This window comes from Balaenoptera borealis (assembly GCF_965194805.1).
Source record: "Balaenoptera borealis genome assembly, chromosome: 13".
In the NCBI taxonomy this organism is placed as follows: domain Eukaryota; kingdom Metazoa; phylum Chordata; class Mammalia; order Artiodactyla; family Balaenopteridae; genus Balaenoptera; species Balaenoptera borealis.
In genome coordinates, this window is record NC_138870.1 from 4,562,447 (window position 1) to 4,850,804 (window position 288,358).

General features: G+C 45.9%; 1 long non-coding RNA gene across 3 annotated transcripts; it reads right to left on the reverse strand.

Moving 5' to 3' along the window:
* Positions 1-1,273: 1,273 nt before the first annotated feature.
* LOC309610271 lies at positions 1,274-157,449 on the reverse strand. 3 transcript variants are annotated; one of them, XR_014233809.1, is made up of 10 exons: positions 133,203-157,449; positions 132,144-132,219; positions 28,228-28,445; positions 22,339-27,035; positions 21,664-21,861; positions 16,958-17,023; positions 5,774-7,250; positions 4,755-4,928; positions 4,309-4,476; positions 1,274-4,191 (listed from the first exon to the last, which is right to left on the reverse strand). It is a non-coding gene; the product is annotated as an uncharacterized lncRNA (long non-coding RNA). The 3 variants fall into 3 exon arrangements; XR_014233810.1 differs by lacking the exons at positions 1,274-4,191; positions 4,309-4,476; positions 4,755-4,928; positions 5,774-7,250; positions 21,664-21,861 and adding an exon at positions 13,753-13,854; XR_014233811.1 differs by lacking the exons at positions 1,274-4,191; positions 4,309-4,476; positions 4,755-4,928; positions 5,774-7,250; positions 21,664-21,861 and having other exon boundaries at positions 13,753-17,023.
* Between the last annotated feature and the right edge of the window lie 130,909 nt (positions 157,450-288,358).

Below are 288,358 nucleotides of genomic sequence, written 5' to 3' on the forward strand. Positions count from 1 at the left end.
GTATATATATGTATATACGTATATATATTTTCAGATTCTTTTCCCTTATAGGTTATTACAAAATATTGAGTATAGTTCCCTGTGCTGTAAGTAGGTCCTCCTTTTTTTGTTTTGAGGATACATTTTGGTTTAGAATCCAAACACCTCAGTGTGCCACTCAGAGCTGACATACCTGGCCTGACATTTCATCCCACCCATGTTCCCCGGGTACCAGCCTTCTCTCCATTCAGGTGGGCATGTCCACTTTTCTGTGTGTGTGTGCTCCTCCCCATCCTTTTGCTAAGGTCACTTCCCCAAGGTGGACTATTATTCCCAGCCACCTCGCTCAGTCAGATTCTACTCCTCCTTTAAGACCCAGTTCCCATTACCAATTCCCTTGGGAAGTGTTTCCGCACCACTCCCAGCCCCAGGCTCTCCTTCCTCTAAATTTCTGATGCACTCAGTGCAAATCATCTGGCCCTTCCTCATGACAATCCTTGTGGCATCTGGGTGTGGGTGTGTTGTTGAATTCTATAGTTGTTGATTTACCCTTGTTGAGCAATGCCCGGGGTGCTCAATAAACCCTCGTGGATGTTGAATGAATTCCAGGCCATTATCATCACCAACAAACACAAGAAAGAATGCTCAACATCACTAATCATTAGAGAAATGCAAATCAAAACTACAATGAGGTATCACCTGACACCAGTCACAATGGCTATCATCAAAAAATCTACAAACAATAAATGCAGGAGAGGGTGTGGAGAAAAGGGAACCCTCCTGCACTGTTGGTGGGAATGTAAAGTGATACAGCCACTATGGAGAACAGTATGGAGGTTCCTTAAAAAACTAAAAATAGAACTACCATATGACCCAGCAATCCCACTACTGGGCATATACCCTGAGAAAACCATAATTCAAAGAGTCATGTACCACAATGTTCATTGCAGCACTATTTACAATAGCCAGGACATGGAAGCAACCTAAGTGTCCATCGACAGATGAATGGATAAAGAAGATGTGGCACATATATACAATGGAATATTACTCAGCCATAAAAAGAAACGAAATTGAGTTATTTGTAGTGAGGTGGATGGACCTAGAGTCTGTCATACAGAGTGAAGTAAGTCAGAAACAAATACCGTATGCTAACACATATATATGGAATCCAAAAAAAAGAAAAAAAAGGTTATGAAGAACCTAGGGGCAGGACAGGAATAAAGACGCAGACATAGAGAATGGACCTGAGGACACGGGGAGGGGGAAGGGTAAGCTGGGACGAAGGGAAAGAGTGGCGTGGACATATATACACTACCAAATGTAAAATAGATAGCTAGTGGGAAGCAGCCGCATAGCACAGCAGGATCAGCTCGGTGCTTTGTGACCACCTAGAGGGGTGGGATAGGGAGGGTGGGAGGGAGACGCAAGAGGGAGGGGATATGGGGATATCTGACTCACTTTGTTATAAAGCAGAAACTAACACATCATTGTAAAGCAATTACACTCCAATAAAGATGTTAAAAAAATTTTTTTAAATTTTAAAAACCAAAAAAAAAAAAAACCTGTAGGCTGTAAAAAAAAAAAAAAGAACATCGAGGAAATTCCCTAACACAGGGAAGTGCCTTTTTCATCTTAGGAGTCAAGGAAAGGTGAGCTCCAGTAGTTGAACTCTTGACCTCTTGATACATTTCAAGACAAAAAAGGGATTCTAGTACACAGTTGATAATGAAGCCCAAACTGGCTCACTTTCTTCCGGAAGCCAGTGCAGATTAGGGATTGGAGAAAAGTTGCTGAATGTACAAAATTACTAATTGGTTCAGGATGGAGCCTGACTCATTGGTGCCTATGCTAGTGCAACCTTTCCTATACCTAAAGCTTTGGGTCGGAGGCCAGGTTTATACTTACCTAATAAATAGTATAGTTACATTTCTTAGTTAAGGGAGAACTACTTCTGTGTGTCCTACATCAGCACCAGGTGTACATCCCAGCAGACGTGGATTGTGCAAAGACATTAGGACATGGAAAGGCAGGATGGGTTCTCCCCCGCACCCCATTTGTGAGACACTTGTCCGTAGTAAGTTGTAAACTGTAGTGAGTAATCTTAACAGAACACTTCAGGATCACACCACTGTCATAAAAGTACTAGAGTTGTGAGGAAAGACTTGTGATGAGATTGTAACAAAGGAAAAGTAAAGTCTTTCCAAAAATAAGCTACTCACATGCTCAGGAAGCATGTCAGAAACACATGCACTGGGCATTCCCCAGGGACCAGACCCTGCTGCAGACATGGCGTTAGGGATGCGGAGATACAGAAAAGATTCAGAGACTTTGCTTACAAGAAGTTCACAGTCTTGGGGGAGAGGTTGCCAAACAAACTGTGATATGAGGAGAGCTGTGACGGTGATTAGTGAGGCTACAGTCCAGAACTTAGGAGGAAGTGAACATCTCTCTTCCTGTGGGGACTGGCCTGGGCCATACTAGCAAACACTACCTCCCCGCTCCTGAGACCTCCCCACACGGGGCAGAAGAGGCTCTCTCACTTCCCTGGGGTCACTACCTCTGCCTTAGGGGGGAGTCTTCCATCTCCAGGGGAAGTCAGGGACGGAGAGGCCCGCATCGCTTACTGCTATAATGAAGCTGCAAACGAACAAGTCACTCCCAGCTTGTAAAGCAGTGTTTGTACAGTGCTTTCATTGCCCTGGTTGGGGGTGATAAACGCAAATTTCCCAGGCAAAGAGAAGTGAAACCGGTGCTTAGTAAGCTCGTAATAGATGGCAGTGTTTATAACTGTTAAACATAATGATAACACTGGAACTCCTTCCAGGAAAGCAAAAGTAAAAGTGTGTGAAGGAACAGCCCGGCCACATGTGTTGCTGGATGGGTCGCCAGGCGTGGGAACATAAACTCCTGCACCCTGGCTCCCTTTCATGTAACAATCATCCAGAAATTACACCACCTAAGCCACAGCACCTCCTGTTCCCAAACCTTGTCACTAGGAGCTAAGGAAGTACTTTCCCTGGGAAATCCTACGCCTGGGAAGCCAGCCTTATCCCTCCCGCGCCTGAACCCCTGACCCTCATCCCCCCAGCTTTCCAGGCTGCAAATTCCAGGCAGCCCATTGCCTGGATCCCGGCTGTCCCACAGTCTTTCCCCTTCCTTTCCAGCTTGGTCTCTGATACTTCCCACTCCCCTGCTGGATCTTTCAAGGGAGGAGGGTAAGATCAGCCCCTCCTTCCTCCTGAGCAAGTGAAGGGCAAGGTCAGGCTTCCAGGGGCCCCGGGACAGGACCGGGCTGCTTTGCGAGCCCCTGAGCATCTGCACAGCCGGCCTCCCACCAGCAGGAGGCTCCGTTCCTGCCTCTTTCCACCCCCAGAGGCTCTCCTGAGACAGGAATGGAGGTAGTCCAGGTCCTCTTGGAACCAGCGCATCACTAGTGCAGGATGAGAAGGGATGGGTTGCAGGATTTCCTCCCACCGGGAAGCCCCTCATCACCACGGTGGTGAACAAATGCTCATTAAACCCCATCAGGGGATCCCAATGATGTAGAAACATGCGTTCAGGGGAGCAGATGGGGCATGGGGCCCTGGCTCTGCCCTGTACCAGCTCTTGGTCTTGGGCCGGTGAATGTCTCTGAGCCTCCTTTTCCGCATTTATAAAATAGGGACAGTAATTATGTACCTCATCAATTTGTTCTGAAGATTAAATCTGATCACGCACATCAAGCACGGGGCCCAAGATTGGCATATTTCACGTACTATTGGCAATATCTGTTTTATTACGTGAAAATGGCTGGTCCCTTAAGTGGAGAGGTGATCTTTTTTAAACTTTATTTTCTGCACTTTAATGTATTGATGAATATATTAATCAATGCATAAAAAAATAAGTACATGTATCTTTAAAATATAAGAAAAACAGAAGTTCTCTCCCAGAGTAAAAATTTTCACTGGTGCGTTAGCTCTAAAAGGCTTAATAAGACCTTCTCTAAGAGCGTAAGAGGAGTATATAGCAGGAGGGGTCATGAAGCTGTCCTGTTCTACTGTGGCTAAAGGTTTTGGCTGTGCGTGTCCATGAAGGCCTTCATAACGTGGTTCTAGGAGGATGCTTTAGGACCCAAAGCACAATGTGTTATTATTTCCCAAATGATGCAGTGTCCAGCCCTGAAGTCACCATCCGCAAGAGGAAACTGTCGGACTTCTCACGTTGAATAGAGCTCTGTTAGAACGGCCCCCCCCACCCCAGAGACACACGTTTGCATCCAGACTTAGAGACAAGTGGGGAAAGTAAGTCAAAAAGAGAATGAGGAAAGCAACACAAGACCGATACCTATACCTTCTGCTTCACGCTGTCTCGTGCGAGCCGTGGAGGCTCCCACCCAGACAGATCTGGGAGATGTTAGGACACCGTGCATCTCCTTTTCCCGTGTCCTTGTTGTGCACCATCTTGCCGGGAGGCTCTGGGACAAGTGAAGGGTCTGGACACGTCCTGCAGCTGCCGGATCTGCTGGGAGGAAGCCCAGACAGAAACACCCTGGGCCGCGTGTGGGCGTGGTGACCGCCATCTCCACCATCTCGCCCTCTCCAAGGGTCCCTTTCCTGATGCCATCCTCCCACTCCCTTAAAATGTCTTGCTTGGTCCTTGGAGGCACCGTATGGCTTTTCCTCTGTTTGCTCATTTGGTAGGGACACCACTTCAACACGTGGAACCTCCCACCCACCTGCTGGCTCCACTTTGCCCTGTAATCACATCTTAAGCCCCCGCGACTGGCATCTGCCCACCTTCCTCTACTGCAGCTCTTCCCTCGAAAGCCGGGGGCCTTCTTCTTCTCAATCTGGAGACTTTCTAAGCCACCATCCCCTTCTGCGTGGCCTCCGGAGGCTGGTGGCCCAGTTGGCAGCTCCCTCCTTCAAGCGATGCTCTCCACTCCTTTGCAGGCTCCGTTGTCTCCACTTCTTCAGGCAAGAAAGCAAGTTTGAACCGACAAAGCAAGGCTCTTTGCTTCCTCTTCCACCCCAGTACGTGCGCACACACACAGACACAGACACAGACACACACACAGACACACATGGCTCCCTGAGTGGGGGGTTCCTGCAAGGCGCCCCCTTGGCCCAGGCTCCTCTGCTGCCCTCTTTCTCAGAGGGTTCACCTGTCCCAGGTTTTCAGGCTCTGATGGAAGCTTCCACAGTCTTCATTTCTTTGTGACTCCCAGCTCTCCTGTGTCTCATGGTTTAAAGGTCTGTCCTCTAGATTCAGTTACTGGAACTAAAGACGTCTCCCCTTACCACCCTCTCCATGGGCCTTTGGTCCTGGCTCCTGAGTGGTCCCCTCCCTGCAGGCCCCATGTTCAGCCTGGTGACCAGCCTGGCTATAGAAGCTCCGGTCACCCCGTGTACCAGCCTATCTGTCTCTGCCTTTATACCATCCCCAGGGATGGGCTGGCCTGCTCCCCACGTGTGTGCGGGATCCCAGCCCTCAAATCCACTCACTGGCCCAGCAGTTCTCCCCTCGCCCCCCACCCCAGGCTCCACTGGCTCTGCCTCACGAGCGTTCAGACCTGCTCCCGCCTTAGAAACAAACACACACAGGAAACCTCCTCTAACCCCACTTTCTCCTCCACCATGTCCTGCTCGCTTCTCTCCTTCCCTTCGCGGCAAAACTCCTTGAAATGGTTTTCATACTCACACTCTCCAGTCTTCCCTCCGCCGTTCTGTTGAACTCATTCTATCTAGGATTTCATGGCCCCGCCCACTGTCCAGGTCCCTCCCACACATCCCACCACTGCCGAAGCTGTCCTTACCCAGATCACAGCGACCCGTCCGCCACACAGCCGAGGGCCACTCCCAGGCCTCCTCACCCGGGGCCCCGGGGCGGCGTCTGACAGAGCTGATCACCCCATTCTTCCTTAACGTACTTTCCTCTTCGGATCGTCAGTCTTGCTTCCTGGACACCCCTTTTCTGTCTCCTTTGCTGACTCTAGCATCTTTCCTGCTTCTCAGTATCAGAACGCCCAAGGCCCAGTCCCCGGTCCTCTCCCCTTTCCTAAGTACTCCCTCTTCCTTCGTGAGCTCATCCAGTCGATGGTCTTAAATATAATCAATACGCTTGTGATACCCTCATTTATAATCATGCATGTACATGCAAATTTCCTATTCACGGTCTCTACTTCACTGTTTAATGGGCATCTGAATATACCGCAAACTAACTCCTGGTCTTGCTTACCAAAGCCTGCTCTTCCCACCACGTTCCCTAACTCAGTGAATGGCCTCCTTCTGGTTGCTCAGGGGAGAATCTTAGAGTTTCTTTCTTCTTTCTTTTCTTTCTTTCTTTCTTTTCTTTCTTTTTTCTCTTTTTCTTTCCTTTCTTTCTTTTCTTTCTTCCTTTCTTTCCTTTTTCTTTCTTTCTTCCTTCCTTTTCTTTCTTTCCTTTCTTTCTCCCTCCTTCCTTCCTTCCCTCCCTCCCTTCCTCTCTGTTCCTCTCCCCCCCCCATACTCTACTTTAATTCTTCTGCAAATCCTACTCTCTTTACCTTCAAAATATGTACACACTATAACCACATCTCACCTCTTCCAAGGCTGCTCCCTAGACCATCCACTGTGTAATAGCCTCCTAACCGGACTCCCTGCTTCTACCGTGTTGCCTACACTATTCTCAGCAGAGCTCTCAGAGTGATCCCGTTAAAATGTAAGTCTGATCATGTCACCTCCCTGCCTCCCAGGACAATCAGAGCAAAAATCGAGTGTTGACACTGACCTGCAAGCCCCTCCATGGCCTGGGGCCACGTGGCCCGTCCACCCCTTTTCCAACCACTCTCTCCCTTGACTGCTCCTCTCCAGCTACCCGGGCTCCGCTCCTCCTCAAACACACGCTGGCCCTGGTCCCACTTCCAGGTCTGTACGGGGTTCTCCCCAGATACCTACAGGGCTTGCTTCCTGACTCCCTTCAAGGTCTCTATCCAAATATCATCTTCCTGGTGGAGAGGCTCCAATTACAGGCAGACCTCATTGTATTATGCTTTGCTTTATCGCTCTTCACAGATACTGCATTTTTCACAAATTGAAGGTTGGTGGCAACGCTGCGTCAACCAAGTCTGTCGGCACCATTCTCCCGACAGCATTTGCTCACTTCATGTCTCCGTGCCACATCTGGGTAATTCTCGTAGTATTTCAAACTTTATCATTATTATATTTGTGGTGGTTGACCTGTGATCCATGATCTTCGAGGTTACCATTGCAAGAAGAATGCAACTTGCCGAAGGCTCAGATGATGGTTAGCACCTTTTAGGAATAAAGTATTTTTTAATGAATGTCTGTACATTGTTTTTCTAGACATAATGCTATTGCACACTTAATCGTCTACAATATAGTGTGAACAGAACTTTCCTATGCACTGGGACACCAAAAACTTCATGGGACTTGCTTTATTGCGATCCTCACTTTATTGCTGTGGTCTGGAACCGAACCCGCATTAATTCTGAGCTCGGACTACACTCTATTTAAATATCCCCCTTGGCAGTCTCAAAGCTCCCTAACTCCCTTCCTCTGCTTGAGTTTTTCCACAGCCTTATCATCAACTGACATTATACATATTTCCTTTTTAGTCTTATTTGTTTGGTTGTTTATGGTCTGTCTTTCCCTATAAAAAAGTAAGCTCCATGATGGCAGGAATTTCTGTCTGTCTCATTCACTTCTGAATCCTCATGGCCTAAAATGTGTCTGACAGGTAGTGGACACATAATACATATGTGTCAAATGACTGAATGAATGAATGAATTTCTCCCTTCAAAATGATTTTCATATTTCCCCCTACATTTGTCATTCAAACTTACTAGCCCCAGTTTTGGACTTACCTCCTCAGGTCTGTATTATTGTAATAGCCTACACTCTGGTGTCCTTATAAGAACAGGACCAAGAGCAGGAAACAGGTTCTTGATCCCCAGCCTGGTTCTCCCCACTGTCTGGCCTATTTATCCTACGTACATTTTTACTGTTCTGTCCGTAGCATCCAGCTGTGAGGGTGGGCTTAGCCAGAGATTCTGGGACAGCACAGAGCTTGATCATGCCTGAGACCCCCGTTTAAACAGTCACAGGAACAAACTCTTTTGCCCACTGTTGGAGGTTACAAAGTCTTAAATGATACTCTTATTAGACACTGTGGTTTAAGAAACAGTACAGAGAGTTGAGTACATAACTGGGAACAGAGCCTGGGACAAACTAAGGAAAACAAGCACATTCTTTTGGGGACATGTTGAGTTTCTGGGAGCCCCCTTTCCAGGGCAATAATGAGGCTGAATTGAGTGTAAGAGACATATCTGTGATTTTCATATCCTTTGCTCCCTTCTTTTGCATATGGCAGCAGCCTTTCTCTCTGAAACCAGGAAAACCAGTAGAGCATCAGCACGGCCTAGGGCATTGCAAATGCAAATACCAGCAGGACCAAGTAGAGGATGTAAATGAGGATAGAATCGGAGATTATGGCAACCTGGAGGGGGCATGGTCTCTCTAAAGGGATCGCCATTATTCAGCTTGGCCAGTGGTCGCCATGGGGAGAAATGTGGGTCCAGAGATTTTCAGAAGAAGCTGGAAATCTGGAATTTGATGTAAAATCTCCTACATTGTAAATGTTGGTAATATATTCAAAAATTTTAAAATACAGTGTGGTCCAAAAAACACATCTCTGGGCTGGATTGTCCTGTGAGCTGCTTACCTACAACCTGTTATGTAGAAAAAAGCATGAGCGGCAGAATCATATTGATTCTGAGTTCAACCCTTGGCTCTACCTTTTGGACCACGAACAAAGTTATTTCAAGTTACTTAACCTGAGCTTCATTTTTTTCCACCTTTAAAATTGGGATGGTGCTTCCAGGATTGATATGAAGATTAAATGAAACCACCTGGTTGGTACTCAATACGAATTTCCCTTCTTTCTCCATCTCTCCTCTCCCCTCTTTCTCACTGCACAATAAACAGGAAAGAATAGCTCCTCCACATGCGTATTTGAAGCAAGTTAAGCAACATTTTTCATCATTTGTCATATGTTTTTCTAAGAAAATGGACCACGAGGAGCCTAAATGCCCACTTCCAGTGTCTTATCAGACCTCGTTTGCATCCGTGATGAGAAGCAAGCCTAAACAGGAGCTTTTTGGTTGCTGTTGTTATTGTGTTTTATTCTATTATGTTGGTGTTTTGTTGTTTAAAGGATAAGAGGACAGAGGATGTACTAAAGAAACATTCTTCCTGCAACCTAAAAATCCATCAACAGATGAATGGATAAAGAAGATGTATATACAGTGGAATACTACTATATATACATAAAAAAGAATGAAATAATGCCATTTGCAGCAACATGGATGGGCCTAGAGATTTTCATACTAAGTGAAGTAAAGTCAGAGAAAGACAAATATCATATGATATCACTTATATGTGGAATCTAAAATAATGATACAAGTGAACTTATTTATAAAACAGAAATAGACTCACAGACATAGAAAACAAATTTATTGTTACCAAAGGGGAAAGGGGATCGGGAAGGATAAATTAGGAGTTTGGGATTAGCAGATACACACTGCTGTATATAAAATAAATAAACAACAAGGACCTATTGCATAGCACAGGGAACTGTATTCAATATCTTATAATGAACTATAATGGAAAAGAATCTGAAAAAGAATATATATATGTATATATATACATATATATAACTGAATCACTTTGCTGTACGCCTGAAACTAACACAGCATTGTAAATCAACTATCCTTCAACTTAAAAAAAAATTCTTCCCGAAATTAAATTCTGACAGTACAATCTCCCTTTGCTTCATTGTCGGGATTGAGATTTCTGTTTCCTTTTTGAAGCGATTGCAATCTAACTCTTTAATAACCCAGGTTAAGGTTTGCTGGGGATCAAAGTTAAACTCAAACGGTGCAAACAGAAATCTCGATCCCGACAATGAAGCAAAGGGAAGACTCAGAGCCAGCGAAGGAAGCCCTCCAGCAGCCTCAGGTTCTCAAAGAGCCTTTACAACAGTGCAAGGGAGGAGCACAGAACAAGAGAACAGCAAAGAGTGTCATGGGTTTGTAGCCATCGTGTTAGCAAGGCTGGGGCTCAGAATCTAGCTGAGACTTGCAAAAAATGCTCCGGAACAGCTAAAAGAGCTTTGTGTGAGTGTGCTTTGAGCTGGGAGAATAGGGAAGGGCCAGGGGCAGATGGTGTTACGCTAGAAGATGACAGATACAAAGCAGAGTTGCTCCACTCCTAAGTAGCTGTCATCTCCTCTATCTCCAAGAGGGATCTTCAACATGGTTAAAAGGAAACTACAGCCCTAGGTGTGAAGCTCTGCAGGAAGTAAATACCTGGCCTCTTTAAATAAGCTCAGGTCTCCAGGTCCTGACAAATCTCATCCCTGGGGATGACAGAACTTGTAGGTTTCATCACAGAACCATTGTCTGCAATCTTGCAGGAATCTCAGGAGTGATGCCAAAGGATTAGTGATGGGAAACGGTCCGAGTTATCAAAAGGGGGAATATGTAGGTTCCGGAAAGTTTGCATCGTTGAGTTTAACTTTGATCCCCAGCGAACCTTAACCTGGCTTATTAAACAGTTAGATTGTAATCGCTTCAAAAAGGAAGCAGAAATCTCAAAAAGCCAGCACAAGTTTGTATACAACAAACCACATCATACTAACATCATTTCATATTTTTTTCTTTCTTGAAAGGTTATCAAAAATCACCAGGTTGTCCCAGAGGTACTGAATCTTTCAGCAGGGGTTTGGGCAAAGTTTCTCATGGTAAGATGAATAGATAAGGAAGAGATGATCTCCAGCTGGGTAAAGGCACAACTAGGCAACCCACTGTATCCAGAAAGCACTGGATGATTGAGCCAAGTCATCCAAAAAAAGGTGTACAGCACAAGATGCCTCTGATCCTTCTGTGGGGACCGGTTCTGTTAAATATCTTTCAATGACATGAACGGTAGGCCAACATATAAATGAGGGCTGACACAAAATGGAAACATATAAGTAATACACAGCATGGCAGAAACAGGATACGGTTTGCTAAGCAAGGAGCCAAAACAAACACACGGAATTTAATGGGGGAAAATGAAAGATTTTCATTTTGATTAAAAAAAAAAAAAGACTCAGTTATTCAAACTATTGACGAGAGTTCATGTGAAAAAAAAGAAGTCTTGAGGATTTTAGTTAACAGAAAGCTCAATTTTCTGACAAATTTCTGACATGGCTCCAAAAAACTAATGCTTGTCATGGCCACATGACAAGATGGTGCGCACCTGGTTGGCTGCCCGCCTCAGAGCATCTGGGTTTGTCCCAGGCACCACGCTTCTCCTTCACATTCAGCTTTGTGGGCCTCTGTAATTTTTTTTTTTTTAATTACAAAAGAAAAGTATAGTCACGGTAGAAAACCTACAAATGTAGAAAGGTGAAAAGAAGAAAACAAAAATGATCTAACTGTCACCATTTAGTGATAACTACTGGTATCGTTTTCGCATGTGTCCTTCAAGTTTTTTTGTGTGTGAGATAGAGGAATACGGAGGGAAATTTTTTTCTTTTTTAAATTAACATCATATCCTGAATTCCTCCCCCCAACTCATTATATATTCTTTGAAAACACAGTTTTAACAGTCACACCACCCATTATCATATGCACATGCCTTAATTTGTTTAAATTGACTCACTCGTGGACATTTAAGCTGTTTCCATTTGGAGGCGGTGGCAGGGAGGTGGCACCAGATTTGAAAAGGATATTGACCAAGGAGTGGGCACCCCAGGGAGGCCAGCCTGTTTAGGGAAAGTTCTTAGAGGGACAGTTAAAAAGCTGAGCATGTTTATCCCAGGGAAAGGCCCTGATGGCCATCTTCAAACCCTTGATTTGCTGTCAAGGGTGGACGGGAGTGAATTCGTTTTGTGTCGTTCCCGAAGGTTGAACTAAGACAAGTGGAAAAAGGTTGGAGGGAGTCTGATTTCAGCTCCATCTCTAACTGTCACTGCTGCCTGCCCAAGGACCGAGATGCTTTGAGAGGAAGTAACCCCTCCATCACGGAAAGTGTTCAAGCCAAGACAGGATGGCCACCTGGTGCCGGAATTTGTAGATAGGACTCCTCCGCTGAGTGGGAGACTGAAATAATAACCTCCAAGATTCCCTCCAACTGGAAGATTTCATGCTTCTTTCTTACCCTCCTTTGAGCCCACTCACAGGAAGAATTTATGGCAGATAGGGAGTAAAGAAGTCGATGTCATTAATTTTACTGCTGGAGGAAGAGTTGTAGCTCAGAGATGCAACACACATCTTTGTCCTCTGTACCGGCTCACATCTAGACAGCATTTTACAGTCAACAAAGCCTTTTTCACGTAGACCTTATAACGTGATTCTTGTAACAGTTTTGTGAAGTGGGTGTTGTCATAAGTGTTCTCACCTTTAGTTACTATGGCTTTACAAGGTATTTCGATCTCTAGTTGGGCACGTGTCCCCAATTTTTTTCCCTTCCAAAATTGTCTGAGCTATTCTTGGCCCCTTTTTCCCTCCCATATTAATTTTTGTATAAGCTTTTCAAGTGCCTGGGAAAAAACTCATTTCCATTTTGATTGTAATTGCCCTGAATTCATAGACTTAAATTGGAAGAGCACGAATGCTATCGGGTCTCTCCATCCATTTATTTGGGGGTGGCCTCTTCCTCAGTAACCTGCCCCACCCCATCCCCTTTCTTATTGGAAGAACACACTTCCCACGATAGAGACTGAAAATATGAGATGCTTTCTCAGCCTCCCTTGCTGGTAGGCATGACCTCACAACTTAATCCCGGGGAGTGCAACTAGAGGTGACATTCTACAAGAACAGTTTGATAAACACGGATGTGTGAAGAGATACTTCTTTTACTTCCTTCAGAATGAGGCTGTACGAAGGGGACTTTACACGTAGACTGTAGCTAATACAACCAACCTGCAGCCATGAGAGGACAAATCTGAGGGTAGAAGCCCTGCCGCAGAAAGATGGAAAGATCCTGAGCATCTGATGACATCTTTGCGTTGCAGGACTGACCTGCACCTGCCTGTGCTGGACTTCTTGTTACACCAAATAATAAATATTCTCATAGTTAAGACATTTCTGGTTGGCATGTGTTCCTTGCATGTGAAAGCATCCTAATTAATATACCATGTCTTTTTTCATTTCCTTCAATAATATTCCATCTGCTTCTCCACAAGCACCTTCTTCATTTTTGTGAATAAGACATTTTAAAAAATTACATTCCTAATTGTCTAAGACTGGTGATTAGGTAGGCTACTGATTTGTTTGTTGGTCTTACATCCAGCTTAGTGATCACTCTTATTCATTCCAAAAGTTTCTCTATAAAATTTCTTACAGACTATCATATCATCTGCTAATAAAGACCGTTTTCTTTTTGCTTTTAAATTCTGTATCTGATTGTATTAGCTAAGACTTCTGGTACAGGACTGAAAAGAAGCAGTCAGAGTGAGCAGTTCTGTTTCCCCCTGACTTGGACATGGGTGCTTATTGAGTTCCACTTCTCAGGACCCCTGCAAGGCAAAACTCCAGGGGCCCAGCTCACATTACTTTGCCACTAGATGTGATTTTGTAATATATTTCAAATTTATTTATTTATTTATATTTATTTTTGGCTGTGTTGGGTCTTCGTTTCTGTGCTGTAATATATTTTAATACATATTCTTTACTAGGTTAACGTGTTCCTTTTTCCTGTCAGTTGGGATTAGGCTTGGCTGAGAGTAACACAAAAAGACTAAGTGGCAGTGGATTAAACAAGATAGAAATTTATTTTTCATGCTCAAGAAATCCAATCCGTTTGGGACATCTCAGACATCCAGGTTCTTCTTATCATGCTGTGCTGCCGTCTGAATGTAAAGGGTAAAACTGTATGCTTTTCTCGAGGGATGAAGAAAAAACATTCAATAAAATTTATCATTGACTTAACGAATTTTTTAAAAACTTAATAAACTAGGCCTAGAAAGTATGGCTCAGATTGCTAATTTCACCCTGGTATTCATTCTCCCTTTATTCCATTGTAAAAAAAAATCTTAATCCTTTCTTCTGAATTTTCCATTTTATTTGCATAAATGTATCATTTTCTCTTATGATCTGTTTAACATCCCTTCTAAGGCAATATAGTTCTGTTCCCCTTTTTATTCTTGGTATTGTTTATTCATGCCTTTTTCTTTATTATGCTTACTAGACTATTTTCTTTTATTCAAAAAATCAAATTTTAATTTTATTGATCTTTTGTATTGTTAGTTTTCTAGCTCACCCTTATATTTTCCTTCCTTCTCTTTTTAGGGTCTTCCTGTTTTTTACCCCCCTTGCTTCTTGAATTGACTGTAGACTCATTTACTTTTTACCTTTCTTTCTTTTTATAAATTAAATTTAGGTCTTAATTGAACCTTATAAGTCTACGCTAACTGCATCACATGTGTTTATGTGATCCTTTCCTTTTTTCTTAGTTTAAACTATTTTGGACTTTATGATTTCTTCTTGAACCCAAAAGTTATTTAGGAGAGCATTTTTAAGCTACCAAACATGCTTTATTCTCCACTTACTAAAAAAAAAAAAAAAAAAAAAAAACCGAAAAAACAAAACAAAACAAAAACCTCTTTCCCTGGCTTGTAGGTATCGAATTTAATTGCATAGTGATCAGAAAATATGTATGATATAGATTCTTGGAAAATTGTCAAAATCTTCTTTGTGACATGGTCAAGTTTGCAAATGTTCCATGTTAACATGAAAATCAATTATAATCTTTATTTATTGTGGGGGGGTTCTGTATAAAGCTGTTAAATAAATTTACATATATTTTCTTCAAATATTCTATAGTCTTACAAAGTTTTTTTTTACGATTCATCATTTTCTATTGGAAGAATGTTAAAAATCTCCTATTATTTGTATAAAATGATCAGTTTCCCCCTTTTATATCATTTGAAGCCATGTTGTTCAGTGTATGCCAAGTCATGGTTGCTACATCATCTTGGCAGATGACTCATTTTTTACTATATGGTGTCTCTCTTTTTCCTTATTTTTTTGCCATAAATTCCATTTTGTCTGATATTAATATTGCTGCTCAACGTTCTTTTGGAATTTGAATGATCTGTCTTCTCTCTTGCCCACCCTTTGTTTTCAGTCTTTTGGATTGATACTGTTTCAGGTGTATTTTTCCTGTCACTAGTATATGGTTGGATCTCTTTCTCTTTCTCTCTCATTCATTTTGATAATCTCTGCTTTCAGTTGTTGCCTTTAATCCAACTACAAGTACAGAATTATGAGTTCTTATTATCTTATTTTGTTTATTTTTAATGAATGAAATTTCTTTTTCATCTCTTTGATTATCTTAAATTTTCTATTTAAGCCTTCATCAGACTGCTTTGTAAAATTATTTTCAGTTGGCGTGAATTATTGATTCTGTTGATTGTTTTTCTTAGCACTCATTTCTTATGTATATTCTGGAAAGTTTGCAGGCTCACTTTATACGGGAGGCTTTTTGTTTTGTTCCCTCTCTCTTGCATCCACTTGAAAAGCTTTGTGGATGCTTCCACCCAGCACCCCGCGCCCTCAGTCCATAGCCAGGTTTACGATGGTTTTCTGGGGTCTCCTGCCCCACAGTGAGAATAAGAACATTGCAGAGTCACTCACAGAACCTGGATCAGTTCCTTGTTGGGAGCCTGGGTCCCACCTCCCTCATCCTACATCTTCTGGGAGAGTCAGACCCCGTCTTCGGACAGTTAGCCTGCTTCCACCATCCTTCGCGTGGACACTTAGCTTCTGTTACCCCAAAAGAGCCAGGCTCCTTTCTGCTGTGGCCTGCAAGGCCATGGTTTCATCCCTCCTCACTGCTTTGAGTGATCCATAAAGATATTTTTTCTTCTTTTTGAGTTTGGCTATATCTTTTCAGGTTTGTTTTTTCTTTTTATACTTTGTCTTTCATTGCTTTGTGCTTAGAGCACAGGGAATATGGAGAAATATGAAATGAAGGGGAGCCTACTTGACTGGAGGGCCATTTCATATCACCTTTTTCTTAAAATGTAAAATAGAAACCCCTTGGGCTGGCACTCAAGGTCTTTTGCAATCCAGATGCAGTCCACTCCACTGCGGGCGTCCTGGACTCTGCCCACTTGAAGTTAACTGCTGCTTCCTGAACATAGCACGTGCTCTCATTCTTCTGCGTATTTATATGTGCTGTTTCTTCTGTCAGGATGGCCACTCTGCCACATGTGTAATCTCCAAGACCTTGATCAAAAACCGTTTCACCTGGGAAGTTGGCTTCAGATCCTCTAGGCTAAGTTATTTCTTCTCCATACAATGCACTCAACACATGTGTACTGAGTGAATGAATGAATGAATGAATGAATCATATGGTGTAAAAGATTGAGTAGACACAAGTACATGTGGTTTACAGCCATAATGTTACCTCCATGGTCAGTTGTTTATCTAAAGGTCTGCTCTGATCAACTGTAGTGTATCATACTGATCAAGTGCATTTAGAAATAAGGGGAAAACAGTGGAGACAGTTTTTCCATGAAGCTTGTCTTACATCATGGCCATTATGCTAACTCCGCATGAAGCTGGTTAGGATAATGCATATCCCTTTTGTAAAAGTGTGACTTTTACAACTATTAAGGCAACATGATTAGGGACCAACTGTCTCATTTCCTTCCTCAATATCAGGGTATCCTTTTAAAGAACAGATGTTACCCTGAGCTCTATTTTTTTATTTTTAGAAAAGTTTAAAATATGATGGAAAAAGCTTAACGACTTCAAGCTCTAGTATGCTTAACTGTTGTAACACTATAAAAACCCAATTGTATCTTTCTATTCATTATGATTTCATCTCAGGAGAAAGGTTACTTTTGTTGCTTTTTTTTTTTTTTTTGCTCCCTTTTTGACAGGGGAAAGATAATTTATCAAGGAAAGTGGTACCAAATGGCATGTTTTTTGAGCAAAAATATTTACCTAATTGTCCAGCTTTTTGGGAATCCTTCAGGATACTATTTCTTCCTCAGGAACAGAATGAAGGCTCTGTGACATGCAAGAAACAAAAAGGGTTTCAGTCTGGTGGGAGTTCCTTGCACTTTCTTTTCCTCCAGCTTGGTTGCACAGCTACGGCAAAAACAGAAGATTCAAAAATGAGTAGCATTTTTGTTCTCAAAACATCTAAAATTCATCTCAAACCTGTATCTCTTCTGGGCAGAGAAATGCAATCCATTCTAACAAGTAATTAAACAAACAAACAAATGCCTAAAACCACAGTCTCCTCTGGCGCCTGTCTACACCCGCTTCTTGCCTGTACCTCTTCCCCCAAAGCCCAGCCACGGTGACCCCCTCTCCCACAAGCCCACCTTCCCCTGGTCCAGCACCGTCACGGCAGGGCTCCTGTGTCTGGCCTAGGCACGTGTTGGGTAAAACTTCATATGCAAAAAATGGGGAAGAGAATTCGGAAGCGAAGGTGAACTTATCATCCCATTTAACTCCAGAAATTTGTTCCCTCTTGCCAGGAGTCGTCACAGACTTCTGAAAACCTGAAATTTAATTTACGTGAGATTTTTTCTTCTTCCTAGTGATTCAGAAAAAAAAGAAACCCTAAATTTTTCTCCAGATTGCTATTTCCTCTGCATTCCTAATCTGAGCTCAAAGCTTTATTCATTTAACATTATTTAACAGAAGATGGTTAACTACTTACTCTGCTCTTTGCACTATTTCTCATAGATACTTTGAAGCCGTCGTGGGGCTTCAAAGGGAAGGATTTGGAGTTTCGACAATTGAGAATTCTGAATCGATTTCAACGTCTACAGAAAGGATCCAAATTGGATAAACTGTCTTTTCTCCTTGTATAACCAGCCATCTCACTGTACTTGAGAGATTGTAGTCCCTCCCAGAGAAGGGGATGAGGGAGTGGGACATGGGGATTTTTTTTGCTTAAAGAAAAAATATCTGGAAATATCTTTTTGCTTATTGGCTTGATCCTTTGTGCTAAGCAACTATGAATTTTTGAAGAGGAGAACAAAATTCACAATATATGTACGTCCAACCATTATGTTGTGCACCTTCAACTTATACAGTGATGCATGTCAATTATATCTCAATAAAACTCTGGGGAAAAAAAAGACAGAGGAGAGCAAACAATAGTCACGAAGAAAAAGAAGCACTGTCTAAAGAGGATGCATCAATCAGCTCTGAAACAGGTAACTGTGGTACATTTCATCTCTTTTCATTTCAAATCACATTTACGAGCATCTGCTAAGTGCCAGGTGCTGAGCTGAGTTCTAGACCAGTGCCGCCCAATAGAGATATAATGCAAGCCACGTATGTAATTTGGAAGTTTCTAGTAGCCACATTAAAATGATTAAAGGGAAATAAGTTTTGCAAATTTTCAAATATTAGAAAAAATATAAAGATTAAAAAATAACATTTCAAACTTTGGAAAGATTTTTTTTAAAAAAAGAAATAGGTGAATGTGGTCTGGCCCTGCTGACCTTCCCCCCAGCCCACTGCTCCCAGCCTCTTTCCTGAACTTCGGCCTCCCTGGCCTTCCAGGTCCTCCCACAAACCAGTCTTTTCCCCTGGGATATTCCACAGCTCAGGTCTCTGCCTGGTGTCCCCTCCCCATCTCTGCCACTGCTTCTTGTCGTTTGGTAAAGAGAATGCAGTGATAGATGGCCGACAGGAGCTGGATGGGTACCCAGTATCTGGGGGTGTTCACACTTGATCAAGTGGGGAACGATGCTTTCATCCAGGTACGTAGAATGGATCCTCGTGATGGAATTTTGGACTCCATGATGATAGGACTTTCATCTACGATTGTGTAGATTGTTCTTGACGTAGAACTTGAAGCTGAGGGGTGAGTGAGATGGTAAACCCATCTGCACTCTGCTCACCAAGCCACGCCCCCCGGCACAGAGCGGTCTCCTCCTGAAGGAAGGGCTGACTTTTCTCCTTTTCACAAAGCCACTGACCTAGCCAGTGGCAGCTTTGTGCTGAAGGGGGATCTGGGGGCTGGGGAGAGGTCTTGCCAGCCCCTCTTAAGATGCATCTCACAAGTGGCCCCCTGCATTGTCTCTGTATAAGTTCTGTGGAGTCGAGGAGATACATATTTGTGTATTTGTGATCATTCTTAGGTCTTGACCTTGAGATTCTCTCAGGGAGAAACAGAAAAAGAATAGAAACATCAATCATTTCAATAAATCTTATTTTGGGCCCAACATGAACCATCTCTCCTCAAAACTCTGGTTCCCTGGAATTCAGATGGGGTTTCCACAACAACAGGAGACATGAGAGTCTCAGACTCTCTCAGAGGGAGTATTACTAAGAATTAGGGGAGGACAGAGTCCCATCCAGATGAAGGAGGCCTTCTGGAGAAAGGTCCGAGGGACATAGCCATTGGATATCACTGTCCTGATGGTATAAAACCTCCCCTACGATATCATACCCACTGTATAAACTCACACCATTCATTTAAAAACCCCTACCCATTTAAGCAACATTAGAAAATTTCCAAAACATCCCCTTCCCTTCTTCCTTCTTCCCATCTGCCAATAATCAACCATTTAAAAAAAAAAAAAAATTAGTGCCTGCTACGTGCCAGCAGGTACAAGGGGCCACAGTCAGTCTCTGGTCTCATAGATCTTAACAGAAGTTTCCAAGGTGGTTTCTCCAAACAGAAGATTTTAGGTCTGAGATGATCTCGGGGAATTTGATGCTCCGATTTCCAAAATCCCCGGATCCCCCTTCATGCTCTGTAATGTGTTGCCAAATGCTGAAGGCACTTAGTTCTAAGTCGCTGATTACATGTCAAGGAGAGCAAGGTGCCCAGCCCCTCCCCAAAAAGGATGAAGCTACTTCTTCCCTGTGCTCGCTCACCGCCTGGGAAGTGCATTCAGATTTCCCAAACACCAAGTCGGTGACACTGACCTCCAGGACAGGACTTTATCAAACTTCCTCTCCGAGCCTCGGTTGCTAAGCACACCATTTAGGTCTTCTTCACTCACTCTCCTTCATCAAAGCTTTTAGGCCATCTGTAGCCTCCTATTTATTGCTTTAATGTCAGATGTTGGTTGAGCTTCTGTGTTAATTTTGCAATCAGTTTGGATAAACAACAAAAATGATAAGACACAATCCCTACCACATTTGAACTCATGGACCAGTTGGGGAGGAAGAAAGTATGTAAACCATTTCAGTTCAGGGTGATAAGAGCCACAGCAAATCCTACAGAAAGACAGAAAACATAGCTCTTAACTTTAGCTGATGCAATTGGGGAGGCTTCGTGGAGCAGTCATTTTGAGCTGAATCTTAGAGTATAAATAGGAATTAACCAGGTGGGGAGGTGAGGGAAGACAAGTCCAGGCAGAGGGAACAGTGTGTGCAAAATGCCAAGGAGGGTGTGCTGGACGGTCCACGGAGACACACCCTCCCTCCAGGGCAGTCTTCTCTATCTGAGCACCTGGGAACTAATGAGACATGTTACCTGCCCTCTCTCCTACACCCAACACACAGTGGTGGGACGGGCATGGAATAACCACTAGAGACACTCCCATTCCAAAAGGGGGGAAACAGGAGACATACGGGAGTCCCTGGTCTAAAGCAACTCTGAAATCTGATGGGAACATGTGGTCCGTTCCCTGATTAGAGACCAAGCCCTGGAAATTACCTGCTGCGGTCTTGGTTCTGTCCTAACAGCCATTCTTCCTTTTCCTGAAAAGGTAACCTGTATTTGCAACTGAGACATTTTCTCAGACTATTTTCAGGCTGTAAAAGTTTGGGGGTCCAAAGACCTTTTTCTTTTTTTTTTTGGTATGTTCTCAGTCTCCTGCAGTCTAAGCTAGTGGTGTTTCTGCTTGTACAATTTTCTTAAAACCTTTGGAAACCTCCTATGAATCTTACTGTGGTTCATGCCATTAGAAAAATAAAAAGTCACATCCACAAACCTCTTGGGGATAAATCATCCTCTCCCTTTGGCTTCTGCCAAAGCTACCAAGGATTCTTAAAACTCCTGGATTTTGTTTGTTTGTTTTCATTTTTGTTTTTGTTTTTGAATGAATAGTTCTCTAAGGCATTACTTTAAATCTTTCCAAGGTCTTATCAAAGGACTTTACAATCATACTCTCAATTTTGTCTTTACACCATGTTTTTCTGCCCCTTCCCTGAATTTTATTTTTTTCCAGAAGCTATTCTTGATTTAACATGGATTTCCATCTGGAGAGGCAGGAGACTTTCCAAACTGTGCAGAGTCTGTCTCCTTTATATTTAACTTTTTTGTTTCCTTGAGCTTCTCTCTCTCTCCTCTCAAATTTTAATATAAGCAGCAAGAAGAAGTCAGGGTGACCTTTAACCCTGCCTGGAAATCTTAGCTAGATCACCCAACCCAAAGGGTGCACTTTCTATTTTCCCCATTATTGCAGGCAAGAGTGTTACTCAACTTTCTGCCTCTGCATAATGGACCCTCTTCTCTCTAGTTGCCAGTAACATGTCCCTCATTTTTCTTTAATCCTGATAGCTAGCTTTCTCGAGGGACACCAGGCTTCTGCTAACAGCCTCTTTGAGACCCTTTAGATTTTTACTAATACTGTCCTCAAGGTCCTTCCAGCTGCCGTCCTCCACTGTCCCAAAGCCACTCTCATATTTTTAGGTGTTTTGTGACAGCAGCCACTGCACTTGTCTCCCACCTTCTGCACCCTGACTTTGGACTCCCTTGTCTATTTCCGCCCCCGGCTGCCGCCCATGAAGCCTGCTTCCCGTTCCTTTCCATGCTGTGGGTAGACGATTTTCTTCCAGAACTTCGACTCCTTCTGAAGGTCCTGGGAAATCCTTCCAACATATCCCTCCGAAGATCGGTTCCCCAGAGGAGCTGTCTTGGGAAAGAGCTGAAAGACAGGCTTAGTCAAAGTTTTTATTGGAGGCTGTCTTCAAAAAACAAACAAACAAATACCTTTTCAGGGTACCAAATATTTCATCGGGAGAAAAGCATCAAAATTCTGTGGGAAACATTTTTAATTCTCTGTTTGAAAGCAAAACCCAGACAGTGAGATCCATTTCTAACATCTCAGGAGAGAGAAAGAAAAAAATGTGGGCTTAAATTTCTGTTAGGCTAATGTAGGTTATTATTGTTTTACTTTTATTTTCAAACATTAGCTTGACAGTAGAAGGAGTGCATGGCCAAGTGGGGAAGGCTAAGGACTCATGCAGACCTGGGCAAGTTTCCTAAGGCCACAAACCTCAGTTTCTCCATCTCTAAAGTGGAATTATAATTACATTTACCTCCGAAGGTTGACGTGAGGGTTAGAGGAGATACAAAGTATGTAAAGTAGCAGAAGCAGAACATCCAGCGGATGGTCACTCACCTCCTCTGGCCTCATTAATACGGAAACTACAGAAATGACTCCTCATGGTTCCTCTGAAACCTCCACTGGTCGTTCCTGAAGCTTCTGGAACCAGGAGTCTGTGTTCCCACTCCCCGGGGAGGACGCTTTGCTGGGGAGGAGTTGGGGGAAGGCAGCTTCCCTCTTGCCCTCTTAGGAATTAGGATCTCTCCCATACTAAAAAAAATCCCAAGTTTAGGACTACGGAATGTGGACATCTCCAGGGACCACATTGAATCTGTTCCCAAAGGACTATTTCAGGGAAGAAACAAGACCCATTTAATTTTATGTCTGCCTTAAATCCACCCTTGATGTCATCTTTCTGGGTTTCTCTCCTCCACAGCCCAAATCTCTTCCATGCTGCTTCCCAGGAGAAGCCTTCAACTCTGTCTCCCAAGCAGCCCTGAAGCAAGAGGCTGGAAGCCAGTCTAGCCCCTGCAACCAGCAGCGGGTCCCGGCTCCCACTGTGGCATCAAGCTGGGAAAAGCATGGGATTGGGAAAAGGAGAGAATGACAAAGGTGAAAATGAGCTTCAGAGAAGGAGTTTTAGGAGAGTAGAGAGGAAGCATTGTTTGGAAGCACGATGACGTACCCAGGTGGGAAGAAGTTCTTGGGGGTAGATGTGAACAAAAGCAGAGACACAGGAGAGGGGTTTGAAGGGGAGGAGTATGAAATACACTCGAGGGAAAAGCTGCGAAAGGAGGGAGTCCGAGGAGGAGTTAGTCAGACTTGCTGGGATTCTGGCAGGTTCCTCTCCCTACTTTTCGCCACCTTCCTCTGGATGATTCCACCTTTTTAGACACTCTGTCTCCTTTGCCCCCTTCTGGCTTAGCTCGGCTCAGGTTGTCTCTCTCTGGAGATGACGCAGCCTCTTGGTCAACCGGCCCCTCCCCGCGCCCCTGCCCCTACCCATGCAGCTCACAGCCCCCGTGACCTCTTTCAGTCTGATCTAGTCCCCGACCCACCTCCGACCCCAAGCCCCTTGGCGGATCCCGCACCTCCCGGATCGGAGGTGGATCCCACACCCTCAGGGTCAGATCTGAGCCCCTCATCATGGTGCATCAGTCTTCTGTGATCTGACCTCCCAGCCTCATCTCCCTCCATCGTCCGCTCCAGCCTCTCTGCGGAGCCCATCGCCCAGAGCCTGCCTGGCCCCCGTCCCCTGTCCTGCGTTGGTTCTGCCTCTCACTCTGTCCTTTCTCTCTCTCTGGCCGACTTACATGCATTTGAGCACACGGGGCGTTTCCCCTTCACGTCAGATCCATTTGCCCTGCTTCCCCAGCGAGTTCCCGTTTGGTTTTCACGTTTCGGCTCAGACACCCTCTTCTCCTTGACGCCTTCCCTGCCGGTACCACCCCTCACCCCCGCCGAAGCTGACCCAGGCACACCCACGCTGGCTTCTGTTTTCCTGCTTGCTCGGCACCAGCTTGCCTCTGATGCTTCCGGATGGAGACGCTGCCTTATTCTCATCTAGGATGGTTTCCGGAAGGATTCCCACACTGACAGAGTGAACGGATGGATGGACCCTCACCTGGCGGCAAAGAAGAGGTGGTCGGTGGGGAAAGAAGAGGTGGTGGGGGGAGCCAGTGAAGGAAGGAGGTTTGGTGAGGAGGAAGGTGCGAGAAAATACAGAGAAGAAAACAAAGGGTTTGGGTAAAAGCAACACCTGTATTTTTGCGGAGGCTGGTAACTCCTATTTTAGGGGAGAAAAGTCCTGCATCCAAACAGCACCTTGGGCTATTTCTGTTGCTTCTAAATGAAGAATGAGAGTGGGAGGGGGTCCCAGACCCTAGAACCAGCACCACTTAGGAATCACCTGCCTCCCCCTTCAGGCCTCACTTCCTGGGCCTCCAGATGCCTTCCTTCCCTTGGTACTAACTCTGTCCCTGCCCTTCCCTTCACTGTACCCCCAAACCATCACACCCTACCAGGGACAAACCCCCCAGTCTTCCCTCTTACTCAGGGTCCCCACCTTCCTCCTCTACTTCCTCCTGACTTATTTCCCACGCTGATCCCTCCCCACCCCATCTCCCCCAATTCATCTCCCTTTTCCACACCCTAGGAGCACACGTCACTCATCCATTGGTCCGAATCCCCAACCAAAGGCGTGCTGCCTCAACTGCTCAGCCTCCTAAAAGCCCCCCAGGTTCTGTTAAGACAATAGGAACATGTATGGGACAATCATCTTTTAAAACCTCCAAGGCACTCCATTGCCTCTGCTCAAGATACCACTTGACTCAATGTCTTGGACGTTGCAGGGCCTGGCCCGTGGCTGAAGATGAATGTCTCTGCGTGTCCAGGGTCAATGACTTGTGGGGTTTTATCAGCGCCGGCAGGGTGGGAAAGGTAATGGAGAACCAGTTCAAGGGACCCCACTCCCCCTCCGTCCCATCCTCACCCCTTTGGTGCAAACGCCGTCTACACAGCCTGGGCACCACACCACGGTTTATTTTTATCTGTTGATTTTGCAATTAACAAAGAGAAGGCGCCTCTTTCCGACACGCTGGTTCAGGGGTTCAGCGCATCTCGCTACCTTGACCTCTTTACCAGCCTCCGACGTCGCGGCGTGGCTGCACAAATGGGAAAGATTTACACTTATTTTCCTATAATGGAAAACTCATCGCCGGACATCGAGTTACTCACTTTGATTTGTTTTCTTTGGAAGAAGCGGCCGGCGGCGGCGGCGGCGGCGGCAGCAGTGCCCCAAGCTGGGTCATTAATATGGCAGCAACAGCAACAAAGACCTTTACAGCCGCTGCCTGTAAACCGTGGATAAAGTTCAAGCATTTATTCTGTCTGAGGCCTCCCAGTGTCTATAAAAGCCCAGCACGATTATATGATCAGTGTCAAGACCCACTCTCCCTCTTTGTGCTCCGGGGTGCATTTCCTTGCCCTGTCCCTCCGTGTTGCCACCGCAGCTGCTCTGGTGCTAATAGCAACCCAAGGCGCAGACGACTGGAGTGTTCCTTGGGCTTTGTTTTAAACATGGTGTTTGCTTGTGTTAACTACCGCCTGGCTCTCTGACACCCGTGAATGGAGCTATGCGGGGCTGTCAATCAACAACAATAATAATGCCATCTGGGTTTGAATAATACTAACGAGAAGAAGAAGAAGAGGGATACTGTGTATTAACATAGCACCTTTGTCCCAGAAGCTCAGAGGGCGTTTGGGATAATAATTCATTCATGCTCGGAGCACTGCTTGGCGGTAGATATTATGATCCCACCGCGGGGGACTGAGACACAGAGAGGGCAAGTGGCTGGCCCCGAGGTCACACAGTAAGTCAGGGGTGGCATAGAACTTAGTTGCTGAGAGTCCCCCAAAGCACTGGCCCTGCAGGATCACACTGATCTATGCCTCTGTGCCTCTGGTTTTAAGCTCTAGTTATACGAGGAGCTATAAGACCTAGTTTTTCCATACCTTATGGGATGAAGGAAAGGAAGAAGTGAAAAGAATGTCCTAGGGTGGAGGACACCTCAGAGATACTCAGCGTTTTCAGAGAGCCCATCCAAGCCAGGGGCAAGGAGGCGAGGGTGACCGGATGTAGGGGTACCACGCCGAGAGACATCTGGGATTTCCGAAGGGGTGGGAGGATGGTGGGAGGATGGTGGAAGGATGTTAAAGCGAGATGGATAAAGAGAAAGAGAGATTTCCCAAGTAGGGGAAAAGGTGAGCTCAGCACAGAGCCAGAAAGCTCTCAGAAGGCCAAACAAGGAGCAACAGCCAGCCAGAAGGAAGGATAAGGCTGGAGAGGCCAAGAATTTCCTGGTTTGGTCTAAAATCCCATTCTGCACTTTGCAGGTCCCACCGAGGTCCCTCCTTTCCCGAACCCCTTAGCACCCGGGGGGTTCAAACCTGTCACTTTAACTCAGTAGATTCTCTCCTAACTTCTCTGTGCCTCAGTTTCCACCTCTGTAAAACCGGTTAATAACATTGTCCCATTGGGTGGCCTAGCACAACGCAATAACTTCCAAATTAATCTCTCCGACTCCAACCTCTCTCCGATCCCTGTCGTTGGGTCGTGATGAGGATGAAATAAATAAAATGCTGAGAACAGTGCATGACACATAGTGGTGCCTTATAAACGTCAGCTGCTCTTATCACAGGCGGTAATAGGACTGTAATCGTCACCATCATCATCTTCCTCTGGCCTCTTCCTCCTGGACAGTTAAGGAATGGAACAAGCACCATGGGGAAAGTGTCCAGCCATATAAGGCCACATGTGAAAGCTTCCAGGGCCACCTCCCTCGGCCGTGCTGTGTCGCTTTCAGGAACAGCACTCTGCAGACCGGCACTGCGCTACCCTCACGCGCTGTGTGCTTTAATCCTGTCTCCTCTGATAGACTCTGAACCGCGCACGGTAACACATCTAATTCTCCTCCATCCCCCAGGGCACCCAACTCCACTTGACAGGCAGCCTTTGCTCGGAAGACACATGTCACTTTTCCATGATTTCTCGACCACCTGCCATGTGCCGGCCTCTGAGCTGATGTATTAGGGAGGCTCTTCCCTCGGGAGATCAAATTCCTTGGTAGAAGAGATAAGCCATATGAGGAATAATTCACAAACCTTAGCGGGCCTCAGAATTCCTTGGACGGCTTGTTAAAAAGAATCTAAAATGACTTCGAATGCCCATCGAAATTTCATTTTTATTCTTTTTCAGTGGAACTTGTGAAAGTCTGTAAGAAAAGAAATGACGAGATCAAAGAGATAGCCCAGAAAATCAACCTTGCAATGCGGTAGAGTGTGGATGAGACCAAGGAGAGATTGAAGTTGGGGAAATTGATTCGGGAGTAGCTGTCGTATTCTAGGGAGGTGCGAAAAGTGCCGAGCGAAATAACGAACTGATGGATTGGTTTTGAAGTCTTCTTAAACCTCTCATCAAATCCTTACTCTCCCGGTTCCCTCTCCCTTGCAGAGCTGGAGCTGACACCTTCTGCCCTATAAGTTCGTTATTTATGGTCTCGTCTGTCCTTTGCTTTTGTCCCTGACCCAGTTTAGAGTCGCTTTATCACTGGGACTGCCTCTGCGGCCCTCTAGTTTCCAAGGCAAGCATTCTTGGCAATCAATAAACAGATTTACAGTTCCTCCCCAGACTTTCCAGGCAGAAAGCCCCTGTGTCACATCTCTCCAGGGCGCAGGCAAGTCCTCCTCCCTCTTCTCCATCCCTCACCCCATGCGAGGACTTTGACCTTGAGTGGATTTGGGCTCCCGTTTTCTCTTTTCCTCTAGACTCTGAGCTCCTTGAGGGCAGACCCCAACCTCTATCCCGCATTCCTTTTCAGTGTAGCGGCTGCCATAGTGTAGGTGCTGGAGAAATCTGTCTTGAAAATAATTAAGGACACATTTTATTAAAACTATCTGTCATTCTTTGTGTATTAGATATGGAATGCCACATCCCCTGTAGATATCCTTGTGAAAGCATATGGCTTACGGGATTTCTGTTTCAGACAGAATTTGTTAGATCCACACAAGAAGGCAGTGTCTGTGGGACGGCCTTCAAGAACAAGAAGTCACCTCCGTAACAGAAGAGTCTTCACAAATATATATGACTTCTTCCCTCCCTCCCTCCTTCCTTCCCTCTCTCCCTTCCCTCCTCTCTCCCTCCCTTCCCTTCCTCTTCCCTCCCTTCCTTCCTTCCCTCCCTCCTTCCTCCCTCCTTTCCTTCCTTCTTCCCTCCCTCCCTTCCCTTCTTCCCTTCCTTCCTTCCTCCCTCCCTCCCTTCCATCCTTCCTTCCTTCCTTTCTCCCTTCCTTCCTTCCTTTCTTCCTTCCAGCAACACACGGTGACTGTGTGAGATTCTTATACAAGGCACCGTGGGAGATTGGTTCCTGCCCTTAAGAAGTTCAAAATCCAATGAAAGATACACACCCACTCATCCTTTTATCGGATAAACTGAATTTTATTTGAAACCAAGGCACAAACCACACAGGTCCGCCTGTGCAGGAAGGAGAAACAGGATCGCGGTGCTGGAGCTAGAATCAGGGGAGCTGGACCGCTGGGCTGCTTCTCCGCAGAGGAGCTGTAGGCACAGCCTGGTGGGGTGCGGCCCAGAGAGCCAGAACCGCAGCGATAATGTGGCAGGTGAGCTGCGGGGAGATGGAGAAAGATATTGATGGACCTAAATGAGCCGCAGTGAGGACACGGGGTCCTACTCACAGGCAAGGACACGGATGGAAGCTTTGGGAACAGTGACATGAACCCCAAGTCCAATAGCACTGGCCCCGGTGGTCAGCCGGCCTTGGCCCTGTGTCTTGAGGCTGCGGTGCTTTCTCCACTTTCCCCCGTGGCTGCAGGACACGCTGGACACTTCCCTTTGGGGCCTGGGCCTGGGGATTCATCTGGCCTGGGTCTGGATCGATCTGTCCTTGGAGCGTTTTTCTTGAGAACCCTCACTCCCTTCCCTCTCCTCACCCAGGGCATGGTCTTGACCTTCAGCCTGAGACGGCGCTCTCAAGCTGAAGCTCTCAGTCTCTGAAGCTCTGTGCTCCCCCCAGGAGACAGACCACCACGATGGGCAAAGGGCCCCCGGGCGCCGGCCCCCTGCTCTGCTGCCCAGTCCTCACCACGCCATGGATTTTCCTGGAGGGAAACAGAGGAATCCACACGCTCCCGGCTTGAAAAGATTCCACGCTGTCTGCACAAACAGAGCCTAGAGTCTCCCGGAACTGCCTTGCTCTCACCTCACCCCCAGAAAGGCTCCCTTCCCAGCCCTTGCAGGCAGGCTGTGAATTGTGGCTCTGACTGCTACACACTGATGTACTATGGGGCTGAGGCTTGGGGTTTCTGCCTTAAAAAAAATAAATCTCTGCATTTCCTCTCTGCATTGGTCATGCTCGTCTCTGAGGACCTTTACTTCCCAGGCAGCCCTGAGCAGCACAGACAAGCGGATTCTTGGGAGCGGCCTGACCTCACTGCAGGCACCCAGGCATCGCTGTGTGGTCTGCAAACACGGTCAGCCGACGTCCACCAGAGCCACACACACGACGAACCGTTCACCATGCTCGGACGCCTTTCCACGCTCTGGCGCCTCTGCCCACAATGCCCCTTCTTTCCTGCTCTGCTTGGGGAACTCCTGTTCATTGTTCAATGCTTAGCTTTAAGGGCGCTCATATTGGGAAGACTTCCCCGCCTCCCAAGTAGAAAGATCCTGGCTTCTTCCTTCACTGTGCTCTTTGGAGGTGCCTCAGTGACAGTGCTGAGGAGGCTGATTTATGGTTGTCTGTTTAGAGATCACTTCCCCATCTAGACTATGAGCGACCTGGGGGAGGCCCTCAGGAGACAGTTGTACAGGTTGTGCACTGTTCAACCCTCTGGGGTGCCATTCACGTTGTAGTCTAAATATATCCTGCACAGTTCTAAGCAGCAGCTTTGAGGTAGTTGGATCTTATTGTTAATAGGGCCTGGCGCACAACAAAAGTTTGTTTATTCAACCTAATGTAAGGCCTCTGCTCAGATTTTAACTCCTCCTGCCCTGGTCCCATAAAAGATGAAAGAAACACGAGTTAGCCCAATAGCCTCACAGTGAGAAAATGTCCAGTTCCCCTTGGAGACAGTACATTAGTTATAGATCTAGGAAGATACTCAAGATCTCAATAAGGCCTTCAAACAGCTAATGGCTGGTCCAGGGGTATCAAAGGGGGTTTCAACTCATGGGCCAAATCAGATTAGGAGACAGTGACTCCCCAAAGCATTAAACTGACAAGTCCGCTGAGTCAGCATCCGAGCTCAGTGGGAAGGAAGGCCCCGTGGATGTGTGAAGTCTGTCCTGGAGGAGCGATGGGAAGTGGAGGCTTGTGTGCCACGTGGCTGCCGCCCTTTCCAGTCTGGTCCTGGACGAGTGACAGTGAGCCGTCAGACAGTATAATAGGAGCCACTGTCCTGTCCTGCCCTGATGTTCTCGGGGTCCTATGACTGGTACATGAATTTTTGTCCCAGTGCCTCAGTTTCCCATCTATGTAATGAGATAACTTTCTTTCAGGGTTTTGGAGGGTCAAAGGGGAGCTTCTAATCCCGGCCCCGCCTCCAGTAAAAGAAAAAGACTCTGTGGGATAGAGAGAGGCCCAGAACACCTTTCAGCTCACCCAGCAATATAGGATCCGCCCCCATCCTCACTCTGACACCCATTTATTTTCTGGGCGGCCCCCCTACCCCTGTATCCTGAGATTAGGAGAAAATGAAGATGGGAGGGTAGGAAAGGCAGTTATAATAATAACAACGATTCTGACTACTTGAAATGCAGTAGACAGGCATCAGTGGGTAGGGCAAGGGTTCTGGTTTGCCCTCTATCACTGAAGGAAGGGCCAGAGGGTCGTGATCAGGACCCCAGGCTCCGGGACCCCCTCGCCTGGGCTCAGCTCCGGGTCGTGATACTAGTCAGCGATGTGACGCCGAGCAATTTGCTTCACTTGACACTCCAGTTTCCTTGTCTGTGAAAGGGGGCTGACGTCGCACGTAGCTCTCAGAGTCGTGAGGATTAAGGGACCTAAGAAACGTGTGGTACTTAGAGCAGAGCCTGGTTCACGGCAAGCTTCCAGCGTTACTGTTACTTGAGCGGTTACTCTTACCATACGGTGCTGCCCTCCCAGCCCAACGAGGAAGGGGCCGTGGACATAGACAATGTGACAGGAGCACTTGAGGATGGACCGGGGGCCACCCAGTAGACCAGCAGTGACCCGCTCCCATTGCTTCCACCCCACCTCCACCCCCGTTATCATTCTAGCTTTCAGGGCCTCAGCTCGAGCTGTCCCCCACCTCCCACCGCATCCTTTTCTCAGGTGGTCTGTGCATGAGTGAACGACCACCTGCCCCCAGCGTGCTCGGCTCTCTGCCAGGAATGTCAGAGCTCAGACACTCTGTCTTGAGTGCCAACCACTTAATAAAAGACCCTGTGGACACTGTGGCACCTGTAAGGCTTGCAGATCCCCTGGATGATGCCGTAGCTTGCTGCACTAGTCCTAAGCGCATGCGTGTATTTATTACTCTTTCATCAGATGCTAAGTGGACTATGAGAGCAAGCTCTTGGAGGAAACAAGAGGGATGCTCGCCCAGCCCTGGCGCGTTTCCTGTGGATCAGTGTGTAGAACGCCCGGGCCTCCCCTGTCTACCTGGCAAACGCTGCTCCATCCTTTCAAGCTCAGCACAACCACAACCTCCCCTGGGAAGCCTTCCTGAGCATCCCCTAACCTCTGAGCAGACTTGGTAACTCTTTTGTGAATTCTTTTTGCCTAGAATTTATAATAGACTTTCTGACGTCATGCTTCAATTGCTTATTACATTCTGAGCCTCCTGCAGGCAGGAAAATCCTGATTTACCTCTGACTGCCCGGCGCCTGACAGGGCCTGGTGCACTGCAGGAGTGCATCGTGTTTGTAGTGACACCTCTCTGCCCACAAAAGCTCTCTGGGGCCACGGATTTTCAGAGTTTAAGACTTGGTTTCAGGTGTGAATCCCAGGCTGCCAGAAGGATTCAAAGCAAATATGAGGGAAGATATGTTGACAATTATGGTCATAAAACTCCAGAAAAACTTACCAGAAATTCTGGAATCTTTTTCTTGGGCTTTACAAATGAGGGAGGATAATTTGGTCCTGATCCTGTTTGGTGGTGGGGACAGACCTGGCTCTCCACTGGCCTTCAGCTCCAGGAGTCTTTAAGATGACTTCTGGGCATATGTGGGTGCCCGTGGGCAAGAGGCTCACCCACTTCCACCTCTCCCTCGCCCTGTCCCACTGGGTAGGGTGCCCAGCCCTGCCTTTCTGCCCAAGTTACAGCCTTCTTTCCAGTCAGGTCAAGTCCCACCTTGCCTACAAAGCCTCTTCTGATCAGCCCCATCCAAAGGGAAACTCTCCTCCCTCTGGGTTCTGGGCAGCACGACATTGACCAGGCCTCTGATTGGTTCAGGAATGTCACATGGGAAATTCCTCTGAAAGAAAACATTATTTCTCTTAGGCCTCTGTTTCGCTCCTCAGCGCTGAGCACAGTTTGGGATCCTGGTGTGTGTGTGTGCATGAGTGCGTGTGTGCGTGTGTGCGTGTGTGTGTGTGTGTGTGTGTGTTGGCATGGCAACATAATATGTATAATCCGATTCGGAGATCCTGGTGTCACATCTGGAACAAAACAAACTCATTTCTAACATCTTGCAGGGTGCATGAGGTCTCTGCCACACTAAGGTCTCGAAGAAACAAAGCAGCCCCCAAACAGGGTGGAGAGCTGACATTCCTTCCCTGCCTGCTGGCCTGTCCTCCCCCTGCCCACCACCCCAGATACAGAATGGAAACCTTCAGGGGAAAAGAATTCTGAACAGCTGTGCGAGAGACCACACAGATTCCCCACATCTGCCAGCATCCAGTCGGTGAGCTCATTTCCCCGGGGGCTGCCGTCTGCGTCTGTGGGGTCCACGTCAGTCTACCTCGGGAGGGGCTGCGGAGGAAAGAGGAAGTGGCCCCAGGTGGAAGGAGACCTTCCTCACATCAGAAAGCTCACTGGAGACAGGCTGAAGGGCGAGGGAGCCCACGGACGCCTGCCTTGACGAAGAGAGTTTGCTTTCGAGAAAGTCCCTTTGTCCGTTATGGTTGAAAGGAGGTATTATCAAATGTACAATGGATTTTAAAAAGAAACTTCACTCCCAGCAAGTCCTCCTCCTCCCTCCCCAAAGTCAAAGTCAAGAAGCGACTGCTGGTTAGAAAATATCCTCCAAAGGAATATGGCCCTGGACCACGACAGCTTTCTAGGGTTAAAAACAACGTTTTAATGTGTACATGCCCTATCGTCCACAAAGAGCTTTCACCCTTTCACTTGTGGCATCTGATCCCCAGGTGGCCGTCTGGGAGAGGTGGGCAGACAGCGCTGACATCCGTGTTGGTACCAGGATAGGTACTGATGTGGATACTGACGTGGGCAGAGCACCCACCCTGATTTTCTAACGTGGAAGCTGAGACTTACAGAGGCTTCCTGGATCGCCCAAGTTCACAAACCAGAAGAGAGGACTCGGGCTCTTGCATTTGACTTGTAAACCCACGTACTTTTCCTTTTGCAAAACCGTGAAGTGGTCTCTCAAGCTGCCTTTTTCTTCTTCTCCCACTTCTTGAGGGCCCTGTCTCACAAACCCAGCCAAGCCCTGGGATTCCTGTGGGTAGGACACAATCTCTTCCCAAGTTGAGTTTGGGGTCCACACCCCGGCAGAGCAGCAGAGGGGGGGTTTCAGCCACACTATCCAACCCCTTTGGAAAGCCCACCGTGATCCTCTGGATGTGTGGCTATGGCCCCAAAGTGTGGGGAACCAGGCTTGTGGGAGATCTGGGTACCCAGGCAGCCTGGCATCTCCTGTCGAGCTGTAGGGCATCACCTATCCTGGGCCTGGGCGTTGTCACCTGTAAATTAAGGGGGCGGGGCCAGTGATTTCCAGAGACACTCCCAGCTCCCCCGGCTTCCAGGGTTCCATGACGGACAGGGGACAAGGGTGGAGAATTTCCCTGGAGGGAGCCTGTGCCTCTGAGACCCTTCCCTCCAAGCTCGTCCTGCTGTCAGCCTGGAGCTGGGCCGGCCCTGCCTGGCTTGGGGACCCCTTTGTGCAGCATCGGTTGAAGGCTGGGTGAGGGCGGGCTGGGGCCAGCAGGGGGGAGACCCACTGGGGTATTTTTTTCAGATGCATATGTCCCCTCTCAGGCAGCCCTTTCAGCGCTTGGGACAATGTGCTCTTTTTGTCCCCAGCTCTTTCAGCCGCCTGTTCATTCTCTTTGCATCTGCTGTCACACAGGACATCCCGGCTGGCAGGCGACCATGGGGACACATTGTGCTCCCTTAATGAAGCATGGGGCTGGGGATATGGGGGTGGTTGGGGGCCTGTGAGGGCTAGGGGTGAGCCAGGGGCACCCCATCTTTCCACTCCAGGCTCCTCTAGAGGAAAAGGACCCTCAACCCCTCTTTTACCTCTTACTGTCCAGATGGATGTGACTAGTTCCATCCACATCAGAGGCTTCGGAGATGGGATGCTTGGTTTGGGGGGGGGGGGGGCGGGTGGATGTGAGCTGGAAGACAGAGGGTGCCGTTTTCCCTCAAGGAAACTGAGGCACAGCTGGGCAGGTAGGAGGGAGGTCCTGGGAGAAGGGGGGTTCCACCAAGAGCACCGGGCCTCCATCCTTCCCACAAAGAGATTCCCTGCGCCATCCAACATCCGAGCAGGTAAGACAGGACGCTGGGTACCCTCTTTCATTCTTTAAAAACTTGCCATGCCATCAGCCACCTGGGGTTAGTTTCTAAGGGGTAAGTTTTGAAGCCAGGGGGTCAGGGGAATGGTCTCTCGGGGTCCCCTCAGGCCCTCATGTGTTAAGAGTTGGAGGCCTTCTCCATCCAGGTGAAGAAGGAAAAGCGGGATGGCTACAGAGTTTGCAGGAAGTGGCCAAGGGCCACACAACGTACAATAGCACACAAGTGGGCAGCTGGGGGAGATGGCAAGGTCATACATGGGTCTTCCCCTCACCCCAAATGTTCTTTAAGAAGGTCCTGTCATCATGTTCCCCACCGCCCAACAGTAAAGAAAAATGAAATCGCTGGAATCCTGGGGGAAGAGAGGCTTTTCTCCCTTTGTGGCTTGTAGACACACATCTGTGATCTCTGCACCAGAGACGATGATGCTACCAGAGCCTACGGCTGTCTGCACGGTGGGCATGGCCAAGGCACCTCCCCGTCTCCCATCCTGGTGCCAGCGGGCAAGGCAGCCCCGACGTTTCCAGTCAGGGCTGCCCTTGGTCGTCTGCGGCTCTCAGGGCCAGCAGAAGTCCTTTTCCCCAAAAGGGAGCCCCTCACTCCAGGCCCTTCCCTACTTGCTAGAGTCACCTTGCGTATGCCAGGCTTCACTACGACGTTCTGGCCTGTGCAGATGGCTTCCGGACGGTTCCTGCAACTTCAGAGTTGGTCTTTCTGGTGTGTTTCCCGCCCCAGTCCACCCCTCGCTCCTCCTGGCCTGCTTCCCCGCCGCCCACCACCCTAAAGAAAAAAGCCTGGGCCTTGTCCAACAAGGCCCCCTGTCCCCTTTAACAAGCAGAGTGTGCTGGCATTGCGATTGGTGGTCTTCTCCCTGAAGGTCGTTAATTGGTACAGAATGTAGACTTTAGTTGTCTTGCCAGCCCCGATGAAAACGCAGCTGGCAGGTAGCCGAGACGGAGGAATTTGTCATAGGTTAGATCAGCCCAAGCTCTAAGAACCAAGTGCGCGGCTTATGCAAATAGTTTTGCTTAGCATGGATCCTGTGTTCCTCTCCCCCTTCGCTCCCCCGGCAACGTTTCTCCAACCGAAGGGTGGGAGGGGTACAGGGGAAGGAGCGGAGCAAGCACTTACTTGCCAGATCTCATTCTACATCAGAAAGGAGCAAATTGCTTTCCCTAAAAAAAGAAAAAGGCAGGGGGAAAAGAAGACAAAACACCCATCCTTTGGGCTAATGTACAGAGCCGTTTGAAAGCTGAATGGCTCAGTAAGAAGGGCCAGCAGTGAGTGTATTTGGAGAGAGACTATTATCCCCCATCAAAACCCATTCACGCTCTCTGGGAGGCCTGCAGAGCACCTGGGTGGGGACTTGGAACGTGGGGATCTCTTCTTCCCTTGGCCACGATGATGTCACCTCCTCAACCCAGATGCTGACGTCAGCCTCATTTGGCCAGAGCATCTGGGCACCTGCAAATCCCAGCAGAGAGAAGGGTTGCAGTGGCTACTCTCAGCATGGGTATCCAGCAGATAAGCCAATTCCAAGCTGTGTGATTTGGGATACACCACTTAACCTCTCTGAGCTTCAGCTTTCTCATCTGCAAAAACAGGGGTAGAACCCTTCCCACATATTGAAGTACTACACCTGGCACATAGTAAGGGCTCAGTATGAATAAAGCAAGATAACAAGAGAAAGTAATGAGAACGCTGCCTTGTAAGCCATAAACAGTAAAATGTTGGCTGAATCTTGACTGGCTCCTAAGGTTGGTGAAAAGACCAACAAATAATCAAGAGAAAAGTTGAATTTCAAGGCGTCAAGTTGGTTCAACCCTGGTTGTATTGAAGATGGGGGCGTGGGGTGTGATTGGGGAAGAAAGCTGCGAGGTTAATCTAGGACAGGGTTTCCCAACCTCAGCTACTGACATCTGGGGCTGCGTGATTCTTTGTCAAGGGGGGTGCTGCCTTGTGCCATTAGGACGGTTAGTGTCCTCTACCAACTAGACGCCTGTAGCAGCTTCCTCGGTTGTGACAACCAAAATGGTCTCCAGACATTTCTAAATGTTCCCTGGAGGACAAAATCTCTGTCAGTTGAGAACTACCACTGGTCTAAGATAATGTCCCCCAGGCAAGCAGATTAGTGACCTGGTGAGCCCCTCGGATGTGGGCATGGGATGCTTACATTTCTGCTGCTGCCTGACGCTATGGCAGAGATCGCAGTTCCCTGGTTAAGGACCACCATGAAGGTCAAGGAGGGTGTGAACCGGATTTCTGTGCGTGCCAAGGATGGAGAGGGTATCGTCGACTCCCAGTATCTAGTCTGTCATGGAAAGAGCTTGGAAGTCATCACTCCATCCTGCCAACAAGTAAAAAGCTGAACAAACTGAACAATCAACAAATCTTAGATCCATCAGAGAGGTGAAGTCAGAAGGCAAAGCACTGCCCCCCAAACTGGAGAGACAGACAAGTGAATACAGAAAAGCACAACTTAGAGGACTAGAAACCCACCAGCCAGGGTAGGAAAACCTAAACTGTAACTGACAGATGCTGGAGCCTCAGGATGGACAAGTCTGAGAGGTAAAACTCTGGGGGGAGCCCCTCCCCATTTTTGTCAGTTCTACCTCCAGGATCTCTACCAGGTTCTCACAGTGATTATTGGGGGGGGGGGGGGGAAGGGAAAAGGAAGAGCATTCTGTTCTTCTTAACAAGGCCTGACCTCAAGAGAAACTATTTTCCTGGAATCTGTCCTACTGGGGTCTGATCACAGCCCAACCAGTGGGGGAAGGGAAATACCTACAGCCCACTCTAGACATCGTATTGCACCTAAAGCATGGAGGTGGGGGACCGAGAGGTGCTTGTGGAGCTCAGAGTCCGGGGACACAGGCTCACTAAAGGACTGAGACCTATTATAGGACCACAGAAGGCTTCCTCTCCCCCAGCCTCACCACTACATCCCTAAAGTCTTTGCACCCAGGATATCATGTCTGCTCAGCAAGAACAAATTACAAGGCATACTAAAAGGCAAAGACAAAGTTTGAAGAGGTGGAGTAAGCATCAGAACCAGACTGGTATGTGGCAGGGATGTTAGAATGACCAGACTAGGAATTTAAAACAACCACGATTAATAACCTAAGGGCTCTAACGGATAACACAGATTGGCAATGTAAGCAGAGAGATGGAAATTCTAAGAAAGAATCTAAAAGAAAGGCTAGAGATAGAAAGCACTGTCACAGAAATGAAGGATGCCTTTGATGGGCACATTAGATCACATACAGCTGAGGAAAGGATCTCTCAGTAAGCAACAAGGTCCTAGCACAACAAGGTATAGGATGGGGAGCTGTATTCAATACCTTGTAATAACTTACAATGGAAAAGAATTGGAAAAAGAATCTATATCTATCTATCTATCTATATCGCAACTTGAGGATATTTCAATAGAAATTTCCAAAACTGAAAAACAAGGAGAGAAAAAGACAGAGGAAGAAGAAGAAGAAGGAGAAGGAGAAGAGGAGGAGGAGGAGGAAGAGGGAGAATAAGAAGAAGGAGAAGGAGAAGGAGGGGGAAGGGAGATGGAGGAGGAGGATGAGGGAGGGGGGAAGAGCAGGGAGGAGGAAGAAAAAGTGTCTAAGACCTGTGAGACAACTACAAAAGGTGTAATGCCTGTGTAATGGGAATACCAGAAGGAGAAGAAAGAAAGAAAGGACAGAAGAAATCTTTGAAGTAATAATGACTGAGAATTTCCCCAAATTAATATCAGACACTAAATCACAGATACAGGAATCTCAGAGAATATCAAGCAGGATAAATGCCACAAAACTATACCTACACAGATCATATTCAAACTGCATAACATCAAAAATAAAGAAAAAATCTGGAAAGAAGCCAGAGGGGGGCAAAAAACCCTCATCTATTCTATAAAGAAACAAGGATAAGAATTACATCCAACTTCTCAAAAAACCATGCAAACAAGAAGACAGTGGAGTAAAAGCATTTCAAGTGTTGAGGAAAAAACCCACTAACCTAGAATTCTGTATCCATCAAAATTATCCTTCAAAACTGAAGGATAAATAAAAACTTTCTCAGACAAACATTAAGGGAATTCATCGCCAGCGTATCTGCCTTGGAAGAAATGTTAGAAGAAGTTCTTCAGAGAGAAGAAAAACAATATCAGTCAGAAACTCGGATCTACATAAAAAGAGGAAGAGCATTAAAGAAGGAATAAGTGAAGGTTAACTTATTTTTCTTGTTCTTAATTCATCTAAAAGATAACAGTTTGTTCAAATTAATAGCAATAATATATTCTATTATGTATGCTTATGTATGTATATACATGCTTATGTATATATATATATATATGCTTATATATAAGTGAAATGAAGGACAGCAAAGATACAAGGTATGGGAGGGAGCAATTAGGATTATTTTGTTAGTATAAAGTACTTATACATGAAGCACTACAGTGTTATTTGAAAGTGGACTTGGATTAGTTGTAAATATATATTGCAAACTCTAGGGCAACCACTAAACAAGTTTTTAAAGAAAGAAGTATTACTGATACACTAAGAAACTATAGAAAATAGAATCATTGTAAAATGCTCAATTAAGCCCACAAAGGCAGTGGATGTTACACTGAGATCACAGGAAATAAAAGCAAAAACTGAGAAACAGAACTACATCAAACTTCAGCACAGCAAAGGGACTCATTAGCAGAATTCAAAGGCAATCTATAGGATGGGAGAAAATATTTGCAAACCGTATATATGATAAGGTATTAATATCCAAAATAAATAAGAAACTCCTAAAACTCAGTAGCAAAAAAAATTTTTTTACCTGATTTAAAAATGGGCAAAAGACTTCCATAAGCATTTTTTCAAAGAAAGCATGAAAATGGTGAATAAGTACATGAAAAGATGCACAACATCCCTTATCATCAGGGAAATGCAAATCAAAAACCACAGTGAGAACACCTCACACCTATTAGGATGGCTACTATTTTTAAAAAACACGCACAGAAAATAACAAGTGTGGTGCCAAAGGTAAAGAAATTGTAACCTTTGTGCACTGTTGGTGGGAATCTAAAATGGTGCAACTGCTACTGAAAACGGTACGGAGGTTCCTCAAAAAATAAAAATAGAACTACCGTATGATCCAGTGATCCCACTTCTGGATATATAGCCAAAAGAATTGAAGGCACAGTCTTTTTTTTTTTAATTGGAGTACAATTGCTTTACAATTTTGTGTTAGTTTCTGCTGTACAATGAAGTGAATCAGCTATTTGTATACATCTATCTCCTCCCTCTTGAACCTGCCTCCCACCCACCCCCATCCCACTCACTTAGGTCATCACAGAGCACTGAGCTGAGCTTCCTGTGCTTTATAGCAGGTTCCCACTAGCTATCTATTTTACACATGGTAGTGTATAAGTCTTGAAGAAGTATCTGCACTCCCACGTTCACTACAGCATTATTCAGAATAGGTAAGAGGAGGAAACAGCTTAAGCATCCAGACGAATAAACAAAGAAAATGTGGTATACACACCCAACATAATATCAGCCTCAAAAAAGAGAGACTCCTGTCATAAGCTACAACATGAATGAACTTTGAGATGTTATGCATAGTGGAAAAAGCCAATCACAGAAGAACAAATACTGCATGATCCCACGTAGATGAGGTGCCTAAATTAGTCAAACCCACAGAAGCAGAAAGTAGAAGAGTGGTAGCCAGGGGCTGGAGGGAGGCAGATATGAGGAGTTGCTGATCAATAAGTATAAGCTTTCAGTCATGCAAGATGAAAAAGTTCCAGAACAGTTTGCGTACAGTTACCACTTTTGTACTGTACACTTAAAATGGCTAGGATGGTAAATTTTATGTTATGTATTTTTTACCACAATAAAACACACACATACACACACCATAAAAGAGAGCGGAAAACAAAAATAGGAACAAAGAATAAAGACAAGGGATAGAAAACAGTAACATATATGGTAGATATTAATCCAACTATATCTATAAGCACTTTAAATGTCAGTGGTCTAAATATACCAATTAAAGACAGAGATTGTCAGAGAGGATAAAAAAGAAGACCCAACTATACGTTATATCTACAAGAAAACCATTTTAAATACAAAGACACATACAGATTAAAAGTAAAAGGATAGAGAAAGATATACCATGCTAACAGTAATCAAAAGAAAGTGGTGCAGCTATATTAATTTCAGACAGAGCAGATTCCAGAGGAAGATAGGTTATCAGGGATAAGGAGGGGCATTACGTAATGATAAAGGGGCCAATCCTTCAAGACGACATAACAATCCTAAATGGCTATGCACCTAACAACAGAGTGTCATACTGTGAGGCAAAAGATTGAAAGAACGGCAAGAAGTAGATGAGTCCACTACTATAGCTGGAAACTTCAACACCCCTCTATCGGAAATGGGTTGATTGAGCAGAAAGAAAATTAGCAAGGACAAATTGAAATCAATAGCACCATCCATCAGCTGACTATGATTGATATCTATCAACTATTTATCCAACAATAGCAGAAGGCATATTCTTCTCAAGCTCACAGGCAGTGCTCGCGAAGATATACCACATCCTGGGCCATAAAACACATACTAACGTATTTTAAAATACAATGTCTGCTCTCAGACCACAGTGGAATTAAACTAGAAATCTATAACAGAAAGGTAGGTGGAAAATCCCCAAATACTTAGAGAGCAAACAACACACTTCTGAATAACGGAAGGATCAAAGAAGAAATCTCAAGGGAAATTAAAAAAAATTTTTTTTAACTAAATGAAAATGAGAATACAACTTGTCAAAATTTGTGAGATGCAACAAAAACCATGCTTAGAGGGAAATTTATAGCAGCAAATACATATATTAGAAAAAAAAAAGATCTAAAATCAGTCATCTAAGCTTCCATCTTAAGAAACTAGAAAAAGAAGAGCAAATTACCACCCCCCCCCGCAAAAAAAAGAGAATAAAAGAAACAAGAAAAATTAGAGCAGAAATCAATACAATTGAAAACAGGAGATCAATAGATAAAAACCTGTAAGGCTACAGGCAAAGCAACTGCACATAAGTGCTGTCCTCCAGCTGATAAAGTTATTTTCTATGGGGGTATGAGTAAACAATATGATTCTGCTATAACTGTGTACTGGAAATGGACAATTAAGTAAATGGAAGGTGGGGAGTGGGGGCCAATTGTTCACTGTTGGAGTGAGAGATTACAGATAAGCAAGGGGCGGAGGCTAGAATACACCACGTGGTAATGGATTAGAGTTGAAGACGTTAGCATGAACTTATGTTCCCACATGGTTACACCTAGAAATCTTTACTGATATGTGTACATACATGAGATAGTGTACACACAATTATCGCCTTGCTTTGCCAGCTGAAAGAGCCTAAAAGCAATGGCACTCCAGTAGCAATGCGCACAGCTAGTACCCAGATCTTGGTTTCTAACACCATCCTCCAGTGAAAGGGACCAGGCTTCTCAAAGAAATAGCTGATTCAAAGACTGGGTCAGGAAATACACAGAACAAGTCTGGAGCACCTTGCATTTCCAGAAAGTAAGGAAGTCCTCAAAAAGTAAAGTGAGTGAAAATTAAAGTGAGATAATATATATGAAAGCAGTTTATAAAGCATTATGGCTTGTAAGAATTGTATGTCAGTAAGAACAAATGGATCTGAGTAAGGTCTGTGAGTTTCAGTGCATGGGCAGTATGATATCTGCTTTGACTGCTCTGAAGGTTTCCTGATTCTAGGATGTTGAAGTTGTAGAATAAGCAAGTCTGGATAAAAGAGATATCACTGTATTTAGAGAAGAACAGGTCCTTGCTTTTGTAAATATCTTAGTACACAAATCATCCCATTCCCAATGCACACAGAGATAAATAGCTGCTTCTCTTACATGTGCATGTTTTAGATTTATCAGGGCTGTGAAGCCTGAATCGTAAACTCTAAAAAGCCTGGAACCTTCGGCAAATATCTAAGAGGGGCATCCTGCATTCTAAGCACCATGGTATTTTCTTTCTTGACAAGGAAGCCAGTTCATTGCCCTCAGTGTCCCCCATCTAATCCTGCTCCACAAAGATTGACATGAAAAGGTACAAACGTTCTGTTTTCTTGTCTAAAACTCAATACAGTAAGCCCCCTACATACAAACGAGTTCCGTTCCGAGAGCGTGTTCGTAAGTCCAGTTTGTTCACAAGTCCAACAAAGTTAGCCTAGGTGCCCAACTAACACAATCGGCTATATAGTACCGTACTGTAGTAGGTTTATAATATTTTTAACACAAATAATACATAAAGAAACACAAAAAATAAAGAAAACTTTTATTCTTACAGTACAGTCCCTTGGAAAGTACAGCAGTACGGTACAACAGCTGGCATACAGGGGCTGGCATCGAGGGAAAAGGCAAGAAGAGTTGCTGACTGGAGGAGGGAGAGGAGGCGGGAGGTGGTAGAGCTGAAGGATCGTCAGCAATAGGAGACGGAGGGCAAGCTGAAGTTTCACTCACACCTGACATTGATGGCACAGGTTCTGGTTCCCTGCTGGATTCAATTCTATCTACCCTCTTGAAAATATGATCCAGTGATGTCTGGGTAGTAGCTCTTTTTTTCTCGTCATAGATGACACGGTAGCACTGGAATGCATTCTGAATGGCTGCTGCAACCTTCGTGCACCATTCTACGTTCGGGTCCTGTGCCTCAAAAACTAACAGTGCCTTCTCAAGTAAAGAAAATCCCCTTGCCATTTCCTGCATCGTGAATCTCTTCAGTTCTTCAGTTACTTCTTGCTCCTCTTGTCTCTCTTCGTCCTTTTCTCTGGGCCTCCAATTCCATCAGGTCTTCATTAGTAAGCTCCTCGTGTTGCACGGCAAGGAGTTCAGTGAAGTCCTCCTCTTGCAGATCTAGCTTGAAATAAAGACACTGTACTACGGTACTCTATACAGTACTGTACAGTAAAGTACACAAAAGCACAACCACTTGTAGAGGATGCACGCACGTGACAATGTACGTCAGACACGTGAACTAACTTACGTGATTGGACATGCGAATGCACGTTTGCATGTTTGAAAGTTCAAAACTTGAAGGTTCGTATGTAGGGGACTTACTGTAATGGCTCCTTGTGGTCAAAAGAAGTGCTTTTCTGGACATTCCTTTGAACAGCAGCACAGTTTTTCCACATGAAATATTCACTAACCCATTAAATATAATGAGTAACAGCTGGAAACAACCTGATCCACCACCCCCTTGATACTAGTAACTGTTCTTAAGGTACCTCCAAAGGACCAGTGCTCCACATGACAGAGCTTGAGAAACATTGGCCTAACAGACAAGATGCCAACTCCTTAGCAAGACACAGAATGCCCTTCACAATCTGGCCCCGAGATTTCCAGCCTTCTACTGCGCTACATCTCATACCCTCCCTCCACACATGTGAGCATCTGTGTACCTCAGTTTCCTCATCATTAAAATGGGGATGATGAAACTTGCATGGCTGTTGGGAGACTCAGTTCAGTTCCTACACTTAAAGGGCTCAGATAGTGCCTGGTACTTAGTAAGCACTCAATAAATATTAGTCTCTATTAATTTTTTACACTAACCTTTGACACAGCCCTACAGAAATTCTTATTGTCTCCAAACAAATAGTGTTTTTTAGAGCATCTGTATTTTGCATATGTATTCCTCTACCTAAAACCTCTTGTCTCCTTTCTTTCCTTTACGGCCTAGCAAACTCTTACTCATCCTTCAAAACCCATCCCAAATATTTCATTTGGGATGCTCTTCTAGTTTTCAAGGCGAAAGTCAAGTGTTCATCCTTTGTTCTCCACAGCACCCAATACATACCTCCATCATGGCCTTGCCACACAGTACTGAGGGTCAATCCAGGCCAGTAGCGAAATATGCATTCACATAGCCATGAGTTCTGACATCCAGCAATCATGCAAGAAACTTTTACTGGGGAGAAATGCAGTGATAAAGGCAAAATGGGGACTTCCCTAGTGGCGCAGTGGTTAAGAATCCGCCTGCCAACGCAGGGCACACGGGTTCGAGCCCTGGTTCGGGAAGATCCCGCACGCCACGTAGCAACTAAGCCCATGAGCCACAACTACTGAGCCTGCGCTCTAGAGGTCACGACGCACAACTACTGAGCCCATGTGCCACAACTACTGAAGCCCGCGCACCTAGAGCCCGCGCTCCGCAACAAGAGAAGCCGCCACAATGAGGAGCCCGTGCACCGCAACGAAGTGTAGCCCCCGCTCGCCGCAACTAGAGAAAGCCCGCACGCAGCAACGAAGACCCAACGCAGCCAAAAAATAAATAAATAAATAAATTTATTTAAAAAAAATAAATAAATAAATGAAAGCAAAATGGCATGGTCGCAAACTGGGAAAGGATTAACTTCAGATTTTATTGTAAAAATATGCCCACAAGAGGGCAAGAGGTGCTTAAGAATGATTTTTTAAAAAGTGGCTTTGAGGGCTTAACTCAAAGGGCACAATTGAATGTTTTAGCGCTGGAATTATGACCCAATGGCAGCTTAGCAAGGACGCTACTCCCACTGGCTCAGAAAAGCCCTCAAATCGGTAACTGGGGGCCCTCTGCCTTCCCTCCTGGAACGTCTCTCAGCTGTCTGCATTGACCTTGGACACGCAATGCCCACATTCCGCTGCGCGCTCATGGAACCCTGCGCTCAAGACCTACCTCCTCCATAATGCTCTGACTCGGACCCTTCTCTGTCTGCTACTCATCAAAACGTGTTGTCTGATAGCCCATCTATTTAGAGACTTTGAAAGATCTAACCGTAGTTTTTTTGAAACAACTTTACTGAGATAACGTTGACATATAAAAACTGCATATATTTAAAGTGTACGACTTGATGTCTTGATATATGTATTCACATCCACGGGAAAGTTTAAGAGGAGGAGGGTGTCAGGCAGGTAGACAGGACCACGGGCAGCCCTGTGCTGGCACGGGCTCCTTTTGTGCTCTTCTAGGTACTGGCCTCACCTATCCTGCAGGAAACCCTACCTCAGGAAAGCTTAGAAAGACTGCATCAAAGTGGCTTCTCCGTATCCCCACTTCTAAGCCATGATGTGACTAAGCACTCAGATGCTGGCCATCTTGCTGTTAGTCGCCTGGTCAGTCCCGGCCAGGATCTGATCACCAGTTCCGGTCAGACACGTCCTACTTACATGTCCACTGATGGAAAACCATACTGGACCCCAGAACGGCAGTGACTGTGGACTCATTCGTATCCTCAAAGACTTCTCAATCTTCTCTTCTCCTCTCTGAGTACTTCTGGTGTCTTTCTTCCCAAATCCCATGTTCTGCCATTTGGTCATTTCCGGAGCTTTCTTCTAGATCTTTACACCCTCACCCTTGCACGTAGCTGCCACCCCTTCCACTGCCTTATGACAAGCACTCCATCCATTAGTCACCACATTGCCTACTCCCCCCTCTCAGCTCCTCTGCTGATAACCTATTGAAATCGTCAGCAGAAGTAGATTATCCACTCTGGGAATCTATTTTCTTTGACTCTAATCACCCTGGTTGACTTCTCCTTCTCTGAGACTACAAGACTTTCTCCTTTCTCTCACAGCCATCAATCGATTTGTGATCACTGATGTAGAATAATTCTTCTCTGAGTCTAGACAGAACGTGCATGCACACAGACAGTCCTTGCCAACGTGACACTTAATAATAATAATAATAATGACAACAACATCACCAAGTGGTGCTGCCTGGACTTCCTTTTTATGAGGAGGGAGAGACAAAAGTAAACAGCTGGTATCATAGAGTATTTTAGAGTAGACAGAAGGCTTTTATCTATTTCAATAGAAGCCTTCTGATTGACTGCTCACTTCATAGTCTATCTGCTCCCAAAGTAAAACAGTTCTGTGTATTCCAATGCCTGAGAGAGGGGCTCGAGGCAGATGATTTAAGACGACAGAGCCAGACCCAAAGGTGCCGGAGCAGGAACTGGTTCCCCTTATGCTGTCTCTCTTCCTTGGGGGAGAAGCTGACAGTGGCTGATCCTAGTTGCTAGCCAGGAAGAGAGGCAGAGCAGAGGAAGTGCTGCTTCCTCGCGAGGTCTCCCTCCTTGGACCGGGTGGAGCGGATTCCTTTGCCTGTTGTTTTCCCTTGGAGCCCCGCAGAAAGAACACCCCAAGTGTGAATGCTCGCGTAGGAGGGACCCAGGGCTATTGTGGAAAGTCTGTGGGTGTGGGGAGATGGGGGGCATTGAGGTAGAGGATGGGGTGGGGAGAAGCAGGGTGGAGCTTCAGTGGAGATCAAGTGTACAACCACCGCATGGGGTGGTTAGAGAGGAAGTGAAAGGCTCTTTGCCCCAAAATATGGCTTCCCCAAGCCTGAGAAAATAGCTGGAATGCCCTCATTACACATCCTGCTTCTTTAATACAGTAAGAGTTTCTGATAAAATGCAAAGATTTAATCAAAAAGAAGTAGTATCTTATACTCCGTTTATTTAACGCTGAGCCAGGCACAAGGAAGTGAGACAGCAGACAGGTAAGTTCTGACAAGTCAGGAAGGATGGTACAGGAGAGATGCCCAACGTGAGGAATTGCCCAAGTGATGGATGCAATGTGATAATAACATGAGCCCAAGTGGGGGGAGACGGTGGCTTTAGGAGAGGGGGAGGGACACCTGTGACAAGACTCACCCATTCCCCTACTTTGCTTCAGCCATCCCAAGCCTGATGTGAATTTCACTGTGCGTGTCAGTTACTCAGGGGGACCCTGAGCGTGCACCTGGGTCAGGTTCTCCACGCTCACCTATATTCGGGGCACTCATCTCAGACTGTGGCCACACACTCAGTAGGGAGAATGTTGACTAATGTCTCTCTCCCCTGCTGGCCTGTGGCCTCAGGAGAGTTTGGAGAGGGTAGGGGGTGGTCTGGTGTCGCTCCTCACTTTATTATCAACATCTGGCATGGGGCTTCCTGCACTGCGATTGAATGAAAGAATAAACAAATACGCCAAAAAAGAACACACAACATGGCGAAGCAATTGCCAAGTGAGAGAAAAGGTAAAACAGCATAGGAATCTGGAAAGGAGAAAATATCTGGAACACTCATACTGTTGTGAAATCATAGAATTACAGAGCTGAAAACGCCTTGGAGATTGAATGTGCAGCTCAGTATATAACTTATTACTACAAATGCTAGCCCTGTCCATTGTCGGAGAACGTTAATCTTTGGAAACATCCTTCTCAAATTGAGCCAAAGATTGCCCATTTACTTCTACTTGTTGGTCCTAGTTCTACCTTCTGGAGTTAGCCATTTAATAGTAATAGCTAAATGTATTAAAGTTTATGTGCGAGACCTTGTTTTAAGAATTTTGTATACATTACATCAGCTAGCCCTCAAAATAATCCTATTATTATCTACATATTACAGGTGAGAAACTGAGGCTCAGAGATGTTAAGTACCACATGCAAGGTCACACAGCTAAGTAAGTGGTAGAGCCAAGATCCAAACCCAAGTCTGCCCAATTAGGTCTCTCTCTTACCTTCAACACCTCATTCTGTAAGAGTAATTTCTTTATGTGGCATCCCAAATGTGTGTTGGCAGTTGTGATATCTGCCCTATGACAATTCTAACTATGTCATCGTTGCTCCATTGTTCACATGTCAGAATAAAAACAACAACTTATTTTTGTATTTAATCACATGCCAGGCATTGTAATAAGTTCTTTAATATATTATCTCACAACAAACTGTAGAATAGATATTCTTCTTCTTCTCTTACAGATGAGGCTAAGAGACACAGAGCAATTTACCCAAGATGAGACAGATAGTAAATGATAGATTCAGGATTGAAACGTGACTCTCTCTTACACCAAAGGGAAGGATTTCATTTACTTTTTTAATGTTTCTCAAGTTACCATCTTGACTTGGCCAAAAACTGAGATCCTCTAGGGAACAAATATTTTAAAACCATAAACTTAATTGATAAACAAGAAATCTGATTATTGAAAAGAACAATAAAGTAAATATTTGCCAACTCTGATAAAGAAAACTATATTGAATATTTTTAGAAACTTAAGAATGAGAAAAGAAACATAACAAAAGATATACTGATATTTTTTAATTGCAAAAGAATACCATATATAATTTTGTAACAACTTTAACTTAGATGAAATAAATGGTTTTCTAGGAGACTTATTCAAAAGATGTAGAAAACCTGACTTAGAGCAATAATGACAGCAAAACTGAAAAGGTAATGAAAGATGTAACTCTTAAAATGGCATCAGGAAATGCTCTAACCTTTTTACTTTCAGTAATGGAAGCTTGTTCCAGCCTGTTTTAGACCAAACTTGTCCCTGAGAACAAGTAGAAGAGCTGGATTAAAAGTTAAATAAATAAAGAAATAATCTATTCAAGGCACTGGAGAGCCACCAGGGCAGCAAATATTTGTAAGAACAAGATCCCAGAGGGAAGTCCAGATTGGTGAGTTCAACACTCGTTGTGGCTCTTCCCTTAGCGACATTTGATCAAAAATTGTGGCTGTGAAGCTGAGAGCACTTTCAGCACCTGTCAAGGTTTGGGGAACAAAGTTTGGAGATCAGAACCCCCCAAGAGGAAACACCTGGTTAACCTCCCTGGTTTTCCATTGAGATCCCAAAAGACTATCCCTTAGGGGTAAGGGTGAACCAGAACCATACTGGCCCCCACCAACACGAAAGCCCACTTCAAATCTCTAGTTGGATTATTGATCAGCCCTAATCTAACTGCCTACAAGAAACAACAACAACAAAATTCTATGGAAGAGGACACTACATAGAAAATCAAATTATCTCTCCAATATTTTATATAAAATATCTAGATAAAAAAATATACAATGAAAACACTAACCCAAACAAAACCTGCAGCTGTATTAATATCAGACAAAGTAGATTTTAAAGCAAGAAATATAGAAATATGTCCTTAGTAAAGATGAGGAAGGTATTTTAATATGGTAAAGGAAGTCATTTCACCAGGAAGACATAAAACTTTTAAATTTGTATTTACCAAAAAAAACCCCCCAAAAACCACATACCTTCAAAATGCATAAACAAATACTGACAAAACTTAAAGGTGAAATGGACAAATTCACAACCACAGTGGGAGATATTTAGTGAAATTCTTATCAAAATATATCATATACAGAAAAGTACACAAATTATAAGTGTAATGCTTTATAGTGGGAGATTATAACATGTTTCTTAGGAACTACAGAATGAGCAGACAGAAGTCAGTAAGATTATAAAAGATTTAAACAACATAATTAACAAACTTGACTTAATTTACATATACAATGTATGATACCCAACAACTGCAGAATTCAAGTGCATATAGACTTGACAAAATATATTCACCAGAACTGACTATATGCTAGTTCATAAAGCAAGTCTCAAAACATTTTCAAATTATGCAGAATATGTCCTCTGATCACAGCAGATTAAACTAGAAATCAATAATACAAAGATAACGAGAAAATCTCCGTGTAGTTGGAAATTAAGCAACATGCTTCTAAATAACCTGTAGGACAAGGAAGAGATAGTAGATGTTTTTAAATTAAATTATTATGAAAATATGACAAATCAAAATATATGGGATACAGCTAATATAGTACTTACAGGGTAAAGTGTATAGCCTTAAGTGCATATATTTGGAGAGCTAAGTTTTTAATCTAAAACTCAATGATCCTACACATACGGAAAAGACAACTAAGTGGGGAAAAAAATAGGTAAACATCCCAAATAGGCATTCACAAAGGACGATATCCAAATTGCCAAAACATGTAAGAAAATGTGTTCAACTCAGTTATCAGGAGCAGCAAATTTAAACCCACTGAAATACAACTGAACACAGACCACAGTGGCTAAAATTAAAAAAAAAAAAAAAAGACTCATAACACCATCAAGTGTTAGTAAGGATACTGAGCAACTAAAGTTCTCATGCACTACTTCTGGGAATATGAACTTATACACCCACTTTGGAAAGCAGTTGGTGGAACCTAGTAACGGTCGACATATGCACATTCACTGACCCTATTTTTCCACTCTCAGTAGAAACGTGTGAGTGAATGCCCCAAAGACATGCACAAAAATGTTCAGAGCAGGTTTACTCATACGCTCTAAAACCGAAATTCATGCAAATGCCCCTCAATAGCAGAATGAATAGATAAATTGTGGCATATTTTATACAATGAAATACTAGACAACTAAAATGAACAGACTCTTGCTTCACACTGCAAAAGAACAGAAGAGTATATATACTGTATGATTCCGTTTATATAAAATGCAAAATCAGGCAAAACTAATCCAAGGTGATAGAAGTCAGGGCAGCGATGATGTCTGGGGAGGAAAGTGGGGGGCAGCGGCTGGGAGGAGGCAGGAAGGGGCTTCTTGGGTCTAAGTCATGCTCTATTTCTTGGGTCTAAGCCATGCTCTATTTCTTGGGTCTAAGTCATGCTCTATTTCTTGGCCTGGGTGGTGGTCCTAGGAGAATGTTAACTCTGGAATAATTCATCAAGCCAAAACTTATGACTTGAGTGCTTATCTCTGTGTATGACATACTTCAATTAGAATGTTTAAAAAAAAATTTAAAGTCACTAGACCCAGATGTATCCATGGATGAACTCTACCTGACCCTAAAAGTTGCAGATAATCTTTGTGATATATAAATTGTTCCAGAGCAGAGAAAAAAGGTGAAGGACACAAAACTCGTTTAAAAAGTTTAATGTAATCCCAAAGAGAAAGCCTGACAAAGAAATTATAAGCCAGCCTTACATATGTTCTAGATGCAAAAATCCTAAACAAAATATAGGCAAATCAAATTCAGCCATATAATATAAGGATAATATCTCATGACCAAGTAAGATTTATTTCAGGAATGCAAAGTTGGTTCAACACTAGCGGCATAATTTATATATTAACATCATAAGAAAAAAAAAAATCCCATTTTCAAACTAGGAGTACAAGGAAATTTTCTTCAGTGTATGTGGGTTATCTACCAGGAATGGTGAAAACAGAAGCCTGTCCATCAAAATGAGGAACCAAAAAAAGGATACCTCGATTATTGCTGTTACTCAACATTTTACTGGAGATCCAGACAAATTCTGTACACAAAAAAATATACACAGAAATAATAAAAAAGAAAAGACAAAACTGTTATTGTATGCAGATTGCATGATCATCTACCTTGAAAATCCAAGATTATATATATATATATATATATATATATATATATATATGTAAAATTATCCCTGGCGGTCCAGTGCACTCCCAATGCAGGGGGCGTGGGTTCAATCCCTGGTCGGGGAACTAAGATCCCACATAACGCAAGGCATGGCCAAAAAAAAAAAATTATTGGAATCAATAGATGTCAGATAGTGCTAAAAATATACAAGAACTAATTACTTTCCTATAAATCAGCAATAACCAAATAGTAAATCTAATAGCGTTTGCTATAGCAACAAAGTCCTAAAAATAGGCATATACTTAATAAGAAACATGTAAGATCTATAAAGTGAAACTATGACACTTTCTTAACTGAACAACATAAAAAAGATTTGAGTAAAAGTTAGTTTCTGTGCCACGGTAAAAATGTTCTATATTATAAAGTTAATTTCCCCAAATTAATTCATGAATTAAAAAAAAGTCCCAATGAAAATTGCAACAGATTTTTTTAACGTATCTTGACAAATTAATTGTAAAATTAATCTAGCAGAGAAAATAAACAAATAAAGGCAGGACTTTTTTGATATAGAACAATATTACAATAAAGGCGTCAATGAATTTTTTTAAAAATAAATTTATTTATTTATTTTTGGGTGTGTTGGGTCTTCGTCGTTGGATCTTTGTTGCTGCACATGGGTTTTCTCTAGTTGCGCGAGCGGGGGCTACTCTTCGTTGTGGTGCGTGGGCCTCTCACTGCAGTGGCTTTTCTTGCTTCAGAGCACAGGCTCTAGGCGCGCGGGCTTCAGTACTTGTGGCTCGCGGGCTCTAGAGCGCAGGCTCAGTAGTTGTGGCGCACAGGCTTAGTTGCTCCGCGGCATGTGGGATCTTCCCGGACCAGGGATTGAACCCATGTCCCCTGCATTGGCAGTCGGATTCTTAATCACTGCGCCACCAGGGAAGTCCCATGTCGATGAATTTTAATTAGGCCTGTTAACTGGTTGGTTAATAGTTTTATCACTTATAGTTTATTGAATCACCTAATAATTAAATAATGTGGTTTATAATAACAAATACAATTGGCATTCCTAGGTTTGGGAATGGAACTGACTGGTAAGGATACAGTTCAATGGGTAGGAGCTGAATGATTCAGGTGTCCTAGACACCTAAAGTCAGTGGGTATTCAGTGTATCATATACTTAGTATAGTTAACAGAATCGAAAGGGTAGGTTAATCAGGTAGGTGATCACTTCCTTTAGTGAACTCCTACTGTTCAAAATAATGGTGTTTAAAACACTATGGGACCTCCCCACCCCTTAGGTATGGGCTATGCATAGTAACTGTTTCCAAAGAGATCAATATGGAAAGAGTGGAGAAAAGAGTAAGTTTACCATGAAGAAACCAGAGAAACACTGTTACAGCCAGGTGATCCAGGCCAATGTCAGCAGTCACAGGTAATGTTGATAATATGCACCCTTGATATGATGTGAGGAAACTGGCACTTTACTTCTGTGATCTTCCTCCCCAAATTTATAACCCCAGCTAAATCATGAGAAAAACATCAGACAAATCCCAATAAAGGGACATTCTACAATATACCTGACTAGACCCCCGCAAAACTGCCAAGGTCATCAAAAACAAGGGAAGTCTGAGAGACTGTCACAGCCAAGAAAAGCCTGTGTGACATGATGACTAGATGTAATGAGGTTTCCTGGATAGGATCCTGGGGAAAGGACGTTAGGTAAAAAATAAGGACATCTAAATAAACTGTGGACTTTAGTCAACAGTGTGTCAGTGTGGGTTCATTAATTTCAACAAATGTACCACACTAATGTAAGATGTTAATAATAGGGGAAATTGGATAAGGTAGTATATGTGAACTGTCTTTACTATTGTCTCAATTTTTCTGTAAATCTAAAACTGTTCTAAAAGGTAGTCTATTTAAAAAACAAATAAGCAGGGCTTCCCTGGTGGCGCACTGGTTGAGAATCTGCCTGCCAATGCAGGGGACACGGGTTCGAGCCCTGGTCTGGGAAGATCCCACATGCCGCAGAGCAACTGGGCCCGTGAGCCACAACTACTGAGCCTGCGCGTCTGGAGCCTGTGCTCCGCAACAAGAGAGGCCGCGACAGTGAGAGGCCTGCGCACCGCGATGAAGAGTGGCCCCCGCTTGCCGCAACTAGAGAAAGCTCTCACACAGAAACGAAGACCCAACACAGCCAAAAATAAATAAATAAATAAATAAAAACTAAAAAAAAAAAAAAGCAAACAAACAGTATAAACGATATTATTACGAATGACCAGAAACCTCTCCCTGGGTGATGGACTTAAAGAGAAGGTTCGAAAAGCTCTTCTTTGTGTTTTCTGCATATTTAAAAGTTTCCACAATTAACATGCATTACTTTTGTGCATAAAAAATACAATTTAAAGCCAAAGCAAAGAAAACTAGTATCCTTTTGTCTCCTTCCTCCTCGGCCCCCTCATCTCCTCTCAGTCCTTTGCATATTCAGCCTCATCCTAGGCTTTGGGACCAGCTCCAATCTGTACCAAACCCCAGCAGAGGGGCCCCGAGTGAGGCCGTAAAAGGGAAAGCTGACACTTGGCTGGAGCAGAGAGTTTGTTTATCTTAAAAAGAAATTGTGCAAACAATGCACTTCCTTGCATGCTCCTCACAGTGCAATTCACAGTAGCCAAAAGGGGGAAATAACCTAATGCCCATCAATAGATGAACAGATAAACAAAATATCTATATCTATCTATCTATATAATATCTATCTATACCATGGAATACTACTAAGCCATAAAAAGGAGTGAAGTTCTGATCCATGCTACCATAAGGATGAACCTCAAAAACACCATGCTCAGTGAAAAAGCCAGACACTCTAGGTCACAGAATATATGATTCCATTTATGTGAACTACCCAGAACAAGTAAATCCACAGAGTCAGAGCAGACTGCTGGCTGCTAGGGGCTGGAGGGAGGGGGAAATGAGGACTAACTGCTTAATGGGTACTAGTTTCCTTTCTGGGGTGATGCAAATATTTTGGAAGTAGATAGATGTGGGGGTTATACAACACTGTGAAGATACCAAATGTCACTGAATTGTTCACTTTAAAGTTGTTAATTTTATGTTACGTAAATTTCCAATAAAAATTTTAAATTCTCTGTAAAATTTTAAAAGAAATTGTGGAGATGAGCCTCTCTGGGCCCTTTGTTTCGCTGGGGAAGTGGTACATATCCCGGTTTTGGAAATCCTGGATGCCTCTCCAGGGAATGCGTGTGAAAGGCAGCACTTCTGACTCAGTCTAAGGACTTCACAACCTACCCAGGAGGGAAAGGGGAGTGAATATAGCGGATGGAGTCAGAACAGTGGGGATGCAGGCCCATAAAGCTGCAGAGAAGGCTAGGCTAGCTGGAGGGAAGGAGAGTCAGTCCCTGGTAAGAGCGTGGGCTCCGGGTTCAGAAAAATTTGTGTTTGTATCCCAGCCCTGCTCCCAGCTACAGGAATCTCTTTATCTCTCTGAGCATCAGTAACTTAAGAATACTGATACACCACAATCTCTCATCCACAATCCCCGAACCCCAACAGGAAGTTCTACTGTAAGTTTGGTGCAAACTCATTTGGTTGCAAAACCGGGCTTGACCAGAAGTAAAGCTATTTATAGGCTTTATTTATTCCACTTAATATGAATATTCATACATTTCATTTTAGACATATTAATGCATTTGATTAGAGAATGCTCCCCCCGACCCAGCTGAGGGTGTTTGATTAATGTACGGTGCAGGTACCTCATTACCTTTCTTATATCTGCAAAATTAATTAATAAATTAATTCCAAAACTCATCTGGCCCTGAGGGTTTTGGATAAGCACTGACGACCTGTAAACGATCAAATGTATTACATGTTTGTTACATGCTAGTCTAGTGCTTCACGCTTTGCATAGATTTTCTCATTTGATGCACATAAAACCTGTAACAAATTGGAACTCAATAAATATGAGCTGCTATTATGGAGTGGCATCAGTACGGGAAATCTCCATAGAAAAAGTCAACTTCAAGGATTTAAAGGTGGCGAGTTGGGAGGGGAATGGTGGATAGCGTGGGAAAGGCTTCTACAAAAGCTGGGAAGAGGGGCTATTTCCATTCTCATTTTTCTCTCATCTCAACCGCTGAGGAAAGAAAACAGTTGGAGACAGTCAGGAACCCATGGCAAGGAGTCTGTATTTGCTAAGGAAAGGTGGGAGGGTCTGAGGAGGAACGGCCACGTATTATGGATTTCAGTCCAGCTGGAAACTGGATTTCCACCATTTCCCCTCACTCTAGTGCTTCCACATAAAACCAAATGAAGATAAAATGTAGACACTACCAGGATGTTTTGTGGATGGAGGAAAACCACATGTTCGTAGTTCTTTAAGGATATTGAATTCAACGGCCACGTTCGTGTAAGACATGTTGCAGAAGGTGTCCTTCCTAAAAACCTGAAAATATTTACATCTCAGCGCTTGATGGACTATCCATCAAGGTATTCCTGGATAATTGAGAGAGGGCACAAAGAAAAGCAAAATCAGAGTCAAAACTGAGGACCACAGATTCAATTTCCAGCCCAAGGTCACAGATCTGCCTAGTATAAGGCAAGGGAGGGGACTCAAATATCCTTCCTTTCAAGAACAGATGTATTCACTGCTCTAGGGTACACTTAGAAATGGTTGAATCAAGGACAGTTCTGCGGAGGATTCATCAGAGAAGCCCCACTCTTAACACCAACCCCTAGCAGCTGTTCTAAGTGTCTTCTTTTGTCATAGGTTACATTATCCAAGTTTAAACCACATAATGAAAGATCCAGAAAGATCTCAAAGGAGAGCCCACAGAATGATTGTCAATGAAAGGCAAAAGGGTTTTGCCTTTGTCTCCCTGGATTTATGGCATGCGACAGAGGTAGTGCCCAGCCTAACCCCACAACCAGCCCCTTGGATGTCCTCGGGCAAGACCGCTACCATCAAACAAGAGGATTTAACAACTAATCGCCAAGACCTCTTTCAAAAGTTCTTAAAATGTAACTTCAGATACATAGAAAAGTTGTGAAAATAATACAAAGAATCCATCTACACTCTTCATCCAGATTCCTCAAAGATTAACATTTCACTCTGGTTTATCCTTTTCTGTGTGTGTGTGTGTGTGTGTCTGTGTGTGTGTGTGTGTGTACTGTGTGAGATTAAATTGCAGACATGAAGCCCCTTTACCCCTATTTATTTCAGACTGTCTTTCCCCAAAATAAGACATACTCTAATACTACCATAATACAACTCTATAAATCAAGAAATTAGCATTGATAACAATACTACTATCTAAATTACAGACTTGACGAAGATTTCACCAATTGCCCCAATAACACCCTTTTATTGAAAAAGAAAATCCAGACTCGTATTGTGTTCATTTATCATGTCTCTAATTTAGTCCCCCTTAATCTGGAACAGTTCCTCAGTCTGTCTTTGTGTTTTCATGCCATAGACATTTTTGAAGAGTAGAGCTCAATTTGTTTGTAAACTGTCCTTCAAGTTGGGTTTGTCTAATGTTTCCTGGTGATTAGATTATACATATTTGGCAGGAACTCCATTTCAGAAAGCACATAAAGTCAATTTGTCCCATTATTGCTGATGTTAATTTTGATCACTCATTTAAGATGGTGTCTGCCAGGTTTCTCCACTGTAAAATGAATATTTTCCCCCTTGTAATTAGTAAGTGTATGATGGGTAGACATTGAGATTATATAAAATTTGAATACTCCTCAAACTTTTACCGATCGGTTTTAGCATCCATTGATGTTTCTCGCCTAAATCAATTATTATGATGGTTGCCAAATGGTGATTTTCTAATTCCATCATTTCTTCTACATTTATTAGTTGGCTTTCCATGATGAGGAAGAGCTTTTCTTTCTTTCTTTTTCTCTTTCTTTTCTTTCTTTCTTTCTCTTTCTTTCTCTCTCTCTCTCTTTCTTTCTTTCTTCCTTTCTTTCAAGTGTAGATTCATGGATTCTTAATTATTCCTTTAGTATTATTATTCATTTTGATGTTCAAATTGTTCTAGATTCTCTAAGACCTTCTTTAATATTCTATAAGAAGAGAAGGATGAACATTATGTGTTTGTAAACACTCAGTTATTTTTAAGGGTGATGTTTAAGTTATAAACGAAATGTTGAACCACGGCCTAAAATACACCAAGGAAAGAGATGCCATGGTTGAGTACCCAAGCCTTAAAGAAAAGGATTGAATGCTTTGAACCTAAGTGTTTGTGTGGGGCTGGGAGAGAACAGCTATGGGAAGGGGGCCCTTGAGTACAGCTAAGTCCGTGAACTGTGGAAACCTCTCTGATACAATGGGAGGTTTGAGTTTCCCATTTCACTCAGGTCATAGCTGAAGGTTATTTACTTAAGCTTTTCCAGGAGCTGAGTCTGATGGGCCATGCAACCCTTCCACTCTTGTATTTATTCTGACTGTATCCAGTTGGCTTAATTTCCTCCCACTTCTTCCTCCACACCTGCCCCCAACTAGCAGGAAATAGAGCCTCTGGCCATCACCCGTGATGCTGAATGAATTATTTGGAAATGGTTTCTTCAAGCACGTGGAATGGCATTTGTAACTTCTGGGTTTGGTTCATGTGAAAACTATGAAAATCTCACTGGGTAGGAGAACCCAAAGGTAATCTCCAGGGCTACAAGCTGTGTGTCCCTTGTGTTGGCCACAACTTGAAAGTGTCATTCACTGTCCACACTCATCTCACCCCAACTTTAGATAAATCTACATAGACGTTGGTTCAGGCTGGAAGGGAACGGTTCTCTTCTTAAACTGGGCTCCACTAGGAAATAACGGCATGCCTGAAAATCACTTGGAAAAAATAAATACCTCTGCCAAAACCCAGTCATCTAAATTGGTTTAACATCTTTGGGCCGGGGCAGAGGGTGACTAGTCGTAGGCGCCTAGGTAACCTGCATTTTCTGGACTCTCTGGACAGAATGAAGAGGTGGGGTGCGTGGGAGGGGGCAGCCTCATTCCCTCTTGGTCACCCAGCTCAGTGGCCAGGCAGCACAGGAATCTGCACATGTGCTTTCAGGAGACCAAGGGGCCTGTGCTTCAGTGGTGGCATTTAGATGCTCCTCTGAAATGCTAATAAAGACTCCATTTGGGGACTGCTAACAAAGTTCTCAGACTTGTTAATGGATCCCTCCCTCTGAAGGCCAGAGACAGCAGCGTTAAACAAATGGCTCGAAGTACCCAGAAAGGAATTATTGCCTCAGCTGAAAGACTTCCAGGGAAAGACATTTCCTGGTTTTCCTTGATGGCACGTTCTGCTCACTCAGTTTTCTGGCCGCCGGTATGTTGGCTACATCTACCCTCCATCTCTCCAGCTGATTTTAACCTAATTTCCAGCTCATCACCCTTCTAAAGAAATATCCAAATGCTCTCTCTCCTTTCATGCTATCTCCCTCTTCTCAGATTAAGGAGAAAAGGAAATTGAGGGGTAAGAAGGACATGGAAACTGAGACAGAGTGCTGCTAGGGTCCGGTTGTTGCATTTAATCCTCACAACAAATGAGTTAAAGCTAAGGAAACTGAGACTTGGAGAAAATATGTGATTTGCCAAGAGCTCTGAGATCCAACCCTCTTTCCGGGTGCTGAGCTATGTCTGGTGAGTCAGAGGACTAGTTTATGGTCATAGCTTGGCTACAGGTTTTCTGTACAACTTTAAGTAAATCATATAATTTCTCTGAACCTGTTTTCTCAACAATAAAATAGGGATTTGTTTCTATATATACAAATGTATATATAGAGATAGATATGACTATCCAAATGGATATCCATATATATCTCCACATATATTTGTGTAAATATATCTATATATCTATATCTATCTCCCTATATATCTCTACCTATCCATCCATCCATTCATCCATCCATCCATCCACCCATCATCTATCTATCCACCCAACTATCATCTATCTATCCATCCATCCATCATCTGTCTATCTATCCATCTATTATCTATCTGTCCATCCATCCATCATCTATCTATCCATCCATTTTCTATCTATCCATCCATTATCTATCTATCTATCTATCTATCTATCTATCTATCTATCTATCTATCTATCTATCATCTATCTATCTTTCTATCCATCCATCCATCCATCCATCTATCTCTCTATCTCCCTCCTAGAAAGGATTTGCAGAGCCTCCATCTCCTTATCTCCTACTGCCTAATCAACCCACTCCAATTTGCCTTCCTATCCCATCACTCCAGGAAACAGCTTTCTTTAATGTCATCAGTGACCTCCAGGTTGCTAGTTTCAGTGGATATTTACAGTCCTTATTTTTTCATTATATTAGTTTCATACAACATAATGATTTGACATTTGTGTATACTGAAAAATAATCACCACAAAAAGTCTAGTTAACATCCATCATCACACACAGTTACAAATTTTTTCCCCTGTGGTGAGAACTTTTAAGATTTACTTCCTTAGCAACTTTCAAATATATAATATGGTATTATTAACTATAGTCACCATGCTGTACATTACATCCCCAGGACTTATTTATATTATAACTGGAAGTTTGTGCCTTTTGCCCCCCCCCCCACCTCTGGCAGTTACCAATCTGTTCTTTGTATGTATGGTTTCAGGTTTTTAGCTTTTGTTTGGTTTTGGGGTTTTTTTTAAGATTCCACATATAACTGAGATCATATGGTATTTGTTTTGTCTGTCTCACTTACTTCAGTTAGCATAATACCCTCAAGGTCCATCCATGTTGTCACAAATGGCAAGATTTTCTTCTTTTTTTACAGCTAAATAATATTCTGTTGAATATATATACCACATCTTCTTTAACCATTCATCCGTTAGTGAATACTTAGGTTGCTTTCATGTTTTGGCTATTATAAATAATGCTACAATGAACATAGGGGGTACATATATCTTTTCAAGTTAGTGTTTTCATTTCCTTTGAATAAATACCCAGTAATGGAATTGTTAGATCATCTATGGTAGTTTTATTTCTAATTTTTTGAGGAAGCTCCATACTGTTTTCCGTAGTGGCTTCACCAATTTGCATTCCCAACAACAGTGCACAAGGGTTCCCTTTTCTCCACATCCTTGCCAACACTTGTTATTTCTTGTCTTTTTGAGGATAGCCATTCTAATAGTTGTGAGATGATATCTAACTGTGATTTTGATTTGCATTTTACTGATGATTATGATGTTGAGCATCTTTTCCTGTGCCTCTTGGCTATCTGTATGTCTTCTTTGGAAAAATGTCTATTAAGATACTCTGCCCATTTTTAATTTTTTGGTTTTTGGTTTGTTTTTTTTTTTTTTTGGATATCAACTCTCTATAAGATATACAATTTGCAAATATTTTTCTCCCATTCAGTAAGTTGCCTTCTCATTCTGTTGATGTTTTCCTTTGTTGTACAGAAGCTCTTTAATTTGATGTAGTCCCACTTGTTTATTTTTGCTTTTGTTGCCTTTTCTTTTATTTTCAAATCCAAAAAATCATTATCAAAACCAACGTCTAGGAGCTTACTGCTTATGTCTTCTTCTAGAAGTTTTATAATTTCAGGTCTTACACTCAAGTCCTTAATCCATTTTGAGTTAATTTTTGTGTATGGTGTAAGATAACGGTCCAGTTTGATTCTCTTGCATGTCACTGTCCGGTTTTCCCAACACCATTTGTTGAAGAGACTCTCCTTTCCCCATTGTATATTCTTGGCTCCTTGTCAAAAATAAATTGACCATATATGCATGGATTTATTTCTGGGCTCTCTATTCTATTCCATTGATTTATGTGTCTGTTTTTATGCCAATACCATACTGTTTTGATTACTATAGGCTTGTAATATAGTTTCAATGAATAGTTCAATGAATAGAAACAACATCCACCCAGGTTTACAAGTCAGAAATTAGGTGTCATCCTCGATCAGTCATTACCCTCCCTCCATATCTAATCTATCACCAAGTTCTCAGTATCCTCTTCATGTCCATCATCACAACCCAAGTACACTAACAGCACCTCTTCCCTGGACTACTGCTGATCTTCCAAACCATTCTTGTTCCCCTCCAGTCTGTTCTCCACACTGCAGCCAGAGTGATCTTTATGAACTGGAATCTGATAATGTCATACTTCCTGCTTAAAATCTTTGGTAGCTTTCCTCACTCCCACTGCAAAACGCATAATCCTTAACATGACCCATAAAGCTTGCCAGGTCTTTCCCTCCTGACTTCTCTGTGCTTCACGCCCCACGATTCTCATTCTGTACGCTCCAGCTACACCACCTTCTTTCACGTCTCTGAATCTGCTGTAAACCCATCCTTCCGCAGGGCCTTTGCACATGCTCTTCCTACAGCCCCGATCACTCCTCTCTCTTCATCTAGACAACCCCTACCTTTATTTTTATTTTTTTAAGCGTTTATCTCAGTCATAACTTCCTCCAGGAGGACTTCTATGACCTCCTTGGCCCACAGGGAGTTGAATCTCCCTGTTATGTGTTCTCATAGCATTAATAACAGTAGAAATTCGCTTAACCAACCTCCCCTTAACTGACTTTCCAGATTCACTAACACTTTCCAGCTCTCTATGATTGGTACCCATGGTACTCTGAATGCTGGAAGCTGGTAGGCCACTCTTTAACGTGACTGAATATTTCTGTTTCTCTCTTGTTTAGAGTTTGCTTATCAAGGGTCATTTGTATTTGTTCCCAAATTGATTCACGCTAGTTGTGCACGCTATTGTAATTTACATAACTGAATTAAATATTATGTAAGCCAATGAAATGTGAGTACAAAAAGTATTCATCTGTATGAGAATTCAGTTGGATCATTTGGGAAGACTTGATAAAGGTAAGGCACCCAAACTTGCTTAGCAGTGAGTGAAACAATTGTAAAAGATTGGGGAGGGCATTATCAAACTACAGAAGAATTCTGCAGATTTCTTTTCAAGTCTGTCTTTAACTTCTCCCTCCCCTTTCAAGAAATCAAAACAGGAAATCATGGACGATGCATTAAGGGTGTGTTTTATACAAGAAAGAACACAGAAAAGGCATTGGCTCTGCATCAAAAGATTCATGCAGGTGTGTGTGTGTGTGTGTGTGTGTGTGTGTGTATGTACACACATATATCTGTCATGTTAAAATACATATTCGTGGTATATATCTTTTCTTATAATTCCTTCCTCCAGATCAACCCTTCATACAGGTAGTAACACTGGAACATCCCCATCAGGACTCATCATAGAATTCACAGAGCCCAGTGTAAATAGAAATATGGGCTCCTCATTCAAAGTGTATTAGGTATTTCAAGATGGTGACAGCACAGCCTTCAACCAAGTGTGGCGCCCTGTGATTCAGCAAAGGTCCCATCCCCATGAAACAGGCTCTGGTTCCCATCTCCTAGCACAGAATTTGGCATGTGATAAGTGATTCTTTCACTCAGTAGGTATTTACTGAGGGCCTTCAATGTGCCAGGCACTGCTCTAGACTCTGAAAATATAGTACCGAACAACAGAGAATCAGTGAGGTTTGTGCTACAAATTTGGCTCTGAGCTTCCTGGTAACCAGAGCAAAACATGAGATACCATCAATCACATCATTCTTATTATCAGAAAGGAGGAAGCAAACCAATGTCCCAGGGATAAAAAGAGATAGCAGTCTACCTCTTACTCCCTGACAGAACCAAATGAGATGGCAGCTGTGAAAATAACCTAAAGAAACAGAAGGTGCTATGATACACAGGGAGGTATTAGCATTAGAATTCTTTCTTTCTATTTATTTATTTATTTTTGGCTGCGTTGGGTCTTTGTTGCTGCATGTGGGCTTTCTCTAGTTGTGGCGAGCGGGGGCTACTCTTTGTTGCGGTGCGCGGGCTTCTCATTGCAGTGGCTTCTCCTGTTGTGGAGCATGGGCTCTAGGTGCACGGGCTTCAGCAACTGTGGCACGTGGGCTCAGTAGTTGTGGCTCACGGGCTCTAGAGCGCAGGCTCAGTAGTTGTGACGCACGGGCTTAGCTGCTCTGCAGCATGTGGGACCTTCCTGGACCAGGGCTCGAACCCCTGTCCCCTGCATTGGCAGGCGGATTCTTAACCACTGCGCCACCAGGGAAGTCCCTAGAATTCTTTCACAGGATGAAAGGGAAAACTTTTCATTGTGACATCTCTGTCTTTCCTGGAAGGGTGCTCAGTAAATTCATCTTCGTAGGCAAAGAAACTTTCAAATCGGCTAACGTTTTAATGTTGGAATCCAACCATCACTTCAGCCTACAAAAATTTCAACCAGTCTGTACAAGTTTCACCGATCTCCCTTCCTGACCCTTACAAGAGGAACAAGGCTGCCCAGTGCCAGGCGGGCAGACGTTAAAGATGCCCAGGGTCTCAGTCCTCCCCTCCCCCTCCCCCACTCCAGGAGGCTGGAGGCTGGAGATGCTGGAGTCTTTTCCTGCTGCTCGACCCTCATAACCCCAAGGCCCCAGTGGGTCCACCCTCAGTGACACGGACAGGACTTGTGAACAGACAGACATGGAACCAAGGCAATGTTGCTAAGGGCAGCGAAAAGGAACCTCTGCCATCCTCACCTTCCTGCCATTGCACTTCTCTCTTCCTCTCTTCCTGGCTTGCTACCCATTTCTTGGTGTTTCTGTGCTCTCTTCTCACCACCATCACCACCATCGTTGACTCAGAGGAAGTCCTATGTAGTCTACGTTTCACAGAGACAGACAGTTCGGCAGGACAGACATAGGCAGGCTGGCTTTGCCTTTCTTTGTGGCTGTTACCCTGTGTCTGTGTATCTCTCTCCCACACACAGACAAACCAAATAAAGACCTGTGTGTACTTCAGAGAGAGAGAGAGAGTTTGATGGGAAACCAATACATAAAAAATACCAGCTATCTTGACTAGTAGACTTTTATCTAGATGGAAAAAAAACAAAACCAAAACCTCATTAGGTCAGAAACATCTTAGGACCCTAAGTGGAGCTCAGAGAAGTTCATTTCGTGACTATTTGAAACATTAAACAACGAGCCCACAGATTCCCTCAGCCACCTGTTTTAGGCTTTTCAATACCAAACGTCAACCCATAGAGACCAGCTACAGCCAGAGAGAAAAAGATCTGAGCATCTCCACCAAAGATGTCACTAGACTATGAATCTACTGCCCTTTGAAGTCCCCCATAAAGTGTGAAAGAGACAGCATCCTCACCAGCCACTGGCGTCAACAACTGACACGGGTCCCTTCAATGGGTACCCGCTTAGATATCAAAGAGACACCTTTAATGAGAGAAGAGCTTGCTGCGGGATTTCTATTTTAGGCCTCGTGCTAGTAAATATAATTCTGTTTACACAGTCTTGGGTCTGGGACCAGCTCGAGCTGCAAAATGACTGTTTGAAGTGCACCTTAAGTGTGGTCTTTGAAGCTCTGAGCTGTGGTACATGTGGTCGAGTCTCTTTCTTTTTCTCCACCGTGGCAGAATTGTCAACTGTTCTTCAGTGGCTTATATAACATACATGTGAACAAGGCGAGGACCTGGGGGCTGGGGGTCCAGCCCACTGGAATTGTGGGTGGCTGTCCTTGGCATTGGAAGAGAGTAGCACCCCTGGCCTCCACCCACTAGATGCTTGTAGATCTGCCCATAGTCGTGACAAACAAAGAAGTCTCCAGACATTGCCAAATGTCCCCGCGAGGAGCAAAACTGTCCCCAGTTGAGGACCACTGCTCACAGTACTTCTTCACTACATCCCTCAAGCTTTATTAAGTAGGATTTTAAGTTTTGTTCTAAGACTCACAGATCTTGAAATCAAACTTATGGTTACCAAAGGGGAAATGTGGGGGAAATGATAAATTAGGAGATTGGGATTAATATATATACACTACTATATATAAAATAGATAACTAACAAGGACCTACTGTATAGCACAGGGAACTCTACTCAATATTCTGTAACAACCTATATGGAAAAAGAATCTGAAAAAGAATCGAGATATATAGATATAGATATATAGATATATCTGATTCACTTTGCTGTACACCGGAATGAACACAACATTGTAAGTCAACTATACTCCAATAAAAATTAAAATATATATATAAATAGAAAATAGATTTTGTTCTAAACATTTGTTCATTGATATTATGTTTTTTTCTTTAACCTATGAATCAATTCAAAAGGTTTTAAATTCTAAACATATGTTGCTTTTTTTTTAGTTACCTTTTTGTTGTTCATTTATAACCTAATTAGACTGGGTCAGGGAAGGTGGGCTCTACAATCCTTATTCTTTTGCATTTGTGGAGACTTGCTTTGTGGCTGAGTACCTTGTCGGTTTCTGTAACTATCTCTTCTGTGTTTGAAAAATGTGCATTCTTCAACTGTTGGGTACACGATTCTATACAGGTCTGTTAGATCAACTTGTTCATTGCGTTATTCAAATCTTAGACAGTCTTGCCAATTTTTGTGCCTCCTGACGTATCAATTACCAGAAAGGTGTATTTTAAAATCTTCTGTAACGATTTGTCAGTTCCTCCCTGAAATTCGGTCAAATTTTTGCTTTTGTACATTTTGAGGGTCTAAAATAGGTAAATACAAATTTGGATGTGTTATACTCTCCTGATGAATTGTTCCTTTTATCACTATATAATGACCTTCTTTTTGCCTTAAAGATATTTACTCTGCTGCAGCCTTCTAGATAGTTTTGTTTTGATTAGTATTTGCCTAGTATACCTCTTTTTATCATTTACTTTCAATTGTTTTGAATCCTTCTGTTTTAGGTATCAATATGTATTTTGAAAGCGGCATAAGTAAGTTTTCTTTCTGTTTTTTTCACATTGAACCTGACAATTGTCTTTCAACTCGTGAGTGTAATCCACTTAGATTTATTGTGTTTCTTAATATAGTTAGATTTATTTCCACCATTTCTTGAGGGACTTTCTATTTACTCTGCTTTTTAATGCCTTTTCTTCCTCTTTTCCTGTCTTCTTTTGGATAGATCAAGGTTTCCATATTTCTCTCTTTCCCTCAATTAATTTAGAAATTACATGTTCTGTTTCTACTCTTTCAGGGGTTATCCTGAAACTTTTGTCAAGCCAGTTGGACCTAAATTCTAAAGTTAATATTACTACCCTCTTCCTAAATAATATAAGGAATTTAGAATATTTTAACCCATCTTACATATCGCTATCCAACATTTTAGATAGTTCCACTTCAGTTTTATACCCTAAGTGTTATTATTTTCATTATTGTTGGCTTTGAGCAAATTAATGCATTTTTTGGCTTTGCCTAGATGTTTATCAGCATCTATAATAACCATCCCTTCTTGCCTCTGAATCTTTCCCTCTGACTTCAATTTCTTCTTTCCTAAAACACAGACTCTAGAAGTCTTTTCCATGAGTGTCCTTGAATAATACATTTTTTTGGTCATTGCTTTAGAATATCTTTATTTCCTCTTGTTTTTAAATGATAGTTGAAGATGGTAAAAATGAAGACTGACCATTTTTTTTCTCTCTGCACCTTAAAAATACTATTTCATTTACTTCTGGCTCCACTGTTGCTTTTGAGAAGTCAGTTATAAGTCCAATTATGATTTCTTAGTGAGCAATCCATATTTCTCTCGTCGCTTTTAAGATCTATTTCTTTTTGGTTTTCAAAAGTTTTTCTATGATGTTATGGGTACAAGTTTGATTCGATATTTCTTAGGACTCATTTCCTGCCTCTGAAGATTTGTTTCTCTCATAGGTTCTGGAAAATTCTCAGCCTTTTTCTCTTTGGTTGTTTTCTTTCCTCCTTCTCTTAATATTCTCTACCTGAAATTCTATTACTCATACGTTTCCCCTCTTTCTATCCTCCATGTCTCTTAATCTTGTTTTTATATTTTCTATTTATGTATCTATGCTGCATTGGGGGCAGTTTTCTGAAATCTGCCAGTTCTTAAACTCTTACTTCAGCTATGTGTAACTCATGTCATTTACTGCACTTTGTTTTTCTAGGTTCTATTTGTTTCTTCAAGTCTGTCTGGGTTTTTTTTGGTAGTGTCTTAATGATTTTTTTTCCCTTTATATATCTTTAACGGTGTAAAGAAAACACTAATTTCTAGTCTGTCTCCAATAGCTTTATTTTCTGAATGAAGATTCTTGGTGGTCTACACCTATTGTTTGCTGTATCTGCTGATGTTTGCCCATGGGGGGTTGTGAGACTATAACTTCAGAGTTGAGAATTCACTATGGTGGGAATGAGAATTCTGAAGGGGCTGCACTGAGCGTGTGTCCTGCACGGGCCGTCTGTGTACAGTTCTCCATGGGATCCCAGCAGCACTGTCCAGAAGATGGCTTCTCATTATTGTTGATTTGAGGGTTCCTGGACCACTCAAGTAATGTCAGTGCAAACCCCTGCTCCACGTGAAGGTCAGCATGTAATTATGAGATTACAAGGGGACACTTGTTTTCCTTCCACTCATGGCCCAGGCTCAACAGACAAGCTTATACAGCATCTCCCTTTGTAGGTGACCAGAATGTTTCCTTATAAACCTCTTCCTCGCGTTACGTGAAAGCCTTCATTCCAACTCTCCACCTGGCACAGACCCAAGGCCTCATATTCAAATTTCTGTGGACCTGAAAACCCAATCTAAATTAGAAAATTTTAAATCCTAAAAGCCTAAAACCCCAATCCTCCCCATACCTGCCCCAGCACCCAGGGTCGCCCCACATCCGTTCACTCATTTTCAATTCCTGCTTGTTTTCTCCTGGGGGATCCTTCTTACTTTCTGTGAGCTCATCTTTGCATGTAGAAAAAACAATTTTTTTATATATATATTTTGTTCAGCATTTCTAGGAGTTTTGAGATAGGAGAGTTTTCAGGTCATCTAATGTGCCATATTGCAGAAAATAGGGATCCCCCCACCCAGACATAACAGTCAAAAGCACTAATTTGATGAATCCCCATTACCTAAACAGTAAATACCCAGCTCATCAGCATGACCTGGAGAAAACAGTCTGGCTCATACGTGCTTTTCCTGTTCCGTTTTCCATCTCTCTCTTCTTTTTAAAAAATTCTTTTTTATTTTTACATAATTTTTAAAGTTTATTTTCCATTTACAGTTACTACAAAATATTGGCTATACTCCCGTGTTGTAGAATACATCCTTGAGCCTGTCTGACGCTCAATAGTTTGTATGTCTAAATCCCCCACCCCGATATTGCCTACTGCCCCTCCCCACTGGTAACCATTAGTTCGTTCTCTATATCTGTGAGTCTGCTTCTTTTATGTTATAGTCACTAGTTTGTTGTATTTTTTTAGATTCCACATATAAGCGATATCATATGGTGTTTATCTTTCTCTGTCTGGCTTACTTCACTTAGCATAATGCCTTCCAAGTCCATCCATGTTGCTGCAAATGGCAAGATTTCATTCTTTTTTATGTGTGAGTAGTCCACTTCTTCTTTATCCATTCATCTGTTGATGGACACTTAGGTCGTTTCCATGTTTTGCTTATTGTAAATAACACTGCTATGAACAATGGGTTTCATGTATCTTTTTGAATTAGTGTTTTGGTTGTTTTTTTTTTTTTTTCCAAATATATACCCAGGTCCATCTCTTCTTAATGCCCTACATTCTAGCCACACAGACAGCACATGGTTCTACCAGCTTCCACACACCTACAACTGCCAGACTTAGGCTCTGCCGCATCCTTCTCTCATTTCACAAACTGCTGTTTTCTGGCCAGAGCAAACCCCAAATATTGGGTCCAACACTCCAAAACATAATTAATCAAGCCCTCCCCGAAGCTCCCACTACATACATACCTTGTTCAGAATCCTTATCACATAGAACAAAGCATTTTTACATCTTTAGCTAGATTCAGATCTTTTATGGGGCTAAAGCAAGATTTTATCCATCACCCCCAACATGTAGCACAATACCTGGCACATGGTAGACACTCTAAGATGCTATAGCAATTGTCTTGAATTATGAGGCTATTCAATTCTTGCCCAGAGATATACAGCTTGAAATTATGGTACCTTTGTGTGTCATAAGCAGCCTTATTTTTGAAAATTTCTACATAACTGCTAATTGTCACTGGTGCTAGGTTAGTCACAGTACAGGGCAGATAGGCTCAGTCTAGCCTCTGCCCATAATTTTTATTAGATATTAGTCCTGACTCATGACGAAGTTCCATTTCGATAGCTGAGTGAGTGGTCACTTATAATCTAGAACAGACAGTACAGCTGCAAGGCATAAAGACAACAATACAAAAACATAACCAGCCTGTCTTACTCACTGTTGTAACCCCACAGCACGGTCACTGACATGGAGCAAGTGTTCAATGAACACACGAATAAACACGAACGAGTGGGCAAGAGATTATGTGATAAAAAAAGAGAAACTTCAGCCAAGTGGCAGACAGAGGAAGTTAGAAGGTATGTCTGACTCCACCACTGGACTTGTGGCTTGGATCGTATCTTATTCGCCATGGTATGTGTCTCGCATGTACAACACACTGAGTTGAGTGTGGACTAAGCAAACACTTCGTTTGCTTGGATGGATGGATGAATGAAAAACTTAATTATGTGCAAACTGAATGAATGAGAAACTCCCAGATCTAGAGTTACGGAGAGAGGGAAACCGAAAGGCCAACGTGTTGGATAAGAAGGAAGAAATTAATTTTCATAAACCTTTTGGGTTTGGCCTCATCCGTGCATGCTAGTCTTACTCGCTTGACCCTCCTGCCCACCCATCCATCTATCCATCCACCCACTTACCATCCATTCACTCAAGAAACATTTTCCAAGCACCTACTGCGCGCCAAGCACCGTGCTTGGGGTTTACAGATTTCAGTTTTGTATTGAGAAAACCTTGCTGATTCTCTAGCCGTAAAATGGTCCCACCGGCATGCTGGGAGCTGATATGTCTCAGAATTTTCATTCATTCCTCTTTCATTCATTCCTCCAGCAGAAATCTTTGAGCACATCCTCTCTGCCAGACACTGTGAGGCACCAGGGATTCATTCCTTATTTTATGTGTTTATTCATTCAATAAACAATGTGTAAGCATCTAATGAGTGCCAGCCATAGATGGGGGTCTCTGCTTTCAAAGAGCTTAATGTTAATAGTATTAAGACTCAGGCAAGAGACAAGTAAACAAATAAATAAACTAGTTGAGATAATGATAAGGCAAAATACTAATGAAATCAGGATGTGCTGGAGAGTGCGTGTATGACATGCATATGATATAAAATCACTGTGGTCCCTGCCCTCAGAGGCAGAGACTTCTAAGAAAGCAGAGCGCTCACCAGATGCTCTGGGTGCCGCCTACCTGGATTCTTTGGACAGGCAGCCCTGATGCGAGCACACGGCCGTGTGACCTGGCCTGGGGGCAGAGAAGCGGGGTCTTGGAGAGAATGGACCAGAAGGACGGGCCCCCTGTAGAGGCCTCTCTGCCTGCACTGCGTGTCACCAGGGGCAGAGCTCCTCGCCCCGTGGCCCTGGCTGACCTGAGAGCATGAATATCTGCCTTCAAGCCATTCAAATGAACCACCACGGCCTCCGTGGTCAGGAACTTTGACTCCCGGTGGACCTGCTTTTGAACTAGTGGTCTGGAGGTGAATGACTCCATATCTTGTTACTAATTCCCTACGGCCACCACTTCTTCCTGCCGACCACTAGCAGGAGGGCTGGGCGGGGACGGGCACAGAAGTTCAGCCGGGGGTCCTGGACGGATCAGTCCACCCAGCTCCGGCCCCTGCCATCTGGCCTCCTGCTGCCCCCCTCCCCCCGCCCCAGTGCTTTAGCCTGGCCTGACTGCACAGGTTTTGGAAGAGGCCAAGGTCACCGTGGGCCGACCTCCCCAGATGGACGCAGCCCGACACCGCGGCTGTGGTCCAGCCTGACCATGGATGCTCGGGGGCACTGACGCCAGATGAGGGCTGGGCCTCCACCGGTGAGGCTCTCATTAGACCCAGAGACCACGGCTTGATCCCCTCCTCCCCCCGGCCGGTTCCTTCCGGACCCCAATCTCCTTACTTCCCAGCCCTTTTCCTGCCCCTCAAGACACCATCAGCCCTTCTCTGAGGTTGGTGCTCAAGGGAGAGGCCCTCCACCCAGGAACCCAGGCAAACACTGGTGAGACATCACTGGGCACCGTTCCAGGGGATCAGCAAGTAGTCCCCTCAGTTCATGGGGCCACGGAGAAGCCCGGCCCTCCTGGACTGCAGGCTGGACGGTCTCCTCCGAGGGGCCAGGCTGCAGCGATCGGAGGCTGAGTGGGGTAGTGGTCTGGACCCCAGAAGCATCAATTATTGTTCTAATGGGCATATTTGCTCTGTGCTTTGACTGCACCCATACAGCTTGGCCTAAAATACATTCTTTTTTGTAGGGGCTTATGATCCAGGGAAACGGAGGTGCTTCGTCTTTTCTAAAAATTACAGCCTTGACCATCACCCTTTGAATATACGTCTGTAAGCGCATGTATCACATTGTACTGAGATATTCCCCTTGTACATCCATTTCCTCCACTAGACTGTGGACTCCTCAAAGACGGGGACCCTTTCTTATTTGTCCTTGGCCCTCTCGTTGGTGACTGAGGAAGGAAATGGTGAGGATGACAGCTGCGTCGCTAGCCCAGAGTGAATCCAACTTTCATTCCAGGTCTCTGGATTTATCTTGGAGTTTATTTCAACTATGGTCATATCCAATGGTTCAGACACTAAAAATAATCTGGCATGAAACAATTAAAATCAACATTTGCTGGAAAGATGGATTACGGTGTGGTGTCTTAGTTTAAAACAGATTAATAAAATGGTGAGACAAACACTGTGTGATATCACTTATATGTGGAATCTCAAAAATACAACAAACTAGTGAATTTAACAAAAAATAAGCAGACTCACAGATACAGAGAACAAACTATGGTTACCAGTGAGGAGAGGGAATGGGGGAGGGGCAATGGATTCAGAGCCACAAACTACTAGGTATAAAATAAGCTACAAGAATATGTTGTACAACACAGGGAATATAGCCGATATTTTATAATAACTATAAATGGAATATACCCTTTAAAACTGGTGAGTCACTATATTGTACACCTGTAACTTCTATAAAATTGTACAACTATACCTCAATTAAAAAATAAAAAATAGCCAATGAATTGAAGTATAACTGATTTTTGTGTACTAATCTTGTAGCCTTGCTAAATACTGTTTTAATATCTCTTTTTTTAAAGAAAACTATTCTATCAATAACTACACAATTGTTTTGTCTGTGAATAAAGATGATCTTTTTTCAAAAAATAAAATCAAAGTAAAAAAAAAAGTAAATTGCAGTGAAAAAATAAAATAAAATGGTGAGCTTCAAAACTGTGTATGATTCTGTTCAGATAAAGTTAACTGTGAGTGAGATTTTCTTCTAAGATGCTCTTCTCCTAAGATGCTGCTAAGATGCTCTGCTTCCGATTCTCTTCTACTAAGGTTTCTCTTAGAAATCAGGTCTTCTCTAAATTGAGAAGGGGCATCAAGGACCCATTGATCCCTTTTCTATCTGGTCCCTGGATTTACAGCGAGAACCACAAGCTGGAGAAACAACACGTGACTTCAAGAAAGGGGGCCTCCTGGGGGCCTCTAACCAACCATTTCTCTTTACCTGCCAAGTGGAGATAACCAACCACTGAGTAGGCTGAGTGACGTGGGCTGATCCCACAGCCCTGCTGAGCCACGGCAAGCCGTCTCCCCCGAGAGGCAGCTTGTGTCTGGGCTGGTGGCAAAGCTGTCTGCTTCTACACCCTCCTAGTGTGGGAGCCAGAATCTAGAAAGGGACCCTGACCGGAGAAGCTTGAGTGAGAACAGCTTCCTTCGACTGAAAGCTTCTGTAAGGGCAGAGATTGTCTCCATGCTTACGGACAGGCTATGGCCCTGGTGGCTGGTTGTCTGCTGAGCTGGAGAAGGGATGTTCCTCCTGTGAGTTCGGCTCTAGCTGCTGCTTCCCGCTGCCCTGAGGAAAGATCGTCCTCACCTTCTCCTTACCTGGCACAGTGACTCAGGGGGAGGCTTGGAACCAGACCCCAGGACACCGATTCCCAGGACACAGTCTCGCTGGCAGAGGGACCTCGGAGTTTGCTGTGAAAGGCATGGACTCTGGCGTCAGGCAGACCTAGATTCACATCCCAGTTTTGCCAGTTACTGGCTGTGTGACTTTGGGCTAGCTACTCGATTCTCTCTGTGCTTTGGTTTACCCATCTGTAAAATGGGCATAACAACAGCTACCTCGTGAGATTGTTGTAAGAATTAGGGATATAATATTTCTAAAACACTGAATAAGATACCAGAAATACAGTAAATGCTAAATAAATGCTCGCTAAATAATTCCGTGGTGCCATCTAGTTCCCTGGAGTCCTGAGATCTTTCCCAGGAGTTTAAGAGCCCCTTGTATGGGAAAGGGGGCAGGGAGGAGAGAAAAAGCAAGCTGGGTTATCCGCCTCCCCTTAGCTAAAGCAAATGCTCTGTTTCTGTTGTCTCTGTCTGTTCCACGTCTAAGTCTGATGCGTCTACTCTAATCCAATCCCCTCGTGTGGAAGATGAAGAAGCAGAGGCCCAGGGACCGTAGGGATGTCCCTTGGCTGGTCCAACATGAGGCTGGGAAGCAACATCCTGTGGTGTCTAAGAGCACAGGTTCTGCAATGATGCTGCCTGGGTCAGGTGTCTGTTCTATCACTGCCTATCTTTGTAATCTCGAGCTTGTTACTCACTTCTTTGTGCCTCAATTTCCTCATCTTTAAAATACCTGCTTCTATGTGGTATACACACACACACACACACACACACAATGGAATACTACTCAGCCATAAGAAAAGAGTGAAATAATGCCATTTGCAGCAACATGGATGGACCTAGAGATTATCATACTAAGTGAAGCAAGTCAGACAAAGACAAATATCATACGATATCACTTACATGGCATCTAAAATATGACATAAATGTACTTATCCACAAAACAGAAACAGACTCACAGACATAGAGAACAGACTTGTGGTTGCCAAGGGGGAGGGGGGTGAGGGAGGGAAGGACTGGGGCTTTGGGATTAGCAGATGCAAACTATTATATGTAGAACGGGTGAACAACAAGGTCCTATTGTACAGCACAGGGAACTATATTCAATAGCCTATAATAAACCATAATGGAAAAGAAAAAAACTGTAAAATGCCTGCTTCTAAGGGTTTTTGTGAAGATTAAGTAAAATTTTATATCTAAAATGCTCAGAATGTCATCTGACATAGTGCTAAGCCTTAGTGATTATTTTTAGAACACCTGACCCCACTTCACAGTCTAGGAAAATTTAACTGTAAGATATTGACTTTAACGTGTCCTCATCCTTCACGGCAAACAGGATGCTTCATGAGGTGAAAAGAGCTTCAGCGGGCTGTGACCAACACAGAGAAGCGTCGTGTCTCCTCCGGCCCTGAAGGTTACTGACTTGGGTCAGACACTTTTGCTCAGAGAGTGAGTGGACAGATTTAGTTTAATGAAGAAGGAAAGCCCGTGGAGGGCAAAAAAAGGAGCGGCTGGAAGGACAGAGGCTCTATTCTAAGCAAGACAGCTCTGGGCCAAGGATGGAGAGAGGCTTTTCTCCTTTAAAGCAGGCTTCCCAAATGTTCAAGACCATCAGTGCCCCCATTTTCTAACCAATACAGTCCAAACTCTTCAAGGGCCTCCCGAGACTGCCTTCCCTGAATTCCATCCTCCCATCCCCAACGTCACATCATTCGATCCTCTCTGCCCACCTTCACTCTTTTCCGCCCTCTCCTTCCCCATCACACACCCATCCTCAAGATTCTCACCCGTTCTCCAACGCCTGCATTGAACCCCATAATTGGATGAGCTCCATACCAGGTATCCTATAACACACTGTCCCTCTCCTATACCATTTACCAGGTACTGCGAGCAATGAAGTTGGAAATGTAGCTGAGGAGCTTTCTAAGCCAACTGTAGAAGGAGCAGCTTGATTCCTCCTGACCCTCTACAGCAAAGAGTGAGGAGAGAGATAACACGAAGATAGGAACTGTAAGCCAAGAAAAACCCAAAAAACAAAAAACAGAACTTGGAAGTTTGGGAAATTCCCAGCCTGTCCATACCGCAAAAAACAGAGTTTGTTCTGCGGAGAACACTAAGGGCGTGGCTGAGCAATGCCGTGACAAGGAGATGGTGAGTGTGGCTGTGGCTGAGCAGTGCCGTGACAAGGAGATGGTGAGTGTGACCCAGAGGTTCACCCAGCCTGCTCAGGACACGCAGCATTAGAGATGGGATTAGGCCAGCAGAGGCAGCATTAGAGATGGGATTAGGCCAGCAGACACGCCAGCATGAACCAGAGGGGGCAGGCAAAGAGGCGTGGAGTCAACGAAGGCTGTTAGACGTCCTGGATGCTACAGGTTGGGACCATAGAGCTATCTGGCTACACATGTGTGCTATCCTTCCAGAAAAGGGAGGAGGGACCCCAAAGGCAATTCAGAGATGACCAGGGCTGCCACTCCCACCACAAGGCCCAGAGAGCACAGGCCAGGGGTCTGAGGGGAAAGGGGAGGGCGGGGCTGTCTCCCCCTCTGTGTCAGAGGAGAGGCCTGTGGCCCTCAGCAGAGACCCACAGTGTGGGCTGTCCCCCCATCCCCCAGAGAGCCACCTTACGGACGGGGCCCCACCTGGAGCCCCTGCACCGTTGTGGGGATGACGTTGCCACCCCGATGGGGCTGGAGGGCAGAGCACTGAGTCAAAGAGGATTATTCTTGAGGCCTCGGATCTCATGGAATTTGCCCTGCTAGGTCTGGGACTTGCTTGGGACCCATCACCCCTTCCATCTTTCCTACTTCTCTCTTTTGGAGGTAAGATATCTGTCCTATGCTTGTCCCATCATTGTAGTTCGAAATCACATGTCTTGTGTGGTTTCACAGGTTCACGGCTAGAGAGGAATTTTGCCTCAGGATAAATAACACCTCAAATGTCGTTCATATCTGATTTAGAGGATATTTAGATGAGACTGAACTTTAGACATAAGAGTTGATGGTGGAATGAGCTTAGAATTTAGGGGCCGTCAGGATGGAATGTATGTATTTTGCATGCAAGAAGGACATGATTTGGGGAAAGGGCAGGAGCAGAAATCTATGGACAGAATTGTGGTCCCCCCGTTCATATGTTGAAGTCCTAACCCACAATATGATAGTATTTGGAAATGGGGCCTCTGGAAGGTAATCAGGTTGAGATGAGGTCATGAGGGTGAAGCCCTCATGATGGGATTAGTGTCCTCATGAAAGGAGGAAGAGACCAGGGCTCGCTCATGATCTCTCTTGCTCTCTCTCTCTCTCTGCCATGTGTGGACCCAGCAAGACTCCGCAACTGTGAGAAGTAAATGTTTGTTGTTTCAGCCATGCCATTGATGGCATTTCGTTAGAGCAGCCCAAGCACACGAATACAACAACCAAAAAGGTTTTCCTGGGACCCTCACAAAGAGAACCACGGGCTACACAACTTACAGTAGAGAAATCAACAAACGACATGCATGGGCGGAAATTCAAGAAAACACATGGAACTTGGAAGAGAAATCAGAAACACAAGTCACGATCTTTATAGGGGTCACAGATAACCAAGGTATTTCGGTTTTGGAAAATGTGGGGTTAAGTGCCAAGGGATTAGGCATCTCCGATGTTTTTCAAAATCACTTCCTATGGGAAGTCTTCCGTGGTCTCCTGCTGGTTTCTCCCTGAAAGTTTAGCAACTTATTCCACAGAGATATTTCCAGGGACAGCGTCATCTACCCAGCCCTGTCTGCGCAGAGTGGGAATGGATGCATACCCTTTTTCGGTCCCCACTGAGTGCCAGGGAGAGCGAAAGCAAGATACTCCTGTTCACTCATCCGAGGATGCTGTGTCGCCAGCAATAACTCTGAAGTGCTCTTCACAGTTTTTATGGCACTTTTTATTATCTTCATCGATCCTCATAACAAACCCTGGAAAGTGGTTGGTGTCATCATCCCATCTTACAGATAAGAAAACTGAGGCTCAGAAAGGTGAAGTAACTTGCCCAAGGTCATTCCATTCATAAGTGGAAGAACTGGGTTCCTAGCCCAAAGCACTTGACTCTAGAGATCATACACTCATCACTATGCAGGACCGTCTCTCAGGCGTGTGTGTGTGTGTGTGTACACAGGCACACAAGTGAAAGAAAGGCATGTGGTGGAAGGACGCGGGAGTCATTTATTTCTGTCCTTTCAGACTCTTTGAGTGAAAACTCCACACTTAAGGGGTAGATTGCAATTGCTTATTAATAAAATAAGTTTTATTAATACATGTGTTTATAAAGTACTTTCTATTTTGAAAAACTCTTTCTTCCAGAAATGAGGACTGGGGAAGGGGTATGACACAGAGGCAGTTGGGGTGGCCATTGCCATTCATTCATTCATTCATTCAGAAAATGCTCATTAAGTCCCTTTCCTGAGCTAAATTCCGTGCAGGTGGCGGAGGCCTCTCTGGACCTCAGGCCCTGTCTCTGCTCCGGCCCACTGTGCTCCAGGCCCCGCACTGGGGTCCTCTTCCCGTGATGCTGACTGGCGGTCAGCCTCGGCGGGGACGCTGGTACCTGTGCAGACAGTCTCTGATGGAGACTTTGCCCAGGCATTCAGCGGCGACAAGAAAGGAATGTGCTTTCATTCTTCCCAGGCTCTACCTGGGTGCGCTGGAGCTGCTGTCACCAGGAGGCTTCTGTAAATAAAGCTGCTTAATCTCCTTAGCCGGATGGTGGTGTCAGCCGGCCGGGAGCCGGCAGGAAAGCAGCATCGTGCCTCAGATTCCCCAAATTGTTGGGAGTGGTGGGTGATCCCACACAATCAGAGGGGCCTGCGCTGGCTTGTCCGAGGGAGGGGAGCTGGGTTCAGGGTTTTCTCTCCGTCTGCTGCTCCGGGCATGCTCCGTGAGGCGTCTTTGCCAGCCCAGAGGGGCTGAGCAAACTCCCTGGACGTCAGGCAGCTGGGTGGTTTCCAGCAGCACTAACACTGCCACTTCCTCCCACTGGAGAGCTCCCCAGGGGCTTACACGAGAACTCCCAGCTCCCCAGCCCAGCCCTTGGGGCTCATCACCCTATAAAGTACCCAGAGCTATGCATCTGTGGGTCTCTGAGGCTTCTGCAACTTGTGAGGCCGTCTTTAAGAAAAAGGACACCGACCAAACAGCTGGAGCCTCACCAGGTTTTGGGAGGGGTCCATGGCAACAAGGAGGCCTGAAGCTCAGCTTCGTCAGAATCATGTAAAGACCGCCATTGCCCACACCTGCCTTTTCAGTCTCTCTCTCTTGACCCCTACGTGGATCCCTCCAACCCCGCCAACATCTGTGCTCAGAGGGCATCTTCATATTCTGTTCGGCATCCTTACTCATGCTTCTGTGAGATAAGTCTACACGTAAACGACGCTTAGCTCCTTGAGATACTAGATTAACGACAATTGCTATTAGAGTAACTGTTTTTCTGGGTGCCTCCTAGGTGTCGACTTTGTGCTAGATGCTTACAGCCCACAAGGCAGGGAAAGATTAAAGACCACTCTGTTCACGTGAGGCACTACATCTCAGAGATGTTAAGTCACTTGCCATGGGTCCTATGGCTAGTAAGTAGCCCAAAAAAGGTGTAAGTTAAAAATCACATCTTTCAGACTTCAAAGTCTAGGCTCTTTTATGCACACCAAGCTGCCTTTGTTCTTTTCTGTGTTCTCTGTAAGGTCCTCCATGAAGCCCAGTGCCAGACACACAGTAGTATTTTCCAAAGCACTTACACCTGGGTGAGAATGTTCCTTAGAGGGAAACAGGGCCACATATCTGCAATTGGGTCCCAGAAAAATTCAAGTCTTAGTGTTACCACTATACTAGACTCCTAAATGTTTACTATTTGATGCTTATTCATTGGCTTTTGCATCAGGCGCCCCATTTCTGCTTTTCACATGCAGACCTCGCCTACATGTACCAAGCAGCTATATCACAATAATGCTGGGGGAAAATCCCCTGAAATTCAACGGTGTACCGCTCTAAGCATCTACTTCTTGCTCACGCCTCCATGGCTCAGCTGGGCTTGGCTTGGTTTCTGGTCGGCTCCGTGTGCCTCTCTTCCTCCTTGGGCCAGTGGTTTCCTAGGGTAAATGCATCTCAGGGCAAAGACAGGCACACAGAGGACCAGCCCCATCGCTAAAGCACATTCAAGCCTTTGCTCGTGCTACAACCTGTTGACCAAAGAAAGTCATACGGCCAAGACCAAGGTCCATGACAGGGAAGTCCACCCTGCCTACCAAGAGAACACACAGGGCAGAGATGCCTGACATCGCTGCGGGGAGACCAGTGATCAAGGACCTCTGTGTAAAGTCAAAGAGAAAGATGCCCCCAGCTAACCTTCAAGCTCTCAAAACAGGCTTCCAGTCCGTTCAAAGGGTGTCAGGATAATTCCTTTCAAAATTCTCCAAATTGGGCTTCCCTGGTGGTGCAGTGGTTGAGAATCTGCCTGCCAATGCAGGGGACACGGGTTCGAGCCCTGGTCTGGGAGGATCCCACATGCCGCGGAGCAACTAAGCCCGTGAGCCACAACTACTGAGCCTGCGCGTCTGGAGCCTGTGCTCCGCAACAAGAGAGACCGCAACAGTGAAAGGCCCGCGCACCGCGATGAAGAGTGGCCCCCACTTGCCACAACTAGAGAAAGCCCTCGCACAGAAACGAGGACCCAACACAGCCATAAATAAATAAATTAAAAAAAAAAATTCTCCAAATCACTTTAACTTCAAATGCCAACAGATCTATGCTATGAAGTATTTTCAGAGAAGAGTAGGAAGAAAATGGCAAACACTGAAAACTCAAAAATGCTGGGTGACCCAGCTTCCAAGAGAAAGCAGCCCATGGAAGTTGAAAACTACTTTTTAGTAGGACTCCAAAGGCACAGAACTGGGGAGTAACTCAAGCTCGTTTCCAAGTCTCTTGGTCTCGAGTAGGTGGGACCATAGTTAAAGGAGAGCCCCCCAACTCTCCACCTATAAAAGTTTCTGCTGACGAACTTTTTCAGTCATTTGATATCAAGAAGGGAGGCAATTTCCATTCTTTCCCTGCACCGGGCCGTGATTAAGTTTGGTGTCCTACCTGTATTTGAACTAGCAATCTGTCTGTTGAGTTGGACTACCTCTAGCCTGGGGGGGATGTCAGGTAAACAGAGGAAAGCAACTGGAATTCACTCACAATAAAACAAAGGAACAAAAGGTAAAAAAGCACTCTGGAATTCACCAAGAAGAACCCCATACTTAAGTTGTCAGGGATGCATTCTCCTTTAAAACTGTTTTGTCATTGTCCCTGGAAATCAGTGTCAGTGATGACTTTTTTTTTTTTTTTTTAATTTGATTCTTTTCACTTTATTTATTTATTTTGGCTGTGTTGGGTCTTCGTTTCGTGCAAGGGCTTTCTCTAGTTGCGGCAAGTGGGGGCCACTCTTCATCGCGGTGCGCGGGCCTCTCACTATCGCGGCCTCTCTTGTTGCGGAGCACAGGCTCCAGACGCGCAGGCTCAGTGGTTGTGGCTCACGGGCCCAGTTGCTTCACGGCATGTGGGATCCTACCAGACCAGGGCTCGAACCCGCGTCCCCTGCATTGGCAGGCAGATTCTCAACCAATGCGCCACCAGGGAAGCCCAGTGATGACTTTTTAAAAGTAGAGAGGGATAAATTAGGAGGTTGGGATTAACATATACACACTACTATATATAAAATAGACAACCAACAAGGACCTACTATATAGCACAGGGAACTCTGCTCAGTATTCTGAAATAACCGATATGGGAAAACAGTCTGAAAAAGAATAGATATGTGTATATGTATAACTGAATCACTGTGCTGTACACCTGAAACTAATACAACATTGTAAATCAACTATAGTTCAGTAAAATAAATAAATAAATAAAATATCTTTTGAGAAATATGTGTAGTAATTATGCATCTTTTAATGCAGAAACAGATGCGCCAAAAATAGTCAGGGGGTTATTTCTATGTATGGAATCATTAAAATAAACAGTTATTTATTTATTTAATATATGATGTTATTTCTCCTTTATTTTATTTTTATTTTCTGCTTCTTCTCTATTAGCCAGGTGTTAATCACATATTAAAAAGGGTAAAAGGTTAAAATGAGAAAAGGAACAAGCTTAAAATTTTTCTTCTTTTGGAAATGGCAAGTCATGGAGAAAATGTGTTTATAATGTGTCCCAAAGTGTATTCTGCAGACACTGGTTCTTCATGCATTAATGAAGGCCCTTAATAATTAATGGGGTCCTTGATAATTAAATATGGAAAGATCTTAGACCAAATTAAAACCTTTAAAAACTGCAAGAGGGAATAGCCAAGAAGAGAGCAGAGTAAGTAGCATTCCCAACCCTACTAGACCAATGATCCTTTTTTATCAAGAAGCAGCCCTCCAGAGTAGCGCATCTTGGGAATTACTACTTGAGGCCATCAGTGCCAAAGCATCAGTTCTGGTGCAGAGACAACAAACCGTTTAGCAAGACTGGTGGACTGGACCGCTGCCAGCCACGATGCCAAGCAGGTCTGTGTTGCCCTCTCCTGGGTTTCGTAGACCCTACTCCCCCCCATCCCATTTCCCGTCTTCTCCATCCTGCACGCCCTACCCTCTGCCCTGCAAAGCTTCAGTATCAGAACCAAGAAGGCAGAGTGGACATATGAGAACTCCTCCGTGGAGGCAGGAGGCTGCTGCTCTGCCCTCTCACAGCAACTTGGGCCGTCCTTCTACATAACGCTAACACAGCTCATTCGTCCTTTCAACCCCACTATTCATTCAAAAACATGGGCCTTACATGAGCAAGACGCTGCACTAGGCACTAGGGATTCAGTGGTAAGAACAACAAACACTCTCTTTACCTTCCTGGAGCTTAAATTCTATCAAAGAGAATGAATCAGCAACGAAAGAATCAGTAAGATGGGTCCTGAGTTAATCATTGTTAAAACTGGGTGGTGGATACACGGAGTTACTTTTACTATCCTCTCTACTTTTGTATATGTGTGAAATTTTCCATAAAAAAAGGTTTTTTAACATAAATAACAGAATCACACAACTAAATGCAAAATTCCATTGGTGACAAGTATTCTGAAGGACGGAGAGAGATGGTATGATATGAGCACTTAAGGGAGGGAAGCACGGTAGGTGGGGAAGGTTTTCTCAGATGACGCAATGAGAGAGCTGATTTCTCTGGAAACCGGGTCACCAAATAGCTACAGGATGGGGGAGGAGGCTTCCAGCAGAGGGGACAGCAAGAGCACAGGGCTTGAATAGAGAGCATCACACACGTGGGACCCAAGGAAGCCGCGTGGCTGGAACCCTGGGGTAGAGAGGATGCTGGGGGAGAAGCCGGAGAAGTGGGAGGGGCCGGGCCAGGGCTAGTCTGGGAGCACCCAGGAAAGCAGTAAGTCCTGCTCATCTCTAGCCCTGCGTAGCCTCTATGTCTGTGGAACAAGTCTGCAAATGAATACATAAAGCATGAGTGAAATGACCGAGGTTAGACAGAGGAGGGGCCAGGGCCAGGTGCAGCCAGGTAGCCGAGGTCCTCAGATGTTCTGCCCTTTAGGGACCCACTACCCTGGTCCATCCACTCCTGCCTCTGAGATGAGCTGCGGTTGGAGGAGAGCCGATCTTCCCGCCTCTGACGTTTCTTTCCACCTGGAGCTGTCACTGGCCTCCCTGACACCCCGCCTCTCCGCCTCCCCACACCCACTTTGTCCCAGGCAGGTAGAGGGTGTATTTCATTGGCAAATTTGGAAGGAGAAGCTGGGCAGCCCTTTCCTCTCTTCTTCTCTTGGAAGCCGGCTGCCCACACAAGCCCGCGTCCTGCCCCCTACTCCGTGCTCTCAGTTTTACCAGAGGCCTGGCCCCAGAGAAGGCAGCACAGCCCTGCTGCGGCTTAGAGGACAGTCTGCCCAATACTGGTGTTTCATAAAGTGAGCCCTCTCGCCCACAGATATAAACCACTTTCTCCAATTTGTCAGTAATGAAAGGGATAGTTCAGCTCCCATCACTTCCTCCTTTGCCTTATTCCCCTGATGGCTCTGAATCAGGATGGGACAGAGGAATGTTATTTATTGAATCAAGGCTCCCACTGTGTCTCCTAAAGAAAGTCACCCTCGGGGGGCTCCCAGCATTGGAGGGGTCACCTGCCCATGACCCCCAGGGCACAGTCCTTGCTCCCCTGAAGCTTCTGCTTAAACTTCCTATTTCTTTGCTTTTAGCCCTTGCTGCAAGATCTGACTCTCATTCTTTTATTCATTTATTAAGTAAGGTGGAGAAGGTTCCTTCTCCCATGGGGCTTACAGTCTAGTGAGAATCCACAGAAAGAAACACAATAAAAAGCCAAGATGGGGAATTCCCTGGCTGACCAGTGGTTAGGACTTGGTGCTTTCACTGCTGAGGGCCCGGGTTCGATCCCTGGTCGGGGAACTAAGAACCTGCAAGCTGCGCGTCATGGCCAAAAAAAAAAAAAAAAAAAAAAAAAAGCCAAGATAATTTCAGAGAGTAACAACTACTATAAAAACAATCTAAGGGGGCTTCCCTGCTGGCGCAGTGGTTGAGAATCTGCCTGCCAATGCAGGGGACACAGGTTCGAGCCCTGGTCTGGGAAGATCCCACATGCCGTGGAGCAACTGGGCCCGTGAGCCACAACTACTGAGCCTGCGCGTCTGGAGCCTGTGCTCCGCAACAAGAGAGGCCGCGACAGTGAGAGGCCCGCGCACCGCGATGAAGAGTGGCCCCCACTTGCGCCAAGTAGAGAAAGCCCTCGCACAGAAACGAAGACCCAACACAGACAAAAATAAATAAAGAAAGAAAGAAATTAAAAAAAAAAAAAGAATGCAACACAATTCTTAAAAAAAAAGAAAAAACAATCTAAGGCAACATGATAGAGAGTATCTGTGGGCAACTTTAGATTATGTAGCAGGAAGTGGTATTTAAGTGGAAACGCGAATGACAAGAAGGAAGTAGCCATGCAAACTTCTGGGAAGAGGAAACAGCATCTGCAAATGCCCTGAGGTGGGAATGAGCTTCATGTGTCTGAGAAAGAGAAATAATGATGTTACGGCACAGGAAAGACGGGGGCAGGATGCAGGCTGAAGGCGGGGTGGCAGGAGCAAGCCACATGGGGTCTCGTGGGCTTTTTTTGTAACATATCAGGAAGAACCCTGGGCCTTTCCCACAATCGTCACTGTGTCCACGATGGGTCATCCCTCTTGTTCAGCAGAAAGGTGAGATTATAAATGAATAAGAGCTCAAAGTTTGAAGCGCCGCCCTTTCAGTCATATCCATGGTTGCCTGTTGGGCTTTTGTTTGTGTTTGTTTTGACTTTTAAGAATTACAGTAAAGGGTCAATGCTTCACCCAAATAAGTGAGTCACTAATAGTAGAATTTCAGGCAGTTCTGGGGAAAAACTTGGGGATTCCTTCAAGTCTCCAGACTAGGGTCATAGGCAGGGACAAACCAGGACTGAAAAAATGCAGTAACAGTGGGAGGGAAAAGCAAAACAGAGTGCCAATTATTTCAGTAAAAAAGCAAAGACGCTAGCAGTGCATCCCCCAAAGAGAGAAGCACGTGGTGACACCTCTGCGGAAGTCCCCTCCGTCACCTGCTGAGCGCTTGGAGGAGGAGACCTGAAGAGCAGAGGGGAGGGCACCCGTGTAAGCTGCCTTTTGGGGTTCATTGTTCAGAGCAGGTGCTGTTGGGGAAGATGGGTGTGGGGAAGATTCTCAGGCTCAGGCTGGAAAATATCCCACCCGAACTAAAAACGCCATTTTTCTCACTCTGCCCTGCCAAGAACCAAACTCCAGGCACTGCAGACACACAGGAGAGGGGTGCCCACAGGGAAGCCCCGAACCCTCCAAGCAGCCAGAAAGCAGCCTTGCGCCCGGCTCACCTGATTGGCTGTAGAGCCTTCAGACTCACCTGTCGCTTCCTGTAGATGCGGATGAAGTTTTGTTTCTAGTAACCAAGTCTGCCCACCGGAAGAAGCCTTCCGAGGTCACAGTCTGTCTCTATCACAGGATAGTTGGGATTTCCCTTGATCTTAAAAAGCCCCAGCATCCCGGGGGGTCTCTAATTCCTACATCTGCAGAGACCTTCAGCGAGGTGCCCTGTACTCTTCTCTGAGCTGCAAACCTGCTAGATTCCCACACTTCCCAAATAGGCAGAAGTTCCCAGCGTGATTTGGAGCGCTCCGTCCTTTGATCTGGGTGCCGTTGTGCTATCAGGAGCAGAAATCAGAAGGAAGCGCTCTGCTTTGCCACACAGCCAAATGAACAAGCACGAACTCCCCTGGACGGTCCCCTTGGCGTGCAGTGCTGGGGGCGCTGATTAGCAGGGAGCGCAGGATAGGAGCCTGTGAGCCTGTCTTCTCCCCTTCTTGGTCTCTATCTACAGATTGAAGCCTGAAACCTGCCCTGCAGAGACAGGGAGAGCGAGCGAGCTCACGGGGAGACCCGCATCAGCCAGGAACCAGCGCAATCAAAAGCGAACAAAACTATTCCGAAAACCCAGGGCAGCGTGCAGGCAGGCAGGGCTGTCCCCCACTGTTTGAGTTTAGTTCCTGTCTGAGCGTGAGGCCGGACAGGCTTTCTGAAAACAACCCCCCGCCTCCTTTCCAAGTTCAGTTCATTTCCATCCAGCAAACTTCCACTGAACATCTGTAATGTTCCAAGCTGACTCTGATGCGCTCTCCCCTCCGGGAGCTCCCGGGGAGGTGGAAGGGGCAGCTAGAGTGAGGTTTGCAAACTGGCGCTCCTCAGGCCAACGTGGTCCAAGGCCTGGTTTTACAGGACCCGCCAGCTTTTTACTTGGTTTTGTAAAAATCAAAAGAGGAATTGTATGTGGTGGCATGTGGAAATTAGATGAAATTCAGATCTCAGCGCCCACAGGTAAAGTTTTACTGGGACACAGCCCTGCCCTTGGTTTCCCTGTGGTCCATGGGTGCTTTTGCCCTAAGGTGGCTGCAGTGAGTAGTTGCGACAGAGGCCACATGGCCCACAAAGCCCAGAGTGTTTGCTCTCTGGCCCTTTACCGAGCAGGTTTGCTGACCCTTGGGCTAGAGTTCTGTCTCCAGCAGTAATAATATAAGGTCATTTCCAAAGATAAGAAAACTCCCATGCCGTCGAAGCGTTCTTGGGTCTCTTATTATTTATAACAAATGACTTGATGACTTGGTGAGCTGTCACTCTGCTACGTGGATGTGGGGTTTCTAGTAGTCTGGGGGGAAAGGACTCAGGCTCTCCAAAGAAGGTTCTGAAGTGAGATTACAGTAAGTATTGGAGAGGGAAGAGCGTCCTGGGTGACACTCAGAGTCAGACCTCCTGGGTGCAAATCTGAGCCCCACCGCTAACCAGAGGGACCTTGGACAAGATGCTTAACTTGGCTGTTTCAGTTTCTTGACCTATAAATTGGGCATAAGAAAAATATTTACCTACTAGGGCTTTCCTAAAGATTAGTTAATTAAAAGATATAAAGCATTTAAAAGATTGCCCATGATTATTAGTGAGAAATGTCACAACTCTCGCGTTTCTTTAAAGCTTATGTGCTTGTACACTGTCATTTAGTGACTAGTGAAGATGGCTAATGTTTGCTATGCTCTTCTAAGGAAGTTGGTTTGCTTGTTTGTTTTGAAACAATCTTTGGCTGGAGACAAGGGGATCCTCGTGCGTTGCTGGTAGTATTGTAAATTGGTACAGCCGCTATGGAAAACAGTATGGAGGTTCCTCCAAAAATTAAAAATAAAACTGCCATATGACCCAGCAATATCATTTCTGGGCATTTATCCAAAGAAAATGAAAACACATATTTGAAAAGATATATCCACACAAATGTTCATTGCAGCATTATATACGGTAGCCAAGATACAGAAGCAACTTAAGTGTCCATTGATAGATGAATGGATAAAGAAGGTGTGGGTGTGGGTGTGTGTGTGTGTGTGTGTGTGTAAAAAGGAAATACTACTCAGCCATACAAAAATGAGCTCTTACCATTTGTGACAACGTGGCTGAATCTAGAGGGTATTATGCTAAGTGAATTGAGAAAGACAAATACAGTATGATCTCACTTACCTGTGAAATCTAAAAAACAAAACAAACAAAAAAACAAAATGGGGCTTCCCTGGTGGCGCAGTGGTTGAGAATCTGCCTGCCAATGCAGGGGACACGGGTTCGAGCCCTGGTCTGGGAAGATCCCACATGCCGCGGAGCAACTAGGCCCGTGACCCACAACTACCGAGCCTGCGCATCTGGAGCCTGTGCTCCGCAACAAGAGAGGCCACAATAGTGAGAGGCCCACGCACCGCGATGAAGAGTGGCCCCCGCTTGCCGCAACTAGAGAAAGCCCTCACAGAAACGAAGACCCAACACAGCCAAGAATAAATAAATAAATAAAATAAAAATAAAAAAAACCCCAAAAAACAAAAAAAAAACAAAAAATGAAAACAGTCTCATAGATACAGAGAACCATCAGGTAGTTGCCAGAGGGAAGGGGGAAATGGGAGGGCAAAGAAGCTGAAGAGGATTAAGAGGTACAGACCTCTAGAGAGAAAATGCATGAGGCACAGGGATGTAATATACCACATAAAGAATATGGTCAATAATACTACATTACTTTGTGTGGGGACAGATGGTTACTAGATGTATCGTGGTGATCATTTCATAATGTATGCAAATGTCCAATCACTATAGTACACCTGAAACTAGCATCATATTGTCAACTATATTTCAATTAAATAAAAGAATGTGGATACACTGTGATTACGGTTATATAAACAAAACATGCATTTGAATAAAAAAATAAAAAATTGAACAATCTTTAGCAATAAGTTAAGGGAAGTTAACTGGTTGTACAATGAAGCTGAAATCTCTCTAGAGAAAAACCATCACAAAGGAATGACGTAATTTCATTCACTGTAGAGAATAGGGGTCAGCTGAGTGCTAAACCCAGCGAGATAAGCAGGATGTGTTTTTCTGTTGAACATTAAGAGAAGTTTCTTGTGGCAGCAAACTACAGAGCAGAGGGTTAAAAGAGGTAAAGACTCATTATCCCTGATAACCAACCACAACAGAACAGAAAAGCTAGTTCGTAGCTGTTAAAAATAAATCCAAACGCCCCAGTTAGTGAAAACTGTATTCAGAACTGTTTGATGAATGTGAAGTTAGACATATACACACTACTATGTATAAAACAGATAACTAATAACGACCTACTGTACAGCACAGGGAACTCTACGCAGTGCTCTGTAATGACCTACATGGGAAAAGAATCTAAGAAAGAGTGGATACATATATACGTATAACTGATTCACTTTGCCGTACAACTGAAACTAACAAACATTGTAAATCAACTGCATTCCAAGAAAAAATTTTTTTAAATGTGAAGTTAACTACAGATATACTTAACGTCTTCCTGTGTTATATCATTTTTGAACTTTGATCTAATTGGCACAAGCAGACATTAGGGAGTGATTCCAATGGGTGTTAAGACTTTCATAAAGAATGACATTTTTGTAGAACATTCAAGAACTTTTTAAAGTTATCTTCGACTGCAGGAAAATCTTGAGGAAGAACTCACCGGCGTCTCCAAGGCTTGCTTTGTGACCCTCAACCTTTTGAGTCACGGTCAATATCCCAGTGTGACAAAGAGGGTGGTGAGTCTGGTGAAGGAGCCACGAACATCAGCCCCGTGACCTTCAACAACCCGGTTACATCTCTGACCTCAGTTTTCTCGTCTGACAAAAGAGGGCAGCCGACGGGTTGAACTTTAGGTTTCCTCTGAGTTATTAGCAGCCATGACCTTTAAGTTGCAAATTGGCAGCATGACTTTTGTCATCTCTGCTACTGTATTTGGTCAACGTTTGAGGGTCTATAGCAGGGGCAGGTATAGGGGAAGGGAACGGGGAAAACGATGATTTACAGATATTCTAACACTTATTTTCTCTTTCTGTGAAAGAAACTCGAAAGAAACCGAGAGGGTTGGTTTCAATTTGAACTTCCGGCCTTCTGTTAAGCATCTGATGTGGGCTGATCTGAACATGACACGGTCCCTGATGGGAGAATTGCTTATCACTGTGTCCACGTATTTCTGTATTAATTCACAGCATGATGGCGAGGAAGGAACCAGGAAGAACCTGGGTAATCCCATGAATGCATCCCTTTAGTTAGATAATCTGTAGTATTTATGATTTTGGGGGAACCACAACTTGGCATGCCCCATTTCTTTTCCCAGCCTCATCTCTTCCTACTCACCCTCCTGCCTCTTAACTTCAGTCAAGGGAATCTGCTCCTCTCCTTTGCCTCTACCGAGGTCAGACTATTTTCTATACATGAGGGTATGACACTCAGCCCCGAGGGGAAGAGGGATGACCTTAGCCACCTGCTGCAATTACATTGCTTTAAAAATTCAGGTGTGCCTGGGGCACTTCTGCTACAGTCCTGTTAGAGATGCACTGCTCAGACTTGGGGGGCCTATAACACCCTTACTTTGAAACCAAAGAAAGAAAGATCAGTGCTTTGGGCGAGTGTCTTAAGTCAGTTCTTCAACAGGCACCCGGAGATGGAGGTTGACAGGGGAGTGATTGTGGGAAAAATACTTATGGGGAAGTAGGACAGTCCCAACAGCCCCAGATGCTCCCACGGGGAATTCTGGAGAATTGCGATGCCTTCTAAGAGTTGTCCTGCCCTGAGGAGAGGGGGCCAGGCCTTCACATACCCCCATCCACCTGTCATCGGATGTGGGCTGCCCCTGTGGAGTACGTGACCTTGGGTCAGGAGGCTGTCTTCAGCAGAGGGCAATTCCCAGAGATGGACCAGCCCACTACACTTCCAGCATCTGGGAGAGTGAGCGCTTCATCCGGAAGGTGGATTCAGGGCAGTTTGTCACCGCACACACCACAGTGTGCTTTCACTGTGAGTTTGGAGGAGGGAGGGGAGATTTTCATCATTTGGGTACCACACACAGGAGATGGCTGTTTGTTTCACCTTGGGTTCCTCAGTGGCAGGCCACAGAAACCAAGGCAGGATGCCTTCATCTATTGATGGGACCAAAAGCATAGGAACCTGCAGAACTAGGTATGGACGCAGAGGAGAAACTAGGACTAGCATCACCACAGCTTCTGGACCCCTCATCTGGCTACTGGCCTGGGAATTAACACCCTCCCGTCTTTGTGGTGATGGTGTTGGTTCATCCTTTCAGCTCTCGGCTCAAGATCTCAAGGACTGGGAAAGAGAATCTGATTGGCTTAGTTTAGTTCACGTACCACCACTTAGCTAGGGGCGGACAAAGGATGGTCTCCCCCAAACTGCACACAATGGGGTGGGATGTCATGAGGAAGGGGATATATATGCTGAGACACACACACACATTCACATATGTACACACAAACCCGTAAACATTTATAAAAGTGGCGCATAATTAGCCAGGAGGACACATCCTTTTTCCCATCCATCCTCGAAAAGGTACGAACAATGGGCTCAGACATCATTCTGGCGCAAAGAGGATGCAGGACACCTTGGTGAGAGTGACATCACACCCCCAGGTCCCCAAAGGAAATGGCATTTCAAAATGAGCAAGATGAAGTTCTAATCATCGAAACAGGTTTCTTTCTTAAAGAAGAAAAACAAAGGCAATGTCTTCTCACTGGGAAGTTTCCCATCAGAATTTTCTAGAGACCAAAACAGCAAAACAGTTCTTAAACAGAGTCAGAAATTAACACTGGACTTTCCCTGCAGTTGTTTTGCTGCCCTTTCCCCCCTTTATCGCAGGGAGGTTTAAGACTAAGGCAGGTGACGCCCAGGAGATGGAGTTTCTATTCACTGCTCGTGGTGCCAGGTGGACCAAGGTTCACAAAGGGTATCTTCAGGTCACTGCTTGGATGCTGTAAGTTATATATCAGGCAGCTGTTTCCCGGGGAAACAGGGAGACCTCTTCACTAAGTGTTGCACAGCGCAGGCTCTCAGTGTGTGTTGGAAGGAAGGGAGGGAGGAAAGAAGGAAGGAAGGAAGGGAGGAAGGAAGGAAGGAGGGAGAGAAGGGAGGGAGGGAGAGAAGGGAGGGAGGGAGGGAAACAGAAAGGGGTAAGGAAGCCTACCCTTGACTCATCAGCATCTAGATCACAGGTAGATCACACATCCTACTCAGGCATGACCTTTTCTGACTAGATCCCCTGTGCAGAGATCTAGAATTACTGAGGAATCTCCCCCTCATTAACAAAAGAGTATGGGTGTAAGTCAGGGACAGGAAAGAGCCCATCCTGAGAGTTCTGCTGATTAGTGATTTATTCGAAGAACTAATGATTGAGAGGCTAACAGTTTTATGATAGAAATGTGTAAACCCTTCTAATCCAACAATCTTATTTTACAAATGAAGACACCAAGGGCTAGAAAAATAATGTGGGACTTCTGCTTCCGGCCAAAATGGAGCAGCGGGGACCTTATTTATCATCTGACTTAGACAAAAAAAAAACAAAAAAATCTCTCTGGATCAGCATGTCTTTCTTTTCTCTGAAAACCAACTCAGGACTGGAGAGCAGGGCTGGGACTAAGGTGAGGCAAGTGAGGCCTTCCTGCCCAGCGCTGAGGGCGAGGGCCACCTCAATCTTGCCCGCCTGGCACTCTGCTTGCCTCCAGGGGACAATCGTGTGTGACTGAGGTGAAGATCCAGGTGAAGATCTCGGCTGAGTGCTTGGAGCTGCACTTTCTGCTTCCTCTTTCATGTGGTTTTGGTTTGGACTCTACCTTTGATAAAGACGTTCACTCCCATCAGCCTCCCTGCCTCTTCCACCAAAGCCTCCCCCACCTCACCCGCCTCCACTCGGCTGCTGGCTTCGGGTGCCTCAGTGTGGCTGCTGCCTTGAGCCCCGCCCACTGTGGTCACAGTCGCCTCCCAACCCCCCCACCCCTCACTGTCCCGAGAGGTCCCCGGAGCACCGGCCACTTGGCGCTTCCTTGGGCCTGGCCGGCTCTTTCTCCCCAGCTTTGCGTGTCGTGCTCCTGGCCTGTGTCCGGCCTGGGCAACATGGACTCCAAGTAGAGAGGAACTCTGGGCAGATTGGACTGGACCAGCCTCGTCCCTTCTTGGGAGACACTGATGCGGGGTGACAGGTGGCGTTTGGGGAGGTGGGGACGGGGGTGGGGATGCTAACGGGCCAGCTGAGTGCCCCTGTGGCTAGAAGGCTCTGTTTCTAGCAGTCGTGGGACAGCGGGCCTGCCCCCTCTCTCTAGAAGTCAAAACAGAACTTGCAAAACCGAGTGCAAACAGCCTTCCTGCATCTCCCAAGGCCCCCGCTGATCTGCTTGGAGCACGAGCCCTCCACAGATATCAGTTTCTAGCCGGCACCCTGGGTCATTCCCTACGCGATGGAGGGAGGACGGATGCTTTCCCTTATCAAAGCCAAGGTCAGGAGTGATGATAAGAGAATCTTGGGCTGAAAAAGCCCCCTTAAGGGTCATCTCTTGCATCCCCCTCCAGCTAAGGCTTTCCGTCCTCCTCTGCAGATAGACCCCTGGCTGCGGGCCTCCCCTGAATCAGCCCCTGCTCATTCACACTCCAGCGATGGGCAGCTCCATGGACATGGGACAGACAGGGAACGACACCTTTCTGAGATCTGGGTTAGATGTCACCTGCTCTAACACAAGACCAGTCCTTCCTGTCTTATCTCTTGCAGAGAAGGGAACAGAACAGCAGCGGGCTGGAGGGCTGGAGGAGGACCAGGAGGAGGGACTGAAGTCAAAACCAAGGCAGCCGAGTCCAAGGCTGAGGACACTTGGCTCCGTCTAAACCCTGGCTCCTCAAATTGTGGTCCACGGCCCAGGAGCATCTGCTTCCCCTGGGAGCCAAGGAGAAATGCAGAATCTCGGGTCCCACCCCAGACCTACTGATTTCACTTCTGCAATTTTATCAAGATATCCCAGTGACTCATTTGTCCGTAAAAGTTTGAGAAGCGCTGGGCTAGGGCTCAGCCTCCTCATTCACCGTGAGCTTTGGGGCAGCGTGAGCTTTGGGGCAGGAGCCTCGACCCAGAGTGAGATTCCTACACCACACCCTTCCCTGAGCCCCCGAGGGCAGCGGGCTCGGCTCCAAAATCATCCCAGCCATCTACCCCGTGCCGGGTGGGGAGCGGTCCTCCAGGCGATGGGTCCTTCCATCTCTGTTGCTACTGGAGAAGCCCAAGCTTCACACCCAGCTGGGGCCCTGCTGGCTGCAGCCCCACGTCGCCCCGCTTTTGCGCTCGGTACAGGGCACTCGGTTTTGTGGGGTGGTGAGGGTTTTTTTCTTTATGTGTGTGTGATTCACTTGGCTTGCTTTTTTTTGTTTTGAACAAGGGGTGGGTTTTATGTCTCTGAATGACACCCTTGTGGCCTGTGTCCCGCCCCCCGGCCCCCTTCGAGGCAAGGCCTCTGTTTTTAAGCATCAGGGTTCTGCCACCCGGACCTGGGGAGGCATACTTAAAGCTGTTTAAATTGACAGACCAGGCAAACAGGATTAACTCTGCGGGCACAGAAGGGGAGGCAGGGGCCAGAGGGGGCCACAGCACGGTCTACATGGCTGAGCAGGAGGACAGCCGGCCGGGCTGGGCAGGGGCCTATCGCTCGAGCCGGCCAAGAATTCTCGATCTGGGAGGTAGGCAGAGAGCTTGCAATCTGCCGGTGATTGGATTAGACATGGTGTGAAATTCGGAGCAGGGCCGCACGGCTGGGGCTGGGGCCCAGGCCGCTGTGCGGCCCCAGACGGCGTGGGGATGCCTGGCCTGCCCCAGCAGGCCTTGGAGACGGCTTGGATGGCACGGCCCTCACAGGCTCCCCCGCGCCTGGCCCGGCATCTTCCCGCCCCACTGAATCTGCCCCTGCGTTCTCAGGGAACGTGGGGCCCCGGGCCCCTGCTCAGAGCGACCCGCACTCGGCCGTGCTCTCAGCAGAGGCCCGGCTGCCGAGGCGGGAGAGGCCCCGTCTATCAGGTCTCTCTCTTGCTACCCTCCCTTTGCCTTTTCCTTTGTCTCGTTTCTGTCTACCTCGTGTTCTCTCTCCCTCCTGCACGGCCTGGTCCATTCAGAGGATTCTGCTCCATCTGGATCTGTTCAAGACCCCGCTTCCACTCGTGGTTTCCACTTTCTCAGGGGTTGGGAAGTCCTGACGGACATCCCTGAGGACTTTGCAGCTTCCTCCTGAAGCCTGATCAGGCAACCGGGACTGGCGGAGCCGGAGGGCGGGTGGGATTTCTCCTCGCTGAGAAGCTGACAAGGTTTAAGCCTTTCTGGCGAAGGCGAGAACACCAGGTGCAGGTCGAGAAAGGGAAAAGAGCGACTAGAGGAAGAGGTTGACTGGGCGGAACTGGATTTTAATGGGCCTTCCCAGACCCCGGCCAGACCCCAGTTGGGAAAGGGGCTGTTTTAGCCAGAAGAATCAGCCTCTGGCTGGCGATGGTGACGCAAGCCACTGGTCAGGGCATGGACGCCTGGATCCCAGGAAGAGGGCCGACGCCCGTCATCTCCTGCCCTCCCTCTGACTCTTGTCACAAAAGGCAAATTTAAAAAAAAATCTCTAAGCCATCCTGCCACGCGGAGAAGTCTTTGATTCTAAGTCTGCCCCTCAGCTGCGGCCCAAGTACAGCGTTGGCCAAACGTCCTTCCTTGTCTGTTTCACTGTGTCTGAAGCAAGAAGGTCAGGGATCACACCCCCTTCATCTGCTTTGAAAAGTCGCCCATCTCTTGCTATAAGAAAGACCTCCATGGTTCAGCTAGTTCTAGGACCACAGTATGTTAGAGCTGGAACAGGGCACAGAAACAAGCTCCCTTACTTTACAGATGATGACACTGAGGTCCCTGGGGCCCCAGTGTCACGTCAGAGTGTCCAGACATCTCTCCAGCTCCCCTGTTAATGACCAGCCCTGTCACTAGTCAGGGGAGAGCATGCCATGAACAAGGTCTCCTGCCCCTGGTGCATCACTTTCCTCTCCTGCTGGCGCCACGACTCCACCTCCAAGGACACCTGAGCACGGTTCCCAACAAACCACAGGAGGTGTGTTCCCCTGTGGTACCTGGGAAACACCTATCAGGAGGGCATCCCCCTCCCTCCCCCTGACCTCTCCCCACCCCAGGGGCAGCTAGACTTTCTTTCTTACTTGGGGATTGTGAGTGCCTCTTTGGTGCCTTTCAGAGAGGACAGCCTGTATTAGTCTATAGATTTCAAGGCATGCCACACTTCAGATCCACCTGCATTGTCTACCTAGGTTGTGTGTTAACAAGAATTCCAGGGTTTGCTAGGAAGAGTGGTCCAAATGTCTGCTATGGGTGAGGGGGAGAATGGTGACTCAAACTGCAGCCCCTGAACTTGGCATAGAAACAGGCAAGCCAGTGCACCCCGGAAGAACACACGTCCCCAAGCCTGCAGAGCTCCACCCTTAACTCCAAAGAGGTGCCTTCCCTTTCTCCAGCCCACGGTAAGCATGCTCGGGGCTCCCCAGCCCTTGCTTGGCCATTGAGACGAGTGATTTTCCAGTGGAGAGAAAAAGCTTTTTGAACCTTCCAATCCCCAGCATGCAAACAGAAAACAAATTACAGAGACACCAACAGCCCCTGGGTCTTATTCAAAATGTCCCCCAATTCTGCAGGCACCTCCTACCCACAATTTTCTGTCCACTGTTTGTGGATGCCAGTCTCCCAAACTGGCCCCTGCAAAACTCTCCCCACCCTGTGCTCGTAGGCATTTCTCCCTGGTGGGGAGATGGAGTCTCTTTCCTTTCCTCTTGATCTGGGCTGGCCTGTGACTGGCTTTGACCTACAGAATTTGGCTAAAGTAACCTGGGACTTCCAAGCCCTGATTTTCAGAGGACTGGTGGCTCCCGCTTCCTCTCTCTTTGGAAGCCAGCAGGGATGTGAAATGCCAGAGAGCCCAAGCCCATGTGCTATGCGGAAGCCCAAGGCAGCCAGAGGAGAAGCCACGTGCAGGACCCCCAAGGCCCCAGACACAGGACTGAGATCGTGGTTTCCCGCCAGCTCGGTGTCAGCAGAATGCAGCCAATGAACGACCCCAGATGACTCCTCATGGTCAGAACTGCCTGGCTGAGTCCCGCCCAATTTCCTGACCCACAGAATTGTCATTTTAAGATGCTAAGTTTTGGGGTGGTTTGTTACACAGCAGTAAACCCACTGAAACACTCTGTGATCGTGTTTGTGGCCCGACACCAGTGAAGCCATGACTTCTTTCGGTCATGTTTCAAAGTCAGTCTATCACTGACTGCCGCGTGGGCTGCAAACCACCCACAGGACTGCCTCATTCCTCGGAACTGAAGGAATCACCCACGCATCTTGACACTGTGTAGACAGGATCAGGAGCGCGTTGGAATGCTCTGGTGCAGCTTTGGAAAGGACAAGTGGGTCTCTTTCATTTCTTTTAAGTCTGACAGTGTTCCATTCCATCCTCGTTTCTTTGGCCCCTTCACTGCCTGGGCTCCTGTGCCCATCCAAGGACTATACAGTTTCAATTCCCTGCAGGTGATTTGTAGCGCATCCCAGGGTCATTGTCTCCATCCATCCCCCCAGAAAGTCCCATCATTCTTCTCCTCGGAGTTCTGGAGTAAAAGTTCTCTTTACCAAGCCAGGTGCCAAACATGAGCAGACCTTGTCCGAAGGTGTGGCGTTCTGCCCACGGCCATGGAGAGCTTGGTCCCGTAATCTGCTCTCCTGGGGACATTCGCAGAGCTCTTAGTGTGCAGTTGGCACTCAAAAGTGAGTCCCCAGGCAGGTAAACCGCCAATGGTTCAGTAACACTATTTCAAACCGTATTAGATAGTGAAAAGGCTGGGGAGAAGAAGGGAGCAAAAATAGTGTACTAAGATGAGCTCAAAAGTACTTATTCTTTAAAAAAAAAACCCTAGTTCCCATCAATAGGAGACTGGTTATATAAACCACAATATTCTCACACAATGGAACATTAACAGCTATAAAAAGAATGAGGAAGTTTTAAAAATATATTGATATGGAAAGTTATCCAATGTACACTGTTCTGCAAAAAAAAGTTTCAAAATGTGTACAAAGGGTGCTTCCTTTTTGTCTAATGGGGAAGGGCAACAATAACGTATATTTACACGTGTTTGCATTTGCATAAAGAAACATGGAGAGAATACACATGAAGTTAACAACAATGGCTTCTCCTGGCAGAGCAGAGAGGAAAGAGGGACGTGAGGGTAGGTGGATGACACGGTGAACTGAAATTTACCATAAGCTTTTTTATTGTTTTGATTCGGGGCCATGTGAACTGCATTACCTAATCCAAAAAAATGTTAGGGGGGAAAAAGGATACGTACTTTGCCTAATTTGATTAAAGAAAAGCACAAAAAGCAAAACCAGGATCCGAAGCTTTGGGTGTGACCATGCCTATTTAAGTTGCCCAGGAAAACCCCAGGATTTACAAAGAGCTTGAAAAATCTCAGGAAGGAGGAGAGGCAAAGGCAGCGCTCTATCATGGTTTCCAAGAATCTGAAGCCACGTTGGGGTCTGCAGGGCGAAGTGGGAGAAACAGGCTCCCACACCTGAAGGAGGTGTTAGACTCTAAGAATTGTTAGGAGGGGTTTCCATCTGGACTTAGGAACCTCACACTCTGATTTGGCTGAGTCTTGAATGAGCTTCCAGACCCGTGATTCCAAGATAATTATCCCAGTCCAGATGTTCCTCGACAGTGAGAAAGAGTTCCTTTCTCCAGCTGTATCCTAACGGCAGGTGGAAACTGGCAGGTCTGAACCTGAGCTCCATGGGTCAGGGGGCTTGTGCCTTGGGTACTAAACCTGGACAAGGTGAAATGACTTGCATTCATTAAATTAGCATTCCTTCCCTCCTTTTAGAAATAGAAGATTATAACTTCCTTGAGAGCAGGGACACACACGCCCTTCCCATTTCTGTTACTACTTGTGGAATGAATGAAGGAATGAACGCACTGTCTAAAACCTATGAAATATAGTTTGTTTGCAAGTTGTGTGAAAAATCATTTGCAGTAAGCCATCAAATTATTTTCTGAAGCAACAAAGGTTCCAGGCGGTTTCTAACACTGGGAGAAGGTGATAGCTTTGCCAGTAGAGGGCAGTGGTGACTTGTCAATTAATACAAGAGTGTGTGTCTGTGTGTGTGTGTGTTTGTGTGTGTGTGTGTCTACGAACTGCAGCCCACACTCTTCTCTATTCCTTCTCTCCAGAGTCAGCTTCTTCCTGCTGTTTCTGTCAAGACAGAATGACCTGCCTTCGGTCAATACATACACTTCAGTGATGGACAGCTGAGGTCATAGTCCTTGACCCACAAAACCCCCTTGGCTGGACTTGGCAAACCCACTCTGTGCTGGAATGAACTTGAATTCTACATTAATACCTTCTTAATAACATTCAGAGACCGTGGGGATTGTTTTCTGGGAAAAGAAGATGCCGCCTCCTTCCCTCTTCCCCTGGGGCCTCTGACCCCTCTTTATCTCCTGACAGGCACCATATCTAATCACAGGAATGAGGGGCAGCCCAGCAAGACCTGGGCGCTCTCCGGGTGGAGGGAGCCGGCAGTGACAAGCTCTCAGCCAGGATCCCAGGATCGCAGGCTGCTCAAATATTTAAGGGTACAAAGAAGCAGCTGTCAAGCACTTGTGCATTCGGGAGGGAGAGGGAGTCGGGCATAATTAGCCTGCACTGGTTCCCCGAAAGGACTTCTCCTCCCCTGGGGCCCCTTGAGCCCAACCGACTGCATGCAAATCAGCACCAGAGGAGGTTGTTTCCCTGCATTCCTTTCCTCCCAAACTCTGGGAAAGAAGACTTTCTACTCCAGGGTAATAAACGAGTGCTCCTCCACAGACCTGGCGGACGTCCTTCACCCATGACTTTTTCTGGACCTCAGTTATTTCATCTGATAAATGGGAGAACTGAATTCACCAACTTGCCACTTCCCAACTGAGGAGCCACGTGGTACCCAGCAGAATGCAAACAGTGACCCTCTGGGACAAAACTAACTCCAGAAAGTCAGGTGTGTGCAGGGTCAGGTCAGGCCTCACGGGCCGAGCGTGGTGTGGCCTGGAACCACTAAGGGTGGGGGAGGCGGGAGGCAGGTGTCACACAGGAAGGGAGAACAATGACATCCAAGTAATCATCCTTCGATCTGTGTAACTGCTTACAGAGTGCGCTTCCATGCCCCGCACCTCCTGAAACCTCAGGATGGATTGTGATGTTGACCAGAGCGGGGATGGCCCCACTTTAAAGACGAGACTGGAGCAAACCCAGGGTGAGCACCCGCCCCGTGGTTCTCCAGTTTGCTGATTTCACAGCCAGCTCTCCTGTAACAAATGGGTAGAAGGCACTGGTGGAAACAAGCAAGGTGCCCGCTTCCACACAGAGGTGGCAGGAAGCTCAGGATGGGGGATTCGGGCAAGACCTTCTGGGGTGGGAGGGTCCCCGTAGGTAACCCCAAACCACCCCAAACATTGTAGGTGGGACGGGGCTCACTGGCTGTAAGCTGCTGGGCTTACAGAGCTACAAGGAAGAGCAAAAAAGGAAGATGCCATCAGTCTTGGTTTTCAGAGGTACAGACTAAAGGCTGTTTGGTGCTTAGGGTTGATTTGACTCCAACATGGCAAAAAACTAAAATCCTCTGTGTACTTAGCCTGAAAGGGGCTACGTCAAGGGATGGATGGCACTGAGTGTGGTCCAGTGTCCAACTCTCTCCAGCAATGAAGAATGACAGTCTTTATGGGGAGCCTTTAGGATCATGGCTGGAGGCACTGGTTTGCCTGTGACCTGGGAGAGTTGGATGGGGAGGTGTGGCCAGGGAGGGAAGCCCTGGTAAATGTAGGTGGAGTCAACACCCAAAGTTGTGCGTGGCTGGTGCCCATCTCTGTCCTACAGAGGTTTTAGAAGCACCGTAGGGCACAGTTAACTGGGTACCTCACTCCTCTCAGGTATGAAATCACTGAAAATGATCGTAACAATTACTGTCGAATCACTATGCCTTGATATGGGTATAATGTTTCCTAGTCTCCGTACACATATTATCTCACTTGATCCCCCCCAACCTGGAACACATACAAGGCAGGAACTATTACTGTTCTTTTACACAGGAGGAAGCCGAGTCCCAGGAACTGAAATGATTTGGTCAAGGTTACACAGCTGGAACATCACTGAGCTGAAGCTCAAACACAAGACTCCTGACTCCATCTTCCAAGTTGGGAAGAGGAAGAGCCAGACCCGGCAGCCTGGCCTCCCAGCCCTTTCCGAGGGCCTTGCTGGGTGCAGCTCCAAGTAAAGGCAGTACCGAGCTATCTGTGCAGTCCCCGTGACTTCAGGAAGCTTGAGTGGCCTTTCCCCACTGGATCAGGAGGAAGAGGGAAGGAAGGATGGGGTGAGGGTGCAGCAGAGGAGTGCGGAGGGAAATGAGAGAAAAAGCAATGGGCTGGGAATCCATGGCCTTTTTTTTTTTCAATTGAAGTATAATTGACGTACAGTATTATATTAGTTTCAGGTGAACAACATAGTAATTCAATATTTTTATACGTTCCAAAATGATCACCACGATAAGTCTAGTTACCATCTGTCTCTGTACAAAGTTATTACTATATTATTGGCTACCTTCCCTATGCTGTACATTACATCTCTGTGACATTTAAATTTTATAACTGGGACTTTGCACCTCATAATTCCTTTTGCCTATTTTGCCCATCCCCCCTTCCCTTCCCTCTGGCAATCACCCATTTGTTCTCTGTATCTATGAGTCTGTTTCTGCCTTTTTGTGTGTGTTTGCTCCTTTGGTTTCTTTTTTTTTTTTAAGATTCCCTATATAAGTGAAATCATATGGTATTTGTCTTTCTCTGACTTATTTCACTTAGCACAATACCCTCTAGGTCCATCCATGTTGTCGCAAATGGCAAGATGTCATTCCTTTTTATGGTTGAGTGATATTCCATTGTATAAACATACACCACATCTTCTTTATTCGTCTGTGGATGGACACTTTGGCGTCCATGTCTTTGGTCCATGTCTTGGCTATTGTAAATAGTGCTGCAGTGAACATAGGGGTGCATATATCTTTTCAAATTAGTGTTTTCATTTTCTTCAGATAAATACTCAGAAATGGAATTGCTGGATCATATGGTAGTTGCATTTTTAATTTTTTGAGGAACCTCCATACTGTTTTCCACACTGGCTGCACCAATTCACGCCCACCAACAGTGTAGGAGGGCTCCCTTTTCTCTGTACCCTCACCAACACTTGTTATTTCTTGTCTTTTTGATAACAGGCATTCTGACAGGTGTGAGGTGGTATCTCATTGCGGTTTTGATTTGCGTTTCCCTGATGATTAGTGATGCTGAGCAGCTTTTCATGGGTCTCTTTGCCATTTGTATGTCTTCTTTGGAAAAATGTCTGTTCAGATCCTCTGCCCGTTTTGTAATTAGATTTTTTTTTTGATATTGAGTTGAGTGCTTATAAATAACTTTGGATATTAACCCCTTATTGGTTATATTGTTTGCAAATACCTTCTCCCATTCAGTAGGTTGTTAATGATTTCCTTCACTGTGCAGAAGATTTTTATTTTTGCTTTTGCTGCCCTTGCCTGAGAAGACAAATTGAAGAAATATACTGCTAAGATTGATGTCAAAAAGCTTACTGCCTATGTTTTCTTCTAGGAGTCTTATGGTTTCGGGTCTAAGAATCTATGGTCTCGGAGTTTAGTCTGACTGTGCTTTTAGCTGCAACTTGGGGAAGGTCACTGCATCAATCTGAGTCCCAGGCCCACCCTGCATAAAATAAGATGCTGGAACAAATGATTCTAAAGTCCCTTCTGGCTCAAAAACGTTAGGATTAAATATTCATCTGTGTACACATGGACACACACACACACACACACGGACCACTGCACCCAGATTATGAATGTTAACAGTAATTCATTCATTCATTCATTCATTCATTCAGTAGTTGCTTGTTATATGCAAAGCAATGTTAGTGCTCAGTTATGACTTAAAGATGAGCATAAGCTAGTTGTATATTTGAATTTCAAAGTAAACCAAACTATTTATGTTGGTATTTCAGCCTGTATGTACCAAGAAGAAGGTTGGAAATTTAGGATAAGTTACCAGTGACTTGAGCTCGCAGGAGATGCTGGGTCCCCATGTTCATGCTAGCTACGAGTAAGCTCAGAGAGTATATCTTGCTCAGGAACTAAACCACGTATCCAGCACATAGTGAAACCGAACGCACAGGCTTGATGAACTATTTCACGTGCCAGGTTCCCCAACAAGAGCTGAAATTGCCCTTAAGACACAGATCATCCTAAGAGGTACCACGTCCTGTGGACTTTTTCCCACATTAGTGTAGTGAAATAACTGCAGATGGGAAAGGGGTAACCAATGGTGGTTATTTTGCTGGGAGAGAGGATGTTATGAGCCCTGGCAGGGTGACCATCTCTCCTGCCCACTTCTGCCTAGTGCCACCGTGGAATGAAACACTTCCTTCTACTTTCCAATTGCATCTGCCCCCCTAAGCTCACCAAGAGGCCGGGGCTGAGGGTGGAAGCCAGGAAGGAGAGAGAGCCAGTTCACCAAGACACAGAGAGGTTGAGCCAGTGGTCTCGGCCCACACAGGAAATCGGATGCAGGGGCCCTGGCGCAGCCCTGGAATTCATGAGCTCCAGGCTTCGCTTCTAGACAGATGCTTGTGTTTCCTCCGATGTTTGTTTAATGGCAGAAACATTTCACTGGAAACCAGAGACCTGGCTTCTCTGAGGCTCACCTGTTGCTTTGGAATGTATTTATTTGTACACGGGGCCCCGTCTCGGCAGACTGTTCCCTTCCTCCAGCCAGAAGGCTGATGTGCTCACGTCACGGTCTCCACGGCAACGGACCCTGATATTACAAACGGCAGATTGTGCCTCCAGGTAGATAGAAGGTGACCCCGGCAGGTAACGTGGGCCAAACAAACTTCCTGGTTCCAGGCAAAGGTCTCAAAGAAGAACAGTAAAATGTGCCCTCACTCCCCACCCCTGGACACGCTCTTCTCTGGGGCAACAAACATCTCACCATCCGAGGTCTAGTTTTTTTCTCCCATTATTCTTGCGAAGGGAGGCAAAAGCATTTCTGCTTTCCTTACTGATCACCGCCCCTCCCTCAATCCCTCTGCCTCCAGGGTACTCATAAAACTAAAGACAAAGACGAAACGCCAGCTCCCCTGGGTATGGTCATGTCTGAGCATGGACCCTGGGTATGGAGACGTGCGTCCTAGGCATGGTGGTGGTGAATCTTCATGGGTCGGTGCTGATTCACCCTCGAAAGGAAAGGAAAGGAAAGGGAAGGAGAGGAGAGGAGGAGGAGGAGGAGGAGGAGGAGGAGAAGGAGAAGGAGAAGGAGAAGGAGAAGGAGAAGGAGAAGGAGAAGGAGAAGGAGAAGGGAAGAGGAGAAAAAAGACAGAACAGAACAGACCACTGGAACTATGGGAAGCCACTCCTCCCCCAGCCAGCACGTCTCTGTACCACGAAGTCCCGAGCGTCAGGGCTCCTCCTCATGGTTTGCCTCCAGGGTCCCCGACAGCCTGACCCTCAGTTCCTATGGCCTCCAGGCCATCAGTTCCATCCCACCAGGGCCAGGGGACCCAGCCCTCTTACAGCCTCTCCCGGGCACTTATCTGCTTTGGTGTTTCCCGTGTCCCTAAGCTTGGAGCTGCCTCCTACGCCAGACCATGGCTCCAGGGCCCTGGAGATGGAATTATGGGCTTGGAGGAAGTAAAGCGGAGCACGGGGTGTGAGCCACGCACCCGGCTCCCGCCCCCCTCACAACCACCTCCCTAGGCTTCTCCTAAGGCCCGCCTCTGAGGCCTGGCCACAGCTGGCGGGGCCATCTCAACCCAAGCCTCCAGTCCTGAGGAGCTCGAGGAACTGAGCTGAGATGCCAATCGAAGTGTGTCTACCTCAGAAACCAAGGGCTGGCCTGGCCCTTCCTCTTTCAGCTTTGGACCATAGCGACATCCCCAAGCCACCTGCATCTCATACAGAATACATTCCTGCCCACAGCAAACAGCTACGGCATCCATAGCCTTGGGAGGGGCTGGTTAGTCATCACACTGCCAGGAAGTGGACATCTTACCAGTGGTCTGGAGAAAGGGGGACCCGGGAGAAGGCACTCTCTGTCCCCACCGGGCCTGCATGTCCAAATCTGACCCACCCTGCAAGACCGCAGACAAAGCCCATCCTCCACAAAGCTTCCCTGAAACACACCTGGCAGGGACCTCTGCACACCCACAGCACCTGATCCAACCCCTGCCCAGGTGTGTATCACTGCATCTCGTGTTCACAGGTAAGCTACATCCTACCTTCCCTACTAGGCTTCATAAGCTGCATAAGGACAGGGTCTGTGTCTGATCATTGTGTCCTCTTTTGCCTTGAACTTAATAGCTGCTTAATAAACCAGAGTAAATGCATAAATGACTATAATGCGATGGGCCGTGTGTGACTTCAGTGTCTGGACTACTTCCACCCACCTTCTCCTTCCACTCCTAAGGGCTCTTATCCCTGCCCCCCTGCCGGCCACACAGAGATGCTACTTCACACCCAGCTGTGGATGTATGTGCTGTAAGGCTCCCCTCCCCACCTTCCCAATCCTAAGTGTGACACACAGGTTAATGTTACCTAGTCAGCTCTTTTGGGGCAGTGACCTTCCCAAAAAGGCATTTCTTTTTATTTTTCAATCAATAAAAACAGAGCTCCCCTTTTGAAATTTTTGTTTAAGGTTCTAGACCCTGGCCTTGAGCTGTAGGCAAGAGACCTCCTCTTCCAAGATGACGAGATCCTTTCTTCTACGCAAATTAAACTATAAGCTTTCCTAATGGAGCAGATCTCTAGAACTGGCTATTTCTTCCAAATGAACCACATACTGTCTTCTTGGTACAATTAGTTTTAGCTTTGACTGCAAATGACAGAAATAGTATTGGCTTAAACAAGATGGAAAGTTATTTCTCCCTCCAATAGACGTCTGGAGGAGTTAGTGCAGGGGTGCCAGGGGGGCTTCCTAAGGTCATCAGGGCCCTAGGATCCTTCTATGTGGTCTGTTATTCTCAGAGCTTGGCTGCTACCTCATGGCTCAGAATGACTGCTGAGCTCCAGCTCTCATGCCGGCAGCCCACCTGCCGAAACAAGGAAGCAGTGAAGAGGGACACACTTCTTCCCTTTAAAGACACTTCCAGGAACTTGCCCACTACACTTCCCCTAAACTCTACTGGCCACAAGGGAAGTCGATAAATGTCATCCTTCTTCTGTTTAGGTTACAGATTGCGTTTCTAAGGAAGAAGCAGGTAATAGCTACTAGAGACACTAGCAGACCTAGCTCTACTTTGTCCTGAATAATTATTTTTCCATCGTTGAGAGACCAGTTTTCTCATTCCTCAGTGGCCAGGACTGGCAGAATCTCTACGTCCACCTTTGCTTTTTTTTTTTTAAACCATTGAATTATACACTTTATTTTTTAATTTTTTTTGGCTGCACCACCACACAGTATGTGGGATCTTAGTTCCCCGACCAGGGATCGAGTGCATGGCCCCTGCAGTGGAAGCGTGGAGTCTTAACCACTGGACCGTCAGGGAGGTCCCCACCTTTGCGTCTCATAAACCAGGTGTTTAGATGGGGCTGGGGGATCCAAGGTACAGCAGGTCAGGTGATTTTCTCAAAACATGCAGCCAACTAAAGCCAAGACAGGAGGGACACACGGAGGTCCCGACTCCCAGGCTCACTGGAGTGACAGCTCTAGGAGGCTCAGCTGGGTCTGAGTCAGGAGAGGAGCTTGTCACTGCACAAAGCCCGGGGTGCCGACGAATGTCAGGACCGGGAGAGACACGGGGGCCTGGCTGAGAGCAACCTCCGGAAGCTGTGGGTAAGAAATCTGTGCCCGGAGGCGCCGGGTGCCAGCTGCACAGGGACTGCGGCTCCCTGGTGCCATCTTGCCCCTCAGCGCCCCGCTCTCCTCCCAGGGCAAGACCTGCAGCGCCTGCTCCAGCCGTGGCAGTCTCCCACCACCTGGCCGGGAGCTTGGGACCCCGAGAGGCAAACCCCACAGCTGCACCCATTCTTGGGGGCACCGAGTTTCCAGGTGAAAACATCCCTGCCTGGGCTGGTAGCTACGTGCAGACTTTCCTGTTATCGTCCTGAATCTGGCCCGGCCCCTCCAGCTCGTGCCTCCCTGAGTGGGACGTGCCCTCCCACTGATGGGTTCTCCTCCCCAGGGCCTCGGGAAAGGTATTTGGGCTGGCGGTTTGCCTGTCCCTTCTCCCTGGGTGCCAGGTCCTCTGAACATCCCACAGACTGTGGGAAGGATGGTTTTGAAAGATCTTACACACGTAGGCTTATAGTGTCCTATAAGGTGGGGATGTGCCAGGTCTGGACTAGCTTGGGCTGGAAGGCAGGTGCCTGGCTTCTATTCAGGGTTAAGTGGACCCACAGGGGAAGAAAGACACTGTCCTGCTCAAAGTACCTTTCAGCGGAGAGCAGCGGGGAGCCCATTCAAATGGGGAAACGGAAGCTCTTCAGGCTTCCATCCTTCGGAAATGCAGCCTCCCTCCCTGGGCCGGAAGATCACCTCCGGACTTCAGGTGAGTTAAGTTATTCTCACTCCCCTTTCACAGGGGAGAACACTGAGGCCCAACCACTAGGATGGGGTATAATTTCCCACTTCCTCTGTATCCTGCACAGCTCACAGGCCCTTTCTAAAGGGGTGCTGGGCCACCATCCAGGCATGCCCTCGTGCTGGATCTGCAATGGTGAATCCTGTTTTTTTGAAAAGCCCAGTGTAGGAGGGTTAACTCTTCAGGACAGTTAAGCTAAGCTTCCTTATTATCAAACAGGGTTCCCTGCCTCCCCTCCTCCTCCTCCCACCTCCCTCTTTCCCCTCCTCCTTCCCTTTATCTTCCTCCCCTTCTTCTCCTTCCCCTTCTTCTTCTCCTTCTTCCTCCTCCTCCTCCTTCTTCTTCGTGAAAATGTTGTTTTTTAAAAAATGAAATCCTCCCCTCTAAGCCTAAAGTCTCCCCTGACCCCCCTGCCCAAGTACCGCTCTTCACTCTACTCCCCAAAGGAAGCCCCATCGCCAGTTCAGGGTGCATCTTCCTGGCCTGTGGGTGCACGCAGAGCTCTTTTTTCCCCCGACAAAACAACAGGCCTGGAGAAAGAGGTTAGAGGGCTCCCTTTCGCACCAGATCCGGACCGTTTTTGCCTCTCCTTTCTCTTCTCCAAGAATCCTCCAAGAACAGGTTCATTGCACCCCTCCCCGCTGCACTTGGACTGAGTTCTCTCTTACACCATCCTCTTCAGACCCCAAACCAAGGGGGCCCAGGGAGGGGCCGCCCGGGTAAGGAGAGGAAGTGGGCATTGGCCCAGCGGCCAGGGAGGAGGCCCTTCTGGGTGTGGTGGAGAATGTCAGAGGCCTGAGCGCCTGCAGAAACGCATCCATGGGAATGTTCCCAGTCTGCTTGCCATGTTATCCCAGGCTGGAAGATGGCTGCATGACCCTTGTCCCCAGATAGGCAAAATCAGACGCAGAGAGAGGGGCAGAACCGCGCGAGGACATCCTGTCTCCTGCCCCACTCAGGACCTCGCCACGACTCCACAGAGAAGCCGCCTGCTCTGGAACATGTCATGACTGAGTCTCTCTTTTGGTTTTAGGAACACGAGGTACAACAAACAGATGGTGAATGGCGGCCATCAGGACACCTGAGCTCTACTCTTGCATAGTTAGAATTAAGAATTTTCCACGTCCTGTGTTGTCTTCATATGCAATATGAATGGAGAATAGATCTTATGCCTCCTTGAGACTTCTAAGTTTAAAAGATTCCCATTTTGGAAGGAAGGAGCTAGGAATGAAAGTAGCAACAGGCATTGGAAACACTGGTCTTCAAATCCACCAACTGTGGTCTTCGGGCAGGTTGTGTTTTTTGCTTTTTTTGTTAATTGGTTGTTTTTTTAACATCTCCAGTTCCCTACCTACCTACTTAATTTTTTCCAGTTTTAATACTTTTTTACTGAAGTATAGTTGATCTACGATGTGTTAATTTCTGCTGTATAGCAAAGTGATTCAGTTATACATATATATATATTATTTTGTATATTCTTTTCCATTATGGTTTATCATAGAATATTGAATACAGTTCTCTGTGCTATACAGTAGGATCTTGTTGTTTATCCCCCACCTACTTTAAAGTAATTAAATGGATCTGAGGATTAAATGAGATGACACTTACAAAAGGAGCTAGTTTGAGACCTGGCACATGATGGGTATTTGGTAAACAGTGGTTTCATAACCAGTCTCACTTTCTTTGAGTGTCGTGGTCTTGCCCCAATTAGTTTAATCCAGTGGACAGCATGCATTTAAAAAAAAATGAAATTTGGGACTTCCCTGGCGGTCCAGTGCTTAAGACTTCGCCTTCCAATGCAGGGGGTGTGGGTTCGATCCCTGGTCAGGGAGCTAAGATCCCACATGCCTCGGGGCCAAAAAACCAAAACAGAAAACAGAAGCAGTATTGTAACAAATTCAATAAAGACTTAAAAAAAAATGGTCCACGTCAAAAATTCTTTAAAAAATAAAAAAAATGAAATTCTTTCCACACGTCCAGGTTTGTGGACTGTCGTCATAAATCCCCCAATCTTAGTGGCAGGCTGGAAGGTTTTTTAAAAATGTATGTAACAGTGGTTCATTGAGCAAGCACCGAAAATGAAGTGGACAGCTGAGGCAATTTTCTAGATAATCCCCGCCCCAAATCGGGGATGCCTGGGGCTGAAGGATCAGGACACTTGTGTCAGTCCCTGCCCCGTCCTGCCCAGTACAGACCTGCTTATTTCACTGATCCTTTCCTTAATAGACTTATTTAAAAATACAATGTTGATTCACTATTTATCTCAAACTGTATGCAAAGATTCTTCGGAGGAAAGAGAGAGGGTTGTGTCTCTTAGCACCTTAAGTGCTAGTTTTTAACAGACATTAAATCTGGATTAACAATCATAATAGCCTGACTTGCTGTTGCTTTTGGAAAAGCCAGAAACACAGCCTTGTCTGTTGCCTCGGGTTTTTTTAAATTAAACTATAGTTGATTTACACTATTATGTTAGTTTCAGGTGTACAGCTGCAGATTCTTTTCCATTATAGGTTATTAGAAGATACGGAATATAGTTCCCTGTGCTATACAGTAAATCCTTGTTGTTTACCTAGCCTCCTTTGTTTCCACCATGTCTCCATAAAGGGCCCAAGGTGTCTATGAACACTGCCAATTTGCAAAGAGAAAAGAGAAACTCGGAGAGGTTATGGGACTGGTCCATGGTCACACAGGGAGGCTATGATTACATCTGAACAACAATCCAGGTCTCCAGATTTCAGGTACATTTGAGAACATTTGAGAAGCCTCTGGGGAGGGTCCAGCTTCAAAAGAGAGAGCTGATGCCCCGACAGCCTGATGCAATTTAAGGAATGCTGGAGGACCAACCAGTCTTCCTCCCTCTCTACCCTCTTCACCCAAAAGCATTCCTCCCACTGAGATGCCTGAAGTGATTCATTCCTTGGAGGATTCCCAATCACTGGTCCAAAGATGATCTGGGGCTGGTTGCACACTGACTCAGTACGCCGGGGGTGGAGGGCAGGGATTCACATTTGTTAAATGCTCCCCTGGTGACCCACAGCCAGGTTTTAGTTCACTTTGATTTGAGTCTTGCTTTCCCAGCTGTCCTAATTTGAAAAGGAAGGACACCTCAGAGGCATGAGCCCAGATGGCTGGAACCTTAATGCAAAATTATCCTGGTCTTGAGAGACGGCCCTCGATAAAGGGTCTCCCTGATCAAATATGCTTGGCAATGCTAATCACACTTTTTGCTTTCTTGCAGATTTGTTGTTCATATTAGCGTGGTAAAGGCTCTCGAAATTCTTGATAAAACTTGTTCAGCACAGCGTTTCCCAAATGGAGTTGACCCAGAACCCTCCCCCATTTTTTCCCTAACACCTGTTAGTGTTCCAAGGGACACACTTTGGGAAACGCTGACTTTGTGTAAACCACTTCTGCAGCTTTCTCTCTGGACAATCCAGAAAAGTAAAGGGAGATTAACGGGAGCTGGAAAAGTTCCAAAAGGTTAAAAACATGACCAAGTAAAAATTTCATCTGTTTCATAGTTGTGCTTGAGACCAGCTCGATTTTAAGGTCTCATGCAAATACCATGCAGGAGATTCCCACAGGCTTGGGTGCGAGCTTTCTATATTTTCCCTATGAAGTGAGTTTTTGTACATCAAAATTGTTTTCTACAAATATTGATATTATTTGTAGGTGGTTTTAGAGTTGATGAAGTCCTCAATATGTTGATATAATATATATGAGTTGGAGGTGAATATTAATATCTCATTTTACGACAAGAATATTGACATTCTGTAAGCGTAAGCAACTCATTTGAGAGCTGGAAGTGCTCAAAAATAATTCAGTCCAATGTTCCTAAGCCTGATTCCACATCACAAATACGCAGTGCCTTTGCTAAAATCATGCGCCCTGGACATTCTGCTGCAGTACTTCTCGTGTAGGGCCCAGGAAGCTGTCCCTTTCATTAACCCAGGTGACGCTGATGCTGTCTGCCTGTGGACCCATGTTTGGGTTTAATCCTCTCTTTTTTTTATTAAGAAAACTTAGACCCAGAAAGATAAAGGGAAGGACCCCAAATCACAGAGCCAGGTCTCAAACATGGATTTTTCCTCTTCCAAGTGTACTGCTGTTGCCCCTGAACGCTCGCTGCCTTACCTTGGAGCACAAGGAGTCAGGGTGGCTCGTGGTGGGTGGATCGTGGTGGGTGAGTCATGGTGGTTCATGTAAGATATTCAATTAGCACATCTGGAGGCAAGAGGGAAAGGCACTTTGGGGGGGTCAGCTAATCTTTATAGGAGTCATATCTGTGCAAAATCGTTTTCTTGAATGAATAAAATAAGATTTTCACATTCGACATTTATTTTCCCTTTAAAAGTGACTCAGCACGGACATAGAGAACAGATTGGTGGTCGCCAAGGGGGGAGGGGCTTGGGGGAGGGATGGAGTGGGCGATGTAAGCTTTTATATATAGAATGGATCAACAAGGTCCAACTGTATAGCACAGAGAGCTATACTCAAAATCCTATGATAAACCATAATGGAAAAGAGTATAAAAAGATTTATATATATATGTATAACTGGATCATTTTGCTGTAGAGCAGAAATGAACACATCTTATACTTCAATTAAAAAAATACTAAAACAGGAAAACATAAAGAAATACAAGTGATTCAGCCTCTCAGAATCTGTCTCCACACTTCCATCTTTCAGAAATCCTTCCTAGAATCATCCAACCCACAGCCCAGGCTTTGATCTCACCCCTCGTCAGCAGCTGGATAGCCTACTACCCTTGAAGATATACTTTTGCTGATCTGTTGAATGTAAATATTCCTGAGACCTTTTCCTGACCTGTGTCCAGCCAGAGGTAAAATCTCCGTCTGTCCTCACTCTGGGTCCCCACTGGGTCTATACCAAGTTAATGAACATCATCAGCCAGGCGTGGTAGAAAAATATAGCTGAGGGTCAGGAAGCGCGGGTTGTCATCCCAGTTCTGCCACTAACTGGCTAGCTGCCCTCAGGCAATTCCTTCCTCACCCTCTGCTTCCATTTCCCCGTTAATAAGTGAACACATCGGACTTGATTAGTATTTCCCAGGAGACGTTCCAAAGGACAGTTCCTCAGGAGGTTAATGATTGTTATATGAAAGAAGGCCCTCTGTGGTTAAGTACCTTTCAGAAACACCAGGACACGTGGGTCTCTACTGCAGGGCGCCTCAGAGCCTTGACCGTTCCTCATGCATCTCCACGGGTGGCGGTCGGTGGCGGGGGGCGGGGATGGATTGTACAGAACTCTTGCTGGGGAGGCATCCTGCGAGATTAATGCTCTACTTGGCCAGAGTCTGGGCAGGACTAGCTCCAGGGTCCCTTCCAGGATGAAGAGATGTGAACAGTGGACTAAGAACTGGGCCAGAAGCCAGGAGATTGGGGTCCAAACCTCCCCTACTTACAAGTCGTGTGACGGCCCCTGTCTGAGTCTGTTTCCTCAAGCACACCTCAGAGGGCTGTGCTGAGGTTGTGCACTGCACCTAACACCTGCCTGGCCATGAAACAAATGCTGGAATTCTACTAGGACCTGGCTTTCTCACCGGCTGGCGTTCGAACTCTTACCTCCCACCCAGGTCTTCGTCAACCGCTCCATTGGATTTCCTTTCTGAAATCGTTCTGTGCATCGACCCCAAAACTGCCTATTTTATTTTATTCTTTTAAATTAATTTTTATTGGAGTATAGTTGCTTTACGATGTTGTGTTAGTTTCTACTGTACAGCAAAACGAATCAGCTCTACGTATACATATATCCCCTCTTTTTTGGATTTTCTTCCCATTTAGGTCACCACAGACCCCTGAGTAGAGTTCCCTGAGCTACACAGTAGGTTCTCATTAGTTACCTATTTTATACTTAGTATCAACAGTGTATATATATGTCAATGCCAATCTCCCAGTTCCTCCCACCCCAAACTGCCTATTTTAAAGAAGAGTTTGCGACGGTCCTGACCACTGACTCAACCTGCCCCTGGGCATGAGCTCCCTTTCCTTCGCCTGTTCTCTGGAAGGGGGCTCTTACAACCAGACCTGGCACTGAACACAGCCAGGTATGCGTTCTAACTCCAGGCTTGAGAATGAGTGCACCAAGGCCCCTGAAGCTCTTCTAACCGAGCCAGAGGCCTTGGGGAGTTTGCTGGGATGTCCGGCCACCTGATGCAGGGGTCCTGGGCAGTGAGCACACAGGACTGCTGCTGACACACAGTGTAGCCCACTCAGGCCTCAGGAATGCTATCGCCTGACCTCCCCGGAAGGCAGGTGTTTGTCTAGGCTGACCCAGGGCCAGCCCTTCTTTCCCCTGGGCTGAGCCTCCACATTCTGACCCGGTCGGGGTCAGGGGTCACAGGAGATAAAGGTCAGGAGGTGCTGACGGTGGTGGGCAGTGGATGTCCAGTGCATCTTGCATTCAGGGAAGACCCAGAAGAAGTTTCTCCATTAACAGGGATATCAGCGTGGCTTGCTGGGAAGCAGGACCTCAGTAGCTTAGGATTGGAAGATGCTGTTCTGAACGCCGACGCTCTCATCAGGGCAGGCGAGCGTCGCCGCCCACTAATCTAAGAGCCTTCCACACGCTCAGTCCTTCAATCCTCCCTATGCTAGGAGGCAGCTTCTATTCTTTTCCTCATTTGCATATGCACAGAGAGGTGAAGTAACTTGCTTCAGTTTCCACAGCCATTTAGTGGTGAATCTAGGAAGTGGGTTCTAGAACCTGAGATCCCACCCACCTTGCTAGCCTGCCTCTTGAAACTTAACGAGGGGCTCACTCTTTGAAGCCCAAAATGGGGCTGTAAAAAAGCAGGTTTGTTCAAGCTAGTATTTCACAGAGCAAAGCACTGTGGCCTTACGAACAGGGCAGGCCAAGAAACCAGAAAATGGGACCCAAGGGCTAGCACCCACGTGAATTCCATTCCGCTAAACTGTCCGCCCATTACTTTACTTCCTGGACTTCCCTCCCCTGGGGCGCTGCACCCTCATCCTGCCTGCACCGTCAACACAGGCGGCTAAAATAGGTATTGAAGGTGCTTTAACCTTTACCTCCTTTCTCCGGGAAATAACTTGGAGAGGTGAGAAGGCCAGCACAGGCGACATGGCCATTTATTTCCTCATTGAGTCAACAGTATTTATAGACACTCAACCAATGCAAGAAAAATGAGATCAGGATCCTTCCTGTTAACAGCTCCCAGACTAGTAAAGGGAGAAGACAACGACGCAAGCATGAGACTACAAAAGAGAGTCTGAAGTGTCCCCAAAAAAGCTCTACAGGACTTGGGAAGGGAGCACCTGGCTGGGGAATCCCAGAAGGCTTCCTGGAGGCAGTGAGATTGGAACTTCTGCCACCACCAAGCAGCTGTTCTAAGCTCCAGAGCCAGTCACCAGCCCTCCTGGAATTCCTTGCAGGATGCGTCACAAAGTTCCGGCTCCCAGCTGAGAAAGTGCAGCCCCGGGCTGAGGCAGCCCAGAGCCCCACCAGCCACAGGCCCCGTCACAACTCTGAGGGGCCTGTCAGAACTTCCTGAAGAAACAGCTGCTTTAAAGTAGGGGATGAGGAAGAGCTTGGCAAGTTAATCCACCAGCGTTTTGCCCGCCTCTGCTCTGTGTTGCCGGGCCCGGTCCCTAGGAGACAGCCTAACTGTGCAGGAAGGCAGAATGGATGCCGGCTGGAGACAGGACGGCAGGGAGGGAGATAAAGGCGCTCTCTTGGGTATCACTGCCCTGCGGTGACTTGTCCAGTTCATTTTTCCCCCGTCGCCCTCTTCTCTTCCCCTCCCTCAACTCTGCTTGCTCTAAAGGCCCCAGAAAGATAGGTGACCATGTTCATAGGAGATTGGCCTGGGAGGCTGCTGAAGGCCTATGTCCCAGGTTGTATTTGCCTTCTAGCTCTCCTGTAAGATGCGGAGATTGGGGATTGTGTCGCTTCACGCCTCAGACTGGGGGGGCAGGCAGGTGGAGGAAGAGAAGGTAAGAGGCATCGCCAAGACCATCCGGCAAGCTGGTACCCAGACCCCTGAAAAGTACCCAAGCCCCAGCAGCTCATGTAAGCACTGTTCCCATCACCGATGGCTAATCTGTCACTCACCCATTTCTCCATCCCACAGAAATATATCCAACACCTAACAAAATACAGACGCTACAACCTCATTACGTTCCGTCAGCGGCTGGAGCTCTTTCTCAAATGTTAATCTCCCTAAAAACTAATCCAAGATAAAATAGGAAAGTCTTGCTACTTTTTAAGGCCCAATTCAATTGTTTTAGGGCATGGTTTCCATGTGCCTGGTTCAACTCCTTGCGAGACAGTGACACTTCAGAATCAATGAACTGATTCATTCCCTGAGGACAGATATATTTGCTGCCATTAGCAATGCATTTATTCAGTCATTCCTCTGGAAAACATTTTTCACGTGTTGTGTTTCATGCTACTGGTGGGTAGGAGGAAAGACACGAGGCTCCAAAACAGGGAATTCCTATCTTTTTGTTGTTGTTCGCACTTGACATCTGCCCTCTGCGCAGCTCCCCGCTAGCCCTAAGAAGGGGTGCTGCAGGCCCCTTGGTGCAGCTTGGAGAGTTTGGGTAACTGCACCAGGGACCCAGAGCTGCAAGCAAGTCACAGGCACAGGGAAGAGACCCCCATGTGGGCAGGCACGGGAGCCACTCGTGGAGGAAGAGGGGGAGGAAGCAAAGACCGCTGCCTTCCTATTGGGCCACCATTCAAGGCCCTTGGAGAGAAAGGCAGGAAGCGATCTGACCCGAGGAAGGAAGATCAAGATGACGTAGCCCTTCACAAAGGTGTGCGCCTGACCCCTCCATGGCTTTGTTCATCATCCCTAGAGGGAGATTTGCACAAACACTCAGGGTGGGGAGAGGAAGAAGGTAACCAGAGGCTGAACAGTTCGCTGACTCAGATGGACACCAGACTTGCCCCATCATTCTCCACTGTGTAATAAAAGCAGAGTGGAGGAGGAACGCCTTTGGAATAACTTTCACAAATGACTCAGACCAAGGCATTTAGGTGAAGGGGGTGGGAGACTCATGTGGGAGGCGGGGTGGGTAGCAGCAGAGAGGATAAAGAGGAAATAGCCCCCTGGCCTTGGCCTGCCCAGCTCCAGCAACCTCAAGGTCATCCCAGGGGCATGTCCAGGGCCACAGACGGACGAGTCTCCCATTACTCATTAGCCAGCCTGGGCACTGGTCCCCTTGTCCCTGTCCTTGGCCACAAACAGAGATGAAAGCCGAGCCGCCAGCTCGGGGAGCGGGGGCTTGACAGCTCAGGGGCTGTCTCGGCCACCGGCATTATCAGAGCCTGGGACAGCCAAGAGAAAGGGGGACGCTGGGCTTCCACACACTCTGCGCCCTTCACACCTCCGCCTCACCCAAACAAACGTGGGCAAAAAAGCCATCATTAGTGGAGAGCGGATTTTAACAGACAGCTCCCAGGGCAGACTCCTTGAGCCAGCTTTGCAAGGACAGGCCAGGATGTGCTGATGAGAGGGAAAGAATCCTTCCCAAAACCCTTTCACCAGACCCACGGGACGGATGTCTCTACTCTCACCTCGAGGCTGAGAAAAAAGCACCTTGGATTCAGGTGCAGCCACACCGTCCCGGCCTTGGTCCTGCCCAGACTCTGCTCCCCACCACTCCCCTCACTAAGGGGCTGTGGGTAGGTGCCCATGGGCCCATGCCTACCCTTGCTTTTCCAAGCTTCTCCCACCCATCCCTCCCCAACTGAGATCACGGAAGTCTAGAAAGCAGCAGGTCCCTCCCATGACCTTGTCTGAGTGACGCAGCTGGCCTCGTAAGTCCCCGATACCCCACTCGGAACCAGGCCTGGCACCAACCACATCTCAGGGCTGCTGTCTTGGCCCCGGGTCTCTGCCCACGGCCCTATCAATGGAAACTTGAGGTTGATATTCTAGGCAGAGAAAACGAAGCAGAGAGCAGGAAGGGGCTGCGTTCAGAGCCTCCAGAGGGCCTGGTTCTTGACTCTCAAGCTCTTTCTTGACTAACAGCCAACAAGGGCTAAACGATCAGGGTGGCAACAGGAAATCCTCATCCATCCCATTTTCTCAGCATTCGAGAGGCATCTGAAGAGTGACTATAATGTGCCCGGTGTCGACTGGGGTACATACAAAGATCTGGTCCCTGATCTCGAGGAGGTCCTGAACTTGGAAAAGAATAGGGTAAACAGACACCACTTATAACCATGAGCGCTGCCACCGACTGAGCCCCTAGGAAGTGCTCTGTTTCTCCAGCCATCGTGTAAGATGCCACACTCACGCCCTGTTTCCTTGTACAAAATAGGACACAGACGCTCGGAGTGCAGGCCAGGGGGAAGGGTTGCCAGTCACGCCCCAATCTGGTGCGTTGAGTCGCAAGCAGGGACAGGACAGAGTTGACTGAGGCAGCCACCTGGGAGTTTACTTTCTCCCCTCCCAACGCTTCTTTTCCATCTCCTTTGCGTCTCACCTTTGCCCTCTGACCTGTGAGTCTAGATTTGATCCCCGCCTCTCCTGTCTCCTGTTACCCCTGTTGCTTAAATCCATTCCTAGGGTTGCAGGCATCACCTTTTTTTTTTTTTTCTAATTTTATTTTATTTTATTTTTATTTTTTGGCTGCATCGGCTTTCTGTTGCTGCGCACGGGCTTTCTCTAGTTGCGGCCAGCGGGGGCTACTCTTCGTTGCGGTGCACGGGCTTCTCATTGCGGTGGCTTCTCTTGTTGCGGAGCACGGGCTCTAGGCCCGCGGGCTCAGTAGTTGTGGCTCGCGGGCTCTAGAGCGCAGGCTCAGTAGTTGTGGTGCACGGGCTTAGCTGCTCCACGGCACGTGGGATCTTCCCGGACCAGGGCTCGAACCCGTGTCCCCTGCACTGGCAGGCGGATTCTTAACCACTGGGCCACCAGGGAGTCCCAAGCATCACCTTTTTAGTTGCAATCTCCAAACCTGAAGCTCCAGCTCACACCTCACCTCGTGCTCCAGACCCCCATTCCATCCCCAAATCATTTCAGATACTTAACACCATTTTGCCATTCGCAGGCTACTTTTTTCCAGATCTCTTTGCCCATTGCTGGGATTTCAGTAACCTGAATCTCTTGTGTCATTTTATTCTCTCCCCATCCCAAGACTCCTTACCTATGTCTTCTTGAGTTCTCACATCACTAGCTTACTCAAATTTTTTCCATGTTCCCCTAACACCTACAGAACATGGCCAGATGCCTACAGACGCCTCTGTGTTCTGGTGCCAACCTACTCTCTACTCTCTTCTCCTCAGATCCTAGACTCCAGGATTGTAACCTGTGGGGGCTTCCCGGGGCAGACCTCTCCCCCATACCCTCTGCTTTAGCTCCGCTCTGAAGGACTTAGATAATATGGGGTTGGCCAAAAAGTTTGTTCGGGTTTTTCTGCAAGATGTTACGAAAAGCCCCAAAGGAACTTTTTGGCCAACCCAACAGTATCTGATGCACATGCCCCAAGTTGATTTACAGATGTGAAACCACCCCCGCCCCCCATCAAATGGGAGGAGCTAACTACTTGATGACCATGAGCACACAGACCCCAGGCCTCCTGGAGCCTAAGGATTGATGTGAACCCCTGTGACACCACCCTGTTACCTCACCATCACCCAATCAGAGGATTGTGCATGAGCTGATCACATACCCCGGGACACCCCTCCCTTACTTGGCCTTTAAAAATGCTTTGCTGAAACCCTTTGGGGAGTTCAGGTGTTTGGAGCCCTAGCTGTCCCGGACTCCTTGCCTGGCACCTGCAGTAAATGCTGCCCTTTCCTTCCCTACAACCTGGGGTCAGGAGATCGGCTTTACTGTGCGCAGGCGAGCACAGCCACGTTTGGTTCGGTAACAGGATGACTCACTACTGCTCTGGGGCATCTCAGTGCTTCTGTTCGCTGCGTCCTCCTGGGCGTCTCTCTCCAGAGATGCCCACCCCCCTTGGATGCCCCTCCTGTTCCCAGAGTGAGATGGGGGCGCTTCCCCCCTGGATTCCCCTGCACACGGTTATTTTACACCCTCTGGTACTTGGGCTGAGCCTCTTCTTGCACTTTGGTGCTGGGGAAGGAGCGTGGGCCATGAACTTCGAATGGGTGTAAATTCTGGCTCAGCAACTTCCTAGCCGTGTGAACTTGGAGCCTTTAATAGGAGCCTTTTTTCCCCCATCTGTAAGACTGGCACCAGAATATAACCTTGCTGTGAAAGTTACAAATAATACATGTAAAAACACCCCACACGAGCAAGTGATCGATGGGCAGTCATTATTAATATTATGATGCGTTTATGTATTTCCCACTAGAACATAAATACTTGGGGTTTTAGGCTGACCAACTTCTTTTTGTTTTGTTTTGTTTTGTTTTTTGCATCAACCTTAGTCACCAGCACAGAGCCAGGAATACAGAACTCTTCCCAGCAATGCTAGCTGAAGCCTGACAAAACTGGAGGAATCAAGATTTCCTCTTGTCTCCTTTGCTGCTGCCCTGGATGGGCCCGCTGGCGTCCTGGAGTCAGAAGCCTCCAGGATCACGCCCCGCCCCTCTCCCCTCGCCTCCGCCTCCGGAAGGGCCTCTGTTTCCCCAGCCCAAGTGCCTCAATATCCACCCCGGCACCATACTTATAAGATGTCCTGTAGGGTCGCTGCATGGAAGGACTCAGCTGTAGGTGGAAACGAAGGTCGAGAGCTTCTCAAAGGAACAGGAGTCATAAATCACTCTGAAGTTGGGATGCAACCCCAGGAAGCCCTGCCACGCAAACCACAATTCCCTAAACCTCTGTAAGAAGTGGCCTCGAACCCCCTGGAGACCTGGCAGGAGATTCCTTTCTCTCAGTTGCTTGGCACTTGGCCGTTCTAATTCTGGCTGAACCCCAGAAGCCCAGAGGCAGAGAAAAACTAAAAGCCGGAACACCCCTGCCCTGGGAAATACTGGCTGACTAGGCTTCTTTATCCCATCCCCGTGGCTCTTCCTAGAACCGAGGCCGGAGATGGTTCATATCGCAGGTGGGAGTCCCGGCTGGGGGTGACACCGCGAACCCCAGTCCCCGGCCTCCGCCTTGTGCTGCGGAGTGCTGGAGGCCAGGTCTTGGAGCCTGGGAGGAGAGAACACTGGTTGCAGATGCGAGCTTGCAAGGAACTTTCATGTTCCGAGCAGGGCTGGGAGGCGGGGGAAGCGAGACTCCTGTTCCCCGGAGCTCCTACAGGCAAAGCCGCCCGTGAGCCTATAAGCCCCAGCATAGCCTAAAGGTGCTGGCTTCAGTCTGTCTTGGCCCAGAGTAAATCAGGGCCAGAACCAGAGAATGCACTGGAGTCAAAGTGGAAAATGAGACTGTGCAGGAGAAAGCTCTCCTCTCCAAAATATATAGGCATCAAAGTGTACCCCTGTCTAGCCGGGACAGGAGCCATCAAAATGCAAATGTGGGTTTTGAGAATGCTAATGTTGGAATTGGAGAACAATACCGAGACAGACTTCTTGGGGCCGGGGAGAGGGCCCCAGGGCAGGATGTGGGAGCCGAGTGGGGGGCAGGGATGAAAGGGGCAAAGGAAGTGAGAGAGCCCGAGAGGAGAAAACAGCAGGAGTCAATTGAGGTTGAAAGACTGCTGGGCCGGCTGGGAAAAGGGGAGTGCTGGAGGGGACGGGTCAGAGAACCTGACCGCTGACCGCTGACCTGAGGCTGTGCGCCCAGGAAAGGGGAGGGGGGAGTTCAGCCCAGGGGGTGGGGCGGCAGGACGCGCCTGGAGTCTGGGCTTGGACTTGAGGTCAAGGCCTGCGGAAAGAGACAGAGGGACCCGTGTTTCTGAAAGGCCGGTGATGCCAGGAGACGTGCTCTGCTTGGGTGCAGCTGGCCTGAGAGGCTGAGAGCAAGGGGGCCTGGGAAGGGGGCCTGAGAGCCGGCGCGGGCCAAAGTCAGGCTTGGGTTGGGAGCTGCTTCCCAGGGTTTCAGCTCGGCTCTTGCCCCTGTGGACGGCTTGCTCCCTCCCTGGGCCTCACTTTCTTATCTGTAAAACCAAGACCATTGGTGCTGGGAGGACCAAGTAAGTCAAAACCAAGCCTGGCACAGGGAAACGGCTTGTGATGTTGGCTGTCATTTTCGTAGATTAAGAAACTGAGGCTCAGGAAGGCTTGAGAACACGTGCAAGTCAGACAGCAGGGGACTGATGGAAACTGGATCCCAACTCCACTGTCAGATCTGTGCCTGTCCCCCTGCGGAAAGCAGACCCCCGACGTGGGCCTTGGGACCCCAGGAGGCCGTGGAAGACATGAAGCCTGGAGCAGGTAGAGAGGCAGCAGGAGGGGAATCAGTGCCAGGAGAGGGGCTCGTCCTGAGGGTGGAGTTCTCATCTGCAGCAGGGTCACCCCCAGCCCTGGCCTACCGTTACAGCTTGGGCAATCACTCTGCCACAGCTGACTCTCCACCCAGACTGGGAGAGTTCCAGAAGGCAAGGACCGTGGCCCGTACCTGTCTTGGGTCCTCCAGGGCCGTGCACGGCACGGGGTGAATGGTCGCCAAATGGGTTCATTCACCGAACACGCTCTCTGTGCTCAGAGGCGGGAATATACAGATGCACACGATGCGACCCTGCCTTTGGGTGACTCCTCCTAGCCCGGTGCGTGGATGCAGGAAAGAACGAATGGAACCTGGGAAGGGCCAGTCAGCAGAGAGTGTAATGCTATGTAACAGTCTAAAGTGATTTTTAAAAACCCCGTTGTGTGGCGATGGAAATGTTTTCTATCTCAGTTGTAGTGGTGGTATCATGGGTATATACAACCGTTAAAAATCATGGGGGCCTCCCTGGTGGCGCAGTGGTTGAGAGTCCGCCTGCCAATGCGGGGGACGCGGGTTCCAGCCCTGGTCTGGGAAGATCCCACATGCCGCGGAGCGGCTGGGCCCGTGAGCCACAGCTACTGAGCCTGCGCGTCTGGAGCCTGTGCTCCGCAACAAGAGAGGCCGTGATAGTGAGAGGCCCGCGCACCGCGATGAAGAGTGGCCCCCGCTTGCCGCAACTAGAGAAAGCCCTCGCACAGAAACGAAGACCCAACACAGCCATAAATAAATAAATTAATTTAAAAAAAAAATTTAAATGTAAGCAGTTCTTTAAAAAAAAAAAAAAACTCATGGAATTGTACTTTGAATGTAGTTCATTTTACATAAGTCGTTTCTCAATAAAGTTCAAAAATTCTACCCCTACAAAAAAAAAAAAAAAAGCACACTGCTCACTGCTTTCTGACCAGAGTCAGACCCATCAGGCACCCCGCTTTCTCTCCAGCACAGACCCGAGCCAGACCCACACGCTGGCCGTTGCTACGTGGGTGCTGTCAGAGTCTCAGAACTCCGAACAAGTGCTGCCTTTACAGAAAAGGGGATGTTCACCCTCCTACGCACACCGCAGTCGGGAGGGTCCAGAGCTATTCACAGCCCTCACCTAGACTCTCCTGGGACAGGGACCGCTGGGGGCCCCGGGGGGCAGGAGGCCAGGGGAGCTGGGACGATGCTCTCTGGCGTGGAGCTCCCGGTCCCCGAGGCAGTGCACTGGGTCCTCACGGGGATCCCCACCCCGGGAGCCCGCCAGTGGAGCTCAGCGCTTGGCTACCCAAAGATCTACCTTTTCAGGTGGAGTCAGCAGAAGGATTCCGTGAAAATGGTGGTTAAAGAGGGCAGCTTTGTGAAATAGTCAAGAACACACATATGCACACATTTTCTCATTTAGACAAGACTCATTTCCTATGGGGTGAACCACAGGGAGCCGGTGATGTGTTCCCTCTTCGGTGGAAACACCACAGCCTGAGGCTGTGTGTATGTGAGAGAGAGAGAGAGAGAGAGAGACAGAGAGAGAGACAGAGAGAGAGAGAGGCTGGGAAACTGAAAGTGAATCAGGCAAGGGGCCTTTCTGGGGCTCACAGGAAGGATGAACAGAGGGCCAAGACGGGCCCAAGCAGGGAATGGCTGACTCCAGTGAATCAGGTCTATACAAGGGCCCTAGTGTGAACGCGGAAAATGGCCTGCTCGCCACACCCTTCCCCATCAGCTCTGCCCACAAGGAGTCCGCACTGCAGGCTCTGAACCTCCTGCGCGTTGCCCACAAGAGGAGTCAAAGGATCAGGAGCAGTACTCGTGCCGGAAGCCAGTTCAAGGGAAAGGCAGAGACCCCCGCCCAAAGGGCCCACAGAGGCAAGGATGTGTGGTGACTTGTCCACAGCCAGGGGGACAGTCAGAGAAGATACAGACACATTTTTGTAGACTCTCAGCTCTGGGATCCACGTTGGGTGTCCGGATTCCACAGTGAATGGGAACCAGTACAAGCACATAGAGACCAAGTCTGGTGCAGTGTCAGGTATGGAAAGGGCTGAGTTTTACAGTCTCGCATGCACTTTTTACCAGGAGAAAATGGAAAAAAAATGAGAAACTGGGCTTTGAAGACAGACCAGTGTTGATGCACTCTCTCCAGTTTGACAGCTTCTTGCTCTTCCCCTCCATCATCACCTCTTCCCCACCATCATCACCTCTTCCCCTCCAGCATCACCTCTTCCCATCATCATCACCTCTTCCCCTCCAGCATCACCTCTTCCCCTCCAGCATCACCTCTTCCCCACCATCATCACCTCTTCCCCTCCATCATCACCTCTTCCCCACCATCATCACCTCTTCCCCACCATCATCACCTCTTCCCCTCCAGCATCACCTCTTCCCCTCCATCATCACCTCTTCCCCTCCATCATCACCTCTTCCCCACCATCATCACCTCTTCCCCACCATCATCACCTCTTCCCATCATCATCTCTTCTCCTTCATCATCACCTCTTCCCCACCATCATCACCTCTTCCCCACCATCATCACCTCTTCCCCTCCAGCATCACCTCTTCCCCACCATCATCACCTCTTCCCCTCCATCATCACCTCTTCCCCACCATCATCACCTCTTCCCCTCCATCATCACCTCTTCCCCTCCAGCATCACCTCTTCCCCACCATCATCACCTCTTCCCCTCCATCATCACCTCTTCCCCACCATCATCACCTCTTCCCCACCATCATCACCTCTTCCCCTCCATCATCACCTCTTCCCCTCCATCATCACCTCTTCCCCACCATCATCACCTCTTCCCCACCATCATCACCTCTTCCCATCATCATCTCTTCTCCTTCATCATCACCTCTTCCCCACCATCATCATCTCTTCTCCTTCATCATCACCTCTTCCCCTCCAGCATCACCTCTTCCCCACCATCATCACCTCTTCCCCTCCAGCATCACCTCTTCCCCACCATCATCACCTCTTCCCCTCCATCATCACCTCTTCCCCACCATCATCACCTCTTCCCCTCCAGCATCACCTCTTCCCCTCCATCATCACCTCTTCCCCTCCATCATCACCTCTTCCCCACCATCATCACCTCTTCCCCACCATCATCACCTCTTCCCATCATCATCTCTTCTCCTTCATCATCACCTCTTCCCCACCATCATCACCTCTTCCCCACCATCATCACCTCTTCCCCTCCAGCATCACCTCTTCCCCACCATCATCACCTCTTCCCCTCCATCATCACCTCTTCCCCACCATCATCACCTCTTCCCCTCCATCATCACCTCTTCCCCTCCAGCATCACCTCTTCCCCACCATCATCACCTCTTCCCCTCCATCATCACCTCTTCCCCACCATCATCACCTCTTCCCCACCATCATCACCTCTTCCCCTCCATCATCACCTCTTCCCCTCCATCATCACCTCTTCCCCACCATCATCACCTCTTCCCCACCATCATCACCTCTTCCCATCATCATCTCTTCTCCTTCATCATCACCTCTTCCCCACCATCATCATCTCTTCCCCTCCATCATCACCTCTTCCCCACCATCATCACCTCTTCCCCACCATCATCACCTCTTCCCCTCCAGCATCACCTCTTCCCCACCATCATCACCTCTTCCCCTCCATCATCACCTCTTCCCCACCATCATCACCTCTTCCCCACCATCATCACCTCTTCCCCTCCAGCATCACCTCTTCCCCTCCATCATCACCTCTTCCCCTCCATCATCACCTCTTCCCCACCATCATCACCTCTTCCCCACCATCATCACCTCTTCCCATCATCATCTCTTCTCCTTCATCATCACCTCTTCCCCTCCATCATCACCTCTTCCCCACCATCATCACCTCTTCCCCACCATCATCACCTCTTCCCCTCCAACATCACCTCTTCCCCTCCATCATCACCTCTTCCCCTCCATCATCACCTCTTCCCCACCATCATCACCTCTTCCCCACCATCATCACCTCTTCCCATCATCATCTCTTCTCCTTCATCATCACCTCTTCCCCACCATCATCACCTCTTCCCCACCATCATCACCTCTTCCCCTCCAGCATCACCTCTTCCCCACCATCATCACCTCTTCCCCTCCATCATCACCTCTTCCCCACCATCATCACCTCTTCCCCTCCATCATCACCTCTTCCCCTCCAGCATCACCTCTTCCCCACCATCATCACCTCTTCCCCTCCATCATCACCTCTTCCCCACCATCATCACCTCTTCCCCACCATCATCACCTCTTCCCCTCCAGCATCACCTCTTCCCCTCCATCATCACCTCTTCCCCTCCATCATCACCTCTTCCCCACCATCATCACCTCTTCCCCACCATCATCACCTCTTCCCATCATCATCTCTTCTCCTTCATCATCACCTCTTCCCCACCATCATCATCTCTTCTCCTTCATCATCACCTCTTCCCCACCATCATCACCTCTTCCCCACCATCATCACCTCTTCCCCTCCAGCATCACCTCTTCCCCACCATCATCACCTCTTCCCCTCCATCATCACCTCTTCCCCACCATCATCACCTCTTCCCCACCATCATCACCTCTTCCCCTCCAGCATCACCTCTTCCCCTCCATCACCTCTTCCCCTCCATCATCACCTCTTCCCCACCATCATCACCTCTTCCCCACCATCATCACCTCTTCCCATCATCATCTCTTCTCCTTCATCATCACCTCTTCCCCACCATCATCATCTCTTCTCCTTCATCATCACCTCTTCCCCACCATCATCACCTCTTCACCACCATCATCACCTCTTCCCCTCCAGCATCACCTCTTCCCCACCATCATCACCTCTTCCCCACCATCATCACCTCTTCCCCACCATCATCACCTCTTCCCCTCCAGCATCACCTCTTCCCCACCATCATCACCTCTTCCCCTCCATCATCACCTCTTCCCCACCATCATCACCTCTTCCCCTCCATCATCACCTCTTCCCCTCCAGCATCACCTCTTCCCCACCATCATCACCTCTTCCCCTCCATCATCACCTCTTCCCCACCATCATCACCTCTTCCCCACCATCATCACCTCTTCCCCTCCAGCATCACCTCTTCCCCTCCATCATCACCTCTTCCCCTCCATCATCACCTCTTCCCCACCATCATCACCTCTTCCCCACCATCATCACCTCTTCCCATCATCATCTCTTCTCCTTCATCATCACCTCTTCCCCACCATCATCATCTCTTCTCCTTCATCATCACCTCTTCCCCACCATCATCACCTCTTCCCCACCATCATCACCTCTTCCCCTCCAGCATCACCTCTTCCCCACCATCATCACCTCTTCCCCTCCATCATCACCTCTTCCCCACCATCATCACCTCTTCCCCACCATCATCACCTCTTCCCCTCCAGCATCACCTCTTCCCCTCCATCACCTCTTCCCCTCCATCATCACCTCTTCCCCACCATCATCACCTCTTCCCCACCATCATCACCTCTTCCCATCATCATCTCTTCTCCTTCATCATCACCTCTTCCCCACCATCATCATCTCTTCTCCTTCATCATCACCTCTTCCCCACCATCATCACCTCTTCACCACCATCATCACCTCTTCCCCTCCAGCATCACCTCTTCCCCACCATCATCACCTCTTCCCCACCATCATCACCTCTTCCCCTCCAGCATCACCTCTTCCCCACCATCATCACCTCTTCCCCTCCATCATCACCTCTTCCCCACCATCATCACCTCTTCCCCTCCATCATCACCTCTTCCCCTCCAGCATCACCTCTTCCCCACCATCATCACCTCTTCCCCTCCATCATCACCTCTTCCCCACCATCATCACCTCTTCCCCACCATCATCACCTCTTCCCCTCCATCATCACCTCTTCCCCTCCATCATCACCTCTTCCCCACCATCATCACCTCTTCCCCACCATCATCACCTCTTCCCATCATCATCTCTTCTCCTTCATCATCACCTCTTCCCCACCATCATCATCTCTTCTCCTTCATCATCACCTCTTCCCCACCATCATCACCTCTTCCCCACCATCATCACCTCTTCCCCTCCAGCATCACCTCTTCCCCACCATCATCACCTCTTCCCCTCCATCATCACCTCTTCCCCACCATCATCACCTCTTCCCCACCATCATCACCTCTTCCCCTCCAGCATCACCTCTTCCCCTCCATCATCACCTCTTCCCCTCCATCATCACCTCTTCCCCACCATCATCACCTCTTCCCCACCATCATCACCTCTTCCCATCATCATCTCTTCTCCTTCATCATCACCTCTTCCCCTCCATCATCACCTCTTCCCCACCATCATCACCTCTTCCCCACCATCATCACCTCTTCCCCTCCAACATCACCTCTTCCCCTCCATCATCACCTCTTCCCCTCCATCATCACCTCTTCCCCACCATCATCACCTCTTCCCCACCATCATCACCTCTTCCCATCATCATCTCTTCTCCTTCATCATCACCTCTTCCCCACCATCATCACCTCTTCCCCACCATCATCACCTCTTCCCCTCCAGCATCACCTCTTCCCCACCATCATCACCTCTTCCCCTCCATCATCACCTCTTCCCCACCATCATCACCTCTTCCCCTCCATCATCACCTCTTCCCCTCCAGCATCACCTCTTCCCCACCATCATCACCTCTTCCCCTCCATCATCACCTCTTCCCCACCATCATCACCTCTTCCCCACCATCATCACCTCTTCCCCTCCAGCATCACCTCTTCCCCTCCATCATCACCTCTTCCCCTCCATCATCACCTCTTCCCCACCATCATCACCTCTTCCCCACCATCATCACCTCTTCCCATCATCATCTCTTCTCCTTCATCATCACCTCTTCCCCACCATCATCATCTCTTCTCCTTCATCATCACCTCTTCCCCACCATCATCACCTCTTCCCCACCATCATCACCTCTTCCCCTCCAGCATCACCTCTTCCCCACCATCATCACCTCTTCCCCTCCATCATCACCTCTTCCCCACCATCATCACCTCTTCCCCACCATCATCACCTCTTCCCCTCCAGCATCACCTCTTCCCCTCCATCACCTCTTCCCCTCCATCATCACCTCTTCCCCACCATCATCACCTCTTCCCCACCATCATCACCTCTTCCCATCATCATCTCTTCTCCTTCATCATCACCTCTTCCCCACCATCATCATCTCTTCTCCTTCATCATCACCTCTTCCCCACCATCATCACCTCTTCACCACCATCATCACCTCTTCCCCTCCAGCATCACCTCTTCCCCACCATCATCACCTCTTCCCCACCATCATCACCTCTTCCCCTCCAGCATCACCTCTTCCCCACCATCATCACCTCTTCCCCTCCATCATCACCTCTTCCCCACCATCATCACCTCTTCCCCTCCATCATCACCTCTTCCCCTCCAGCATCACCTCTTCCCCACCATCATCACCTCTTCCCCTCCATCATCACCTCTTCCCCACCATCATCACCTCTTCCCCACCATCATCACCTCTTCCCCTCCATCATCACCTCTTCCCCTCCATCATCACCTCTTCCCCACCATCATCACCTCTTCCCCACCATCATCACCTCTTCCCATCATCATCTCTTCTCCTTCATCATCACCTCTTCCCCACCATCATCATCTCTTCTCCTTCATCATCACCTCTTCCCCACCATCATCACCTCTTCCCCACCATCATCACCTCTTCCCCTCCAGCATCACCTCTTCCCCACCATCATCACCTCTTCCCCTCCATCATCACCTCTTCCCCACCATCATCACCTCTTCCCCACCATCATCACCTCTTCCCCTCCAGCATCACCTCTTCCCCTCCATCATCACCTCTTCCCCTCCATCATCACCTCTTCCCCACCATCATCACCTCTTCCCCACCATCATCACCTCTTCCCATCATCATCTCTTCTCCTTCATCATCACCTCTTCCCCTCCATCATCACCTCTTCCCCACCATCATCACCTCTTCCCCACCATCATCACCTCTTCCCCTCCAACATCACCTCTTCCCCTCCATCATCACCTCTTCCCCTCCATCATCACCTCTTCCCCACCATCATCACCTCTTCCCCACCATCATCACCTCTTCCCATCATCATCTCTTCTCCTTCATCATCACCTCTTCCCCACCATCATCACCTCTTCCCCACCATCATCACCTCTTCCCCTCCAGCATCACCTCTTCCCCACCATCATCACCTCTTCCCCTCCATCATCACCTCTTCCCCACCATCATCACCTCTTCCCCTCCATCATCACCTCTTCCCCTCCAGCATCACCTCTTCCCCACCATCATCACCTCTTCCCCTCCATCATCACCTCTTCCCCACCATCATCACCTCTTCCCCACCATCATCACCTCTTCCCCTCCAGCATCACCTCTTCCCCTCCATCATCACCTCTTCCCCTCCATCATCACCTCTTCCCCACCATCATCACCTCTTCCCCACCATCATCACCTCTTCCCATCATCATCTCTTCTCCTTCATCATCACCTCTTCCCCACCATCATCATCTCTTCTCCTTCATCATCACCTCTTCCCCACCATCATCACCTCTTCCCCACCATCATCACCTCTTCCCCTCCAGCATCACCTCTTCCCCACCATCATCACCTCTTCCCCTCCATCATCACCTCTTCCCCACCATCATCACCTCTTCCCCACCATCATCACCTCTTCCCCTCCAGCATCACCTCTTCCCCTCCATCACCTCTTCCCCTCCATCATCACCTCTTCCCCACCATCATCACCTCTTCCCCACCATCATCACCTCTTCCCATCATCATCTCTTCTCCTTCATCATCACCTCTTCCCCACCATCATCATCTCTTCTCCTTCATCATCACCTCTTCCCCACCATCATCACCTCTTCACCACCATCATCACCTCTTCCCCTCCAGCATCACCTCTTCCCCACCATCATCACCTCTTCCCCACCATCATCACCTCTTCCCCTCCAGCATCACCTCTTCCCCACCATCATCACCTCTTCCCATCATCATCTCTTCTCCTTCATCATCACCTCTTCCCCACCATCATCACCTCTTCCCATCATCATCTCTTCTCCTTCATCATCACCTCTTCCCCACCATCATCACCTCTTTCCATCATCACCTCTTCCCCACCATCATCACCTCTTCGCCACCATCATCACCTCTTCCCCTCCATCATCACCTCTTCCCCACCATCATCACTTCTTCCCCATCACTATCATATCCTCCCCACCATCATCATCCTAATTCAAGCTCCCAACATCTCTCACCTCCCAGCCTGTCTTCTCACTTCCACTCTGTTAACTCACGCCCCGCACCTCAGCTGGAAATATTTCTAAAATAAAAACTGGAACATCGAATCCTCCTCTTAAAACCCTCCCGTGGTTCCCCATCGCCCTCAGGATCAAGATTGAAGTCCCCAACATGTCCTTCAAGGCCCTGCAGCACCCGGGCCCTCCTCTCCTCCCAGCTCTCTTCCAGCCATGCTGGGTTCCTCTGGTTCCTTCAGTGTGCAGGAGGCTTCCTGCCACAGGGTTCGTGCACACGCCAGTGTGATCACCCGGCGGCACTCAGTTCAACTTGTAATTCTATGTGTATGGTGATTGTTTGATCAGTGACTGTTTAATTGATGGTTGTATCTGCCACTGGAGCGTAAGCTCTCTGAGGGCAGAGACCACAGTTAGTTTTACTCTCAGTTGCAGTGCCAGTGCTGGACAGAGTGCCTGGCCTATAGGAGATGATTAATAAATGTTTGCTGAACAAGCAAAGGAGTAAAGTAATGGAGCCAGTTCATGTCACAGATGCTTCATAGCTGGAAAGCACGGGGGCCAGATTAGGAGCCTGGGGCTTGGAAGGGCAGAGACTTGCCAGAGATCACATGGCTTGGCTATGTGGGGGAGCTGGGACTTGGTCTGAGTATCATCTCCCTTCCCTTTTATGTCATTTTGACTCAGCTATTTGGTGGTGGCAGTGGCAGTGGCTGTGGCAGTGGTGCTGGTGGTGTGTGTGTGTCTTTGGTGGAGCTGACAGCAGAGCCAGCTTCTAGATCACAGCTAAGGGAATGGTGCCCAGAAAAGTCTTTTGCCATGTGTACATCTCCCCACTGTAGCATCTTTTCTTTCTCCTTTAGAAATAACCATGATTGGTTCCCAGACAACACTGCTAATCTAAAGAAACAGTAGGTTCAACTTGAAAAAATATATTCCAGCTTTGGGAATGCATTTTTTTAGTCCAGTTAAAAATACAGGTTAAGACTACTACATACCAGAACAGACACTGAAATCAACAAAACATCAGAATAGATGACCACATTTTTTTACTAAATGGACACAGTAGATTCTGCATTTTGGTAGACAAGGCTATAGCTTGTGGTCTCGAAGTTCACACTTACCAGTAAGTTCTGGAGGGGAACTCTCCTGTTTACCCTTGGGCTGCTGGGCTCATCATAATCGATGCTCCATGAATATCTGTAGAATGAATAAGTGAATGGAACTTTCAATGGGCTGGAAAGAGTCCTGGATAGCAGAAGGAAAACCACAGTACCCAAAATGCTATAACCATCTGTTCTAGCATTTATTTGCTACCTCTTGGAAGGCCTATGATCTCCTAATACAATTGCCTAACAGAAACTGAAGACCAGAGATAAGTTTGGTCACCTTTTCACCATTTGAATGTAGGTAAGTTACCTAACCTGTCTGAGCTTCCACAGCCTCATCTGTTAAATGGGTACAATGATTCTTTACTCTCCTGAAGATAATTTTTTAATGAATTCAACCTAATATTTACCGAGTGGCAGGCACTGTGGTAGACACTGGGGATGTGGTACAAAAAAAAAAAAAAAACAGAACTGGTCTCTGTCCTTTCTAGTGGAGGAGACATTAAGCAAATAAGTACAAATAAACTTGTAAAATTACAGTTTAGGGTGTGTGCTGTGATGGAAAACCACAGGGTGCCATTAAGAGAGAATGGCAGTGGGGCCAATTCAGATCAGGGTGACATCTATGCTGAGACCTGAAGGATTCAGGAGTTGGCCAAGGGAGAGGCTGGGGTGGGGGGATGAAGGGAACAGCATGTGCAAAGGCCCTCCAGGGAGGAAAGAGGTGGGGGCGGGGGAAGGGGACAAGGCTGGGTGTGGAGGGAGTAACGGTGATGCTCCAAAGGTTTTAAGTGTGTGTGTGTGTGTGTGTGTGTGTGTGTGTGTGTGTGTGTGTGTGTGTGTGTGGCGGGGGGGGGGCGGGGGACGCGACTTGATTCCATTCATGTGTTAAGAAAAGCCCTTGGGCTGCCGGGTGGAAAGTGGTTTGGCCTGAGAACGAAAACCAGACCTCAATGTTCCTCGCGGTGTTGAGATAAGAACCAGAATCTTAGAGGTGACAGGGGCCCAAACCTCTCATTTTAAAGATGAGAAAAATCGGGAACCATAGTTGTGAAGAGACTCAGCCAGGCTCACATGTGTATTTAGCTGTGAACACGGAGAGAACTCGGACGTTTGCTATCTCTTTCCAGCACCTTCTGCACTCTTGACGGGTCTGTGCCTCTTCTTGCCTTCCACAACTGGAGGAGAAAAGACTGACGGGTGCTGGAGCTCTGGGGCAGCCTGGAACTGGACTGTCAGCGGCTCCCAAGGACGGGTTCCCAGGGATGCGCCCCGCGCCGGCGCCGGAGTCCCTGGCAGCTCGCAGCAGCTCACGTGCCGCAGTGGGACCTTGCGGCTCAAGGCCCTGAGGCAGCCTCCCTCCCTCGTAGGCGGCTCAGCCCTCACCCTTCACTTCCCTCCGGGCCTCTACCTGCCTAAACACACAGCCGGAGCCTGCCACTCCACCCCCGCCCGCGGGCCAGAAAACAAGCAGGAACCGCCGTCCGCCGCGCCTCCCTAGGACCCGGGACCCGGATAGCAACCGGCTAAGCGGCGCTGCGATTGGCTGGCCCGACTAAGCTGCGCTGCGGTTGGCTGCGCCGGGCTAAGCGGCGCCACGATTGGCTGGCCCGTCTAAGCGGAGCCGCGATTGGCTGGCCCGGCTTAGCAGCGCGGCGCTCGCCCAATCGTGGGCCGGGCCGGGCCGGGCCGGGCCGGGCAGCTGCGGGGCCTGGCGGCGGGGCCGTGGGGAGCGGGGTTTGACATGCCTGTGGTATTTGCTCAGAGGGGCATGACCACTTTGGGCAAGTCTTTAAATGTGAGTCAGCTTTCGGCCGATCCCTGGGAAAAATTCCTTCGGTGTTGTCAGGCAGGGTTCGCTCGCTGCAGCTTTTTTTTTTTTTTTAAACAATTCAAAAGGGATAATCCCACTGAATGGGAAAAGGCCTTCGGACCCGGTCCCCAGCTTCCCGAACAGGGGCCGCGGGCGGTGCTGGGGGACCAGGCACCCCAACCCGGGCGGGCGCCCCCGACATGCCGGGCCCAGGGGATGATTGTCAGCAGGATCGGGGCACCTTCCTCCCCTCCCTGCGCCCCCAGCCCGGTCTCCAGCGGGGCACATACTGGGGGGGGGGGGCGCGGTACGAACAGCGCCCCCTGGAGTTGTGCAGGCGTCTCCCGCCGCGTGGGAAATGCCTGGCCCACCCCTTCCCGGTCCTCCCTTAGCTGCCGCTCGCCCATCGCACTGTGGGTCCAGTACTGAAGCCCGCACTTTGTAGCTCTGGGATCATGGCTGATCTCTTCACCTCTCTAAGCTTCAGTTTCCGCATCCGCAGAGTCAGAGGCAGCGGTCCAGAAAGTGAACTAGTCCGGGAGAGGGGCCACTTGGGGTGCTCTCCTAGCTTGGGTTCCCCAACTGCAAGGGCAAGTCGTTCTGCACTCCGGGCCTCATTTTCCACATCTGTAAGATGAGGGAGTTGTTCTAGAAGAGTCCTTAAGGGGCGTTCCAGTTCTATGAGGGTAGTTGCATCAGGCCATCCCTGTAACCCCCTCGGGGAGCCTGTGCGCTTCGGGTGGACGCGGCCCTGGGGCTCGCCCACCGGCTCCAGCGCGACTCCAGGATGCTCCCCTAGTCTGCCCAGCTTTCCTTGCCCGTGTGTCATCTCAGAGACTCGCAGCAGACAGGGTTGGGAGCAGAGAGGGGAAAAAAGACCAAAAAAGGCCAAGGGCTGAGGGAAATGAGCAGAAACTGGAGGGATTTATGTGCAATTTGATTTTAAATGAACATCTTGTGCAAAAGAAGAGGCAGCTTGGCACGAGTTACTGGTGAGTTCATAGCTTAGGCACTCTTGGTCATAGGGATATGATACTGTGAAGATCAACTTAGCTCATGTGGCAGCAGATTTTAAGAAGGTTGACCAGAGGGAGGCTGTAGAGTCTCTGCCTGGGAATCTTTCAAAGATCTGGTAGGCACCACACTGCTTCCTTGAGGGGCTTTGAAATGCAGGCTGTGTAAAACTGTGAGAGCCCTCTGAATCCACGGGAACAGGGGAGCTCTGGGCACCCATGTGTGTGAAGCAGGTTTGATAAAAGAGCATCCCATTCAGCTGCTAACTCAGGGATGTGACCTCGGGCAAGTCTCTTGCCTGCCTTTTGACTTGCTGTGGGAAGAGGGATAAGGCTAATTGACCTCTGAAAGTTCCCTCCAGCTCTGACACCCCATAATGAGATGGAATAATGTGTGGATAATTGCTCTGAAAACAACAGAGCACTGGGGGGTCTTTAATTGCTCTGAAAACAACAGAGCACTGGGGGGTCTTTCGGTTAAACTCTGCAACTAGTTGTAAATCAGGGCCTCTACTGCCTACCATCTGAGGCGGCCACAGGGCCTTTGTTTGGCATCAGGGTTTGCTGCAGCCGGTGAATCAGTATTTATTCCGTTCCTCACGTCAGCGCCTTCGCCAGTGTTCTCACTCTGCCTTGGTTTCTCCACCTCCCCTTGCCTTTTCCAACCTCCTGTGACGCCCATGGATTGCGTTGTGCCTTTACCAAGCTTGGATTCCCTGTCAGTCTGAAGGAAGAGAAACTAGAACCAGATTGGTTTGTCACCACTAATTTTGACCATGCCTCTTCCTCCTAATCTGACCTTCCCATTCTCCTGGTGGTTCTGAGCATCGTGGAGATGGTGGTGGGGCAAGAGGTAGGTTGAAGATAAAGAAGGAAGAAGGCAAGGGCCAATCATAAAGGAAAGAAAAGACCAAAAGTGGTATTTTTTTCTTTTAAAATTATTTCTACCAATTCAAAAATAGAAAAGGCCAGCTCAGCTATGATAAGGAGGGTCAGATGATCACTAAATGCTAAGCAAAAAGGGAATTCCTCAAGACCGTGGGAACCTAGTGGAGAGTTTGGCTCTGCTTGGGCAGGTCAAGGTAGTCTTCAGAGGAGGTGACATCTGGGATAGTTCTTAAGGATGGAGAGGAATTTTCCCTGCAGCGAGAAGCACATCTATGCTGAGGGTAGGGCACGAGCAAGGCAGAGAGATGGAAGAGTGCACATCTCCCCTCTCTCTAGGTGGGCTTGAGTCACCTAGGAGAGGCAGGTGCCAGGTGTGTTGGGAGCATAGGGTGCTTGGGTGAAGATGGCAGAACTGAAATGGAAGATAGAGACCATTTAAATGGTCTTACCTGTCGTGTTAAAGAATTTGGGCTTTATTTGGGAGGAAATGGAGAGGAATTGCAGGCTTTTGAATCAGTAGGCAAGATCAATGGTGAAGAACATAGTTCAAAGGTCAGGTTATACAGTGAAATTCAGGTCATGAACAACTTAAAAATGGAATGGATAAGTATAGAATGAAATAGAAAATATCAAAGAACATGCACGTAGTAAGTACTGGTTCGCGAAGTATATGTCTGTGTGTATGATTGTGTGTGTGTCCTGGGTCACGATATAAAAGTTACTTATTACTGTCAGTTATGATCTTAAAAGTCTGAACTCCATTGGATTTGCAGCCCCTCCAGGGGGGTGGGCTGGAGGGCAGAGACACAGGAAGTTCTTGCAAACAACAGACGACCTGCATTCTCTCCCACTTCAAGTTCGTGAGAAGGAAGTTGCTTAACTTTTGAAGACAGTTAGCTGATCTCTTCCAAGGCCTCCTCTGCAGAGGAAAGGTGATTACATTTGCCCTGCATGACGGAGGGGGCTATTGAAGTATTTGGTAGCCTGCTGCATTGGCAGGACACCTGCCTGACAGAGCACGTAACACGGCCAGGAGTTGGAATTCGGTTCCTTCCAATCTCTGCCCCAGACCCTCATGATCCTGGTACAAATCATGATGCTGTGACTAAAACCATGGTGTTCTTCCATTCTTCCAATGAAACATGATGCACTTACTGCAGCCATCAGTGGGGGCCAGTAGATGTGTACGGTTCCCTGATATGGTGTGATTGGTATCGGGGTACCAGTTCAGTGAAGATGGGAGACAGACGTCATCCCCCACTCATGAGTAATGGCCTTATGTTTAAAGCACTGAAGAAGATGACTTCATAATGTCTGTGGTCGGTAATACCAGTGTCTTAACAGACCTGAGTGTAGGGGAGCCCTGTGGGGATAATGTATGTCAACTGAAAAAAATGCACAACCTAAAAGTTGAGAATTATGTTTTATTTGGCAGACAAAACTGAGGACTTAAGCCCGGGCCACAGCATCTCAGGTCACACCGAGGGACCGCTCTGAAGAGGTAAGGGAAGAACCAGGATCTATACGGGTTTTTGCGACAAAGACTGGGTAGCTGGAACATCAAAAGATTATTGTTAATTAAAGAAAAACCAGACATCTCAAGTTAAGGAATTCAGCGCTTTTCTATGCAAAACTCTGGGCTCATTGAAGTCATTCCTTTGGTATGCACTTCAGCTATCTGGGGCCGGTATCCTGTTCTTTCCCACCGTGAGTCCTCTCAGGGTGCACGGTCGGGGGGGGGGCTGCAGGGGCTGAGGCTTGGTGGTGGGCATCCTGTTTCCATCCTGGGCTCCGTCAGGGCCCACCGTCAGGGGCAGCTGTAACGTGTTGGCTTGGTGGCTGCAACATCCTTGGTTTACTGATACGGCGGCACCGTTTTTCATTCACATGTAGTTTCCCATCTATGCAGTCATAGGACATCTCCCTTCTGCTGGCCTCACAAAAACCAGAGCTGCTGCCACCATAGGCCCTAGGACATACTCATTGCTTTAAGACTGGTTCTCAGGGTCTACGTTTGTCCTACCTCGGGCAGCCTTACATGCAACAGGGTTTTGTTACTTTCCAGAGTTCAGCCACGTGGAGAATGTAGCTCCCTTGCTGTAATGCAACATGGTCCAGTCTGTTTCTTTATAAGGTGACTGACACTGCCTGTGACGACACGCAGTGCACACCCACGCCCTCCTCTCCCTACCCCAACCAAACCCTATGGTACAGATACCAGCCCATTTATGTAGCTCCAGACGTACAGCTTCCTGGTGACAACTTCAGGGCAAACATACCCATGCCTCTCTTGGACTCCATAAATCTGCATATCCTTCCTATCCGAGCTGGGATTTTTCCAGTTCCTTGGTCCCTTGTTCCTGACTGGTACCAAATTTGCAATAGCAAAACCAACCAATCATAGTCTGAACACCACTCTGTGCCATGCCCTATACTGGACACTTTATATACTCAGCAAAAATCCAGGAGATATTATTATCTCTCTTTTACAGATAGAGCACCAAAACTTGGATATTGTTAAATATTTTCACATCTAGCGAATGATCAAGCTGAGTCTCAAAACCAAGTTTCTTTAGATGGTAACCCATGCTTTGACCCCCGAGATATACTGCATCTCCTGATTCCTTTCAAAACCATCCTTCCCCAAGAGCTGGGAATACCTTCTCTCTCTCGGCCCATTCTATCTTAGAAAAAGCAGGAAAACTCACTTACTTCCTTAAGATAGAAGGTCTAAGTGGAATTTAGTCTTGCCCTGGGACTCATACAGAAGAAGAATTTCCAAAAGTTGTATGTTCAGACTTCTGCCTTTTTATGGAGTTCCCTGGTTGTGAAAAAAAAGGATTGTTCTCAGCGTCAGATAGAAGAGAGGGAAGGAAAGTACCCCAAATTACACAGTTCCTGATCTAAATAAGCTTGAACTCTGAGCCGACCTTTTCTTCAGCACTTATTCATTCCTTATTCACAGCTTTGCCCTCCATCCCTACCTTCCTCTGGACATCACTATTGTGTCAGAAACACCGATCAGTCATTCCAAAAATATTGGAGTGAGTCTATACTAACCATCTTTGGTGTGCATAACCCTACTCTTGGCATGGAAGTAATTATCCAAGGCTTAAGCACCAGCCGCTCGACGTGCAGGAAAAAGATCAGAGGTGGCTAGATGCATAAAGAGCATATGATGTAGGAAAGGTGTCACAACTGCCAGGTTGGAAAACAGACCATCCTTTTCACCAGCCTGACATAACAATGCTTTCCCTTTTGTCCCTTTGCTTGGAACAGAGAATAATAGAATTTCCTGAGTTGGAAAGGTTCTTGTGGGTCACCGAATCCAGCCCTTCCCACCTGATGCAGGAATGTGCACCGTCACTTCCCTTCTATCGCTCAGCCGACCTCTCCTGGAACACTAACTGCTAACTGCTGTTTTACATGGACTACTTACTCTGTCTGGGGAAAGCTTTCATGTTTGGAAATGGCAGTCATTCTCTAGCAAGCTTGATCTGATTCCCCAATTCTGCCACTCGTGAGTCCTCTTTCTACACCTTGGGGTGATAAAAGTCCTAATCATAATAATCCTTCAAATATTTGAAGGCAGGGATGATGGCATTCTTAGCCTTCTCTTCCTCATGCCCAGTCTGTGCCAGTTTTGCAATCGTGTTGCTACTCTCTGTAATGTCAATTTCACGTGTAGGGCAGATTCTAGTAAATGTGTGAATCCTGAGCTTTGACCATGTGCCAACTCCCTTCAAAGACATGATCTCATTCAATTCTGCATCCAGCCTCTGAGATAAGAACACTTTACCTTTTATAGAGGAGGGAATTGTAGCTCATGAGGTTAGGGGTTTAGGCCAAGGCCATATAGTTAGAAGTTGACAGAAGTGGCCCATTCACCTGAGCCTTTTGCCAAACACATGTGCATTAATTTTTTTCCTTGATATACGAGTTTCACCAGGGCAAGGGTGGTACAAGACATCCAAGATACAGGCCTTCTTATCCTTAGCTAAATAGAAATACTGAGAAGAGGTGATGTCTTTCTGAAATCTCAAGTCTGACTCAGTAGAGCCCCTTTCTCCCTCTCCTTCTCTCCCACCTGATTCTGGCTGTGGATTGTAACAAGGCACGGGGCCACCTCTCCATTTTGGCAGATAGAGGAACGGAGCAGAGAGGTTGATACTTTCTGTCCATATTAACTCAGGGACCCTGTCGAAATCAGAATTGAATCTCCAACTCTCAAAGACAGTTTTCTGTACGCATACACAGAAAGGGCTAATTTCACGTGTGTATGCCCAGAGTGGAGAATATTGGAGACATTTGCCACTTTTCCATAATATTTTTGGAATACAGGAGCCCTCTGGTGGCCAAAACAGCGGGACGGTGTCCTTGGGAAAGGCTGTCTGAGATCTCCTGCCAGGGCTCCTCTAAGTCATCTCTGGCTTCATTTTAAGGTCACTCCCTTTGCCATTTAGCCTTTTTCTTCCTATGTTCATGGAGGGTCATTTGCTTTTTTTGCACATTCTCCTTTCTTTTTTCCCCGTCAAGTTCCTCTCCGCACCTTCCCCTCCAGCCCCAGCTGTCGCCCCCGATCCCCCTGGAATCTCTCCTTCCTGCGGTCTTTGGCCTCAGAGGACCCTTTCTGAAATCTGGCCAGTTCCCCTGTGGCAGGTGCCGATCGACAGCTGCTGCCTCTGCTGCTGCTTCAGTCGTGTGGAATTCAAATCCCTTGTGGGTGTTCAGAGCCTGCAGATGGATTAACTAATGATGCCTGTTCATCAACGAACATTTGCAGCCTCCCGTTAAGCTCACGGGGGATGCTGATCGTCACCCAGGACCCAGCTTTCTTAGAAGAGCAGATGACTTTCCTCTCCCTTAAGCCCGAGGAGCTGACCGCACATCACCTGGTCCCCGGGGTGGGCCAACTATCCAAAGCTCGGCCATTCCAAGTTTCTGTGTTCAGCTCTCTGTGGCGCAGAAGTCTGCTTTCCTCTTATAGTTTGCACGGAATGGCCTGGCTTCTGGAAGTCCTTGCCAAGCTGATACCAACCAGGGTTCTCGGCCTTCTCCAATCAATAGAAATTGACTAGGTGCCAGACAAGAAATTCAGGCAAGGCTTTATTGGGGTCCCTGCTGCAGCAGGGGGGAGTGAAAAGGAGTAATAAGTCCCCTTGCTCACTCCCCAAGGTGCGGGTCAGCAGGCTGGGTCCTTCTATGGGTGAGGGTGTCGGGCCAGAGGGGTGGATTAGGGGGCTTGCTCACCTCTCCGGTAGCGTTGTGTGCAGGGGGCATGCGCAGTACCCTGCTTTGGCTCCCAACGCCTTGTGTTTGCTCCCAACTCTTCAGAAGTGGCAGTTGGGTTATTTTGGTCTTTCTGTGTCTTGTTGTCCATAATTTGGCCCAACTGCACACGCACGCAGTTATTTTTAGTCCCTCATAGTTTCTTTGTATTCTGTTGCTGGAGGAGACGTTTATCCAGGTGCAAGCACTGCAGCAAAGGGTCCCAGGTCCCAGGTCCCAGCCTTAGGACTGTGTCTCAACACATCAGCAAATAAAGACCCACAAAATAGCCATTCTATATGTGGATAATTGAGAATTGACCATCGATCCAGAGGCAGATAGTGGTGGCTTCAGTGGACAACAATGAACCACATAAGGGGAAAGGACGCTAAGATAGGACGAGGCAGAGATTTTGGTTAAGATTTTCAACACAGCCTTGCTGGTTTTTCGTGTAATAAGGGGATGGGGCAGTATAACACTTAGGAAGCACATTGGAGTCTTGGGGAAAAAGAGCTCCTTTAAAATGAGCTGGTGACTATGACTTTACGATGCTTAACTATTAGTGGCTTAATCATAGGGCAATGATATTGGCCAGTTCATGACCCTCACTCTGGACACAGTCAGAAAAGCCCTCCAGAGGATCCAGGATCTGCCACAGGAGGGTGGCCAGGGTTGAATGTAGGAGCAGTTTTTCTGGGCTTGTATGAAGGTGAAGCAAGAGGAGGGCTCTGGGAGGGTCATGACGTTTGGAAAGCTGCAGCTCTCTATAATCTGCAGAGGAAATGGCTAGAGAGGGTGGAGAGGGATACAGAGGGCATAGTTAATCTGGTCCAGCTCAATGAGGGATGGTGCGGTAGCGACAAAATGCAGCTAAGTTTCTGCTTCTACTCCCTCCAAGGCAAGCAAGAGTGGCCATTGGATGAAGCAGGCTGAACTGAGGCTCCCGGGGATGAGGGGTAGGACAACACTGGAGATTGCTCCCTGCAGGCTGCAGAATTCTCTTCTCTCTCGATTTTAAGACAGTGTAGATAATTCTTTTTAAAAGCCTGCAGGTGTAGATGGGTGGAGCCCTTCCTCCAGGAGGCATGGGCTGGCCCCTGGGGGTGCTCTAGAATGCTCTCCAAACCTGGCATTCTGGAACCTCCTCAGGCTTCCCGTTTCCTGGCATTTTATGGATGTTTGAAGTGCATGATGTCTAGGGGTTGGGGGTGAAAGGGTGATGCTGAAGCGTGTGCAAAATCTGTCGTCTGGACCCAGTGCCTCTCAACAGGCTGCCTCCTTGCCCTCTATCACTGCCCAACAAACCACAGCTACTCTCCCATCTCTCCGTTCTGACACGACTTACAGGATTTGCTAGCATGTCATCATTCCACCAAGAACCCTTGCAGTACAGCAGCACGTGGTTGACTGCATTCCCCTTGGTCAAGTGTATGTGCTCGGACCACGGCATCCTTTCTAACAGCGCTGCCGGCGTGGATGCGTTCAGCCCTCTGTCCTCACACGAGACTTTGGGCAAAGGGCCTGGGCCAGGTCTATGAATTGTGCTTTGTTTAGCAGCTCCCTCCAAAGACAGGCGCTCAATCAATTACTTGTTATCGTGACCCTGATGTCACAGTGAAAAGTGCACTGGACTGGAAGTCAGAAGCTCTGGTGGAGTCCCTGCCTGCCGCCCATGAGCCGGCGGACCTTGAATCAAGTCTCACTTTGCTTCTCCAGTCTCCAGGTTATTCAAGGAGGAGATTTGGACCAGATCACCTTGAAGGGTACCTATAGCTCCGAAATCTTCTGCTTCCGTAGGGGTGCCCCCCTCCAGAACACTGTGAGCTCCTCAGGGACAGGGGAGAACCTCAGCTGCAGGGTTCCTGGCATGACCAGCCCTTGAAGGTGGTGGTGGAGGGGTGGGAGGTAGATCCCACCCACCCAGTCACCTTCCAGGAGGAAGCTAATGATGCTTTAGGAGTAAGAGGCACTAGGAGAGGCTGGAGGGATTGCCACCTCTTGTTCGCACGCCTACCGTGCACCCCGTTCTTAAACTCCCTCCATCAGGAGATGCTGGGAGCCAAACACCAGGCCAGATCCGGAAGAGCAGGACCCAGAGGGCAGCCCATCAGCCTCACACTGCAAACCGGAAGTTGGGGCTGAGCTGTCAAGACCTGTAGAAAAATGCTCCCCGCCCCACTAGGCATTGGGAGAGCTCTGCTTCCTCATGACAGGCCGAGATTTCGGCTTTTCTATGGAAATGCTCATGTAAATGGAAAGAATAGGCGAGAAAGTTCGGGCATGGAGCCGAGGCTTTCGTAAAGGGTAAGATTCCTCAGCTGTCATAAATATCAGTGGGAGGGGAAACAGGTGGTGAATCCCTGCCTTCCTTACACAAATATTTTAAGTGGATCATAAACCCCCTCTGTTCTCCCAACCAGTAAGTCCTTGCAATGTTTTCGTGCTTGCAGCTTAGAATGCCAGGAATTTTTTTCCCCAAATCAAGCTGGTGCATCACTCTGCTAAGTGACTGCTGGTGTTTGGGGTAAATAGACTTCGGTTCGAGGAGGAGGGCTTGGGTCCTAATTCCCTCACTTTGATAACTGATGAAGAGGCTGGCCCGACCTCCTGGGCTTGATGGACTTATGGGTTGTTGGTGGAAACGTGTCTTGTTTCCTTGCCGATACCCAAGCCCTAGCACACAGGAGTTATGTTTGCCAGACAGGCGGGGTGGGAAGTCGTGGCAGCAGCTCTGGGCGAAACCAGGAGGATGTGATGGGGCCAACTGAGAGAGGGCGTTGCTGGTTTCTGATGAGGGGGTGTGTGTCAGGGGAGCAGAACCTGGGGGAAGCCTTTTCCTGGAGAGGCAAATGAGGTCCAAAGGGGGATCCCACGACCTCTTCAGAGGAGGAAAATGCTCTGAGAAGTAAAAAGAGGTATAAAGCGAGGAGACATTATCTGAGGGTCTTTTGAAGTCATCAGATCTTGTCGAGAGAGAGGCAGGTGGTAAAGCTCATTATGTGAGCATGAGATGATTCTGCTCACACCAAGGCAGAGGGGAGAGAAAATCTAGAACTTAAAACTGCAAGGTCTCTTAGAGGTCTCTGGGTACTTTATTTTATCCATAGTAGCTTGTATCTACTACAAACTACTCTGTATAAAATTTTAAAAAGCAACAAGGATATATTGTACACCACAGGGAAATATAGCCATTATTTTGTAATAACTTTAAATAGAGTATCATCTATAAAATACTGAATCACTGTGTTGTACACCTAAAACTAATATAATATTGTCAATCAACTATACTTCAATAAACAAATATTTTTTGCATTTTAAAAAAAACAGTTCTCTCGGGCCAGAGCTTTCATTTCATAAACCAGGGCTTATTCCAGGAGTAACTGAGAGGACTTTTTCTAGGACAGGGCATGTTTAGTACAGACTTGAGTGGGAATACCAGCACCTCAGATACTAACTGTGACCTTGGAGGATGAGAATGCCTACGTCTTGGGGCTCTTGAGAGAACTGAATGAGGAAATGTATGTGAAAGCCCCCAAAACTTGGTGTGTGCCTAACAGATCCCACCTGACGGATGATCACAGCTCCTTCGTTGTGACTGTGACCCTCTTGACTGAGAGTCTGTACTCTCTCGAGAGTCAGTGAACAAAGGGTAACTGAGTTGCTGCTGTCTGCCAGGCGCACTGCTGTTCTATTATAGGCATTTCATTAATTACTAAGATCATATTAGTCTAATGAATCTTTGTGAAACCATTAGCCATCGTGCTGATAAACAAATAATAACAGCGGTGGTGGTAGCAGTGGTAACAATGACTGCTCTAGATATTGCACATGAAATGAGGCCAGGAAGAAGGAGAAGTGCTTTGGGGACCTAGCCCTCGAGTTGACTCCAGTTTTTGTTTTTGGTTTTTTAAAAATATTTATTTATTTATTTGGCTGCGCCAGGTCTTCGTTGCGGCATGCAGGATCTTTAGTTGCGGCATGCGGGCTCTTAGTTGTGGCATGCGGGATCTAGTTCCCTGACCAGGGATCGAACCCGGGCCCCCTGCATTGGGAGTGGGGAGTCTTTTTTTTTTTTTTTAATTAATTAATTAATTTAGTTAGTTAGTTTTGGCTGCGTTGGGTCTTCGTTGCTGTGCGTGGGCTTTCTCTAGTTGCGGTGAGCGGGGGCTCCTCTTTGTTGTGGTGCGCGGGCTTCTCATTGCAGTGGCTTCTCTTGTTGTGGAGCATGGGCTCTAGGCACGCAGGCTTCAGTAGCTGTGGCACATGGGCTCAGTAGTTGTGGCTTGCGGGCTCTAGAGCGCAGGCTCAGTAGTTGTTGCGCACTGGCTTAGTTACTCCGTGGCATGTGGGATCTTCCCGGGCCAGGGCTCGAACCCGTGTCCCCTGCATTGGCAGGCGGATTCTTAACCACTGCGCCACCAGGGAAGCCCAGGAGTGGGGAGTCTTAACCACTGGACCACCAGAGAAGTTCCAACTCCAGTTTTTAGTTGCAAGGGATCTGAAGAATGGGAACTCTCCGTGTCACTCATTCACTGGGCAAACATTTATTGAGCGCCTACTATGTGCCAGTCGCTTTCCTAGGAACTGGCGACATAGCGGTCAACAAAAGCAAGATTCTTTCCTGAAGTGGAGATTACATTCTGGCGGAGGCAATAAACAGAGAAGGAAATAGATCTGTTGTGAGGTAGGGGTAAGAAGTAGGAACATAAATGGATCAGGGCCAGGGGACGGAATAGTCGGAGGGATTGCTGCCTAGTGAGGGGCTCTCTCTTGGAGGAGGTGACAACCGAGTAGAGGCCCGGATGGGGCGGGAGATGGTCATGTGATCACCATGGCATGGGGGCAGGGGTGGGTTCCAGGCCAAGGGAGGTGCTCTGAGGTGGAACCACAAGGAGGCCACGTGTCTGGAATGTGGCTTGATCCCTGGCTAAAGGTGAATGTTCTGTTCCTGCCTGGTTGCAGGAAAATGAGTGATTCACTGCTGAGAGGCTCTTCTCTGGAGAACTTAGGGACAGGCCTGGGGCAGGGCAAGGCCCACAGTGGAGATGCAGGCCAGAGGGACCACGCATCTTGGGACTTTCCAAGAGATGAGAAGAGGCCGTGAGGACTGCCCGTGACTTAGCAGGGAGTCTGAGAAACGGCCTCGTGTGTCAGAACACAGAGCCGCGTGGCTCTGGCTCAGTCCGGGGTCTGTCACCGTCCGGTGTCCGAGGCAGTTTTGATGGAGGAAAAGCAAAGCCAGTATCAGCTTCAGAGAACTGGGAAGCTTTCCCCAACTCCCCACTTTTCCACTGAACTATTCGGGATCATCAGATATGACTTCCCAGTTGCCTTTAAAGTCTTTTATATTTCCCAATAGCATCATCTCTTAAAGTAGACCCATGAGGGCAGGGGCCCTGTCCAATCACAGAATTCCCCTGGGAAACGAAGCACGAGCACAGACGTGACACACAGTGGGGCTGGATGACCCTGCTCTTGCTTATCTAATAAAGTTCCACGAGCTTACTTCCTTCTCACCTCATAAAAGTCCCGTCTTCTTGTTTGTTCCCCATTTTATCTCACTCAAGCTTCAACAGTTACCCTGGAAGGTAACCTATAGGTTTGTGAAGGCAGAATATTTTCACCAGTTCCAGTCCTTTGGGACTTTGCAAACTTGTCTCTATTCGCAGCCTTCTCTCTACCACTGATGAATCCTTCCAGATCCATGGCATAGTGACAAGAGCACAGGGGCCGGGGGCACTGTTTCTAACCTTTACTAGCCGTGCACCCTTGTAACCCAACCTCTGGGAGCCCAGGTTTCGTGCCTGCATTTTATAGGGTGCTGTCCTAGATGTTAGGAAGACCCGGTCAGTATTATACCCGTTCTGTAAAGCCTAAAGTGTACACTGAGGTTGCAATCATACCAGCGACATTCTCCCACCAACCTCCTCCTGATCGTTTGAACTGTCTCTTCCTGAACTTCCTGCCTCTGGAATTTTAATTTTTTTTAGTGGACAAGTGAACACTGCATTTGTCCAAAGGATAAATATTTTCCCCCTTGATTCTGACCTTACCTTTCCTCCTCTCCTCCCTTCCCTTTGGGAATCCTTGGAGCCCACTGGGTCAATGGCTTCAGGGAATAATCTATAATGATCCCTAGGTTTTTCCCAAGGACATAAATATTCAGAGCCCATTTCCCTGTCATTCAAATAATTTCAACTCAGTACACGTGGCGTGAGCTTCCAGTCTGGGTTGTGTATTATAACTGGAGGCCGTGAGGAGTTAAAGGTGAATAAGGGGACATCACAGAGCACAGGTCGAACGGGAGTGATGGATGCACACATCACGGGGAGACCTTGCACAATAAAGCAGGTGAACCTCCACCAGAGCAAAGTGCTGGGGGACCCAGAGGCCTGAGCCATCAAAACCGGCCGAGGGGATTAGGGTCCCCTCCTCAAGCTGGCCACTTCTCTTGCTGGGCCATTGCCTGTGTCTCTTCTGTACTCATTTGCAGCCTGATAAAGGCTGATGGAACAGGGCAGGGGCCTTTCTTACCCTATGGGGAGAGGGTTCTATGGGGAAAGGGTACCCCATCCTGAGAGCAAGAGCCCCTGAACCAGTGGAAGGAAGACCAGGAGGGAGGGGCGGGGAGGTCAGATCAGGGCTTGGAGAAAGAAACGAACTTGGCCTGGCAGGAATCTGTCCTGTCCCAGGACCGCTTGGGGTTTTACACCAGGGCCTGGACTGTGCCACTCTGCTTACACCAGCCCTGGCAGGAGGCTCCAACGCCCCGCGAGTGAAAGGAGCCTGGACCCGTCATTAAGACTGTCCAGCCGGGCTCTCTGTCCTTTGTCAGGCCCGGGAGGCTCCGTATCATTACTCCAGAGCACTGGCTCCCCTCCGCCTCATTACGCAGTACATTAGCTGTGGGAACTAAACCCATTACAGAAAGGAGGGGGGGAGTATTGGCACACGGGGAAAGAAGCCTTCTCAGATCCAGCTAACAACTTGTGCCTATTAACTAAAGAAGATCATTAGAAAACTCCCATCTCCTCCTCTCCTCTCCCCTGCATCCCCCCAACTCCCCATCATTTGCCACGTCAGACATGGAGGGGGAGGGGAGGAGAGAGAGAGAGAGAAAGCAAGGCTCACACTCAAAGATGGGGCGTTTTGGCTCGGTGGAGACACTGACCAAGATAAATTAAGTCCCACTTCATGACTATTCTCTATCCCCCCCACAACAAAACAGACCGGGGGTAAGCATTTCTTTTTTCTTTCCTTGTGATGAGAACTTTTTTTTTTTTTTTGCCACACCACATGCATGATCTTAGTTCCCTGACCAGGGATCAAACCCACGCCCCCTGCAGTGGAAGCCCGGAGTCCTAACCACTGGACCACCAGGGAAGTCCCGAGAACTTTTAATATTTACTGCCTCTAGCAACTTTCAAAGTCACAATACAGTATTATTACTCTAGTCACCATACTGTACATTACATCCCCTTTGTGTTTAGTTTCTCTGTGGAGAAATAAGCTTCAGTAAGTAATAGCCCAATGTGCTTGTCCACAGCAAATGAGGATTTTAATTTAAGGAGAATTCTTTGGTTTTGTTTTTGTGTTTTGTTTTACGTGTTTTATTGCAGTTTAGTTGATTTACAATATTGTGTTAGCTTCAGGTGTACAGCAAAATGGTTCAGTTATACATATATGTATCTATCTAGTCTTTTTCAGGTTCTTTTCCCTTATAGGTTATTACAAAATATTAAGTATAGTTCCCTGTGCTCTACAGTAGGTCCTTGTTGCTGGAATGCTTTTATTTCTACTATTCGGTAATGTAAATACCAGGGCTGGAAAGTCATTTTGAGATTCATCAATTTAAACCTGTTTCTGCAGATGAGGACACCAGAGCCCAGAGAGAGTAAGTGACGTGTCCCATCCCTGACGAGAGCTGCGCATGAGTTGTTTGCAAACCTGGGGTTCTTTCCTTTCCGACAAGCTTCCTCCTGTTTGCTTATCTTCTCTTTCAATTTTTCTCCCTCCTTCCCAGCTAGGGGTTTGAGAATATCCTCCAAGAAATCCATTAAAGCACCTTGGATATCAGGCCACACGGGATTTGGACCATCAGCTGTGGCCTTGCCACTTGCTCTTCCTCTCCCCCATGTTAAAAAACAAAACAAAAGACCAACAACAACCCCCAAACCCTCTACGTAATACGGTTCGTGCCGCTGGTCTCAGGGCAAAGGTCCACCTGAGCTTTCTCTGTGTTTCCCAACTGAAGCAGAAGCAAGCTCACGGCCCCGTTGCTACCTGGACGCCTCCTCTGGCGCCCTTTCTAGTTCCCGCGGCAGCCCCTAGCCAGACATGGAGCTGATGAATGTGCCTTCGAGTGTACGTGCACTTTTCCCCCTCCGAATGTTCCAGCTCAGTCTGAAACCGCTCAATGAAAGAGGGGACTGTGGAGAGGACAAGCCATGCGTGGCTGTCCCCTGGCCTCCTTGGATCACTGGAGGAAAAGCATATCAGGAGAATGTCAGAAACCCCACCACCCTAGTAATGTGGGATACTGAGAAAAGATATTTTTCTCCTTAAATCGGAGCCCTTTTTAATTTGTGTGCATGTGTGTGCGTGTGTGCATGCGTGTGTGTGTGTGTTCACTGTACTCTGCAAAATGGTCTGATTAGCATTTCCTTTTCAGTTGGTCCTTCTCTATCCCAGCTGCACCAATTGTGGTCAAGAAAACAGAATTGGTGCAGCAGCCATTCAGGAAAGCAGCTGAAAGGGAAAGAGTGGGGAAAAGACAAGGGGTGAGTTTTCTTACAGCTTGAAGAAACTCTTCCAATAAAAAAGACAGAGAAGAGATGAAATGAGATATTTGGAGGGAGTAGACAAAACGATGCCAAAGATTCAGGAACCTGAATTAAATGATACAAGCGGGGAAAGGTGACTCCAACTAACAATGGGAAATAAATGAAAAAAAAAAAAAACATGTAGAAAAATGCAAAAAAAATTCTTTTTTTCAGAACAATGGGACAGAAGAGGCTGGTGTTTTGAGAAATGAAAAAATAGAGATGGAAATTTGCTTATTTCCTTTCCCTGTTTTTTTTTAAATTAATGCTTCTTTTAACATATCCTTTTCTAATAGAGGGAAATGAAATTGTCTGGCCTTCAGCCCCAAAAGAGAGGCGGCTTCTTGCCCTTGAGTGACTTAATGCAGCAGAGTTAGGGTTGATCTAACCATCCTTGCTTTGGGACGGGATCTGGATTCTTGTTTCCTAAGTTTCCCCCTTGATCTTGAGCACACTTCCTTCTTCTCAGTTGCCTTCTTCTTCCCTCTAACATTACTGGGATGTTGGGAGAAGTAATCTGAGATCAGCAGAGTGAAGGCTCTGGAGAAAGTGTAAACCATGTTCATAATGATGATTCTTGGGATCCTTTTTAAAAGATCACATGCAAAACCTTGCTGTGACAGCTCATTTTTATATGCTTATACCTCACCCTTCAAAATCACCTAATAGGGACTGAAATATCTCCAGCTGGCTCTCAGCCCCAAGGAGGTTGTTCTTGGAAAGTGTGATCTCCTATTGTCCATTTTCAAACTTGAAAGAGATACAGGGGTGTGTACTTTACAGGGAAGAGTCGGTACCACAGTTCACATCGGGAGGAAGCCGCCAGCAGTTAGGAAGTGACTTGGGGGGATGGACTGGACCATCCCCCTCTGGTCATGATCACAACCCAAAGCAAGTGAGAGGTCTCTGTGGGATCTCACAATAGCCCTAAGCCTCTCTTAGGGTCCAGGTCACCCAACCCAGGGTATCAGTACTGAAGAGTTTAAGACCTTGAGTCAAACAGACCTGTGTATGAATTTCAGCTCTACCACTTACTGGCTAAGCAAACTTGAGCAAGTTACTGCCTTCTCTAACTGGCTTCAGTTTAAAACTGGGGATACATTATTTGCTACAGAGAATGGCTGGGAGGATTGTAAAAATGCATGCTAACTACCTACCTTGCAATAAGTTTTCAATAAATTCTAGGAATATTACATGATAGACCAGGAGATGGGAAATCCGGTGTTGAAATACACATGAGTCCAAAGCTGGCTCTGTCACTTTCCAGCTCTGTGAGCCAGGATAAGTTAATTAACCTGTCAATGCGTTGGTCTCCTCATCCATAAAATGTGGGTAAAAATATCTACCTCATTACGTGGGCTAAATTAGATAATTTGTATAAAGCGTATAAGCCATATCAGGCAGATAATACATGGTGATGATAATTTTTATGTTTATTTCCTAAGACTTTGGTGTTCTCCCTGCCACCAACCATGTATGCGATCTTTAAGATGTTATGGAGTTTTCAAAGACCTTCGTTTCCCTATCTATAAAATAGGAGTAGAGCTAGATCTCTTTCTCCATTCCAACACTGTGATTACATAAACTTTCTATTTTTATGAGTTTTCTGTTTCAAAAATGCCTATTAAGTAGAGAATTGCATTTCCAGAGCTGTTCCCAGGTGATGTTCTTCCCATTTTATAGCTGTAGATGTAGACTCTAAGGCTTAAAGAGATTAAATAATTTACCCAAGATCACAGAACCCGTATGTGGTGCAAGCAGGGCCACGCCTCAGTCTCCTGGGCTCCAACATCAAGGCTTTCCTCTGCCGGACAACGTGACCTCTAGGAAACAAGTCACAGTAATTTCTCTGTGCCAATGAGTGGACCACACAAGAGGGTCCAGGCTCGCTTCCCATATAAGGCAGCGCATTTGTTACCTCGGGTCCAAAGGGGTCTCTAGAAGCCACTTACCCCTTCACCTGCCCCGAGGAACCTTCCCCAACCTGCCGCAGCTAACCTCCCCCGTCTCGGCACCCTGCGACCACCGGGGTTTGTTCGAACTGAGAATGTGCTGTAAGTGTAAAGCACGCACCAGATTTTAAAGACTTAGTATTAAGAAAAGGTCTAATAGCACATTCATAATTTGTATGTTGATGACATGTTGAAATGATTATATTTTAGAAATTTGGGTTAAATAAAATATTATTAAAATCAATTCCACCTCTTATTCCTTTTCACGTTTCATGTGGCAACTAGACTATTTAAAATTAAGTACGTGGCTGACATCTGTAGCTCACATGATATTTCTAGGGTCTGGAATGAAACCACCAGCGTTTGAGACTCCGCTTTGCCACATCCTCCCGGTGTGACCTTGGGCAAGTTCCTGAATCCCCGTGGGCTTCCATTTCCCCATCTGGGAAATGGGGATAAGAATAAGACCTACCTCGTAAGGTTATTGTGAGCATTTAATGACTTAAATTTCCTCTCTTGGAAGGCGTTCCACTTCCTCTCCACCTCTTCGGGATCTGCGTCTTCCAAAACAGCACGGTTTCTTGGAACTCCTGGGACTTTAGATGGTCCTTGACTTTCTTGCCTTATTAGCTGACAATTTCAGTGCGCGTGCCTGAAGTAGCATTCGAAGCGGTCTGTGAGTTCCTTGAAATCAGGTCCTATGTTTTTATCTTAGTATTTCCCTTCCTGTCAAGTCTCCCGTGGACCTAACCTAGGGCCCGGTCAAAGCGGTGTTGCATAAATGCTTATTAATGGATTAGTTGATTAATATGCCTGCCCTGCCCCCATGCCAGGAAGTTGGCAGTGCTTAAAAGGAAGTGATGGCCTTTCCTCTGGTCATTCGCAAGCCATCTCTCTTGGTTATTTTCTCCAGCACGGAACAACCCCATCTCTTTCATTCCAATTGCCCTGCCACTTCTTAGGCTTTCAGAATGGATGGTGGCTTTTTTTTTTTTTTTTTCAGCATGTGAATATTAAGATCAGCTGTCATTTGAAGGCTTGAAGGAAGTGGCTGGGTTCATTAAATTCTAATTGCGCTGATGGGTAGGCAAGATAGTTGCTTTGATTCAGGGAGCTCTCCCTTGGCTATTTCTGTGGTTCTGGTGGTGGTGGAGAGGGATGCTGAGAGCAATGGTTACTGACGTGGTGTTGAAGGGAGTTCAGAAGCACCACTGCTCACCACCCTCCGCAAGCTCCATCTTCACGTCTGCCGAGCATCGCAAGTCTGTCATTACCCTTCCTGGGAACTTACCCAGGAGGGGAAACGTTCACTAGCTTTGGATCTCACTCAAAGTTCAGGGAACATGTCTTCCGGGGAAATCAAATCCCCCCAAGCAACATACCTTTGAGGGAAAGGATCCTGGTTTTGATTTCTCTCTAACAATCTGGACTGATCTGGAAATTGCACCACTAACGGCCTTTTCTTTTGAATTAAACATGACATCCCTTGGAAACACCCTTCAAATGCTCCTTGACATTTAGGAGATGGCAGCCTAGTGAGTCCTGAGCCCTTAGTATGGAATCATATGGAGATATTGAAGCTGCACGATGCTAGAAGGAGAGGGGGATGTAAAAGGTGCTGGGGAGGAACGTGAGGGGCACCACGGGAAAATTCTGCCACGTTTTCCCAAGGCCAGTCCGAGAGTAGAATCTAGGTGAGCCAGGAAGTGTCTGACTGACAGGTGTAGGAGACGCTGCGTTGCACTGCTCAGATCTCCCTTCTGGACCGAAGGATTTACTCCCCTCCCCGGCGGGGATGCACTTGGCTCACAGCACTCAGCTCTCAGCTGTCTCCGGAATTGCCCTTGCTGAACAGAGATGCCTCCTCCATGGACAGATCCCCTTCCCAAGGCAGCCTGGGCAGTAAGGGTACAAAGACATGGCCCCGTGACTCAGCCTGAGACACCTCTGGGGGCACGTCCCCTGTAACTGATGGACCAGCCGAGGCCTTTGGGACTGCATTGCGGCCCAGCCCACCCTCTGGTCCTACCTGCTTTCTTCTCTTCCCCCGTAGGTGGTGATCCAATGAGCACTTCCCAATAAATATCCTTCACGCTAATCTTCATTTCAGAATCTGCTTCCTGGGAAGTCTGACCTACAACAGGTGGCCCCCCTCTTGGCAGCCAGGTGACTGCGTGTCGGCCTCTAACACCCTTACTACCCATCCACTGCCAGACAGCTTGCAGAATCTGCCTCTTCTCTTGCTCTTGGCTCCCTGTGTGGGTAGCTCTGACATCACGTCTGCAGCTCCATGCACTAACTTTTTGAGTTCAGTCTGCGTCTTAACAGATAAGCATGCGCTGCTGGCATCTCCCGAGGTCTCTCACTCCATGTCAGCTGGGACCCCCCGGAGGGAGAGAACTGCGTCTCCTATGCTCGTCGTACCTCCCCACCAAACTCAGTTTCAGACTCATTTCTCTTTGGGGGAATAATTAGTGCTGCCTGTCAAGCCTGGCTTCCAGAAGCCTCTGGGACTTAGTGCTGCCCTGAGCCCATCACCAAAGCAAAATGTCATAGACTCTGGCTGTCAGTTCCTGAGGACATTTCGTCCACTTCTCACTGGAACAGGAGTCGTCCTAGGCATCCCTGAAAGGTAATTGGACTTTAGCTGGCTTTTTAATCAAGAACGCTCAAGATGTCAGCTCGGCTCACTGCCAAGCACGGGTCCTGACCCAAGCCTGGCACCTTAGCATCTGTTGTGAATCCCAAACAGAGCAGCCTAGAAGGGCTGAGTCCACTGACAAGGGCACTCAGGCAGCCAAACGGTAAGATGGAATTATAATAAAAGGCCAAGCACAATGTATTTTGGTTTGCTCAGTGACGCACGCTGAAAATGCACATCTAAATCCCACGTAGCCTCGCCAATGTGGAATGATCCTCCCCGGGGCCAGCTAGGCATCTTCTGCTTAAACCTGCAAGTCCAGCAGCAGTCATGCTTATTCTTTAGACTGAAAGCGTCTCTCCAGACTCCCTGGCCACCCCTCCTGGTGCCTTTCCACCCAGACAGACAGGTAGGAAGTCCCTTCAGTTCTCCGATCAAAATTCTCCTGGTTTCCGCAACACCTGTCCTCCAGGAGGGGCAGGGAAGAGCGTATCCTTCATTCCTCACAGACTTGCCCGCACTTGACTGTCAGTCCTTCCAGGGAAGTGGCTTCTCTGGTGGGTGCCTGTGTGTCCACGGCACCCTTCCCCAGGGCCAAGTGCCAAGTGACGAAAGTGTCAGGGCTTTTGAAATTGTCAGAGAAACTGATTTCCTTGTCAAGTCTCGTCCTGTACAGTTGGAGGGCCAGATTCTACTTTCGTGTCAGCTGCCACGCAGATCAAAGGCTGCTGACAAGGGGCTGAAGCGTTGGTGCCTGGCCTGCTTCAACCTTTCCTCGGCCCAGCACGGGGAAGGCTCCTGGCTTTCGGCTTCCTTGAACTCTCTTATCAATCCTCCTTTGTGGGCCAACAGATGAAGGGCCTGGGAAATCGTTTTGAGGGACATAACTCAGAGAGAGCATTCTTAAATTGCAACACGAGGCCCTTTTCTGGTGCAGTGAACTCCATCAGATGGAAGTCCCAAATAGCCATCTTTTTAAAATTTATAAGTCTCTCTGGAGGATTTTCTTTTCTTTTTTAAAAATTTTATTTATTTTTGGCTGCATTGGGTCTTCGTTGCTGGGCGCCGGCTTTCTCTAGATGCAACGGGCAGGGACTACTCTTTGTTGCCGTGAGCGGGCTTCTCATTGCGGTGGCTTCTCTTGTCACGGAACATGGGCTCTAGGTGCGCGGACTTCAGTAGTTGTGGCACACGCAGGCTCAGTAGTTGTGGCTCACGGGCTCTAGAGCGCAGTCTCAGTAGTTGTGGCGCACGGGCTTAGTTGCTCCGCGGCATGTGGGATCTTCCTGGACCAGGACTCGAGCCCGTGTCCCCTGCATTGGCAGGCGGATTCTTAACCACTGCACCACCAGGGAAGTCCCTGGATGATTCTCTTGGTAGATGCTTTAATAGTTACTAAATCTCCCAAAGGTTGGTTATTAAAAAACTGAAAGTCTCCAGTATAGCTACCCTGCCATTCATTATTACTGTTGTCTTTGTTATTAGTTTAACAAAGTATTAATAACATTTATGGTTGGAGTCAAGTGCAGAAAAAATTTGCAGAAGGAGGGAGGCCAGAGGAAAGAGGAGACAAAGATGGGGGTGGGCAGAGTCAACCATGCCTTGGGAAATGCAGGTGTATTAGGAGTCCAGAACTGGGGGCTGGGCTTCAGCGGCAGCATCAGAGGAGGTGAGATACCAGTCCTGGGGAAGAATCTCCATCCACGGATCCCGCAGAACAAGAGTGAGTCTTCCCTCTGCTTATTGTTGGGTAGGACACAAAAGAGATGACTTCTGAAGCCCCTTCACGTTTATCCTAAGACCATGAGGTAAGTGAGTGATGGACAGGTTCACGTTATCAGTAACCCCAGATGTATCTGAAGGTATTTCAAAGTCAAGGTTAAGACAGGGGATGGGATGCAGATGAGCAGTTGTAGAAAGCATCCAAGTGCCCCAGGAAGGAGGCATGACAGTCAACTGAGAGTGTGGAGCGTGGTACCCGGAGCGTGTACTTCTGGACCCAACAGGGACCACTGCTGGCTTCTTAATTCGAGCTTTCTCTTCAGTCTTTTGGCCCGTGCTAAGCAACATCCCTTGATTGCCCTCTCCTTTATACCTACTTCTCCTCCCAGATACCCCCAATTTTTCTGACTGGTCACTGGCCATCTGCAGGACTCAACTAAACCAGACAGGGGAGATTCTCAGCCTTTTCTTTGAAACTACATTCAGGTGCTACTGGAGACACCAAAGTCTCAAAAATGAAAAAAGAAAATATCTCCAGCTGAGACTGAGCACAGCATTGACACACTTAGCCCAGAAAGCTTCCTTTTTTACCTAGCTTGGCTGTTGGGAGCTGTCAGATCCCAAGACCAGGGAGACTTACTCCTCTGGGTGGCCATTCCTTCCTGCCCATTCTCAACTCATTCTCCTCCACAGCACTTACAAGAGTGTACTTTCCCAGTCTGTTTAGGTCTTGAGTCTTAGCAAGAGGTTGGATGGTAAAATTGTATAGAGAGGAGTCCCACATTATCTTAATCTGTTTGGTTTCTGAATTTCAGGTAACAAGCTGTGAGAATCCAGACAGCATGGTGTGATCCAAAAATTTATCTGAATCTCTTAAGTTCTCGAGTTTAGGCAGCAAAGTTTACTTGTACCTTTATTTATTTCCATAAAAGTGTCTCTCGCTTGACAGTGGGTTTCTTGAGGGCAGACCACCAGATTTCTCTTTGTTTCTGCCTGGCACATCATGTACTAAGTACTTGATAAATAAATCAAATTATACAAAAAAAGTAGAAAACACTGGTTAGACATTGGGATGGGTAAACTGGATCAGATAGGATTGGACACTAGAGCATGAAAAGCACATTGAAAAGATTCAGAACATGAAATGAAGTTCTCAGTCCCGGTTGTCTATTAGAATCATCCAGAGAGCTTTTAAAACACACTCTTGGGGGCTTCCCTGGTGGCGCAGTGGTTGAGAATCTGCCTGCCAATGCGGGGGACACGGGTTCGAGCCCTGGTCTGGGAAGATCCCACGTGCCGTGGAGCAGCTGGGCCCGTGAGCCACAATTACTGAGCCTGCGCGTCTGGAGCCTGTGCTCCGCAACTAGAGAGGCCGCGATAGTGAGAAGCCCGCGCACTGCGATGAAGAGTGGCCCCCGCTTGCCACAACTAGAGAAAGCCCTCGCACAGAAACGAAGACCCAACACAGTCATAAATAATAAAAATAAATAAATTTTTTTTAAAAAGCCCTAATTACCATAAAGAACAAGAAAAAAAAAAAAAAAAAAACACACTCTTGGTTGGGCTCCATCCTGGACCAATTAAATCAGAATGGAGGTTTTGAAAATGGGACTCCAAGGTTGAGAACTACTGATTTAACCTAATTTGCTAAGCCCCATGGTGTGCCTCCCCTACTGGCACTAAGTTTAGCCTCTGCCAGTTGACACGTGTTAGGAAAATCTTTCCATTTACAGACATTTGTTTATTTGCGTGGAGCCAGACAGGCAACACCCAAGTTTGGTGAAGCATCTGGGCCATTGAGAATGTCAATATCACTTGATGACTGTGTCCATTTCATGAGAAATTACTAAGCCCAACAGAATGCTAGATGCAGGGAGGGTTGTGAAAGGACCTAAGACAGGGTGCCTTGTTTCCAGGAGAGAAACTAGGCAAAGGTGGTACCTGTGAGCCTTTACAATGCAATGCATCAGCAGTCACATGCCAAAGTGAATGATGGAGATCAAGGTGGTGGTGGGAGTTCAGAGGACGTGGCGAGTTACAGAGGGAGGTCAGTCTTGAGCTGGACGTCAAAGGATGAGTAGTATTTGAAGAGGTGGAAGGGAGGGAAAAGAATACTTCCAGTTGCAAGCACTGGTAGTGTAGGGCTTGACAGTGATGAATTTCTCTGATCCACTCTGGCCCTCGAAATGCATCTAGTTCTCACGGGTCCCAGGTGAAAGTCCAGCAAGGATGCAACATCTTTCAGACTCCCTTCCTTTGGTCCTCTCATCAGCTCCCCGATGCTCTCACTTCCTGGTCCTTCACATCTGGGCCAGAAACTCCCCCAGTTCCCTTGAGTCAATGATAGATCTAGACTCCTTGGTCTTATGGTCCAAAGCTTGGCTCTTCACTTTTTTGCCTTCAGCATCTCTGAGATTGTTAACTGAGAGACATTCTCTCCTATGAGTGGCTCCTGGACCTCTCTCCAGCTGGTCTAGTCCATCCTTCTCTCCTCCCCACCAGCTGTACCCCAGAATTCTAAGGCATTGTCTCCGCCAGAGCAATGAGGAAGGTAGCAGTCGATGTCCGAACCTACAAGAGAGCCTCTCAACCATTTTCACGTCATGGAACGCATAGGAAAAGTAATGATATTCACATAGTAAATGGAGCTCCCTGCTCTCTGCTATCTTGCAGAAGTGACTGGCCCTGAGGGCTGAGGGGATGGTTATCTGCTCCCTGGAACTGGGCAGCTGGACATCAGAGGGAAAGCCATGTTCCAAGCAACTCTGCTGCTAGCTGATACCCTAACCTCTGCCAACCTCCAGACCAGTACAGCCATTCTCAGTTAGGTTTCCCCCATCTTTGGGAAAAAAAAAAAGAGGAAAACTTTAAAAGAGATACAGACATTAAGGCCCAAAATGAGATATTTTGGCTTCAAGACTAGACTTTGATCGCTTGGTAGGACACAGAAAACTGGTTCAGACTTGAGCAAGAATGTGCCTCTTGTCAAAGTTCCTGGAAAAGATGAAAATCTTAAGGGTGCTGAGCAGTTGTGCTTCTCCCAATTGGGGCAGGACCCTCCTCTTGCTAAGGCGACATGTTGTCCAGTCATTTTCAGCTGGACCCTCTCAGCAGCCATGGAGGAGCTGTGATAAGGAAGAAGATTCCCATACCTTAGTGGGAGCAAGATGGGATGGAGGCAAGGTCCCAGCGCTGCTGCTGGGAGGTTCCATCTGAAGGGCACATCAGTGCTCAGGGGTACGTACACAAGTCCACTGGGGTCCAGACAGGAAGTGGGTGCAAGCACCGAAGATGACATAGTAGAATGTCCCAAGGATGGCCAGAATGTCCCAACAAGTGAGGGAGAAAGGCAGCAAGCAACTCTAGAAACTTGATGCCCAGGCAGGAAGGGAGATAGCCAACACTGCCAGACTCCTGAACCTCCAAGGCTAAGAATTAGCAAGGACACCAAAACTACTTCCTCTCCCCTGTGCTGCCTCCATGCTGGGGATGACCCAACGGGAGGGAGTCCAAAGCCAAACTGGAGAATCACATCACCAGCGGGGTAGTCTGGATGGACCAGCCAGAGAGAGAGAGACAAGCCTGGAGTTGGAGAAGAGAGGAAAAGCTAAACTAGGGTACCAAATGGGATTAGAACCAAAGCAAAGGAGCAGCCAAGAGTGATCGCTTCCAAGTTAGGAATCGTGTCTTATGTGTCTCTGTGTTCCTATACCTAGCACAGAGCTGCCATGAGGTTGAATTAATTTTTTGTGTGTGTTGGGGGGGGATCTTAGTTCCCCGACCAGGGAACAAACCCGTGCCCCCTGCAAAGGAAGTGCGGAGTCTTAACCACTGGACCACCAGGGAAGTCCCGAATTAATTTTTTTTTAATCAAGGCATGACTGTAGAGCTGAGCCCAAAGTCATAAGGATCAAGTGTGTCAGCCACAGAATCAAGGGCGGCAAGGGCTGAGAAAGCAAGTCAGGCTGACTTGCTGTGTGTTAGATGCCTGTGCAGGTTATCTGGTCTTGTGGCAAGGACAGCCTCATAGTCCAAAGAGAACCAAAGCACAGGGCCAATACTAGCAACATCACTGCCTCACAAGATCCCGAGATTCCGGAGTGCTTTCCGGTTCACAGAGGACACTCAGTAACTTATCCAGTGCATCTGATCTGCACAGACACCTGCTGAAGATATCCAAGAGTGGGTGAGAAGTGCTCCCCTTCTTCTGACCGGGCTTTTCTTTCTTGACTGCCAATAAGATGGAGTGGACGCCAGCAGATTGTTTACCTACAACACATGTGGAGTGGGAAATCAGGAGGCCCATAGGAGGGACCTTGGCTCCATCCGAAAGCCAGCTGTGCAGGGAGCCCTGGTGGACGAGGGACTGGGGAACCAGAATAAATATTGAACTTTCATTTTGAAACACTGTGCTGGTGCGGCTGTTGCCCTTGTGATGGGCAAGCCATGAGGGCTAAATATTTACACTTTCTAATGGTTCCCACCAAACTGCTGGATGCCCTCACTGTACTGTAAGTTATCTATTTGTTTGTTCATTCATTCATTCATTTACTTACTTTCTTATTTTTAAAGTGTGTTTGTTAGTTTGGGAAAGAGGTTGGAAGGGGGAGGTGTCAAACAGAAGTTGAGTCAAGATTCTCTTCCATCTCAGAGAAAGGAAATAAAACCACAGATGGAAAGTCAAGGTAGAGAAAGTGCTGACTGGCTTCTAGATCATTTACTCACAGTTGTATTTAAAAAAAAAAAAACAACACAAAACTTTAATTTGGAATTATTTTAGGTTTACCAAAATGTTACAAAGACAGTAAAGAGAGTTCCTGTATATCTCTCAGCCAGCTTCTCCCACTGTTAGCATCTTACTTAAGTGTGGTGCGTGTGTCAAAACTAAGACAGTGACATTGGTGCCACACTATTAACTAAATGCCACAGTTTACTCAGTGTCACCAGTTCCGCCATTTCTGCCCTTTTTCTATTCCAGGATCCAGTCCAGGATCCCACATTGCCTGTAATCGTCATAACTCCTTAAGTATCCTTTGATCTATGTCAGTTTCTCAGTCTTTTTCTTGTTTTTTTATGACCTTGACAGCTTTAAAGGGTGATGTTCAGGTATTCTGTAGAATGTCTCTCAGTTTGGGTTTATCTAATGTTGCCCCATGATTAGACCGAGGTTATGGGTTTGGGGAAAGAATACCATGAAAGCGAAGTGCCCTTCTCACTGCATCATAATGGGGAATACACACCGTCAACATGACCTATTACTGGCGATATTAACTTGATCACTAGTTTAAAGGGGTATGTTTCTATGGAGTTCCTATTTTTCTGTAGAGTTTTTCTTTTTTCTCTTCCTTTATTCTATTCTTTGGAAGCAAGTCATTCAGTCTAGCCCACACTCAAGGGGAGAAGAATTAAGCTTCCCTTCTGGGAGAGGGGATTATCTAGACATGCTATTTGAAATTCCCCTGTAGGGGAAATTTGTTCCTTCTCTCTCCTTTATTTGTTTAATGATTTACTTATATTAGTGTATCCGTTTCTCAGCACCACCATAACAAATTACCACAAACGGGGTGGCTTAAAAGAATAAAAATGTGTTCTTCCACAATTCAGGAGGGTGGAGGTCTGAAATCAAGGTGTTGGCAGGGTTGGTTCCTATTAGAGGGTCCAAGGGAGGACCATCCCCTTTCACGCCTCTCTCCTGGCTTCTGGTGGTTGCTGGCAATGCTTGCTGCTCCTTGGCCTTAAAGGCATCCCTCTGTTCTCTACCTCCATCTCTGTATCACCTTCTCCTCTTCCTATAAGGACACTCTAAATTCAGGATGATTTCAGCTCAAGTTCTTTAACTAATTATACCTGCACAGACACTGTTCCCAAACCAAGTCACACTGTGGTATTCCAGTGGACATGAATTTTGAGGAGACACGATTCAATCCAATACAATCAATATGGACTCAGGAAGATTTATTGTATTCTTTAGATTCGAATCTGTTTGTTTGTTTCCTCAAATGGTTCCAGCTTTGGCCATGGGAAGCTCTTCCAGGTTAGCGTTTGTATCTTTTTCGCACGTCCTCATCTTTCCTTCTCTTTTCTTCTATTTTCCTTCCTTTTCTCTGTCTCTGTGTGTCTTCTTTACTTCCTGACTCCAAAAGATGCTTCAGGCTCATCTTATATTTTCCCTGTCCTAGCCCTAGAATCAACCATTTCTCCATACAGCTCTGATTCCTTTTATTGGAGAATGTTATTTAGAAACAAGGATCCAAGTGCTGGGTGGGTATGTTTGTTGCCAAGAGGGCATGGCTGCTTCTGGGTCCTCTCTACAGACAGAGTTAGGAAATATATGTATATGTGCTAAGTCGTGTACACACACATGTCTATATTCATTTCTGTATCTCTAGATCTCTATACGTACTAAATAAGTTCTTACCGCTCTCTCCAACTGCACCCTGGACTCTAGCCTTCCCTCCAGCGAAAATGTAACTTCTTTTTCTGGTGGTGAGAAATTTGGCTCTTTTATCCACAGTTTATTTACTTATTTGTTCAGCCTTGGTTTACACATAAAGTAGTTTCAGAATTGCTAACCTGTACCTCTGTGAGAAACACATTTTCCAATGAGAACACAGTGTTTTGTACAGTGCTTTCTGTCTGTAGCCTTACCGTTTCCAGTTAAAACACCATTTCCCACAGTTACTTAGGTCAGCTCCTTCCCCCCTTCCCGTCCCCCCCCCCACTCCCCTTCACTGTGGTTAAGTCATACATTTGCGATACAGTTATTAAATCCATTTGTCAAAGTCTCCATGACATTCTAGGATCCCCCAACCTCCTGGTTGGTTTTTAAAAATAGCCTTTATTGTTGACAGCAGTCTTAGGTTCACAGAAAAAATTGAGCAGAAGATACAGAGATTTCCCATACAGCCCCACCCCACACATGCACAGCCTCTGCGTTATCAACGTCCCTCACTAGTGTGGTACATTTTTTATGATTGATGAACCTACACTGACAAGTCATAATCACCCCAAGTCCATGGTTTAGCTTAGGGCTCACTTTTGGGTTTGGACTCATGTACAATGACATGTATCCATCATTATAGTATCATACAGAGTATTTTCACTGCCCTAAAAACCCTCTGTGCTTAGCCTTTTCATACCTTCTCCCCCTCTTCCAGCCCCTAGTGGCCACCGATCTTTTTCCTGTCCCCAAGTTTTGCCTTTTCCCTTATGTCATATAGTTGGAATCACACAGTATGTAGCCTTTTCGTAGCTTGATAGCTCATTTCTTCTTAGTGCTGAATAATAGTCCATTGTCTGGATGGACCACAGTTATCCATTCACCTACTGAAGGACATCTTGGTTGCTTCCAAGTTTTGGCAATTAGGACTAAAGCTGCTATGAACATCTGTGCAGAGTTTTGTGTGGACGTAAATTTGCATCTCCTTTGGATAAATGCTAAATCGTGTGATGGCTGGATCCTATGGTAGTGTATGTTCAGTTTTGTGAGGAAAGTAACAAGCTGCCTTCCAAAGTGGCTGTACCATTTTGTATTCCCATCGTAGTGAATGAGAGAGTTCCTGTTGTCAGCATTTGATGTTGTCTGTGTTCTGGCCATTCTAACTGCTGTGTAGTGGTATCTCATTGTTGTTCAAGTTTGGATTACCCTTGATGACATATGATGTGGGGCATCTTTTCATGTGCTTATTTGCCATCTGAATGCCCTCTTTGGTGAGGTGTCTGTTAAGGTCTTCAGCCCATTTTTTAATCGGGATGTTCGATTTCCTATTATTGAGTTTTAAGTGTTCTTTGTATATTTTAGGTAATAGTCCTTTATCAGATTGCCTTTTGCAAATATTTTCTCCCTCTCTGGGTGGTTGTCTTTTCATTCTCTTGCCAGTGTGTCTCACAGAACAGAAATTTTTCATTTTAATGAAGTCCAGCTTATCAATTATTTCTTTTGTGGAACATGCCTGGGGTGTTGTATCTAAGCAGTAATTACCAAACCCAAGGTCATCTAGATTCTTTTCTATACTATCTTCTAGGAGTTTTATAGTTTTGCATATTACACTTAGTTCTGTGATCCATTTTGAGTTAATTTTTGTGAAGGTGTAAGGTCTGTGCCTGGATTCTTTTTTTTGCATGTGGATGTCCAATTTTTCCAGCACCATTTGTTGAAATGTTGAAAAACCTGTCTTTTCTCCTTTGTATTGCCTTTGCTCCTTTGTCAAAGATGGTTGACTATATTTATGTGGGTCTGTTTCTGGGCTGTCTATTCTGTTTCATTGATCTATTCTGTCTTGATTACTTTAGCCTGATAGACTTGAAGTCTGGTAGCATATATTCTCAACTTTGTTCTTCTACTTCAAAATTGTGGTGGCTATTCTGGATCTTTTGCCTCTCAATATAAACTTTAGAATCAGTTTGTTGATATCCACAAGATAATTTGGGGATTTTGATTGAAATTGCTTTGAATCTATAGATAAAATTGGGAAGATTTAACACCTTGGCAATATTGAATCTTCCTATCCATGAAGATGGAACATCTCCCCATTTATTTAGTTCTTTGATATCTTTCATCAGAGTTTTGTAGTTTTCCTTGTACAGATCTTGTACACATTTTGCTAGATTATACCTAAGTATTTCATTTTTAGGAGGATGTTTATATTGTTTTTAATTTCAAATTCCACTTGTTCATTGCTGCTATATAGGAAAGTGATTGACTTTTGTGTATTAATATGTAACCTGCAACTTTGCTATAATAGCTTATTAGTTCCAGGATTTTTTGTAGATTCCTTTCTACCTTTTTTACGTAGATGATCATGTTATCTATAAACAAAGATTGTTTTATTACTTCCTTCCCAATCTGTATACCTTTTATTGTTTTATTGCACTAGCTAGGACTTCTGGTATGATGTTGAAAAGCAGTGGTGAGAGGGGACATCCGTGCCTTGTTCCTGCTCTTTGTGGGAAGGCTTCAAGTTTCTCACCATTAAGTATGCTGTTAGCTGTAGGTTTTTTGTAGATATTCTGTACTGGGTTAGGGAAGTTCCCCTGTTTTCCCAGTTTACTGAGACTTTTTATCATGAATTTGAGTGTTGGATTCTATCAAATGTTTTTTCACATCTGCTAATGTGATCATGTGAATTTCCTCCTGTAGCCTATTGATATAATGGATTACATTACTGATTATCAAATGTTGAACCAGCCTTACATACCTGCCATAAATTCCACTTGGTCATAGCTTTATAAATCTTTGTATACCTTGTAGGATTTGATTTGCTGATATTTTGTTGAGGACTTTTGCATCTATGTTTATGAGAGATATTGGTCTGTAGTTTCCTTTTCTTGTAATATCTTTGTTTGGATTGGGCATTAGGGTAATGTTGACCTCACAGAATGAGTTAGGAAGTATTCCCTCTGCTTCTATCTTCTGAAAGAGATTATAGAGAATTGACACAGTTTCTTCTATATTTTATTTTATTTATGGATCTAAGAAGAGTTGCTGATTTTTAAGTTTTTTCTTTGTTTTATTCTTGTCAGGACAGAGTGGTGACTTCCAAGCTTCTTTCATGCTGGATCAGAAACTGGAAATCCTAATTTAAAAAAAGAAAAATTGTGTATGGTAAAGTTTACTCTTTGTGGTACACAGATCTGGGGGTTTTGAGAAATGCTTGCAGTCAGATAACCACCACCCCAATACTATATGACACAGTTCCATCACACACACACAGTTCCCCACTTTCCGTATTTTAGTCAATGAGTTGCATTGTTTCTTCGAGATCCTACTCTGAATAGGTAACCCTCACGAAGAGCACTTTCCCACCCACTACTGAGGACCCTGACCGCTATGAGGTGCACAACCATTTCATTGCTGACAGTACAAGGTGTGGAGTGGCTCTTCAAGGGGATGTAGAAAAGAAATGAACTTGTAGGAGGCTGAACAAAATTTTAAGTCAAATAGAGCTTTCTGAAACTAATGGTTTAGCTATTAATGATTTATTAATGTAATGTAAGAATAAACAGATATTAATTATTGATGTCTTATGTACTCATCTGGTGCGGGACAATCTGAGAAAGACAGGAAACTTACTAGGATGAGAAGTGGGGGCTAGTAGGAGGCCCTTCTGGTTAAGTGATTTGGATTGAGTGCATCAACATTTATGTCCATTCCCTTCCCAAACCCCATCGACACGGTGGAACAGAATAAAAAGATACACCCTACAAGGACAAAAAGAGGGATCCACACAGGTAAAAGACTTCAACTAAACGGGGCTGTCCCCCAATCCATCCACATGGCTGCCCTCCCTCCTTCAGGTCTTTGATCAAAGGTCATCTTGTCAATGCCACACACACTCTGTCTACCCTATTTAAGATTACAACCCAACACCCTCTTCCCCACGCTTCTGATTATCTTTTCCTGCTCTAAGATCATACATAACATACTTACTTATTATACCCACTGCCTGTTTTGTTCACTGTTATATCCCAAGCACCTAAAACAGTATTTATCACATCGCAGGCCCTCAATACATTATTTGTCAAATGGATAAATGATGATGGTGGTCAGTGGGTGAATGGATACTGACTTAGCTGAGCTGAGCAATCCATGGATACCTATGGTGGAGCCATGAACAGGAAACCTGTCCAGCAAACCCAGGAGCGGAAGCACCAAGTACCTCTGAAGGTGGGGCTAGAGACCAGGGCTTCTTCACAGATTAGATGAGAATTCTCCCCCCATCCAGGCAACCAGGCAACTGCTCCCTTCCCACCATTTTCCCCCACATGAGCAGAGGATTAGAGAGGAAGGTCCCTCTAGTGGGAAATTAACTGACCCAAGATAAAAACTGACAGACATTGACATTTGAAGATCAATAAGCAATGTCTAAAAGTGAAAAAATCAAGAACTAGCAGGATAATTATTATAAGTTTTATAGTACTGTCTGACTTTTCAAACACGTATTCGCTTGACTTAAATAAAATCAGACTGAAAGAAGAAACATCCTGGGGACGCCTATTTTGTTTGACATCATCAAACAATTAAGTTGATTTCCCAAATAATTAAAGTTTTACTCTGAAAGCCATAACTTTTTTTTTTTTACTTTTTATTATGGAACTATTTAAATGTACATAAAAGTAAAGAGAACAGTATAGAGAATCCTGATGTACCCATCATCTAGGTTTTTTAAAAAGTTTCCAATATGGTTTCATTTATTTTTATCTATTTTACTTATTTTACTAGAGAATTTTAAAACAAATTCCAGACATCTTACAATTTCTCACCAGAATACTTCATATTATATCTTAACAAATAAGAACAATTAGATCACTCATCTTATAAAATTTCTCTGACTTTGTATTTGTCTGATTCTTTTCTTGTGCTGTTATTTACAGTTTTCCTCTTTTTATTTGCTGTAAATGTGTCGAGTTGGGATCTCACATAGATTCGGGTTCATATTTCATAGCATCAGGGGGCATATTCCATTCTTAGTGACGTGAAGTTTGATCAGTGGGTTTAGGGATTGGCGACCTGACTCATCCATTACGATGTCTCCTACCAGAAACTTAATGGTTTCACCATCCAGTGATATCACATTGGTTTATCAGACATCGCAAAATGCCATTTCTTCTACATGTGTTCATTGGTATTCTTATATAAAATAGAACTTTCAACTCTTTGGATATCCTGGGAAAATCAGTATAAATTCTTCATACTTTATTTATTTAATATTTTATTTATTTAATCTCTTTATTTTCAGAATAATAATAGGTGCCCTAGCAACTTCCAAAGACATCCAATAAGAGATGTTTGTTTCTTTGTTTTGAGGAATCATTATGGACAGCTTTCTATTAATAAAATCAATTTTATCAAAGCATAATTTACATAAAGTATACTGCACTCATTTTGACAAATGTATAACCTACTACGTAATCACTATAATCGAGATACAGAATATTCTATGACCGCCCCCCCAAAGTTTTTCTCTGGCCCCTTTGCAGTAATTATCCCTCCATTTCCATCTCCAGGCACCCACAGATGTGCTTTATTTCACTATTAATTAGTTTTGCCTGTTCTAGACTGCAATATAAATGGAATTATACGGTATATACTCTTTGTGTGTGGCTTCTTTCTCATTGCATAATGTTTTTGAGATTCATCTGTGTTGTTACATGTATCCACAGTTTGTTTCTTTTTTTATTACTGAGTAACATTCTGTCTTATGAATATACTACATTTTTTTTAACCTATTCATCTGTTCTTGGACATTTGGGGTGTTTCCACCTTTTGACTATTGTGAATAGTGCTGATGTGAACATTCATGTATGAGTCTCTTTGTGGAAAAATGCTTTCATTTCTCTCTGAGTAGAATTGCCGAGTTGTATGGTAGGTGAATATTTAACTTTATGAGAAACTGCCAAACTGTTTTTCAAAGTGGTTGTACTCTTGCACTCCCACCAGCAACATATGAGAGTCTTAGTTGTTCCACATCCTTTTCAACACTTGGTTTTGTCAGTTTTTTTAATGTTAGCCATTCTAGGGGGTACGAAATGATATCTCATGAAGTTTTAATTTGAACTTCCTGATGACAAAGGAAATTTTGAGCATTCTTTCATGAATTTATTGGCCATTCATATGTCTTCTTTTGTGAAGTGTCTGTTCAAATCTTCTGTTCCTTTTTTATTGGGCTACTTGTCTTATTATATAGTGTTGTATATTCTGGATATAAGTCCTTTGTTTGATACATGGATTGCAGATATGTTCCCTGAATTCATAGGTTTTTATATATTTGATGTATTTCTGTCCACTGCAGTCGTTATTCTTTTCAATGGTCAAATGGTCCTATTTTTAAGACAAAGCTTTTTTAAAAAGAACATGTATTTGAACCATTTTGTACAGGAATATGTGAAACGCATCCCTGTGGTTTTAAACAAAATCTCCTGAGCCCACAGATTTTGATAAATCATGAGTGTCATCTTATAAATACTCATGGTTCCCTTTGGGTCTGACGAGGGAGAAGATGCTGACCGCCTCTTTAATAGATGATGCCACATCACCATGGGATATAACTCTAATGAAATAAAGTTGGTTTATAACAAACATGCCAGAACTTCCCAAACAAAATGTGACTTGTTCTGCATACAACCTGAGAGACGATCAACCTATTCCAAAGAAGTTGATTAATGCAACTCAGCACAATTTTGAACCCTTCTTTGGATGGCCTTCAGATTCCGTTTGGGAGTCTCACAAGAAAATCAGCTTGTGCCCTTCAACCTTAAATAAAACTCCTTAAATACGAGACTTGACTCTGGGCCAGGCACAGGACTAGAGCCTTCTTATCCATTATCACACTTAATCTTACACAAATCCTGGAAGATGGGCATAATTAACTCTATTCTACAGATTGTGAAACTGACATGGGTAAAGATGAAGTTACACGCCTAAGGCCACGCAGTCACCGGGTGGCAGAGAGTGATGCAATCAAACCTGGTTCTTAGTGCCCCCAAGGCTGTACTCGTCACAATATACCATGCCTCCCAGCTTTTTTACTGGTTTCAGAAAAGTAAAATCCACTTTAGATGGCAGAAGGTTGTTGAGGTATAGCTTGTTACACACCGTGGACTCCAAGGCGTGTTTGGAAGAGATTTCAAAACTCTTCTCAGCATTGGTAGCTCCCAGAAGAAGTGACCAGTCTCCCAGAGTGACTGCTTGAGAGGGACCAGGAGCAAGTGTTTCTCAGGGTCACCACCTTATTATTCCCATACCCGCTCTTCCTCTTCCTTCCTGTTCTATTACATGTCAATTTTGACTCCTGCGAATGTTTCCTGGTATTTCTAATCACGTGTTTTTGTTTCTCTTTTTGCAGGGAGAGGGCTTGAGCTGCTACAGACTGCTAGAATCTGTGATCCCTGTTGACACTGAGACATTCTATGTAGTCTGTTGCCTGATTTTGAAAGTGCCTCAGTTTGGGACTTTCACTTTTTTTTTTTGGACTTTTTATTTCGAGATAATTGTAGATTCACCTAATCCAGGGAAATCCGATGTACCTTTTACCCAGTTTCCCCTCGTGGTGTCATCCTTCAACATTATAGTACAATATCCCAACCAGGATAGTGAGAGTGATGCTGTCAAGATACAACCATCTCCACTCCCACGAGGATTCTTCACATTGCCCTTTTTCAGCCACACCCACTTCCCTCCCTCACCCACCCATTCCTAATCCCTGGCAACCACTCACGTCTCCTCCATTTCTATGATTTTGTCATTTCAACAATGTTATATAACAGAATCATACATTATATAACCCTTTGGGATTGGCTTTTTCCACTCAGCAATATTCATTCAGGTCTTGTAAGTATCATATCAGCAATTTGTTCCTTTTTGCTGCCGAGTCATAGTCCATGGATGGACCATGGTTTGTTTAACCATCCATCCGATGGAGGACACCTGGGTTGTTTCCAGTCAGAGGCTGTTACAAAGAAAGCCTCTATAAATATTCACACACTGGTATTTGTGTGAACATAAACTTTCATTCCTCTGGCATAAATGTGTTGCAGTGGAACTTCTGGGTCCTACAATAGTTGCATGTTTAATGTTTCAAGAAACTGCCAAACTGTCTTTCAGAGTAGCTGTGCCATTTTACATTCCCACCCGCAATTAGGAGGGATTCAGTTTCTCTGTATCTTCTCCAGCATTTGGTGGCATCACTTTTTTTACACACTATTCTTTCAAATACACTGTTAATTTTAGAATCGATTCAGATAGAAAAGTTGCAAAGATGGTACAGAGAGTTCCATGTACCCCTCACTCAATTTCCCTATGGTTAACGTCTTACATTTGTGGGGTACCCTTGTCACAGCTGAGGAAACCACACTGAAATGTAACTTTTTACTAAACTCCACAGTTTACTCGGATTTCACTCGTTTGTCCCCAGCGTCCTTTTTCTGTTGGAGGATCCCATCCAGGGTACCACATCACTTTCCTTTGTCACGTCTCCTTAGCCTTTTCTGGTCTCTGACAGTTTCTCAGACTTTCCTTGTTCTTTGATGACCTGAACAGTTTTGAGGTATGTTGGCCAAGTATTTTATAGCATATCCTTCAATTGAGGTTTGTTTTGTTTTTCTCATGGTTAGACCAGGGTAGTGGATTTGGGGGAGGAGGACCACAGAGGTGAAGCGCCATTCCTACCACATCACATGCAAGGTACATGCAATCAACGTGATGCATGAGGTTAACCTTGACCATCCGGGTAAGGGAGTGTTTGCCTGGGGTCTCCACTGTCAAGTTACCTGACCCCTCCTCCTCCATACTTTACCCTTTGAAAGTAAATCCTCAGCACAGCCCACACTCACAGGGTTGGGAGCTTCGTTCCACCACTTTGAGGAGGAAGTATCTACATAAATTATTGGGGATTCTCCTGTACTACTTTTTATTTTGCCCATTCTGATCAGTATGTAATGATATCTCATTGTGATTTTTTTCTTTAATAAATACAAGCGTCTTTAATAAATGATGCCAGGGCAATTAGATAACTATATGGGAAAAAATGATGTTGGACTACACAAAATCAGTGGGTGCATGTAGACCTAAATGGGAAATACAAACTACAGGCTTTTGGAAGGTAATATAGAAGAATATCTTTATTAACTTGGAGATGTAGAAAGATATCTTAGACAAAAATTTCTATATGTTAAGGAAAATGATAAATCCAACTACAGTAAAATTCAGTGTTTCTGATTATCTCATTGTGGTTTTAACCTGCATTTCCCTAATGGCTAATGATATTGAACATCTTCTCATGTGTTTAGTTACCATCCATAATCCTCTTCAGTGAAATGTCTCTTTATGTCTCTTGCCCATTTTCTAATTGGGTTGTTTTTGTTTTGGCTGGGTTTTTTTGGTTTGTTTTTTACTGTTGAGTTCAGGGAGGTTATTTTTATACATTCTAGATACAAGACTATATTCAGATATGAAGTTTGCAAATATTTTCTCCCAGTCTGCAGTTTGCCTTTTCATTCTTTGAACAGGGTCTTTCACAGAGCAAAAAAAAATTTGTTTAATTTTGATGAAGTCTAATTTATCAATTTTTCCTTTTATGCATCGTACTTTTTCGGTGTCAAGTCTAAGAACTCTTTGCCTAGCCCTGGGTTGTGAAGATTTTCTGCTATTTTTTTTTTCTACAAGTTCTATAAAAGACTTACATTTAAGTATGTGATCCATTTTGAGTTAAGACTTAGGTTGAGTTTCGTTTTTATGTCTATGGATAACTAACTGCTTTACCACCTTTTGTTGAAAAGACTATCTTCCCACCAGTTGAATTGCTTCTGCACCTTTGTGAAAAAAAAGTTGGACATACTTTTGTGGGTCTATTTCTTGGTTTTCCATTCTGTTTCATTGATCTCTGTGTCTATCTTTCTGCCAATAACACGTCGTTTTGATTACTCTAGCTATATAGTAAGTCTTAAAATTGAGAAGACTGATCCTCCCAACTTATTCTTCTTTTACAGAATTATTTCAGCTATTCTAGCTCCTTTGCTTTTCCATAAGTTTTAGCATAATACTGTGTATATCCAACAAAAGCCTTGCTGGGATTTTGATAGGAATTATTTTAAATCTGTATATTAATTTGGGAAGAATTGACATCTTTATTATGTGGAATCTTCTAATCCATAAATATGGTACATCTCTCCATTTATTTAGATATTCTTTCATCAGCATTTTATAGTTTTCAGCATAGAACCCTATACATGTCTTGCTAGACTTACACCTAAGTATTTAATTTTTTTAGTAAGTATAAATAATATTGAGTCATTAATTTTGGTGTCCACATGTTCATTGCTATTATATAGAAATACAATTGATTTCCATGTGTTTATCTTGTGTCCTGCATCTTTGTTAAACTCACTTATTAGTTTAGGAATTTTTTTGTAGATTGCTTTGGATTTTCCTTGTAGACAGATAATCATGTCATCTGCAAATTTGGGCAGTTTTATTTCTTTCTTTGTAATTCATATCCCCTGTATTTCCTTTTCTTGCCTCATTGCACTGGCTACAACTTCAGCACTATGTTGAGTGAACATCCTTGCCTTGTTCCTGATCTCAAGAGAGAAAGCATTCAGTTTTTCATCATTAATTATAATGTTAGCTGTAAGTTTTTTGAAGATGCTTTTTATGAAGTTGAGGAAGTTTCATTCTCTTCTTTTTTTTTCCCCTGGGAGTTTTTAACATGAATGAGTATTGAATTTTGTCAAATACTTTTCTACATTTTTTGATATGATTATGTAATTTTATTTCTTCTTTTGCCTGTTGATACGGTGGATTGACTGATTTTCAAATTTCAAATCAGCATTGCATCCCTAGAATAAACTCCACTTCATTATGGTGTATATTTCCTATTACGTATTGTTGAACTCTTTTTTCTAATATTTTTTAAGGATTATATGTTGGGATATTGGTCTGTAGTTCTTTTTTATTTTGTAGTGTTTTGTCTGGTTTTCTGATCAGTAATACTAGCTTCATAAAATGGATTGGGAAGTTTCTTCCTCTTTTATTTTCTGGAAGATATTGTGTAGAATTAGTGCTAATTTTTAAAAAATGTTTTGTAGAATTCTCCAGTGAAACCATCTGGCCCTGGAGATTTCTTCTGGGGGAGTTTAATAATTATGAATTCAATTATCTTAATAGTTGCAGGGCTACTTAAAATTTGAATTTCATATTGGGTGAGTTCTGGTTTGCATTTTTAAGGAAGTTTTCCATTTCATCTAAGCTTTCAAATTCACATATGTAGAGTCGTTTGTAGTACTCCTTTATTATCCTGTTGATGTTTGTAGGACCTGTTTCATTCCTGGTGCCTTGTTACAGACTGGAGAGAATGGGAGTCTAGGCTCCCTACCCAGCCTTTGCTGGCCTGGATGGAGATGGGGCCAGTGTTTTTCTGTGGCTTTGGCTAGAACAGAGCACTTATTGTCTAAAAGATTTCTGTATTGTTAGACTTACCCTTTCCTGGTCCTTTGGCTGGAGAGGGTAGGTTTTCTTGGGGCTTTGTCTGTGTCCGTTGATGTTTCCAGGTTGCCAACTTCTTCAGTCCAAGTCTGGGATATTGACGCAAATAATAATAATAGTAATAATAATAACAACAACCACCACCCAGGGAGCTCACTAATGTGCTATTCCTTGGGTCCAAAGTCCCTAACAGATCTGCCTTCTCTCCACCTTTCAGAATCTTCTTATGTTTGTTTTATATGTGATGTCTAGGGCTTTTCATTGTACTTAGTGGGAGAAACAGAGAAAAGTATATCTCCTTCACCCTTCTGAACATGGAAGTCAAGAGTTTTCACTGTTAAGTAACCTGACAGTTGTTTCCTAGAATCTCGTACATTGAAGACGTTTATAGTTAAGTTGAGAAAACACAATTAACAACCAGGAACTAGGGATCCCGCATAAGACCAAATTTAAGTTAGGGCTAACTTGTGCAGAGTCCAAGCATCAGGACAGTAAGGATTCAAAGAAGAAAGGGAACAGAAGAAAGACAGGGCAGACATCGGTATGTCCGGGTACATCGTGAGACATTTTGTTTGGATAGCCAAAAGGGTACTCTTGCTTCCACACCTGGAAGTTTGAAAATTAACTGATAATTATAGGAGCTATTTAGTTCTTTGTATGTGCATAAATAGGACTTATTTCCATGCTAGCTCCACCGTTATCAGCTCTATCAATTCAATGAGCAGTTTTGTCCAGAGATGAATATCACAGTGAGTCACGTTACATAAATGATGCACGGTGCCATTGGCATCCTCGTGTGGACTGAGGCTCTATGGATACAAAGCAAATGCCAGATGTGTAAAGACATCTGTTTTAGGACAGAAAAGTTCTCCAGGCTTCCAGATGTTTCCAAAGAGAGATTTGACCTGCTCTGGACACACAGAGCTCTGGGTTTTTCCATTTGTATTCGGGTGTGTTGACATCACGTGAAACACGGCCTCAGTCTCCCAGAGCTTTGAGGGATAAAGGAGTGTGTGCGCCTCAGTGTAATGCGGGGTGTGGCTGAAATCAGGGCATGTGAAAGGGTATGTTCTTGGCAGACGTGCTCCTCTGGGGCTCCCGGGCTTTATTCTTGCCTTTCTGCTACCTCCCTCTCCACTGGTCCTCTCTCTGCTGCTAAATGAAAAGGGCAGACGTTTTGAGGACCTTCAGATCATCAGAACTCTCTCTTCCTTATAAAAGTGCCAAGATCTTCATCTAGAAGTGTAGCCTCTCTGATTTACTGTTTCAAACTACAAAATGGTACCTGTAAGGCCTTCCCTTGGTCAAAAACTAGTCCCAGGAAGACTTACAAAGATAATTACTTTGGTTGAGGAAGACACAGCTGACCCAGAAATGAAAACACTTGCTTTCTCACAACTTTCTCCTGCTAATACTATTCCTTACGCTTCAGCTTACCTACCTGTAAATCTCATGTTCTAGGAACTATTGTGCAGGAATAAGACAGACATTATTGACAAAGTATATTTAGCTCCTAAGAGAATAATCGTGTGCATCCACCATATAAAGGTAATAGTATAGGACTGTATCCAGTTAGGAATTGCATTCATCTATAACAGAAACCTTGAAAAAAAGGAGCTTAAATAAATAACTTTATTTTGTCTTATATAAAAGAGGTCCAGAGGTAGATAGTCTAAGGCTAGAATAGCAGTTCAATAATGCCGTGAATGTACCAGGCTCCTTGTTATTCTGCTTCATGATCCTTCATTTGTTGCCTCTATCCTCAAGATAGCCTCTTGGTCACAAAGTGGCTACTGGAACTCCAGCCACCAATTCTACATTCCGGGCATTAGGAAAAGTGAAGAGAAGAAGCAGAAGGCGTATGCCAGTCCCTTAAGCCTCACCAAGAACTTCTACTTACATCTCATTGGTCAAGTTGGCTATGTGGTTCTACTTGCAGGGGGCGGGGTGGGAAATGGCATTTGCTTCCCTGAGCACATTGCCACCCCCACTCAAACGGGGTTCTTAGGAAGGAAGAAGGGAAAGCAGATATATGGTAGACAATTACAGCCTCTGTGACAAAAACGCTACAAATTAACTTGTGCCTTTTGGGCTATAATTCGGGATCTCAAATGCTCACAAATTTGAAAATGAGCGTCCATATCTATGGCCAAATGATTTCATTCCTTGGATAAACACCAAGGTCCTACTGTAAAGCACAGAGAACTATATTCAACATCCTGTGATAAACCATAATGGAAAAGAATATTTTAAGAAAATAAGTATATATATATATATATATATATATATATATATATATACATATATGTATAATGGAATCACTTCACTGTACAGCACAAATTAACACAACACTGTAAATCAACTATACTTCAATTTTAAAAAATGATTTAATTCCAAGCAAGAATATTCTCAAGTGGCCAGGCCACCGGGAAAGTCCAGGGATTCCAGTGGCTGAAGTAAAGGGCAGAAAATATTGGCTGGTGCTTCTCTACAAGCTCCCGTTTGTCCTCTGAGCTGGTTCAGCCCTAAATATAATTTCTAATAATATGAACCCAGGACTGTATACAGCAGTTCACCATACAAAGTGCTTTCAGAGTCATGACCCACCGACTCCTCCGTGAGCCCCAGTGAGATGGGGTGAAGGGCTTTTCCCCCACTTTTCAGGTGAAGCAGAGAAGACACAGCTGGAACACACCTGGCTGTGGCCACACTGTGGGGGGCTGGGACCCCAGATCTTCTGACCCCAACCCCAGGCTCCTTCCTTGACACCGACTACCTAAGAACAACTTACGTCCTTGTGTATTTCCTAATGTAACGAGCACACATTTGCCTCTGCAGCCTCGCGTGGTCCTGTCACCGCCATTTGATAGCTGTGGACACTGTGATTGAGGTGGCGGACAGGGCTAGAGGCCAGCGGGCAGACCATGATGAGGCCTTTATATTGGGCCGTAATGACGCCCCATCACATGTTCACACTGCAACCCAGCTCCCGGGCGCTCCGCGTAGATGAGACCCAGGCTAGCTCCGGCTGCCAGGCTGGGAGGGTGGGTGCCCCTTGTTTCTCTACCGTCCCCTCCACCTGCAGGGCCCACCGGAGCCCTGGAGCTCCTCCCGCTCCCCATGGGACCACAGACGCCCCCAGCAGCCCCGACGTAAATCACAAGAAGGAGGAGAGAGGTTCCCGTGGGACGGCCCTGAGACATGTTGTCTTTTCCCAGGAAATATATCTGACAGCAGATGAAGGGCCGTGTGGAAAACAAACTTCCCAACGCTGTGCTTGCTATCACTGGCTTGCGCCTCCCCTCTCTGTCCTTTCTCTCACACACACTCACGCATCTGAAGACACCACCCTGGAAAACTCCCTTCCAGGGGATTTGCTTTCTGGAAAGCATCCCTCTCTGGGACCACCGTCCTGGTTACCTTCTGGGTTCGACACCCCCAGGTCCTGCTGCCCCTCCAAATGGACAAAAGCCCCTAATGTTGCTCCCAAGTATCCCAGAGAAATACAGCTCTTGAGACAAGCTGGCTTTGGAGACTTCTTGGGAATGGTGACCCAGATGCTGAGAACTTGGGAACAGTCCTTAACTTCTGGCCCAGTTGCCACCAGTGCCAATGGCAGCAGGTCTGGTGGTCAGCCTCCTCCTGGCCCTGGTGGAGTGAGCTCGCCCAGCAGGCCGCCCAGACCCACAGCATCCCAGAAGGACTGGAGCAGAGATTCCATCTGTCTTGCCCCTTCCCCCAACAAAGAGGTGGGCGAATGTCGGAAGATAAACAAACAGCTTCTAGAAGAGTTCTAGCAAGGTCATTAAATAACCAACTTGAGTTTTCTGTGGCAAATAGGACAAGATCTATTTCTGCTTCTTCCAAGAAGCCCTCCTTGATCTGCCCGGTTCACAGAGAACTCCCCTCTTTAAATTTGGAATGCTTGTTGCCTATGTCACTCATACATGAGGCCTGGGGACATTTGCTGGTTGATAACGTATTTTCATATTTCAATAAACCACCATTTGCCTGGCAACATGCTGGGTATTCGGTATATATGCTTTTATTTGAATATTCCGTACATTCCAAGAAGGAGGTTTTATCATCCCCACTTCAAAGATGAGCAAAGTTAAGGTTCATGATCATTTGGTGATTTCCCAACGTCACACAGACCAAGATTTGGACCCAAGTCGGTGATGGAAGCTTTGTGGGCGACAAGCCCTGAGGCCAGCAGTGCTGGTTCTACCGTGCCGCTGCTGAGGCGTCCCCACTACTTCAGGGACCCCCTTCTGCTTCCCAAATCTGGGCTGGTCCTCCTGCTGTAGGGGGCCGTGCAAGGGCCAGCGTGACTCCTGTGGTCTGTAAACCTTGCTGCGGGCAGACTGTCCAGCCAGCAGGGGACTTGGAAGGAGTCCTGTCCTTGCTCTGCACCAGGGCCCTACGTCGTCGTTCTCCAGGCAGCCCTCCCGCCTCCGGGCTGGGACAGCTGGTGAAATGCAATTTCCCTCCATTAACGAAAAGGGCTCCAGTTGATTCCTAACAGAGACCCAGGATGGTCATCCAAAAGAGCTTACAAAACACTCTCTGGGTCCCTTACGTGCTGAGAAATCCAGACCAGCTGGATGACATTTTTCTCCCAATGCTCGTAAACTACAACAATTAGGAGGAAAGGGCTTGGCACGGTGGCGCTGGGGTGGAGCTCGGCTCAGCTCTGGAGAAGCTGCCCAAGACCCTGGGCGACCTCCTCCCTCTGCCCCGCTGTGTCCCCTGACCTAGATGTCAGGGCCCCTCCCCGCTGCTTCTCAGCATGGTGCCAAAACACTGTGTGGCAGTGGTAGGGACCCTGGCTGGTTTTGGTTTCGTTTCTGCAATCTTACAAAGGAGGTAATAGAATAACAAAAATGGGGACGGAGAGGTGCAGATTTAAGCCCGGGTGAGTGAACTGTTTTGCTGGTTTCAGAGCCTGCCTCGATTTCCATATCTGTCAAATAGGGGGAAAGCCCAGGTCTCGACCTCACAGCATGTCCTGGGGCAAAGTGAATGGTAGGGTGATGGCGACCCTTCCTTGAATTTCCTGTGAGCCCTTGAGAATCAGCACGTAAATCAGTCATAACAGCCCTGGGCTGCTTCCCCATCCATCAGCGGGAGGGCGCTTAGGAAACAGAGTTATAAAGTTACCCTGAGGAAACTATAATTAGGAAGACAAATCTGCTCTGAAGACATATATCATCGAATATCAGGGCTGAAAGAAACCTGAAGTTCATTTATCATAATGATACCAAAAGTAAATAGAAATCATGCTTAGGGGGTCTTCCATTCCTTTAGCACCAGGAATGGGGACCTGATCAGCTCACAGCATCATCGTCTCCCTGAGGACCACCCTTCATAAGGATCATATATTGTCCCACCAAGACCCCTGTGCAGTTAGAAGGCAGGCAGGGATCATTATCCTAATTTTCCCAGACTTAGAAACTGGGGACACAAAGACAGTAAGCGGCTTTGCCAAAGTCACACAGGAAGCCAAACGTGGAACCGAAATACAGTTCAGGTCTCTTGACCCCTGATAGAGAGTCACGTGCATCAATTACAGCGAGCTCAGAATTGTAACAGTCCCCATGTCTGAAAAGGATACAGGAGCTGCTTGTCACAAAGCATAATTAGAACAGGAAAAGGGCCCCTAAAAATAGATCCTGGGATTTTACGGTAAATGGTAAAAAAAAAAAAAAAAAGAAAAGAAAAATTATACTACAGATTATGAAAGCATGCACTGAAGAAAATGAAATGTGCGTTGTAGTTGCCGCTACCTGTAAAATCACAGAATAAACAGTGAGTGAAAAATTGACTTGTTTGGGCATCATTTTTCTTGTACAATTTTATAATGGCACCATAAGCCATCTTTCAATTAATTTTTGCCTTTCAAAATGAAGTTGTACAGAGAGTCACTTCATCACTTATCTCAAGGGCTATTCCTTAATCCTTTGATACTCAAACCTTTCTCTTTGGAAGCCCAGCCCCCTCTTTGGAGGTGGCCCCTCAGTGCCCCCCCGTCCCCTCCCCCTTACTAGATAACTGAGCCATGTCCTTCCCCGCTTGGTGGCTCTATCTGGAACTTGAGTGGTTCTCCAACATCCCTTTAGTCAACCTGATAGGATTCAGAGTCTTTTGCGAGGTTTGTCATTTTGTTTTGTGAAGGTATACGTGTACTAAGAAGGGATGTTTGGTACACCGGAAACTAATATAATACTGTAAATCAACTATACTTCAATTTTAAAAATAGAATAAACTAAAATAAAGTTTGAAAAAATAAGGGCTGTTTGAAGGTGGATTAATTTGAAAAGAGATCAGTTCATTCATGAGTATTTTTGTGTGGGAATGACTCTTCCCCCCTTTGTTTATCTAACTCAAGGCAGGCGGGGTAGGCAGGACAATGAATCTGCAGGTGACAAGGGCTGTTCCTTTACGTGCCTCCTTCTTCCTAGCCAACCCCTGGGAGGTCTGGTTGGTTGGATTATTTTTGAAGGGAGCCGTCTGAGCTTGTACTGACGGTCCATGTCTACACTTGCTCCTCTTTGGAGCGCCAGTCATTGGGGTAGGCTCTCTGCAGGATCAGATGGTCTGAGAACCCCTACTTTTCTTTGCCCAGAACATCATTTCCAGGCTGAAAGTCTGTGTTCCCTTGGTACCATTGCTATTTTCAGTAGTCATCCCCTTTGGGCCATTAGGCCAGGCTAGGACTAGTGCTGCACAGGTAGAGAGAGGGAAGGCAGAGTCTTGAAATTCCAGGCCAGAGGGTAATGCTTCCTCTCCACCACTTCATTCACTCATTCGTTCACTTGTTCACTCATTTATTCAATGAATATTGGTTGAGTGACCTGGAAGGAAGCAGTTTCCCTCAGTCAGGTAGCATTTCATCCTTCATCCATTCAAGTATTCAAGTCGTTACCCACTCAAGAGACATGTATTGAACAGCTAGTAAGCGGCAGGCATCATTCTCAGTGACGTGAGGGTAGAAATGGGCATAACGTAGTCGTTATCTCCATGGAACTTAAAATGTAGTTGAAGAGACAAGATACATACATGAGCCATTGATTCATTGTTACTTTTAGTTGTTGCAAATAGTTACATTTGGAAAATGTATTATTATTTATAAGTATCTCTTTTTATCTCCCAGTCATTCTGCAAGGTGAGTTGGGTTCATATTATTACCATTTGATTTATAAATGAGAAAACTGAGGCCCAGAGTAATTCACTTGTATCTGGCAGAGGCAGGTGTCTCCTCCTTGATTCCAGTGCTATTTCTAGAACAACCGTGAATTCACCTTTATAAAAATACCAGTGTCATTATTCAGCCATAAAAAGAATGAAGGATCGATACCTGCTACAACATGCAAGGACCTCAACATGATGCTGAGTGAAAGAAACCAGACATCGAAGGTCACATGTTGGGTGATGCCGTGTGTGCGGAATTTCCCAACAGGCAATTCCATAGAAACAGAGAGCAGATTGGCGGTTGCCAAAGGCTGGGGCCAGGGAGGAGTGGGGAGGAACTGCTCGATGGTACGGGGCTTTACTTGGGGTGAAGAAACTGTTCTGGAACTAGAGAGAGCCGGTGGTGGCACAACATGATGGACGCCCTAAATGCCACTGCATTGTTCACTTAAAAATGGTTAAGTGCTGTGATAACCGGCTCCCCCCCCCCCCCCACCGCCGCCGTGACTGAGGACCTAGGTCGGGTGGTCCAGGTTGCCTCTTCCCAGTTTCTCACGACCCCCTGGACTCCTCCTCTGTGACATGGACTAGCTGTTGGATATCCATCTTCCCCATTCACTGTTAAGCTTCATGAGGGCTGGACCTTCTCAGCACCCATCACCACCGTGCCTGGCACGGAGCAGGGACCAAACAGCTCTGGTTCTAGTCTCTTCCACCCCTTATTGGCTGTGCTTTTTAATCTCTCCGGGCCTCCATCCCTATGCCTGAGCCCTGTGCTAAGTCGTCTTCCTCAGCCCGGCAGACACATGGGGACCGTAATCCTGGCTCACACGTGGCTGAGTTCTTTCTAATGTTGTTGGTGTTGCCCTGATGCCAGTGCCTCTGGATCTTTCATCGCTGCCAAGGACTCCGTTTTGTTCTGAGCAAATGCCACCAATACGTTATTTCTGTGGCACCGGTGGGAATTTTCTTCTCGGAGGGAATATTGCCACCTCCCACTGTCTTCCATAAGGACAGAAGAAGCAGTGGCGATAAGGCCTTATTTCCATAAGCTTTAAGAGAGTTTTTAAACCTCTTTAAAATGCTGACAATAGAAGCCACTGGGCCTTTTACACCGTGGCCTCTTCCTGGGCACAAAGCTCATTTCCGTTTCGTGTTAGGATTTAATCTCAGAGCAGCAAGGCAGAACCAACCTCCCTCATTTTATAGGTGGGAAAACTGGGACCCAAGGCGTGACTGATTCTGATTGGCGAGTCGGTGACGCGCAGGCCACGTGCTCGGGCCTCCCCTGGAACGGGCCGCTGAGTCAGGCTCCGGGGGTCTCTCCTGGCGGTCTTCAGCAGCTGGGGACAGTCACCGTCTGGAACCAGTTAGTTTCTCTCCTGCCTGGAGGCTGGACTCCATGGCCTCTGCAGGTCCTTTTCCTCCCTAGGCTTCTCCAGTTACCTTCTCTGGTTTCCAGCAAACATGCTTTCTCTGGGGAAAAATGAATCCGGGGCTCCGGCTTCCCTTGGGAGCCTGTAAACGATTTCACTTTCCAGGATGGGGAATCTGAGCTCCATGAGAGAAAATGCTCAGTGCGCTGTCAGAAGGAAACGTTTCAGCAGCAACACGCTCTAGATTTAGGTCCTTCCTAGCGACTCACGCTCTTAGTGGGTGCAGAAGCAACTGGGAGGTGAACCTGAATCCCCTTCCTGGGCGCCGGCCCCCTCCCAGGGCTCTAAATTGGTTCACTTCCCTGCTTGACACAAGGGTCTCCTCCTCCTCCTCCTCTGCAGACTTTGGGCCAAAAGCTCTGCCTCTCCCGCCTGGCCTGGGCGCTGGGGGTTAATGAGGCCACGGTCTCTTTCCCTGGGGGACTTCAGAGTCTCATCAGCTCTGAGAGTGTGGGCCATATTTTTTTTCCCCCGATTCTCTCTTCTCCGAATTTCTATTCCTTGAACCCCAGCTAGGACACATGGCCAGACAGAGGCTTTCTCCGATGCTTCTGGGCTTAAAGATGCTAATAACTTCTATTTCAACGCTTTCCAAAATATCTATTTTGCTGAGCCCTTAATGTGCATGATTTCATTTCCTCTCACAGCAGCCATGTAAGCAGTGAGTTTCTGAGACCTCGCTGAGCAAGGCGTCCGAGATCACCCGGTTAGCAAGTGGCGGAGCGGGGCTTGCCATCTGGTCCTGTACTCACCGCAATAACACTCAACTCAGAGGTGTAATTACAGGCTTCTCAGAGCGTCACGTATCATTTTGACACCAAAACACTGGCATTTCTCAGACCTTTTTGTTTGTTTGTTTGCTTTACACTAACACTGTTTAGTTGTACAGACAAGTCACAGAGTAGGAAATCAACTCCCATCCCCCCGGGTTCAACAGTGACCAATATTTTGCCGCACTTACATCTCCCCCTTTCTTCTTTTCCTCTTTTTTCTCTAGTACGTTAAAGAAAATTCCTGACATTTTGTTGTTTTGAGCCTAAATACTTCCATATGTAGCTCTAAACAGGGGGGAAAGAGAGGGAAGAAGGGATTTCTGACAGAATCACAAAACCAAACACCTAAAGCAGATCAAAATTTCTTGATATCGCCAAATACTCAGTTCAACTCTAATTTCTCCTCGTGTCTCGGAAGATGCCTTTTTACATTTGGCTTGTTTCAAGAAGGGTCCAAGCAAGATCCACCTACTGTGTTTTGTTTTATGGCCCCTAAGTCTCTCCATTTAGAACTGTATCCTCTTTTTTCTTTCCAGCATCATCGTTTGTTAAAGAAACGGTGCCCACTGTCATGAATGTTTCACTCCCTGGGTTTACGGGATTGCTTCCTTGAGGTGTATTTAACTTGTTCTTTTGTCTCCTGTACTTCCTGTAAAATCGAGATCCAAAGGCTTGACGAGGTGCATGTTTTAGCAGGAGCACACGTGGGTGATGCTGTGTACTTCCTGCTACATCACCTCAGCAGACACATGATACCTGGTTGTCCCAATGTGAGTGCTGAGAATCTTTCATGTGTTTAAACGGTTCCCAGATATTTTGATGGCTTATAGAGACAAGAGATGATAGAATATATTTTTAACTTTTTAGTTTATATTGGACTGTAGCTGATTAACAATGTTGTGATAGTTTCAGGGGTACAGCAAAGTGATTCAGTTATGCATATACATGTATCTATTCTTTTTCAAATTCTTTTCCCATTTAGGTTGTTACATAATATTGAGCAGAGTTCCCTGTGCTGTACAGTAGGTCCTTGTTTGTCATCCATTTTAAATATAGCCATGTGTACATGTCAGTCCCAAACTCCCTAACTATCCCTTCCCCCCGAGATAAATTTTTTTTTAATTTTATTGAAGTATAGTTGTTTACAATGTAGTGTTCATTTCTGCTGTACAGCAAAGTGACTCAGTTATATACATATATATTCTTTTTCATATTCTTTTCCATTATGGTTTATCACAGGATATTGAATACAGTTCCCGTGCTATACAGAAGGATCCCGTTGTTTATCCAAGAGATAAAATATTTAAATTTCACGTTGTCTTAGATTGTCTGGACTACCTTCTGGCTTCTCTTGCATGCCACGTTTGAAGACGAAGCCTAGTTACATGGGAAAACCAAACTTTTTTTGGCCTCAAGAGGGCCGCAGCTTTGGGGGAATCTGAAAGCCTCCTTTGCAGAGGAGAGAAGAATCACTCTTAGGTGTGGAGGACGAGTTCTTGCCCATTGATAGATGTAGGCAACTTCTCCGTGGAGTGCTATTCTGTGGGAGTGGTCCACGCTCACGAGCTAATGATTCAGGAATTAGAAGGTGCCCGGCTGACGCTGGCACTCCAGACGGGAAGGATGAACCAGGTCAAGAGAGAGGCAGAGACGGACCCTGGATGCTGAGGGAGGCTGTGGAGGAAGCAGCTGGAGAGAAACACGGATCCTCTTGGGGAAGGTAAGCAGGAGACAGTAAAACGGCAGAACCTGAACTAAGGAATTGAAAAGACTATGCAAGGAACCTCAGGCAGAGTGAGGGACGACAGCAAATCGGGAGAAGAGTGCTTGGGACTTGGGGATTATTTGTGAAACCTGACCTGAAGAGACTTAGAATCATGGAGTCCTCAGACAGGGCCTGTGGAATAGCCCACCATATCAGTAAACAAAGGATGCGGGGGCCATCAAGCCAGCAGCCACTACAGGCCCCACTGTGCACCCTGAGGGGGTTCAGGATGGAGAAAAGCAGGATACGGGCCCCACATAGCTAAGGTGCACATCAAAGGAATGATTTCAGTGAGCCCAGACTCTTGCATCTTCCCCTGTGTAGAAAAGCGCTAAATTCATTAACTTGAGGTGTCTGGGTTTTCTTTAACAGTAATCTTTTGATGTTCCTACTACATGGTTTTTTGTTTTGTTTTGTTTTGTTTTAACAAAAACTCCTGTATATCCTGGCTCCTCCCTGACCTCTTCAGAACAGTCCTTCAGAGCTGAGAGGCTGTCTCCCTTAATTCCTCAGTGTGTCTGTCGAATAAAATATAATTCTCAAAGTTTAGCTTGTGCATTTTTTTTCAGTCGACGGACCCTTGTAAATCATCTAGTCCGACCTCTGTCTTTTGCAGATGAAGACTCTGGGCTCCCTTATTCAAGGTGACACAGGGTCACCGCTGGGACAAGAATCTAGTTTCCATCAAGTTCTCTCCAAGCTCTCCCCACCCTACTGCACTGTCTTCCTTCCTCAAGGAGCCGTGGCTGGATGGATGGGGGAAGTCTGGCTGGCCAGAGGCGGAGGAGGTCTGAACTGAGAAGCCAGACTTCGTTTATGGTCAACCAGCTCAAGCAGAATTTCCATGACTAAGTCGTATGCCTGTGATTTGCTTCAGTCATTGTAGTGTGTGTCCTGTTGTTCCTCTCTCTGTGTGAACCGATTAGTACAGAGGATGATGTGCTATGGATGAGAGTAACTACAGAAGGATGAGAACAGGGTGGGGCTATATAGTTCCAGGGTCCAGGTTTAAAAAAATGAGGCTCTTGCATACCCTCCTCATCCACTGTCTCATTACAGCAATTAAGGCTGGAGGATAAGCATAGACCCAGATACCCTGATGAATGGTGGTGTTGCTGCTTGTGTCTTGGTAACTGATGCTTTACTTGAGGGCTGGGAACTTGAATCAGTCACCTGTCTCTCTCCTAGCACTTAGCAGAGGAAGTAGCACATAACAACACATGGTACTGAATAATGCAGCTAGTTCAATGAATGAATAAACACCCAACATGGCACATCATCTTCCTCAGATACTTTTCTTAATCCATCCCCCTCACTCATCTCAGAACAGTGGTCTTCAGACGTTCCTAGCTTACTCACCACCCCCTACACACACAAAAAAATTTTTTTAAATTACGTATTCTCTTTCATTTGTAAGTTAACATCCACAAGTTTACATCAAAATTTAAACATGTAGTTAAAATGGATGTAATTTCCAGAGTATTATAGAAATTGGCATTTTAAAACAAAATCCCTAAATGACACTTCTACACGTTTGCAATAATTATTTGATACACATCATATATTTAAAAATTTATAAGCAAATTCTTTATGTTTGTGAGTCATATTGTTCCCTTTTCTTTTTGAAATTGTATTTCTACTTCGCTTCACTTGTTGTAATTCAACAAAAATATGTGCAGAAAAAAAAATGTGCAGAAACATAGTTTTCAAAGTTCCTATAACTGTTATGTTCTAATTGTCAAAATTATTATTCTGTATTAGGTTATAATAACAATTATTAGTAGTATGCAGTTGATAAAAGTATGAAATATTATGCATTTTGATAAGAAAATTTTAAATGTAGAATATACCAATATAGACCATATCCTGGGTGGTAAAACAAACCTCAACACATTTAAAATAATTGAGATAATACAGAGTGTGTTCTCCATCCACTGTGGAATCAAACTAGAAATCAATAACAGAAAGATAACAGGAAAATACCAAAAACACTTGTACATAATCCATGGGAAGCAAGGAAATCTCAAGGGAAGTCCAAAAATACATTGAACTGAAAGAAAACGAAAATACATCATAGTGAAAGTTATGGGACACAGCTAGGCAGAGAGGAAAACATGTAGCACTAAATGCTTATATTAGAAAAGAGGGAAAGTCTCATATCAATAACCCGATCTCCCATCTTAAGAGCCTAGAAAATGAAGAGCAAATAAACCAAAGGGTGAGCAGAGGGAAAGAAATAATAAAGATAAGAGTAAAAATCAGTGAAATTTAAAAACAGAAAAGCAATAGAGAAAATCTGTGAAATAAAAAGCTGGTTCTTTGGAAAGATCAACAAAATTGACAAATCTCCAACAAGACTTACAGAAAAGAGAGAGAGAGAGAGAGAGACCACAAATGACCAATATCAGGAATGAAACTGGGGCTATCACTACAGAGTGCTAGATGAAGACATCAACATGATAATAAAGGAATTCTACGAACAACTCTGCTCTCATAAACTTGACAGTTTGGATGAAATGGACCAATGCCTCAAAAGACACAAACTTACAAATAATTACAACTCACCCAATATGAAATAGATAATCTAAATAATCCTATAACCATTAAGAAAATTGAATTTGTAACTTTAAAACTCAAAAAAAAAAAAAAAAAAATCTCCAGGCCCAGATGGTTTCACTGGAGAATTTTCCAAGCATTTAAAGAAGAATTAACACCAATTCTATACAATGTCTTCCAGGAAACACAAGAGGAGGAAAGACATTTCCATTCATTTTATGAAGCTGGTATTATCATGATACCAAACCAGTTCAAAAAAAGAAAAAAAAACTACAGACCAATAAATATCATAAGTATAGATAATTCTTAATAAAATATTGGCAAATAGAATTCAACAATTATAAAAAGAGTTATACACCATAACCAAGTGGGGTTTATTCCACAGATGCAAGGATAGTTCAATATTTTAAAATCCATCAATCAAAGGCAACAGAACATAGTCAAGATTTGAGACTTGAGGGCTTGATTGATGCCTATTTATTATTTTAGAAGAAAAAGATTCCTTCTCTAGTATACTTTACTTCCTTATTCAGGAAGGTTGGAAAGATTTACAACATGGATAGCTTTGCTGATATTTTTATAATAAACATATTAATAAACTTCATTTTATTAAACTTTAAAAAAATCCATCCACATAATCAGCCATATTAACAAGTTAAAGAAGAAAAATTATATAATTATATCAACCAAGGCAGAAAACGCATTTGACAAAATTCAGCATCCATTCATGATAAAAACTCTCAGGAAAAAAATACAGAATAGAGAGGAACTTCCTCAACTTGATGAAGAGCATCTACAAAAATTTATAACTGACATTATCCTTAAAGGTTAAAAACTAAATGTTTTCTCCCTAAAACTGGGAGCAAGGCAACAATGTCTGCTTTTACCACTTTATTCAATATAGTGCTGGAAGTTCTTGCCAGGGCAATAAAGCAAGAAAAGGAAATAAAAAGCATATAGATCAGAACAAAGAAATAAAATTATTTGCAGATGATATGATTGTCTGTGAAGAAAATCCCAAGGAATCTACAAAAGACTCTTAGAACTAATAAGTGAGTTTGGCAAGTTCATAGAATATTAGATAAACATACAAAAATCAATCAGTTGTATTCCCATATTCTGGCAACGAACAAATGGACACCAAAATTAAAAATGTAATATCATGTTAACAATTGTTTGAAAAACTGAAATATTTATGTATAACTCTAATGAAACATGTAAGATCTAAATGGAGAGACATGCTGTGTTTATGTATCATAAGACTTAACACAGTAAATATGTCAATTCTTCCCAAATTGATATACATGTACAACACACTTCTTATCAAAATCCCAGCAAGATTTTGGTAAATATTCACAAGATGATTCTAAAATTTTAATGGAAAGGCAAAGGAACTAGAAATGCCAGAATAATTTTGAAAAAGAAAAATAGATACATATCCGTCTACCTGATTTCAAGACTTACTTATAGCTTCAATAAATCAGTAATCAGGACCGTGTGCTCTTGGTGAAAGAACAGACATAAAGATGAATGGAACAGAATACAGAACACAGAAACAGACACACACAAAGGTATCCAACTTCTTTTTGACAAATATGCAAAAACAACACAATGGAGGAAAGATAGCTTTATCAACACATGGTGCTGGAGCAATTGGATAGCCATGGACATAAAAATAAATTTTAAAAAATAACAATAAAAACTTCTCAACTTAAGTCTTACACTTTATACAAAAATTAATTCAAAATGGATCACAGGCTTACATGTGAATTATAAAACTATAAATCTGGTAGAAAAAATAAGAGAAAATCATCGGGATCTAGGCTAAGCAAACGAGTTTTTAGATCTGACACAAAGAGTACAATCTGTATAAGAAAAAACTGATAAATTAGACTTTATCAAAATTTAAAACTTTTGCTCTGCAAAAGATCCCATCAAGAAGATAAAAATTCAAGCTACAGATAGCAGGAAAATATCTGCAGGCTAATACCAGTGTCCAGAATGTATTTTTTAAAAAACTCTTTTAGAAAAGTAAAACTTTTTAACTTAACAGTGGAAAAGCAAAAAATCCAACTAAAAAATGGGCAAAAGACATGAAAAGACATTTCACCAAAGAGAATATAAGGATAGCAAATAAGTGCATGAAAAAAGATTCAATATCATTAGCCATTAAGGAAATGCAAATAAAATCACGAGATATCATTACACCCTCATCAGACTGGTTAAAATAAAATATAATTGAATCAATGAGGCAAAGATATCATCTCTCACCACTCCAATTCAACATTATCTTGGAAGTCTTAGCTAATGCAAAAAGACAAGAAAGGAAGTAAATTGATAAGAAAGAATTAAAATTTTCTTCGTTTGCAGATGACACAATTGTCCATGTAGAAAATCCCAAAGAATTAACAGCAACAACGAAAAAAGCTTCAGGAACTAATAAACAATTATAGCAAGGTTGCAGAATACAAAAAATACAAAAAATTTAATTGCTTTCCTATATACCAATAATGTTTGGAATTTAAAAATTAAAAACCCACCACCGTTTACATTAGCACCCCTCAAAAATGAAATACTTAAGTATAAATCTTATAAAATGTGTGAGAAAACTATATGAGGAAAACTACGGAACTCTGATGGAAGAAATCAAAGAATATCCAAATAAGTGGAAAAATATTCCATGTTCACTGATAGGAAGACTCGATATTGTTCAGATGTCAAAGTTCTTCCCAAAATGAGCTATAGATTCAACACAATCCCAGTGTAAATCCCAGTAAACGAATTCTAAAGTTTATATGGGTCAAAAGACCCAGAATAGCCAACACAATATTGAAAAAGAATGAAATCAGAAGATAGACACTACTCGACTCCAGGACTTACTATAAAGCTACAGTAATCAAGAAAGTACAGTATTGATGAAAGTATAGACAAATAGATGAATGGAACAGAATAGAGAATTCAGAACTAGACCCATGCTAATATAGTCAACTGATCTTTGAGAAACGACCAATGGCAATTCAATGGCAAAAGGATAGTATTTTCAACAAATAGTGCTAAGAATGATTGGACATTCACATGCAAAAAGAAAAAAAATTAATCTAGACACAGACCTTATGCAAAACTATAAAACTTCTAGAGGATAACATGGAGAAAATCTATGTAACATCAGATTGGCCATGACAGTTAAATACAACACCAAAACACGATCCATGAAAGAAATATTTGGTAAGTTGGACTTCATTAAAACTAAAAACTTCTATTCTGTGAAAGACACTGTTAAGAGAATGAAAAGACAAGTCAGAGGCTGGGAAGAAAAAGACAAGTCAGAGGCTGGAAAAAAAATCTTTGCCAAACACACATCTGATTTTTTTTAAAAATCTGTTATCTAAAATATACAAAGAACTCTTAAAACTCAGCAATAAGACAACCAGAAGGCAAACGATTCAATTAAAAAGTGGGCAAAAGATTTGACAAAAACCTCACCAAAGAAGATACACAAATTACAAATAAGCATAAAAAAGATTCTCCACATCATAGATCATAAGGGAGCTGTAAATTAATCAAACAGGTACTACATACCTGTTAGAATGGTTAGAACCCAAAACACTGATAACACGAAATGCTGTTGAGGAGAGAGCAACAGGAACTCTCATTCATTACTGGTAGGAATGCAAAATGGTGCAGCCACTTTGTAAGACAGTCCAGCAGCTTCTTACAAAGCTAAATGTAATCTTATCATACAATCCACAACTGTGCTTCTTGGTATTACCCAAATCAGTTGAAAACTTATGTCCACACAAAACCCTGTGCACAAATGTCTATGTCAGCGTTATTCATAATTGCCAAATAATGAATGTCCTTCAAAGGGTAAATGGATAAACAAATAGCGGCATATCTATACAATGAAATATTATTTAGCACTAAAAAAAAACGAGTTATCAAGCCATGAAAAGAAGTGGAAGAACTTTAAAAGCATGTTTCTAGTTTTAAGAAACCAATCAGAAGAGGCCACACACTGAACCATTATAAGTATATAACATTCTGGAAAAGGTTGGTGTGGATGGTTAAATAACTATGGTCCATTGATACCATGGAATATCACTCAGCAACAAAAACGAACGAACTATTGATACATATAACACCTGAATGAATCTCCAGAGAATATTACTGAGTGAAAAAAGCTAATCCCAAAGGGTTACATAGTGTACGATTCTATTATATAACATTCTTGAAATGACAAAATCATAGGAATGAAGAACAGAATAGTGGTTAAGGAGGGGCCAGACAGAATGGAAGAAGGTGTGGTATAAAAGTGCAACATGAAGAACCCTCATGGTGATGGAGATATTCTATCTCTTGACTGTATCAATGTTCTGGTTACAATATTGTATGCAAGATGTTACCATTGGGTAACCCGTACACAGGATATCTGTGTAAAATTTCTTACAACTGCATGTGAATCTATTTTCTCAAATTAAGAAGTTCAGTTAAGAATTTTTTATTAGAAAATTATCCCTTAATAAAAAGATTAAGACTTTTATTTTTAATTACTTTATGTATCCCTGAGTGATATTACTTGTTATTAGAATTAGACAGAGAGCAGTATCCATTCCATTCCTGCTTCTCATTTTTATAGAAGTAATGCTGGGAAACTTTGTTCACATAAATCATTTGGAAGGAGTTTTATTATAGCGATATGATTTAACTCTCTGAACCCTTTCCAAGTTCTATGCCTAAAATAACATACTGCTCTATCATCAAGAATTATTTTTAATAATCTATCAGCTGACAACTCCATTAGGTCCTCTTCTGATATCACTGAAAGCAAAGAATCAGAAAACATCTGACTTACAAATATCTATTTTTCAGTATTTGCGGTTATTAACCTTCTCTGTTTCTGAGAAGTCATTTAAAATGCTTGACTAAGACTCATCAAATGATTATTAATTATCTGTGTTATTCTTTTTCTTAAAGGTACCTTCTAATTTGATACACCTAGAGTTAGATAAATTGAAATATTGTTAATTCAATACATATTTGCCAGAACGTTTTTGTAAAATTATTTTATATTATCATAAGCTTTATTTTTTAATTGTCATCAAGCTTTTAAAAGCTGCAGATTTAACACATCATTTTATGAATAACATCCACAATTTAGCCTAATCATTGAAGGCAGTCATCATTGTAAAACAAATCACCCAGAGTAGATTTACTCTCTGTCCCAAAAAAAGCCCCAAAACAAAGAGAAGCCAAATGTCTTCAGAAGTAATAGCCCATGAGAAGAGGTCAGATGGACACACATAAAACGAACACACCACACATGAAACGTGGTTAAGAAGATGGCAAATATATTTACACTTCTAATCGGAAGGGAGGTTGGAGACTGTTAGAGGGGGTGAAGGAACTGGAAATATGGGAGAAGATGGGAGATTTCAGGAGGAGTTGCATTTGTTTCAGAGACTAAGAAATGGGTACAAATGAGCTTTGATGGAGTAAGTAAGGCCAGTGGAACAACACCTTTTTAAAAATGTCCACATCTACCTCTTGGTAAATGAAAATGTTTTGCCATCCTTTCCTATCCACAGGTAAGATTTTGCTTTTGAGCTAAAGTTTTATATTCAATGATAGAAGAGGGAGAGGATAGAGAAAGTGAGAGGGGGGGAAGGGAGAGAGGGACAGAGGGAGGGAGAAGGGAATGAGGGACACAGGGAGGGAGAGAGACAGAAAAGAGAGAGGGACAGAGGAATGGAGAGAGAAAAAAAAAGAAAAAAAGAAAAGATGGAGGAAGGGAGGAAGGAAAGAAGGAAGACAACCAATTTGTCATCTCCTTAGAATTCCAGCTCAATTTCTAGAATGGTGGTGGTCCAATGGGTTAATTTATACTAAAGTGTTAATGGCTTACAGTGGTTATGCACTCCAAAGATCCCTTTCAGCTCAAAGGCTCTGTGAAACATTGTGTACATTAAGGAATCACCGTTTAAAAAGGAATTTTTGAAAAAGTAAGATTAGAGAAAAGAAGTGGGGGAGATGATCGGTCGTCCTCGCTCAGGCAATCCAATCAGGAAAGTCGGGGCAGTAGCAGTAACTTACTAAGCACACCAATGGGGCCGATAGATACCATCTACCAGTAGATGGCGGTCTTCATATTAACTGACTCCTAACTGGAACAGCCCTCTTTTCCACCAGATTGTGCAACTTGTAGGGTTGGCTGGCTTCATGCACAGGTAGAAGAGGACACCACCTGCGCCGGGCGAATGGGAGAGCCCTAGGTGAGATCTCCACCTGCTCAAAACGAACTCCCTCACAGACCCCGCCATCCATGTCTAAAGTTCAAATTTATCCAGCCCTTTGGGGAGGGGGGCGCAGATGGCAGGCAGGCAGGGGACCAAGGTTAGTCATTAACACTTTAGCAGGAACTAATCTGGTATATTAACTCAGGAGAGAAAGGACCTTGGAAAAGGATAACGAAAGACTGGTAAGTTCTAAAGAGAAGATCTGTGCAACTTTCATGGTTGTTTACGTGGGACAGTCTGTGTGTGAGCTGGAGTGGCGTGTAAGCGCTGGGTGCCTGAGTTATAGCCTTTAAAAAAAGAAGAGGTAGGAAGAAAAGAAATGGTGGATTAGAACAGGTCAAGTTTGCCTATGGTCAGACCTGACCTCCTCACGTTGTATCCTTCAGCTCCCATGTCAAGATGGAGAACTGAAACCCCCAAGGTTTGCTAAAGAACCTGTAAATCTCCTTAAACCTTAACTGGGTCCAAAGCCTAAATATTAATAATTCCTTGTCACTCTCTATCTGGTGCCCGTAGCCCTGGATCTGTTAGGACCAGCACCTTCTTCATCCCTAGGACGGCCCAAGACGTCAGGGGACGTAGGCAAAGAGGAATTATTCAGAGAGGGGCCAAGATGGTGAGAAGCTCGAAACCTGTCCAGTATCTGTCCCAGGGTAAACTGGAGAAGACACGGTCAACATGACTCTGTCTTTGAAGACTCCAATGGCTGTCATGTGGAACATGCCAGGGACATTCTATGCAGACCCAAAGGTAGAAGCAGATTTATAGAGAAATCAGTTATAATGCAATGTAAGGAAAATTTCCTCTTCCGTGACGATGATGATGGAAATAATAATAATATTATTAACTCACATTTATTGAACCATTGCACGGTGTCAGTCACTGAGTTTCGCGTGCCTGATCTCATTGAATAATTAGGGCGTTCCAGTGGAGTGGGTATTATTCTTATCACATTTACAGGAGAGGAACCAGAGGAGCTAAATAACGTACTCAGGGACCTGAGAATTTAGTCCCTGGTGGGGCTGTCTCCTTATGCTGACCTGCCGCCCTGGGAGTCAGCACGTTCCCCTCCACGGAGACTCCAAAGCACAGGTAGGGGACGTCCGGCAGGAATGCTGTAAAGGAGACTCATTAGATTTGATGATCCTAAATGTCCTCCCAGCCCTTAGGGCATGTGGGTTCCTTCAATCATTCAACAAATAATGGAGTGCCAGGCAGTGTCCTAGGAACTAGGGAGCTCCTGATACCAAAAGGAGGAGGGGGAGGAGGAGGAAGAGGTGAATTAGTAAACAATTGGGGTTTTTTTTTAAAGCTCAATTGCGATAGGTACTATCTTAGAGAAGTGGGAAAGTGCCATGAGAAAACGTAACTGGAGTATAATCTAGTCTGAGGAATCAAGGGAAGTGGCATTTAAGCTGAGATCTGAAAGTGAGTAAGAGGTGCTCAAGCAAAGAAGTAGGGGAAAGGAAGGGCGGGTTCCAGGCAGAGGGAAGGTTCTATACAAAAGCCCTGAGGCAGAAAGACCTTGGCACTTTCAAGGCTCAGGAAGGCCATTGTGGCTGGAGTCGGAGGAGAGAGGGAGAGGCAGCTGATCTGAAATAATGCTGGCGAGTAAGCAGGAGGTACCACATCCTGCAAGCAGTTATGAGACACGTGAGTCTTTATCCTTGGAGCAAGAAGGGGGTTCTTGAAGGCTTTCGAGCAGGAGAGAGAAATGATGAGTTCTGTTTTCAAAGGCCACGCTGACGGCTGCATGGGCATTGGGACGCAGGGGATGAAGAGAGGTCAGTGTAGGAACAGGAGATTGCCCTCTTTCCAAGGGGTTCACAAGGCACTATCCCTCACACGGGCCAGTGTGCATCTTCTTGAGATGGAGGGAAACCTGGGAGGAGAAGGTCGCCGCTAAGTGTGAGACCTGGTGTCGGTCTCCGCCAGCCTGACCCACCAGCGCTGTCCTATCTGGTCAACAGTCCGGCTGAGCTTTTCCAAACTGCATTCAGCAATTCAGGAACGGTGTGGAGCAGGGTGTGCTGGGAACTCGAGTGCACCCTTCCCTAATCAGGGGCAGCTGTCCTGAGCTCAGCCCCAAGCGTCCGCCTCCCACACTGCCCATAGCTGTGGGTTCCTTCCCCACCACCCACAAGGAAAGCCAGGCAGCATCTGGGAAGTCAAAGAGAGGACGGAGAGTTCGTTCTTCAGGAAAAAGTCCCAAGTCAGATCATTATTCTAAACGCACAGAAGAGCTCAGAATGAATGCATATTTCACGCGGATCTAGCGAATTATGGTACTGACGGGCCATGTGGTGGGCAGAACAGAGGACTCTGAATTAGGAGGGTGCGTCCGTTCCTGGTTTCTCACCCAACTTACAACTAACTGGGTGGCCTTGGATAAGACTTTTGACCTTTTTCTCTCCACCTCCTCACTCTCTACAGAGATAATAGTATTTGTCACTTTTATCTCGCAAGGATGCTGTAAACCCCAAGCTGGGAAGAAAAGTGTTCTGAAAGTTCAAATCTTGATACAGAGGGGAGGTAGTGGTGGTGTCAGGATGTGTAATGACATCCTGGCTGGGCTGGGGAAGAGCCAGGCTTTGCTTGCAGCAACCTGTGATGTCATTCTCACTGGAAGTCAAGTCTGCGTGTTCTAGTACTTCTTTATAGAATCTCATCCTCCCAGGCCCCCCGAAAGTTCTTTTCCACCACTCTCCCCTCACCTGCCTTTGCTCCCACAAGCCCCCAGCTTCTTAAGACCTTTGTAACTGAAACACTTCAGAAGTAGCTTCAATCAAGTTAAAGAGCAGCTTTCCCTATTCTCTGCTAAACTCAGCTAAGAAGCTCCTCAAATACAGCAGGTGACTACTATATTCAAGCCAGTGTTCCAGAGATGTTTGAACAGAAGTCTTTAATGATACAGTGTAGGAAATGAATGAGCTGGGCAGTGAGTGCTGTAGGAGTTAGGGTTGTGATTTGTATTCTCGAGAAATGATTGAAACCTGACCTCCTTGGTTAGAGCAACACACCTCCCTTCCCCCTTCACCCCAGGCACACACCCCTGTTTCATTTTCTTCAAACATTTACCATGTCTAAACTTTTTGATCCATTTGTTCTTTGTCTCTCCACTAAAAGGAAAGCTCTTTAAGTTGGGGGATTGTGTTCGTCTCAACACTGTATCGCCAGACACCTAAAAATGTGTCTGGTACAGAGTAGGTGCTGAGTAAGTATTTAATTGAATGAATGAATGTTGTTTTTTTTTAATGTGTAAACTATTATCTGTCTCTGCCCACCAGAATACAAACTCGATCAGGGACCTTGACTCTTATTCTCCATGATATCCTCAACACCTAGAACCCCAAGCACTTGAAAAGTATTTGCTGAATGAATGAATGAATGAAATGAATGAATATGAATATAGGCTAGGGAGTGCAGGAAAAATTCCTGGAGGAAAAGGCATTTGGGCTGGTCTGGGGAGGATGAGTAGAGTTTGGATATCATCATCATTTCAATCTCGTTATCCTGGGAGCTCTGATATTCATAATGATGAGCTACAATTTACTGAATGCTTGCTATGTGTGAGGCATTATTGGGGGCACTTTATCACCATGTTGTATACTCCAGAGAACATATTTGGACTAGTTTGCAAGTCAATCTGAAATCATTTTCTGTGTTAAAAAAAATCGGTTTTGACACATTCTTGTCGTGGAAGTCAACCATTGTTCCGGGGAGGCTCTGAGCAGCTGCAGTCAAGCCAGAGGAAGCTCCTCCCGCCTGCTGTGGAAGCAGCTGGCGGGTTAACGGAGACCACCACGGACCCTGCAGCTATCGGCAGCTGCTTGAGCGGATGGAAATTCTGCTGCCTGTAGAGGCCAGCAGATGAGAACCGAGGGAGGGGACGTGGCCACTGGGATGACCTGTGTGTGTCCAGTGGAGTGTGGAGGAAGCTTTTTAATCCCTGAAGGGCAACCAGTTAGCATGGCTCAGACAAGAAGTCTTCAGGTTGTAGTAAGGACCTCTTCTCTGTACTGTCCCTGCCTTCAAGTCCCGTGAGACCACCCAGCTGCAGGGTGGAGGAGGTCTCATGGCTTAGCTTCAATGTACCCTCAGTTTACATACTTTCTTCAGCCTCTTGTGAGACTGCAGAGCCAAATACTTAGCTTTGTAGAATGTTGGAGCTAGAAGGAGCCATAGAGATTATTTAGACCAAGCCCCTCATTTGTTTTTGGCCGCACCCTATGGCATGCGGAACTTCCCCAACCGGGGATCGAACCCACGCCCCCTGCAGTGGAAGCATGGAGTCTTAACCACTGCACCACCAGGGAAGTCCAAGCCCCTCATTTGAGGGGTCCCAGAGGGACATCATTTTGCCCCGCCACAGAGCCAGCTCATGGTAGCTGAGTCAAGCCTCTTAATCCACGACCACTCCTCTTGTGTCCGTTTTGTTCTGAATAGGTTTTTGCAGTATTATTACTAACAGTTCTATTGGTTTTATTTTTAGCAAACAGCAGTAATTGGTATGTAATTAACGAATAATGCTATTAATAATATTATCATCATTCGAGCAATTCTATGTCAGGCTTAGTGCTAAGGTTTTTATTTAACATTAACACCCTTATGATAATATGTTTTCATTTATTCAGAATGACGGAAGTTTCAGGTTGGCTGAGGGGAAGACCTTATAGAAATGATAATTTTTCTACGATTTAAAATGTAATTAATTACTCTAAAACACAAAAACCAAACACAATTCATTTTTCTTGGGAGGAAGCACCATAGAGTAGAAAATTCTCAGGCTATTGGACACGGAAGACTGGTGTCCTAATCTGGATCCTAGATTCTACTGTCTTCTAAATACTTGACTTCAGACAGGTTGCTTGACCTCGCTGTGTCAGGTCCCCATCTTTAAGTTGGGGATAACACAACTGAACCCATATGCTTTGGACCACATTACCCTGCCACCCTGGCCCCGACAACTTGGACAGGAGGTGGGGTCCTGGGGTCCCCTCTAGAAGGCCAGCTGCCTGAAAGTCAGGCTGGGTACACTGGCTCCAGACGGGACAGTCACTAACCAATTAGAGCCTCCAGCAGGACTTCTGAATGTGAGATACTGAGGGGACATGGAAGGTGAGGTGGTCCAGGAGCTTAGAGACAGAGAGAGAGGGAGCCATGGAAACCATCGTGGCTTGGGAAAGGAGAGTGGAGAGAAAAGTGGTCACTGGGCCGCCGGGCCCCAGACAGATGGTTAGGAGGTGCAGAGAGAAGGCAGGAATGGACCAGGAGGCGGGGAAGCCCCAGCAGGTGGACCTGGGGGAAGATGGGGAAGGAGAGAGAGACACAGCCGTGAACAGCAGCAGGAGGAGTGGACCAGCGGCCGTGGAAGGGGCGTCCCTACAGGAGGGGCAAGGGCCAGACTTGCTCTAGCGTCCCTTCAGCCCCTGTGGCCTCCAGACCACCCCCCCCCGACCCCCACCACCACCCAAGGCAGCATATCCTGCACATCCTCCAGCATCCCAGCCAATTCTGGCCGCTGCTTTTTCAGAGGAGTTGCGGGTATCTTGTAGAGATAAATGGAGAAAAAGTAAAATGTGGCCTTCCCCTCCGGGGGTGCTTCATCTCTCTTCCTCGTAAAAGTGGAGCTGATAGGGTGCACCCAAGAGAGAGGAGCTAAACCCACAGGCTTCGCAACTGAGCGGAGATGGGCTTAATTCCCAGCTCTGCCATTTGCTAACTGTGTAATCTCGGAAGAATTTCTTGATCTCTCTGAGGTTCCTCATCAGCATCTGTAAAAAGTGCACAGCGATAGGGCTGCTGGAAGGCAGGCTGCGAGGATTAGGGGAGATAGAGCGGCTTTCATGATCAGAGCCCCCAAGATCAGCGGGCATTTCCTCACGTCACTGCTGTCCTAGCGCACATTCCTCAGATCCGGCTTTCTTTTGCTCTGCATGTGTGTATGGGGGGGGGGGGAGGGGCAGGGGGGAGGGGCAGGCAGAGGAGGCAGAGGACACAGGAGAATGGGTCAAGAAAGATGCCTTCACTTATCACAGGGGAGGAGCCTCAGAGCCTAACTTGATCAAAGGAGAATCACACCGGCCCCTCCTGGGGTCCGCTGGCATCGGTCCACGCTCCGCCGGGAACAGCACCAGGCCTCCGCTAGCGTCCTCTCTGTGCTCGAGGGAGGACCTGGGGACACTGACGCTCCAGCTGCAGGCAAGTTCCTAGAAAGCCTGATGGAATGGATGTCATTCCTTTGCTGTGAGTCATCAGCCCCAACAAAGCCCACTGGTATTTCCGAGTCCATTCCCAGTGCCCAGAGCTGGGCCCGGCAGCGCGGCAGCTGCAGGGAGTGGAATGCGACTCCCCAACACTTTGCCCTGGATTTCGTTTTCGGGAAAGGCTCGTGGCCCCAGAAGAGGGGGGGCACTCTGAAGGTCATCTCATCCACGCCCCTGCCTCTGGGCCGAAGTATCTGAGGACGTGGCTGTTTGGGGAGCCCCTCTGACCCATCCGAGTGTGGGGACCAGGGGCACCGGGGTGGGGACAGGAGAATGATGTCCCTTTCTCTGTTGTCTCCTTGACCTTCCACTAGAAGGGCTGCAGGAGAGGGGAAGGAGCACAGAGAAAGGGCAGCACGGCCTGGGGCCGGGGGGGGGGGGGGTCTCTACACCCTCACCTTTCTCCTTCCTCTGCTTTTTTGGTGTCCAGGCCAGGCCACCCCTGCTTCCCTCTCCTTCCAGGCCATGAATCAAAAGCCTGTCTCAGCCCCCGTTCCTGGAGGTTCGGGGCTGCAGGGCTGTCCGTACTCTGTGAACGGTGACTGAGGACCCTCGGCCGGGGCAGGCGCTTCGGAGCCAACCTCCGGCCTCAGCTCGCCGAGGTGTCACAGCAGCTCTGCAGAAGGTGTTAACACCCCGGATTTCCCAACCACTGCAAAATTCAATGACCTGATCAAGATCTTGCAGCTGGACGTCCCACAACCGGGGCGAACCCTCTGGAAACTCCAGACCAATTTTCAAGGGACAGCAGCTTCAGTGGCACCCTGCTCCTCAAGCATCTCCCATCCAGAATGAAAGGGTGCCACCCTCTCAGGCCACGAGCCACGGCCCACTGCCCCATGGCCCCCAGAGGGAGAAGTCTAAGTGTCCTCGCCAAACGGTGAGGCTCATCTCCCAGCATCACTTAAAGCAGGCGAGCACCTCGCAGAGTGCAGCCCCTGGCGGGAGGGAGCGTGTCCTCTGCAGGCACTTCCTGCTGTCCTTTCTGAGCTTCCCAGGATATAAGCAACAGCCCTGGGGGTAGCTGTCGTTGCAGGGGACCCAGGGGTCAGCGTCCCCCGCCCCAAACCTGGTGTCCTACAAATACACAGATCGTCTGCCTTTGCCAGCTCACAAAAGAAGATTCTTGTGAGCACACAGTTGCCTGTGGTCGGGGGATGATCTGAAACTGCTCCTCGTTCCTGGGCCAGCAGCCAGCTGCCTTGGATGGTCAGAGGTGAAATCTGAATGCTGGTGAATGGGAGAGCGGAAGTGCAGCCAGACTGAGCTAAGCCCATTCATGAAAAAGATCCAGTCTCACTTCCTGATTGCCAGGCGTTGTGTGCGTGTGTGTGCACGTGCTCCATTGCTTTCTGCCCCACTTCTTCCCTCCCCCTGCTCTTTTCTTTCTTTTTTTTTTTCTCTCTCTCTCCACAAAATCTAAAGTTCATCTTTGGGAAACTGCCAAAGAATGTGTAGCTGGTCTGTGGTTAGCAAAAGAGAGAAAGAGAGAGAGAGAAAGAAAGAAGGAGGGAGGGAGAGAAGGAAGGGAGAAAAAAGAAAGAAAGAAAGGAAGGAAGGAAGAAGAGGGAAGGGAAGGGAGAAGGAAAGAAAGAAAGAAGGAAAGAAAGAAAGAAAGGAAGGAAGGAAGGAAGGAAGAAAGAAAAAGGAAGGAAGGAAGGAGAGAGAGAGGGAGGGAGGGGAGGAAGGAATAAAGGAAAGAAAGAAAAAGAGACAGAGTCATACAAAAACAACACTCTCTTCCTCCCTAGAAACCTCCCCTCTCTCTCTCTCTCTCTCTTTCTCTCTCTCACACACACACACACACACACACACACACACACACACACACACACACACAACAGCATTCAGTATCATGGTTATGAAAGGATAAAAGCATCGTTCCCAGGTCATGCTGCACCCGCCTCTCAGTTTTCCCTCCCAGCCCCTCTGGCTCGAGGTGGAGGAAGGTGAGCCCTGGTGGAGGGTGCACCCTGTTGTAGGTGGAGTGTGAGGGTGGTCAAGGCTGACCCCAGCGTAGATTTTCTGAGGTTCAGCTAAAGGCCTTCCCTCTGGGTAGGAATTCACAGCTGCCCCGCTGGGCCCCACTCAGTGGGCCGTGTGGTCCCCTGGCGGGCCATGCCTATCCCTAACAGCCTGATCTCCGAGCTCTCAGAAGGCAGCCATGCAGCTGTGAAACCAGGGCAACTTACCCTCCTGGAGCCTCAGTCTCCTTATCTGTAAAATGGGGGTGATGATAATCATTCCCTCTTCAGAGGGCTGTGGCAATTGTGAAGATAGCACAGGAGAAGGGCCTCCTTCACACGGTGTCAGGGCTGGGAAATGTGCCCCGTGGCTGTCGACCACCTCCGGGCTGGGGAACCCACCACACCTGGAGGCGATCCCCTCCATTCCCAGCAGCACCGCAAAGACCCCCAAACTTGGCTGGGCTTTTAGGGTCTCGAGAGGGATGAAGGCACCTTCTTTGCCTTTAGAGATAGAAACTGGGAGGACCACCAAGAAAAACTGTGTGCCCAGCTCAGCTTGGTCCACTCGCTGATTCACGGGGGCCTCACAGCCACTCGTGTGAGAAAAAGAGATGTATCTCAGGAAAGGACATTAGACCAAAGGCCCCAAAATGATTTATCAGTGCTGGAGGTTTTAAGCCCGAAGCAGTTTTCGGTTGTTCTCTAGCCAAGAAGTGCTTCCTGGGCACCCACACTGATTTCAGAGTAATGCAGGGGGAGGTGCACCTGCCCCCAACCTGAGGCCCCTCTGTGGTACAGCAGGTGGTGGGCCCTTCAGTGCTTCCCCCACCTGCAAAGAGTTCCCCTGTGCTGCTGCCGCATGAAACCTCCCTCCCGCTGATCCTGCACATTTGTAAAGCACTGTCATGACAATTCTTGCCCATGAAGTCCTCTCAGTGAGGCAGTAAAGTCATCTGGACAGGTGTGAGTATTCTACCCATTTTACAGATGGAAAAACTGATGCCAGGGAGATCCTGGTGGTGGAGTTTGAAGGTGCTGGACTCTCTGAGAGTCTATCCCTGCCTCTCAGGTTTTCTTCAAGCGACACAGATGACACAAAGAGCTGTTCTTTTTTTAACTATCTTTTAATAGAAGTATAGCTAATTTACAGTGTTGTGTTACTTTCAGGTGTATAGCAAGGTGATTCAGTTACACATATATACATGTGTGTACATATATACATATATTCCTTTTCAGATTCTTTTCCATTATAGGTTATTACAAAATACTGAGTAGAGTTCCCTGTGCTCTACAGTAGGTCCTTGTTGGTTATCTATTTTATATACAGGGGTGTGTATCTCTTAATCCCAAGCTCCTAACTGATCTCTCCCCCCACCACCCGCTATGCCCTATGGTAACCACAAGTTTGTCTTCTATGTCTGTGAGTCTATTTCTGACAAAGAGCTATTCTTAGCCTCTCCTGTCCTGAGTTATTCTTCACTGAATTGGGCAGAAGCTTCTAACCACCCTCCAAGTTCCCTCCCAACGGGCTCCTCCAGGAAACGGGCCATATGACCCTCAGTTTGGCCATGCAACTAATCTCAGTGTTTCCTAGAACTTCAGGGGGCAGACGCTCCAAGCTGCAGACCCACGTGGAGGAGGATGGGTTCCCAACGAAGGAATCTGTCTCACTGCCTTATTTCCTTCCCTCTCCCTCCCCCCGTGTCGCCAAGCCATCCATCGATGGTGAGAGAGAGGAAACATCTGGTCCGGGCTAAGCTCCTCCGCCCTCATGTCAGCGGGGCTTATAGGAAGAGCTGGTTGGAGGTCTTGCAACCTTGAAATAAACCAACGGTTCAGCTGCAGTGCTCCCCCACTGCTATCCCTTCCTCCTCCCCCACCTGAATACTCTCCATCCTCCCCAAAACCACCTCTCACACCGACTCCCGCCCCTGCCACCACCCAGCGGGCACCTGTTGCTGCCACTTCCAGAAACCAGAGAGAGCCACGACCAAAATGGGGGCTCCAGAACGTCTGTGCCAAGACAGCGAAGACACTGATGACCACAGGGCCGGGGTGGGATGGCTCTAGACACACTTCCAAACTCCCTGAACGTGGTCTTCCTCCTGTCTGCCTCTTAGCTCCCCTTGCCCTCTCTAATCATAATGAACCATCCTTTATGGAACATCTCTCTGTGCCAGACACTTAACGCAGATTATCTTATTTAATCATCATAACGACCCTGCAAGGTAGGTATTCATCCCCTTCTTACCGGTGACAGAGTAAAAGCACAGAGAGGTTCAGTAATTTGGCCAAGGTCACACAGCTGTGAAGTGGCAGAGCTCAGATTCAAACCCTATCGGACTCCAAAGCATATGTTTTCAGCCTCTACACCAAGCTGTCACTCAGAATATACCCTGAATCCTCTCCTCCCTCCCACGAATCCCTCCCGTATTCAGGCACCAACCACCATGCTGTGACAACTGGTGTTTTTCAGCCATCCTCCTCCCTAGCTGCCAAGAATTCTTCATTTGTTCATTTCAGTCATTCATTCATATTCTAAGTGGAGACTTCATATCTACATAGAGTCAGCATGTGCTATGTACCGAGGAAGAGCATCGTTCCTGAATTCTACGGGATGTGCAGTCCTTAGGAAGCATGGCCAATGGGGCAGCACAGACAGTGAATGTTCCCAGGCCCTAGGGGAGGGGAGATCCTCTGTTGAGCTCAGACCTGTCCTCGCCTTCCTGCCTCCTAGTTCTTTTTGTGGCTTTGAAAAATAAATACATGGTGAGAGCCAAGGGTGTTGTGACAAGGTGGCTGTTCAGAGAAAGACCAGGTCCCAGGGTGACATGTTTGGTGACATGTGGCCTTGTTGCCGTGCAAGCTTCTGCAAGTCTTTGGATGATGGCTGGTGACCATCTTCAGCCTAAGGAGAAAAGGAATGAATGTTTGGCGCCGGTGCAGGGGCAATAAACACGAGAGACACTGAGGAAGGCAGAACATAGGCAGCAGAAGCTGTGGTTATAGGTCTATAGCTGTGTTGAGAGATTACAGAGGGATGTCGGGGCCTTGTTGGAGAAGGCCCTGAGCGGCTGGTGACAGATGAGCCTTGATCCCGCAGGCCACAGAGACGTCACGATTCACAGTGTGTCGTGATGTCGTATTTAGAGAATTGGAGGGAGGAGGGGTAGGCTTAGGGGCTGTCTTGTGGCTGCAGCATCTGGAGGGACCAGTGCCACGGTTTCTGGGCAGCGTAATTGTCCCTGCGCGATGCTGGACACACACACACACTCACACACGCAAAGAACCCCAGTCAATAACTTAACATGAGGAATGAATGAGTCTCTTACATACGTGGAAAGAGAACAGTTATCAAGAAAACACCGTGGGTGAATGGGACACACATTGGACACGGGGATGCACCCTTTCCTTTCTGCCCCCCAGGAATTTGGAAATGAGGGGAATACAACTGCTCTCATAGGGTAAAACTGTGAAATTAACACACACTGCCTCAGAGCAGAGCTTTCAATGACCGTCAGGAGAGAAGGATTCTCTAGGCAACCAGCCTCCATCTGAAGGACCATCTACAGAAAAGGTGGACAGTCCTAAAGGGGGGCGACAGGTCAGCCACAGAAACGCAGAAAAAAGGAGTCCTAGGGAGAATCCAGAGAGCTGGCCTGGAGAGAATATCTTGGTGCTAAGGGCAGCTGTGTCTTTCTTGTGGAGATGAACGCATCAAATTATCATCACACGATAGCATGACACATTTTCGTTTTACAACCAGCTTTTGTGATTTCATTCTGTAGCCACCAAGCAACAACGTGAGTGTAACCTGACGTCCTGAGTACTTTATTCCCAAGGAAAGAATGAGTGCCAGCCCCGAGCGGCTCCATTCAGATGCCAGAGCTGTCTGTTGGGGTGAGATGGGCCCGTCCACCCTGCAGAGATCCAGGCCTGGATGGAGGGCCAGACGCAGACCAAGATCACGCCACCAGGAGCTGGTCTTCCAGGAAGCCCCCGCCTTCTCTGCCCCTTCCTCTTGGGCTTTCAGACTGTACTTCTCTATTTCAAAACACATCAGAATATAGCAAAGCCCTACAGGTTGGGTAGGTATAATGGCCATTTTTATCAGCAAGGAAATAGAGGTCTCAAAGGCTTCATTCACTTGCCCAAGGGCACTCAGCTTAGTAAACAAGCCTGCATTCCAAACTTGTTCTGACTCCAAAGTGCACGTTTTTTCTATTACCATGTCATCCCTGCCTTCAAGAATGTTCCTCTCCAGCTTATCTTTAGGTAAGAAATTGTGTTTGGTGAATAAGGTAGGGGTCAGAATGGGCACCAGCCTGAGGCTCTCCTCTGGGACTGGTTGCCTTCTTCACTTCCAAGGGCAGGCTGTGGGGAATTCCCTGGCGGTCCAGTGGTTAGGGCTCTGCGCTTCTACTGCAGGGGACACAGGATGTATCCCTGGTTGGGGAACTAAGATCCTGCATGTCGCGCGGTGCAGCCGAAAAAAGAAAACAAAACGTACGAACAGGGGGCAGACTGGGGAAGGCACTAAGGCAGATACAGCTGTCCAGCTGCCTCTGCACCTGCTCAGTGAGGAAGGATGGAGGACAGTGCTCCAGGGACAATGAAAAGTGTTGGCTCTTCCCTTTAATGCGCCATCCCACACCTTCGGTCACCCCCAGTTCCCCCAAGTCCCTTGTGGATGAGTGACCTCAAGCCAAGAGGACAGGGTTAGTATTTCACTTCACCCCTTTCTGCCAAATAATATAATCCTGTTTTAACAATTCAGTTCCGTTCCTTGTCTACCTGAAGACACTTAACTCTGTCAAAACTTGAGGTCACCTATGTGCTGCTCCCGAACTCTACCAAACACCCTCACTCTCAAAAGTAACTTGCTTTTAAAAATAGCTTTGCCATTCGTGGATGTGTCCCTAAGTAATATATCGTTCCTTTCTTAAAAAATCAGGATAGGTGAGGTCTAATTTATATGCAGTAAAATTACCCTCTGGGGGTTTAACGTTCTAGGAATTTTGACAACCCGATGGATGGTGTACCCACCACCACAATCCAGATGGAGAACAATTTCATCACAAATTCCTTGTGCCTCTTTATGGACAATTCCCTCACCACCTCCTAGGTTTTGGCAACCTCTGATTTGTTTTCCAGCCCTGTAGTTTTGCCTTTTCCAGAATGTCAAGAAGGAAAATTTTAATATTTTCTTATTGAGTATGTGATTAGGAGAACTGTGCTTGTGCACGCATATGAGCTCACACACCCGTGAGTGTGTGCCACAAAACCCTTATCAGGTTGAGGAAGTTACCTGTGATTCCTTGTGGGGCAAGGACGAGAGCTTTTTATCGTAAGGAAAAATATTCAATGTTATCAAACACTTTCTGTCTCTATTGAGATGATCATATAGCCTTTCTTCTTTTAATGAACTGTTATGTAGTGAACTACATACAGAAGTTTTCTGATGCTGGACTTCATGGAAAAAATCCAACTTGGTCATCATTTATTATCTTTTTTTCTATTTGGCTAGTGTCAATGTTATTGCTGTGTTTAAATTTTTTGCATCTACATTCATTGGTGAAATGGTTCTGTGATTTTTTTTTCGCTGACAACTATGTCTGATCTTGGCATCAGGAGTATACTGGCCTCATAGAATGTCTTAAGAAATGTTCCTTTTTCTTCTATTCTATAGAGGAGCTAAAATAATATTGGAATTATCTTTTTCTTTACTATTTGGCGTACTCATCTATCAAATCATCTGGGATTGGTATTTTCTTAGAAGAGAGATTGTTAACTATTCATTACCCAAACTTAATGGTTTTCCGTTTGCCCTTGGGTCCATTTTGGCAATTAGTATTTTGCTTGTAATTTGTCCTTTTCATTTAAGTTTTCAAATTTATTGGCAATAAATGACTTAAAATGTTCTTTCAGATTTTCACTGCTGCTGCATCAGCAGAATTCTGGTTTCCGAAGGCTGCTATAACAAGGCACCAGAAGATGGGTGGCTTATGACAACAAAAATTTATTGTCTCAGTTCTAGAGGCTAGAAATCTGAAATCAAGTTGTCAACAGAGTTGGTTCCTTCTGCGGGCTCTGAGGGACAATCTGTTCCATGCCTCTCTCCTAGCTTCTGAGGATGGTTGGCAACCTTTGGTGTCCCTTGGCTTGTAGACACGTCACTACAGTCACTGCCTTCATCTTTCCATAATGTACTAACTGTGTCTATATATGTGTCTCTTCCCTTCTTATAAAGACACCAGTCATATTGGATTATAGCCTGTTCTAATGACCCCATCTTAGCTTGATTATAGCTGCAAAGATTCTATTTCCTATTAAGGTTACATTAACAGGTACTAGGGGTTAAACACATCTTTTGTGGGAGACCCAGTTCAACTCATAACAAGTAGTTAAACCCTCTTTCTCATTTTTCCTTCTTTTTTCTTTTCTTTTTTTTTTTTTTTTTCTTTTCTTTGGGGGACCATGCCATGCGACATGAGGGGATCTTAGTTCCCCGACCAGGGATCGAACGTGCACCCCTTGCGGTGGAAGCACGGAATCCAACCACTGGACCGACAGGGAAGTCCCATCTCTTTCTCATTCGTGATGTTCTCGTTTGTGCCTCTCCTCTTTCTTAGTCATTCTTGCTGGGAGTTCTCAATTTCATCAGTCTTTTAAAGAAACATCTCTCAGCTTTGTTAATCCTCTTTTATCTCTTTTTTCCCCCTGTTTCATTAATCCTGCTCTTTATTTAATTCACCTTCTACTTTTTTTTTAATTTAATTTTATTTATTTATTTATTTATTTATGGCTGTGTTGGGTCTTCGTTTCTGTGCGAGAGCTTTCTCTAGTTGCGGCAAGCGGGGGCCACTCTTCATCGCGGTGCGCGGGCCTCTCACTATCGCGGCCTCTCTTGTTGCGGAGCACAGGCTCCAGACGCGCAGGCTCAGTAGTTGTGGCTCACGGGCCTAGTTGCTCCGTGGCATGTGGGATCTTCCCAGACCAGGGCTCGAACCCGTGTCCCCTACATTGGCAGGCGGATTCTTAACCACTGCGTCACCAGGGAAGCCCCATCCTTCTACTTTTAAAAAGCTTATTCTTTTATTATAATTTCTTAATTTGGAGGTTTACATGCTACTATTCAAACTTTCTTCTCTCTTAATATGTAAGCATATAAGCTATATATTTTCCTCTAACACTTTCTAACCACTTATAACCACTGTTTTAACCTTATTTCCTACATTTTAATATACAGTATTATCCTTATCAATAAATATTAAGTATTTCTAATTTTTATTATGATTTCTTCTTTGACTCTAGAGTTATATAAAAGTGTATCTTTAAACTTCCAAACAGGATTATTTTTTAAAATTATCTTTTTGCTCTTGATTTCTTACTTAATTTCTTTGTAATTGTAGTATGTAATCTATGAGACACTGATTCTTTGAGACTTCTTGAGACTTGGCTTATGGCAAAACATGTAGACAATTCTCTTAAATGTTTCAAGTACGCTGTAAAAACAATGCCTCCTTTTAGAGTTCTATATATATCCATTAGATCAAGCTCATTAATTGCATTGTCCAAATCTTCTATATTCTTTTATTTTTCTGTTGCTTGACCTATCAGGTATTGAGAGAGAATATTAAAGCTTCCACTGTTTTATGGATTTGTCGGTTTCTCCCTGTGGTTTTTACAATTTTGTTTTATATATTTTGAAGCTACATTACAGGTTACATACAAGTTTAAGATTGTTATGTCTTTCTTGTGAATTGAACTTTTTATCATTGTGAATGTGTCTCTTTATGTCTAATAAAGCTCTTTGCCTTATAGTAAATTTTGTCTGATATTACTTCCTCTTTTATTACTTTTTATCAAGTAGATCTTTTCCCAGGCTTTTGTTTTTACTCTTTTAGCATTTTAATGTTTGAGCTGTGTCTCTTGAGAACAGCATAGATCAGATTTTTAAATCCAGTCTAACCATATTTACCCTTCTGTGGAAGAATTTAATCTAACAATTATTTCATTTCTTTTAATCGGAGATTTAGTCCATTTACATTTTAGAGATTACTGATATATTTGTTTCTACCATATTGTTCTTTATTTCTTCCCCTTCTTTTCTGTCTTGTTTCATTTTTTAAAAATTCATTCAATTTTTCCTTCTACTCGTTTCAATGTTATACTCTTCCATTTCTATTCTTAATGTGGTTATTAGGCAAAAACCAAAAGTTAACTTTTTACTCATCTCCTGATCAATACAAGGACTTTAGCATGTTTCAACCCTAGCAGTACTTCACTCCAACTTTTATCTTTTTTTGCCCTATTTTAGTTCTTTCTTTTCTTAAACCCCACAAACTACACATTATTGTTATTGCTTTGTTGAATGTTCAGATTTGCCCATGTGTTTATCCTTTTCTTCAATCACCATTTCTTCTTGCATCTCAATTCTTTTGGAATCATTCCTTCTTCCTGAACTATATCCTAGTCTAGAGGTTCCTTTAGTGAACATCTGTTGGTAGTTTTTTTTTTTTTTTTAATTTACTTTTGGCTGTGTTGGGTTTTCATTGCTGCACGCGAGCTTTCTCTAGTTGCGGCGAGCGGGGGCTACTCTTTGTTGCGGTGCACGAGCTTCTCATTGCAGTGGCTTCTCTTGTTGTGGAGCATGGGTTCTAGAGCGCAGGCTCAGTAGTTGTGGTGCACGGGCTTAGTTGATCCGCAGCAAGTGGGATCTTCCCGGACCAGGGCTTGAACCCGTGACCCCTGCGTTGGCAGGCGGATTCCTAATCACTGCCCCACCAGGGAAGCCCCACCAGGGTAGATTTTGTTGAAAACATCTTTAGTTTATCCCCCCTTTAGGAAGAGTGCTTTGCTGGGTATGTATATCTAGATCAAGAGCAATTTTCTCTCAGTACATAGCTTTCTTAGCTTCCTTTGTTGCTGCTAAAAAGTCATCCTTTATAGATAAACAGTCTTTTCCTCTAGCTATTAAGATCTTTTTTTTCGTCTTTGGTGTTTTGTAGTTTTACTATGAATATGTCAATATCTATCATGCTTGGGATTTATAGAGCTTCCTGACTGTAAACAGCCATGCCATTCATCAATTTACTAAAACTCTCAACCATTATGTCTTCTAATTCTCCTTTCTTCCTCATTCTCTTTGTTTTGTGCCCATCCATAACTGTAAACCATATTAAAACTTTTCAGTCTGGCTCCAATGTTTCTTTACCTCTTTCATATTTTTCGACTTTGTCTTTATTATATTCAATGTGGTTTCCTTAAATATATCTTCCAGTTTATTAATTCTCTCCTTAGTTGATCCTAAGCTACTGTTTAATCCATCCATTGAATTTCAATTTCAATCATTTTTCCATTTTTCTGAAAATTCTACTTGGTTCTTTTTCAAATGTGTCTGGTCGAGGCTGATAGACGCTTACTCCTCAATTATATTTTAAACACCCTCTTTATTTTTTGTGCATGGAAATTAACTTATACTACATATGTATTTGATTATCACAATAGTTGTAGTCTTCGTCTATCTGAATCTGAAATTTGTTTGTTTTCAGCTAATGAATTTCTGATTTCCGTGTTTTGTAAAAAAAATACATTTTAATTGTGAGCTCATAGTCATTCTTTGGAAGGAATTCTCTGAGGCTAGGGTTTAAAGTGTACTTCTTCAGAGAGAGTTTCTGTTGGTTTTTGCCAGGTGATTAGGGGAGCTATCATTTTAGCTGAAAAATTTTTTTAATGTCAGGTCACAACCCATGTGGGAATGAGCATGAAATTGCAGATTCCCAGAGGAGACTTTTCCTTTACTCTCTTATATCCAGTAGTAGGACAGACATCCTACTATCTTCTTCTAGGAGGTGAGTTTTTCCCTTGGTTCAGCCATTGAAAGTGTCCCAGCTTTCTGAGTGACTCTCCAACATGGACCTTCTCACTTGGATGGACCTGATGCTTTGTCTTCTGAATGCACGACCTATTGAAACCTATGCTAGGTCACCAGTGACATGGCAAACGCAAATCCCAGTACTTGCTCATTCTTCTGTATTCTAGGTGATCTTCATTTCTGGCCTCTGAGATCTTCCTTTGTTATCCCACCTGCTAAGTAGTATATTTTTAAAGTATTGTTAAGCTATTGCCTCCAAAATTAGTAGGCAAAAATATGATGAGAAACGTGATATTTACACAGTCTCAAAGTATCCCACCACAAGATATTTATTCATCACAAAGGAAAAAATAGTAACTTCCGTAGAGATGACTCCTGGAAAACACCATCTTCACCACATGAGCAAAATCGACATCACCACTAAAGAAATAATGTGACATCGTGTGCTTCCCCGTATGGTGCACTCAGAAAGGCACAATCTGACTGTGTTGTCTTCCCCAAAATGCATTAATCACATGGAAATGTTGGTCAAATCCAAACTGAGGGTCTTTTAACAAAAAGTTAGACAATACCTTTCCAAGTGTCAAGGTAATGAAAGACAGAAACAGAATGAAGGACCAACCTTGATTAAAGGACAGGAGAAGAACCATGACAGCTAAATGCATTAAATGTCAGGATTAGATCCCGGTCCAGAAAGGTGACACTGGTAGTACAATTGATGAAATTTAAATAAGATCTCTAGATTAATTAATAGTACTAGTTAATAGTATAATTGTGTGTGATGCTAATTTCCTGGCTTTGACCATTGTAATCAAATCAGGTTTTTTTTGTGTTTTTTTTTTGGCCGTGCCACGTGGCTTGCAGGATTAGTTTCCAGACCAGGGATTGAACCCGGGCCACAGTGAAAGCACCAAGTCCTAACCACTGGACCGCCAGGGAATTCTTGATCATTGTACTGTGGTTATATAAGGTAACACATGGGGAAACTGAGTGAAGGAGAAATGGAAATTCATTGTATCATTTTCGCCAGTCTGAAATTATTTCTGCCAAGAACTGCGAAGGATCTAAGATTTTACCCTGCTTGTAAACTCACAACTTAACCTGCTTCAATGTCATTAATGCTGGTGGAAGACATGATACTCCTACTCCAGGGTCAGAGACGAAGGACTTTATTCTTTTGGCAGATCATGTCACATAAGCATCATAGTCACAATGGCTCCAACTCTTCCCCCAAGTCCCACCAGGGTGACACAGGTAACTCACAGGCAGTGAGTCTGTATCACACAGCTTAAATCCCAATCTCTTATAGGAGGTGCATGCAAACCTACCCAAATTCTGGCCTGGACAGAGACGTTATCTTTATTACATTGCAGAAGAAACCAGTCCTTTTCTCCAAAGGAAGACATTCTCTCCATTAAGGCTGTTTGCTGTACAAACATTCTTAAAAAGATAATCCTGAACAAAAGTCTGTCCATGGCTTTCTTCACAACATTTGCAGAAACAAGAAAGACCATGGAAAATTGCCTGCTAATAATTTCAAAATGAAAAGCTAAAAAAAAAATCTAAAGAAAACAAAATGGAAAATGAAATCACAGAAAATTTAAGGGACTTGCTTATACCATACTACTAGCGAAAAGAATCAGAATTAAAACTTCCAAGTCACCTATACCCCCAGCTCCATCCTTAAAGTCTTTGCCTAAAGAGGCCCATCACCAAATTGTGCTTCCACTTCATACAAATTGTTGGGCTAAACAAGACCTCCCTGGTGCATCTTCCCTGATTCCCATAGACATATTCCCTACGTGAGGCATTAATTTGTCTTCCAACTACATGGTAATCACTTTCCAATAGTCAGTTAAGAAATTAAAAATTTAAAATGTCATCTTGCAAGTGTAACTGTACCTGTGCGGATTCTAGGGAGCTGTGTTTCAACTTGAGGCCATCCCCAAAAATCCAGATCAGTACTGCCACACTACCGAACCGATCAACCTAAATGTCTCCTGCTGTTATTCTGTCTTTAAGAAGCTCTCTCCCATGTGATATGCCTTCCTAGGCTTGAAATCCTTAAACTACCGCTTTCGAAAAAAGCTTCTGTGAAAGGAAAAGCTTAAAATCATTAAGGGAAGGAAGGAACAGGGTGTAAAATGAACTGAAGTCAACCATCCTTATTCTCAGAAGGTCAGTAGGGCTGAGGCCACCGCATCTGAAAATGGGACTTGCACCCAGGCCTGCTGTGGATAAATATTCAACTTCCTTCCACAGTGAAATCACCGAAAGAGGAAGCTTGGAAAATTGACCTCAAATGTTTATGTGGCCTGGGCCCCATCCTCCAGCTGAGAAGGTCTAGTGAGATCATTGTGCAGGGCTGCCCTTCTCCAGCATTGGGGGTGAAGGGGACAGAGATCTCTGGGCCCTGCTCCCAGAGTGGCTGATCAGGTCAGGTGTGGGACCTCAGAATTTGCATTGCTAAGAATTTCCTAAGTAATGCTGCTGCTGGTGGTCAGGGCACTACATTCAGGGCAGGAGCCCGGGCAGTAGCTCAGATCAGGGCAGGAGCACCCTTATCTTCACAGTCCCAGGTCCCAGAGCAAGGCAGGTGCTCAGGGGATGTTGGGTGAGTGCCTGAGCTAGAAACTGCTTTATTTTACCTCTGTTGATCTCAAAGTCCTCATCTGGGTAAGAGTCTACCATGTAAAGGGAGTGTTAAGTCAAGACTTAAGGGAGCAAAGCATCTCAGGTGCTCAGACCAAGAAACGTGCCCAGAGGACCAACCTGGTCTTCTAGGTTGCCGGTCACGCTGCCTGTGGGTCTGTCCGCCTGTCCAGCCTTGACCAAAAGGAGAACTAAGTGGAGAAGTGAAGAAGGAGCAGGACAGCATCTGGAAGAGGCCAGACAACAGCATCCAAAGCCTCAGGGGGAGAAAAGGGAACCAGCCTGCAGCTGAGCAGAGGTCACAGCCGCAGAGCCAGGGGCTCGGCTGCAGAGTCGGTCAAGCCTAAGAAGGACGGAGAGACAGACAGGAGGCTTGGGACCCAGATTTCAAGAACAGGAAGGAAATCTGAGGTTGGCCAGCTCTGAACTTGACTATCACAGCACACCGCCCCCCAAGACTGGAGCACCCCGTCCACCTCTCCTGGTCCATCCCTGCAGCGGGCAGCTCCGTGGCCCTCCCCAGCTTGCAGCTGCTTCTAGAAGCCGTCTCTTGGAGAGACCGCTGCTCCTTTCCCATCCTGAATCAAGCTCCTTGTCCTTGCCACCACCCTGCCACTCGTCCAGTCCAGCAGGGAGAGCTTCCGGGGGTGAGACACACACACACACACACACACACACACACACACACACACACACACACACACACACACACACACACACACACAGTTACAGAATTCTCTCTCTCTCTCTCTTCCCTTGCCTTCCTTCCCCCTACAAGTGCCCTCACCCCGGACAATGGTCCCCCGCTGGTCAGCTAGCTTCTCTCTCCTCTCCCCAGCACCCACATTCCCCACACCTGGGGCTGCCTGTTTCCATGGGGTTCTCCCCAGGATGGGGACCAAGGTCCACCTAGCACACCCACACCCATCACAACGCCAGAGGGTGGAAGATTGGGGGAGGGGATGACAACCCTGTAGAAGGCAGTTGATTTGCTGCTCCTAAGAGGACCCAAAACTTCTTCTTAAAGAAAAAAAATGAAGAAAGGCCCCAAGTCCTGATTGGCTAGTGGCGGGGCTCTGGAATGCCTCGGTTACCGTATATGCTCACATAGAAGATGCCGCTGCAGAAGGAATGTGGCCCATGAGCCAGGCCACGGTGGAGTGAATATGGCAGCGACCGCACACTCGTTTCCCCACTGAGGGCCCGTCTCCCTTTCCAGTCTCCATTCCCACAGCCATGACCGTGGCCCTAGCGATCCCAGTTTTCTGCTGGGCCCCCATCTTGGCTGGAAACTAGGCGAACATATGTTAATTGAGCAGAATGAGAACTAGGACTTCTCTGATGATTTTCCTTGAGGCTCATCCTTTAAACACACACAACTGTTTCTTCCCAAGGCTTCTCCTAGGCAAGTATATACAGTATTTCACGTGAGGAATGTTCTATTCACAATCTCCTATCTTTTTGGATCAGGGAAGGGATTAGGATGATTTTATAGCTGATCAATTCTGCAGTGCCTGGAGCATTCCTGCCCCACACCCTCCAGCCCCCAGGCGGAAACCTTCCTCTCCTCCAACCCCCCCCCCCTTGCCCCCAAGTCAGCGGCACATGCCCCACCCCCATCCAGGCCTGGAGGGCAGAGCAGAGGCGCAAAGAGAGGGGGCAGGGAAGGAGAGGAAGTTGGTGTCTGAATGTGCGCCCCAGTTACATTCCAGAGGCAAACAGAAAGTAAAAAAGAAAAAATTAAACTTAGGTCACCACTGTTTCGTATTATCCACGCCCCTGCAGCTCTTCATTCATGCCAGTACCCTCCAGTGGATAAGATGCCCATCCAAGGACAGAAATGGAGAGCCTCAGAGACTGTTCAGTTTTCAGTGGATGGCTATAACGATCAGAGAGGTTCAGTGACCTAACGAAGGTCACACAGCCAGTTCCTACAGACCCAGGACTAGAAAGCGGGTCTCATAAAACCTGGGTCCAGGCCCCTTCGGTACCCACCCTTGGTTTTTATTCACACGCCTGTAAGCGTTCACTGACCGCCCCTTCCTTCAGACAGCCCTGTGGGTTAAGCCAGGAGTTAGGTTGGTAGCATGGGGATTTCTGACAGGTGGGCTGCTAATTGCGGTCGTGTTGGTGCAGACCCTGACCACGTGCAGGCCCCCTTGAGGACCGAGGCAGCGACAGTCTCACAATGACAGTCTCACAATGACAGTTGGCTGCACAAACCCAGGGCAATTGAGGGGAACTGAAATTTGATCTTTTTCTTTTCTTTCTTTTTTTTTTCCCCCTCCAACCCGGTCTGAAAGAGCCAGTGAAAACCCCAGCCAGACACACTGAGCTGCCTCTGAATCATTGAGAAACACAGAGGAGGGCGGCGCCCACCCCTCTCCGTGGCTCGGGGAGCCCTCGGCAGCCTCGCCTCCTGCTGTCACTGTCACAGCGTCCCACGCCAGCTCGGCTCCCCGTCCCCGTCCGAGTGCCCTGCATTCCTGGACATGGGAGCTCTGGCCTGTGGGTGTCGGTTCACACACCCGCTTCCTCCTCTGCCTTTCACTGCCAGCATCCTCCGAGAGGCCAGCACAAGGTTTCCATTAGCGAAGCACATTTTTGTGCGATGGATATTGAACCGGGGAGGAAAGAGAGCAGGCTGTTGTCCATGATGGATGGGTTTTCTAGAGGGCTTCCCAGGGTGGTCCTTAAGGGGACCAGGACGGAGCCACGTGGGTCGCACAGCTTCCAGACATGCGCTTGTTCGGGTGCACGTCTGTGTTGGGGGTCTGTCTGCTCTACCGCTGGCTTCCCCCCACCACCGCCCCTCCCCCCCAACACCCCAACTTCCAGTTTACCTGAGTGCAAAACGCCTCTCAGTTCTCTTTTTAGAATCAAAGTACCCTGTCCATGTGCTCACTCCTTATGATGGATGTGACTGCCCTGGAGGGGGAGGTACGGTTTGGGGACCCCAGCTCATGAAACATCACCCAATAGCCCTGCATTTTAAAGCTCTCTATCTCCCTTTTCAGAATGCTGAGGTTTCCTTAAGCTTAGTAAGCATGCCTTTCCACGAGCATCACCCTTACCCACACACAGCCCGAACGAGATGGGGTGGACCAAGCAAAGGCTCATCTCTGGGTTCTCCACGTCTTGCACAGCGCCAAGAGCACCGTTAGCGTGAGCTGGATAAATGATTAATAAAAATAACTAGGAGTCTAAGGAAGCTTAATTTCTAAATCACTTTCCCTCGGCTCAGTTACCCCACTTTTTTAATAGAAGAAGGAAATGAGCCTCTGGGAGCTTGAGTGGCAGAGTGGGGAAGCAAACCCCATCCCCTGAGGTCCCAACCTGGTCCGTCTTGTCACACTGTTGGGGGAACCTTGAGCCACTGTCTTAAGAAGGGGCTCTGCCCTCAGGGTGCTTTCCTCTACAGTCAGAACCTATAGAGGAAAATAATACAGAACAATTCAGGGAAGTAGCAGCAAATAGTCCAACACGGAAATGCTTTGGGGACAGATAGCCCTTGAAGACAGGAATGAATTGAGGCCCATTATCCCAATTCATTGAGGAGAAAAACAGAAGGGCCATAAAGAAAGGGAGCCTTCACCCAAGGTCGCATCACTGAGAACAAAGGCGAGTTCATCAAATCTTTAATCTAGTCAAAGGGTTTTCAAAGAGCTTTTGGGGACAGGTGGAGGGGCCGACTGGAAGCCCAGACCTCCCAGGAGAAGCCTGAAGATCAGTGCTCCCATCCAGAGCCTTTTTCTCCCCCTCTTGAACATAGCAAAGTGCTTTCTGCCACTGGAGCAGGAGAACGCAAAAGTCGCAGGGCATCCTGCAGCCTCAAAAAGTCTGTGCTGTCCAGGTCTTGGAAATTTACGTATTAGAGGCTCTGAGAAGTTCTGCCGGCAAAAGCAAAAGCAAACAACAGAAAACCCCAAATAAGAAAAACCTTTAAGTCAGTGCTGTTGGAGCTTCCCTCTCTGACCTGGAGAACCAACATCTGTCCTGCCCGATCCCTAGGATAAGCAGATCACAGAGGCAGGAATCCTTTGTCTGGGGTAGTTTTAGGGGCCGACCCACAAGCTGCCTTTCCAAGGGGCTTCCCAGCTCTCAGATCCCCTAGCTCACACATATGTTCCTTTCCTTCTGGAAGGAATCTCAGCGCCCCACCCATCACACATCTGCACCCACAGCTGCCTCCTGAGCATGCCGTGGGTCTCCCCAGAGGGTTGCCAGAGATGATGCCTCACCTGCCCGCATGCCCGGGGCTTAGCATGGAGCTTGGCATACAGAACGTAGGTGAGTAGAAAGTGTGAGCTGATGGGATGCACGGTGCCTGCGGGTGATCCTAGCACTTGTTTTCTCTTCTCCCGAAAGCCCTACCTGCCCCCCCCCCCCACAGAGACTGTGTCTGGAGTCTCCCCAAGAGCTGAGCTGGGAGCTGTTGAGATCCCACTGCCGAAGCAGAGGCACATCTCTCCCTCCCCACCCCTACCCCTGACCCGACCCTTCCAGGAAGCCTCTGCCCTAAAACCTCTGTTTCCCCAAGTTGATGGGGTGGCAGCCTGTGCTCCCCCTTCCCCACTCCTCTCTCCCCCGCTCTCTCTCCCCTCTCCCCCCAACTAGGCTTTCTTTCCCTCTATTGAGCTGTCAGCCAAGCAGCTGCCTCCAAGGAACCTCTGTTTGGCTGGGCCCTGGGCCAATGCCTTGCCTCTAGCTGCCCGATTCAGGATGATCTAAATCAGAAATGCATGTGTAGGCCCAGTGTCTTCAGGGGATGCCCTTCACTGGTCTTCTGGGTTAAAAAGCAGCCTCAGAGAATAGCCACATCTGACCGCGTGCGGCCTCAGCCACGGTGGCCACTGGCTCTGATGCCCAGAGAGGATGCAGGTTTGCAGGGGTGGCTTTGGGGAGGGTCCTGCTCCTTGTCACCGAAGGAGTTTGGTTCCAGGAAAGGCCCAAGCTTGGCTTGGGAGATCCAGATGCACGGCAGAGCTGAAGTAGAGAAAAGCAAGGACTCCATCCTGCATCCGCGCCCGCGATCCTTCTGAGGGCAGAATGCAAGCGAGGTCCGGGAAAAGAAAGAGCTGGGGGGCCTGCTGGGGGGGGGGCAGGGAAGGCAGGAGAGGAGGCCGGCAGGCCCAGAGAAAAGGGCATGACCTGCTAACAACGCGGGTGAAGGGGGCCCGCAGCCCGGGGCCCAGGTGAAGGAGCAGGAAACGGGAATGTCTCCGGGTTCTGACATGTGGTTGTAATGATCACAGACCCCGTAGGCGCCTAGGGACCTCGGAGGTCATCTCCTCCATCCTCCTGCTTCCGGGCACGGCTGTAACTAAACTAGTCAAGATGTGCAGGCAGCTCTGTTTTTAAAGGTCCCCGGAGAGGGGAAAATGAGCTTCCTTTCATCAACTATGAGGCTCGGGATCTTGGTGTTGACTTTTTCCACATCATCCAGAAAGGTCACACTTTAGAAAGGCTGCATCAGAAACTGCCTCGTGGCTCAGCTGGATGACAGGGCCCGTGGGTCCTGGGTCAGGAGTGCGTTGGGACCCACCTCCCCCAAGTCTCCCGGGCCCGGGAGTGCCTGCTGCCCAGCTTCATTCCTCTGGCTGAGCTTCAGGCTCTCTGCTCATCTAGGTGATGCGTGCGGGGTGGTCAGAGCACGTGAGCATTGTGCTAGTGGTTGAGTGTATTCTCATGGCTGCTGTGGCTGCAGCTTTTAGTGGAGAAGGAAATCCATGTCTATCAATTTCCTTCTTTAGAAGACCTGCTGGGGTGCCTTTCCTGACCTGCCTCCTGCTCTGCCTCCACTCTGATCCGCCACCGTCTTCTGCGTGTCCCCATCACCTCACTGGCTGACCTTTTGAAGAGACAGTAGTGTGCTACGGAGTAACCGCTAGGGGGTCCCCATGGGGTAGCCGTACAATTTAGTATCCAAACCAGGATGCCTTTGAGAGCGAAAGGGCTGCTGTAAATTACGCAGGACAACAGGCATAAATCAGAATTTCTCCAGGTAAAGTGGGGCCCCGATCACCCTGGCTCTGGGGTCAAACCAAGTCCCTACAACCTGAACCTTGGCTGACCCTGAGCAATTTAATTGTTTTGAGCTTAGGTTGCTTGTTGGTGAAATATACTAAGGTAAAATATCTACCCCCTAGGTGGGGAGGAGGCCGGCGAGGGGGGCAGATCTCAGTCTTTGAAGTACATGAGAGTTACTCAAGATGTTTGTCAAAAATGAAGACGCCCAACCCAACTCCCATAAATTCCGATCCCCTGGCTCAGGGTGTGGCCTGGGAATCTGCATTCTGATAGGTGATCCATAGCTCAACGTTTAAGAAGCATTGCCTTTGAGTCACAGTAAGGACTCTGAAAGTAACACAGTAAGGCACCTGGCACAGAGCGGCCACCAGGAGCGGCTGCTGTCATCCCGCTGTACCTCTACTTTTTTTCCCCTCTTCCTCCCCGCCTACCCTGGGAGCTCCCTGGGGCAAGGGTTGTGTCTTATCATCTTTGAAGATACAGTGCCAACTAAATGATGGTCTAGCGCTCCTTTCGTGACGCGCATGTGCAGAGGGCAGAGGTGGGATGCCTGCCCACCATCACCCACGGGCGGTGGCAGGGTTGGTACCCAGGGTCCCCTCGGTGAGAACTGCTGATTTGCAGAAGATGGACATCTCCGAGGCCGGGACCCCTCCCGGCAGCCGCGTGCCTGATGCTCCCTTCCCAGCCCACCCTCAAGCTCGAGTTGAACCACCTAGGCTGGGGTGGAGCACAGGTTTGCTGAGAAATCTGGCTGAGAGATCTGACCGTTAAGTGTGTTTCATCCTGAAATGACTTGGAGTGAAAACTGAAAGTAAAACTCAAACCACCCACTTCCCCCAGCCGAGTGCTGAGTTCAGCGACGCCACTCCTGCCTTGGAGGCCCTCTCCTGCCTCTCCCGTCCCCGCCCGAAGCCCCCAACACCCACTTCCGTCCACGCAGAAGTCAAGAGGCAGGGGTGTGGTGGAGGAGACACCCCTCTGCAGGGCGGACGCCCGGTCTCCTGAGAAACCCTGACCCCTTTCTATGCCTCCACTCTTATTTACCAAATAAGAAGCAATTCTTCCATTTAAAGAGACACATCAGACACATCATAGCCGTTATGTATTGCACTTCCTACTACGCCATTTCAACAGCACGTTGGGACCATGTAAGTCAAAAACAGAAACAGAACATTTAAAAATACAAAAATAAGTATTCATGTTCTTGCACGTGTTAGCATGCATATGAGAGCAATATACGTTCTCATAGCAAAAACTCTTAACGCTGCAGGCATAAAAGACGCGGTGCCTATAATGCCATCCTCCAAAAACCACCTCCTTTAATAGCTCAGGGTTTTTAAAAATGCTATATGGTAGTTAGTCTGTGCAGTAGGATTGCCCCTGAATGCGCAACGTTCCCTGAGGGTCCGAGAGGTTGAGTAAACTTGCCCAAGATCAGCCAGCTAGGAGGTGGTGTGGGGAAGACAGACAGAGACAGAGAGACGGACAGAGAGCAAACAACCAGCGAGGGAGACAGCCAGGGTCCAGCTCTCCTGGGAGTGTGAGGCTGCCCTGCCCATTCAGTGCTTCTCCAGAGACAGGAGTGGCCTCTGCAAATGCATGGATCACCCAGTAGCCTGGCCTGATGGTTGGAATTAAGTATTTAAAGCTGGAATGCCATCTAGGGATCACTTTTGAGTCACAACTTTTGAGTTTGTAGATATGGAAACTGAGACCCAGTGTGAACTAGACCAGTGGTCTGCTAAGTGGGGTGCAGGAAGAATCTCCCAAGAGATCTGTGAGACTGGCCAGTTTAACAGAACCAATTTCCTGGCGCTTAACATTCGCGTGTTCATCTCCACCTGGATCCACCTGCCTTTCCTTCACAAACCCCCTTCTCCCACTTTACTCTCACCCTGCCTGCGTCTCGTTATGTCCCAGGTATAAACACCCACAGAAGCCTTCTCACTCAAGGCTCTTACATATTTATTTTAAGATTCATGTTAGAAATGGGGGTGCTTTTGTCTGTCATGGAATATATTCAGTTACAGTATATTATAGAGCAGGGGCAGGAATGGAGACAACTTTTATTTAAAAACCTCACCTTGGGCTTCCCTGGTGGTGCAGTGGTTGAGAATCTGCCTGCCAATGCAGGGGACACGGGTTCGAGCCCTGGTCTGGGAAGATCCCACATGCCGCGGAGCAACTGGGCCCGTGAGCCACAACTACTGAGCCTGCGCGTCTGGAGCCTGTGCTCCGCAACTAGAGAGGCCGCGATAGTGAGAGGTCCGCGCACCGCGATGAAGAGTGGCCCCCACTTGCTGCAACTAGAGAAAGCCCTCGCACAGAAACGAAGACCCAACACAGCCAAAAATAAATTAAAAAAAAAAATCTCACCTATTCTTTCCTTTTATAATCGTCAAAGAAAAACAAACAAACAAACAAACAAAAACCTTGCCCTGAAATGAAACCCATAAGAACAAAGCTGGCGGGGTATCAGTGTGAACTATTAAAGAGACTGTCACCTTATATCATCCAGGGGATAAAACTCATAAGTTCACGCCTTTTCCAACAATCTGTCTTAAAATCGGAAGTCATAAAAGAGACAACAGTCCCAGGGACGTGTGCTAACACCCACCTGTCCGACTGGTTCACGCTCTGTCACTTCCCCGTGTTTGCAGCTCCTGGCTCACTGTCATTTTCTCCAGTCATCACTCCTATTCTTCCATCTCAGAGGTTTAATGTGCTGTGAACATGGTTCCCTGAGCACCTCCTTCCCAACAATCTTGTCCTCTGCCTTCCCCAACCACTTGCTCCCACGCTCATATACTAGACCTCATTTTACCAATAATATCAATTCCATCATAATCTCAGTTTCTTGCATTCCACCCTTCCATTCTTTACTCCATCGAGAACCTCAGCCCCAACCAGCCTGGACCCCCAGCTCCTCCTACCCATCGATCTTACCTCCTTCTCCCTCTCCCTTTCTTACCTGCCTTAAATCCCCTGGCCAATCCTTACGATGACTCCCTCGTGTACGTCCTCAATTCCTTGCCCCTGTTTGCTTTATCCCAGCAAGATGTGAGCTGAGAAGCATCACCAGCTGGCAGCTGTACCCAGACCACCGAGTGGGTATAGGAGCACGAAAACGTTCTGGGTGCTTCTCGGAAAGTCTGGGACTCCCTACAGCCACAGGGAATAGGGGGCTCCAGCTGGCGTGACCGGAACCCCAAAGCAAAGGGTGCTCCTTGAAGGCTGAAGAACGTGGAAGGCTTGGGTGGGTGAGGACTTACAAGGAAGTGGAGAAGTTCTAGAAGAACCAGGAAGCTGTGATGCGAGGTTCCTCCGAAGCACAGTCCTCTGCGGTTGGGCACCCAGGGACACATGGCACACTCTTCCCTGCTTGGGACACAGCACCTGCTCTGTCTGCACTTCCCAAGGGAAAGGGTCCAACTGGGTCACGGTGTCACCGTCCCATGTGAAGACCCCTATGGGACAGAGGCTCTTCCAAGCCACCTGAAAGAAGCCAGGGCTTGGCATGGCCACCAATGCACCAGCCAGGTGTCTGTGACCAGGACAACAGGACTCCGGCCACGGAGGGCGCTGCTTGTGACCAGGGCGAGTGGTTCTGACCACGTCCTGGTCACACTGATTCACATTCAGTTCTGGGAACCGCTTCTTCATCTCACTAATCCAGGAACCCCAGGCATCCCCCGCTAAGGGGATTTCGCTGGCAATCCCCAGACTTTCAGAGACTGACTCGCCATGTCGGCCCCAGGATCCTAACCCCACTCTGGTGTCACTGCGGAGCCTGCAAGGGGACTGGAAAGAAAAACTTTATGCTCTGTTCCTGACTTCAAGCCCTACTGGTTTGGAAAGCACCTTATGCTTCGAAGAAGGATTGGGTTCAAATCCTGATTCTGTCTCGGACTAGCTGTTAGACCCCGGGAAGCTGACGCAAGCTCTCTGGACCTCGATTTTGTCATCTGTACAATGGGGAGAGAGATGTTCACCGCTCTGAATCTCAGGGAGCTTTAATGCCCTGTACTTGGCTCCCACCCAGCGCGGGTTTCTTTCTCCCAACCCTCCCCCCACGCCCACCCATGCGGAGACATAAATCAATCCTCATGAAACACCCTGGTGCTGTTTCTTCTGCAGCTAAAAAGCTCAGGAACCTCTACCGCCACTTGTCCTAGAGTCAGAAGATCTGGGGTGGAGTCTCAGCCCTGCACGAAGTGGTATGCGACCCTAATGATACCACTCCGCCCTCCAGACTCCCACCTCCTTCTCCGTAATATTGGGGACCACGGGGTTAGATGACCTTTCGCATCCTTGCAGCCCAGCATCCTCGGATCCAAATATTCTGTTCAATCCAACCCGCTTCCTCTACACTTGAGAAAACTGCCTAAGTAGCTCCCAGACTCGGTTCCACCCAGAGCAGACAGGAGTCAGGAGGGGGTCGCAGGAGGGAAATGCACATGGGGGCGAGGCATGGGAGTAAGGGGGGAGCCCTGAGCTGTTTTCAAATGATGAAGCCACGCAGAACTGCTTATCTGCTGCATCCTAGGCTGCAGTCCACCAGCCCCCAAGACACCCGCCGACAAGTCCTGCCGGCCTGGGAAGGACAGGGCAGGAGGAGCAGGGCCTCTCTTCTCCCCTGACCCCACAGACCAATGCAGAACGGCCTTCACTCAAAGGAAACATGACCGGAAGGTATCAGGGCAGATGGTTGTAAGACCCAAATTCTAGATCCTGCCCCACCATCCTGAGGTGTGACCTTCAAGCCAGCTCCCCTCCCAGCGGCGCCCCTGCCCCACTCAGGGCTGGGATGAGGAGGTGATAAGGGGGGGGACATACCCCTGTCGCCCCGCATTTCCTACACAGAGGAGCACCCTTCGTTTTTTTTTTTTTTTTTTTAGTTGCACTGGGTCTTCGTTGCTGCGCGCGGGCTTTCTCTAGTTGTGGCGAGCGGGGGCTACTCTTCCTTGCGGTGCGCGGGCTTCTCATCGCGGTGGCTTCTCTTGTTGTGCAGCATGGGCTCTAGGCGCGCGGGCTTCCGTAGTTGCGGCTCACAGGCTCAGTAGTTGTGACTCATGGGCTTAGTTGCTACGCTGCATGTGGGATCTTCCCGGACCAGGGATCGAACCTGTGTCCTCTGCACAGGCAGGTGGATCCTTAACCACTGGACCACCAGGGAAGTCCCAGAGGGGCATCCTTCTTGCTGAGACTGGCTTTCCAACTCGTGTGTGAGCTTCCAGACGTGGAGCTGAGATCCTTCACGTCTGACGCGTGACTGGTTACTGCTTGGTTGGAGCCTTCTGATGCGTCAGGCACGGAGCTCGGCCCTTTAATTCTCACTCACCCTTCTGGGGCAATTACCTTCATTGTCTAGATGAGGAACTGAAACTGGAAGTTAGGTCACTTGCCAAAAGGCCGGTAGTTACTAAATGGCTGAGCCAGGCTGCTTCTCTTAAGTTCATTTCGAAAATCCAATTAGTTCAAAATTCGTGTTACAAAAGTTTATGAAATGAGGAGCCTCGCCCCAGTCCCCTAGCACAGCCCCCTTCCTCAGGGCCACCAGGAGAAACCAGTTTCTTATATATCATCCCCGAGATACTCCCTGCATATACATTCTAATACGTATCAATATTCTTTTGTATACTCCTTACCCCGAACGGTAATGTACTATTGTTCTATGCTTTGCTTTTAAACTTAATACATATCTTTTTAAAAAATTTTTACTGTACAGCAAAGTGAATCAGCTGTACGTATACATATATCCCCCCTTTTTTGGATTTCCTTCCCATTTAGGTCACCACAGAGCACCGAGTAGAGTTCCCTGAGCTATATGGTAGGTTCTCATTAGTTATCTATATTATACATAGAATCAATAGTGTGTATTTCTAGAGACTGTCATACAGACTGAAGTAAGTCAGAAAGAGAAAAACAAATATTTTATATTAACGCGTATATGTGGAATCTGAAAAAATTGGTATAGGTGATCTTATCTACAAAGCAGAAATAGAGACACAGACGTAGAGAACAAACGTATGGATACCAAGGGAGAAAGGGAGGAGGGGGATGAATTGCGAGATTGGGATTAAACTTAATAAATATCTTGAGGGCTATTTTTCTCTCTCTCTCCCTCTGTCTATCTCCCTCTCCACGCATGGGACTTTGCAACTGGATTTGTAAAGACCCCGTTTCTGCATGGCTGCCTTTGATTAGGGTGGACCTGGGAGGCTGGGAGGCATATAAGCTGGAAGGAACTGAAAGATTCTGCAGGCACCCTCCTCCATCAACAGTTGAGTCCCCCAAAACCCAGAGCAGGCGACCTGATTAGACCACCACTGCTGGCACGAGCCCAGGAGCCTTCCAGAGCAGGACTCTGTCTGCTGCCAGGGATGGCCCAGACCCAGAGGTGGTGGCAGGGCCATCAACTCAGAGTCCTTCAGACCAGTGTCCGGGGCTGCAGCGCCCTGGGGAAGGAAACCCCTGCCTGACTTGGATTTCTGTTCACCAGAGAGAAATCTGGGTACATGCAGTCTGTCCTAGGCATCGGGGTGGCGCTTTGAGTTCAGAAGTGCTCTTTCCCCAAGGCGGTTCAGCCTCTTTCCTCTGCCCGGGCCTCACCTCCACGCATGTGAAGGGACCTTAACACCAGTCCCGGGGGACGAGAAGAGAGTCCTGGGTAGATGGCTGGGTGATCAAGGGGATCTGTGGGGAATCCAGGGCCCCCTTCACCCTCTGGGCCTCCATTCCCCAAATTTCCCCCATTTACATTGTGAAAAATAAGTTATGTTTGAAGGAGACTTCCACAGCATGAAGTTCAAACAAGATTTAATGTAGCCCTTCTTCCTGGAGTAGAGAGAACGATGTTGAGAGGACCGCATTATACGGATTTTACCACGAAGCTGGAAGGTCCAAGATTTGCCCTTCAGAGCCTTGAATGAGTCTAGGACCTGAGAAACAGACCAGCTACCGCTTTTTGCAGGATGGTTTAGGGATCATTTTACTTGGAGGTCAGGGATGGCCTAACATTCAGTGGTTCCCAGACTTTTGCACTTGATAAACCAGTAAAACTTCACCCCCAAATTTGAGGACCAATAAAAAGCTGATGACCCAGTATTTTGTCAAATAAGAATATGGGGATAGGTAAATACAGACATATTGTAGAAAGACTATTTGCTATGACTGTTGTTTCACAAAGAAAAGACATTTTAATAACAAAAAGTAAAACAATCTCAGAATAAAAACACTCTTTCAGAGAATGTTTTTCTTTTTTTATTGCAGTGGAGTTGATTTACAATGTTGCATTAGTTTCAGGTGTACAGCAAAGTGATTCAGTTATACATACATATATATTTTTTTCAGATTCTTTTCCATTATAGGTCATTGAATATAGTTATATTGAATATAGTTCCCTGTGCTATACAGTAGGTCCTTATTGTTTATTCAAGGAATGTTTTCTACTCACATACATAGCCTTTATTCTCCCTCATACCAGCAAAAATTTCTTCAAGGACCACCAGAGGTCCATCATGGAACCTCGTTTAGGAGTTAACAAACTTGATGATGTGACGTGGGCCCGCTCTTCTTAACCAAAGGTGTTTACTGTCTGTTTCCTTACATTTTTCTTGAATCCCAACCTCCTCCTTCCCTCCCTCCCTCCCTTCCTTCTCCCCTTCATCCTTCCTTCCTTCCTTCTTCCCTTCTTCCTTCTTCCCTTCTGTTCTTCTTTCCTTCCTTCTTTCCCTCCCTCTCATACTTTACAAAAGTTTCTTGAGCAGGTACTATGTTCTAGTCATCCTTCTACCATCTTTTCCTCTGTAAAAAGCGTTTCTATGGTACCAAAGAGCTCCCCCCCACACCTGATCAAGAGGAAGCCTTGAGGTTATAAAGTGAAGCTGGTTGGTTCCGACGGAGTTTTTCCTGGCTGGGAGAGCTGGAAAAGCAGAGGTAGAATGGTGACCCTCAGCCAGAAGGGAAAAGGCCCTGAACTTGGCTCTTGCTGAGGCAAGAGCACTTTCAGGTCTATTTTAAGAAAATTTGAAAAGCGTGCCTGCACCTGGGGTCCCAGAGAGACCCATCCCAGGAAGCGGGTTGCACTTCCCCTGTGCCCACCTGGCTGGGAGTTCACCTCCATCTGCATCAGTTCATCACCTGCAGGCAACAGTGTCACTCGAGAGTTCTAACATCCCTGGAGGCAACCTCAGATGTGCAACCATGTTACTAGCTGCCCAGGTTTTCTCCTGAGGCATCCACCACCGCTTCATGTCGGGTTCTATTCCCAAGTGGCATACATTGTGAAGGTCGTCCCCACCCTGTTGTTTTTAGCCTGTTATTTTTAGCGTGCAATGTTGCAGAATGCAAGGTTTTTCAGGAATGCCCAGATGATGTTACAGCACAAAAAACCTGTACTAAACAAATACTACTGATCTTTATATGTGAAACTATAGAATTATCCTATCCACACGATACTAAGCAGCGGTGAGAATAAAAAATGTAGAGCTACGTGGGAAAATCCCCAGTGCAGAGTAAATGAGAAAAAAGCAATTTGTAGAACAATATATACAATGTGATCTATTCACAGGGCGGGAGATAACTTTCAAAACAACATCTTTTCTTTCCTATGGGTACATGTATTACATATGTCGGTTAGTTAAAGGGAAACCTCTTTCTCTTGGTGGGATGGGGAGGGGCACCAGGACACTGCCTGTGGCCTCCTCCAGACCCTTCTCTCAGGCCAAGCATCCTTGGCTTTACCGCACTCCCCCTTCTAGACCATACTCTGGAAGTTGGAACCGCAGAATTCTCTTCTTAAGAATCCTGAGCCATCTTCCAGACTTGTGTGGACTCCTTCTCCGGATCCATTCTCCTGACAGCTGCTGCCTTCCTGGACACCTCAGGCCCGAGGAGCCAGGGTGGGAAGAGAAGGAAGGGAAGCAAGAGGCCTCAGTTGGCACTCCCACCCTGCCCACAAGGGTTAGAGGGGCCAGAGCTCCAGAAGGCAGGTAGGTTCTACCTGATTCTCCAGGATTTCATCTGTAAGCCTCAGGTTTTTAAAAAATTTATTTATTTATTTATTTATTTATTTATGGCTGTGTTGGGTCCTCGTTTCTGTGCAAGGGCTGTCTCTAGTTGTGGCGAGCGGGGGCCACTCTTCATCGCGGTGCGCGGACCTCTCACTATCGCGGCCTCTCTTGCTGCGGAGCACAGGCTCCAGACGCGCAGGCTCAGTAATTGTGGCTCACGGGCCTAGTTGCTCCGCGGCATGTGGGATCTTCCCAGACCAGGGCTCGAACCCGTGTCCCCTGCACTGGCAGGCAGATTCTCAACCGCTGCGCCACCAGGGAAGCCCAAGCCTCAGGTTTTACGGGGAGAATTATGTTTGCATTGCTTATGTACTTAACAATTAATTTAAACATAATAAAAAGAATTCAAATACTCCTTATTTATCCAGAGGTTGGAACTAACAGAGTCGTTAATGATAAATCTTGATGATGGTTCCTGGGGCCTAGGTGGGGAGGGGAAGGGGGGAAAATGAAGATGTAAGGGGAACAGAGCTCTGATCACCCTGAGTGACAGGTGTCAGTGACTTCCTAATTTTAAAGAAAGCAAGCCTACTTTGATGGCTGTAAAGGGCCGTGGGGGCGAGGCTGGAATTCCCCAGAAGAACAGGCTGCAGCAGTTAGTGGACTTTCTCCCCCACATCCACCCGCTTCCCGGCACCCAGCACAGGACTGGGTGAGAGAAGGGTGCAGGAAGTATCCGTGAGCAACCCTGGATCTCAGCACATCAGGGCAGATGGTCAGGGCGCCTGTCGGAGGGGCCACAGACCAGGGGATTTCCTGGGGGTGGAGTCCTGATCGAGGCCCCTGGGCTATTCTGAGGCGTCCCCTGGTTCCCCCATACCGATTCCAGGAAGCCTGCCTGGGATTATCAGAAAGTTGCCAACTTCAGCTGCATTCGGCAAAACTGGTGGCGGGCAGGCCACCTGGTCATGAGCTGAAAGAGCCCGGAACGAGGAAGCAAGAGGCCAGCAATCTAGGGGGGGTGGGGGTGGGTGTATGTGTGTGTGACTTTGGACAATCAACTTAACCCCCAGGCATTGCTGGCCGCCCCCCTTCTACATGTAATGTGTAAAACTGGGAAAATATTTCCGTTTCATTTCACTTCAAAAGGGTGTGGAGAAAATTATACAAGATAATGAATGTGAAAGCAATCTGTGAACTGTAAGGGCCCCATGGAAATATAAGGCTCATTCCAGTGGCTCAGTTCCGTCCACATGTCACCTCCTCCAGGAAGCCTTCGGGCTTAGGGGTTTCTATTCTTGGCCTGGTAGAGCTCACCTTGTGAACTTCAGTTTTAACACTTCATCTCTCCTCTTATAGTGATGGCTTGGAGGACACAATCTTATTTGTTTTTCCATCCCCAGTTTCCATCACCATGTTGGACACATAGTAGGAACTCCAGAATTGCCTTGAAAGAAATGTGTAAGTGAATGAGCGATTGTTATCCTCTGCCTCTATGTTGTCACTCCGATTGACCTGGAGTACCCACGGACTCATCCTTGCCACGAGCCCCGGGACGCTGACCACTACACGTTGCTTAATCTGTGTTTCTTTCTGTTTCCCCAATACGTGTTCTTCGTGTGCACCCCCAGGATCCAGACTCTAACTCCTTAGACGTCAGGGGCCTTGTCTAGTAATAAATCAATAATTTTTAAAATAGATGACAATATTAATGCAACTGGAATGTAAAAAAACAAAACATTCAGTAGGGGAAAGTAAACCCCCTTGAACTTAAACACACACACACACACACACACACACACACACACACACCCTCAGAGCTCCCCAGGGCCCTGTCAAGTCTTAGGGCACAAGACTTGATCCCCAAGGCTGAACGCTTCTTCTGTGAGAGGCCCACAGACTGTCCTCGGTTGAGTCTCTGGGAGCATTTCAAGGCTTTGGGGAAAGAGCCAGCCACAGCGGGCTGTGAGCCCATCACCCCCAAAGCAGAAACCCACCCCCACTCCTGGCTGGGCAAAGCCATCAGGCCTTTGGGACAACTATGAAGAAGAAGGATGGTTGAGGCTGGGGGAGGGGAAGGAAAGGGGTGGAGGAGGGGTGGTCCGGGGGACCAGAGAGACAGTGCGGGTGACGAGCCCAGAGCTTGCTGAGGAGGAGGGGTGCTGCAGTGAATAGTGGCTGGGGACGGGCAGAACCGGGCGGCACTTCAGGGTGACGCTCTTTTGAAGCTTCTGGAGTCTGGAGCCGGGCAGCTGCCCCGGGAAGGATGCAGGCGAGGGTTCTCGGGGGGAGATGAACGGATTCCTGGAGGAGAGGTATCGGACAACACGCCGAGAGTCATTCCCGCCACCCCGTCTGGCAGGGGCTCCATTCAACACTGAGAGCCGTTTGGACCGCACGCCCCACGGCCCCCGCCAGCAGCCAGCAGAGTCTCTCTGTGAGCCCCCTTCCCCTGGACACCGTGTCGACTAGGTGAGTTACAGACCTTTGGCCTGCATTGCTTGGTACCTTAATAAGCAATTATTCGATGCACCGTGTGACCGGACAAGGTGATGCTGGAACTATGCTCTTAACACAAGCGGTTTAAGATCTCCTGGTTTCTTCCCGGCCTGGCAGGCATAATGCAAATCCTGCTTATTTTAAACATTAAATGGAGATGATGAACTTTGGCTCAAGGTGTCCAAGGAGTCTGGGCGATGTGGAGGTGCCTGCCGCTGCCCTGGCTGGCGGGTGCTGCCACGGGGGGCTTTTCCCTCCTATAGCCCACCCGATGACCCATGGGCACATCTGAGTCCCTCACCAGACCCTGCCCTTGATCTCCCCCAGATTCCCGCTGTCAAGGATAGGACTGAGGTGTGCAGAAGGAATTTTACAAAGGGAAACACGGTGGGGTGAACAGGAATTTGGAGTCAGCTATGCTGGGCTTCAAATTCTCGTCCTCCTGCTTATCAGCTGTGTGAGCTAGACAAATTACTTCATCTCTCTGTGCCTAAGCTTTCTCAGTATCGAATGGAGGGAAATAGTACCTGGTTCCGAGAGCTGAAGAAAGAATTAAAACAGCCAACGTACATGAAGACCCTGGCACGTAGCACATACTCAACAGATCCGTGTTTTCTTCCCTGAGCGCCCAGGTTCTGTCTGTGCATCTCAACCCCTACCTGAATCATCAGTTCCTCCCTGGGGAGACCCCAGCTTAGGAAGACGGGGGACGGGCCGGGAAGAAAATCCTCAGGTCCCACAGGCAAAAAGCCCCTGGGGCCCAAACACCTAAAAAAAAAAACCTCCCCAAATCCACAACCCAAAAGCCTCAGAGTGCCTCCCCCTGTGCTGGCTTTATATCCACCTCTCCTTCCTCTCCCAAGCTTCCCCGTCACAGGCCACAGCACCCGGAGGATGTGGGGATGGAGAGATTGCCACCCCCTTCCCAGCCCTGGGCGGACGCAGCCCTCCGCGGCCCCCCAGCCTCTCTGGCCACATTTCAGTTCCCTGTGGCCCCTGGTCCTCTCTCTACAGCTCTCCTCCTTCGTGTCTTTGATGTCTCTGAGGGTGAATGGGATCTGGGATCATAGGTAGGGCTGGCCCTTGTATTCATCACCAAGCTCGGTGTGTGGGAGCTTCTGTCTGTCTCATGTGAACCAGCCGTGACTTGGAGGAACTTGAAATTCAGGGTGAGTCCCTGAGTCAGGGAGAGATGTAGGTCTGCCAGCAGGGGAAGGGATACACAAAACACAACATAGACGCATACATCCATATGTACACACATGCACACGCTTGCACATGCACAGACCACCCATCGCTTGTGTGCCTCGCGGAATTTAAAAGAAAAGCAGAATGAAAGAACGATTGCTCGATCGACAATACAGATGCGTCGCACAAACTCCTGAGCAAGTGAAGACGGATACCAAAGACAACAGATTCGATTTGATTCAACTGATGCTGAGTTCGAAACAGGCCAAATGAACCGATGCTGTTAGAAGTCAGTGGAGTCATAACCAGCACCTCTGACAGCCCCTGGGAGGGGACATGAAGGTGGCTTCAAGGGGTTGCTGGCGATATTCTGCCTTGATCTGGGCGCTGGTTACCTGAAGGTGTGTGCTTTGTAAAAATTAAGTTCACTTATAAACTATACACTTATTAGACTCAGTACATATAAATTAAGTACATATATAAAGACATTTATTATATTTAGAGCTTACAATGTGAATATTTTTGTGTATATATATCTTATACTTCCACAAATAGTAGCTGCATTAAAAGAAGAGACAGACAAGCCACAGACTAAAAGAAAAATCTTTGTGAAACACATATCTGATAAAGGACTGCCATCTAAAAAGATACAAAAACACTTAAAACTCAATAATAAGAAAACAAACAACCCAATTAAAAACTAGGCAAAGGATCTGAACTTCATCAAAGAAGATACACAGATTGCAAATAAGCATATAATAAGATGCTCACATCGTGTGTCATTAGGGAATCACATAGTAAAACAACAGTGAGATACCACTGCATGCCTATCAGATTAACTAACATCCAAAAGCATTAAAAAAAAATTCACAGATATTTTTGACAACATCCGGTGCTGATGAGGATGTGGAACAACAGGAACTCTTGTTCGTTGCTGCTGAGAATGCAAGATGGTGCAGCCACTTTGGAAGGCAGCAGGGCAGTATCAGAACTTAACACTCATACCTTATGACCCAGCAATCCCACTCCTTGGTATTCTCCCAAATGAGTGGAAAATTTACTTCCACGCAAAAACCTGCACCCAAATGTTTCTAGAAGCTTTATTCGTAATTGCCAAAACTTGGAATCAACCAAGATGCCCTTCGATAGATGAATGGATAAACAAACGCTGGCACATCCATACAATAGAATATTATTCAGCGCTAAAAAGAAATGAGTTATCAAGCCATGAAAAGACATGAAGAACCTTAAAAGTATATTGTTAAGTGAAAGAAGCCAATGTGAAAAGGCTACATATTGTACGATTCTGCCTATGTGATATTCTGGAAAAGGCAAAACTACAGAAACAGTTAAAAGATTGGTAATTGCCAGCGACCGAGGGAGGGATAAATGGGCGGAGCACAGGGGATTGTTAGAGCAGTGAAACTATTCTGTATGATAGTGTAGTGCTAGATATATGTCATTACACTTTTGTCAAAACCCGTTGAATGAACAATAGGAAGAGTGAACCTTACTGTAAACTGTGGACTTTAGTTAAGAATGTATCAATATTGGCTTATCAATTATAAGAAATGCACCACACTAATGCAAGTTGTTAATAATTGAGGAAACTGGAGGCGGGAGTGAGGGGTATTTGAGAACTTTCTGTACTTTCCCCTCAATTTTTCTGTAAACATTAAATTGCTCAAAAATATCTGTGAATTTTTTAAAAATGTAGTTAAAACCGAAATAGACTCACAGACATAGAAAACAAACTTATGGTTACCAAAGGGGAAAAGGAGGGCAGGGATAAATTAGGAGTTTGGGATTAACAGTACATTCTACTACACTACTATGTATAAAATAGATAAACAACAAGGACCTACGTATAGCACAGGGAACTATATTCAATATCTTGTAATAACCCATAACGGGAAAGAATCTGAAAAAGAATAGATATATATGTATAACTGAATCACTTTGCTGTATACCTGAAACACTGTTAATCAACTATATTTCAATTTTTTTAAAAAAAGCAGTTGTATCACCTTGGATAATGTTTAAGCGTCAAGACCTTCATTTCAGTTTCCTTACCTGTGAAATGAGAGTTTGACAAGGCAACTCTAAGTGTCCCCGGAGGAGGAGATCTGTAAAGGCAGATAGAACCATTTCCCACCACCCACTGTCAACCTCTCAAAGGCAGGAGTGTTACAAGGCAGCTCAGCATCTGCACACTCACTCAGGTGGTGGAGACCGGATGCCTGGGCCCGATGGGCTTCCAGGACAGGGACGTTCAGGGCTGAACCAGAGAGGACCCGGGCCCCTGAGCTGCTGAAGATGAAGGGGTCACCTTCCCTGCACGTGTCAGGAGGCAAGAAGGGCTTCAGCGCTGTCCTCGAAGTCCGCACAGGGTGCTGAGGAGCTCTGATGGTGGAGAGTAGCTTTCACAGAGGACCAGCCCCGTGAACTCAGTCCTGACAAGCAGGCAGGAGCCTTCTGTCAACACAGGACAGACGGAGGAAGGGGCAGAGGTTTGGCGCAACGGGGGCAGCTGGGCCGACGTCACAGCCCCAGGAGCTGCGGGGTCTGTGAGGCCCCTGGGGGTTCCACGGAGAGGCCTGTGCCCCACACCCACCTGGCAAACCCAGCCCAGAACCCAGCCAACCCCGGCCAGAGTCTCTGTTCCTTCCCTAGAAGCAGATCACACAGCACAGAGACCGGTGTCGTTTCAGATGTGGCTCTCCAGCCTCAGCTCGGAAATTCTTTTTCGTTTCTCAGTTTCCTTTACCCCTTTCTCCACAACAGATTTTTGCAAACTGGTGCTGTACCTCCTGGAACCTGTCTCCCCACCTGCCACATTCAGAGGGCCCCTCCCCTGCCTCACCTGCAGCCCCGCCCACTCCTTCTTCCTCCCTGGAAGCTGGGACCCTACCTGTCTCAGCCGGATTCCTGCATCCCTGCCCTGGTACCACCGCACGCAGGGTCTTCAGCGTGAATGCGTTCCCTCCCTGTCTGTGTCCCCTTTGACCCCCCTTCCCCGGGACCTTCGCTGGCTCTCTCCCTTCCCTGACCCATCAGTCAGGTATGTCTATTCCTGGGCTTCTAGCTTCTTCCCTGATTACCCCTCTTCCTACACCCTCTTGCCTAGGTGATGCCAGCAGCTTCCCTGGTTTCACTTATCCAGATGCTGCAGATTCCCAAACATGAGCATCTAAGGCCACATCTCTCCTCTGAGAACCAGATGAGTCCATCTGGCTCCTCCTGGACGTCATACTTAGATGCCCCACAGGGACCGAGTGAGATGCCTTTCCTACCTAAACCCCATTTCCACCCCACCTCCCCCATGGAAGGGATATATCCACGTAACCTTATTTGTGCCACAGAACCCTGACGCTCCCAGGCACACCAATGAAAACACCAAGGTCACAGCTGATCGGAGTGGACACAGAAACAATATTCCTTCTCCAGTTGCCTAGCCCGGAAGCTTTTCATTCTTTTCCCCTCACTAGGCATCTCCGATCAGTCACTAAAACTGCCTCCCGGCCGGTCTGCTAACTCCAAGCTGCTCTCCACGTGCAGCCAGTGTGTCCCTTCTACAACAGAAACCTCCCTGGGTCACCCTCTCACAGAGCAAACCCTCTCCCCTGACACACCAGCCCCTGTATGACCCAGCCCCGATGCAGACTCAGCTTCGCTTCTCACCATCCCTCTCCTTACCCTGGACCCTGCAGCCAATGTGCGGTTTCCCAAATTCTCTGTTCTCTCTCCCCTGTGGACCTTTGCATGTGGTTTTTATTGTCCTGCCTGGAACATTCTTTCTCCACCCCTTTTGGCTGTATAATTCTTGATCAACTTTTAGTTATGCCTTTAACAGTCACTTCCTTGGGAAAGCTCTCGCCAGCCTTCATTCGCTCCATCACGTGACCCACCGCACTCTTTAGAGTTCCCTCTGAGTCGGTCTGACTCCATCCTGAACTGGTAGCCACTTGGGGGAAAATCCATCACTGGGTTTCATGGCCATAGCTTAACACCTGGCACATCAAAGCTGTTGAATGAGGACTTCCCTGGTGGCGCAGTGGTTAAGAATCCGCCTGCCAATGCAGGGGACACGGGTTTGAGCCCTCGTCCGAGAAGATCCCACATGCCACAGAGCAACTAAGCCCGCAGGCTGCAATGAAGACCCAACGCAGCCAAAAATAAATAAATTAAATAAATTAAAAAAAAAAAAAGCTGTTGAATGAATGAATGAATTTATCAGTGCTTTATAAGTATTTATCACTTGTTATACGCACTGAAGATTCAAAGATGAAAAATAATATCCTGCATAAAAGAACTTGGGGGGAGACCAACAAGAAAGCAGTAAGTGTGATAAAGGGTTATAAGTGCTACAAGAAAGTATGATGTGAGAGGGTAGAGACAGGCACAAAGAAGGATGTGATCAATTCTACCATCTCAAGGGAGGCTTGAGAGACTCTTTTTTCTTCTTTATTTTTTAACTTTTCATTTTGAAATAAGTCCAGACTTACAAATGTTGTAAAAATAGTACAGGGTTCCCTTCCACCCTACCCCCCAGTACTCTCAACTGTTGACAGCTTAAATAACCGTGATTCAGTGACCATAACCAGGAAGTTCACGTTGATATGATGCTATCACCTAATTATAGACTTATTCAAACTTCGCCAGTTTGTTTTAGTCGTGTCTTTTTTCAGGTCCAGGGTCCAATCCCTGATCCTCCATCCCATTTAGTTATATTTAGGTGCCTTAATCTCCGTTCATCTGGTACAGTTCCTTAGCCTTTTTCTTTTCTTTTTTTTCCGTTTTACAACCTTGATGCTTTTGAAAAGTATTTGGCTGGTGATTTTGTAGAATGTCCCTCTGTCTGGACTTGTCTGATGGTTGCTCATGACTCAATTGAGGCTGTGTATTTTTGGCAAGAATCCCACAGATGGGATGTTGTGCCCTTCTCTGTGCGTCCCATCAAGGGCTACAGGATGTTTCTATTTCTCATTCCTGGTGATGTTAACTTTGACCACTTAAGGTGGTGTCCGCTAGGCTTCTCCACTGTTGAGTTACTGTTTTCCCTTTGTCACTAATAAATACCTTGTGCGGAGATACTTTGAGACTCTGCAGCTCTCCTGTTTTCCATGGTATTTTCACATCCCATATTCAGCATCCACCCATGAGACATACCTGCCACAATTATTAACGGACTGTTGCCAAATTGTGGTTTTCTCCATCTCTTCTGCATTTATTCATTGGAAGTCTACTGTGAAAAGAGCTGTTCCTTTTTTTTCCATTGATGTATTTATTTATTCTATTATTTAAATCAGTATGGACTCGTGGACATTTATCCTCTTCTCTTCTACTGGTTACCATCTTTTCCCATCATTATTTATTTTATTATTCAAATCATCTTGGTGTGGGCCACTGGGATAAAGCTGATTCTTTCCTAAAAGTCATCATAATCTCATTGTTAAAATAGTTAATCAACGACCATTGAAAGACATATAGTCCAGAAAACAAATAAAGAAACCCACTTGAAGCCACTGTTATGTAATTTTCTACCATTCTTCGTCATTTAGGAGAAGTGATTCTTGAGAGATGAGTAGCTGCTTTGCAGCCAAAACAAGAGTGGGCACGACCGGTCAGGGAAGTAGCTGCAACAGAAGCATCCGTGTGTGAAGCAGCCAGGGGACCGCAGAAGAACAAAGTGTTCCGAATGGCTGAAGCAAAGGGTTTGCACACAGGAGAGAGCCGGGCAAGATGTAAATCTGGAGAGAGATGCAGGGTCCAAGTCCCGGAGTGGCTGGGGGGGACTGAGATGCCTGACTCAGGGCTGGCGTCTACACTGTAGGTGAGAAGATGCCACTGACGGGGCTCAAGTAGACGAATAACACATTTGGTTTTGTGATTTTTAAAAAGTCTTTCTGTCTCAGACTATGCTTAGGGCGCTTAGAGTCTTAAGAGGTGATACCGAGGGAAGTGTGAGCCTCCCTCTGGACGCCCCCCCGACAAACTAGAACAGCTGCACTTTCTGTTTTACATATTAGGACCCCACGTTAACATTTCAGTTAAGAAGGGCACCCATGGTTTAAAAAAAAAAAGATGAAATAATACCATTTTGATAAACTGTAAAGAGTTAGATTAATATTGAAATGAAGTGTTAAGGAAATTTGACTTTGTGAAACTTTATTTTACTACAGTTGTAAATAATCTTTGAAAACCAATGTTGTAATGCTGATTTTTACAGTTTTTATGTGAATACATAGGCATATTAAAATTTCAATCACCAAAAAAAAAAAAAAAAAAAAAGTCTTTCTGTCTCCATGAGAGGGAGAGAGCTAGGAGGGTTGTGAGGCTGTAACCAGGGCAGGAAGATCAGTGCCAGATCCAAGTTGAAAGGATGAGAGTCCAAAGGGGCAGCTGTGGGGATGGAGAGCAGAGTCTGAGAGATGTGAGGAGGTGACCTCGGGAGAACTCCATGACCGAATATGGGGTGTCAGAGAGAGGGAAACAGAGAAGAGTCCAGGACAGTACCCGTTTCTCTACATTAGGTGTCCTTGATGAGAAAAGGGAAAAGTGACCTCAGCTGTGGATACGCTTTCTCTTCTTTATAGAACTCACCCACCACCCACTTCTAGCTGACCAATCCTTGTTCATCTCTGCACATCCTGTCGAGTTTGAGGGGCTAATGGGACATTCAGATGGAGTCGTCCAGTAGGAAGTTTGGAATCTGGTACTCACAGGAGGTATCTGGGCTGAAGATGGAGGTTCTCGAGCCATGAACGTGGACAAAGTCACTCGGGTGAAGAGGGGCGGAGAGCAGGGCACCCAAGAGGCCCAAGGCACAAGCCCTGGGAACAGCCAGCTTCCCAGTGGGGTGGGAGGGAGGCAGAGACCGAAAAAGGAGCCAGAGCAGGAAAAGGAGAGCCAGGGGGTTTCCAGAAGCCAAGGACAGCTGAATGCCTCAGAGACGTCAAGTGGGAAGGTCGGGTCTATCGCACTTGGCCTTGAGGAGGCTGTGAGGGACCCGGTCCAGGGCAGTTTCAGTAATGAGACTGAAGCCTGGTCACAGTGGACAGAGCAGGACATGGGGGAGGGGAACGGGAGGTACCAGCCGGGGAAGAACGGCTACGGAGGAAGGAGGGGACGGGCTGCGTTAGGGAACAGAACGCGAGGAAGCTTCCCTCCCACAGTCCCCACGTCTCCAAAACTGAACTCGTGCTTTTCTGAGTCCCTTACCCCGTCACCAAGCACAAAGATCATCCAGCTTTGCTCCTGCTCCAGAATTCCTCCTAACTCTGTGATGGGCAAGTTTTTTAAGCCAGAAATCTGGGGGTTTTCCTCAACACATCTCTCTCTGGGCCACGCATCCCATCCACGGCCAAGTCCTGTGGGTTTTCCCTCCAAAGCATCTCTCGAGTCTGCTTCCTCCTTCCTTCTCCCCTGCCATCGTCTCTCCCAAGTCACCCTTATCTCCCCTGGACCAACGAAAGGGCCTCGCAATGGGGTTTTCCCCTTCCATGCAACCTTCAGCCTCCAGAGCGGCTATTTTAAACCTCAACCCCCAATCACATCACTCTCAGCCCAAAACATCCAGTGCTTTCCCACTATCCCCGGAGGAAAGTCAAAGTCTTCAGGAGATCAGGAAACTCCTGCCTGGTCAGGAAGCCTGGTGTCCCAGCCCGCTCTGGTTCCACTTTCTCCCTTTCTCCCTGGGCTCCAGCCCCCAGTTCCTCAAACACACTGTGTCCCCACCCACCCCAGTGTGCTGTCCACACCCTTCCTCCTTCCTAGAATGCACTTTTCCTCCATCCAGCCCCCAGTTTCGCCTCCAAGTCTGGCTAATTCCCACTTATCCTTCAGGCTGAAACTTAACGTGATACTTCTTCAGTTAATTCTTCCTTGATCCTCCAAATGAGGTTGGTTAAACCCCTGCGAAGTGTTCTGTGTGCCCTGCTGTCTCTTCCTAGGACCTAGTGCAAACCAGGTCTGTCCCTGCCATCCCCTACCCCTCCCACGCCAGTGTATTCCAGGTCCCACGAGGGCAGGGCCACGGCTACAGGTTCCAGCCCTCCATCCCCGTTCAGGCACATCACAGGGACTCAGGATGTACCTGTTGAATGAGTAGTGTTGAATAATAGCTCCATGAGATAGATAAGATTATTCCAATTTTTTAAATTTTTTATTTGGAAATCATTTCACATGTATATAAAAGTTACAAAAATAAAAATAGTAGAAAGAACATACATATGCTATTTATCCAGATTCACTGTAAATATTTTCCCCCATTTGCATCATCATTTGCCCTCTCTCTCTAGCAACCTTTATTATACATAATTACGTATTATAGGTAACTTTTTTTCTGCACCAGCTGGGGGTAAGTTACATACCTCAGGGTCCTATGCCCTTAAATACTCCCTCGTGTATTGTCTAAAAATAAGGATACTGTCTTATATAACCACAAAACAGTTATCAACTACAATAAATTTAACATTGATATAATTCTTTCATCTACTGCTTGAATTCCAGTTTTGGCAATTGACCTAATAAAGCCCTTTATTGCAATTTTTTTCTCCTTAAACACAAGTTACATTCTAGGATCAGGTATTGTTTTTGGTTCTCATGCGTCTTTAGCCTCCTTTAATCTGGAGCATTACTTTCACACAGAAGTATAATTTGAGACACAAATGCAAGCCACGTTTTTAATTTAAAAATTTTTAGTAGCCACATTTTAAAAAGTAGAAAGAAACATGTGAAATTAATTTTAATAATATGTTTTCTTTACCCCAATATCTCAAACATATTACCATTTTAACATATAATCAATATAAAAATTATTAACTTGGTATTTTATATATTTTTCTTACTAAGTCTTTGAAATCCAGCCAAACCAAGATGTACAGTCACTGCCTAATAACTCAGTGCCCCTTCAAACCAGAGTTCTTCAAATATTTGTTCAATACTCTTTGACCCAGCAGGGAATCTTCCAGAAATTTGAGCTACAACTGTATTCACACCCATAAAAATTAACACCTGTACAATCCATTGCAGTATTTCTGTAAGAGCAAAAAGTTAGAAATTAAATGTCCATCCACAGGAAACTGGGAAAATTAACTGTAATATATCTATCCAGTAAAATATTGTACGGTTGATGTAAAGAATCAGGTCGCTCTGTTTGTACAGATAAAGACCCACATCTCAGATATAACTGTTAAAGCAAAAGCAAGGTGCAGAATGTTGTGTACGGTGTGCCACTATTTGTATTTGGGGGCGGGGTCCCCCTACTAGCTAGCTAAAGTAACAATTAACACTCACTGAGCACTCACTTCATGTCAGGCACAGCTCAAAGTATTTTACGTTTACCCCTTACAACAATGGTATAGGCAGATATACTACTTTCTTCATATTCCAAACAGAATTTAGAATGGGAAACAGAAATGAGAATGATTTTTTTGCCTCTCATACAGAATGGCTTTGGAAATAATTAAAGATCTATTCTGACCCACTTCAAATCAAGCTAGGGGAGAAAAAAAAATCACACACAGACACACCCACACAATTTACACATGGGGTACCTCAAAAGATATACAAGAAACTGCTTATAAATGTTGCCTTAGGGAGGAATTGAGGGTCTCCAATACATTATAGCCCCTCATCCCCATTTCAGTACCAATTAAAAGGCAGAAGATCCAAATACCATCTAGTAAAGCTCTTGGAGAACTGGCCTTAGATGTTTTATGTGAGAATGTTTGCTAATATCCCCACCTCAATTTGCCTGACGTGTCCACACACCATCGCTGAATGTTGCAACTGCAGGATCTGTGCAGGTAAAACAGGAGGGGGAGAACAGAAGAAATATTGCCCACTGGCAAGCAAAGACAGAAGAGAGGGAAGAACCAAGCATCAGGCTCAGTTCCTTGCTGCGAAGCCGCCAATGAGCTCGGTGCCCCGCAGACATGCGCAGGGCGTGGAGCTGGAGAAGGAGCGTGTTACCTGCATACGCTGCCAGCTGACGTTCCCAACTCCTGGCTCACTGAGCTCACTGAACTCACCCACTGAGCTTATGGTAGGTAGGGGTAGGTGTGTCCCCCCAGGCCTGGGAGGTCTTGCCCTCATCATCAGGAGAAATTTGCCCAATACCAGCTACCGGTCCTTTGGGTGCTTCCTAGAACCATGGCTGGGCAAAGCAGCTTTGGTTGCCTGAAGGTCAGAAACAAAACAGGACAAGACATTTAAATTGACTCCAAGGCCACTCAGTACCTAAGCTGGAAAATTAACTCCCTATTTCATTTTCCATCTCAGGTTATGAAGCGCCGTGTAGCATGATAGAGCACATCAGAGTTACTGTGAGAGTAAAGGACGATATAAAAATACGCCAACTGTAAAATGCCAGCACAGAGAAGCCCAAACTTAATACAAATTCATTCCCGTGGCGAATCTCTGATTCTGCTCAGTCACAGCCGGAGGGGCTCTGAGGGTCTGGGTGGACCTGGGGTCCCTTTAGCGGCCACAGCTTGGGCCATCTCTAGTGGAAAGGGGCATGGACCCTTCAGCACCCTAGAAGTGATGGCGGCCAAGTCTCTCATGAGCTTCATCTAAAAAGCATCCAGAGAGCTAACCTGTTGAACCCAACAGATGAATGCTGTGCCAGCTGCATGCTCAGTAAATCCCCAGCTCTCGGGGCAGGTATATGAGCAGAAGTATATTCCCCGGGCTCTGCACTTGATGCAGCGAAGACCAAGAAAGAGACCCAAGGTAGCAGGGGGTGGTTGGGACGGGGAGGAAAAGAAGACCTGGACCAAGAAAATCATTTCCATTCTGCCAGGATGCTAGTCAGGCGATAGTAGACTCGGGTCTGGAATCCACTTAAACTAAATAGGGTCAAATCTCCCCTGACAGGGTCCATTTGCCACTGTGCAAGTGCCATATGGGGGCAGGGAGGCTGTGCCCTGGGTCCCCCTCTGAGGCAGCATGGTCTGAGGATGGTCTTGTCCTCATAACAAGTTAGCAATTTGCAGTGATGGCGGCTCCACTGACCAGGTCTTCTTACCTGAGGTACCTTCCTTTCCCAACCAGAATAGTCAGAACCTCTGAATGTGCATTCTTTTCGGGCTCCAGTAGCTCCCTGAGCACGTCCGCCCCCTCCTGTGGGCATCCCAACGCAGGGGTATCCTTGCTGAGACCCGGCACGGTCTCCTAAGGAAGACTTTCTTCCCTCATCCCCCATGTGTCCCAACTGGACGATCACTCAGGCAGAATCCTGAACCAAAGCCGGATCGATGGTTCTGCTCTGCATGAATTTCTCAAACGCTCTTCTTCATAGACCTTTCAAAAATATCTGCCCTTTGAATATCATTGCTTTTCCTCAAATCTTTTCCTGTAGGGGTGAGATATTTCACATGTGTTGTCTTCCTCTTGACTGTCCCCTGCTTCTTTCAGGCAAGCTCAGCTTTGTACCAGTTTAACCTGCTTGTTAAGCTGGCCCTTTATTTCAGATAAAGCCAGCCCTTTCTTGTGTTTTCCAAGAATCGTTTTCTGAACATAATCCTCCTGGGTCTTTCCTGTTGGGATTTCCCACAATGGGAGATATGAAATCATTAATTCTGGGTCTGGTCAAAGTAACCGCTGTTTAGACAAATCTTACTAAGTTGGAAAATCCCACTCAGAGGTCTTCTCCTATCAATCCAGCATTTTCTCGAGTCTGGACTTGTCCTGCATTTGTCCTGCTTGGCTGCTCTATTATACATCTCATCCTTCTTGTGCTTTCCTTCAGAGACCAAATTCCATGAATTTCTCAGGTAGTCCTTTAGACAGTGGCATTTCCTGGTCACAATAAAGTTCACTAAATGAATTTTTTTTTTCTTTTTAGTATTTCACACTGATCTTTTGGTCTCTCATTGTCCAAATGTTTGTAACCCCTTTGGATAGCTGTCCCATCCTTCAAGGGGCCATTGCCAATTGTTCTTACAATGTACTCTCGTTCTGCAGCCCTCCTCCCAGGAGATCAAAAAGGACAGACACTTCTCAGATCTTCCTGGATCCTGGCTACCCCTGGGAAAGTCATTCCAGTCTGCTTTTTGTAAAATTTTGCTTCCCTTCTTCTGTTTAACCTTACTGGAATTCAAACTTTGTTTCTGTTCTAGACTTATCTAAAATATGCCTGTCAACATTGTAAATCAACTATACTTCAATAAAAAAGAAAGATAAAAGATAAAATATGTCTGTCATTTCAATTTCCCCCTTTAAGAACAATTAACCTTGGACTTTCAATTTCAATAATATGGATCTATTTCTCTTCCACACACTTAGAATTCTCTTTATGATAAAAGACTTAATTCCTTTTATTAGTTTTTTAACTAGAATCTACTACCTTTCTGTACGGGAAGCCACAGACTGGGTGTTTGACATTCAGAGCCATAGTCAATCAGTAACAAATCTGGAACCACTTTGAAATCACAGAATGGGGGTTTCTCTTGAACTTGTGGGCAAGTTACAGGAATTAAAATCGAGTTCCTCTGTAGTTTTCTCTCTCCTGAAGACAATTTAAAGCAATTTTTAAAAGTACAGAATTGGGGGGTAGTTTATCTTATGCTGCCTACAGTTACCAACAACTAACACTCTAAAATTCAAAACTCACTCTGTTCTACCAAATAGGCAGAATAAGTCCTGGGTCTCCTGGCTCGGAGACCTTGCTGAGGACCACAGTAAAACTGTCCTACTCTCTCACACCAGAAGCCCCCAGGAAATGCTCTCATTTCTCTTTAATGAAACCCTTGCCTCCTTCTTAATACTCCTTAATGTCTCCTCTTAATCAAATCCTTGCTGCTTCTGCCTCCTAAATCCGTCTAAAAGCAACCCCACTTGCTAGGGTCCCAGGCCACCCTCCATCCCTGTGTAAATGCCCAAGTAGCCTTTGGCTGGAGGGACACACTGAGGGCAGGGTCCCACATGGCCAGTGCTTCCTAAAGCCTAATGCCCCCTACCCAGGCCACCCCTGTTAAAAGCCAATTTCGTTACAGAGCAATGAGAATGAATGATATGAAACTAAACAGGACAATGTGGATGATCTCATAAAAATCTCATAATGTTGTGGGAAAGAAGACGAACACAGTTCATAATGCATGATTGTATGTATATAAATGTATGTAAATTACAAAGGCAACCCAACAATCTTTATGCTGTTAGCGGTCAGGATGGTAGTTGGCAGGTCATACCTGGCATGAGAGGGTTTATGGGGCATTGGTAATGTTCTATGTCTTGATCCAGGTGCTGGTTACATGAGTGTCCAGTTAGTAAAATTTCGTCAAACTGTCCACCTATAATGTGTGCACATCGATAAAAGGTTAATTTTTAAAAATCCATCAAAGCCAACTACATGACATCACGTGGGCACTACTACCAATGGCCAAGGTCAAGCACAGCCCCTCCCCAAGGGTCCTAATTGCCAAAACCTAGTTCCCTGCCTCCCAGCCATGCCCAAAGCCCTCATCCACACATGTCACATGCTCCACAAATGAGAGTTGTTATTTATTTTTCAATGTTCTCTGCTCCTTAATAGACGTTAGTGTTTGAGGGAGTATGTTGGGTTGAATAGTGTCCCCTAAAATGATATGTCCAGGTCTTAAACCCCAATAACTATGAATGTGATCTTATTTGGAAATCGGGTCTTTGCAGATGTAATTAACTCAAGGAGCATCTTGGATTTACAGTACGCCCTAAATCCAATGACCAGTGTCCTTACAAGAAAAAGGAGAGGGAGATTTGAGACACACAGACACAGAAAAAGAGACCTGAGGAGAAAGCCATGTGGAGATGGAGGCCGAGGCTGGAGTTATGCTGCCACAAACCAAGGAACCTGGGAGCCAGCAGAAGAAACCAGAAGAAGCAAGGAGTGACTCTCCCCGAGAGCCCATAGAGAGAGTGCGGTTCTCCGAACACTTTGATTTCAGACTTCTGACCTCCCGAACTGTGAAAGAATAAATTTCTGTTGTTTTAAGCCAATCAGTTTGTGGTCATTTGTTACCATAGCCCTAGGAAACTAATAAAGGGGGCCAAACATTTAACACTCCCTTTTCCTGCCCTTGTTCTAAACCGAGAGATACACATCAGACTCTAACAGATGTATATCAGAATTCTGCCCTGATTACTCACGAAGCCACATTAGATGGCACGATTTAAATCATGTCAAATTAGCCTATTAATAACTGCCTGAGAATTGAATTGACTGCTCTAGGTTCCAGACTTCCTTAGCAAAGGCTAGAATCTGCTCTAAAATGCTTACCAGAACAGGTAAGCATTTACATTCTATCTAAAAGGTATCCAGCATTTGTTTCAAGACGCTAGGTGCTTCCTGGGGGAATACGGTAAGGATACTGTCTTATCAGAGCAAGATAAATACTGTGTGATATCACTTATGTGTGGAATCTAAAAGAGTCAAACTCACAGAAATAGAGCACAGGGGTGGCTACCAGGAACTGGTGGGTGAGAGACATGGGAAGACGTTGGTCAATGGATATAAACTTCCGGTTATAAAAGTAAGTTCTATGAATCTAATGTGTATCATAGTGGTAAGAGTTACTCATACTGTATTATACACTTGAAAATTCCTGTGAGAGTAAATCATAAATGTTCTCACCACAAAAAAGAAGTGGCAATTAGGTGACATGATAGAAGAGTTACCTAATGGTATGATGGAAATTATTTTGCAGTATGTAAGTGTATCAAATCAACACGTACACCTGAAACTTACACGATGTTATATGTCAATTATAACTCAATAAAGCTGGCAAAAAAGACGTCCATCACCCTGCAATTCAGCTCTGACCCCATACTTGCACGCCCCCAATCAGGAAGAACTGAGTAGTCTGTAACATCTACGCTCTTTGAATGCAGCTTATTAGTTGTTACTTGAGTACGTCCCTTGGGGTTTTACCTATGCAAATATCCACCAAGTGGCTTATCAAAGGATTCTAGCCACACATACTGCTGTCCCTAAGAGGTGTTATTACTGAAAAAAAGGAAATTCTGTTTTGTTAGGTGTCATTGATGTTTTAATACCTCTCACAGAGTGTGTTGTCCGTGACAGCTGTTTGCCTGGTCTGTCCCCAGTCCTGCTCTGCTATGGAAACCAGTGGAGAGATAGTCTCTTCAAGGTTATACAATCTAACTGTCAATCTGTAGGACAGAAAACAGGCTGGGCATAACCTCCTACCTGAAACGCTTACCTGTGACAACAATTACCATCTCTAATATTGTTGAAGTAACCAGACCCAGAAAATAGAGGTGACAAAAGGTGACAAATAAAGGCCACCTTTGGCTAAACCCCTCTTAGGGAGGGGTCTATCACCCTTCCCAGTGGGTGTTCTTGCTGCCAAGCATGTGACCCCATCCTGGGCCACCATTCTAGACAGCCAGCCATATTCCTAAATCATTTTTTCCTCTCTTTACTGCATCCCACTTCTTCTTTCAGCTAATTGTCTGGGTAGAAAATGTCTGGGCAATAGTTCAACTAATCCCCTCTGAGGTACTATGTTAGTGAAGACATGTATTAACTCTCTCAGGGATACATACACTTTAGAAGAAGGCAACTAATGATAGTAAGGCCTGAAAGCAAAGGAAAGAAAGTTTAATGTTGCAATTTTAGCCAGCTTGAGTGAGCAGAAAGACTTTCTTACATGCCTCCAATAACACCACGCAGGCTGAGTACTAACTCTGCATGCCTAAAACTGGGGCTACTCAGTGCACTCGTCACTGTAAGATGCGGAAGTCACCATAGGAAGTTCCACTTTCCATCACAGAGACGCACGCTGGAAAATATAGGAAAGATAAGAAATTAGACTAGAAAGGCAGGCAGAGTTCCAGCACACCGTAGTAAGGAACTTACACTCTATCCTATGGGAGGTAGGGAGCTCTGAAGGGCTTTACCCAAGGGAACGACATGGTAAGATTCACATTTTAGCCAAGTCACTGCACAGCAGTGCGGAGGATGGATGTGATGGAGCCGCCGGGCTCAGTAGGGACATTGTGATGTGGTCCATATGAGAGATAAGCAGCTCTGAACCAGAGCGAAGGTAGTGGAGTCAGAGAGGAGGGGGAGGATTTGAGAACACTGGAGGGGGAGAGGTAATACCAGCAGCCCCAGGTGACTGGTGGGATGCAGGTGGAGAGAGCTGGAGCCTCACACGCGCCACTGCTCATAAAGAGGAAACCAAGCACAGAGAAGACAGGGCAGAGCAAGGTCTCAGGCAAAGGCAGGCATCAGTGTGGAATTCAACCATTTCTATTGATGAAATTCTAGCGCTTTGGTCCTTTAGGGTACATGCAGGCTCTCCACGGGGCACGTGAGCGTGGATCATTTGAAAGGTGTCCCTCTCCAGATCCTCAATTTCCTCAAGCTTTGCTAAAACTGATCCATTGAGGACAGTGGCACCTGCCATCCATCGAAGTGTCAGGTTGGGTCTCTTTTCCCACCTTTCCTTCCTCCATTACTCTGCTCCCATTTTACAGATAAAGGCACACCTCTCATCCATCCTGGCATCTCATGACGGCATGTTGTTCCTGGGCATTAAAATCTTGGGGGTACCCATGGACTTCCCTGGCGGTTCAGTGGTTAGGACCCTGCGCTTCCACTGCAGGGGGCACAGGTTCAGTCCCTGGTTGGGGGAAGTTCTGTATGCTGCTTGTTGCAGCCAAACAGAGAAAACAACAACAAATCTCAGGGGCATCCCAAAAGGGGAACAGTTTGAAAAGTTGAGGTCAGTGAGGTCTTTAATCAAGGCACCAAGATGTGCACCCCCCCCCTTTCTGATATACACATATTTCTGTTAAGGACAAAACTCTGCCTTAAAAATGGGGTGTTTTGGATAATTGAGGGATGCCCTCAATTCAGATAGACCATAGAATGAAACTAGAATGATAGCAATGTTACTGAGTGACCTCTTGATCCCATTGTTGCCAAAGGCTACATGCCTTCCGAGGGACGGTCCTGTGACAGCAAAGCCCAGAGAGCCGCAGCAGAGAATGCGAAAGATGTTGCGCACATATTTCATCCAGGTGACAAACTCATGGCAAGTGTCCTTGGCATTTCTTCCTCTCTCTCTCCATCTAAAAATTAGAACTCAGAAGTGACAAAGCTGTTAAAAGGATCCCTGTTAACACAGCTCCTTGATTTGAAAAATGAAGGCGGGTTCTTGCTGACAGAAGCTGTCTGATTTGGCTGGTTAGTTATCCATGAAACATTTTCCACAAATTGAGTGAGATAAATCTGCATCACCAAGGTTCTGATGAAAATAGATATAAAGCGAGTGACAAAATAAAAGCATTTCAATGTAAAGATGTATTGGCAAAGATATACTGAAATTAACAAATATTTCTACTTCCTGAAGCTCTCTGAGTCCATCTGGTTCAACAACGGAAAGAGTAAGAGGTATATTTAACAGTCATTGAATATGTCTGGGTAATGCCTTCTTAGTTGAATTTCCAGAAATTGAAAGGAATGACACCATTGTCTGGGTAACAAATCCATTCTTCAATCAAATGGCTTTTATTTCAAAATCAAATGGCTTTGTTTTTAACAAATTGAAGGAGGACATAAATTATCAGCTGATAAATCATCGAATGACTAAAGGTAGTTTTGATGATGCATCACTATGTGATATTTTAGCAAATAACTTGGGAGTAGTTCAAAGAATTGAGTGACATTGTCATATAAAACTTCCCATCATTTACTTTTTATGTGAACAAATGCCCATGAAAATGAAAAATCAGAATGGAACTGATGTTGAATCACATAGGTAATATTCATCGGGGATACACGGGCTAAATTTAGAATGCATTTCCAATAAAATTTTACCTTTTCTACCAACTATACTTCGATTTTTTTTAATTGTAAAAAGAAATATTATTATAAAAATGTGTATACAATCAGCCCTCTGTATCCACGGGTTCTAGATTCTTAATGGGTCATTTTCAGAATTATGTTCCAAATGATTTTCGAGGGACGCAAAGGCCACGCCTCGGTCCCTCCGGGGCAGCGCCTCCCCAGGGCCGTCTTCACTGTGGCGCTGGGCGCCTGCTTGGCCCCTGGCTTCAACTCCCACGTTGGTTCCCAGGGTGTGACACCGAACAGCGCTCTCTATTCCCCTCCTGAGTTTCTCTCTTTCCTTCACTTTCACACCCTTTTCTAGAGAGCGATTTCCTCTGCCACGTCACAGCCATCCAATTTGTCATCCTTTTTCCTGGCCGGGTACCCTGATTTTACAGCTGCTTTTTGCAGGCAGTGCCTGAGTGAATGCAGAGGGGAGCGCGCCCCTCCGCTTCTCGCTCCTCCCGCCTGCCCTCCAGGGTCCCCGACTTCCCCGCAATCCCCACCCCCCCCTGCAAGCCCTCCCTGGAGGCCTCCCTCCTCCCTCCAGCCCAGCGGCCTCCAGCCCTGCGTCTCCTTCCAGGCGCCTGGGCCCAGCCTCCCGTCCTCCCGGGAGAGCCGAAGGTGGGCCCGAGCGCACATCGGTAATCCCAGCCGGGCCCGGCCAGGCCCGGCCCTGCCCTCTCCACAGACATTTCAGTCTCCCCGGCCTTTCATCCGCCTTTCAACCCGCGGAGGAGGCGGGAGGGAGAGGATGTGACCTCATCTGCAAGGCATCTGAGCCCAGGGGTGCCCCAGTGCCCCCACCCAGGCCTGCCCCGCGCGCCCCTCTCTCCATCCGCGAGCCACGCCACGGACAACCAGGGGCCTTGGCTTCGAAGGGAGGGATGCTGCGTTTCTGAGAAAAGGGCAGACAAGAAAGGAAATGGACTTGGCTAGACGCGCACTTTATGTAAAACATTCCCCCAGCTGGAATCCCACGCACTGAGCTACACACATCCACTGCACGGGCGCTGCTGCTGTGTGTGTGTGTGTGCGTGGACACACACACACACACACACACACACACACACACCCTAACTCAGTCCAGCCCCAACCTAATCAGAAGACATGAATTAAGGCGAAAGCCCTTAGTTTTCTCTTTCATTTCCTCCTCAGAGCACTGGCTGAGAGAACATCAGAACCCTTCTGAACCCCGGGGTGCGGTGGGAGAATGGGCGGGACCAGCAGGCCCAGGAGGCCCACCTTCGAAGCTCCCAGCCCACTCCACAGCTGGCTGCACGGGGGTTGGTGGCCGTGGCCCTCTCTTTCCTCCCGCCCCCGGAGAAAACGTGGTCTCCACTTCACATGGTGCCTGACTTTCCTGCACTGGAGCTTACTTCCTTTGGGGTCCTCAACGTTTCCAACCTTCCAGGATTCTTGGCTTAAATATAACACAGGTACCTCGTGGAAGGGTGACACACTCACATACACTTCTGGGGGGAGGGGACAGGAACAGATGGAGGAAGGGGTGAGGCTCAGAATGGGCGGAGGGGAAACGTCCCTTTCCCTTTCCCAATCAGCTCCCCGTCCGCAGCGCCCAGCGCAGTTGGCTGGTAAGCTCAGGTGGGGTGCCAGCCCTTAAGCACCATTTGCAGGAGTGGCGGGGGTGTGCTGTTCCCTGCCTGCGCATCCTTGGAACTTCCCTAAGGGAGCCCCTATCTGGGCTGCAGAGAGAAACCCCTGCCCTCTGGGGCTCTCCCTCTAAGAAGTCTGCAGAGATGGCTTTGCTCTGTTCTCGGTGTGCTTTGTGTCAGCTGGTCACATCTGTCACCCCATCTCAAGCGCCCTTCACCCCTCTGCCCTGCACACACACACCCACCGCTGCCACCATTCACCCTGCGGACGCCTCACCCTTTGGGTCTCTGTCGAAGTGGCCTCCTCCAAACACGCCGGCAAAAGTTGCCCTCCCCAGGGACTACTAAATTGCCCTGTTTATTTCCTTCCAAGCGTCTGTCATTATCTGGCTTGATCTTGTTTACTTACTTGTTTATTATCTGAGCAGTGCCATCACCTCTCCCCACGGAGTCTCCAAGATTGTGAGCTCCGCAGATGAAGAGACCTTGCTGGTCTCACTCACCATTTGTGCAGCCCCAGGATGGGCCCAGCACCCAGTAGCTACATATTTGTTGAATAAATGAATGAAGGAGAAAATACTAAGTGTTGGTGATGCCTGGTAACCTCTGCGTCTTTCTATGTGAAAGACTTTCAAATTGAATTATTATTTATAATGTATAAACATAGATATTAACATAGAACATATATTAGATACATTATATAATTATATGTAAGTATAATATGTAAATATGTATCATAAAATTATCAGTGTCTGCCTTCTGTACCAGACTCTGAGAAACTCGAGGATATTACATTGTCTGAGCTCTCTCTACCCCTCAGCATCCAGCCCAGTGCCTGATACAAAGTAGATATTCTAGACTTTGTTTGTTTGCCATGTGATGATGAGCAAAACATTTTATTTCAGTTAGGAGGAGAGTAATGCACATTGTTCAGTTCTTGAAAGACTGTTAAGTTCTTCCACGTCTGTTTCGTCCGCATAATTCTAAAAATCAGCATAGAACGGCATTATCCCCACTGCACAGATGAGCAAAATAAGTGCCCAAAAGGTTGAGTAGTTTCTCCAGGGCAAGAATCGGTAAGAAAGGTCCATCAAAATCTCCAGCAATGACTGAACTGCCTATTTCTTTCTTCAGTTGTATCAGATTTTTGCTTGATGTATTTGGAAATTCTATTTGCATAAGTCCTTTGAACCTATAGAATTAGGATGGACCTCCCCTCATGGCTTTTCTTCCAAGCTTTGTATTGTGCTGGATTCGTCTATCCCACAAGATTCAGTTCATACCTCCCTTCCTCTGAATAGTTTTTCCTGATTCCTTGAGCAGAAACTGTCACTTCTGCAACTGCACCCCTATTGCACCCGCCTGCACACCTTTATCCAAAGCTCTTAACACTTTCACTACTTATTTGCATTTGTGTGTGTCTTCCCCACTGGATTGGATATTCTTCTCAAGGTAAAAGCTATGTATTATTTATTTACACACCTCCTGTTCCTAGCACAGCACCGTGTACCCTTGAACTTTTAGGCATACATCAGCCAACAGCTAACTAACTTGCTTCTCCATATCATAAGGTGCATAAGGACGGCACCCAGAAATACAGGACTAACCAAGGACTGGAAAGCCATTTGCAACGTGACCTAGGAAAGCACATCCCATTGGGAAGGCTGGATATATCAGCCCCTGCTCGGGGACATGGTGTGGTCACAAATGTTGGTGGAGAGTCCCATGTTCGCCATGAGGTCCCCCGGTCACTGCCTCCCAGCCCACCTCCCCTCCTCTCCTGGGCAACACTAGGTTCCCCCAACACAGGAGAAACTCTTGGCTTTCATGTTGTGGGAGCACATAAATAGGGCCCTAGGGCTCAAGGAAGTTTTCCGTGGAGAAGTGATGATTAAGATGAGACCCAAGGAAAAGCGGGAGGTGGCCCAGCAAAGAGAAGGGAGTGAGGGTATTGCAGACAGAGGAGGCAGTGCAAATATGACAGCAGTGGTCACTTACTGTAGTGGAGGCCCTGGGGAGTGGGAGACCATAGGAACTAGACAACTCACACCCCATCTAAAGGGAAAACAGACTGTGAACACACAAGAATGGGGGGAGGAGGGTATTAATGTATATTCCAATTTTTAAAAGAATCTGGAAACCTGGACTTTTATGATAAATTCTCTAGTTTTAAATGTCAACTCAACTTAGAAAAAATACTGTGCGTGCCAAATAAAACACACCTGTGGGTTTTAATGGGCCAATGGGTAGCCAATTTGGGGGCACTGGGTTAGAACGTATACAAAGGGGCCACCATGAGCAAAGACAGAGGCTGTAGCATGAGAAAAGACCACGTGGCAATGAAAGGCTACTGAAGGATCTTTTTTTTTCACCTTGTCTTTACTTTTTCTTTTTCTTTTCTTTTCTTATCTCTGCTCTTCTGTCTTTTTTTCCATGTAACTTGTCTTATTTCTTTTTTTTTTTTAATTGAAGTATAGTGGATTTACAATGTCATGTTAGTTTCAGGTGTAGAGCAAAATGATTCAGTTATACATATATGTATATATCTAGTCTTTTTCAGGTTCTTTTCCCTTATAGGTTATTACAAGATATTGAGTATAGTCCTCTGTGCTATACAGTAGGTCCTTGTTGCTTATCTATTTTATATATAGTAGTGTGTATACGTTAATCCCAAACTCCTAATTTATCCCTCCCTGAATGATCTTAATGTGAGGGGGTTTGTATTTCAGGAGGCCCAATCTGGTTGCAGTATAGAGACTCAATGGGAAGGAATCAGAGTGTAAGGAAGAAGATCAGCTACAAAATAATTACTGTGATAACACAGGTGAGAAACGTAGTGGCCTGGTCTCAGGTGGTGGCACAGGAGAAGGGTAGAAATGGGTGTACTGGAGAGATATTCTGGATTTAGAACCACAGGATTTTCTGTTGTCTGTGAAAAAAATAAAAGAATAGTCAAGAATGATGTCTGACGTGTACACACTACTATATTTAAAATAAATAACCAACAACAGCCTACTGTATAGCACAGGGAACTCTGCTCATATTCTATAATAACCCAAAGGGGAAAAGAATTTGAAAAAGAATGGAAAAAAAATGAATGATGTCTGAGTCTCTGACTTAGACACCTGAGTGGTTTTTGGTGTCATTTATCAAGAGAGAAAACACAAAAGGAGGAACAGCTGTGGGGGAGAGATGAGTTTTACTTTGACCATGTTGAATTTAAGGTTCCGGCACTTCCAAAAGGAAATTTCCAGTGGACGATTTCAAGGAAAGAAATTTGTGTTAAACATCTAGATTTTTGGAGTCACCGGCAGGTCATGGTAAAGCCATGAGGGAGATTAAGATCCCCAAAGGAGAATATGTAGAAAAGGGTCCAGGACAGAGCCCAGTTTAGGGGTGTGTGGAAGTGAGGAAGTTGCAAGTCCATCAAAGAAAAGTCAGAAAAGAAGGAAGAAAACCAGTAAAGTACTGGAGTGTGGCTTCATGGGATGCAGGGAGAGATGTGCTTTCAGGATCAAGTGGACACCTGCGTCGGAAGCTGCAGAGATACCAAACAAGGACAGGAGAGTGTCCATTGAATTAGGGACATGGAGCCCAATAGTCACCTTGGGGACCACAGTTTCATTGAAGTGGTTGGGATGAAATCCAGCTTGCAGGGCACTGAGGACCCAGTAGGGCTTGAGAAAAAGGACTCGATGGACTTAGACAGCTCTTTCCAAAATGTTGGCTCTGGAGAGAGAGAGAGAGAGAGAAAGGTAAGTCCAGAGGAGGGTGTGGGATCAAGGGGAAGTTTTTATATGTAGGAGAGGGTTGACCACATAATCTTTATGAGAAGTCTTTAGAGAAAGAGAAAGAAGTTGAAGAAGTGAGAGAAGAAGAGTCATCAGTGGCCCCACAAAGGTTAAGAAGGCAGGAGACAGGCTCCCCAACAAACGGGGAGACCCCTAGATGGGAGGGGGTGTGAGTACAAGCTTGTGGTGAGCTGGGTGTCTATAGCGAGTCCCATTTGAGGGCTTCTCTTCTTCCCCCTGAAATTAGAATTGATAGCATCAGGAGAGCAGAACGGTGCAAGTGGGGGATTCTGAGGGTTGGGGGGAAGTGAATAATCACTACTGAACACATCTGCAGAGAAAGTGAATGACTTGCCCTGGTTCCCACACTTGGTAAACAGGATTTTCCATGTGTTCTAGTGATTCTTCTTCTCTCCTTCAAAGGGCAATTGGATTTCTAACTGATGGTCCACAGGAGATGCAGCACTTCCTACACCTTGTAGAAAATGCTCTGGACTGGAGTCCAGGGGCCTCCGTAGAATCCCATCCCTACCACTCACTAACCCGGACGTAAGGTAAAAACACCGGGGCACGAGCGGCCAGTGATGAGGTTGATGCCAAATAAAAAGAGAGATCTGTGTTTGGATACTTACGTACCCCGGCACACGCTCCTGACTCCCAACTTCCAGCCATCTCCAGTACGAATGCTTTACCTTAGTACTTTGTCCCCATCCTTCTTCTTAGTCCCAATCGTCAACATTTTGCCCTGAACTCTTGTATTCAATCTCCAGGATGCTACCATTCCCACACACCCGATATAAGGAGTTCTCTATTTTCACTGCCCAAATCCTTCATGCCCAGGATTGGGCTCCATTCTGCTACTCGCCCCCTCTTGCTAACATTAGAACAAGAATGTGGAGACATTCTCCTCTGGCCTCCCCCTTCTAACCTGGTCAGGCAGCAGGTCTAGGGAACAGCACAAGAATCAGGTGACATTTGGACCCATGATGCTACATCTTGCTGAGTGACCCTGGGCAAGATCCTTCTACTCTCCGATCTTCCACATTTGAATTGAGAGGGCTGGTGGGAATCTGCTGTGAAGGTCACATCATTCTCTGGCCTCCAAGAGGGCAACACCTGAAAGATTCCAGACAAATTACTGACTTAACCTGTGGCTCACTGCCTTTCAAAAAAGAGATCTTGGCCCCTCTAGCTCTTGTTGAAGTCAAACCTGTTTACTTTCATCCTTTCTCGGTGTACAGAGATGCTTCTCTTTGACCTTCTCTTTGAACTCTTGGAATCTACCCTGGGTTTGAAGGTTTGTCTCACACCTCAGCCTTCTTTCTCCTGATGATATGTCCATGGTTCCTTTTTTTTTTCTTTTCCCCACTAACAGCAATAAGACTATTATGGAACAAGATGAGAAAACTTGGATTTTCCAGAATCTCTCTTAAGAAAGAAACTGTATCTTTTGGCAGGTGCTTGGGTAGAACTGTTTGGCTCAGGTCAAAGGAAGGATTTGCTATTGTTCATTTCTTCATCTTGGGGAAGGATTCGCTATTGTTCATTTCTTCATCTTGGGGAAGGATTTGCTATTGTTCATGAAGAAAAAGAAGGAGAGAAGGGATGAAATTTCCCCTAGCCCACAATCCTCATTAAATATACCCCACTCCAAAAATATGTAGATCTGATGGGATATTTTTGTGGAAAACAGTGAAGGGGCACAGACACTAGATTGTTAAGGCAAAGAGAAATATGACCAATATCAAGATTTTTTAAAAGTTTATTAGCCTTCTATTGCATAAGAAATTACCTTAAAACCTAGTGACTTTAAACAACATATTTATTATCTCATCATTTCTGTGGGTCAGGATCTGCGCATGGCTGAGTCCTCTGCCTCAGGGTCTCTTACAAGGCCACAGTCAAGGTCTCTTAGGGGGTGTCGCGCATGCTGGGGTCTCATCTGCAAGGTCGGCTGGAGAAAGATCCTCCTCTGAACTCACATGATTGTGGTTGCTGTTCAGCTCCTCTCTGGCTGTGGACCAGGGGCTGCCCTCACATCCTTGCTACAGTGGACCTCTCCAGCACGGTCACCAGTGCACACAAGCCAGGAAGGAAGTGGAGTCTATTAGCAGGACAGAAGCCACAATCTTCTATAATCTAATCACAGAAGCAACATCCCTTCCATTTTGCTGTATTCTGTCAATTAAAAGCAAGTCACCAGGTCCAACCCAGGCTCAAGGGGAGGGAGTTATACCAGGGCATGAATACCAAGAGGCAGGGATCATTGGGGCCACCTTAGAAGTCTGCCTACTGCAGATGGGCTCCGGATTTTCACAGGGCTGTGGAATGGGGGTTCAAGCCAAGTTTAATCATATCTGAGGAAGGCAGAGTGGCTCGAGCTGATATTTGACTTTTAAAGAGTCACAACTCATGGACATGACCACGTGCCAGTCACTACGCTAAGCTGTGTACATGCATTTCTGATTTGCAAAACAACGTTACAAGTTAAATCTTTTCACTATGCAGATTTAAGATGAAGAACTAAGTTTTAGGTTAAGTAATTTGTCCAGGGACACAAAGCCAGTAAGTGGCAGAGCCAGGACACAGACAGAGCCTGTCTGCTTCCACACCTGTGCTGTTAAAACCAGCTCTGTGCCTCCCCTACCCAGCCAGGTCTGTATCTCAGAGCCTCACCTCTGGATGGATCCCAAAATCTGAGTCAGTTAAGAAAGAGTTTGACTTTAATAACCAGGAACCGAATAAACCAGAGTTTCAATAAGAAGGGCTTAAATCAAAGTCCTTAGGCTGGGCAGTCTGTTTGAGTGGCTCCGCGATTTTATGGTAGTCCCAAGTTCCTTCCATCTTTTAGTTCCACGAACTACAGTGTGAATAAATGACTCCTCTGGGCTCTCACTCATAATCCAGGCAGGAAAAACAGGACCAGAGTCTTCTCCTTTTGTAACTGTGTCTTTGGATTGGACATAAATCCTCTCCAAGCAGATCTGAGATCTCATTGGTTAGGAAGGGTGTGACCCAGCTCTCCCTACTTGCAAAGTGTGCTGGGATAGCTAGAATTTTAGCTTTCCAACTTCTATTAAAGCAGGGAAGAGAAAACAGGGCTACAAGTGGATTGGGGGCAGGCAATTCACACGGTCTGTCCCAGCTTTATAATATCCTGTTGGCTGCACATCCCACTCTTCCCATGTTAAGGATGAAGAGATAAGTGCAGTTAAACTTCTCATCTCCTCTCCCTTCTCCATCTCAAGATTTTTATTATTTATAATTATTATTTCTACATTGTCAAATTGATAGCATTTACCTTCTCCTCTGAAACCACAATACACACATTTTAAAAACTGTCATTCTATATTTAAATCATTCAACATGGCTGTTCCCTTCATGTTTCTATTAAACTAAACCACTAAATTGCCAATAATTGACCATTTTTACTCTAGAAAAATGCCAGCTAAATCTGCTCAATCTAACAGATATTAAGGAGGATTTCTTAGGTGGTATAGTTCCAAAACTTTTGTATGCTTAAAAATATCTGTCAGTGCCTTTACATAAAACGACAGCTATTGGTGTGTAAAATTCTTATGTGACACCTTTTCCTTGACATTTTGTGGAGCTTGCTTCACTTTCTTCTAACATTAGAATGTTATTGTTGATGCCTCAAGCCAGCCTGATAATATTCTCCTTATACATATGAGAATTTTTGTTCAGATACCCACAAGATTATTTATTACTTTTATCATTTTTTAATTTTAAAATTCTTAATCCTAGAATTTCAGTAAAATATTTTCTAAAAACCTACAGTAACATCATACTTAATAGTCAAATATTGAATACTTTCCTCTAAGAACAGCAAAGATGTCCACTCTCACCACTTCTATTTAGCATTATAGTGGAGGTCATAGTAAGTGTACTAAGGCAGGAAAAATAAATAAAAGGCGTAAATATTACAAAAGAAAAAAGTAAAATTTTATCTCTGATAGCATACTTGAAAAATCTAAAGACATGAAAACAAACAGCTATAATTAATACATGAATTTAGCAAGGTTACTGGTCAATATTTACAAATCAATTGTGTTTATGTATGCTATATTTATATATAGTCTATTTCTCCATTTTCTATGTACTAGCAGTGAGTAATTGGAAATTGAAACAAAAAGCGGTCTCATTTACCATGGCTTTAAAAAAAAATCAAAGTCCAAATCTAACAAAGTATGGGAAAGAGCTTGACGCTGATTATTTTTAAATATTTCCAAGGAAAAAAATAAAAGAAGACCTAAATAACTGTAGAGATATGCTATGTTCATGGATTAGTATGCTTACTGTTGTTAAGACATCAGCTTGTCCCAAATTGATCTATAGACCTCTAGATTCAATGCAGTCCCAAACAAAATCCCAGAAGCCTTTTTGAAGAAATTGACATGCTCATTCTAAATTGTATATGCATTGCCAAGACAATCTTAAAGATGGCAGAAAAACTGGGGAAGTTATACTGTCATATTTCAGGAGAATATAAAGCTATAGAAATAAGACAGTATGGTATTGTCATAATAAAGAGCGGGATAGAATAGAGAAGTCTAGAAATGAAATCATACAAACACAATCGCTTGATTTTTGACAAAGGTGCCAATATGATTCAACAGGGGAAAAAAGAACTTTTCAATAAATGGTGCTAGAACAACTGGATACCCTTATAGAAAAAAATTAAATATGACCCCTATTTCATGCCATACGCAGAAGTTAATTTAAGATGAATCATTAAACCATGCATGATCGCTAAAACCAGAAAACTTCCAGAAGACTGAATAGGAAAATAGCTTCATAACCTTGGAGTAGGAAAATCTTTTAAAAACAGCATGCAAAAAGTGTGAAGTACAAAATTTTTTAAATGATATATTAAACTTTATCAAAATTCAAAACTTGTGCTATCAAAAGATATCTAAAAAGTAAAAGGCAAGCCACAGAGTGGGAGAAAATATTCACAATACATATATCTGAGAAAGGACAAATATCTAAAATATATTTTTAAACTCCTACAAAATAACAGGAAAAAGACATATTTTTTAATACAATTTTTTTAATTGACAAAAGGCTTGAACAGGAGCTTCATGAAAGATGATACCCAAAGGGCCAATAAGCATTTGAAAAGCTCAATATGCCATAAAGAAATTCCTCATCTTTTTAAAATGAAGATCATTTATTAAAATTATGATCACCTATTCATCGAAAGACACTATCAAAAACCACAGAGGAGGCGAAGACATGGGAATAATAGAACCAAAAAGACTAGTATCCAAAATACAAAAATTCTTTCGTATCAGTAGAAAGAAGACAAACATCCTCCCCCCGCCCAAATAAACAAAATTAAGTCAAAAATTTCACAGAAAATGAAACACAAACCCTCCACACATATATAAAACTGTCTTCAACTATTAATAATCAGGGAAATTCAAATTAAAATCACAACATACTTTTCAGACTCACCAGATGAGCAAATATTCAAAATTCTGCCAATTCCAAGGATTAGTGGGAATGGAATTATCATCCAGTGCTGATGGGAATTTGAAATGTCATAATCACTATGGGAAACTATTTGGCTTTTGCACATGTGCACCAGGAGACTTTCACAAGAATGTTGTTTATAGTGGTATTCTCCGTAGAAGAAAAAAATGCAAGCGAACCACATGTCCATCAGCAGTAGAATAGATAAGTCCCTTGAGCTAGAGTCACACGTAGAAATACTCTGTGCATCAGCATGGGAAAAAGCTTCAAAGTATAACAGTGGGCAAAAGGGACAAGTCAAAGACAGCATACAATAGGATTCTACTTATATGAAGTAAATAATAGATCATGATTAAAGTGACTTAGAGAACTACGTAGGAAGTAAAATCTCTAAAGAAAAGAAAGAAAATAATTAGCACAAAATTTGCTCTGAGTGAGGAAAGAGGAGCCATGCAATTGGGGAAGGGCATGTAGGTGCACGTCTGTGCGATGATAATGTTTAATTTCTTGCCTTAGATGGTGAGTACATAAGAGTTTATTCTATTATTTTTCTCAAAATTGTATAAATGCTTCCTCTGTTTGTTTTCTACAGTTCACAACTTTAAAAAGTAGTATGATTTTCATTAATAATCTTTGACTTTGTGAGTTCTGTATCATATCTGTTAACACACAGTCTATTGTTTCTGAAAAGTTGAATGTAAACTAATTTTTTTTAAAAGGACTGTCATTTTCTGTTGCTTTGTGAAACTGTTTCAAAACAGAAAACATCTTAATTTTGGACTGATCCTTGATGGGTGTGAGGGTTAGTTCCATGTATCAACTTGACTAAGCTATAGTACCCAGCTATTTAATCAAACTCAAATTCAGGTGTTGCTATGAAGGTGTTTTATAGATATAGTTAACACCTACAAGGCGTCAAGTAAAAAGATAAATTTCCCTTGATAATGTGGGTGGGCCTTATCCAATCAGTTGAAGACCTTAAAGGCAAAAACTGAGTTTTCCCAGAGAAGGCCATGCAGTATCAACTCCTGCCCCAGGTTCCAGCCTGCTGGGCTGCCTTATGCATTTCAGACTTGCCTGTCTTCACAATCACGCAAGCCGATCCCTTAAAGTAAATTGGTTCTGTTTCTCTGGAGTAGCCTGACTGATCTAGATTCTGGTACCAGGAAGCAGGGTGTTGCTGTAACAAGTACCTAAAAATGTGATAGTGGCTTTGAAACTGAGCAATGGGAAGAGGCTTGAAGAATTTTGAGGTGCATGATAGAAAAAGCCAAGATTGCCTTGAAGGGACAATTGGTGGAAATACAGATATTATAGATGATTCTGGTATGGGCTCAGAAGGAAGTGAAAAAAAATGGCAAACAGAGCATCCAACATCTCAGGAAACATACATAGCATCAGAAAAAAATGTCAGCAGAAATATTAAAAGTGCTTCTGGTCAGACCTCAGAAGAAATGAGGACCATGTCTTTGGGAACTGGAAGAAATGGGCCCTCTGTTAGGAATGGCAGAGAGCCTGGCTGATTGTCTTCTACTGTTGGGTGGAAAGTAAAACTTGCAGGTAAAGATCTTTAGCTGAGATTTCCAAGAAAAGTACTGAAGGTCTGGTTTCTCCTTGCAACTTCTAGTAAAATGTGAGAGAAGAAAGGTAAATCAAGGAAGGAACTGTTAAGAAAAAAGGAAATAGAACTCTTTTGGAAAATTCTCAGCTGTCCATGTTGTAAAAGGTGAACCAGTGTGCTCCATGGGGGTCACCCAGGGTGTGGCTGGAAACCCTTTATTCGGTGTGTGACTTATGGATTCAATCAACCATCTCAGCAGAAGCTGGGAACAGAGGTGAGGTCACTAAGAAGGATTCGCAGAGAACCCTCAAGTTCAATGGCGTGGACCGTCTTGGCATTCACAGAAGACCAACAGAGTTTTGGGGAATTTTATACCTGCTTAAAGGCTGCCAGCCTGGACAGAAAGTGACAGAGACAGGATGGCATGAAGGAAGAACGATGCTTGAAAAGGACCTCAGTATCCTATAGGGTGTAGGGCAACAGAATAGGATAGAGCCACTGAGACAGAAGCCAGAATGGGCAGAGCCCAAGACCTAGAACTGGGGAAGTACTGGGGCCTCCATGGGCCCAGAAGACAGAGAGCAACAAGCTACAGAGGATTATCCTCAGGCCTGGAAACTGAATGGAACTTTCCCTGCTGAGTTTCCAACTTGTTTGGGACAAGTGAACCCTTAATTGCTTCCACTTTCTTCCTTTCAGAATGGGAATATTTATCCCATGCTTGCCCCAACATTGTATTTTGGAAGCAGAAAACTTATTCTCTAATTTTACTTGTCCACAAATGGGGTAGAACTTTGACCCAGGATGGATCAGACCCAGAGCCCCATCCATATCTGATTTAGATGATGAGATTTGGGACTTTCTGAGTTGCTGATATTTAGAGGAGATTTTTAGACTTAAAGTAGGTGCTCAGAATGAGTTGAGACTTCTGGAGATGTTGAGATAGGGTGGATGTATTTCGCACACGAGACAAGCAAGAGGCTAGAGGAAGGACTGAGCTGTTTTAGTGTCCCCTCCAAATGCATGTCCACCCAAAACTTGATAACGTGACCTTATTTAGAAATAAGGTCTTTGAGAATTCCCTGGCGGTCCAGTGGTTAGGACTCCGTGCTTCCACTGCTGGGGGTCCAAGCTGGGTCCCTGGTAGGGGAACTAAGATCCTGCACGTCATGGCCAAAAAAAAAGAAAGAAAGAAAGAAAGAAGGCCTTCGCAGGTGTAATCAAGTTAAGATGAGGTCATAGTGGATTATGGTGGGTCCTACATCCAATGACAGATTTTTATAAGGAGTGTCTTTATAAGGAGACAGAGATTTGGAGACAGACACACACAGAGACAGAGACAAGGCTGTCAAGAGACAGAGGCAGAGATTGGAGAGATGCAGCTGCAAACCCTAGGAAGCCAAGGATTACCAGCAACCACCAGAAAATAGGAAGAGGCAAGAAAGGATTCTTCCCTAGAGCCCTCAGAGGAAGCATGGCCCTGTTGACACCTTGATTTCAGACTTCTAGCTTAAAGTCTGTTAGAGAATAAATTTCTGTTGTTTTACATCACCGAGTTTATGGTAATTTGCTAAAGCAATCCTAGGAAACTTAGAGGGAGCAGGAAATGAGACGAGCAGTAGGGCAGGGGATTTTCTCTCTTAGAATAAATATTGTGAAGTTATTTGCTTCTTTAAATTTTTGGCACCTATATCTTTGACTTTTAGAAAAGAAAGCCTTCAAATCATATGTACAGAGCAAGTAACACCTGACAGAGTTTAAAAATAAACAAACCGGGGCTTCCCTGGTGGCACGGTGGTTAAGAATCCGCCTACCAATGCAGGGGACACGGGTTCGAGCCCTGGTCTGGGAAGATCCCACATGCCACGGAGCAACTGGGCCCGCGATCCACAACTACTGAAGCCCGCGTGCCTAGAGCCCATGCTCTGCAACAAGAGAAAAGTACAATCTATGAAAGAAAAAAAAATCAATAAAGTGGACTGCATCAAATTTAAAAAAATTTTTAAAAATAAAAAAAATAAATAAACAAACCAGTCTCACTTATGAATACCAAAGCAAAGGGTTGCGTCCAGAACTGTTAAGGATAGTTCAATATGGAACAATTTTAATATAATTCTCCATTTTAACAGGTAAAAGATAACATTGTCCATAGATGCTGAAAAATAAAATTAAACATCTTTTTGTTTCTGTAAAATGCTTAAGAAAATAAGAATGGATAGGTACTTTCTTAACACAATAACACACACCTATTATAACCTAAAAGCCTATATCCTCTTAAATACAAAAATATGAGAAGGACTCCCATTAAACTCAGGAACAGGACACCGACGTCCACGATCATTAGGTACCAGAAAATGTAATTAAAGAAGAAATAGAAACCAGACATAAAAATTACAAAGGTAGAGATCAATTATCATTAAGTATAAACAGTATTATTGTCTACGTAAAAAGGTCAGCAAACTTTTACTTTAAAGGGCCAGATAAGAAATGGTCTCAGTTGCATTTTTTTCCTTCTTCTTATGTTTTTCTTAAAACAGTTCTTTTAAATGTAAAAAAACCATTCTTAGTCTCCAGCTGTACAAAAACAGTGCATGGCTAGATTAGTCCCAGAGTCTATAGTTTGCAGATCCCTGGCATACCTGAAAAAAAGAGAATCAAATAGAAACATTACAAACTCAAACAGAATTTAACAAATTCCATTTATACATATGGAAATCAGATAGCATTCACATATACAAAAATAGCTGCTTAGAAAACATAAAGAAAGAAAAGACCCTATTTAGAATAGCATCAAAAAGAAAAATTCCTGAGAATAAACTTAAGAAATATTCAGGCTCTATAATTTTAAATGTTAATGCTACCGAAAGACACAAAAGAAGATTTCACCATACAAAGGCATACCACATCCCTGAATTCTCATGACCATAAAGCTGTCAAGATAGTTCATCTGTAAATTTAATGTCATTCCAATAAAAATACCAAAAGGGTATTTTTTTGGAACTAGACTAGCTGGTTCTAAATTTCATATGGAAAAATTACCAAGAATAGCCAGGAAAATTCTGGAAAAATTAGAGTAATAAGGAAGATTGAAACTACCAGATATAAAAACCTATTTTGTCCTCAAAAATCAAAACAACATGAATAGAAACAAAGATCACTAACACCAACTACAAAATGCAGAAATAGATTTAAGGATATATGAGAATTTTGTGTATTAAATTAAAGGTGTTGACTCAATGGGAAATCCATCTGAAGAAAAAAATAAAGGGAATCCCTATCTCATAACTAACATCAGATGAAAGATTTAAATGAAATCACAAATTACTAAAAGGAAACATGAGAATAATTTTATAACCTCATGTGAGAGAAAGTATGATGTAAAATCCAGAAGCATAAAAGAAAAGAGTGATGAATTTTACCCTGGAAAAACTTCTTACAACTTCTATGAAACAAAAACAAAATAACAACAATAATAATTATAATACCTCAGAAAACCCAAAAGATAAACAACAAACTGGAAAAAATATTTGTAACTCATATGAGAGGCAAGTGCTACATTCCTTCATATGTAAAGAACTAAAAGCAAATAAGAGAAAATCCAACAATCTAATGGAAAATGGACAAAGAATAGGGACAGTTCACAGAAAAAGAGACCCAAATATGGATAGTCCCCAACTTAGGGTGGTTTGACTTATGATTTTTTTGACTTCATGATGGTGTACTTTCAGTACAGTATTCAACACATTACATGAGATATTCAACACTTCATTATAAAATAGGCTTTGTGTCTGACGATTTTGCCCATCTGTAGGCCAATGTAAGTGTTCTGAGCACTTTTGAGGTAAGAAAGGCTAAGCAATGATGTTCATTAGGTGAGGTGTACTAGATGCATTTTAATCTTACGAAATTTTCAACTTACACTGGGTTTATGGGGACACAACCCCATCAGAAGTCAAAGACCTGCAGCTCTTAAACATATGAAAAGATGTTAACCCCATTCATTACAAGAGAAATGCAAACTTAAGGTGCAATGAAATGCCATCTTTTCACCTGTAAGGTTGGTAAAGATTTTTTTTAAGTTTGATAACTACTCATGAGAATGTGAGAAAACAGACGTTCACAAATTGCTGGTAGGAGTGCAAATTGATCCATCTTCTGCCCAGTGACATTTGCCAGTTTCTGTCAAAATTACAGATTCATGTACCTTTTGAGTTAATTTCATCTCTGGGCATCTAGCCTCCAAATACACCTGCACATATGAAAAATGACTGTCAGGGACATTCATTGTTTGTAACAACAAAGCTGTGACTTTAAGTTGGAAACAACATAAATGCTTTACCATCAGTATACATTTTGACACATCCATGTAACACAATACTATGCATCAATGAAAAAGGGGGAGGCAGCTATTTATCCTGATGCAGAAAAATTACTAAGATACATTGTCAAGTAAAGAAAGCAAGACGCAGGACAATGTATATAATATGCTACAACTTGTGTAAAATATATTGTGTGTTGGGTGTGTGTATGTGTCGAAGCTGGTAACTGTGGGTACCTCTAAAGAAAGGAACCAGGTAGATGGGGGCCAGGAACGGATAGGAGGACTTTCTTTTCAGTAAATATCTATTTTTGCGTACCCTGAAAATACAGAACCTATTTAATAAATAAAGTAACATATATTCGTTGTAGAAAACAAAAACATTAAGGAAGAAAAATAATAATTTCACCACCAAAGATACCTTAACATTTTGGTGATTACTTTCCAGCCGCTTTTTTTTTCTGAGCATATAACTGTTTTTAGTGGTGGGTGTGTTAATGTCATACCACCTCTACTTTTGACTTATTTCCTTTAATATTCTATAATGAACATTTTCCATTTCAAAATGTATTCTTCTAATACAGATTCCTAACGTTTTACTGGTTCCGACCTGAGATTATATTGATACCTACATTTCATTTTACGTTACCTAGGCAGCATCTTCTCAGAAAGAAATACTTTTACATGTGACACAGGTTAACAGCATCCAGCATCTTCTGACCTGTTTATTGAAGAAAGGAGCTGGAGAATCTCAGGAGTCCTCCTTATAAGGTATAATGTCTGGCAGGGAGAGAGAATTAGAAGTGAGCGTATATTTCCTAGTGGAAGGCACCAAGTGGTAGAACAGAAGGGAAACATTAGCAATCACCCAGAAAGGCATACAAACCTCCCAGGACCCTGCTAGGGGGAGGCAGGGGCCCAGCAGGGCCCCTGGGCCCCTGTGGGGGAACCCAGAGCCAACACCACTGAGAATGTGCCCCAATTCTCCACCGTGTCCCAGGGAAAGATTTGCTATCCGTGAGGGCCCTTATAACCCAAGGAATAGAGTTAACGTACACTTTTGAGCTCCTGCTAAGTGACAATGATCTACTAGACGCTATAAATCAAAGATGATTAAGATACAGGCTCTTGCCCCAATGAGTTTCTAGTCTGGTAGGAAAGCTCCCTGTGGGAGCAATTACAATGCACTGTGGTGACAGGGTACAGACCTAACAGCCCGGGGACATCAGCGAGGCTGAGAAGGTAGGTCCCACGTCCCTGGATATTTGACCTGCACCTTGAAAGGCGACTGCACCAAGCTTCTAGGGGTTTTCGCAAAGCAGAGTCTCAGATATTTATTTGGAAATGTGATCCTAGGGCCCAAGGAAGTGAAACCAGAGAAGGGAACGTCTCTAGCAGAATGCTCTATCCAGTTGGCCGCCACGAAGGACAGCTGATGCTGGACGCTACAAGAATCCTCCAAGGAGCTTAGGAAATCCACCTCAGGGCTGTGGTTCTGGAGAACAGAAGGATACGACACTTACCCTCCAGCTCATCAACTCTTGTCTCGAGGGCAGCCCCACAAGTGGTGCTTGTGTGAGCCGATGTTTCCAGGGAGTCCAGGTCCTGGGGTAGGAAACAGGAGGCCAGGTCGGCTGAGTGCCGCGCTGCAGGGGTACCTGGGCGGAGCTGGGCTGACCTTGTGCCCAGCTGGTTGCTACACAGAGGGGGGACTTAGGCAGGGCCAAGACGCTTTGAAATGGCAGTGGAGAGGGTTCCGTACACCACGGAAAGGCAGTAGGGGCCAAGGCCTGAGATGGGAAGGACACATGAAGGCCTGGTTCATCCAGCAACCGTAGGGGAGCGTGGGCCGCCGAAGGCTGAAACAGACCTGAGCTGGGAAAAAAACCGTGACAAGTCCTGAATCCAGGTTAGATTCTTTTTTTTTTTTTTTAAAGATTTTTTTTTTTCTGATGTGGACCCTTTTTGTTTTTAAGTCTTTTTTGAATTTGTTACAATATTGCTTCTATCTTATGTTTTGGTCTTTTGGCCCTGAGGCATGTGGGATCTTAGCTCCCGGACCAGGGATCGAACCCGCACCCACTGCATTGGAAGGTGAAGTCTTAACCACTGGACCACCAGGGAAGTCCCCAGGTTAGATTTTAATGACAATGATGTACCTTCAGTGGAAGTGAAAATAGTCCCTACTTCATAGGGTTGCCTCATATGATGCCTGATGCAACAGAGTCAATGTTGGTAAAGGTTCATTTCCCCTCCTGATAAACCAAGTGGTTTATCTCCCTCACCCTGGGGGAGAATTCAGGGTGAGACAAACAATCCAATTTACTTGGGTTTTCCCCAGCTGCAGTTTTTTCAAGGGTGGTGACAATGCTTTTTCAAATTTTATTACACATATGTAACACACACATACGTATATAGAAAACCCACAGCTTAGATAATAAATGCTTAAGCGGGGGTCTGACATTTTACTCAGTGTCTCACGTACAAGTACTGTGCTGAGTGCTTTATTTATATTATTTCACTTCGTAGTATTGAGAGCCTGTGACACAGGCACTATTGTTCTCTCTGTCTCTGTAGATAAGGACACTAGGATTAGACACACTAAATAAGGTACCCGGGATCACACAGCTAGAATGATGGGGACAGAATTTAACCCTGGATCTGTCTGATTCCAAAGCCCAAACGTGTGCTTTCACTGCCCCCATGTTAGTTTCCTAGGACAGACCCAGCAAAGTGCACAAACTGAGTGGTTTAAGGTAATAGAAATTTATTGTTTGTAGTTTGGAGGCTAGAAGTCCAAAGTCAAGGTGTGGGCAGGGCCGAGCTCCTGAAAACTGTAGAGGAGAGTCCTTACGGCCTCTCAGCCTCTGTGGTGGCCAAGATCTGGGAGTCCTGGGTGCGCATGTAGCTGCAGCACGTGTCTTGTCTCTGTCATCACTAGGCTTTGTCCCCTCTTCCTGTAAGGACACCAGTGATATTGGATTAATGGCTAGCCCTACTCCAGGACAACCTCATCTTATCTAATTACACCTGCAGTGACCCTGTTTCCAAATAAGGTCACTTTCTGAGGGACTGGAGTTTAGGCACCAGTCTAAACTTGCTTCGTCAGCATTTGGTGAATGGTTAAGAGATGAATGAATCAATGGAAGGGAGGGGGTGGCTTGTAGAAATGGGAGGGGTAGCCAATGAATGATCCTCCCATTTGTCCACAGCTTTTGACTTACATGCAATTTCTTTTTTAAAAAATTTTCTTATTAAAGACATTTTATCTTATTTTATTTTTTGGTAATAATTGTTTTTAATTGAAGTATATTTGAATTACAATGTCATGTTAGTCTCAGGTGTACAGCAAAGTGATTCAGTTAGATAGATAGATAGATAGATTCTTTTTCAGATTCTTTTCCCTTTTAGGTTATTACAAAATAGTGAGTAGAGTTCCCTGTGCTATACAATAGGTCCTTGTTGGTTATCTATTTTGTATATAGTAGTGTGTATATGCCAATCCTAAACTCCTAATTTATCCCTCCCCCCTTCCCCCTTTGGTAGCCATAAGTTTGTTTCCTATGCATGCAATTTCATGTTGATAATTTTCATTCATTCCCAGAGGGAATTGCTGAAAAGTGAATCATCTCCTTTTATCTGCTGGAGGAAGGCAAACTCTCCACGCCACTTCAGGTATATTTTTATCCACACCCAAAATCATATATCTCAATTCATTTCATCTTCACTATATAAAATAATATTATACCCATTTCACGGATGGAGAAACTAAGGTGCAAAGGATTAGGTGGCAAGTCCTGTTCAGAGGCGAGAGAACCAGGACTACAATCCAGAAATTTGGCCACAGAGGCATTTTTTCTTCTCATAAAAAAATTATCTACTTATTTTTTTTTCATTACACATATAATATACAAACGTGTGTTCACCCTAAAAAATTTTCTTCAAATGACACAGAATTACATGAACTAAAATGTTCCAGGCCCCCTTCACCATCCTCAGTCCCCTCGCAGGAGGTAACTATCCTTGTAGACTCAGATCTCCTTCCTGGATTTTTTTTCCTCTAATTTACTGCCCAATATGTATATTTATGCCTATTTTTAGGGCTTATTTTTCATACATAAAGGGGATCTCACTCTCCATGCCGTGCTGGTGCTGGCGTTTTCCACTTAACGACACCCTGGAGGTGTTTTTCACGTGTCAGCAGAGCGGATCCTCTGCCTGATGTATTCTACCTGGGGGACCAGTCTGACAAGGGCTGGTTCCTGCCTCTAATGGTCAGCATCCGTTCCGACCGGTCAGCTGTCATGTTCACACAGGGGCTGCACTTTTTGAGCATCACCTTGAGTATCAATACATACAGGTTTGTCTTACTCATTTGAACCGCTGTGTAATATTCCAAGGTATGGAGCTGTCATTTTTTTATGTAATCGTGTACCACTAGTGTACCTTTAGGTTTTCCCAGTATTTCAGCATCTCCAACAATGTTGCCCCCAACATCCCGTACGTGCGTTTTTTGCACACGTGTGTGACAATGTGAAGTGCTCTCTCCACAGCTACTTGTACCCCAGAGACCCATGTGATCTCCTTCTGCCCTACCGTGGGACCCCTCCAGGAGCACCCCTGAGAGTCTGGAGTGGCCCCAAGGCACACAATCTAGGACACTGGCTGGCCACCCTGGCTGCACTTAGGGTCACCTGGGGAGATTCTGAATCAACACCTGTGTCTGTGCATCACCCAGGAGATCGTATTTAACTGAATCAGGCTGGGTCCCAGGCGCCAGGATTTTTTTTCTTTTTCAACTTCCGTAGGTGATTCAAATGGGTAGTAGGGTTAATAACCATTCACAAAGTACCTCTAAATCTTTTACAAAGGACCTACCAAAACCTGAAAAAGAAAAAGTATTAATGATAGAAAGGTGGGGAGGAAGGAAAGAGGAAGAGGGGAGGGAAGACATCCCAGGGATGCTAAGCCAGCCCCCTCTCCAGCCCCCGAGGTGCCAAACAGGCAAAGCACATAGAACTGTACAACATAAGTGAACCCTAATGTAAACCATTGACTTTAGTTAGTAATAATGTATCCACATTTGTTTATCAGTTATAGCAAATGTTTTACCCCAATGCAAGATACTTGTAATAGGGGAACAAAGGAGGAGAGGGAATATATGTGAACTGTCTGCTCAAATTTTTTGTAAACTGAAAACAGCTCTAAAACATGAAATCTATTCATTAAGGAAAAAGACTCCCCATCCTGAAGTCCCAACCTCTGCCTCCCCTCATTTCTCCAGGAGAGTAGTTGAACCTTTAAGCTCTTTTGATTGAGAAATCACAGAATGGCCCAGGCCACTGTAAATTCCTAAAGCCTTGTAAATAGATGGCTAGTGATCATCCCAGCAGCCTCTGCACTTGTTAGAGAGAACAATGTGCCATCCGTGCCAGTCCCGCCCTCCCTCCGGTCCACTCGCAGTGAGGCGGCACATCCAGCCTCATGGGTCTCCTAAAAGGCTCTCCCCTTAGCCCTCCAAGGCCACCCAAGGCTTAAGGACCTCCGGGTGCTGTGAACCCCTACACACTACCTTTTCCCTCACTCCACATTTCCTGGCCCAAGACTCCTTTTTCAGCTGAGGTTAATCTGATTAGAGTTAAGGTGCTAATAACTGGAATGAATGCCATTAAAGGGTACCAGATAAAATCTGCATTTAAACAGGGCCTCCCCAAGGGCCGGAGGCTGGAATGTCAAGCATCTGGGTAGGGCCAGAGGAGTGAGGCTTGGGGAGGGGTCCCTTCCCGACCCTTGGGTAGCCTCCCACCATCTCTCTAATAATCCCTTTCATCAGTACAGTATTTTATCATATGTAAGGCAATTTAATAATGATTTTCCCAGCACTTCTAAGTGTCAGTACTGTGCTGAGTGTTTTATATACATTATCTCATTTTATTTTCATAGCAACCCAATGAGGTAAGTATCATTGTCTTCCCTTTTTGCAGAAGAAGTGCTTGAGGTTGGGTGAGCTAAGATACTTTGCTGGTGTGGACAGAAGTGGAATTCAAACCTAGTTTGAATCCTATTGAATCCCTTCCCTTTCTAATCTATTTCTCCCTAACTATTAGCGGAAGTTATACATAGTAAAATTTCTATCACTCCTAGGTGACAGCCGTGGATGGAACCCGGTGTGCATGCAGCCTTCCCTCTACCAAACCAGACCTTCCTCCCCTCTTCACCTCCCTGCTTGTCCTCCCTCTCTCCTGGCCCTGCAGAGCTAGCTCACATCAGCAACCCTGGCTGGAGAAACCCTCATCTTCCCCGACTTGACTCTGCCTTCAAGCCAGCTTTGATATGGGCACCCGTGGTCCTCATGGGTCTATAGATGGAGCCACAGTACGCCTGGTGTTTGGATCATGATGAAGAGACCAAGACCCTGAGTGTAATTCACTAGTTCCTGCCCATTCATCGAGTGCTGGGTCTAGGAAACCAAATTGATGAAAATGATGTCCCTGTCCTCAGAAAGCCCCCAGTGCACTAGGGGAGCAGGAAAGAAGGGTGGGAGAGAGAGGCGAGAATTGGGGCTAAGGGCTAGTGGACAGGCGATGTATTTGGAAAAACTCCACAAGGAGTTTTGCGTTTGCCTCCCCTCTATTGAGAATCACTTCACAGACTCTTCACACTTTCCTAGCTGCAATCCAAAGGTTCCACTCACCCACTCAGCTGTTCCAAGATGTGCAATTAGATTTACAAGACAGGATAGAGCAATGTACACGAGCCGCTACAAATCCACCCCTCCCCATATGTATTTATTCATTCAAGAAATATGTATCGGGTGCCTGCTTGTGCCTGGCACTCTTCTAAGCCCTGGGGAGCATAGGAAGGAAGCAAGATAGATGAAACTCTTGCCTTCAAGGAGCTTAACTTCCCATCAGGCCACCAGATCATAAATTGATAATGAAGAAAGCATATAACACGATAGCAAGTGATGTTAAGCACTAGGAAGAAAAAGAAAGCAGGGTAAGCTAAAAGGCAAAATAAACAAATGGGACCTAATTAAACTTGAAAGCTATTGCACAGCAAAGGGAACCATCAATAAAATGAAAAGACAACCTACTGAATGGGAGAAAATATTTGCAAATGATGTGACCAATATGGGGTTAATATCAAAAATATATGAACAGCTCATACAACTCAATATCCAAAACAACCTGATTAAAAAAATGGGCAGAAGACCCAAATAGACATGTTTCCAAAGAAGACACACAGATGGCAAAGAGGCACATGAGAAGATGCTCAACATCGCTAATCCTCAGGGAAATGCAAACCAAAACCACAGTGAGATATCACCTCACACCTGTCAGAATGGCTATCATCAAAAAAAATCATAAATAACAAATGTTGGTGAGGATGTGGAGAAAAGGGAACCCTCATACACTGTTGGTGGGAATGCAAATTGATGCAGCCACTATGGAAAACACTATGAAAGTTCCTCAAAAAAAACTAAAATAAAACTACCATATGATCCAGCAATTCCAGTCCTGGGTATATATCCAAAGAAAATGAAAATGTTAATTTGGAAAGATACATGCATCCCAGTGTCCATTGCAGCACTATTTACAATAGCCAAGATATGGAAGCAGCCTGAGTGTCCATCAACAGATGAATGGATAAAGCTGTGGAGATATATATATATATATATAAAGGAATATTACTCAGCCATAAAAAAGAATGAAATTTTGCCATTTGCAACAACGTGGATGGACCTAGAGGGTGTTACACCTAGTGAAATAAGTCAGAGACAAAAACTGTATGATATAACTTATATATGGAATCCAGAAAATAAAACAAACTAGTGAATATAACAAAAAAGAAACAGACTCACAGATATAGAGAACAAACTAGTAATTACCGGTGGGGAGAGGAAAGGGCAGAGGGGCAATACAGGGGTAGAGGATTAAGAGGTACAAACTACTATGTATAAAATAAATAAGCTAAAGGAGGGCTTCCCTGGTGGTGCAGTGGTTAAGAATCCGCCTGCCAATGCAGGGGATACGGGTTCGAGCCCTGGTCCGGGAAGATCCCACATACCACGGAGCAACTAAGCCCGTGCACCACAACTACTGAGCCTGCGCTCTAGAGCCCGTGAGCCACAACTACTGAGCCCGCGTGCCACAACTACTGAAGCCCGAGTGCCTAAAGCCCGTGATCCACAACAAGAGAAGCCACTGCAATAAGCCTGTGCACCGTAACAAAGAGTAGCCCCCGCTCGCCGCAACTAGAGAAAAGCCTGCACACAGCAACGAAGACTCAAAGCAGTCAAAAATAAATAAGTTAATTAATTAAAAGAAAAAAATAAGCTACAGGGATATATTTTACAGTTCAGAGAACATACCCAAGGTTTTATAATAACTTTAAATTGAGTATAATCTTGGAAAAGCATATGGAAAAGAATATATATATGTATGTATAACTGACTCACTTTGCTGTACAGAAAAAATTAACACAACAATGTAAATCAACTATGCTCCAATAAAAAAATTTTTAATGGCGTATACCCTATAAAAATTTTGAATCATTATGTTGTATATCTGAAACTACTATAATATCGTAAATCAACTACACTTCAATTTAAAAATTAAAAATAAAAAAATAAAGTGAGGGTGATGGTTGATAGGAGCTATACACCGCAAGCATCATACCCTCGAAGTCACTGGCCAGATCTGGATCCAGAGCCCCTCCCTTAACTGCCGGGAAAGGAATGTCCAGCAATTCTTCCAAAGTGACCGTACCCCACTCTGCTTCTAACTCTCCGGTGGCTTTTGGATGCTCCCGGGAACATGTCCAAAGTATCTACTATGAGGACCAAGGCCCGTTTTCTACAGTCCAGTCCACCTCTCCGTCTCATTCCACACTTCTCTGCCCCTTCAGATTCTGCATCCCACCCACACTGGCCCTCTTCCAGTTCCAGGAACGCACCCTGCTTCCTCTCCCCGTGGAGCCCCTGCCTGGGTGGATGCCTCCTACAAACACAGCTATTCCCCTCTCCAGCACCAATCCCAGTTTCACCCACTCATCCTTGGTACGTGCCACCCTCCCCTTATACACCCTCTCTGCCTGGGCCAAGTTTCTAAGTTAAATGCTGTATCAATTAGAAATTATATTCATCTCTAAGCCACAAATAGTGGCTTAAACAAGATAGGTTGGGGACACCAGGTTGGGGCATGGTTCTTTTCTCTCTTGAAATGAGCCGCCCAGAGGTAGGCAGCCAAGGCTGGTGGCAACCCTACCATGTATCCCGCACAAAGCCCCTTCCTCATGTTTACTCAAGAGCTTCCTGAGCTCCAGACGTCACAACATGCATCCCCCATTAAAGAGAATTCCCAGAAATCCTACCCAAGAACGTTTACTGTATCTTACTGACCCCAGATGAGCTAAAAAGCCACCTTTACCTTCAGGAGAGGCTAGGAAAAGTCATGTTCTATCTGGACCCACTAGACCATCTAACAAAACGGATTCAGTGAGTAGAGAGGGGAGGCTGGATACTGAGGCGGCAATCAGCAGCCTCGGCTACACACACTTTCACAGAACTGTCCCCTTTCCATTATAACACTTCCCCAAGTTCAAAGTTACACACTCATCAGTTGGTGTGTTAGTGTCTTGTATTACTACCTGCCTCCCCACTGGGCTGTAAGCTCCATGAGAGCAGAGACTGTGTTTGGTTTTGTTCATGGTTGAACTGCCAATGCCCAGTATGGCCCCTGGCACCTGGCAGGTGCTCTACAGATATTTTTGAAATGAATGAACGAAGAGCATTAAACAGGATGGAGGCATTTTCTTCCTCCAGGCATTTCTAGCTTGACTCTACCAAGCTGACTCCCAGTGACTCTGTAGGAATAAGGATAAGGTAACAGCTTTGTTCCTCCATATTCAGGGATCTACAGTGAAATGGAAAGAAGCCTGGGACTGGAGGGGGTTACGGCCTCCCCAGAAGCTGTCTGCAGAGATAGAACATCAATTGCCCCAGGTCATAGTACGTTTGAGCAGCAGACTAATTCCTTCCTGGTCGGCCCTGGAGGGCTCCTCAGCTGTTGGCTCGCTGTGTGGTATTTTGTAGTCTGATGTAAGAGGCTAGAGGCCCATGAATTCCTGACCTTGTTACATCATTCCCATCCAAGGCTTGACTTGAAAGGGGCAGATTATTACCCCTGAGACACACACGCTCTCCAGAAGCCTCTGGCACACGGGAATCTACAGAAGAAAAAAGGCAATATGGTAACTGTCCAAAACGGCCCCCTTCATAACCACAAACCGTGGGAAGTAAATCATAGACCGTTTTTCCCGTAAGAAACCTTAGCACTGACCTCGCCAATCGTTTTGTCTTACAGACGAGGACACTGAGGCTCGGGAAGACAAGGGGCTTCTTTCCACAAGTTAGAGTCAGCATGACGCCCGGACCCCAGTCTTCACAGTAAACCAGTCAGAACCCTCAGAGCCGTGATGCGGAGTGCCCGCTGTGAGAGCCGGGACTCCTTCCCCACATCTTTGTCCTCGTCTTTTCAAGGATGTTAAAAAAAACAGAAACCAAAAATCCAGAAGACAGAAGGGTCCAGCAGTTCCCTGGCAACCCTCCGTTCTTACCCCTATAAACTCTCTAATAAGGGATATGATTCTACCGTCAGACCCAAGTACAGTGCATCTGTGGCTCTGGGCTTGTCGGCCAACGTGTCAGTAGACCAAGCAGTGAAGCAGTCTCTCCAGGCACTGACTTATAAGCAGTGACTTCCCGGCTCCTGCTCTCAAGAAACTTAGGTTCTATCCCAGCGCACAGGACACGGAACCAAAACAAGTGACAGCGGGTAGAAGTGGTGACCTGACCTGTGTCCAGAGAGGGAGCCCTTCAGCACCCCCCCCAACTCTGGAGGATGGGGATCAAATGATTGCTGTCGAGTGTTTTCCTCTGAAATTCTAAGTCTAGGGGTCCTGAAGTAATTCTATACTTACTAATCTCATTATTGTCCAATAAACAGTTTTATAAGTCAGTATTTCTTGACTGACTGCCTGAATGGATTAATTAATAGCACATGTCATACAACCTGTGAGGAACTCTTGCAGAAAGCTTCAACCCAGATTGCTGTAATTATCACTTATTTAGTACCTACTAGTTCCAAGCACTTTACATACAGTATCTTTAATCCTCTCAATAAACACGCCAAGAAGGTATTTAAAGAGGAAGTCATTTGCCCAAAGGCACGCAGCTTCCTAAGCCACGGAGACAGGATCTGAACTCAGCTCTGCAGACTACAAAGTCTACAAAGTCTTTGTTCTTCCAACACCCGCTACCTTCCAACTTTGCAGAATAAATCTGTCTGCGCAGACATGGTCGGCCCTGTCTTGTCCACTTTGGAAGTCAGATGAAGGATGCATTTTTGTTTTTCAGTCCAGCGTATGGTGCTTGATTTTCTGGACCAGTAGGCAAGCGGCAATTTGCACGCGTGAACACTTAGTAGGGGTAGGGTAGGGTGTGGGAAGGATCCTGCCTTCTGCAAACAGATAGGAAGCAGGCAGTGGGCATTCGGAATATCTCCACCAGGGAGGTATCCTTAGAGTGATAGAACTGCTTAAAAGAAACAGGCCAAGATAAAAGGGATTTCTCATCCTCTTCACAGACCGTGATCTGTTAGCCTTCCCTAACACAGAGAACAGAGGCCGATCTTTCATGTGACAGATTGTTTAGACAACCTCGCCTCTCTGGCGAAAAGGGTCTTGGGGTTAAATCTCCTATAAGGACTCTCCCACCAACTCATGTGGCTTGAATCTCTGGAGGTGGACACAGAGATTGGTTCCAGGGATGCACAGAAAGGAGGGAGGGGTGGGGGAGGGGAGGGCAGGGCTGCAAGATTCCACCCGAACCTGATACAGAGTTATCCATCAACCTCTGTCCTTTCTGACTCTGGGTTGTTTACAAAACCCTCACCCTAGTATGTATTGGGCTGCCTGAAACAGCCTTTGCTCCAACCTTAAGAAGAAGGCACTGCTTTTGTTAGAGCAAAATCAAAAACCTTGACATAGTCGCAGGCAGGACACACCCCAAAGCTGGTCCTGGGGAGATGGGGCTGCTTCCCCTGTGAATTCAACTCCCATGAAGGGTGACTGCTTTCTCTAAATATCCTCGAAGACATTCTCTCTCCCCATCTCCCTCTTTCCCACTGCACTGTTTATATGAGTTTATCTATCATAATCATGAATGGGGCCACCTGACTGTTGAGGAACTTACTGGGTTCAGTGTCCCCTGGTTCAAAATACGAAGCGATGAAGGACTAAAGGTGGCAAGAAAAGCAGATTCTAAGTCATTTCACAAAGATCTGTATCCCCGTAGGGTCTGGTTAGAGACCCTCTTAGGGGAAAATGTACATCTCTCATCCCATATGCTCATTCGTGGGTGAGGGAAGGTCGGGGGATCTGCACTGGATAGCAACCAAGACCAATAGCCCCAGTGCAGGAGGGATGTCCTCTCCCCAAAATCCTTCCTGTTCACACTAAGGGTCCAAGGCACAAATAAGCCAACTGGTCAACCCGAAGTCAGAAGATGGGCATCTCACTCCATCACAGGGTAAGTTGTTCCCTCTGCCCTCAGTACCAGTCTCTGGTCCACTAACCATCCTCATCCCATCCCTCGCACAATGAATGTGTGCTCAGGGAGTGCAAATTCATTTAAATATGACCTTAAAGCAGCTGAAGGTAGGTCCACTGCCTACCTCCACCAGGAGAAAACAAAAACTTCTTAATATTCCAAGGCTTTAGTATCCTGTATCCCCTGATCAGGGACACAAGTGCATCTCAATTGACCAGTAAACTGTTGGAAGCTAGAGCATTTGGCACGTGTGTATTTAGAAGAACTAAGCAGTAAACTCTCTTGTGCAGGGTAACCCCATCTCCCGTTGCACGCCTTGGCTCCGGCAGCCGTGGGTGTGAGCCCTGGGAGGCGGTGGCAGAGGCAGCCCTGGGCTCTCCTCCTGCTGCCCGCTGGCCAGCCGGCTCCTACGGTGGGCGGGGAGGCCAGACGGGCTGCTGGGCTGCCGGCCGGTCTCCAGGTTCAGTGAAGTGTCTCTCACGGATTTACTTTCTGCAAGAGCTTGAGTTGGCAGAACTCAAAAAGTATTTTGCCCCCAGCATGTTCTCTGATTTTCATACCTTTCTGGATTTCAAGGGTAATGTAATTTGAGGGTGTCTGATTCATTGAAAATAGCTCAGCAAAGTCTGGTTTGTGAGAGCTATTTGATGACTAAGATGCTAAGATTCCCTTTCTTTTTTTTTTTTTTTCTCTCATGGTCTTCTGAGCCCATCTACTCCAAATCCCAACCCTGGATGGAAGCTGGAGAGACACAACACAAGTTATAGAGGAGAGTGGAGCCCAGGCACGGTGTAGAAATGTATCTAATTCCAAAATGTTCCCTGATAACTATGCCTATTTCACAGAGGGGAACACTGAGACTCAGATAGGGCCTTACAGTTTGTAGGTGAGAGAATAGAGCTATGAATCGGATCTGCCTGACACCAGAGACTGCCTTTCCCGCTGGACCACACCACATCCCTGGGAAGCAAGCTGCTCAGCCCCAGTGTTGCCACCCAATAGTTCATGCTTCCCTTGGCTTCCTTTCTCTGTTTCCTCATTCTGAAGCCCCCCATCAGCAGGAATCTAGAAGGATCATCTCCCAGTTCCCCAGCAAAGCAGTTCTGGTTTATACTATGCTATTGGCACTGAAAGTTTGCCATGTCCTTAGCCACTGATCCTAGAGGCTTGGGAGTAACCGGTGTATTTACCGTGTTCACCAGCGCCATGAACATCCTATCGGGCCCCAGGAGGCCAGCCCTAACTGTGTCTGCTGCTCAGCGGCTGTGTCATGGCAAGCCTCGGGGTCCCCACCCGTAAAACAAGAAGATGGAGCTGCTGATCTCCAAGACTCCTTCCTAATCTGACAATCTGCCAGGGTAGGTCGATATAACCATCTTGGTGCCAGAGGAACATGCTGCCCCAGAGGGCATCTGAAGACAGCGCAAGAGGGCACAGCTGTAATCACAGCCAGAGGGATCTGGATTCGAGAGAAGGGCTGCCTGACAAATTACTAAATACGGCGGGAATTCGAATTCCTTTCCTGGGAAATATACACCCATCACCCTAGCTAGGAAGCGCTTCCCTGGGAAGACAAACCCAAACCTCGAGGGCTTTTTAGCCTGGAAAGACACAGCTGAGAACAGATGTGAATCTTGTGCGGAGTTCTAGCCAGGAGAGCAAACCAGACCTGCTTCCTTGGTGGAGTTGCCAGCTTCAAATAAGATAACATCTCTGAAAGCATTTTGTCAGCTGTTTGGTGCCAAGGCAAGGACAAGGGATTTTTATTGTGTACAGGAGCAGGGGGTTCTCTCTTGAGGCTTTAAGGATAAATAAAAGTAGAGCTACTTTACACAGAAGGAAACAAACCACCCAACGGACAAGAATACAGGCTGAAAAGTAAAATCGACTCCAAACAAAACTCTAAGACAGTAGAGTTTATCATAGCTTTGAAGTTAAAATCAAGAGATGCGTCTGTGGCTGAACCCAACCAAGAACTCCTCCATCTCCTCCTCCTCGTCACTCTATAGATACATTCCTGGTTTGACCCTCACCACTCCTGATGGGGCGTTTCAGGGAGGTATTACCCCATTTTCCAGATGAAGAAATGGAGATTCAGAGCAGTTACAGAAGTTGTCAATGCCACACAGCCAGCAAGTGGCACAGTAGCCCCTTCTAACTCTAGCTAGAGGTCAATGTCCTTTCTGCTGTTAACTTTGCTCACTCGTGTGCTTTGTTCCTTCATTCATTTACGTGTTCGTTCATTTTCTTACATTTATTTATTTATTTATTTACTTTTATTTTGGGCTGCGTTGGGTCTTCGTTGCTGCGCACGAGCTTTCTCTAGTTGTGGCGAGCGGGGCCTACTCTTTGTTGTGGTACGCGGACTTCTCACTGCGGTGGCTTCTCTTGTTGCAGAGCACAGGCTCTAGGCACACGGGCTTCAGTAGTTGTGGCTCGTGGGCTCTAGAACACGGTGTGTTCATTCATTTAACAGATATTTAGTAAGCATCTTCAAAACAAAGGAAACAGGAAAGTGGAGCATATTTTCTTTCCCATCACAGTGCAAGATTGGGACATTTTCAGTGAAACCATGACTTCACATAATTCATGCTTCTGCACTAAATTTGCCACTGTCATTTCGTTGTCTTACCACGGCCGACAAGGTTTTAATGATTTGGCCCATCTCTCTGGCTGGTCCCCTGCTTCTTCCCACCTCCCTTTCCAGATTCAAAGTTCACTGACCTTTCAGTCATTAATGACACCAGCCAAGCTCATGCCTACCTCAGGGCCTTTGTACGAGCCATTTCCCCCCTGCACACGGGTCTGCACCTTTCTCATAATTCAGGTCTGGGCTCAAATGTCACGTCCTGGACGGGATTCTCCTGTATGACCTATCACGCACCCTCAACACACGCCAGCCATCTCCCTCACAGTGCACTTTACTTTCTTCATGGAACTTACCACTACCTAAAATTTTCTTATTTATTTTTACTTGTTTGCTGCCGGTCTCCCCCACCCTCAGGAATGTGAATGCCAGGAGAGTGGGGACCTTGTCTGTCTTATCCACCGGAGGCGCCTCCTGTCCTGTGTTTAACACATAGCAAGCTCCCAGTAAATATTTCTTGAATAACATCATTAATTACCAGGCAAAGTATCTACCCCATTGCATCCAACTGCACTGGGTATACCAGGCGGTCATTGTTATAAGCTACAGAAGAAAAAAGAAAAACCTTCTTGGCATTGAAATCGAATAGGTTGCAGAGAAATCTAATTGCTTCTAAGGAAAAACATTTCAGCAGCCGCCATCAGATCCAAAACTTCCATCAGAAGACTTCCTTTTTCCTTTGTTTTGTTTGTTTGTTTACACGTGGCATCAATTTATGTACAGTTTCTTTAGCTTGCAGGCTTGGCAAAAGTATCAATAAGTTGAAGGCGGTGGACAGCAATCTCTTCTGAGCAGCCATGAAGTAAAAATTACAGGCAGGTCACAGAGGGGGCTGCGTGTCAGAGCTGAGACTTCTACCCCTAGGCTCAGAACTAGACCCACAGGAAACAAGGCTGGCTTGATTTTAGCTCTAGAGCCCCCTCTTTCCGCAGCCTTTTCCCTCATGGCTGGCCTATTTTCCTCAGTTACTTCTCAACCTTATTTCTCCCTCTTCCCTCATCTCACTTGCTCTAATGAAAGTAGCTGCAAAACTCATTCATACTAAGGTGTAAATGACGGATAACCTCCCAGGCATACCTGCAGAGTGAAAGAGAAGAAAGCCACGGTAAGCAATGAGGCTACAAGGGAGTTTTAGGTCTCCAGCTGCCCTGCTCCTTCTTATTCCAACTCTTAAGTGTCTTGGAAGAAAGACCTCACAGGCCATCCAATCATGCTGCTCAACACAGAGACTCTGAATCTATGGGAGTAAAAGAGCCTCCTTGCAAAGTTTAGAGCAGTAACTCGTCACACAGCCAGAAGATCAATCTGGAGGGAATCTTCAAGGACTAGGACTGGACTTTTTTTAAGGTCCTTAAAAGGACTTTTTTTAAGGTTGACTTTTAAATTTTTTATTTAATTACTTACTTACTTATTTATTTTTTTATTTTGGCTGCGTTGGATCTTCGTTGATGCACACGGGCTTTTCTCTAGTTGCAGCGGGCGGGGGCTACTCTTAGTTGCGTTCGGTGCATGGGCTTCTCATCAAGGTTGCTTCTCTTGTTGCAGAGCACGGGCTCTAGGCACACGGGCTTCAGTAGTTGTGGTGTGCGGGCTCAGTAGTTGTGGCTCACAGGCTCTAGAGTGCAGGCTCAGTAGTTGCAGCACGTGGGCCCTAGAGCATGCGGGCTTCAGTAGTTGCAGAGCACAGGCTCTTGCAACGCATGGGCTCTCGGGTATGGGAGCTTCAGTAGTTGTGGCATGCAGGCTCAGTAGTTGTGGCTCACGGGCTTTGTTGTTCCGTGGCATATGGGATCTTCTCAGACCAGGGATCGAGCCCGTGTACCCTGCATTGGCAGGCGGATTCTTAACCACTGCGCCACCAGGGAAGTCCCCAGGACTGTGTCTTCTTGATGACCATCATTTCTGTGGGAAATTTCCATTGGCAGGTGTATCTTAAAGGCATTAGGTTATAGAACTCTCATCTTGACCCCGTGATGTAGACTGGAATCAGAGAGAATGAGCGTGGGTCTAAGGAACTTTAAGAAATATAATGACTCATTTACAAGGCACTTCTTTATAGCTGCAGGTACAGGGACCAGACTCGCACCAGCTTCCTTGCTTAGGTTTGAACTATGTCATGCTCAACGACGACTCTGAGAACAATGTAACAAATATAGCTTGTATTTGTTAAACAGTGCTTTACATGTTGCTGATAACGAGACTATGAAATAGACATTACTTTTTATTTTATTTTATTGAAGTATAGTTGATTTACAATATCTTGTTAGGTTCAGGTGTACAGCACAGTGATTCAGTTATACATACATATATATATATATTTATATTCTTTTTCAGATTCTTTTCCTTTACAGGTTATTACAAAATATTGAGTATAGTTCCCTGTGCTATATGATAGGTCCTTGTTGGTTATCCATCTTATAATACATAGTAGTGTGTATCTGTTAATCCCAGCCTCTTAGTTTATCCCCCCACCCTGCCTGATTTCCCCTTTGGTAACCATAAGTTTGTTTTCTATGTCTGTGGGTCTATTTCTGTTGTGTAAATAAGTTCATTTGTATCTTTTTTTTAGATTCCACGTATAAGCGATATCATATGATATTTGTCTTTCTCTGGCTGGCTTACTTCACTTAGCATCATAATCCAAATTAGACATGACTATTCTCATTTTTCAGAAGAGGAGAAAATGAAAGCACATAGACATAAACTAACTTGCCCAAGTTCAAATAGCTAGGAGATGCCAGAGCCAGGATTCCTCCTGATTCTGAAGATCTTGATTTTCCCTTTAGTTTCCTTCTTCACATGTGTAAGGCAGAGTAATGTATTGAAGCATGAGCTTGTAATTCCCAATAAAACGTACGTGCTTATATTTTTAATTTCCCAAAGTAGAAGTGAAGGTTCACACTAAGTGTTGAGTCTTGTGCTTGAGTGTTTGGGGTGGCTCTACTGATATTCATTTCTTTTTTTTTCTTTATAGTATATAATGACAAAAATAATGGTGTATATATATATATATATATATATATATATATATATAGTAATTAATGTTAGCCTTACTTGTATGAGAATTTTCTCTTCCTTATTCATGATATTCGTTTCTTAAAGCAAATATTTACTGAGCAGAAACTGAGCGCCAGATGCCACTGTTGTTGGGAACAGAAGTAAAGCAGTAAACAGAACAGCCCAACAGCCTTGTCTTCAAGGAGCTAACATTCCAGTGGGAGATGGAGAATAAATGAACAAGGAAAGCCCGGGCTGTGTCAGGTACCAGGAAGCACTGTGGCCTGAAATAAATCAGGGGGAGGGCATGGAATGCCAGGGTCCGGGCTGCAATTTTAACTCATCTGCTCAGAGGAGGTATTGCTGAGAAGGTGTTTGTGGTGCGCGTGGAGGTGAGGAAGCAAAGCAGGACAGTTTTCTGGGGAAAGCTCATTTCACGGGTGGGGATCACAAGGACAAAATTTCTGAGACGGAGTGTATCACTTTCGCTCAGTTCATCACACAAATAAATGAATTTTATGAAAAATATCAGACTGGTAAGTTGTTTGTGTATTGTAAATGCAAAAAAAAAAAAGAGGAGAAAAAAAGTCTTTAAATGGACCTCCCGCGATGGAAGCAGGGTCGGTGGTTGCCACTGCAGAGGTGGGCACTGCTGGGAGGTGGGGGGGGGAGCCTGTTGGCCGTGGGTGTCTGTCTGGATCTGGGTCGGGGTGAAGCGCTTGCAGTTGCCTGCTGTGCACCTGTGACTTGTGTCCTTCGCTCCATGAAGTAATAGCGCAATTTTTAAAAATTTAAAAAAGAAAAGGGGGCCTTTGTTTTTCACCCCAGCATCTGAAGTTACATCTTTACGAGCTGTGTGATATCAGAATATTCAGTGCACATTTCAGGGTTTCTCCTTTGCCAGACCTGCTCAAGAGCCACTCAGAAAAATGACAGCTTCAGACAAATGGATAAAGAAGATGTGGTCCATATGTACAGTGGGATGTTACTCAACCATAAAAAGGAACGAAATTGGGTCATTTGTAGAGACGTGGATGGACCTAGGGTCTGTCATACAGAGTGAAGTAAGTCAGAAAGAGAAAAACAAATATCATATATTAATGCATATATGGGGAACCTAGAAAAATGATACAGATGAACCAATTTGCAGGGCAGGAATAGAGACGCAGACGTAGAGAACGGACACGTGGACACCAGGGGCAGGGGGATGGGGGGATGAATTGGGAGATTAAGACTGACATATATACACTACCATGTGTAAAAGAGATAGCTAGTTGGAACCTGCTGTATAGCACTGGGAGCTCAGCGGCGGTGGGAGTGTGTGTGGGAAGGAGGTCCGAGAAGGAGGGGCTATATGTATACACATAGCTGATTCACTTCACTGCACAGCAGAAACTAACGCATTGTAAAGCAACTATACCCCAATAAAAAAAAGAACAGGGTTCAAGCCTTTGCTCTATGATCTGGGGAGATTGGATGATTCTCTCTGGATCTGAGTTTCTAAGCTGTGAAACAGGGCTGAGGGGGGGTGGTATCCACCTTCTGGATTTTGGGAGACCGACCCAAGATAACGTCTGGGAAAGTTCTCGTTGAAGGCGAGGCCACGGACGTCTTACTCAATGTCATAATCTGGGATGTAACCAGTTCCTGCTGGGGAACTCCTGCAGGGTCTCTGCGTGGTGGGCGCCTCCCTGGCCTCTGTGGCTATTTGCTCTCATGCTGTCACCCTCTGCCAGG